The sequence below is a fragment of the Scyliorhinus canicula genome, chromosome 7 (assembly GCF_902713615.1).
Source record: "Scyliorhinus canicula chromosome 7, sScyCan1.1, whole genome shotgun sequence".
Classification (NCBI taxonomy): Eukaryota; Metazoa; Chordata; class Chondrichthyes; order Carcharhiniformes; family Scyliorhinidae; genus Scyliorhinus; species Scyliorhinus canicula.
In genome coordinates this window covers 180510544-180798901 of record NC_052152.1, presented here as the reverse complement: position 1 = coordinate 180798901, position 288358 = coordinate 180510544, and the positions used below count along the sequence as shown (strand labels likewise).

Sequence of the window (288358 nt, the reverse complement as noted above, 5' to 3'; positions counted from 1 at the left end):
TGTGGGTGTACTCATATAAGGAATGCAGAAAATTAGTACAGCAGGTAATGAAGAAAGCCAGTGGCATGCTAGTCTTTTTTGCAAAGGAATTGAAGTACAACATTGTTGCCGGGGATCACTTTTTGACAAATATGCACATTCGAGCTAGGGCTGGATTCACTGATTTTGAGGCTATGTCCCCACGCCGGCGTGGGAACGGTGGCTTATTACAGCAATGCTGGGGGATATGGGGTCGCGCTGGCAGGGGTCGGAGGTCGCTTTGGGGGCCTCGGAGATCGGGATACTGGCGAGCGGAACTTCTCAGTGTGCATAACGGAGCTATGTGCAACCGCGGCCGTGCATTCCCCGGCTGAGGCCTCAATACAACGCGAGTCACGAGTCACTTTGTACGGCCATGTGGCTCTCGGTGCTGCGAGCACTCGGAAACGCACGGCTAAATGCAATCGCTGTGGGACTTTGTCCCCAATTAGTTGAATCACGCCCAAGATCTTGAAGATATTCTATTAAAAAAACGCCTTTTGTGTGAGAGTGGAATGAAGATATCTTCCTCTACCAGCTAAGAACCATTATAACCATTGATGTGCAAGGGACATGACTTTCATAATTATGTAAGATTAGTAACAGCCACATAACTGTTCCTGATTGATCTTCAGCCACTTGGGGCTGAAGATGATTGGATGAGAGGGAGGCTAATTTGATAACAGCCAGAATAAAGGATGTCCAGAATTTGACTTTTTTACAGTGAAGAGAAAGACCGTGCAGAGACAAAACGAGATATGGGGTGAATTCTCTGCTTGGGTGTTCTCCTGTCAGAGGAGAATTGCAACCGATTTCCAATACACTTGGGAGCACAAATCGGGATGTGATTCCATATCCCCTGCCCTGCAAATTTATGCATGGTGAGAAACAGAAGAGATTCCCGAGAGAATCCTGCTATCGGTCGGCCATGTTGAGCGGGTGGTTTGATAGCTAATTTCCGCAGCTTGCCATTACCTCACCTCCCCATCATCGCAAATCAGATTGAAAGCCCTCCTTGCACCACAAAGCAGCCCCCCCAACCCTGGATTACGTGGGTGCCACCCCTTCTCCCAAGTACCCATCCCCCTGACTCCCCCCACAGGGAGCCCCCAACAAGGGAGAACCCCCAGAGACACCTGCAAAAGGGAGAACCCCCCATAAGGACCCCTAACTAAAGAGACCCCCCCTCAGAGATCCTCTAACTAAAGGGACCGCCCAGAGGGACCCCCTAACTATAGTGACACCCCAAAGGGCCCCTCTAACTAAAGGGACTGCCCACAGAGACCCTCTAACTAAACAGACCCCACAGAGACCCCCTGACTAAAGGGTCCAGCCCCTCCTACCCCAACAGAACCCCAGCAGAAAATAAACCCCTGTCTATACCACGCACCAAGTGCATTCCAGTCACTCTAGCGTGTGATTGGAGTGGACTTACCTCTCTTTGATGTGGTCAATGTTTGTAAACATTGAGGTTTCACCACTTAGAGTCACTGATCCGTGAAGGGAGATCAATGAATCAAGACTGCAGCTGATTTGTTGAAGCTGTCAATCACAGCCCACTATTTGAAAGTTATGAATGGCTTGCTGCTAATGGATCTGCCAGTTTGAAACACAGGTCACACCTATTCTCCTTTGAGGAATGGACATACGAAGGTTCCAGGTAAGTGTTACGTAGGTAAGTGTAATTTCTTCCTCTGCCCCTGGCTGGTCTGCTCTCTAGCTTCCAGACAGGGGTCTCTTTTCTATGTGGGGGGGGGGGCATCTGAGGAGTGGGGGGCGGGAGTCTGTTGAGTGATCCATTTAGCCAGGCGATTCCTGTGGGGCTCCCTTTAGTCAGGCAGGCCTTGTGGGGAGTCCCTTTAGTTAGTGGGTCTTTATAGGGGGTCCCTCAAGTTTGGGGGTCCCTGTGTGAGTGGGGCTCCATCAGTTAGGGGGTCCCTGGGGGGAGGCTCCATATTGATGGGGTCTCTGGGTGGAGTCTCCCTACTCATGGGGTTCTTGGGAGGGGGGGATCCTATTTATGGGATTCCTGGGAGGGGGTGGTGGTCTCCTATTCACGGGGTCCCGAGGAGGGGGGTTTGGTCATGTGAGGGGGGTTCTGGCAGAGGAGGGGCAGGCAGGTAGTATATTATGGAGGGGAGGGTGGGCTTCACGTGGACGTTGGGGGCGACTCCTCTAAGGGGTCACTCCCTTGGCTTACCGCGCAGTCTGCCATGTCAGGGCTATGCTGGTAAATGTCAGAGGTGATCCATGCCTACGTGATTCCGGGCCCAGGGACCGGAGCATCACAGAGGGCCAGAGACTCTGGTGCCGGGCCCACTAGGTTAAGGGCCATTAAGATCTATTTGCATTCATTTACATTCTCCCGCCGGCACGCTATTGTGAACCTTAATCGTGGCAGCAACAGGGGATCAGAGCATTGCATTCGGGGGCACCAATCCTGATTTTCCCCTGCCACCCAATTCCCTGTCCCATCAGTCGTCATGGGATGGAGAATCCAGCCCATGGTAAAGACAAAGGAAATGAGGCTTGATGACCAAAAGACCAAAGCAGTGACAGAAACCAGCTCATAGCTTCTGGAATGCAAATCAAATTTCAGCGTGTGATGTTGAGCACATTTAGCAGAGTGTTTCTCGATGGCTGCAATGTGGATTGCTATTTAACGGCACATAGCCATTTTCTGGGGCCCTGGGGAGTTTCTCCACGGTCGAGTCCATACTTTGACATTTATCTGGCACTGGGGAGCCAAACAAGCCGGCAAGACCGGCTCCTCACAGATTGGGCGCCATTTTGAAAGGCTGCCCCGATCTCCAGACCCCACGCTTTCTGGATCCCCCCAACCTGTGGCCCCTTCATACCCCCTTATCATGGGCATGGTCCAGATCTCACTGGACATAGCGAGTTGGGTGACTCACAAATCGCTTGTCACCCGGCGTGAAGCCCGATTTGGATCTCTCCCTGGATTTACCCATCATGCCCAGCACCACGCCAGGCACAACGCGGTGGCTGAATCGCATCCCGATCCTCTGTAGTGTTGTACCTGGTGTGAGGGAGGAGAGGGGATTGGTGTTGGGGGAGATAGGGAGTGGGATACAATGCACTGGGATCTCCCTGGAAGGATTGCACAGAAATTGGTGGGGATGTTCTACTTCTGTTGGCCAATTACCCTGCACTGAAACAGCTACCACGGTTTAAATAACATGGGGCGGGATTCTCTAACCCCGGGTGGGTCAGAGAATCGCCGGGGGGGGGGGGGGGCGCGATTCACGCGACGCCGCCTCGACGCCGGTCCGCCGATTCTCCAATGACCAGAGAATTGGTACCATTAGCACCAACGTGGTTGGCGCGGCGTCGGTCGAGGGCCACTCTACGCGGCCCCCTCCTGCTAATTCTCTGCGCGGGATGGGCCGAGTGGCCGCTGAGATAGGCCAAGTCCCGCCGGCGCCGTTCACATGTGGTCGTACCCGGCAGGAACTCGGCGTCCATCCTGAGGGGTGGGAGGCCTGCCGGTGGGGAGGGGGGTCCGACCCCGGGGTGGGGGGAGAGGGGGCCTCCACTGTGACCTGGCCCACGATCAGGGTCTACCAATCGGCAGGCCAGCGTCTCCTAGTGGGGGCCTATTTAACTCCGCGCCGGGCCGCTGTAGCTGTCCGTCATGTTGTGTCGGGGCCGGCGCGGTGAAGGAAACAAGCGCGCACGCACGAGTTCGCGCCGGTCGTAACGTGCATGCACAAATTCGCGCCAGCCGCAGCGCGCATGCACAGACCCGGGCCGCCTGTTTGACGCAGCTATCGACAGCTGGAGCTGCGTGAGTCGCTCCAGTGCTGTGCTGGCCTCCTGTAGGGTGCAGGATCGCTGATCCTGGGGGCCTGTTGATGCCGTCGTAAAATGCGACGGTGTTTACGACGGCGTCAACACTTAGCCTCAGGATCAGAGAATCCTGCCCAAGGTTCTGACTGTCATAAAGAATAAATGCCAGGAAAATCAAAACAACTAAGTCCTGTGTATCTATTGTACTGAGTCCCATTCCTCATTCTATCCCCCACTGGACCTTCCAACTACCCCTCTAACTCACTCACCCTCTGACTCCATTCCGGACCCCCACCTACCCCTCCCACACCCAGCTACCTATCCACCCCATCCCTCTGGCTTCCTTCCACCCTCCTGACTCCCTGATTACCTCCCAACACCTGACTACCCACTCACACACCTGACTACCCTCCTGATCCTCCCGAATACCCTTCTGAACCCCACCCACCCCCCTACTAAATCCCCACCAACCACCCAACTAGCCCTCACCGACCACCCAGCTACCCTCCTGATCCCCTCCCACTTACTAACAACCGCTCCACTGACCACCACTCCCACCAATCGCCTGACCCTCCCCCCAGTGACCACCCGAAACCCTCCACCACCACCTGACCCCACCCCACTAATCACGTGATCTGTCCTACTCATCACCCCTCCCTCACTGACCACCAGCCCCAACCCATCTCACTGACTATCTCCTGACCTCCCTCCCCCACCACTGGTCATCCCCCTGCCCCGCCCCTGCCCCCCATCACTGATTACCCGAACACACCAACTAACCAACTTACCCTATTCCACCGACTACCCAACTCCCCCAGCGGTCAAGCCCCACGTCAACCACTCCACCAACATCCCTCCCTCCACAAACCTCTCCTTGCCATCCCCAACTAATAACTTCCCAAACGCAACATTTTCTAATTATTTCATGTTAGGAAACAAATTTCCCTTTTCCCTACGTTTTGCTATAGTGTCTGCAATAATCTTCATTCAATTGTGCGCTGATTTGTTCAGATAATATCCCAAAATATCTTGAAGACTGACACAAAATCGTTTTGAAAAGGGCAGATATCCTCATGAGTACAGAGCTGTGCCAAACATCTACACATGTAAAATGAATTATCTACCATGGAAACAAGGAGGCATGTTTATTGAGTGCATGACAGTTTTCAAATCAAATAGCAGAACGTTGCATGGTCGGGAGAAACGTCATGAACAAACGAGTCTAAATGTTACCGTTTAAAACAATAGTTCACTTACAGGGACCAGAAAATTACAGTACCTCATTTCGAAACATTTCCGTACAATCTCTACAGTGCAAAAGGAGGCCATTCACCCCATCAAGTCGGCACCGACCCTCCGAAAGAGCACTCTACCTAGGCCCAATCCCCCGCCCTACCCCGTAACCCCACCTAATCACATCTTTGGGAATGGGAGGAAAACGGAGCATCCGGGGGAGACCCACAAACACACACATAGGGAGAACGTGCAACCTCCACGCAGTCACCCAAGGCCGGAATTGAACAGGGTCTTTGGTGCTGTGAGGCAACAGTGCTAATCACTGTGCCATCATGCCAAATTAGTTCAAGTATATCTGTCAAATGGTACAAGTATACCTGTCTCAAGAATTCTGTAGTTGAAAATACAAAATGGAAAAAGGATGTTGAAATGAGTACATCCGAATAGAACATGAAATGCAGGGAGTTAGTTGCTTCAGTGACTCCCATTCCACCCTGAATTTAGTGGCATCCTGATGTCTGGTTCCACAGTGACCTTCTGGTAAGTCATCCCACACATCATTCTTTGCACATGTTTTCAATCATAGAATTCTTGAGGCCGCTGTATTGAAATCACTTTAAACTTAATATAAAAAAGGGTTCTTTGTTTTAACCTTCAAACTCGCAGTGGGGAGCATCAGAGCACATAACACAAAACTAAATTGATAAAGCTGTGCCAAGAGTTCCAAGGCAAGTGATACTTTAATCACAATAGTCATTGTCAAGGTTCACACATGTATCCATCACTTTGGATGAGGTACAAGGAGATTCTGGGGGAAATAGTTCAATTGAATCTAAATAATATGGTCAATGTTACCACAAAGTTAGAAACAGGATACAGAGACTCATTGGATGAAGGAAGATGCCCAGTTTAAATATATTCAGCCAGATGAATTGCAGAGTTGTTTCCAATCCTGCACTTTTCAACAATCCCTTAAAATCTGTGACTGCGGAACAATAAGCCAGCAAAAAGTCAAGGAGGGCCTGGGCCTGGGATGGGGAATGGATAATACCCTGCATTCAATTCAATCATTTAATTTTTCACAAGCATAGCTCCTCTCAATACAGGAACAAGAGATAGGGGTGGGAACAGAATGTATGGCCTGTCAAGCCTGTGATGCTTGACTTCATAGTTGACGTTTCACTTGAACTCCATTTTCCTGCCTATATTCCATTGAATCTCTACAATGCAGAAGGAAGGCCATTTAGCCTATCAGGTCTGCACCAACCCTTTGAAAGAGCACCCTATCCAAGCCCACTTCTCGCCATAGCTCCGTAACCTAACCTGCACATCTTTGGATACTAGGGACAATTTAGCATGGCGAATCCACCTAACCTGCATATCTTTGGACAGTGGGAGGAAAGCGGAGCAGCCGGAGGAAACCCACGCACACACGGGGAGAATGTGCAAACTCCACAGAGACAGTCACCCAAGGCTGGTACTGAACCCGGGTCCCTGGCGCTATGAGGCAGCAGTGTTAACCATCGTGGCACACTTATTCCTTGATCCCTGAGACAAAAAAATCAGGCTATCTCAACCTTAAATACATTCAATGATGGAGCAACCACAACCCTCTGGGTAGAGAATTCCAAGGATTCACAACCTTTTGAATGAAGAGATTTCTCCCCATCTCGTTCATATGTGATCGTCTCCTTATCCTGAGGCCGTGCCTCCTAATTCTCCAGTTTCTGTGACCTCGCAGTGTCTACCTGTCAAGCCCCTTCAGAATTTTATATGTTCCAATGAGATCACTTCTCATTCTTCCAAACTCCAGCGTGATGAAATGGATTACTTTTTGCAGTACTGAGCTACACTGGCCAATCAGGATGCATTCTCTGGTCTGTATTGAATTAGCTGGTCTTGGCCAGACTAGTTGAAGTTAGCCTCATTATCTCCAGGCTAAGGCAAAAAAGACAGTCAGATTTGGGTTTCTACATCTGACAGAGGGATCTCCGGATGGAAAATGTACCCATGGGGTGAAGAAAGGGGCAGCAGGGTAGCATGGTGGTTAGCATAAATGCTTCACAGCTCCAGGGTCCCAGGTTCGATTCCCGGCTGGGTCACTGTCTGTGTGGAGTCTGCACGTCCTCCCCCTGTGTGCGTGGGTTTCCTCCGGGTGCTCCGGTTTCCTCCCACAGTCCAAAGATGTGCGGGTTAGGTGGATTGGCCATGCTAAATTGCCCGTAGTGTCCTAATAAAAGTAAGGTTAAGGGGGGGGGTTGTTGGGTTACGGGTATAGGGTGGATACGTGGGTTTGAGTAGGGTGATCATGGCTCGGCACAACATTGAGGGCCGAAGGGCCTGTTCTGTGCTGTACTGTTCTATGTTCTAAAGAATAGGTTTAATTTTGGTGTACCTATCTCATGACAGGTTACACCCACTGTCTAAGCCTTCACATGAAGCATTGGGGGTGAATATGCTACTTATTGGGGTGTTTTACAAGTTAGCACTCCCAGCAAGGAACCTTACCCACTCATCGCTCATGGTGAAAATTCAAATGCATGGAGCCAGAAAATTCTCCATTAGATCAGAAATTCTGCAAAATTAACAAACAATTTTAGAGATAATAGGCTGTTTGGTTGTTTGAAAATGACCTTTAAAAATTGTGGGTTTTGGTTAATAATTTATTGGAAATTAAATTGTTGCCTAAATGTTTGTCGATCATTTTCCATTTGGTGAAGCAATGAATTATTAATGCTACTGGAAAAACTATAATTCTTAGAGGCAGGTTCGCTCCCGTGCAAAAATAATTGATGTGTTTTATTTCTCGAGTAATAGCACAGAAGAGAATCATTGCCAACTGAAAAGTAGCTAATTTAGCTTTCTTTCTATTTGACTCCACAATCTTTCTCTCAAATTGTATAGCAAATGACCAGCTGAGCTCCAGCTCAGAGTCATCCAACAATTGCAAGGTCAACTATCCCCACTGTGAATTGTATCTCAGTGAGCTGTTGCAGGCAGAAATATAAATTTACTGACATTTCTTTATTGCGTGTCAGCCATCCAATCATTGTCCAATAACAGTAGCACATTCTGTGCTCAGTTCACAAGCATTGTTTAGGCTAGTTGGAAAAAGCTTGATCATCAGTTACCTTTGAGCATGAGGTGGTGACAGCTTTTCGGTGAGTGGGGCAGGTGGCTAACAATGTCAGCTCATCTCCAAGGATAATCCTCCTCAATTGCTCCAGTTTCTTAATTAAAGGGGGCAAGCAGTTCTATAGCACTGAGCCCAACAATCTGAACTCCTTGAACTGTTTCCGTTACAATGGACTTCTCCCAATTATGCTTACTAAATCAACACTTACGTGTGTGAGTGCCACTGATTGTCATTAGGCAGTTGAGTGGAGAAGGTGGCTAAGAATGTCAGCTCATCTCCAAGGATAATCCTCCTCAACTGCTCCAGTTTCTTAATTAAAGGGGGCAAGCAGTTCTCCAGCACTGAGACCAAGGAAAGCCAACTGAACATCACCTCATTGACTCGTTTCAAAAGCACAAAGGAGATAAAGAGCAAGCAAGGAGGAAGAACATTAATGAGAATGAGAAGAGAGAGGCAGCGAAAAACGCAAAGTTTCAGGGAGTGAAACACAAACAATAATGATGTGGAGATGCCGGCGTTGGACTGGGGTGAGCACAGTAAGAAGTCTTACAACACCAGGTTAAAAGTCCAACATGTTTGTTTCAAACACAAGCTTTCGGAGCACTGCTCCTTCCTCAGCTTTTCATTCACTTGAGGAAGGAGCAGTGCTCCGAAAGCTAGTGTTTGAAACAAACATGTTGGACTTTAACCTTGTGTTGTAAGACTTCTTACTACAATAATGAGAGAGAAGAATGGTGAAATGAGAGGAGAGGAAGAAAGGAGTTAGCGAAGGTAGCAAAAACAAAAAAGGAGGAAGAGAGATTTTTTAAAACAATTACTACCAGCAATGTCATTAGCTAGAGAACATTTAAAATCAGTTTTCTTTGTAAAGCTTAGCCAGGTGAATATATGAAGAGCAGGGGACTGAATATACAATTTGAAAATAAGACTAACTGTATTAAAGAAGCCATTGAAGTGGCAAAGGATATCAGAATATCTAACAAAATAAATAGATAGATAGATTCAGAGAGACTAAATAAGGGGTAAAAGAACAAAGACAAGATTGAGAAGCCTCGTTCAATAGGCTAAGCTATAATTGGTTTGAAGGGCATTTTGCCTTGCACTTACTTTCCACCTGACAAAACTCTACATTCATTGGATCATTTCCCACTGTTTGATTTGAGCAACAAAATTGCCTCTTAACAAAATAAAAAATGTGCTCAATAACCAAAAGAGTAGCTTGCAAAATAACAGGTGCCAGATATAATTTGCACTTAACATTAGATATTTTCACCTTATTTCTTCTGGCATCATATCCATTATTCTATTATCCATCTGATTTAATAGGTTCTTCTTTGCAAAATATTCATCTGTCATAGTTACATATTGTCATGATATGCAAATATGCAGATAATGATATACAGATAGGCAGCTAATGAACACAGAGAACAGGACATGACCAATGAGCAGGCAGGACATTCAGGGGTGGTATCTCACTATAAAAGGCATGAGGCACTCACACTCTGTCTCTTTCCACTGATGAACATCGACAGAGTGAGTCAGGGTGTATGTACAGTATCACACCTCCAGCACGGGGCTAAGAGCTAGTCTGGTCCAGTCAGACAGAGTAATCACACTTGGGTTAGCAGAGAGTCGAACTCATAGAGAACTGTGCTAACTATGCCACTGGTTCAATAAATCAGATTGAACTAACTTCAAGGTCTGGAGTATCTTTTGGTCAAAGCTGCATCCAGTTGCAGCCTGTGTTATCCCAGAGTACATAACACATCACATCTCACATCCTTTATCTATCCGAAACTTATGATTCCCTAAAGCCGATCCACTAGATATATTTTATAATGTTCTTCGTATTCATGTAGAAGTTTTGAAGCTTCGGTGCTTTCATATTCTTATTGAAATTTCTATTATATTAGACTGTATTCATTTGCCATGGTACAGAACTTCAGTCTCCTGAAACATTGTGAAAGGATTCATAAAGGATTATCAGCTCACCTAGAAGCCACAAAGAGCATCAACAAACAAGGCAATGATTTATTCTCACATAAACTGCACAAGGAAAACTATCAGAAAGAGAAAAGGCCACAGCAGAAATCAAACTAGACAAATTGTGAAGCTTCTCTCAATGATGTGGACTGGTATAATATACCAACTGAATAGCCAGAAGGGAATAAACAATTCATACCAGCGTTCTTATTTCCTCGTTTTACTGTTATTCCTTCTGGGAACTCCTTTATATTGCTGAAAGCTGCTTAAATCAGTGAAATTGTGTGGCACATAGATCAGTCAGTGACCTCCAGAATCTGCTCACGAATAGAGTATTACTGCAGTGATTCAAAAGATTTATTTTGATCCTGGTACTTTACCAGAGGTTCTGACGCCTGCATCATAGTCTTTAGGGTTACTAGTAACTCAATGGTGGCATTGCAAAATGTATTGAGTATCAACATAAAGCCTCCCTTCATTCACCAGATCAAAACACATTTATTTGGAGATCTAAGTTACTTTGTCCATTGTGCGTAACTCTACTATGTGCCGTCAACTCTACTATGTGCTGTATAAAAGGAAGGTTTTTGTGACATTTCCAACACAACTGGAAGTTTATATCAATAAAGATATAGGACTGGATTCTCCAATTCTGTGGCTATGTCCGCAGGATCCGTCTGGTCTTATGACCAGAAAGTTGGCACCGCCCCTACACCAATCCTCCGCCCAATGGGCGGCTAGCAGCCGCGTAAAGCCCCCAGCTTTACCGCCGGATATGGCCGCAAAATGGGCAGGTCCATGTCCACGGATGCGCACGGCAGCGACCTCCGGCGGCTGTGCCATATAGCACGGCGCCGGCAGCGCACGGACTCGGCCTGCCAAAAACTGCCCCCCTGTAACCCCCCTCGCCACCTCCGGACCACCCCCCACCTGTTCCCGAACCCTGCCTGCGGAACAGCTCCTCACTGATTGTGGCGCCACTGGACACAGTCCACAGCCGCCACACGAGGTCCCATAAACTTGTGAGGACACATGTACCCCACGCCATCGGGGACTTGGTCTATTGGGGGCGGGGCATCGGGGGAGGGCCTCAGGTGATGTCCTGAGGCCATCCCAACAGCATGCGGTGTACTCCTTGAATACGCTGTTTTTGAGGGTGCGGAGCATCTGAAAAAATGGCGCCATCTCCAATTCCAGCGTAAAAATGGATTCTCCAGCCGATCGCCGAATGGAATTTCGGTGTCGCCGATCGGAGAATCCAGCCCATAGTTTATTAATAATAATAATGTTATGGACAATTTGCTGCAAACTGCTCTATAAATATACAAGAGAGCTGCTTTTTTTGCACTTTAGATTATTTGCACAGACACGAGAACTGCAGACATACAATATCTAGATGAGTTTAAAAAATGAAAATAGCCCACAGCAATTAAGACAGGATTGATTTGTCAGCACAATTTATGCCCAAAACTGCAAATTAGCAAAATGTATCAGGGGCTCTGTACGTAACTAGTTTAACTCTGTGCCTTATAACAGAAGCAGTCATTTAAGTTTGACAGGAATTTTTTTTCAATCCACAAGATAAAAGAAACACAAACTCAGCCATGAATTAAGTCACTTGCGTTCAGCGGCTTTCTCATTATTTAGTTGATGAGGGGACACACTGCAGAGAAGTGTTTACCCTGTCGCTAGTCTGGTTTCTTATCTGCAAATGCAATCTGATGTTAACTGAATTATTTTGCTTTATAGTTGTTAGCATTTCAACTTTAACTTTTTAAACAATATCACATCAACTGAAGACAGCCAATCTGTGCTGTGAATGATGTAACAGTTGGGGAATTCACAGAATGTGTGTTGGCAGGGATGCCGAATAAATGACTAACGGTCATTTTGAGAGCACAAATAAAACTCCTCTGAGTTGCACATTTATGTGACACAGGGCACAATAAAAACTATCCAAAATTAAGCTAACTGAAAAGGTACAAGTTTGAAATAGATTTTTGTTCCAATTTAAGAATTATTGAAAGGTTTTATCATTTATTAGGCCCATATTATAAGGTCCTTTTTACATGTAGTAGGGCGAAGCGAAAGAACGGTTGGTAGTCGAGGAACAGACTTCTGTAACATTTTTGAAGTCTGACACTGATTTGAACAAAAATAGGTCACAGATATAGACACAAGGCTGCCACTATCCTAGAAACATGGATTTCCTTCAAATCAAACTGGGTCAGCTATGTCAAATTCTCAAAATACTACAGTCTGTAGACAGTTTTAAGAATCATAAAGCAAAAGAAAATGCTACAAGCTATATTATTTTTTGCCTGGTAGTGAAGTCAAGTAACAAGGGCTAATGTGGAAGGTACATATTATTGTGCACAGTGCCATTTGCTTGCATAGTGGTTCCACTCTGAATCAAACTGTATTGTAATATTACCAAGAGTATGTTTCTGCATGCAAAACGTAAATGCTTTGGTTTGCTTAAAAATGTTTTAAAATATGGACAAGCCATTCTCTGATAAAATTAGTTCTGATGAAAGGTCATTGCCCTGAAACATTGGATGGTATTTTCCAGACTCCTCATGGCAGGTTTAATGGCAGCTGAGGGGTGGGCGCAATGTGGCAGAAGCTGAAAAATCGGTTTTGATGGCAGAATCTTCCAATCCCGCCGCCATGGTGGGTCGCATTTCCCACCAAAGGCTGGTGTGAAACCAATTTGCATCCTGCTAAAGGTATGCAGTTGAGAAGCCACCCAGAATCGGGCCCAGTGTTCTTCCATGGATTGAGTCTTCAACGAGCAACCTTTTCCAGGATTGAGTCTTCAACCAGTAACCTCTTCCATGGATATAGTCTTCAACCAACAACATTTTCCACGGATTGAGTCTTCAAGCAGCAACTTCTTCCAGGGATTGAGCCTGCTTAATTGCTTGCAGAGAAGGGGCACGTAGGGGGAGATTGAGGTGCCCTGTCTCACTTTTGCTTAGATACTGCATAAACCCACTCATGGCCACAGTGATGGAGTGCAGGTCTGTGCGCATCTCTAACGAAATCTGCTGGACTAGGTTCTCTATGTAGTTCACCACCCTCCCCATGGAGATCTCCATGCATGCACAGGACTGTATTGTTAGGAAAACAAAGATAGTTTTAAGGGATTTATATTTGTATTGGTAGACATTAGAAATAAGGTATAGTTTTAATTGGGTTTAGTTTAATGTTTCCATGCCTGGAAGAATAAAGCTTATATTCAAATTCATGCTGGAAAAAGGTCTTACGTGTGGGTGGTGGTTTCAATTCCAGCTGTGATTCGACTGTGCTTAGAGAGGGCTATGGCATGAAGAGCAGACACACCAGCAGTGGCTGCTTAGCAACTGCAACCTTGCAAGGTAGAGAAGCTTTTAAGTATTAGTTTAGCTGATTTGATTGCAGTTGGAGGTAGATAGTGAGAGAGAAGGCAGCTCTCACAGCTCTGCTAGAAGCAATTAGTTTTAGAAGGCTAAAGAGGAAACATCTCTGTCAGTCTTGCTAGAAGAAAAGCCACACTTTAGATAATGATTAAGAAAACATATGCCAGAAATCTATGGTGGGATTCTCGCATATCCGGCAGGGCGGGGGGTCCGGGTGGGACGGAGTGGCGTGAACCACTCCGGCGTCAGCCCGCCCCAAAGGTACGGAATCCTCTGCACCTTCAGGGGCTAGGCCGGCGCCGGAGTGGTTTGCGCACCGCCGGGCAGCGTGGAAGGCCTTTGGCGCCATGCCAGCCAGGGCTGAAGGGTCTCCGCCAGCCAGCGCGGGTCCGCGCATGCGCGGGAGCGTTAGCAGCTGCTGACGTCATCCCCGCGCATGCACAGGGGGGGTTCACCTTCGCTCCGGCCATTACAGAGGACCACAGGGCCGGCACATAGGAAAAGAGTGCCCCCACGGAACAGGCCCACCTGCGGATCGGTGGACCCCGACCGCAGGCCAGGCCACCATGGGGGCACCCCTCCGGGCTCAGATCGCCCTGCGCCCCCGCCCCCCAGGATGCCGGAGCCCGCCCGCGCGGCCAGGTCCCGCTGGTAAGAGACCTAGTCTAATTTACGCCGGTAGGACTGGCAAAGAATGGGCGGGACTTTGGCCCATCGCGGGTTGGAGAATCGCCGGGGGTGCCACTGCGAGCTGCCGCCGACTGGCGTGGTGCGATTCCCGCCCTCGCCGAATCTCCAGTGCCGGAGAATTCGGCTGCCGGTGGGGTGGAATTACGTCGCCCCCCCCCCCCCCCCCCCCCCCCCCCCCCCCCCCCCCCCCCGGGGCGATTCTCCGACCCGGCAGGGGCGGGGGGAAGGGGTTGGAGAATCCCGCCCACAAAGTCCAGCTAGTTGAGGAAACAAGATAAATGAAAAAAAGATTCCAAGATGTCTGGAGTTAACGGAACAGGGGAAACTGGGAACCAGAACAGATTCTTTTTCAGTGAAATTACAGAGTTGAAAAGGCATTGAATCATGAGATTATTCAAATATAGCATGCTATGGTTTGTGAGAAATTACTCGTTTGGGAGATATTATTTGAAATAATTATGAAAATCAGTGGCTGGACCTCGAAGTTTGTTTAAAAGCCTTTAAGACAAAGGAAATCTGAAGGGAGAGGTGTAAAACCTTAAAATAAAACCTCGATGGAAGCAGTGGCAGGAAAGCATAAATTGAAAGTAAATTTGAAAGTGTGACTTTTTAAGCAGAGTTTGAAATCACTCATGTGGAAACCAGAGTTCAGTGAGACAAGGTGGCTCGCAGTACAACAACCATCAGGAGGAATGGATGGAGGGTTCAGTGAGACAAGGTGGCTCGCAGTATAACAATCATCTGGAGGGATGGATGGATGGAGGGTTCAGTGAGACAAGGTGGCTCGCAGTATAACAATCATCTGGAGGGATGGATGGAGGGTTCAGTGAAACAAGGTGGCTCGCAGTATAACAATCATCTGGAGGGATTTTGAGGAGCAATCTATAGACATTCACTTGGGATCAGAGAGGAGAGCGTCTTATCACAGTCATCTTGTGTGCTTAAAAGGGACTTTGTGTGTTAATGAGACCATTGTAGCTTAAGCTGTACCTTGTAATCAGTGTTAATTTTAAAATATGTGTGTAATTGTTAAGCTACGGGTGGAGTAAAGGAATATTTTATAACAATCATGTTTAATTCTTTTTTCTAATTGTAATAATAATAGTCGCTTATTATCATGAGTCGGCTTCAATGAAGTTACTGTGAAAAGCCCCGAGTCGCCACATTCCAGCGCCTGTTCGGGGAGGCTGGTACGGGAATTGAACCCACGCTGCTGGCATTGTTCTGCATTACAAGCCAGCTATTTAGCCCACTGTGCTAAACCAGCCACTTACGCTTGTTAAAACCAATTAGTGGTCCTGTAACTCTGTTCCTCCATTCTTTATTTTAAAAAGTAACGGTTACTGTCTTTTGAGCCAGGGTTCCTGTGGTGATATGCAGCACTGTAAATACACAAGGGGTTAATGTAAATACACGTAGACTAGCTAGACACTAGAGGGAGCACTAGAGACATGACACACAGACAGTTAACCAATAGGTCAGTAAGAAAGGACACGACCAATGGGCACTCACGATACACACAGAGGTGACACCACCACAGTAGGGCATTACACCAACCCATATAAAAGGACACAGCACACATGCTCAGCCTCTTTCCAGTGAAGACACTCAGTATGTACACAGGGTTGATTTGAAACACATCATACCCACCACGTGGATTGTAGCAGACTGGTTCGTCAGTCTGAGTAGCTATAGCAGGATTAACGGTAGAGTAGAATCCAAGTAGGAGAATTGTTAACAGTTTAAATAAATGTGTTAAAGCTATCTCCAAGTCTGAACCTTCCTTTGTCAGAGTGCACATCAAGGAAGCAGCTAATGCTACATCAAGAGCATAACAAAACAGTTCCATTCTGGGATCTTCCCGTCCAGCTATAACACCAACTGGTATCGTAACAGTATCACTTCATACACCAGTAGGCAGACGGATTCAGCCTTGTGTGCCACCCTGCTGAGGGCCTCTGACGCTTCTGACTGGCTTTCCTCCATCTCTTGCTGTCTCTTTATCATCTCTTGGAAGGCTGATTCCATAGACCTGCCTATGGGCGTGAATCTCGCAGATGCCTCTTCCTCAGCACTCCTCCAAGTTCCAGTGAGCTTGGCTGATCCTGCCTCCTCCTGCTGCAGACACATGTCCATGCAGTGAACTAAGTTAAAACTAATACCCACCGAGATGTGTGTCTCTGGGCTGGTGGAGGATGCAGGTGCCTGCTGTGACACCTCTGCAGGTACATGTTCTTCATCAGCAATGTCCTCAATCCTCTCCAGACTTGTATTCATGCTGGATAGGGCTTCCTCAGTTCCAAGCCTTGCCCTCTTCCTGTCGGCACCTGTGTAAATGAGAGAGGAGAGCACGAGTGACTGCAGGGACTGCCTCCAACATGGAGGCACACTCGACCCTGAGGTTTCTGTGATATGCAGGAATCCTTGCTGACTGGAGGCCACGAGCCAATCTCTCTGTCTCTGATCTGCCCTGCTCCAACTCTGCCAGCTGGACTACCGGCTGCTCAAATTCAGTCAATTGTTTGAATTATGGCCGTCCCCGTCCCATCTTCCCTCGTTATGATTATTGCTTCACTTAACACCCCATTTGGAGTATTGTGAGCAGTTTGGGGACTGGAAGGATGTGCTGGCCTTGGAGAGGGCCCAGAGGAGATCCACAAGAATGATCCCTGGAATGGAGAACTTGTCATATGAGGAGGGTTGAGGACTCTAGGGCTGTATTCGTTGGAATTTAGAAGGATGAGGGGGGATCTTATGAAACTTACAAGATACTGCGAGGCCTGGATAGAGTGGGCGTGGAGAGGATGTTTTCACTAGTAGGGAAAAAGTAGAACCCGAGGCCACAGCCTCAGACTGAAGCGACAATATTTTGAAACAGAGATGAGGAGGAATTTCTTCAGGCAGAGGGTTGTGAATCTGTGGAACTCATTGCCGCAGATGGCTGTGGCGGCCAAGTCACTGAGTGTCTTTAAGACAGAGATAGATATGTCCTTGATTAATAAGGGGATCAGGGGTTATGGGAGAAGGCAGGAGAATGGGATGAGAAACATATCAGCCATGATTGAATGGCGGGGCAGAATCGATGGGCCGAAAGGCCTAATTCTGCTCCTATGTCTTATGGTCTTGACTTAACATCTGCCCAAAGAGAGAAGATAGCATTTCCTGTATCATCATCATGCTTCCAGTCTTACCAATAAACCACTGGGCTGTGTCCCATCTGATTGATGCAATGCAGGTTGTCCAGAAAGATTCCGGGCCATCACCTGACCATGTAGGTATAAGGATAAGGCTCAGAGAAGCATGTTATTTGCTTTCTGATTCCCTCAACACCTGAGCCCCTTCATCTCATCTCCACCACCACCACCACCACCACCGTTCCCCATCCCCACCCCCCACCCCCCACCCCTACCTCCTGACAGTATGTGAGCTCTCCGTGAAATGTGAGGGACCCACAGAGGCCTCTCCACATGCAGAGTGGATGGGCAGCAGTGAGGCTATGAGGCATCACCGTATCACGGTGCCACTGAGGCCCTTGTCTGGTGTATGTTTCAGTGAGGTACGTGCGAGCAACTGGGGGTTCATCTACCCTGGAGATGTGGATGATGTCATTTATCCTTTTTCAGCATTGCAGGGCAGTCCTCTGCTGGAGGCCCTGGGCTCTGTCTGTCCTGGAGATGTGCTCCCACGCAAGGTTCAACTCCATGTTCCGCCTGCTCCTCCCATCTGCTGGAAAGAGGATGTCCTTGTTGGCCTCCACTCTGTCAAGGCGATCACCTAGTGAGCGTCACTGAACTTGGTGCCAGAACTGCATCTCCACAATCAGCATTGCGGGTAAGTTGCTGCCTGGGCCCCATTTAAATGTGACCCCCAGATACAATGGTTAGAATCACGCCATTCAGCCCGCCTCACTGTGAAAAATGTCAGGAAACCCGTGTGTGTGTAATAAATCAGACATTATCTCAAGATACAGTGCAAATTCCCAGCAGCCTTCACGGCAGCAGACATCCCTGTCCATGCCGCCACCATGGGATGTAGACCTGGAGGAGATAATTCTACCTGTTGGCTCTGTTTCTCCCTCCACAGATGCTACCAGACCCGCTGACCTGAATTTTACATTCCTCCACCAGCAGGTTTATAGGCAATGAGGAACATAAAATTGGTGGAAAGGGATTTCCTTTGGATTCCTGCCTGCTCCAATCTCACACTTTATGCTGAGGCAGGCAAGGCCTCAGATGGACTGGCCACCCTTCCCCCAATGGAAGCCCATAAGTGGTCAAATATTAGGCTGGCTGGATGGTTTACCTGATGTCAAGGATGTCTGAAAATGAATAGGCTTGGATCTCGGTCGGATAGGGGGTAGGCGTCTCCATCAAAAGATCCCTTCTGACTTTGGGCACCCCTCCGTAAAGGCTGGCACTTGCTGGATCTCCAACCACTCCCAACCCTCCACCCATTGGCAACAAACAAGTCCTCAGACAGGGACAAGAACAACCTCCATCTCGCTCAGAACCCCCACCCACACAAGCCCCTGAGGCAGAACTTAATCTTTTCCAATTTAAGGAATTCTACTACATTCCCAAGACACGCCAGCACCCTCGGTGGCTCTACCGACCTCCACTCCAGTAAAATCCGCCGCCAGGCAATCAGAGTGGCAAAGGCCACAACATCAGCCCCCCTGCCCTCAAACAGCTCCAGCGGCTCCCACACCCCAAAAATTGCCACCAAAGGACCCGGCGACATCTCCACACCCACAATTTTCGATAATGCTTCAAATATCAGGCCCCAAAGCCCCACCAATCATGGACATGACTAAAACATGTGGACATGATTTGCTGGCCCCTGCTCCACATCTCTCACACTTATCTTCCACCGCTCATCTGTGCCTGTGTCATGTGAGCCCGATGCACCACTTTGAACTGCACCAAACTCATCCTGGCACAGGACAACGTTGCATTCACTTGGTGCATAATCTCAATCCACACTCCCCATCCCAACTCCATGGCCAGCTCCTCTTCCCACTCCCGCTTCACCTCCTCAATTAGTGCTTTCCCTGTGCCCACCAGCCATCCCTAAATATCCGCACTCTTCCCATCACCTAACTCATCTGGAGCAACAACTTGTCCAACAGAGTGTTCACCAGCAACCTTGGGAATGAGGGCAGCTCCTTCCACTCAAAATCCCACAACTGAATATAGCTGAACTCTCCCCACCCTTGGCAACTCATGTTTCTCCTGGAACTCTTCCAAACTTGCAAACTTTTGTTGTGGGCCAGGGTTTAGAGAATCCCAAAGTGTATCATGGAGTTCACCTGACCCACAACTTTTAATAGATTGTGGTATGGGGAGCACACGGCCCCTCTACAGGTATGGTACAGCAGAAATGGAAAAGCATTTTTAAAGCAAAACAATCTTTATTCTATGAACTCAAGTTAACCTTTTAAAAACATACAGTGAACATCTTAGCAACCATTAATTCAAATACAACCCCCAAAGAATACAACACAAAGTAATTATTTAAGCTTTCCTTTTAACATCCATAAGACTTAAAAAAGAACTTTTAACAGAAGCACATCAGGTTAAAGTCACTACTGAGAGCAGTTATTAGTTTTAAATCACCAAAGGATCGATTTACAGTCTTTAGATTACAGAGAGAGAGACTAATACCCCTTCTGGCTGTGACTGCAGCTATCCAGCTCTGAAAACGAAACTAAAACACACCCTGCAGCAAACAGCCTAAAACGAAAGTAAAACGCTGACAGACAGCCCAGCTCCACCCACACTCTGCCATCACTGATGAACACCCATTTCTTAAAGATACATTCCTTAAACACCTATTTCTTAAAGATACTCTCGCATGACACCGTCCTTCAATGAACAGGTCCCTCGCACGTTAACCTCTTCCCTATGCTGCCACCGCCTATATGTTGATTCCGTCCCTGCTGAGGCGAACCGGTGATTCCCACTACTAGGATCCAGCACTGACATTCCCTCCACACCAAAATGCCGCCAGAGCTGGTTACAGACCTTTCAGGACCAAGCCACCACTGGACTCAGTGTACATCTCCCTGGAGCAAATGGAAAGGGGACGCAGCCAGAGCACTCAAACCTACCCCCACGAGACCCCTCCTCCACCTGCACACACTCCGCCCCCTCCCTCCCCCCACCACTGCCAGATCTTCCCCACATTACCCACCCTTCGGTAATACAACAAATTCGGGAGCGCTAACCCCTCACCTGCCACTTCTTCTGTAAAAGCACCCATCGAATCCTCGGCGTGTTGCCAGCCCAGACAAAAGCAGAGATTAACCTGTCCACCTTGCAGAAAAACACCCTTGGCAGTAATATCGGGAGGGACTGAAACACAAACCGAAATCTTGGCAGGAGTTTCATCTTGACTATCTGCCCCCGACCTGCTAATGATAGTGAAAGCATCCCACCTCTTCAGATCCCCTTTCACCCTATCCACCGAGCCGGCCAGATTCCATTTATACATCGTCGCCCAGTCATGGGTCACCTGAAAACCCAAGTAGCTGAACCTACTCCTGGCCAATTTAAATGGTGGGACACTCAAATCTGCCCCTCTCCCCAGGGCATTCACCGGGAACACTTCACTTTTGGCCATATTCAATTTGTAGCCAAATAAACACCAAACTTTTCCAATATACCCATTGTCCTAACCATGCATCCTAAAGGATTGCAAATATACAGCAATAAGTACGGTGGGCGGTACGGTGGCACAGTGGTTAGCCACTGCTGCCTCACAGCTCCAGGGTCCTGAGTTCAATTCTGACCTCGGGTGACTGACTGTGTGGAGTTTGCACTTTCTCCCCGTGTCTGCGTAGGTTTCCTCCGGGTGCCCCGATGTCCTTCCACAGTCAAAAAATGTGCAGGCTGGGGCGGCATGTGGTGCAGTAGTTAGCACTAGGACTGCTGCGCTGAGGACCCGGTTCGAATCCCGGCCCTGGGTCACTGTCCGCGTGGATTTGCACATTCTTCCCATGTCTGCGTGGGTTTCACCCCCACAACACAAAGATGTGCTGGTTAGATGGATTGGCCACGCTAAATTGCCCCTTAGTGTCCAAAAGGTTAGATGGGGTTACTGGGTTACGCGGATATGGTGGAGGCATGGGCTTAAATAAGGTTCTCTGTCCAAGGGCACGTGCAGACTCGATGGGCTGAATGGCTTCCTTCTGCATTGTAAATTCTGTGATCCTGCATACAGCGAGACTCTATGCTTCCTTCCTCCCCTTATAATACCTGACCATTCCTCTGAGCGCAATAGCCAAGGGTTTGATAGCCAGCTCAAACAGAAGTGGGGATAATGGACACCCCTGCCTCGTACCCCTGTGTAATCGGAAGTCTCCCGAATTAATCGAATTTCTCCTAACATTAGTCGTGTGGCCCGCATATAACAACCACACCCATGAGATAATCATGGGCCCAAACCCAAACCTCCCAGAACCTCGAACAAATACCTCACTCTACCCTATCGAATGCCTTCTCCACATCCATAGACACAATAACCTCCGGCACCCTGCCCTTTGACGGCGTCATGACCACATTCAATAAATGTCTAATATTACTCAACAGCTACCTTCCCTTTACAAAAACCATCTGATCCTTCGACACCACATCTGGGACACAGCTTTCCAATCGCCTCACCAATACCTTAGCCAGCACCTTCACATCTGTGTTTAATAGGAAGATGGGCCTATATGACCCACACTCCACCATGCCCTTATCCTTCTTGGGGATTAACTAAATCGATGCCTGAGCCAATGTGGCAGCTTTCCACAAAGTAGTGTTGAATCCATCCTCCACGAGGGCCTCATCCTCATCGTCAGTTTTGTAAGGGCAATGAAGACTCCACATTGAGTTGGTCAAGAAACAAAACTTACTTTATTTTATACTTAACTATTATGTACAGCTCCAGTAGTTCCCTATTGGTCCTTGTCTCTAGTTGGTGCCTTACTGGTTGACTCTATTTATGCAAAGTGAACATTGTTAAGGATCTCCCATCCTCTTATTGGAGGAGCTCATATTCTGAAAGATCCACAGGGTAGTGAATCATCGGCACCCTGTAAGACCCGTGTGGGTTATAACACCCATATAATAAGAGACTGCAAATTACGCCCTTGATAATTGTTTACTTAAGATTGCTACTCATGGGGCAGCACGGTGGCGCAGTGGATTAGCCCTGCCCTGCTGCCTCACGGCGCTGAGGTCCCAGGTTCGATCCCGGCTCTGGGTCACTGTCCGTGTGGAGTTTGTACATTCTCCCCGTGTCTGCGTGGGTTTCACCCCCACAACCCAAAGATGTGCAAGGTAGGTGGATTGGCCACGCTAATTGCCCTTTAATTGGAAAAAATTAATTGGGTACTCTAAATTTATTTAAAAAAAAGATTGCTACTCATTCCTGTGTTGAGCAGTTCTTTGGAGAATTGCTATTCTCGCTCTGATTTCTTTATGGCAGTAACCATCTTGTGACAAGATGTTTCCCAGGTACTTCAATTGTGATCTATTAATGACTATTATGTCTGTGCCCTTATATTGCTGACTCAGGTTACATCTTCTCAAATCTAGTAATACTGCTGTGAAATTCTTTCTGCACCCTCACCATTACTTCAATGTCCTTTATGTAATATGGGGATCAGAATAATGCGCAGTGCTCCACGTGTGATCCGACCACACTTCTATGTGAATTTAACATTGCCTCCCTTTATTTTATATTCTATTCCCCTGGAAATGAGCCCCGGCACAATGCGCACTCTTTATCGCCTTATCAACCTGTGATGCTGCTTTTAGTGGTTAATGCATCTGAATTTCATTGCTCCGCTGCCCGACCTCATTTCTTACCTTCCAAGCAATAAGCCGTTTCTTTATTCCTCCGATCAAAGTAAACCTCCCTATGTTTAGAACAGTACAGCACGGAACAGGTATGCTTTGCTACATGGAGTTTCATTTTCACATTTGTCCATCCACTCTCCACACCTGCTGCCTTCCAATATTTTGGTGCAGTCCTCCAAATGAAGCTGTAAAACATGAAATAAATGCCTGAGAGGGCAGCACGGTGGCCTAGTGGTTAGCACAACCGCCTCACGGCGCTGAGGTCCCAGGTTCGATCCCGGCTCTGGGTCACTGTCCGTGTGGAGTTTGCACATTCTACCCGTGTCTGCGTGGGTTTCGCCCCCACAACCCAAAAATGTGCAGAGTAGGTGGATTGGCCACGCTAAATTGCCCCTTAATTGGAAAAAATAATTGGGTAATCTAAATTTTAAAAAAAAAGAAGTGCCTGAGGAGGGAAACTGGAAAATGTGAGAGGTCATTCTGTGACCACAGGGAAGATTCTGAACAAAATTTGAAAGTGACTTCAGAGACATAGTGCAAACAAGGAACTACAGCTAAGTGATTAATTTATCATATAATTAGATTTAACGTTTAATTAATTAATCAGTTCCTGGGGGATAAACTAAAATTAACTAAATAGAGGAAATTAACATTAAAAAGTTCCAAACTTCCACTAAATTAAATCTTAATATTGTCAGATTTTAAGCAAATTATAAAATAGAGAATCTAATATTACAAAACAGAGTAAAAGAGCAGGAACCGGAGCAGTTTAAAAAGGAGGCCCTAGTTTTAAATAAATAATTTAAACGAATTAAATAAATAAAGCTAATTTATTTTGGGATGACCCTGGTTGTGCAGTCTAGAATTGGAAACCATGGTCTCAGAATAAGAGGTCAGCCATTTAGGACTGAGATGGGGAGAAATTTCTTCAGTCAGAGAGCTGTGAATCTTCGGAATTCAGAGAGTTGTGGATAAGCAGCTGTTGAATGTACTCAAGATGGAAATCAATAGATTTTTGGACATTAAGGAAATTAAAGAAGATGGATAGCGTGGTAAGGTGGAGTTGATATAGAACATCAACCATGATTTTATTGGATGAAAGAGCAGGTTTGAAGGGCCGAATGTGACCTACTCCTGTCCTATTCCATATGCTCTATGTTATAATTGGAAGTAGCCTCGATCTCAGACTATCTCCAATTTTTAACAGAATATCTAAGTCCAAGTCATTTAAAAAAAAAAAAATTTAGATTACCCAATTATTTTTTTCCAATTAAGGGGCAATTTAGCGTGGCCAATCCACCTACTCTGCACATTTTTGGGTTGTGGGAGCGAAACCCACGCAGACACGGGGAGAATGTGCAAACTCCACACGGACAGTGACCCAGAGCTGGGATCGAACCTGGGACATCAGCGCCGTGAGGCAACTGTGCTAATCACTAGGTCACCGTGCTGCCCAGCCCAAGTCATTTATGTATACGATCAACAACGATGGTCCCAGGAAAAATCACAGCAAGTTGCCACTTCCTATACTCTGCCTTCAAAAAGACTTCCCTTGTCACCTGTTTTCTGTACCATAGCAGTCTTTCAATCCATTCGGCCTCTGTAGTCCTGATTTTAACCTGCCTTGACTGTTGCCATGAGTCTTACAGAGCATTTTACTGGAGGTCAGGTGAAATCCATCCATTCCTCATTCACTGCATTCAGTTTGAACACTTGTGTATTTACACAATCGCATTGTTAAAATCTTTTACAAACCAACACAATCAGGCAATGTAATAGAACAAATGTTTACTGCAGTAAAATATACTCACCGATGTGTTTAAGTATTAACCTGAAGCTATACCGTCTCTACGCCTGAAAATGGGTTTATCACAAAAAATAACCATTTTTAACAAACATGTCAAATGTACTACTTGTGAATGAACTGATTGTAAATCATTGAAAGCAAATAAAACTGCTGAGGCATTTACTAGTTAATTGATGTACACTAGTCAGTTTCTTTGTAAATTAAATAGTTCTAATATGTAAAACTTTTTAATATGCATACTTATGTCTGTGAGTAAGAAAACAAATCCAATTTGAAAAGCCTCCTCAAAACATTGAAAATTGATGGAAACCCATCATCCTCATTATCTCAATTTGGGGACATTATCAATTTTCCGTGGCTTCATTCAGGGCAGGATGCCCCTGGGAATGAAAGTATGGGGTGTCCACATGTGCCATTGAGGCCGTCCATGCTCAGAAGGCACCGGAGGGTCTGGGGTGCTTTATCGACCCTTTGGGGACATTTCCGTTTAATGTTTTAAGTCTGCTTTGCTCTGTGTTTTTAACCCCAGGTTAAAGTCCAACGTGTTTGTTTCAAACACTAGCTCTCGGAGCACTGCTCCTTCCTCAGGTGAATGCAGTGTTCTGAAAGCTAGTGTTTGAAACAAACCTGTTGGACTTTAACCTGGTGTTGTAAGGCTTCTTACTGTGCTCACCCCAGTCCAACGCCGGCATCTCCACATCTGTGTTTTTAAGGCAGTATCCCTTTAAGCGGTGGCCCCTTTTAATTTGTCCCTCAGTTTGTTTAGTTTAGTTTATTTGTTTAGAATAGTTTGAGTTCCAAGGAGCTGCTGCTGCAACAACTGAGGTTGCTGATGGAGCTGAGGCTGCTTTTCATTCCTGGGGTGTGGGTCCTGGAAGATTTCTCCGAGAACTCAGACATCTGGGGCGGGATTCTCTGTCCTGCCAGACCCGTTTTCTGGTTTGGCGCACCCCCACCCACAGTGGGATCCTCCGTCCTGGCAGCCAGCCAGTGGGCTTTCCCACTGTGAGCACCCCCACTGGACTCCATTTTCAGGAAGGTGGTGGACTCCCTTTTGCCCTCCTCCCCGCACCGAGTCGCCCCTCTCACCCCCTCTGGGGAACTCTGGGACTTTCTTTTGATGAACCACAGTTGCGGGAACTGATTCCAGCCGGCCCTCGACTGCTGGCTGGAACTGGCACTCCCGGTCTGGTCTGCCTGGGCCTATGCAAAAGGGGTGCTGGGCATGGAGCAGAAGGAACGGGGCCAACTGAATGTGTTCCTCACCACGCTCCTGACGGAGTGGGTGTGGTAGTATGGCTGGAGAGATCATATTATCGGAGAACCAGGCTGCCATTGGTACAGCAACCTCGCTGCCCATTGGCCCAGGCAAGTCATGTGCCTCTCTGCCAATTGGTTGTGGCTGGTCATGTGACTCCCTGCCGATTGGCTGAGAGGTTGGTAGCGCCGCTTACAAGGCGGTGTATAAGAGCTCGTGTTGGCTGGCAGTCGGCCTTTCTCTGTATGACCACTGCCTAGCTCACATCTAGCGTATTAAAGCCTGTTGTTTGGAACTTCACTACGACTCGAGTCCAATTGATGGTGCATCAGTGGGCACATGCTCCTGCTCTCCCTCTGAGCACTAAAGTGGTGATGTTGCCAATAGCACTATGGGCAGGATTCTCCGCCCCCCCCCCCCCCCCCCCGGCTGGGTCGGAGAAACGCCGGGGGGGGGGCGTGAATCCAGCCCCGCCGCTCCGACGCCGGCGGTCGAATTCTGTGGCGCCGGTTTTATGGCAGGGGCGGGGATCACGCCGCGCCGGTCGGGGGCCATTGGCAGTGACCCCCCCCCCGCGACTCTCTGGTCCCTGATGAGCCACGTGCCGCCCGTTTTCGGCCATTCCGCCGGTGTGGATTACAGTCCTCGGGGAGGGGAGGTGATGGCGCGGGGGGATCCGGCACCGGGGGGGGTCGTCCCCCCACAGTGGCCTGTCCCGCGATTGGGGCCCACCGATCTGTGGCGGGCTTGTGCCGTGGGGGCTGTCCTTCCCTCCGCGCCGGCCTGTGTAATGCTCCGCCATGACCGGCGCAGAGAGGAACCCCGCTGCACATGCGCAGGAAACATGCCAGGGGCTCTGGGAACATGCTGGCACTCCTGCGCATGCGCCAACCACTCCAGCGCCAGCCTAGGGCTCGAAGGTGCGGAGGAGTCCGCACCTTCCGGGCGGCCCGACACCGGATAATCCCGGCCTATAGATCTGACATGAAGGTGGCCATAGCCAGCCTTAACATCAACGGCAGCAGAGAGGCACTACACAGGTTCCAGAACTTTTTGGTCTTCGAGACAGGAAGTATGCAGTGTGCTTCCTGCAGGAAATACGCAATGTTCCGGGGGATGAAGCCACATAGTTCCTGGGGTGGCAAGGGTGGGTCTTTATGAGTCATGTGGACTCCCATTCTGGTGGGCTGGGGATCAAGGAGCCTGTGCTAGGCCGCTGCTGAACCTAACTGTCCATGAGGGTGGCATGGGGCATCACATTGTGAATGTCACCGCTTCCCTGGCTGTCCAACAGCAAATTACTTTATTGGAAAAGTGTCCACTCTTCTTGGCTCTATCGACGTGGGCGAGTGCATCATCCTCAGCTACACCCTTGGGGCCAGGGACCACCTAGGTGCCCAACATCTCAAACCAGGGGAGGTGAAGTTGAGGAATTTGGTCTGGTCCCTTAGTTTGGTGAACGCCTCCCAACATCTCCATCCTGACTCCAGAGTGTTCACCTTCACGAGGCCTGGAGTCGGAATGTCCAGAATTGACACCTTTCACATTGCAAAACGTTCTGACAGCTTCTGTGCAGCGCGGACCACCGTTTGGTTTGGACGAAACTCTTGCCGTCTTGTACTTGGACTTGGTCTGCGTACTATCTCTTGACCAACTGGCTACTAGAGGACAAGCGGTTCCTGGGCCTGTTTTGGTGCTTCTGGGGCTGACTGGAGAAGGAAGCAGGAAGGTTTCCTGTCCTTGAAGCTATGATGGGACTTGGGCAAGACTCGTATCCGTGTCTTCCGTCAGGAGTGTGTGAAGAGATCTCTCCAAATGGAGAAAATCAAATTCGCCATCCGAGGGTCGGACGACGGCTTCTACAGAACGTGGGAGCCATTCATGCAATTGTTCCGGGACCTGTTTGTGGCCAACGTACAAGAGGAAGAATAGTCGGGTGGCCAAGAATCAGGGGAAAATGGACGGGAATCGGAGGAGGGTAGCCTCTAATAATTTGTAATTTGTCATATATAAAATATGAAAACTCAATAAAAAACATTTATATAAAAAAAAGGAGTGTGTGAAGAGGGGGGTTGAGAAAGAGGTGGAAATCCAGGGTCAAAGAGGTGGAGAAGGAAGTGCTTGACCTGGAGTCACGTCTCAGTTAGCCTAATGACCACCTGCAGCTGGTGTACAAAGAGAAAAAGGGTACGCTGAGGGACCTGCAACTTCTCAGGTCCTGTGGCACGTACATGAGGTTGTGGATCCGGCTCCTTAATGATCTGGACTACTCCCCTCCTACCCGCTAGAAAAGGACATGCAGTCCATCAACAGCTCCTTAAACTGCTGGACGACGATGGATCCCTCATCTCAGATCCGAAGGGTGCCAGGACCCAAGCCTGAAATTCCTGCTCTGCCCTCTTTTTTCCGGATCTGTCCAGCGAGGATTCTCGCAGAGCTTTGTGGGAGGACATGCAGGTCGGCCCAAAGGCACCAGAAAGCTTGATGCCCCTATCATCCTGGGGGAGCTGACCGGCACCCCTGACAGCCCCTCCAGGGGCAGGACAACAGGACTGGACGTGCTGACCGTGGTGTTCTTCATGGCATTCTGGGACATAATGGGGAATGACTATGCAGGGGTCCCGAGGATGAGTATCGTGACTGTGGAAATGCCCCTTTCATGGTGCAGTGCCAGTATTGCCCTACTCAGGGAAGCACGGTGGCGCAGTGGTTAGCACTGCTGCCTAACAGCACTGAGGTTCGATCCCGGCTCTGGGTCACTATCCGTGTGGAGTTTGCACATTCTCCCTGTGTTTGCGTGGGTCTCACTCCCACAACCCAAAGATGTTCAGTCCAGGTGGATTGGCCACGCTAACGTGCCCCTTAATTGGAAAAAATAAATTGGGCACTCTAAATTTATTTATTTTTTAATTTTTTTAAATGTTATTGTCCTACTGCCCAAGAAGGGGGATCTCCATCTGCTGAAAAACTGGCACCCGGTCTCCCTCACTAAAACAATGTTTATACGCAGCTTGGAGATAAGTGCTTTCATTTCTTCTTTTCCTCAGTAGAAAGCAAAACTTATTTTGATGTCGTCAGGAGCTGTCAATCATAGCTAGATGTTTATAAATGTGTGGTAAGTTTCAAAGGGTTATTTGAGATGCATTCAAGCATGAATGGAAATTGAAATAAACAATCCAGATGCCTGCCAGCCTGGAAGCTATTACATTGTCAATTGCAGCCTACTAATAGATAGTTCTCTTTAAAAGTGAATAAAAGCCTTGCAAGGATCTGAGAGGGCTTAAAACTGTGTGATGTGTTTTGACTTTCGATGAAGCCCAGGACACCTGTAACAGTTGGTGCTTGCAACCCTTCTTTCTGAGGCAGCAGGTGTAAGGACCTGGTAAGTGAAAAGCAGTGATTTTTCACTGTTTCTGCCTGGATCTTTCTTTATTTTCCAGGCAGGATTTACTAATTGGGGGGGGGGGGGGGTTCTGTGGGCTGGGTCTCCGTGGCGGGTTCTCTGTGGGGGGGGGGGGTCTGATGGGAATCTCTGGAGGGTGGGATGGTCAGGATTTGCATTGTGGGCGAAGGGAGTCCCTTGATGGACGTTGTGGGGGCGGGGAGGGGGGGGGGGGTGGAGGGGGGGGCCTGCATTACATACTTACCACCTTAACTCACTGCAGAGTCCACCACATCAGGGCCATGCTTGCAAATACTTGCATCAATCCACATCTGCATGAATCCCAGCTGAGTGGGCCGGAGAATTATGGTAGTGTGGAAAATCGGGCTTCCAGCCCATTATTCAGATGCAAGTGAGTTGGAATTACCCATTTGCATCCTCTCACGGCGTGAACATGTAGCTCGCTGCAGCTGTCAGTGAGGGACCAGAGCACGGGAACGAGATCGACACCGATCCTGTTTATTGCCCGACATTCAATTCTCCATCGGATCAGGAACCTCGGTACCAGTGGAGGGTAGCTAAGAATCCACCCCATTTTTTGTCAAAGCTTTTCGTCTTGCATTCATTGGGACACTGCAAGAATACCAATTCGAAGGAAACAACAAATTTATTCTGTATGAGAATACAATACCGATTGATTGGCAAGCGGATTCTGATCGTTAGAGGCATTGCCATGGAGAATGTAGCAGTTGATGGTGACTGACAGGTAATGGCCAAGCATTGTTTGAGACATCAGCCAAGCAGCTTGACTCTGATTGGTTACGGCATTGCCCTGAGTAATGAACCAGCGAATGGCTGTCATTTATTTTGTTTAGCTGAACGAGGCATAATAGTGGCTGGAATTATTGGGCCATTTGCTGGTGATGGGATTCTCTGGTTCCGAAGGTACCGCATACCTGCCCCGGGGTATTCCCGGCAGCTTGGGGTGGCTTCACTGGCAATTCCCATTGACAGCGAACAGCACACCGCCTCCCACTGCTGAGAAACACGCAGCTGGGAGGCGGGAGAATCCCGCCCAGAGTGATGAGATCCACCAGGGAAGGAGCTGATTGGTGAGAAACTGGCAATTTTTTTTCGGCTATTTCTCTGGGCCCGAACTTCTCCCCACTTTTACTAAATAAACTCTATATTCCAGGCCATAGTGTTTGCTTCTGTGACTCCGGATTATTTGTTCATCACCTCCTCATTCCAGGATTCATGGCTAATCATTCAATCATCACGCCTTTGTCCTCTAAAATAGTCTCCCCAAAGCACTTTACATTGCCTTCAAAGATCGGCTAAAAGCCTATCTATCTGTTTGTTTTCCTCTCCTCCGATGATGCCTTTCCTTCTCGCTTTGTTTTCTTTTATCATTTTTCCACCTAGATGTGAGTCAATATTAGAGATTTTAGGATAAGTTATATCTCTCACTTTGTGAGTGGAAAGAGCGAAGACAGCGTAGTGAGAACGAGGAACACAAAGCGACCAGTTTCCAGTTCAGATCATGCCATAGCACCGAGAGATTCTGATTTGTCCCAATAACAAGAGGCTCTTCTTTCAAAATTGCGTCGTTAGTTTAGATCGAGGCACTGTATTGCAGTGGAAGGATGTAAAAGCATTACTTTCTTCAGTACAGAACAGTGCGTATGATTGTTTTCTGTGTCAGTACACCGCTCCCCCCCCCCCCCCTTTTCAACAATAGTTATACAAATAAACTAATGATTCCAACTTAATTTCTATCATAAGATGTTGTTATTCTTCCCATTTGGAATGAAGGAGATGAAGACCACCAAACCTTTTCCTCCTGAGGTCTTTAAAATATTTTGAATTGTTAAATATAAAGCTGTACATTCAGTAAGATGAGCAGAGCCAATCTAGCTGTATTTTTTTTTAAAGTCCATGTTTCCAAGCAGGTCCTATTTATCATAGTTGAGTTGTCACATACCAGTCTAATGCAAATATCATGAGGTTTTTGCCTGGCAGCGCATATAGAATAGATTCTACAACTGTAAGAAAATTCCAGCTGTTGACAAAGAACACTACTTTAACTCAAGAATTACTTCTTCGTCCTCCGTAGTCCTATTGTTACAAGAGGTTCTACGCTCCGATCTAAGGACTGAAATCCCTTTACCAAGTGCGACAGACAGCAGCAGGTGATGTTGTGGATAAAGGTCATTCCACAGTTGCCACAGGGAAAAAGAAAGTAACCTGCAACAAAAGGAACCCATCAGTTAACTTGACATTTCTAACAGATGCATTTCAAAATACCTCATAGGTAAACAGAGCAGAATGGATGAAAGGGCAAGGTTCAAGAGGGAAGGTTATGTCACAGATTTATAGAGGACAGGCTTGTGACCTTGTATCGAAAGACATTTTAGCACCTTTATAAAGAAATATCAGGGAACTGTTTGGCTGCCCTGATTAAGCAGAGAGCGAAATGTTTAAACTGAAATGAATTATTAAAGAGAAAAAAAACCCAGCAAGTGCTGTTGGTATTTGGTGAACTTTTTTGACAATAGCCTTCCTGGAGAGCAAAAACATTGATGTATGGTCTCAGCGTTGTATTTTTTATCTTATCGTAAATCCCCAGGAACAACCTTTCTTGCTTGTGGTTGTATCACTAACATTTCTCAAATCTCAGTCAGCAGTAATATCGATTGTCTCTATGCCTACCTATCACAGGGCGTAAGGATGATATTTCGAACTGTTAAAAATAAATAAATTCACAGTTGCCTCAAATCTATTGAAGATAATCATTCCACACTTCACGGAAATAAGAGGCAAGAAAACCCCTCTTCAAAGAGGGCACAGATTTAAGCTCACTGGTAATTGAGCCAGAGGAGAAAAAAGGATTATTAAAAAACCCAATTATGATTATGTGGAATGTACTAAATTAAAGAGTGATTAAAGCAGATTCAGTAACTTACACAAGAGACATACTTGAAATAGAAAATATTGGAAAAGCGCAAGGGCTGGAGACTAATTAGATAGAATTTATAATGAGTTAGCACTGGTGTGATGGATCAAATGGCTTCTGTGTTGTAAGATTCTTTTAATTGTATTCCAGAATCCACAGTAATCATGGTCAATTTACATTCTCCATTAAATTCTTTCTCTCCTCCCAAACACAGAAAAGGGGCTATTTTTTCACGATCTTGCAAAATAACGATGGCAGCAGTCAGATAAAGGAGGGCTCCGTGACTCCATATTCAATTGGTGTCAAAGCGTTACATATTTACGTTGCGGCTCTTTCCAACGCAAGGTGACCACTGATACCTGCCGGTTGGATCTTATTGGATTCAGAAGGTGAATATAAAATTACAGTTTGAATTGAAGATGCATGCTGGCTTCTGTTGTATAGTGTGTATAATTGTGGCACCCGGCCGCTCGGAGAATCGCCGAAAAAGGTTGCAGCAGCGATTCTCCGCTGGAGCAGGGATTCTCCGGGCCGGATGGGCCGAAGTCCCGCCGGCATGACCGGATGTCACGCCGGCACCGCTCTAACATGGGGCTGGATTCTCCCCTACCCGGCGTGATGGAGGGTCCCGGCGTAGGGGAGTAGCGCCAACCACTCAGGGGTCGGGCCTCCCCAAAGGTGGGGAATTCTCCGCACCTTTGGGGGCCAGCTCCGCGCCGGAGCGGTTGGCACCAGAAGACTGGCGCAACAAACCGGCACCCCGGCAGCGGGGATGGCCGAAAGGCTTTCGCCGGTCGGCGCATGTGCCGGCAGTGACGTCAGCGGCCAGCTGCCGCTGACGTCACCACCGGCGCATGCGCGATGTGGGTTTCTCTTCCGCTTCCGCCATGGCGGAGGCCGTGGCGGCCGCGGAAGAGAAATAGTGCACCCAGAGCACTGGCCTGGAGTCTGAGCGGGGGGGCCCCAATCGCGGGCCAGGCCACCGTGGGGACACCCCCCCGGGGTTCGATCGCCCCCCGCCCCCTCCCCCCTTGACCCCGGGGGCCGATCGCGCCGCTGATCCCGCCGTTACAGAGGTGGTTCAAAGCTCGGAGGCGGGAGAGGCGTCCCAGTGGTGGGACTTCGGCCCATCCGGGCCAGAGAATCACCGCAGGGGCCTCGCCGATCGGAGTGGCGAGATTCCCGCCACCGCCACTTCCCGGGTGGCAGAGAATCTCTGCCACGGCGGGGGCGGGATTTTCGGCGGCCCCAGGCTATTCTCCGACTCTGCTGGGGGTCGGAGAATTTCGGGGTGGGGCACATGCTGGGGCAACCGGGCCGGCCGTGTAGCCCATGACAACTGGTTGTGGAGGGGGGGTACACCAATGCTGAAACCCTGTCTACTCCCACCCCCTACAGATAGTACAATGTTCAGCCATCTTCCAGCATTGTTGGCCGCCATGGCAGGGGCTGCTGCCCAGTGGGAGCTGGAGCACGGGCGTGACAGGGAGGTGGTGGAGCCTGTTGTAGAGCAGCGGCTGCAATGGGTCACATGCAAGGCGCTCAGGCCACAGGGCCACTCGCCCGAGAGGCAGAGAAGGAGCACCACGCTATGTGGGAGCCACAGCAGGAGGATGAGGAGGGTGTGCCACGGCCACGGAGGCGTCCGATGCGACAATGTGTGTACCGGCCCCGCATGTCCTTCGAGGACCACCCGGACAGGGCGTGCAGGAGGAGACTCCGGCTGAGCCGGGAGACCGTCGCCCATATCTGCCACCTGGTGGCACCCATGGCACCACGCGGGACCGGGGGTGGACAAGCCCTCCCGGTGGCCATCAAGATGACGGTCGCCCTCAATTCCTCGCAATGGGGTCGTTCCAGTCACTGAGTGGGGACCTGTCTGGCATCTCCCAGCCATCGGTGCACAGGTACATCCGGGACGTCACCGACATGCTGTACGACATTGCGGACGGGTACATACAGGTCCCTGTGGACCGTGCCCATCAGGATACCTGCGCAGCGGGTTTCACCGCTGTTGCCCGGATACCCATGGTGCAGGGGCGATGGATGGAGTTCGCATCGCCATGTGGACCATGTCGAAGGAAAGGGTCATGTGCCTGAACAGGAAGGGTACATATTCAATGAACGCGCAGGTGGTCTGTGACCACAGGATGAAGATCCTGCATGTCTGCACCAGGTATCCTGGCAGTGTGCATGACTCCTTTATACTCTCCCAATCGTTCATCCCCGCCACGTTTGAGGGACAACCCCCCCCGGTTGTTGGGCGACAGAGGTTATCCGTTGCGGTTGTGGCTGATGACGCCTATCCGGACACCACAGACCGATGCGGAGCGCCGCTACAATGATGCCCATGCAGCCACCAGAAGTATGGTTGAGAGGTGCTTTGGGCTGCTGAAGATGCGCTTCAGGTACCTGGACCGCTCTGGGGGGGCCCTCCAGAACCCATCAGTGAGGGTCGGCCGAATTGTCGTGGTCTGCTGCGTCCTGCACAATATAGCCCAGCAGAGGGGCAATGTCCTGGAGGAGGAGGAGGGTCAGGATGAGGGGAAATCTTCTCCAGATGAGGGGGATGGCAAGGGGGAAGCAGATGCACGGGACATGGTGGATGGGCGGCAACAGGAGGCTGCCAGCGCCACCAGCTGGGCCAGCAAGCACGGGTGTCACTGATAGCTGCACGTTTCGGCGACCACGGTGGGGGTCAGCAGTGATGGGCATGGGCACAGACAGCAGAGTTCGGCACCTCCCCCACATCTGACCACCCTCAACTCCCCCACCACCGACCACCCTCACCTCCCCCACCACCGACCACCCTCACCTCCCCCACCCCCGACCACCCTTACCTCCACCACCACCGACCACCCTCACTTCCCACACCACCACATCACCCGCATGCATACCACCCCTCCATGACACATTCACCTGCGGCACAACGGGATGGGCGCCCCTCACACACACTGGCACACAGTCCCCGCCCGCATCGGACAGAGGCAGCTCACATAGGTGTGGAATCTGTTTAATAACAGACATCCTGTACACGTGCCCTAGCCCATCTAACTATTCTGTGCCCTGCACCCGTGCCAACTTACTCATCAGTGCCTACCTTTCTGGCCTTACGGGCCCTATGACTACGCTTCGCTGTTCCCCCAGACAGGACAGCAGAACTGGAGGTGAACTCCTGTGATTCCTGCCCTGTCACTAGGGTCCCCTTTGGTGACCGTTTCCTGGGGCAGCCCGGTCTGGAAGGGCCAGGCTGTACCTCGGGCAATTGGGATGGCGTGGTGCCACCCTGTTCTGCCCGCTGCCTACTAGATGCACCAGGGACGGTAAGGGGGGGGAGTCCAAGGTAGTGCGGCATTCCGGCACCCCTCTGAAGGGGTAGATAGAGATAGAGAAATACAGCACAGAACAGGCCCTTCGGCCCCGATGTTGTGTCGAACTTTTGTCCTAGGTTAATCGTAGAATTTTGGACACTAAGGGCAATTTATCATGGCCAATCCACCCAACCTGCACATCTTTGGACTGTGGGAGGAAAAGGGGGAGCCTGAATGGGCCCCAGCACCTCCTCCTCCCTCAGGATGCCCAGTGGCTCCCAGTATCCATGGGATGGGGGTGCGAACGGATCCAGCACCCAGGGCACCACCATCACCTGGCGCTGCCAGTCCTGGAGGCCTGCACTGGTATCGACCACGGTCTGGACGTTCGCAGCCATGGAGCTCAGGGCGTTCACCATCCCTGTCTGGCTCTTTACAATGCCGTTCTTCACTCGGGAAATGGCGCTGATGCTCTCAGCGATGGCCTGCTGGGACTGGGCCATGGCCTGCTGGGACTGGGCCATAGCCTGCTGGGACTGGGCCATGGCCTGCTGGGACGGCCACGGCCAAAAATGGTGTGGGAACATTTTTAATATCTGTGGCGCTAACAATTGCACACAAAGACTCGTGACATGTACAATCGAGGCTTTATTGCTGTGTGATGCTATTCCTAGTACACATATCTACAGTGGTTATATCACCACAATATCGTAACTGCAGCATAACCCAAGTGCTCTGTCAATAACACATGAAATGATATCAAAACTGTCTACATCAAAATCTTATTCCTTTTTGCTATTTAAAAAAAATAAATCTGTAAACTCCACACGGACAATGACCCGGGGCCGGGATCGAACCCGGTTCCTGGCGCTGTGAGGCAGCAGGTCCATGCCGCCTACCTTTTTACTATTTTAAAAAATGGACGTCTGCTGAACCACAAGATGGCTGCTTCACATCATATGACTCAAAAGATTGGCCAACCATCGTGTAAACTTCCACAGAGATTACAAGAACAAAAGAGTTCCTTGTGAAATCTCAGATTTGATTGTAAGGCCACATTATAATCACAGAACTAGATGACTAACAGATGAACTGATTCCCCCGCCCACCTCACCAGCCAGGAAAATGAGAAAATAACAAAGACAGGGGAGGCATTGAAACCCGTTGTGTCTGACGAGTTGGTAACACCAACCAGTTTGCTCCTCAGGGAAAAAGTGGATTTTGGCCAGAAGTACAGAAATTGCTTTTGAAGTTGCAGTTAACTAATTAGTGGACTATGCCACATGACCCCCATGGTTCTAAACTTCTGAAACATTTCTAGGCTCACAGTTCAGTCAGTTGTTTCAATGCCAACCAGATAGAACTCCAGGAGATCTTCAAGCTCACCATGCTCTCATCTCCCCGAAGCCTCTCTGATCATTGCCTGCCAAGCAAGCTAACCACCAAAACCCAATCGTACTGCATCATCGTTTGTTTTAAGGAGTTTTGTGTTGCTGTCTCCAACTAAACTCTGCCACAAAGGAAACGCCCTCTGTACTTTGACTTTTTCAGAACTTTGGAAATCATAGGAAATAAACAACTTTGGGACTCACCTTTTTCTGGACTCTTCGTTGACTACAATATTGGTGACGAGGATAAAACGGAACTATAGACAGCGCTGCTGGCCATTCAGACACCGACTGCTTCTCAAAGCAAAGCAACAAGCTTTCCACTATTTGAAAAATGCCGCTCTTTGGTAGACTGAACGTATTTTATACGCGCGTGGAAAGAACTGGCCTCAGTACTTTCTTCAGGGCCATTGTTATTACTGGGAAGATCGCCAGAAGGTGATTCTTTTGACCATCTGTGGGGCCCCACTTTCAGCATCACAAAGAGCCTAACCTACCCTGCGGCCCCAGACACTAAGACATTTGAGGAATTGGTGGCCCACTACGACCGTAGGCCATCGGTAATTGTCCAAAGATACCAATTTAATACTGCCGAGCGAACCGGGGGAGTCTGTCACTGAGTTTCTGGCATGATTATGCCACAAAACTGCGACTACGGGCCATCCCTACCCGAGATGCTACGAGGCCGCCTTGTATGCGGTGTAAACAACATGGTGAAATTGTTGGCTGAACCGTCATTGGACCTGAAAAGGGTCATCAAGATCTTCCTCTCGCTGGAGCGCGTGGAGAAGGGAGTCATGAAAGGAGATGAATATCTTGTGTCACCCCCCCATTCAGACAAGCGGCGCCCCCAAGGTGCGGGACCTCTGGGACCCCGCCCTTGCAGAACACCATCGGGGTTCGGGGCTAGGCCCATTCGCCAGATACCACCCCAGAACCTCTGGAGGAGAATTCACAGAGGTGTGGCTTCTGTGGCTGGAGAAACCATGAGTACCCTCAATGCCAGATCAGCCAACAAGCACATTACCCTGGTCAAAAGGGGCACCCGCCTGGAACCAAGACCCTTCACCTAGAGCAGCCCGACGAAGATGAGTGCATGCAGTTTAATTGCATTGCCACGCCATGGTCACCCCCATCAAATCACTGTCCAGGTGAATGGTCACCCACTAGAAATGGAGCTGGACACCAGGGACTGCAGTCTCCATAATAAGACAGAGACGTTCGAAAAAATCAGGATGGGAATCCAGCATTTGAACTTAAGGGACACCGAGGCGAGGCTGGCAACATATACGGGGGATCACTAGTCATCACAGGTACAGCAATGACCCAGTTGCTTACAAACAGCAGTCTGTCAGGTTGCCTTCGATAATAGTATGGGGCCGTGATTGGCTACAGAGACTCCGTTTGAACTGGCAGCGGCTTTTCAGGATGGGCACTGGGGGATTATACGAAGTCCTGGGGAAGTACTGGAAAGTTTTCCAGGAGGACCTGGGTAAGATCAAAGGTGCCATAAACCCTGAGGCCCAACTTAAGTACTCCAGAGCCCAGCCCGTTGCTGACAACGATAAAGGATGAACTCAACTGCTTGGAAAGCCAAGGAATCACCTGGTCAATAGTCTATGCATTGCAGACTTTGGTCGCTATGGAGCGCACCTATGTCCAGATTGGGAAAGAAGGTCTGGCCGTCGCCTTTGTGGTGAAGAAATATCACCAGTATGTGTATGGGTGTCGGTTAACCATCATGATAGACCACAAGCGAATGCTCAGATTGTTTAAAGGAGACAAGGTAATTCCGCCAATAGCATTTGCCTGGACACAGCAATGGGCCCTTGTGTTAGTGACGTATGAGTATGTGTTTGAGCATCGCCCCGGCATGCAGATTACAAATGTGGACACCCTGAGCTACACCTACGGGAGCAGGCACCAAACAGTTTGCGATGCAACTGGTCTACTCCCGTAGGTGAATTCGGAATCTCGCCGTACAAAGAACAAAGGAACAGGCCCTTCGGCCCTCCAAGCCTGTACCTGCCATGATACTAACCTTGGCCAAAACCCTCAGCAGCTCCTTGTGCCGTATTCCTCTATACCCAACCTATCCATGTATTTGTAAAGATGCCTTTTGAATGCTGTTATGTATTTGCTTCCTCACCCTCCCCTGGCATTGCGTTCCAGGCACTCCCCACCCTTTGTGTAAAAAACCTGCCTCGCATATTGTGGTGAATGTAACATGGTAATTCACACTGTATCTTTGTAAGCGCAGTAGCGTTATACGACCACTAGGGGGAGTACCTCTGGGAATGCTCAGGAGCTTGTACAGGGCTCCACCCTTGGCTCCGCCCATGACTCCTCCCCCTTGTGCTGCTGTATAAATACCCTTGTCCAGAGTCAGCCTGCAGTTCACCAAGAGTTCATCAACGGGTAACAGGCTGGCTCTGTAGTAAGTAGATTAAAGCCTATATTCATATCGGAAAACACGTGTCTGGTAAATTGATGGTTCCATTAATTTAATCTACTTAAGAACAGTCAAGATCGATCATGGAATCGGCCCTCAAGCCTGGACGCCTGGAACTCGACATGCAGGATGCAGAGGCAAAAGAAATCTTCTCCCACTGGCTGCGGTGCTTTAAGGCCTACCTGGCAGAAGCGAGCACAGCCGAAATGACAGAGGAACAGAAGTTAAGTCTACTGCACTCGAGGGTGAGCCACCGAATCTCTACGCAACTAAACTCGGCCGGTTCATATACTGCAGCGCTAGCGGTACTCGATAAGATATATGTAAGGCCCATTAACGAAGTTTACGCACGCCATGTGTTCACGACTCGCCGCCAGCGGCCTACAGAATCACTCACCGAATTTTTAAGGCAACTCAATAATTTGTCAAATGACTGTAATTATCAAGCGGTTACCGCGGCTGAACACAGGGAATTGGCGGTACGCGATGTTTTTGTAGCGGGCCTCAGGTCTAATTATGTGCGCCAACGACTCCTGGAAAAGGGGGCCCAAGACTTAGAAACAACTGTGGAAGCTGCTACCACGATGGAGGTCTCCTTCTGCAGCCTTAACTCGTTCCCCGCGGACCCCGCGACCCAACCATGGGCCCCCGACCAGTGACTCCCCCAGGCCTGTGCTACACGGCCGCCCAGCCACCATGCTGCCCCAGCCAGACACTATGCTGCTCCAGCCAGCCGCTATACTGCTCCAGCCTGCCATTTCTGCGGCCAGATCAGCACCCGCGGCACTGCCCGGCCCGCAACAGCACCTGCAGCAGCTGCGGGTGGAAAGGCGACTACGCAAGAGTGTGCCTCGCTAAAAGGGCCCCAGCTTCCAACTCCCCAGCAGCACAAAGTAATCGCTCCCCACACCCGCAGGCCCGCGGGGCCCGAAACGCTGCGGCCTATGCCCCGACTCTGCCCCCTCCCGCCACCGGGATCCATGGGGCCCGCCATCTTGGCAAACCTCCACCACGCAGCCGGCCACGTGCGACTCATGGGGGCCGCCATCTTGGACGCCATCTTCCTCGCCGCCCGCCACGTGCGATCCACGGGCCCGACCTGCATCTCCACGCTCGGACAACACATCGGAAGAGTACGGCTATGAACTCAGAGGGCAGTCGTCACGGGGCCACTCCAGCACAGCTGATCGAGCTGCCGACTACCCGCAACTCAGCGCAGTCACTCTGGACCAATCACACCCGAAGCATCTGCGAAATTCGATGGCAGAGGTCCAAATCAACGGGTACAAAACGCCATGACTCTTTGACTCCGGGAGCACTGAGAGCTTCATACATCCAGACCTGGTAAGACGCTGTTCGCTCCCCGTTTTCCCCGTGCGGCAAACTATCTCGCTCGCTTCAGGCTCCCATTCGGTCCAGATCCAGGGACGCACCGCTGCGACACTTACAATCCGAGGCGCTAGCTACTCGAAGTTCAAACTCTACGTTTTGCCCGACCTCTGCGCGCCACTCTTATTAGGCCTAGACTTTCAATGTAACCTTAAGAGCCTCACCCTCAGCTTTGGCGGGCCCCTGCCCCCACTCACTATCTGCAGCCTCGCTACACTGCGAATCCCCCCCCCTCTCTTCGCCAATCTCACAAAGGACTGTAAACCCGTAGCCACTCGTAGCAGGCGGTATAGCCTGCAGGATAGGGTATTTATCAGATCAGAGGTCCGAAGGCTTCTCAGTGAGGGGATTATAGAGGCCAGCAATAGTCCCTGGAGAGCTCAGATGGTGGTCGTTAAGACCGGGGGGAAATTCCGCATGGTTGTCGACTATAGTCAGACCATAAATAGCCCGTTCCCCCTGGGGTTACGCTCCTCGACGCGTATCCCCTCCCCAGGATTGCAGACAAGGTAAACCAGATCGCCCAGTACCGGCTCTTTTCCACGGAGGATCTGAAGTCTGCATACCACCAGCTCCCAATCCGCCCGGAGGACCGCCACTACACGGCATTCGAGGCCGATGGCCGCCTCTTCCATTTGCTCCAGGTCCCTTTCGGCGTTACTAATGGGGTCTCGGTGTTACAACGAGCAATGGACCGAATGGTGGACCAGTACGGGCTGTGGGCCACACTTCCATACATGGACAATGTCACCATCTGCGGCTGTGACCAGCAGGACCATGACGCCAACCTCCACCGTTTTCTCCAGACGGCACAGAAACTGAATCTCACGTATAACAAGGAGAAATGCGTTTTCCGCAGAACGAGACTGGCCATCCTCGGCTACATCGTGGAAAACGGAGTCCTGGGCCCAGACCCGGACCGTATGCGCCCCCTCTTAGAACTCCCCCTCCCCCATTGCCCCAAGGCCCTCAAACGGTGCTTGGGCTTCTTCTCCTACTACGCCCAGTGGACAAAGCCCGCCCACTCTTTAGGGCCACACGATTTCCCCTGTCAGCTGAGGCACGCCAGGCCTTCGACGGCATCAAGGAGGACATCGCCAAAGCGGCCATGTGGACGGTGGATGAATCCACCCCATTCCAGGTAGAGAGCGATGCCTCAGAGGTAGCTCTAGCAGCCGCACTAAATCAGGCAGGAAGACCAGTCGCATTTTTCTCCTGTACCCTCTCCGCTTCAGAACTCCGACACTCCTCAGTCGACAAAGAAGCACAAGCCATTGTGGAGGCTACTCGTTACTGGAGGCACTACCTCTCAGGTAGGAGGTTGACCCTTATCACCGACCAAAGATCGGTTGCCTTCATGTTTGACAACTCGCAAAGGGGCAAAATTAAAAACGACAAAATTCTGAGGTGGAGGATCGAACTCTCCACCTACAATTACGATATTAAGTATCGACCCGGGAAGCTCAACGAGCCTCCGGATGCCCTATCCCGCGGGACATGCGCCAGCGTGCAGATTGACCGATTGAAAGTCATCCACAATGACCTCTGCCACCCGGGGGTTACCCGGTTCGCCCACTACATCAGAGCCCGAAACATGCCTTTCTCCAACGAGGAGGTAAAAGCGGTCACCAGGGACTGCCCGATCTGTGCGGAGTGCAAACCGCACTTCTATAGACCAGACAGGGGCCACCTGGTCAAGGCTTCTAGGCCCTTTGAACGCCTTATGATTGATTTCAAAGGGCCACTCCCCTCAACTAACAAGAATGTTTACTTTCTAAACGTCGTAGATGGGTTTTCCCGTTTTCCATTTGCTATCCCGTGCCCCGACATGACCTCCCACACAGTCATTAGGGCCCTGCATAGCATCTTCACCCTGTTTGCTTTCCCCAGCTACGTACACAGCGACCGGGGTTCGTCCTTAATGAGCGACGAGCTGCGTCAGTACCTGCTCGACAAGGGCATTGCCTCGAGCAGGACTACCAGCTACAACCCCAGGGGGAACGGGCAGGTGAAGAGAGAGAACGCGACGGTCTGGAAGACCGTCCTACTGCCCCTCCGGTCTAGAAAGCTCCAAGTTTCCCAATGGCAGGAAGTCCTCCCAGACGCGCACCACGCTATTAGGTCCCTTTTGTGCACAGCGACCAATCAGACCCCTCACGAGAGGCTCTTCATTTTTTCCAGGGGCACTACCACGGGGGTCTCACTTCCGGCATGGCTGAGGACACCGGGCCCCGTACTTCTGAGGAAACATGTCAGGGCACACAAAACCGACCCCCTTGTTGCAAAGGTGCGCCTGCTCCACTCCAACCCCCAGTATGCCTTCGTCGAGTTCCCTGATGGCCATCAGAACACTGTATCCCTCCGGGATCTGGCACCCACCGGATCCAGCACCCCCTCTACCCCCACAGAAGGACCCCTCACCCTACACCCCATGCTGCCGTCCCCTCGCGCTCCCGAGCCCAGGAGCTCGCTCCACCTGTTCTGCGCACCCGCGCCGGCCAGCCCCCAGCGCCCCCAGTCCCCGGTCGAACCAGGAGAGTTTGAAGCTCGGATACAACCCTCCCTGGAGTCCACCATCGTACCCCAGCACACAACACCCATCCAGCCACCGCAAGAGGCTGCAACCCCTGTGCCCCGCAGATTACAGCGGACAGTTCGACCACCAGACAGACTGACTTTGTAAACCACCACCCCCGCCGGACTTGATTTCTTTTGCAGGGGGTGAATGTGGTGAATGTAACATGGTAATTCACACTGTATCTTTGTAAACGCAGTAGCGTTATCCGACCAGTAGGGGGAGTAGCTCTGGGAATGCTCAGGAGCTTGTACAGGTCTCCACCCTTGGCTCCGCCCATGACTCCTCCCCCTTGTGCTGCTGTATAAATACCCTTGTCGAGAGTCAGCCTGCAGTTCACCGAGAGTTCATCAACGGGTAACAGGCTGGCTCTGTAGTAAGTAGATTAAAGCCTATATTCATATCGGAAAACACGTGTCTGGTGAATTGATGGTTCCATCACATATCTCCTCTAAACTTTGCCCCATGGACCTTAAACCTATGCCCCTGGTGATTGACCCCTCCACCCTGGGAAAGAGTGCCTGCCTATCCACTCTATCCATGGTGTTCATCATCTTGTAGACCTCCATCAAGCCACCCCTCAACCCCCGTCATTCTAATGAAAACAGTCCGAGTCTTTTCAACCTCTCCGCATTGCTAACACCCTCCAGACCAGGCAACTTCCTGGTAAACCTTCCCTGCACCCTCTCCAAAGCTTCTGGTAGTATATCAACCACATTGCGTGCAATATTCCAAATGCAGCCTTATCAAGGTTCTATACAACTGCAGCACGACTTGCCAGTTTTTATACTCAAGCATTGCAAGAAACCGATTATCACCACATATGCCCCATTTCCATACAATTAATGAGAGCCACCTGTCATCCAATGGCCTCATGTCATTTGGCGGCCTCCCCAGCAAGTCACACTGACGCCGATTAGTGCACCTTTTGAAAAACGTGTACCTGATGGGAGGGCTTCTGTGGGGAGCCGAGGAGGGGAGTAGCAATCTTTGCTTGCAGGTAAAGAGTCCGAGGGCACGAGCCTTGTCACTCCAGTGCTCAACAGGGTGTGGTGGACCCTCAGCAGGGGTGGGCCGCCATGGGAGGGTGAGGGCAGGTGGCGCTGTGGGGGCAACTGGGGGGCAATCGGTGTGGCACCACCATGCCAACCCTTGGATCCCAGCCCCCTTCCGGGGGCAACCCCTGTCCCTACCCATCTGCCTCACCAATCATCCATAACCCCCACCGACTGCTAAGGCCTCTGGCTGCGCGGCTGAAGGATATCGCTAACAAAGCATTGGCAATTGTGTTTAAGTGAGCACTTGGCACATGCCAAGTGGCTTCCCATGGGTAGGTGGGCCGTGTTGCATGTGGGAGTCATTGCCCAGCATTCCGATCGCACCATGATGCCTGGACACAGTGTGAAAGTCAACACCACACACGCAGCAGCTAACATCCGAACACCCAGGCGATGGGATACAGCTCCCGGGACACAACCACAGCCACAGGATGGGTGGGTGCCATGGAGAGGGGGGGATGCCTGGAGAGACAGGTAAAGGGTCCGGGAATCAGTCTGCATTTCGGGAGAAAGTGAGATGCATCAGAATGGTTGTGCAAAACGTTGTTTAATGTGCTGTCCAATACCCAATTTCTGAGAGTGCTGCCCCGCAACCCCCTCGGCTGCCAGCTCCACCCCCTCTGCATCCCCTACCTAACCCCTCCCCCCTACCCCAGTGCCCTCAGTGATGTTCATCGTGCTTCGCACTCCAGGATGCACATCTGAGGTGGAGGCAGTCAGCTGCTTATCTCGTCCCGTGGCCTTTGTTGCTCCTGGCGGCATTCCCTGGGGGCTCTGGGGCCGGAGGCCCCCAGCACACTTGTCGACGGAACCCATCCACCCTCTGTCCCATGTGCTGACCCCGAGATGCGACCTCATCAGAGGGGTGGAACTCGGGAGTGCTGATGGCCACCTTCGCCACCCCACAGGACGGGTCCGGGTTGGAACTCAGTGTCCCTCCTCCCAGTCGGTGCCGATAGGGGCCTTCGGATGGAGGGGCAGCTCCTTCGGGCCCGGCTGCCCTGCATCATCTGGCTCTGCCAGCCCTGGTGGTTTCCCATAGTCGACGCCCTCGGCAATGCTCCTCAGTGACTGGGGCACATCCTCCAGTGACTGGGCCGTGCTCTGCAGTGCCTCAGCCATGCCCACCTGCCACTGGGACAAGCTCCACAGTGCTTTGGCCATTCCCATCTGAGAGTGGGACATGTCCGCAGAACCCCTTCAAGGTCAGCCTGGTACTGGGCAACATCCTTCAGTTGGGCAGACATATTGCCAAGACCCTCAGCCATGGCCGTCACCGATTGCGTGATGCCTTGGATACCTTCGCTAATGGCGCCGATGTCGTGCACCAGGCTCTCCACTGCTGGCAGTGTTGGCCTCGGTGTGACTCATTGCTGGCACTACCTCCTGCGCCTGTAGTCTCTGGGACTCCTCCAATCAGTTATGGATCTGCTAGAGTCACATCGACATCTCCCTCTGAACATCCCGGCCGCTCCCTATTGTCTCCATCAGTTCCGGGTAACTCTGTCCCATGGGTGTAGAATCAGGGTGGGTCCAGGGATCCAGCAGACCTCCGACAGCTGTTTTACTTGGGGGTTCCTGCCTCCACCTGATCTACATCAGCAGCAGTGCGGTGCTCATAGATTGTGCCCCAGAAGCCTGTCCACTAACATTTCCCACCGAGCTGGTGGAGGGTGGCATGACTATAACAGTTGCATCCTCGGAGCTTCCTCCGAGGAGTTCTCCTCGGAGTCAGGCGAGGGGGTCGCCCGGATGGACTGGCACCATCGGCTGGAGGACCTGCAGGAAAATGGACATGTGGTCAGTGGAAGGGATGGGTCAGTCAGTAGGGCAATCACTACTCACATTTGACGGGTCCTCTGGGTGGAGCCTCTGCGGCATCTGCCAGCCTCCGTGTGGGTGACCGCCCTGTCATCAGCCACACCAGGCACCTCCAGCGCCCTCGAAGGAGGAGGATTCTCAGGTCCGGCACCCCACCGCCAGTCTGGACCCTCTCCTGCCGATTATGAGAGAACTTTTCCTGAGGTGAGACAGGGAGGGCATGCGTGGTTCACAGTTGTGTGTGTGTGTGTGTGGGGGGGGGGGGGGGGGGGGGGGGGGGGGGCATTAAGGGAAGGTTAGGGTGGAGGGAGTGCTGAAGGGGGAGGGGGATGGAGGGAGGGTTGGGGGTCACCTGGGGGGGTGCCCCCTTGGGGGGTGGGACGTTGGTGTCTACTCACTCTAGCTGCCCGGCGTAGGTCGTTGATCTTCTTCAGTCCTCCTGGTCACACTGCCTGAGCTGACGGCTGCCGCCACCTCGTCCCAGGCAGCACCGGCTGCCCTGTGGCTCACCCTCTGGGACCCTCGGGGGAACAGGACATCCCTCCTGGCCTCCACCGCATTCAGAAGCCTCCCCAGGTCAGTATCCCCGAGTCTTGGGGCCGGTCTCCTCAGCGCCATTGCTGCGAGGCAGATGGGGTTGGCTGAGCGAGTGCAGCTTAAGTGCTGCACGGCGTTGTTAGCGGGAGGCTGGCCAGCGCGGTGCCGGCGAATCAGCTGGCGAGTCGGCATTCGGGAGGGAAGCCCATGAGGCCTTGTTAAGTGGACCAATTAACGTTGAATAGTGTTGCTGGCCTCGCCGGGCTGAGCGGAGGGAAACCCACGGCAAGTCCCACTCACTACAGCTGGAGAATCCAGCCCAGTGTTTCTGAAATGGAGACTCCAGCCCTAAATATCTCACATTAAGAGCTATAAGGCTTGACCCAGAAATAAAATGATTGGGGGCTTTCATAACTTACTTAAATGTTTTTGTTAGAAAATATTTTATTGAGGCTTTTATAATTTTTACATTTTAAACCTCACAATAACACACCCAACTCCCCCCTAAACCATAGCCACCCATACATTAGATTCCCTGCCATAATTCATCCCTGTCATGCCTCCCCTGCACCGCCCCCCCCCCCCCCCCCCCCCCCCCCCCCCGCTGATAATCAGTTTTCCTTGAAGAAGTTGATGAACGGCTGCCACCTCCGAGCAAACCCCTGTGCAGAACCCGTTAAGGCGAACCTAATCTTCTCTAGCTTAAGAAAGCCTGTCATGTCACTGACACAAACTCCCGACCTTGGAGGCTGCAAGTCCGTCCATCCCAGCAAAATCCGTCTCCAGGCCACCGGGGAGGCAAAGGCCAAAACGTTGACCTCCCTCCCACCTTGGGCTCCCGGATCTTCCGACCAAATATTGCCACCTCTGGACTGCCACATGGCATCTGAAAATCCCTGCCAAAATTCCCTCCGCCTCGGACACACCTAAAACATGTGTACATGATTCGCAGGACTTGCCCCACATCGCCTGCACCCGTTCTCCACCTCCTCAAAAAACCTACTCATTTGGGCCACAGTCATATGAGCCCTCTGGACCACCTTGAACTGGATCACGCTTAGCCTAGCACATGACGAGGATGCATTGACTCTCCTCAGGGCCTTCTCCCATAACCCGACTTCCAACTCCCAGCTCTTCCTCCCACTTCCTCTTCACCTCTCCGATTGGGACCCCTTCCCACTCCATCAGTTCCTTGTTTATTTCCGAGACCCTCCCCTCCCCAACCCCTGTGTTAGACAATACCCTGTAGCCCCCTTAATGGGAGGCGAGGAAAGCTTGGGACCTGCCTCCAGACAAAATCCCATACCTGCAGGTACCGAAACCTCTTCCCACTCGGTAACTCAAATTCCTCCTCTAGCTCCTCCAGGCTCGGGAAACCTTCCTCAATGAAGAGGTCCCCAAATCTCATTCCCTGCCCGCTGCCACCTCTTGAAGCCCCCATCCAGCCCCCCCCCCCCCCCCTCCCCGGGAGCGAACCGGTGGTTATCACAGATTGGTGACCACACCGACGCCCCCTCCAGTCCCATGTGCTGCCTCCATTGCCCCCACACTCTGAGGGCTGCCACTACCACTGGGCTTGTGGAGTACCGAGCCGGCGAGAACGGCAGAGGTGGTGTCAACAAAGCCTTCAGCCTCGTGCCTTTGCAAGATGCCCCCTCCCCCACATTTCCTAACAATCGATTTATTAGCCGCCCAGTAATAATTAATAAAGTTCGGAAGGGCCAAGCCCCCCCCCCCCACCCCTGCCAAGAAGGACCTTCTTCACCTGCAGGCTTTCCTGGCCCAGGTAAAACCCGAGATCGCCGCATTCATCTTCCTGACAAATGCCTTGGGGTTGAAGATTGGAAGACACTTGGACATGAAAAGCAATCTCGTGAGGACTGTCATTTTCACAGCCTGTACCCTCCCTGCCAGTGACAGCGGGAGCACGTCCCAACTTACTTCAATGTTCATCACAAACTTCACTTTGGGCTGGAGCCCTCATGAAGAGAATCATTTCCCCCAGTTCACCTTAGCTATGTTCCGTCGTGGTGGCAAACAACAAGTCAAAGCACAGGGATGTCAGCCATTGTTGCTTGAACATGATGAAACGGATTCTTATGGAGCAGCTAACCAAGTGGCGCCAGGACATTAAAGGGAGAGGAGTAGCAAATCCCCAAATAGTTCTTTCTCAGGCAATTAAATTTCCAATGGGCGGAGGGGGGGGGGGGGGGGGGGGGGGGGGGGGCTCGCTCAATATCCAAGAACGTCGCAGAAAAGAATCAAGTTTTGAAAGAACTCAGTAAACCAGTGAAGCTGAAATTTTATTATTCGTTTGCGGGATGTGGGTGTTGCTGGTTAGGCCAGCATTTACTGCCCATCCCTACTAAGGAGCAGGAAATATGTAATGAGATTTCATTGGAGACCAATTAGAGAAAACAAGCTGCTGGGGCGGGGTGGGGTGTTGGGGGGGGGGGGGGGGGGGGGGCAGGAAATCCCGCCCATCACCTCCTGGATTTCTAATGCTCCGTGAATGATGTACCCTTGGTTACGCTCAGACTCTAAGAAATCAGAACAAGAAGTTATTTCGCCACATAAAACATAACAGTGGTGTTTCATGCTAATTGCAAGTTGGCCCCTGCAGAGGCAGGATTCCAGGATCCCGTCCAACCTCTTGTACTGTGGATATTTCCAGCCTGGCTAACATGTTCAACAAGACTTTCTCACAGAAAGTAGGTGTGCTAGACTTGTTGTCCTTATTTACTGTCGGCCCATGACATACTCTCGCAAGAGTCACTGGAAAGTATGCACAGTGGGATCCCTCTCATTTCTGTCCCTCTTGCCCAGTGGTGCTGAAACTTTAATTGCTGATCTGACTGAGAGTGGCTAATTTAAGACAAACCCAGCAACGTCCCGTTTTTAATGTCGTGACTGAAAATTTCCAATCTTTTTCTGTACTTTGAAACATGCAAAATAGCCCTCTGCCCGCAGATCCCTTTTGAAAGCAGTGACCATTATTTTTTTCACAGACGTACTCTGCGCAACTTTCTAGGCAACAACCTTTTCCAGATGTGTTAGCCTATTCCCTCAGTGCCATGATACTACCGTTTTGAATCCCTGGTGAAAAGAATTGGAAGAAATGTACAACTATGTGCTGATTGCCTTTTTCCACAAAGGATTCCAGTTACGCATAGTCCAATCTCTTGAAGAATGCATGCCACTATATAATGTTGCTGTTAATAGCAAAGAATTTGTTGATTAAGGCAACAGTTGCAGATGCCTTTCAGCACTTAGATAAAGTAATCTAATGCTGTTCGAGATTCTGATGAAAATGGATCAGTCCAATGCCAATGATTTGTTGCGTCATTTTTCTTCAAAGCATCCAAATCAATTGTATTGTAGAATCTCCATAAACAACTCTCAACAGTCCTCTTTACTACATTGCAATAACCTGTGAAAAATTCCTGCCCATTATATTTGTGTTGTGGGAAATAAGTTAAATTGTATCACTTAATACCCAAGTGTAACTGGACCTCTACCGGTTATTAATAGCGCAACGTAAGTATGGAGTTGAGAGCAGATGAATTCAATCTTGCCAACCACTGACCATGCACTTACCCCCAGGAAACCAGTCACCAAACATCACCCAATCCATACTTGAGGGATAATTGAAGCCCATTGTATTTCCCTTGTTGCTGCTGTATATTTGTATTATCTCCTTATTTTTGGAGGAGTGCGTGCCCAAGACAAATTTCTACTTTAATGTTTGCTAATTCTTACTGGTTATTTCTCTCATGTTTTAAGTCCACTCTCCGGTTCATTTACCTGGCATCTTACATGTTGAAGACGTGTACCCAATTGGAGTTGTACCCAACTGCAGATTTTATCATACCACTGTAATTTGAACGCCATTTCAAGGTGCCGATGACAATGGCCTTCTATTAATGGCATTTAAATTTCCTCATCTCATAATTTTATTTAACCTAACTCAGAAAAGAACAATGTGACGTGCCCGTGAACTTGTGATTGCTTGTGGGCCGATACTTTTTGAATGAAAGTACCAGTCAACAAATACCAAAGGTGGAAATTGAGTCGCTACATATGGTACGGTGGTTTGCTTCCCCACATCACCATGGAACCGGGTTCAATTCTGCCCTTGGGTCACTATCTTTGTGGAGTTCGCACATGCTCCCCGTGTCTGCCTGGGTTTCCTCCGGGTGCTCCAGTTTCCTCCCACAGTCCAAAGATGTGCAGGTTAGGTGGGTTGGCCATGATAAAATTGCCCCTTTGTGTCCAAAAAAGGTGTGCAGCTTAGGTGAGGTTATGGGTTACGGGGGCAGAGTGGGGGAGTGGGCAGAGGTAGGGTGCTCTCTCAGGGGGTCAGTGCAGACTCGATGAGCCGAATGGCCTTCTTCTGCACTGTAGGAGTTCTATGGTTCACTGGAGTACAATGAATTTGAATTATGGTTTGCCAGAACAATCAAAAGGGGGAGAATAATGCAGCTAACAGCACTGTGACACGTGAGCTGACCCAGCATCTGTGTGACAATGAGTTCCATTAGCTTTTGAGCCAGGGGCATTGTGGCAGCCTGCCATGGGTGTAAAGTGACTCACCATCTGTCTCACTCCCCCTTGTGGCAGATTAGAGTCAGTGAGGAATCTTGGTCTGGTCACCTGTTTTCTTAACCAACGAAGAAGTTGTTGGACAGCAAAAAGGGAAACTCCAAAAAGAAAAATAATTAAATCACACAACATCCTGAAAAGATTGCAGGAAAACATAAATGACAGCAGAGAAGACAAATATACTGCAGACAAAGTTCAATGCAGAGAAATGTGAGATAGTACATTTTGGGGAAAAGAGCAGTTTAAGGAGCTATATGCTAAAAAGAATGATTGTTAACAGTGCAGAGGAAGACAAAAATTGGAAAAAATAAACATAGTAGTGCATGTAATAAAAGTTAGAATGGGAAACATAGGATTTTGATTTTATTTAACAGGAAGGATCTGACATTCAAGTTGCATGGCAAAGTGATTGTCCCAATCGGAGGACTGCAGACAACTAAAAAAAAGAATGGGTGCCAAACTCTGGCCGCGTCGGGCTCTCGCTGGAGCAGAACGTGGCCAGAGAATACCAGGAGAGGCCTCCAGCGAGTCTCCCGACAGGCTTCACGTCTCCCGGGATTCTCCAGAGTCCAGCGGGACGTCAGAGTCGGAACCCTGCCCCAAAGGGCGTGGCCAAATTACGCTCGTGGAAGTAGGTCGTAAACCTACTTAAGACCCATCTGCGCAGGATCCAGTTACCTCCCGTTATTCCTTGGCCTTCCCAGCGAGGTTGCAGCCGGGCACCGATCAGTGCTGGTCCACACAAATGTGGATCAAACAGAATGGCACCCAGGGGGTCTCCTGAGCCACTGGAGATCCCTGGTGGTCAGGGTAAGTGCAGGGTGGTTCCCTGGCCATCTCCCTGGAACGCGAGCCCCTTGGCACGTCCAAGCAGGCACCTTCTAAGCAGTGCCACCCTGGCACTGCCAAGGTGCCCGGATAGCACTGTCAAACCAGCAGGAGCACTGCCTGAGTGCCAGGGTGGGAGTGCAAGGGTGTCTGTGTGCCAGAGTCGCACTGCATAGGATCAGGGGGCAAGGGGGGCCATGCCCATGAAATGAGGGTGGGGGGGGGGGGGGGGCGTTTGAAGAGTGGGGGAGTTCATGGCAGGTAAATAGGGGCCTCCAGGAGGTTGGGTGGGTGATGGGTGGGTGTCCGAGAAGGAAGAGGGTGGGCTGTAAGGAGGCTTGGGAGGGCCTGAAGAGGGGGGACCCCCAGGGAACCCATAGTGGGGTATCTTCACTTGAGGGGGGGGGGGGGGTGTAGTGTCCATGTGGGTGGGAGGTGACATTGCCCATGGGTGGGGTGTGTGGGGGACTCACAAAATTACTTAGCGATCAGGCACCCTTTAAAAATGGTGGCCTGATCTCTGAGTTCAGCTCCGCAGTGCTACAAAAAGTTTTAAGTGTGGGCTAAATCGGTGAGAAACTCTCCAGGGCCCCAAAAAAGTGACTAAGTGTAATTGAATAGTGGTGGGGAACTCGCTGGTTGAGCCGGCAGAAAGCTCCCTGAAAAACCCGCCACAAATTAACTTTGAAATTTTGGGGGTAGAATCGGGCCCAATGGGTGCAAGGAATTGTGCAAAAATAACAATTTTGTAGGACTATATTCTGTGCCCCAAGGACACTTGACATGGATGTAGGCTCCCCAGCTCTACTAGGGGCCATTGCCAGCTGGTGCTGAGTTACCACAACACCTGCGCTCCTTCCCTCCAATATTTCGACATGGTGTCAGGAGTTGGTAGAACGATAAAGGGACTTTGCTGCATTGACCCGCCCATGTTTGACGATAATGTCATAGACAAGTTCGAAAAAGAGTGATATATCTACTGAAGTGCCAAATCAAAGAAGGTACAGGTGTATACTGTCCTAAATTTAGTGAGTCCCAAAGGAAGAGAATGAAGATTCCAAGATAGGGCTGAAAGGGTTTGAGCACATATGCATGCCCATAGAATTTTAGAATCGTAGCATTTACAGTGCAGAAGGAGGCCATTTGACCCATCGAGTCTGCACCGGCCCTTTGACAGGTCACCCCACTTAAGCCCATGCCTCCACCCTATCCCCGTAACCCAGTAACCCCACCTAACCTTTTTTGGACACTAAGGGCAATTTATCATGGCCAATCCAGCTAATTTGCACATCTTTGGACTGCAGGAGGAAGCCGGAGCATCCGGAGGAAATCACACAGACACGGGGAGAACGTGCAGACTCTGCACAGACAGTGACCCAAGCCGAGAATCGATCCTGGGACCCTGGAGCTGTGAAGCAACTATGCTAACCACTGTGCTACCGTGCTGCCATTGTGTTACCGTGCTCCCCATGTCAGTAAAGAACATACTGGATAAACATGCATTCAATACAACCAACCAAAACTTTGACGAGTCTATTCAGTCATATGCCGTGACTTTAAAAATCCTAGCAAAGAGATGCATGTTCGGCACACTCACCAATGAGTTGGTGAGAGAATGCATTGTGTGTGGGTCTATAATGAGGTTGCCTGCAAGTAGCTTCTTCACAAGAAAGATTTGACCTCGGAATCTGCCATCAGCATCTGTATGCTAAACAAACAGTCAGAAAGAAGCAGCAGATAGTTAAGGTGGGAGACGGAGGTTTTTGCAGTACGTGGCACGCCCTGTTCCAACTGCAGCAGCCATCACTCTCAAAACAGAAGCATATGACTGACTAAAATAAAAGCAAGTTACTGCGGTTGCTGGAATCTGAACCAAAAATAGCAAACGCTGGACAATCTCAGCAGGGCAGGCAGCATCTGTGGTGAGAGAAGGGAGCTAACGTTTCAAGTCTGGATGACTTTTTGTCAAAGCTGCATGACTGGTGTGTGGCAGATGCTCCAACACATGTGGCAATTGGAACCATTTTGCAAAATGCTACACAACTGAGGCGCTAACAATTGCACACAAAGACTCGAGACATGTACAATCGAGGCTTTATTGCTGTGTGATGCTGTTCCTCTGGCGGCAGCTATAGAATAGGATCTCAGTGACTCACACGCATATTTATACACAAGCTCCCTGTGGGCAGAGCTAGCCGGCAGGGGCTTACCGGAGGAACCTGTATTACAGGTACAGGCATACATCCCCCTACTGCATGTACACATATCTACAGTGGTTATATCACCACATTCACCCCCTGTAAAAAAAATGAGTCCGGCGGGGGTGACGTGTAACTATAATACAAAGGATGATATATTTACAAAAGGGTTCAAACAAAGAAAACCAAGAGTCCATCCGATTAGCAGGTTACAGGTTGAACCGAATCGGTGGTCGAACGTTCTGCTGTGATCGGCGTAGCTGTGGTGGCGACGTCGGCCCAGGCGCTGATGGCAACGATGGTGCAGGTGTTGGCGGTGTTGGTGCTGGCTGCTGGCGGGATGACTCCGAGAGCAAGCCGAAACCTTCCGTGTCCTCCAGTGTGACCAGGTGGGGACGAATACGGGGGCGCCGGGGAAAAGGAGGGTGGCGCAGGGGGGGGGAAAGGGGCGTGGGCATGGGATCGGCACATGAGGGAGCCAGGTCCCGGAGCGAGACTGTGTCCTGGCGGCCGTCGGGGAACTCCACGTAGGCATACTAAGGGTTGGCGTGGAGCAGGCGTACTTTGTCCACCAGGGGTTCCGCCTTGTGGTGCCGGACATGCCTACGGAGAAGGACTGGGCCCGGAGTCGTGAGCCAAGTCGGGAGCGACACCCCGGATGTAGACTTCCTAGGGAAGGCAAAAACACGTTCATGGGGTGTACTGTTAGTTGCGGAGCACAGTAGTGACGGAATGGAATGGAGCGCTTCAGGACCTGCTGCCAACGAGCGGCTGGGAGGTTCCTGGCCCGTAGGGCCAGCTGGACAGCCCTCCATACCATCCCGTTCTCCCTCCCTATCTGTCCGTTTCCCCGGGGGTTGTAGCTGGTCGTCCTGCTGGAGGCGATACCCCTGCTGAGCAGGAACTGACGCAGCTCATCACTCATGAACGAGAATCCCCTGTCACTGTGGATGTAGTCGGGGAAACCGGACAGAGCGAAAATGGAATCCAGGGCCTTGATGATGGTGGCAGACGTCATAGCCGGGCATGGGATGGCAAAGGGGAACCTAGAAAATTCATCGACCACACTAGGGATGTAGGTGTTGCGGTCGGTGGAGGGGAGGGGCCCTTTAAAATCCACGCTGAGGCGTTCAAAGGGCCGGGACGCTCTCACCAGGCGTGCACGATCTGGCCGGTAGAAGTCCGGCTGGCACTCGGCACAGACCTGGCAGTCTCTGGTGACTGTCCGCACATCCTCGACGGAGTAGGGCAGATTGCGGGCTTTGATCAGTTGGTACAAGCGAGTGACCCCTGAATGGCAAAGGCTCTCATGCAAGGCACGGAGCTGGTTCACTTGTGCGCTGGCACATGTACCTCGGGAGAGGGCGTCTGGGGGCTCGTTGAGCTTGCCGGGGCGATACAAGATCTCGCAGTTAAAGGTGGAGAGCTCGATTCTCCACTGCAAGATTTTGTCATTCTTGATCTTGCCCCGCTGCATGTTGTTGAACATGAAGGCTACCGACCGTTGGTCAGTGAGGAGAGTGAATCTCCTGCCGGCCAGGTAATGCCTCCAGTGCCGCACTGCTTCAACGATTGCCTGGGCCTCCTTTTCAACAGAGGAATGTTGAATTTCGGAGGCGTGGAGGGTGCGTGAAAAGAATGCCACGGGTCTGCCTGCCTGATTCAGCGTGGCAGCAAGGGCGACACCTGAAGCGTCGCTTTCCACTTGAAAAGGCAGTGTCTCATCTACTGTGTGCATCCCGGCCTTGGCTATGTCAGATCGAATGTGGGCGTAGGCCTGTTGTGCCTCGGCCGTGAGGGGAAAATATGTGCACTGGATAAGTGGGCGGGCCTTGTCCGCATATTGTGGGACCCACTGGGCGTAATAAGAAAAGAACCCCAGGCAGCGTTTGAGGGCGTTGGGGCATGGGATCGGCACCTGAGGGAGCCAGGTCCCGGAGCGAGACTGTGTCCTGGAGTGGAAGCTCCATGAGGGGGCGCATGCGGTCGGGGTCGGGCCCCAGTAGTCCGTTTTGGACTACGTAGCCGAGGATGGCTAAGCGGTCTGTGCGGAACACGCACTTCTCCTTGTTGTACGTGAGATTAAGGAGACGCATATTTATACACAAGCTCCCTGTGGGCGGAGCTAGCCGGCAGGGTCTTACCGGAGGAACCTGTATTACAGGTACAGCCATACATCCCCCTACTGCAAGTACACGTATCTACAGTGGTTATATCACCACAACATCCAAGCCACAACAACCTGCCCAGCCACCAGCCACACCGCTGCCACTCAGTTCACAAGTTCCCAGATAATGAATAGGGTAAATGAACTGGAGTGTGATCAAAATAATCAAGGTGCGGAGCCTCAAAAACACTTTACTGTGAGGGCACGAGAAGGGTAGGATTTTCAACACTTTAAACATTGTCTGCAGCAAGGCAGAACTAAAGGAAAAGATCGACACATGAGCAGAGGGTAACGTTTTGCTCAGACAATTATTACAGGAAATCGACCCAGATACTGGACCAGGTCCCAACGCTCAAGTGGACCTCGTGCACACAGAGCAGTTTTCAGCTTCATGTTGTTGGCCAAAATGTGAAGCTGCTTTTGGGTCTTCGGGACAACATCTAACTGGGATTAATCTACCTTGGTCCAGATGTACACATGATTCGGAAATGAAGGAATAAAAGACCTTTTCAACTGTGACACCACTGGGAAGCTACCTATAATGTATCATATGAACTAGATGACTCAATTCCACCCACACTCTGTGCTCGAAGGGTGCCCCTAGTGATGAAGCAGAAAGCAATCAATGAGCTGGACTGCATGACAACACTGAGTGTCCAAGCCCCCATTGACAAGGCCATGGAATGGGTTTCGACAATGTTGGCTGCAGTGAAAACAGAGATACAGCATGTAAGAGTTGCTCAGTAACTCTTCATAAACACAGTAAGAAGTCTTACAACACTTGTTTGAGTTTGCACGGTTGTTTGAAGGCAAGTAGTAGAGGTGTGGGGATGACCTTGGTCAGATGTTCGTCTTCATCGATGACATGTTGAAGGCTGCGATGAAGATGTCGTAGTTTCTCCGCTCCGGGAAAGTACTGGACGACGAAGGGTAGTGGGTTGTTTCCCGTTTTTGTCTTCTGAGGAGGTCGGTGCAGTTTTTCGCTGTGGCGCATTGGAACTGTCAATCGATGAGTCAAGCACCATATCCCGTTCGTACGAGGGCATCTTTCAGCGCCTGTAGATGTCTGTTACGCTCCTCCTTGTCTGAGCAGATCCTGTGTATATGGAGGGTTTGTCCATAGGGGATGGCCTCTTTAATGTGTTTGGGGTGGAAGCTAGAGAAGTGGAGCATCGTGAGGTTATCCGTGGATTTGCGGTAAAGCGAAGTGCTGAGGTCACCGTCCTTGATGGAGATGAGTGTGTCCAAGAATGCACCCACTTCTGGAGAGTAGTCCATGGTGAGTCTGATAGTGGGACGGAACTTATTGATGTCATCGTGTAGTTGTTTCAGTGATTCTTCGCCGTGGGTCCAAAGGAAAAAAATGTCATCGATGTATCTGGTGTATAACGTCGGTTGAAGGTCCTGTGTGGTGAGGAGGTCTTGCTCAAACTTGTGCATGAAGTTTGAAAGAACCAGCCAAGTCTTGGAATTCCACAGTAGAGCGGTAGGGAATTTGGGAAGTTGTGTGGTATACCTTTATTAAAGCGACAGCTTTTGCCTTGGCTAATATTACTGGATTTTTATAGTTAAACATCTATAAGGGTGTGTTGCCTGCAACGTTTTTACTTGTGGGTCTGACCAAGTAGGTGGTCCTCTGGGGGGGAATGCTTTATAAGCCTATCATTAATTGTGCTACGTAATTTTGTGTGCTTACTTTTTCTTTGCTTGTTAGCCTTTCAATTTTTAAAATCCCAGGAGCGTTATTGGATTTCCTGTTTCTGCTATAAGTATGTTTTGTTCTGATTTTCAGAATACTTGGCCTCGTTAGCCAAGTTTCCCTGTGGGATTTTATTTGCTCAGCAATTAACATTGGCTGAGGTCATAACAGAGAAAGAAAAGTATATTGTCTTATGTTTTCATGGATAAGTAGCATGACCAAATTGTTTCAGGTTAAAAATCCTCCTAAAACATACAGGTGTGGTCAATGAAGAGTATTCAGCACTAATAGAAGAGTTTCGTGAGAAGTGTGAAAGCTGTAAAAAGCATTGGAGGATGCCACCGTGTCCTTGTTTTATTCTTTCCTGGAATGTACCTCTATTAGGCTAAAACAAGGGTAATACTAGTGGTTTTGGAAAGCAACTGGGTGTATCTATGTTAAAGTGGTCTCTCCTGCAACTGGAAAAGTAATCTTGAAAATCTTCTTGATTCTTTTCATTATTCATGAACAATCGTCCATAATTCTGCAGGATGGTACTCTAGAGGTTTCAGCAACAAAACCATTCGGAGGCACAAGATGCAGAAAGAAAACTATGGAAAGTAAACATTTCTGGCCTGAATGATGCTTTCAGGTTGCAATATTTTTCTGTGAGGTCTGTTTTGCTGCGAATAGGCTGTGTTTAACTAAAGACAGATCTTGCAATCTTTTATTGGTATCACAAAGGAAAACTTTCAGACACTCTGTTGATGATGGGGTAATACTGCAGAATTTGAGAACTGTGTTAATAAGATTAAAGAATGATTTTAAAATTGGGAATCCAGTTTATGGGGCGTTTAATACCAAGCAGAGTAGATTATCATAGAATTTACAGTGCAGAAGGAGGCCATTCGGCCCATCGAGTCTGCACCGGCTCTTGGAAAGAGCACCCTACCCAAGGTCAACACCTCCACCCTATCCACATAACCCAGTAACCCCACCCAACACTAAGGGCAATTTTGGACACTAAGGGCAATCCACCTAACCTGCACATCTTTGGACTGTGGGAGGAAACCGGAGCACCCGGAGGAAACCCACGCACACACGGGGAGGGTGTGCAGACTCCGCACAGACAGTGACCCAAGCCGGAATCGAACCTGGGACCTTGGAGCTGTGAAGCAATTGTGCTATCCACAATGCTACCGTGCTGCCCAATCTGGGCTAACTGCAAATGACAATCGGTAGATTTTGTTCGGTAAGAGTCTCTAAGGATGTGGGGGAAAGGCTGCCAAATGAAGCAAAGGTACAGATCTGTCCTTACCTAAGAATATGTTGGACAGGCTTGAGGGACTGAATGGTTTACTCCTGTAAGGAGGCAATTTTAACTTAAACAGTCCTTGGGATAAAACATAGGTTTTACAGTCTGTCTCTCTATTAAAATCGATAAGAGAATAATTTTGGGTGAGATGTAGAAACCAGCATTTTAATTGGTCCCATGTGTTTCCCGCCCTGGGTTAAAATCAATCCCAATATTCCAAGGATTGCTACAAATCTTCTCCACGAATGATTGTGAATTAACCCAATGGTGCCACCTTGTGGTTGAACCGTAATGGGTACCAGAAAGTGAAGATAGTCACTCACAGTTCAACATTTGTTGTTAATTCTCCTGAATTTTTAAGATTCAGAAAAAAGAGCGCCTTAAATTTCAATTAGATCGTGGTTAGTCAGATCTTCCTGTTAAGCTGGATAGAGCACCTTTAACAGGTAGATCCTAAATACAACTAAATATATATCAATAATAAACTAGAATAAATCATGAATTTAAAGTTATATCAGAGCAAAGCATCAGAGTGATATGCCTTGCATTATACATTTCAACGTCATAAACACTTCAGACAAAAGGAATCCTACACTTCTCTATGTCTCAGTAAGTTTTCAATCCATTCCAATCGGGAAAATCCCAGTTTTTTTTTCCCCCCCAGTGAAGTATGCGGCATTAGTTCTCAGGCTGGTAGAGGAACTAAAATTTACCTCCATGTTGTGGATTAGAGATGGGAAAATCAGACAGGACTTCCATTCCTGACCACCACCCAGCCATGTGAAGAGTGAATGCTTGATGAGAAGAGGACGGACCTTCATTGTCATTCTCAATGGGGCTGAATAACTTAGTAACACTGGGTAACCAGCGTCCATCAGTCCGAAAGGAAGCACCACTGTCTGGCGAGGAATCGAATGTAGAGAATTGGTGAGAATCTTACAACTCAAAATTACTACCTTAAATAACCAACGTTTTCTTCAATTCCGAGCTTCCACAACTTTGATACACCATTCGGACTGAAATTCGAGTGGAGTATTGAGACAGCTCTGCATGGCTGGACACGGTAGGTGCTGAGAGGATGTTTTCTCTCGTGGGGAAATCTAGAACTAGGGGGCACAGTATTAAAAATATGGCATCTGCCATGTAAGACAGAGATCAGGAGGAATTTCTTCTCTCTGAGCTCGCTAGCTTTTGGAATTCCCTTCCCCAGTGAACCGCGGAGGTTGGGTCATTGAGTGTCTTCAAGATTGAGTTAGACAGATATTTGACTGACAAGGGAGTCAAGGGTTATGGTTAACAGGCAAGAGTGGCGTTTCAGGCCACAATCAGATCTGGATCTTATCGAACGGCAGAGCATGCGTGATGGGCTGAATGGCCTACTCCTGCTTCCATTTTTTTTAAAATTCCCAATTAAGGGGCAATTTAGCATGGCCAATTCACCTATCCTGCACAGCTTTTGGGTTTTGGGGGCGAAGCCCATGCAGACACGGGGAGAATGTGCAAACTCCACACGGACAGTGACCCAGGGCCAGGATTTGAACCCGGGTCCTCAACGCCGTAGGCAACAATGCTAACCATTGTGCCACTGAGCTGCCCTTCCTGCTTCCATTTCTTAGATGTTATGGAGATTTCATTCTTCTCATCTGCCTGTTGTAAAGTTCTGGTTGGACGTTAAAGATCCCAAGGATCTATTCAAAAAGGAGGGATGTCTCCTGGAGTTCTGACTAATATTATTGCTCACCCGACACAACGCATGCTAATTATTAAAGTAGATTAACTTCTTGCTATTACGTGCAAAATGGCTCCACCATAATGATGAATGAAGAATGCCATTCTTAGAACCCACTTACTGGAAGACTGAGAAGGAGCGGGGAGAGCTGTTGTGGAGCTTGGGGTGGGAAATCTAGACATTCCAAAAGCAGATGTCTTGCCAAATTTAACAGTCGGGAATCATTATCAGTTTGTTAATTCATTCCCATCTGGAAGGTGACCAGATTGACAAGAATTTTGAAATTGAGTCTGCTTTTCTTGGAAGAGATAATGAGATGATAAGACTTCTTAAATGACAACTGCAGTGTTGTTAATTTGCAAGTGGCTGTTTGCTATTGGGATGTAAAAAAAAACTTCATTTCATTATCTTGTCAGGAAATTATCTTATTTAGTTCTTTCAGTAAACATGTGTGGCGAAAAGTGACAACGTTTATACCCAAACTGACAAACCAGATTTACATCGGCATAAAGCAAATGCCACAGTCACCATATGGCTAGATAAAATGTTAGCGATCAGAACTGAAGGCTGTCACTTTCTCCATTCATTACTGAAGGTTCTACCAGACTTTCCGCATTTAAACAATAACATTAAAATTAAACTGCATGAATGTTATGTCGGTTTTTTTTTTCAAAGGCTAAAAGAGTAGCCCAGAGACTTCTAAGTTTTCTTGCATCATTAAAAAGGAAAGGGTTTGCAAATTTGGAGAAGGAAACAGCACCCCTGCTGTTTGACAGGCTGTTGACTGTTGTCAATTTTAAACTGCTCCAGATTGATTGCCATAACATTGGTATCCATTGGCCGCGATCCTATGGCCACGCTGCATCCGAAAAGTAGCTCGCTGTGGTGCAGTGTGGCCGTTGAAAGCAGCAGATCCCACCCCCAGGATCTACTCAGCTCGCAACACCTCACGAGATCCCACAATGGGCAGGATCACTTTTTAGCAAATCTGCATATTAGAGCGAGGCAGTAAACCTCACTATAATGTGCAGATTCCCGAGGTACCTGAGGCTTTTGGATTCATCCGCTTCCCACTCCGGGCCACCGTTGTTCAGCACTGTGTCTGCGTGGGTTTCCTCCGGGTGCTGGGTGGATTGGCCATGCTAAATTGCCCTAAGTGTCCAAAAGGTTAGATTGGGTTCCTGGGTTATGGGGATGGGGTGGAGGTGTGGGCTTGGGTGTGGTAGTCTTTCCAAGGGCTGTTGCAGACTCGATGGGCCAAATGGCCTCCTTCTGCAATGTAAATTATATGATTCTATGAAACCACCATTTGACCCAGTGGCAGTCAATTGACCAGTAGCTTATTTCAGAATGAAGGTAAACCTCAATGCTGACCTGTACTGCATCATAAGAAGTCTTCCAACACCAGGCTAAAGTCCAACAGGTTTGTTTCGAATCACTAGCTTTCGGAGCACTGCTCCTTACTCAGGTGAGGACTGTTGGATTTTAACCTGGTGTTGCAAGACTTCTTACTGTGCTCGTCCCAGTCCAACGCCGGCATCTCCACATCATAAGATAAATCCTCACATAGCATGGCTCACACAGCTGGAGTCCTGGCAAGATGTCAAAAGGAGCCCCGCCTCCTGCTCAGTTGCTGGTAGGGTTGGGAATTTGCCTATGGTGTATGATAAGTAAGGAAGGCCAAGAAGAATGGCTGCTGTTCAGATTTAGCTGTACCCAAATATTTGAGGGAGATTGAGAATCTGAATTGGGATTCTCTATGGGGAAGTCAGTGCCGGGTGGTGAAGACTGAGAAATGGGGTGAGGCCAGAGGGGTCAAATTTTGACTAGGCGTAAGGGCAGCACCTTACTTCCTTAAAGCTTAGTTACTTAAAATTACAATAAACAGACACCTTTCGGGTCACTTTTACTATGCCCAGATTTGGATTTATTTTTCGAACTGAATTCAAATTCTCAGATTGAAATGTGTTATTATTATTTATGGCCACAGTAACACAATGCTAATTATAACCAGTATATTGTACTTTAAATGTGTTGTAACTGGCGCAAGAATGGATACATTCGTGGTTACTGGAGGGAGAGGCAAATGCAATCTCCATAGAATGGCAAGCTGAAGCTGTGTATTTTCCAAGGTTCACCCCCAGGGTGGTCGAGTTCGGCTGATCGTCCGGGCGGCAGGGGGCGCTGGGCTGCGGTTCTTTACCGCTTTCAGCTGCCCTGGGAGAGCCGGCCTCTCCTCCGGGCGGCAGGGGGCGCTGGGCTGCGGTTTCCCTGTCGGCTTTCAGTTGCCCTGGGAGAGCCGGCCTCTCCTCCAGGCGGCAGGGGGCGCTGGGCTGCGGTTTCCCTGTCGGCTTTCAGCTGCCCTGGGAGAGCCGGCCTCTCCTTCGGGCGGCAGGGGGCGCTGGGTTGCGGTTTCCCTGTCGGCTTTCAGCTGCCCTGGGAGAGCCGGCCTCTCCTCCGGGCGGCAGGGGGCGCTGGGCTGCGGTTTACATGTCGGCTTCCTGACCGCTCTCCGGAGGTCCGGGCCGACGACAGCTGGTTTCCGAGATGGAGACTCGGTTCAGGCAGTTCCACGACTATCAGTTCGCGGCTGATGAAGTGTTCCAACGAGGCTTGGCCCAGCTAGGAGAGGCGGTGCGCAGGTCGGAAGAGCGGCTCCTCGAGGCGAAGATCTACTATTATTCCAGGTAGAGGCCCCCTGCGCGTCACCGCCTGACAACCAGCTGCGTCCCAGTTTGTGGCAAAGTTTGATTTAACTTCCACCATGGCTTTAACCCGGGTTCTACCATCTCTAGGATCAAATTCCAAATGTTTGAGACCAGTTGCCGCTCTTGTTAATCACATATTTATTCTTAACAGCTCCTCCTCTTCCATCTGGTTCTTGGGATAAGCCTGGGAAATACAGACCGGTTAGCCATACTTCTGTAGTGGGTAAATTGTTAGAAGGTATTCTGAGGGACAAGATCTCCAGGCATTTAGACAGGCAAGGGCTAATTAGGGAAAGCACAGTAAGAAGTCTTACAACACCAGGTTAAAGTCCAACAGGTTTGTTTCAAACACAAGCTTTCGGAGCACTGCTCCTTCCTCAGGTGAGGGCTGATTCACCTGAGGAAGGAGCAGTGCTCCGAAAGCTCGTTTAGCTCACTGGGCTAAATCGTTGGCTTTTCAAGCAGGCCAGCAGCACGGTTCGATTCCCGTACCAGCCTCCCCGGACAGGCGCCGGAATGTGGCGACTAGGGGCTTTTCACAGTAACTTCATTGAAGCCTACTCGTGACAATAAGCAATTTTCATTCATTCATCATTCATAGTTGACGTTGTCTACATGGACTTTAGCAAGGCCTTTGACAAGGTACCGTATGGTAGGTTGTTGCATAAGGTTAAATCTTATGGAATCCAGGGTGAGGTAGCCAATTGGATACAAAATTGGCTTGATGAGAGAAGACAAAAGGGTGGTTGTGGAGGGTTGTGTTGCAAACTGGAGGACTGTGTCCAGCGGTGTGTCTCAGGGATCAGCACTTAGTCCACTGTTATTTGTTATATATATTAATGATTTGGATGAGAATGTAGGAGGCATGGTTAGTAAGTTTGCCGATGACACCAAGATTGGTGGCATAGTGGTCAGTGAAGAAAGTTATATAATTTGGATAAATGTATGTGAGGTGATGCATTTTGGTCGATCAAATCAGGGCAGGACCTACTCAGTTAATGGTAGGGAATTGGGGAGAGTTACAGAACAAAGAGATCTTGGAGTGCAGGTTCATAGCTCCTTGAAGGTGGAGTCGCAGGTGGACAGGGTGGTGAAGAAGGCATTCAGCATGCTATGTTTTATTGGTCAGACTATTGAATACAGGAGTTGGGACGTCTTGTTGAAGTTGTACAAGACATTGGTAAGACCACACATGGAATACAGTGTTCAGTTCTGGTCACCCTATTATAGCAAGGACGTTGTTAAACTGGAAAGAGTGCAGAAGAGATTTACGAGGATGCTACCAGGACTTGATGGTCTGGGTTCTAAGGAGAGGCTGGGACTTTTTTCACTGGAGCGTAGGAGGCTTTGAGGTGATTTTATAGAGGTCTATACAAAATGAGGAGCATCGATAAAGTAGATAGTCGACATCTTTCCAAAGGTCGAGTAGTGTAGAACTAGAAGGCATAGGTTTAAGGAGAGAGGAGAGAGATACAAAAGAGATGAGAGAGGACATTTTTTCACACAGAGGATGGTGAGCATCTGGAACGGACTGCCAGAGGCAGGTATGATTTTGTCTTTTAAAAAGCAGTTAGGCAGTTACATGGGCAGGATGGGTATAGAGGGATATGGGCCAAATGCAGGCAAGTGGATGGCATGGACAAGCTGTGCCAAAGAACCAGTTCTGTGCTGTAAACATTTATGACTATTTCTCTCCAGCTCTACCTCATTCACTGAAAAGGCTTACTCCTCTATTCCTTTGTTCTGGTATTTTGCAAGGAGAAACAGTGTTGATCTTTTCTCCTGGATGACAGTGATTTCTTGGCACATGGGAACTTTCCACAAAAAAAGGAAGACTGCAATTCTAGACATCTGAAATGAATAGAAAATGGCAGAAATGCAGAGCCAGTTAGGTGAACACTAGTCATTGGGGAAGACAGGTTTATAGTGTAATACAAATTAGCGAAATAGAAAGAATAAACATGGTGATTGAAAAAGTGAAGTCAGTCTAAAGAGTCTCTACCTCAAGAGTGTAGTTTCTAGGGCAGCACGGTGGCACAGTGGTTAGCATTGCTGCCTATGGCATAGAGGACCCGGGTTTGAATCCTTGCCCTGGGTCACTGTCCGTGAGGAGTTTGCACATTCTCCCCGTGTCTGTGCGGGTTTCACCCCCACAACCCAAAAGATGTGCATGATAGGTGGATTGGCCAAATTAAATTGCCCCTTAATTGGAAAAAATAATTGGGTACTCTATTAAAAAAATTTTAAAGGGTAGTTTCTAACTGCTCTGGGCTGCATCCAGTTGCAGAATGGGCAGTATTAATGCTTTTAAAATGTAGGTCTTCATCTGTCATTAGAATCTCTTGTTGCAATGCTAAACATACATTGAAAAATACATAGAAAATAGAAGCAGAAGGAAGCCATTCGGTCCTTCGAGCCTGCTCCATCATTCATTATGATCAAGGCTGATCATCAAGTTCAATATCCTGATTCTGCCTTCCTCCCCATATCCCTTGATTCCTTTAGTTCCAAATCTAATTGTTTCTTGAAATTACACAACATTTTGACTGCAACTACTTTCTGTCATAGCAAATTCCACAGATTCACCACTCTCTGGGTGAAGAAATTTCTCCTCGCCTCAGTCCTAAAGGTTTTACCCCTTATCCTTAAACTATGACTCCTAGTTCTGGACTCCCCCATCATCAGGAACATTCTTTCTGGATTTATCCTGTCTAATCGAATTTTCGGTTCGAATTTTAAGTTTCTGAGATCCCCTATCACTCTTCTAAACTCCAATGTACATAAACGTAACTGACTTTGTCTCTCATCATATGTCAGTCCCACCATCTCATAACAAGAACATCCTTCGTCAGATAAGGACACCAAAACTGCACACAATACTCCAGGTGTGGCCTTACCAATGCCCTATACAATTGCAGTAAAACACCCCAATTCCTATACTCAAATGTTACCATGTGTTTGAGCTGCTTTGGTAATTGGTTTCTACATTTCATGTTAAAGGTGGGACAGGAACAAGCAAATTAATTAAAATATCAGTAGAAAGCTCATAAAACAACCACCGATCAATCATTAAGTTAGAACTTTAAGGATAAAGGCCCCTTTATGTTTTTAATACCAGTATTTTGGATTCAGTTGTCTTGCTAATGCATTTGCCCAATATGGAGTGTGCACACTCTCCTATTGGGGCATATCCCAAATACCTGACTCCAAGGAACATAGTTATGGATTGGCAAAGCTAAAGCTCAGAGAGCCCAACAGAAGCTGGTGGAATTTAAATTAAATTGGAATTCAATTTTAACCTGGAGGTGAAAACTAATCTCTAATGATAACCATGAAACTGTCATTGATTGACATCAAAATCTATTTGGTTCACTATGTCTTTTCAGGAAGGAAATCTGCCAACCGTACTTTGGTCTGGCTTACATGTGACTCTGACTCAACGCCCACAGCAATGTGGTTGACTCTTCTGCCCGCTGAAATGACCTGTCAAGCCATTCATTTCAGGACAATTGGGGATGGACAACAAATGCAGGCCATGTCAGCACCACCCACGTCAGCTGAAAGAATTTTTTTTTAAACTTCCAAACTAATCTGCTAGTTACTTTCTTTTGTGATAAGGCACTGAGATCTACTACATTATATTCTCCAACAAGTTTCAAACTAGACAATCGGCAAGCTTCTGTCCCTCAGAAACCTCAAACTGAGATTAAGCCTTGCCTACCTTGCACACGTACCATTATGAAGTTAGCGTTTTACTCTGCTTACTGTGAAGGTCTGTCATTTATTTTGGCTAACTTCTATAAGAGATGCCAACCACACAGCGTCCAAATTACAACTCAAAATCAAAACGCCCAGATTGAAACCAGAGAACCGTCCTAAGTTCCATCCATCTCCAAACTGACAAGAGACCACTCTGGGCTATCGTCAAAATGACCGTCAAGTTCATTATCCCTCGTTTACAATTTATTTTGTAATCTGATGAAGTAAATGGGTTTTGTAGCCTTTCAGGACTCGCTGAATGCTTTTAAACTAATTTAATTAAAATATAAAATCCCAAAATATGAAAATCACTTTGGACTGCACTTGTTTGCAAGTGGGGAGACAGAGACCCAGGTTGTCACGGGTTCAAATCTCACCTTGTTAGATGGTGAAATTTGATTAAAAATCTGGAATTAAAAGTCTACTGATGACCATGAAACCATTGCCGATTGTTGTAAAAACCCATCTGATCACTACTGTCTTTCATGAAAGGAAATCTGCCGTCCTTACCCAGTCTGGCGTATGTGACTTCAGATCTCTGCAGCGATGTAGTTGACTCTTAACTGCCCCCCCCCCCCCCCCCCCCCACTGAAATGGCCTAGTAAGCCACTCAGTTCGAGGTCAATTGGGGCTGGGCAACAAATGCTAGCCCAGCCAGTGATGCCCACATCCCAAGAGTGAATAAAAAATTAGCATCACAGGTGGGATTCTCCCATCCCCCAGTTGCGTGTTTCTTGGCAGTGCGCCATTTGCTGGCGGCAGATTCTCTCCCTCTTCCCTGCCCACCACACCCCCCCCTCCCGTCCAAACCTGGATTTCCCATTGAAGCCATCTCCACGCTGCCTGGAAATCCACGGGCGAGAGTGTGCTGCCAACAGAAAAAGAGAATCCTGAAACAGGAGAATTCTGGACCACATCTTCGGCTCTCCTGTTAAGTAAGCCCATCGAATGTTTTAAGATCTTACCTTTCGAGTTGTTAACCTCCTAAAGCAACATGGCCGCAACCTATTAAGAGTAATAGATTCCAAGCTGCTCTAATGGTATTTATCTCATTTTCTACAGTTAAACTAATTCCTCAAGCTAAAAATTATATACTAAAATATGTGAATCATGAACTTGATGTTCGCAGCAGTAAGAGCTGAAACTGAGGCCCTGTCCACCAGTTCTTTTTTTTTTAAATAATTTTTATTGAAAAATTTTGAATTTATACAATAACACACCATAGTAAAATACCAAAAATAACAATAATATTAACAATCATAAATATTCTCCCCACCTCCATGAACAACACAGCATTTTAACAACAATGCAAATTAACACAATATAAAGTTACAGAATAGACACTACAATAAGGAACACACCACCCCCCGGGTTGCTGCTGCTATTGACCAAGTTACCTATCTTTGAGCCAGGAAGTCCAGAAAAGGCTGCCATCGTTTATAGAACCTCTCAGGGCAAATTTGACCCTTTCCAATTTTATAAATCCCGCCATGTCACTGATCCAGGTCTCCACACTTGGGGGCCTTGCATCCTTCCACTGTAGCAAAATCCTTTGTCGGGCTACTAGGGACGCAAAGGCCAGGACACCGGTCTCTTTCGCCTCCTGCACTCCCGGCTCTACTGCAACTCCAAAAATCGCGAGTCCCCACCCTGGATCCAACCACCCTCGACACCGTCCCCGCCACCCCCTTCCAGAATTCTTCCAGTGCTGGGCATGCCCAGAACATATGGGCGTGGTTCGCTGGACTCCCTGAACATCTGGTGCAACTGTCCTCACCCCCAAAGAACCTACTCATCCTAGTCCCGGACATGTGGGCCCGGTGCAGCACCTTAAATTGGATGAGACTAAGCCTCGCACGAGGAGGAAGAGTTGACTCTCTCCAAGACATCCGCCCAAGTCCCGTCCTCTATCTGCTCCCCAAGTTCCTCCTCCCATTTAGCCTTCAGCTCCTCCACTCATGACTCCTCCACCTCCTGCATTACCTTATAGATGTCAGACACCTTCCCCTCTCCACCCACACCCCCGAAAGCACTCTGTCCATCGTCCCCCGCAACAGCAGCAGAGGGAATCCCTCTACCCGTCGCCTAGCAAACGCCTTTACCTGCAAGTATCTGAACATGTTCCCGCCAATAAACAGGTCCCTCAATTTGCTGATGCCCGCCCTTTGCCACCCCCTCAATCCCCCATCCTTGTTACCTGTCAACCAGTTCTAGTAAGTCAAATAGACATTAAAAGATCCAGTGGCAATATATGAAGAGAAAGGTGTCTCAAAAAGTCAATTTTTTTTTTAAAAAAAGGCAACAAAATGTATTAGTCCTTCGTCTCATGATTGCTTATGGGTCTTCGCTGCCATAGAATGTTGCTGTATTTGTTTACAAGCTTACTACACGTCAAAAGTTAGCCATTGTATCAAGTGCTTTGAAACAAGAGGCACTGGATAAGTGAAGATTATACCATTTATTTTTATTAATTTATTTCTGTACGGTACAATAATTGGTAATACAGTATAACAGTTTTCTGCCGTATGCTGCATCCCACTGTCTTTTGAGGGTCAGCATGATATTGGAGAAGATTGATCAGATTGCCTGAAAGTGGGCCTAGAACTTGAGGCTTAAATTTTCAGCATCAAGAAGAAACACGGAACGATGTCTCTCCTTTGTGATGCAAATATGACCCTACCCAGGTGAGTTTACCTGTGGTGCAGTAGCAGATCAATATTGTTTGCACAAAAAAAAAACACTATGCAAAGTTTAAAGGTAACACTTTCACCTTTTGGTGTCGACAGTGACACCATTTGATTCAGTAGGAAGAAACCGGTGGAGAATATAATAAAAATTATACACCAATTGAACCAATGGGCATCCCAGACTAACAGCATCTGATGTTGCAAAATATAGTTACTGTTCTCGAGCTGATGTCTGGTGGTTTATACAACTAATTAAAAATTAATGTCAAATTACCATAGTTATCCAAATAATTGTGTCCGTGTTTTTCTCCACCTATGATGCTTAACCTACAAAAATAGTGGAAGACTAGGCTGGCACAGTAGTTAGCACTGCTGCCTCACGGCACTGAAGACCCGGGTTCGATCCTGATGTCCGTGTGGAATTTGCACATTCTACCCGTTTCTGTGTGGGTCTCACCCCCCACAACCCAAGAAGATGTGCAGGGTAGGTGAATTGGCCACACTAAATTGCCTCTTAATTGTAAAAAGGTACTCTTAATTTTTTATTTTAAAAAATAGTGGAAGACTGGAAATTTCCAGTACTTCCAACGATGGTTGCATAAATACAAAACCTGGAAAAATACTATTTTGATTGGTACTGACCGTCAGACAATCATAGAATAGTGCAGCATAGAAAGAGGCTATTTGACCCATTGCGTCTGCGTCCTACAATCAAAAAGGAGTAATAATAATCTTTATTGTCACAAGTAGGCTTACATTAACACTGCAATTAAGTTACTGTGAAAATTCCCTAGTCGCCACATTCCGGCAATGTTCGGGTACAATGAGGTACAAAGCATGTCTTTTGGGACTTGTGGGAGGAAACCAGAGCGCCCGGAGGAAATCCACGAAGACACAGCGAGAACATGCAGACTCTGCACAGACAGTGACCCAAATCAGGAATCGAACCCAATCCCTGGTGCTGTAAAGCAACAGTGCTAACCAATGTGCTTATGGTACTGCCCCCATCCTCGTCTCAATATCAAGAAATTGTGCAAATTATGTCCAATATTTTTCCTTTTAATAACAAGAGATAATTGACACAACCAAGGTTGACACCTCGTGTCTGAGATGTGTGGGTTGGGTTATCAGTGTCATCTAAACATTGAAGTATACGGCCTTGAAACATACTTAAAAACACAGTTCTGTATAATAGAAATGCTGCATTTTTGAAGTGTACTTCACTTGTTCCACTTCTTGACACAGTTAGCTCCTGCTTGGGTTAGAATAGGTAGTATTTGTGTTTATTTTGACAGATTAACACACACACATATATATAAAAAATAACCCCCACTTTTCTTTTCAGGTTTATTAGACCCATTGACCTTGAAAGTTACAAAGAATGGCTTTCCTCACAAATTATTGATGCCAACAATCAGAATAACCTAGCTGCAGAGGAAGATATAACAAAGGCATTTAAGATGCTATTCAGACACATTCCAAGTGATCCAGGACAAAATGACCAATCGGCTACAGTAGAAACCACAAAGGCCAGTCACATGCCACTCACAGATCAACAAGAGGAGAAAATGGAGGATGCAAGAGTGTACTTTCAGATTAGAAAAGAAATAGAAGGTACAGATCACAATGCTCCTCTAAAAGAGAACAGTCAAACACAGGAACGCCCTGAAAATAGAACAGTTGGCATTGGAAATCTTTCTTCGATAACCACGGAAGTGAATGTAGAACGTTGCACCTTATCTTTCTCTCAAGTACTTCACCTTGTGCAAAGTGGACAAGAAATTCCCGGCATTCAAAAACGGAACATTATGTCAACCAATAGTTTGCCTACAGTTTCACAAATGACAAGGAAGAGCAAACCTTGGGAAAGTGTCTAATATTTTTACTCACAGTAGTTAATTAAAATTAGGAAATGGCCTTAATTTATATCAATTAATGCAGTTTATTGTGATTAAAATATGGGCATCAGTAGTTTCAGCCCATTCAGAGGCAGAATTGTGGGCCTCCAGCTGGAGTTTTGAATCTTTGCCATGGCAGAAGTTTGAAGTTGGCTACCAGATTTCCCGTTATGCTAGATGCAAAGCTTTACCCATAGTGTTCCATTGTGAAGAAATGAATGTCCAGAGAATCACCTACAGAACTCACACTCTTCATGGTCATGAGAGGTGCTGCTGACCCAGAATATTCGATCTTCCTGTTTGAAAAATAATCACAGCTATTATAAAGTGGGGGAGGCGGGTGATATGGGGGGGGGGGGGGGGGGGGGGGGGCGAAGAGGAAAGCAGATAATAAATCGGCAGCATGTATAATTGAAGATTCTGTTATAACATTGAATGCTGTGAGGGTTTATTTTTCCTCATTTCTGTACATGTTGCTTGATCACTGTTGCCCTTTTCACAGGTTTTAGATTTTTTTTTGTATCATAATCCACCTCTACACAGAACAGAAGGTGAGAGATGCCTTCTTTTAACTATGCTGTGAGCATGGAATTAATTGCAAATGCTTTTAAGTGTGATTGACACCAAATATTCTTCTATAAGAGTGTTTAATCCAGGTTTCTCTTTGTACAAGAGTAAAATTCCTGAGTTTTCCGAAGTGCTGTGTGCGTCCAGAGTTACCTTAAGTACCAATGTGCAAGCTGTGAAGATATTTTAAGGGAGGTAAAAAAAATCTCTCTGTTCTGAAAGAAAACTGCTTCAGCCATCAATTCTGCCACAGGCCCAATTAATCACACCCTTGCTTCTGAGTCGTGTTTCTCTTCCGATATTTGAGCACAAAATGCAATGTTGATACTCCAGTAGTGCAAAGAATGCTGTACTTTTGGAAGTGTCATCTTTCGGTTGACATATCAGATCAAGGCCCCTTTTGCTTTCTCAAATGACATCTCTGGTCCCATTGCAATGAATGGAAGTTTTGGCCGAGCTAAATTCTCCCTTCTCGCAAGCGAGGCGAACTCGAATCAGAATCCTGGCCATTATTTTGTAGAAGAGCAGGGTAGTTATTCCTAGTTTCTTGGTCACTATTTATCCAATCAAAGATGGACTAAATAGTTATTTTCACATTGCTGTTTGTGAGGGCTTGCTCTGCACAAATTGGCTACCAAATTCTTTATGTCAGTGACTACACTTCAAAGGTACTTCATTGGCTGTAAAGCACTTTGAGATATCCAGTAGTCAGGAAAGGCACTATATAAATGCAAGCCTTTTTTTCCTTCATCCTGGCCTCTCTAAAGGACTCAATTTAGTAGAAAATCTCAAGGAACCACAGACTAATACAAGATTATTTTGGCTTACTTCTTATGTTAGACCAGATACAATTTATTTAATCTGAGTGAGGTATAAATTAAGCATAAATAAACATCGATGATCCAGCAAAACTGCAGGATACCAGTCTAATGTTATAAACAATGTTATTCAATAGTAATTTCTGTCTGAAGAGTCCAATAGTTGTGTAGTAAATGCAAACTTCAACTGGTGTTTTTAACTATATTTATCTTGTACCTACCTCACATGACCTTGGAATTACGAGACAGAAAGCCATGATTTGAAATCTCGACATTTAATGCAAAGTTTCTAACACGGATCCGGCAGAGAGTTTTTGTATTGTGATAAGATTAAAGGAAGCATAGTAGTTGAAATGAAAAGCTCTTCATGGAGAAAAGATGCTGTCTAACAGACATCAAAAGAACTAAGAGGTTAGGAATGGCAATACTAGCATAGGATAATGACTTTCTGATATACTACCTGTGTGGAGTACAACCAAGATTGATGCAAGAGTTGCTTCATATTCCACAATTCCTCCCTGCAAAAAGCATGCATAAAAGCATTGAAAAGCCTGGAAATATTTCCTTCTGTTCTAACATTCAGCTGAACCCCATCTCCCTGTAGGTGAAATAGCTGTAGAATTGTGGTGTTGAACCTTATCCTTTGGAGATCTGGTTGCTTAGTTTGGAATTTAATGCTCTCATGCAGCAGTTCTCATGCATTTGAGACTTTAACTTTCCAAATATTGACTGTAAAAGATATAGTTCGAGTACATTAGATGGGTCATTCTTTGTACAATGTGTGCAGGAGGGTTTCCTGACACAATATGTTGACAGGCCAACAAGAGGCGAGGCCACATTGGATTTGGTTTTGGGTAATGAACCAGGCCAGGTGTTAGATCTGGAGGTAGGTGAGCACTTTGGAAACAGTGACCACAATTCGGTGACCTTTACGTTAGTGATGGAAAGGGATAAGTATACCCCGCAGGGCAAGAGTTATAGCTGGGGGAAGGGCAATTATGATGCCATTAGACATGACTTAGGATGTGTTGGTTGGAGAAGTAGGCTGCAAGGGTTGGGCACACTGGATATGTGGAGCTTGTTCAAGGAACAGCTATTGCATGTTCTTGATAAGTACGTACCAGTCAGGCAGGGAGGAAGGGGTCGAGCGAGGGAACCGTGGTTTACCAAAGAAGTGGAATCTCTTGTTAAGAGGAAGAAGGAGGCCTATGTGAAGATGAGGCGTGAAGTTTCAGTTGGGGCGCTTGATATTTACAAGGAAGCGAGGAAGGATCTAAAGAGAGAGCTGAGACGAGCAAGGAGGGGACATGAGAAGTCTTTGGCAGGTAGGATCAAGGAAAACCCAAAAGCTTTCTATAGGTATGTCAGGAATAAAAGAATGACTAGGGTAAGAGTAGGGCCAGTCAAGGACAGTGGTGGGAAGTTGTGTGTGGAGGCTGAGGAGATAAGCGAGATACTAAATGAATACTTTTCGTCAGTATTCACTCAAGAAAAAGATAATATTGTGGAGGAGAATGCTGAGACCCAGGCTATTAGAATAGATGGCATTGAGGTGCGTAGGGAAGAAGTGTTGGCAATTCTGGACAAGGTGAAAATAGATAAGTCCCCGGAGCCGGATGGGATTTATCCTAGGATTCTCTGGGAAGCCAGGGAAGAGATTGCTGAGCCTTTGGCTTTGATTTTTAGGTCATCATTGGCTACAGGAATAGTGCCAGAGGACTGGAAGATAGCAAATGTGGTCCCTTTGTTCAAGAAGGGGAGTAGAGATAACCCCGGTAACTATAGGCCGGTGAGCCTAACGTCTGTGGTGGGTAAGGTCTTGGAGAGGATTATAAAAGATACGATTTATAATCATCTAGATAGGAATAATATGATTAGGGATAGTCAGCATGGTTTTGTGAAGGGTAGGTCATGCCTCACAAACCTTATCGAGTTCTTTGAGAAGGTGACTGAACAGGTAGACGAGGGTAGAGCAGTTGATGTGGTGTATATGGATTTCAGTAAAGCGTTTGATAAGGTTCCCCACGGTCGGCTATTGCAGAAAATACGGAGGCTGGGGATTGAGGGTGATTTAGAGATGTGGATCAGAAATTGGCTAGTTGAAAGAAGACAGAGAGTGGTAGTTGATGGGAAATGTTCAGAATGGAGTTCAGTTACGAATGGCGTACCACAAGGATCTGTTCTGGGGCCGTTGCTGTTTGTCATTTTTATAAATGACCTAGAGGAGGGCGCAGAAGGATGGGTGAGTAAATTTGCAGACGACACTAAAGTCGGTGGAGTTGTAGACAGTGCGGAAGGATGTTGCAGGTTACAGAGTGACATAGATAAGCTGCAGAGCTGGGCTGAGAGGTGGCAAATGGAGTTTAATGTGGAGAAGTGTGAGGTGATTCACTTTGGAAAGAATAACAGGAATGCAGAATATTTGGCTAATGGTAAAATTCTTGGTAGTGTGGATGAGCAGAGGGATCTCGATGTCCATGTACATAGATCCCTGAAAGTTGCCACCCAGGTTGATAGGGTTGTGAAGAAGGCCTATGGTGTGTTGGCCTTTATTGGTAGAGGGATTGAGTTCCGGAGCCATGAGGTCATGTTGCAGTTGTACAAAACTCTAGTACGGCCGCATTTGGAGTATTGCGTACAGTTCTGGTCGCCTCATTATAGGAAGGACGTGGAAGCCTTGGAACGGGTGCAGAGGAGATTTGCCAGGATGTTGCCTGGTATGGAGGGAAAATCTTATGCGGAAAGGCTGATGGACTTGAGGTTGTTTTCGTTAGAGAGAAGAAGGTTAAGAGGTGACTTAATAGAGGCATACAAAATGATCAGAGGGTTAGATAGGGTGGACAGCGAGAGCCTTCTCCCGCGGATGGAGGTGGCTAGCACGAGGGGACATAGCCTTAAATTGAGGGGTAATAGATATAGGACAGAGGTCAGAGGTGGGTTTTTTTACGCAAAGAGTGGTGAGGCCGTGGAATGCCCTACCTGCAACAGTAGTGAACTCGCCAACATTGAGGGCATTTAAAAGTTTATTGGATAAGCATATGGATGATAAGGGCATAGTGTAGGTTAGATGGCCTTTAGTTTTTTTTCCATGTCGGTGCAACATCGAGGGCCGAAGGGCCTGTACTGCGCTGTATCGTTCTATGTTCTATGGTCTGCCGACTGATCCAAAATAGAAATCATTGATGTGTTTATTGCACAAGCGATGTAGTTTCTAAGCAAGATTTCAACGTACAACTGTAAGATTGAATTTTCAACACGTGTGAGATCAAAAACAAAAATGAACCAGCTAAATGTAGAGTCCGACATGAGAGACTGATGCTCCAACATGGAACCAGGTATCACCTCATTGGTGTTTAGTGGGTGGGATAGGACTGGTAAGATCTTGTGACCCATCTATGTAAAAGTTTGAGAACCATTGCTTTAATGTTTCAGTTCTCAAAAAGTTCATAAATTAAATCATAAACAACACAAATAATTGTATTTGTTATTTATTTCCCCAAAACATAATTAAAATGACTAAAACTGCCTTAATGTCAAACTGCAATTCATTGACAATATTTCACTTAACATCGAGTTTTGCCAAGTCAACTTGAAACTAAGGAACAAATCTATTTAAAATGTGATACAACTGATAGTACATTAACATTAATTAAGCAATTGGAATTTATGGATTACTTACTGGGATTCCGGAGTGAGGAAGGTGACACCTTAGTTTGCTCAAGAAACATTTTCATAAAAACACCAGATTTGCTACTCCCACAGCATTGCTCACAGTAAATCTGAACATACTCTCACCCGTCTCTCATCGCCTTTCTCTTTACACTCGTGATTCCCTTTCTTTTTGGGTGAAAGTTACTAAGTTATGGTAAGAGCTGCAAGTCATATTTTTAGTTGTTTGGTGCTAGTCACAGTAAGGCTATGGACTACCTTTGAGGCGATGGATTACAAGACTGCAAAGAGATTTTCTGACCAGTTACTAGCCAAATTGTGAGAGATTTCACCCACATTTGTCTCATTTTCCCATCGTGTTTCAATCCAACTCTCCTTCAGCTCAATATTGGAAGTAGGTGTAGGAATTGAGGTGTTAATGGAATTCTGTTCTTGTCTGTTCCAATTAAGGGGCAATTTAGCATGGTCAATCCACCTACCCTGGACATCTTTGGGTTGTGGGGGCGAAACCCACGCAAACACGGGAAGAATGTGCAAACTCCACACGGACAGTGACCCAGAGCTGGGATCGAACCTGGGATGTCAGTGCAGTGAATATAGATAAAATAATTGTTCTGTTCCTCGGGGACCTTCAACAGTGGAAAACTACTGCTTACTCTTATGATTACGGAGGTAATTGAAATTAAATGAAAATCGCTTATTGTCACGAGTAGGCTTCAATGAAGTTACTGTGAAAAGTCCCTAGTCGCCACATTCCGGCGCCTGTTCGGGGAGGCTGTTACAGGAATCGAACCGTGCTGCTGGCCTGCTTTCAAAGCCAGCGATTTAGCCCTGTGCTAAATTGCATAAGATTTGTGGCATTGGGGAGTAGCTTTTGTGTTTATAGCCATTACAATGATGGACAAAATGGAGACTGGAGTCAAGAATAATTAGTTCTAACTGGGAGTAAAATTGTGAATGCTGTTACTGGGCATATGTGAGCATATGAATTTGGGAGTCAAACATTAGGAAAATAATTCACTGAAAACAATTCATAAATAGATATGAAAAGCTTTAATTGGCGTATACACATCACCATCACATTTAACAGTTAATGCTTTGCCAGTGTGCACGGTACAGCAGGTGCAAACATAAATAACTTCATTTTTGTGTTCAATAAAAAATATGGCTTTGTACAACTTTAATTGCTTCACATAAACAAAGGTTGCTTGCCTGGGTTAAAATTCTCATCTGGTAAATAAACAGGATGCCCATTGTTACCTGAAGAAATGCTGGGATTAAAAGGATAATGCGTTTTTTATCCCCCCCCCACCCCCAAGCAAAATGAAAATAAAATGTTCTCTAATTTCGCTATAAAAACGGGAAGATATTTAAGCTAGGGTACTCATCGCACCAGACAAAAAAAGGACACTTGTAATTTGAAATGGTATGGAGCAGGGAAAACAAATGCACACAATACAGCCTCATATTTTTCCGCTATCCATAATGGAAATATTTATCAATTAATTTTCATTTGCTTTTATACAACTGTGTTGTGTACTTATTAAATATTATTTGTTCAAACTTGTGTTTAAAACAACCTAGGAATATCTGGTTGTTATATTCAGACCAAAGCAAAGTATAAAAATACAGATAATACAACTAAATCGAAAACATTAAAAGCAGTACTTTTTAAAAATGTTACAACAATTTAATCAAACTTATTGCTAATGGATAGCTTATCCATATTATTTCCCCGTTAAAAGATACAAATTTTTTTAAAAAGATGAAGCAACAAGACAATCACCCATAAATCAATCATTTATCACCATAATCTATGCAATTAGTGCTTTCTCTGGTCCTTTAGACTCAGGCAACCCATAGATCTGGTTATGTTCTCGCCCAAGCATGCACATATACTTACAAATTACAAGTTTTACATTGCAATTTAAATTGAGAAACAGAATCGGTTTTAAGCTGTTCTACACCTGTTCTTGAAGAGTTCTTCTATAACTGTCCCATCTGCAAGAGTCGATGTATCTCCAAGATCCTTCTCATTTCGGGCAATCTTCCTCAGAATGCGTCTCATAATTTTACCTTTTAAGGCAGAAATCAAAAAGTCAATACAACAAGTTTAAACATGTTTAATAGTGGATAGATATATTTGCACTATATACCATACCAGAACGGGTTTTGGGCAACCCAGGAGCATTCTGTACATAATCAGGAGTGGCAATGGGTCCTATTTTTTCTCGAACTGTAACATTGAAAGATAAAATTGTTAATGGAAATTGACTTATCAAAATATGAAAGCATAGTTAAAAATTCCCTCAAGGTAGACTCATTGCATTAATACATACGGTATAGTGAGATATAAAAGGTGAATGTAATCTTCAACTAGAAAGCCAGCATTTGAGTAAGATGTTTTCCTTAATGATTTGGTAATGTCCAATTTTTGAAAAAATAAAATCTACAGAATGGAGGAAAACATACACAAATCCAGTTGATGTGTTGAAATAAAAAAAACAATCCTAGTAGTTAAAGATGGCAGGTTCCATATTCCTAGTCAGAAAATGCACAAATACGAGTCCTGAGAGCCACGTCCATTCTGATTATCCCCTGCAGTTCTGTATACATTTGCATGTAGGGTTGCATGGTATGTCGTGGGGTTCCCAAAAGATTGATATAAATCACACTTTTAAACTCAAATGCTGGAGTTTCTCGAATATTTCTCACACCATACCATGTGATGCAGACGGGCGCACTGTTACTTTGCTAGCCAGACTCTACTGCAGTAGAGCGTGCTGCATAAGGATACCTGTGTTTCATAACCATGAACATACAGGTCCTAAATCATATTGAAATAACATAACAAAGCTAGCAGATGGACAACCACATGATGGGTGCAGAGGTATTTCACCCTTTCATCATAAAACACTGCAGGATGTTCTGCCGTGTTAGGCAAGATGATGCTCTCGGAACATGTTGACTGAAGTGTATATCTGCATCTTCTGTCACAAACTGATTTCTAAGCAAGAACTTTAGTATGGAATGTGAACAGAGAAACTGATAGGACTGAAGTGCGGGGGGGGGGGGGGGGGGTTGGTTGGTGTGCCTTTCAACATTGGCAAAGGCAGCATGTCATCTGCCAACATTTTGGAATGGAATTCTTGTGTGCTCAAGGATTTCAGTTTTAAACTTCCAGTTCTTGACATCAGAGTAATCATTTACTACAGAGAAGTTATAAATAGCTAATGCAAATGTCCTCTTCTCCACAGGTTTAAACAAATATATACAAAATATATCAGACTGCTAATTCTACACAGCAAAACGCACAGATTTGGGGAAACTCATAGGTAGATGACAATTGCAATCATGAATTACTTGGATACAGGTTAATAACTCAGTGGTTACTTTAAATATAATTGGTGGGCAAGATTTCTGTGCAGATTTACATATGCAGCTTCCTGCTTTCCTAAATTCAAGCATGATGCATGCAGGTTAAATAGACGTACTGCCCACACCGTTCTCAAATGCCCTGATCCTGCACTACTTGGAGGATTGGAGTTACTATCAAGTTAAAACTGCAAGGTTCCAAGTTCCTGGATCATATGGGCACCACTCTGCAAACCAGCCTCTGACTGCCAACACACGTAACAAAGTTGGTGGGTTAGTCGCCCAATCATTGTTCCATCATTCATTTAAATGTATTCCTCCGCTGCTATTTTATCTTTTCAGATCAACAACATTTTGACATGCACCAGAATGGTCTTGCAAAAAACATTTTCATGCAGAGAGATTGTGATGTAATACGTTTAAGGCACTTTGGGTCCTTTCAGTAAACCAGTTTGATTGGTTCAATAAACCAGGGTAATTGACTGAAAAGGTATCTTTGAACACACTGGCAACTAAATAATGAAAGACTTGTGTTCCACCAAATTCTTTGTTTGTACCTTTGCCAGCCACAACTGCAACTTCAGAGCAGGGGAAAGACTGCATTACCAGTGACTGGGCTCCATAGGGGCTAGCACTGTTATCTCACAGGTTCAATTCTGACCTCTGTCTGGAGTTTGCATGTTCTCCCCGTGTCTGCGTGGGTTTCCTCCAGGTACCCTCCCACAGACCAAAGATGTGCCGGTTAGGTGAATTGGCCATGCTAAATTGCCCAAACGTCATATGGGGTTAAGGGGCTAGGAGTGGGGAATTGAACCCAGGTGGGGTGCTCTATCGAAGCAAGGGCGGGTGCAGACCCGATAGGCTGAATGGTCTCCTTCTGCACTGTAGGGATTCTCTGACTCTAAAGGTGACTGTGTTGATAAACTTTTATGTGCCTGGATCCTTCCAGACGAGTTGGAGATAGCAAAATCTCGTAGCCATCCACTTCTGCATAAGGGAGGTCACAGAGCCTCACTATTCAATGAGAGTTAACTACATACCATTTCCTCTATCCAGAGATAAGCAGCTAAATTGAGCATGTGGCTTTGCGAGGATTTCAGGCTTCCTCATGGTGACAGTCACCATTGGCTGCAATTATAATATTTTGCAGGCGCCAGATATCAACTCTGCACAGTACTGGATCCAAAAGGGATTTCCTTAATATTCAGCTAGTGTGTGACCATAGGCAGTGAACCATGATGTTCAATATATTCTGGCTGCAGTCACGATGTCTCTTTTCTGTGGCAGTCCACTGCATTTGAGCCATCATAGCAAACCAAAGGGTGGCTCCGAGGTGACAAGGGGTACCTGCTGACAAAATGTGACAGAGCAGACCATCGGCATACTGAAATAATGCTTTCGCTGTTTGAGCCGCTTTGGAGGAGCCCTGCAATATTCAGCAGAGTGGGTGTCCCGAATTATGGTCGTCTGCTGCATGCTACACAACCTCAATCATGAGGTGGCAGCTCTTGCCACCAGCTGTCGAGAGAATAGCTAAGGAGCAGGAGGAGGAAGAGAAACAGGAGGAAGGAGCCAAACTTGACAATCTGTTTCTACCTAGGCTGTCTGAAGAACTTATCCAAATGTTATGTTGCTAATTGAAATGCCAATTCCCCATTCACCCACACTCCCATACCTCGACTTCCTTCTGTCACTGATCATTTCTGGACCACAATACAACAATATAAAATCACCACCAGAAATTCCAAACCAAATTTAAGTTAAATCTTATTACCATTGCATATAAAAGCCAACTAATTACCCTTGTACATCCAATTAGTACTATTATTATTAATTATCACCCATCTTCGATAGGCCTATCCCAATGGTTTCAGCATGGTTGTTGGAAGGCTGCCGTCTTTCAGTGGAGGAGACTTCAAATAGCCCTGGAGGTCAATCTCAAGCAGCTCTGGCTGTGGGTTTCACCGTCTCAGCATGGGTAGCAGTAGTATGAGCTCATCTACTGGAAGGCAACAGGGAGAGCACCAGTGGAGAGGAAGGGATGGGAGGACTAATGTTGTTTCCTGAGAGAGGACAGCAAGGTTTTCTCCATGAAATTGCTGCCACTCTTCTGCGGCCACACCTCAGCAATCCTCAAACTGTTAGAATTGGCAGATTGCTGTACACAATTGCCATCCTGGATGATAGCAACCGGAGCTTCCCTGGGGGGTGTTGCAGCTGCTCGTGCAGCAATGGTAGCCTGAGACATTGGCTGGCAGATGTTGTATCATCGTTGGGTTCACAAGTGTGGAATGGAGTTGACCGCCATTTCTATGTCAATGGCCCAAATCTTCCAGTCTACACATTGTCAGAGACCAGATGTACCCCATAAGATACACTTCCCCACAGATGTCCCAACAGACCAACTCCGTGGGAATTACCAGGGAAATCTAAACTTCCTGCAGGCAATTCCCCCTTCCTGGGACGCTCTTTAAAAAAAGGGTCTGTCTCTCGGACAGTTCAACTTATCTGGCTAGTTACCCAGGAAATGTTAGAAAAATCCTAGTCTAAGTCATGGGTAACTATACAATTGTTCCACCCCCTCCCCTCCCCCACAACTCTAACCTGGAGCTCACAACTATCCCCCTGACCCAACTTCAATCCATTCACCCATTCTCTGAATTTGTTTTGACCTGGCTAATCACATAAAACATAGGTGTGGCCCCTGCACTGATTCCTTTCGCTGATCTCTGAAAGGATCCTGTGTTGAGGTCTTCTGCATCGTGGATCGAAGTCGGAGACTTTTCAACGTATCCAGATAAGTGGGCATATTTCTATCTGATCACTGCCGGACACAAAGGTTCCAACTTTTTGGGCCATAAGCATTTTTCTGCGGGTAGGACCATTACCTTATTTTTTTATTCATTCACAGGATGTTGGCATTGCTGACTAGGCCAGCATTTGTTGCCCATCCCAAATTTCCTCAAGGTGGTGGTGAGCTGCCTTCTTGAACCACTGGTCCATGAGGTACATTTTACCCACAGGAGACGGATATGTCAGCGAGTGTCATGCAATCTGGTTGTTATAGCTGCTATAGCCGACTAGCCAACAGTATGTGCAGGCAATAAGAGACTGTGAAGCTGCAGCAGTGCTAAGTGTGAGAGGGTGGGGCGAAGCTACAAATGAGAGGTACAAGTCCTGATTGGTAAAAATGTGGTGCATTGAGCAGTGTCAGAAGCTGGTGGTGTAGTTGCTTGGATATGGCATTCGAAGGTGCATTCACTGACCTTGGTCACTCATGTAAGGTCACTGAACTTTCTTGCAGCATTAAAACCAGATCTTCAGAACATTAACTGCCACAGTTATCTGGTCCCTCTGCCTTCTGAGAGTTTGGACGTCCTCCGGCAACTTGTAAATGGAGTACAGATCTCTGCCTCCTTGACCAAGGCCTCTAAAGCATCATTGGAAACTGCACTTATTCATGGTGTGCCATGATTGAAGGTTACTCAGGTCAAAGTAGACTGCAGAATGATATCCAGCTGCTGATGGCAGCCATAATGCTTCACCCCCTCAAAGAGATTCTGGCTAACTTTAAACAGGGCGGGTTAACTCTAACTGGTGTTAGCCACCCATCAGCCAATGAACAGCACAGTTAGTGATGACTGCACGTAGAAATCATTCAAATGAACAAGCATCATGAAGTTGGCACGCTGCCTGCATTACATTGAACGGGTTAATTGAGCATCTCAATCACTATGCCCGTTTTTGAGACTAACCAATTTAGATCCATATATGGTAAATAATTTCTTTGGGGTGGTGAGGGGTGAAGGAAATGAGAGAACACTGCTTTTTTTTAAACCTGTAACTAAATACATCAGGAAGCAATAAATCATCTTTGATACACATTTTTAAAAAATCGATTCTAGATACTTCACCATCATTTAAAAAAATTAACGATAGAGTCCAAATCTGCAGCACTCTAAAAACGATTACCTTGATCTTTTAGTTCAGTGACCAGCGTTTCGGTAAATTCATGTCCATCCCTCAGAGTGACGAAGCAGTAGAGACATTCTCCTTTTATGGGGTGGGGGTGACTAACAGTAGCAGCTTCAGCGACAGCAGCGTGCTCTATTAATGCAGATTCCACTTCAGCTGTACTCAAAAGATGCCCTGTAAACAAATAATATTGTCTTCCCTAAAATAGTGTTACAATCCAACAAATTAATAATTCATATTTTGTGTACACATTTGAACATGCACAAAACATATTCCTATAAGCATGAATCTATGATGGATAATTTATATGCTGAATATATGCAATAACAAATGTGGTTGTCTTATATGCCTGGTTGACTTGTACACCGCTATCTACAGTAAGCGGACAGAAGGAAATGGAATTCTTAAAATGTGCACAGGATTCTTTCCTCAAGTACTACATTAGTAGACTACGAGTACCTAAGCAGTGTTAGATTTGGTTCTGAATGATGAAATAGGTCAGGTAAATGGAGTTTCCACTAAACTTCTGGCAAAGTTACTGCAATGGAACAAGAGGAACTCACTGGCGACGTTCCATCATTTCTATGCCTACCATTTGTAAATCATAGCCTAACATTCCTGTAGCTTCTCTACTTCACTGATGCAATCAACGGAAATTTCTGAGGAAGATGATTCTCCTGACGTAGCATCTGAGTTGGGTGAAGACTGGCAAAAAAAAATGTGGCCTGAACAGGATTGACACTAAAGTTATGACAGCCAATTAGGAGAAATCCTGAGAAAATTGGCATTCGTTCATGGGGGTTGAGCATTGCAGGCAACACCAGTATTCATTATCCATTCCTAATTTCCCTCGAAAGCATAGACACAATGGGCTGAATGTGCTGAAATTTCAATCCTCGTTTCTGAAGTGAAAGTCAAGACGCCATAGTTCAGATGACCATAGGCTACGTTCCCCTTTCAGGGGCAGAGCTGACTGGTAGTGATTAAGCCCAAGGACCACCACATCACCGGTGAGGAGCAAGGTTTAGGATATGTTATTTATAACTTTTTGATGAAAGCTGGAGCAAATTCCTTGGAACAAGGAATTTCACATTACATAGGTACAATAAAAATAACATTTTCAAATTGTGATTTTTTAAAAAAAAGATGCAGAAAATATACTTGTATTACAAGCGGTCCATGGAATTTTTATAACGTGGGATGGGGAGGCATCAGAAGCAAAAAGGTTCAGGAACCCTGCCCGAGAGCAATTGTTTCACTCAACTTCACTTCAGAATAGAATTTACAGTGCAGAAGACGGCATTCGGCCCATCGAGTCTGCAGCGGCCCTTGGAAAGAGCACCCCACTTAAGCCCACGCCTCCACCCTATCTCTGTAACCCAGAAACCCCACCTAAGGGTCAATTTATCACAGCCAATCAACCTAACCTGCACATCTTGGGCCTACACATCATCAAAGGAAACGGGAGGAAACCCACGCAGACACTGAGAGAAAGCGCAAATTCCACACAGTCACCCGAGGCCAGAATTGAACCCGGGACCCTGGAGCTGTGAGGCAGCAGTGCTAACCACTGTGCCGTAAGAGTTGGTGCAGTCCTTCACATTTGATTTACATTCCAGATTTAGAATTCATGGGACGTGGTTACGTCTTTGCATCCATTCTAACCTTGTTCGACTGCATCCAAGTATTTGTGATTCATAACACAAGCAATATGAACTAGAAATCTTACCAGACACATTCAGCATGTCATCAATCCTTCCAGTGATCCAATAATAACCATCTTTATCTCTTTTGCAACCTGCCAACCAAAATTCAACTTTAAACTCAAGGTCCGTTTAAATTCAATCTATAAATGTTCAGTAAAAGTATGGTGCAGACAGCATCAAAATACTGCTTGCAAATCTGACTTTAAAAAAAACCAAATCATGCATTAGTAAAGTGTACAAACATTCAGGAACTGTTTGATTCACAATCAAAGGAAGAAAGAACTTGCATCTGTGAAGCACTTTCATGACCCTCGATGTGCCAAAGTGTTTCACAGATCAATTACTTTTGAAACATGGGAGCCAATTCTCACACAGATAGATCTCGTAAAAAGCAATGAGTCAAATAACTAGATACTTGTTTTCTTAGATATGGAGATTGAAAGTTTATTATGGATGTGCACCAGGAGACGTCCGGCAGGAGAAGTCCCCTAGTGTTTTCTTCAAATTATGCCATGGATACCTTTAGATCCACCCGAGTTAAGTCTCACCTAAAAGACAGTACCTCATATTAGAGCGCTCCCTCAGTACCCTACTGAAGTGTCAGCCTTGATTATGTGAAGTAGTGAGGCTTGAACCACCGACCTTCTAACTTAGAAGCAGGAGTATCATCACTTAATTAATACTGACCCTTTGGGCAAAATGACAAAACCACTTTAAGAAGCCCTTCCAGTGAATTTATTTAATCTATAAACCTAGTTATTGCTGTTTAAAATATGTGAAAATTGTTTTCTATTAAAGCAAAATTTACGGCAATTATATTTAAAGGCAAAAGGTGCATTCTAAACCTAATGTGATTCCTAGGTGTCTGACAATGTGCAATAGGGATCTTCACATAATTAGCCTTCCTAATTACAATTACTGGCACTCACCTGGCAAGCAAATCAGCAACCTACAAGGGTCTGATACAACTCAACAGTCTTTAGGGAACACTAGTGTTTCAGTAATGGTATGAAAACCATGGTGTGTAAACATTTGAATTGATAAAAATGAGTACCATTATTCAGAATTTACTTTGTAGCACACTTGATAAATTACACATTTACAAAAGACGCAGGGCGGAATCGTTAACCCGCATTTGTCGTTCACGGGATCAGTGGCGTGGGCAGAAAATCCTGCAAGAATCGGGAAACGCAGTTCTCGCCGGAGAGACTGCGCTTCCTGTTTTTTCCCACCCCCTCATCAGTGACGTCATGAGATTCACACCCACAAAGGGCGTGAACTGCATTTTAACAAATTTGAATTGATTTATTATTAGCAGCCCCCACGCCAAATGATTCGCCACTCACTAAATATTCATTCCTCGCTGATGTTTACAACAGGTTTGGTCAGGCGTGAAGCAGTTAAGGGGGTCCTTTGGGGACTCAGAGGTAACTGAAGACCTCAAAGGGGGAGATGGCACATCCTAGTGTCAGCCCCATACTGGATTTGGTTGGGGAGGGGGGGGGGGGGGGGGGGGAGGGGTTGTGAGAGCTATGCCGGTGGGGGGGGGTTAGAGAAAGAGGCAGGAGCTCCTGATGCCCGTGATGGGGGCTGAGGGCTGCTGAGCCATCTTTAAAAAGGATGTCTGATCCCTATGATGTGGCCCCACCGTGCAAGTGATGGTGTAAGAGGCTCAAAGTTCCACGAGAAAACTGGTCTGTGCAACTGGAGAGTTTGACACTTTGCAAACGTCTGGTAAAATACTGCCTATATAATACTGTGTACTAATAAAGATAGTTGTCAGTTAGTATGCACCAGATAATAATAATCTTTATTGTCACAAGTCAGCTTACATTAAAACTGCAATGAAGTTCCTGTGAAAAGCCCCTAGTTGCCACATTCCGCCACCTGTTCGGCTACACGGAGGGAGAATTCAGAATGTCCAAATTACCAAACAGCACGTCTTTCGGGCATTACCTCTCGGGACTTGTGGAAGGAAACCGGAGCACCCGGAGGAAACCCACGCAGACATGGGGAGAACGTGCAAACTCCGCACGGACAGTGACCCAAGCCGCAAATCAAACTTGGGGCTCTGGCGCTGTGAAGCAACAGTGATAACCACTATGCTACTGGAACAAACAACGTAATTATTTTTTCCACACTAAAATTGTAAAGTATAAATAAATTGAAATGAAGTAAGCATTTAGAAGTTGCAAAAAAGTTGAACTAAAGTTTAAAAAGTTTAGTGTTCCAATGAAGAGCTTTTGAAATGAACGCACTATTGTGTAGGAAGGCACAGCTGCTAGTTACAGTGAAAGGAGGAAGAAATATTCAACAGGTCAGAATCAAAAAAACTGAGAATTTGAGGGGTATTTTGAATAATTTTAGACCCTTTTATAAACCAAATTGTTTTGGTATTAGGCGTAGGGGGAGAAATTTATTTCCCGGGCTGCTGCCTTTAAGATGAGCTTTGCAAATAAATTTTCCCTTTCAACATTCGCATCTGCACCTGAATTTGCTTCAATTTACTCAACATGATGTCGGGATTCTAACATGTATACACAGTGCAAAGACTAATTGCCAAAATGGACAGTGATGTGGGAGTACATAAATGCCATTTTGCAATGGATTGTGTGGAAAACAACTGTAAATCAAATCCATGTATGGAAATTTTACCAAAATAATGTTATCTTCAGATTATATACCAAATGCGATTCTTCTTGATTCTCTGACCACACCTAGAGATACAGGAGACAGATAAAGCACATGCTTACATCTGTTTACGTAGCTCGTTTACCCTGGAACGGGTCGCTAGCCTGTCGCCAGATGCTATATAGCTTGAGGGACGCCATTCCACAGCAAGCACGTCTGATCAGGAGACTGGTCTACTCTTACTGCCTGCCACAGCCATATTGGAAGGATTTACAAGTTGATACTCAACCTCTTTGGCCATGTTATGAATGGCCACCATGGAGTGGGACCTGAACCCAGACTTTCTGGCTCAGAAGCAGGAAGGTTACCCACTGCGCCACAAGACGGCTGCACTATATGGAATTGTGGACTCAGAAATAACTTACATGTCTCTAAAAATGGCATTTTTAAAATATGCACTCTTTACCAGTCTGGTTTAACCAACTCACCATCTCCCGTGACAAAATATCCCGGAAACCTCTTAAAATAGGTGGTTTCAAACCGTTGATGGTTGCCATAAATTGTACGCATTATGGATGGCCAAGGCGTCTTGAATACCTATATGTAAGGAGGATTAAAGAATAGGAGCAGTTGAAATGGAAGTAATATTGTCCACTAATAATGCCCTAGATCATAGAAATTACAGTGCAGAAGGAGGCCATTTGGCCCATCGAATCTACACCAACCCATGGAAAGATCACCTACCAAAGACCACACCTCCACCCTATCCCAGTAACCCCATCTAACCTTTTTGGACACTAAGAGCAATTTAGCATGGCCAATCCACCTAACCTGCACATCTTTGGACTGTGGGAAGAAACCGGAGCACCCGGAGGAAACCCATGCAGACACGGGGACAACGTGCAGACTCCACACAGACAGTGACCCAATCCTGGAGCTGTGAACCGACAGTGCTAACCACTGTGCTACCGTGCCACCCTTTGGAATAAAAAATGCAGTTGCAGTAACAACTCCATTGAAACTTATTTAAAAGAACTAAACATGTGCATTATCAATATTATAATGATTACAAACGGGTTTGTAAAATACTTCTCAGTCACACAAATAAGCTGCACTCATTGTATTGTTTAGGCAGGTTGCATGCTTCGGGAGGGGTAGAGAGAGAGAGAGATGTACTGAAGTACAACAAATACTATCACAGGAATGGAAACCTGACCAATTTCAAAAACTGGCTGTAAATTGCACTGGTGCTTCAGTTTAAAAGGTTACATTTCTCCCTTTTAAGATTTTGCTGCTTTTCTGTCCAGCCCATACACACCTCTCCCCCTACACGTGCTGCTAATCTATGCTGCTCCAGTTGGCTACCAGCAATTCACAGCATCTTCCCTTCAGTTTTCCCCACTGTTTCTACAGGAAATGACTCCCTCTGATGTCAATGGCAAGATGCTTGGTGTGAACCATATTTGACATGATCCTATGTTATACTTGAAATAAAAGTGGAAAATTAAAACGCAGGCAGTTTCCTTCAGGCGCAGGTGATGCCAGGAGGGTGTGGCCACCAATTGAATAATTTAGAATGGAGTGGAGAGCTGGATTATAGATCAGGACAAGCAAGACACAATGAAAGGAATTTGCTGGTGAGCAAATGTTCCAAAATGCATATATGTGTGACATGGATGCCTTTGAGCAAAAGATAGAGAGTCAAAGTGTCTTTAGTATTACACACATACATAAGACCAAAAATGTTACGTGACTGAAGGACGTTACCTATATTAAGTGTATTTAAAATACCTGGCTTCTACAGTGACCCAAACAATTTTTCTAAAATCAGTTCTAGTTTTGACCAACTGAAATGGAATTTGAGGTCTCACTTCCATTTATGTAATTTGTACCGTATGTTTTATACCAATTTTGAAGTGCTTAATTTCATTTCTGGAATAAAATTGCATTGGTTCTATAAAGTTGCAAACCAGCAATGCATGTAGGCAAGTGCATCATCATGGTACACATCTCAGATTGGTACCCACAGAATGCAACATGTAGCTGACGGATCTGGATTATACGGCTGGCTGTGCTTCATGTTCGACCCAGCAACAAAGAGCCTCAGCACATAACTGCCAGATTTCTGCTGACAAGCTAATCTTGAATATTAGGTAAAAGAGGGCAGGTGCAAGTCATCTGACCTAATAGAGTTTTTTGTAATTAAATTGTCAGAAGACAATGATCACCTCCCATGGAGAGATAACCTATAGCTAGTGTGAACACCCGGTGATGTGACATTGAGAACACTTTGCTTGGCTTCTGTACACTTGGGAGTTAAATTGCCAAACTGACTTCCAGCTTATTAAGCACCGATGTGCATTGATTTGATAGTACAACAGGGTATACATGTAGGCAAGCCATCACTCCATAATTGGAAGCATTTTGTGTTTATAAGTAACTTCAAAAATCTGCTGCAATATAATGGTTTTTTTAAAGTATCAAATAAAAGACAACAATAAATGTTTCATACCAAGTAACCTTCAGCCACTCCTTCCAGTTCTTCTCCAGATTCATTGAGAATGGCAGGAGTAACACCAAAAAATGGAAAAGTCTGAAAATTAATGGATATCTATTATTAGAGCTTACACTTAATTTATAAGATCTAAATAGTAATGAATATAATAAAGTTGGACCAGGGCCGAATGTCAGCTGGGACAATGGTAGGATCATTAAAACATCTTAACATCCCCAAAAAGAGATGGAAAATGGACTGTGCCTGCTGGAATTCCGCATATCGACAAACCAGGATCGCATTGAATGGCCTGCCAGGATTTCTTCAAGCTCACGCACGCGTAAAAAGTAACTCGAATAGAATACTGGCAGGCATAAAATTCCTTTGTCATCAGATTGTATGCAAGACACCAATGGACTGAATTTTCAGGATGGCGAACGCCCACCATCCTGAGTGTTGGTGGGCAGCACGGTAGCATGGTGGTTAGCATAAATGCTTCATAGCTCCAGGGTCCCAGGTTCGATTCCCGGCTGGGTCACTGTCTGTGCGGAGTCTGCACGTCCTCCCCGTGTGTGCGTGGGTTTCCTCCCACAGTCCAAAGATGCGCGGGTTAGGTGGATTGGCCATGCTAAATTGCCCGTAGTGTCCTAAAAAAGTAAGGTTAAGGGGGGGGTTCTTGGGTTACGGGTATAGGGTGGATACATGGGTTTGAGTAGGGTGATCATTGCTCGGCACAACATCGAGGGCCGAAGGGCCTGTTCTGTGCTGTACTGTTCTATGTTCTATAACCCATCCCGACTGACCCCTAACACGCCCCCGGCCATTTTATTCTTGATTGAGTGTTGTCTGGCAGTTGGGACCTCCGTCCGTCCTTGGCCGACAGCTCGCCAGCCCTTCCGGGCACAGCACTGCAGTGGCCAAAAGAGGGACTGCAGCCAGATTTGCCAAAGGGTTATCCAGACTCGAAATGTTAGCACCATTATCCCATCAGAGATGCTGTCAGACCTGTTGAGATTGTCCAGCATTTCTGCTTTCGATACAATTATAAAGGTTGTTCTTTATGTACAATCAATTTGCATTCATCAAATTTTAAATCTAGGCTGATTAATAATGTTTTACTTACAGCAGAGCCTGGCTTCAGTGGGATGGCAGCTGGAAGAGGAGTCATCATGTGACCACCCTGAATATACAGAGAATCTATGTTACAGGCAAATAGATGACGAACATGAACATTAAAATGAAATAAATACTGTGGAAGGTGTAACATGCCACACTGATAATGGAAAACTGTATCAATTACCAGCTTAAGTGGTTTAGTGCAATTTTCCTTCAATCCGAGATTTCAAATCAGAAGAACTGCACAGTTCAATCCAAATAATTGAAATGCCAGTTTTTCCATCCTGGCATAAATCCATAGTTATAAATTATGAACAAATTAACTGCGATCATAACACAAGTTTGTGTCATAACTGGGCAGGAAGATCCCAGAACGGAACCCTGACTCAAAAGATAACTTTTACTTTTTGTTTAATAAAACATGGAGGAACAAAGTCACAGGACTGCTAATTAGTTTTAACAACAAGGATAAACAAATTATTAAACATGAAAAATTGGATTATTATAGAATTCTCCTTTACTCCCCACTTAGTTTAAGGTTAACACACATTACAAAGTATATCTTAGGCTACAATGGTTCCATCCCTTATAAGCACACAGATTGGCCGTGGTCAATAACGCGCACTCTGCTCTGGACCCAAGTTAGTGACTGAATCCCCCCTGATGACTGTCACATTAGAGTTTCCAAACACCACTCCCAAAAACGCCCTTTAAAATAGTCTCTCATAATTATGCTTACCCTCAGCAGTTTGCATTCCAAACTCCAGTCCAGATTTTACAATGACCTTTAAACAGACCTTCTGCTTTAATTTGGCCAGAGAATCCAGTCCAGGATTTACACCAAATCCTTTAGGATTTCTTTATCTTAACTGCTATACAAACAGTTCACAGTTGCTTTTACTCTCAATTCCCAGACTGTAGTAAAATAGCATCACTTTTGATTTCCCTCTGAAATCTACTTTCCCATTTTAAACCTGGTTACTGCAATTGTCTCTTTAACTTCAGAACTCTGCATTCCTTAGGAAGTGTGCATCTTTGTAACTCCCTTGTCCTGTCCAGTTTCTCCTGGCAGAGTTGAGAGCTGCTCACTCCCCAGGTGTCCTGTCTCCAACTGCTCTTACTTTCATTTAAAACTAGCAAAGGAAATAATAATAATCGCTTATTGTCACAAGTAGGCTTCAATGAAGTTACTGTGAAAAGCCCCAGTCGTCACATTCCGGCGCTTGTTCGGGGAGGCCGGTACGGGAATTGAACCCGCGGTACTGGCTTTGTTCTACACTACAAGCCCACTGTGCTAAACCAGCCCCTACACTCCGAAAGCCCTTCACTCCGGAAAGTGGCCTCCTGTTGCTGAGCAATGACTTACTTCTACTTATTCTTCACGCTATAGCCCTCTTCAAGCACAATAGATTCACAGTTGGAATTGAAACCAACCCCCACACAGACCAACACCTTTGACCAGCATGAATCTAACCTCCCAGGCACAGAAACAATAAACCCACTTAAACGGATACCGTATGTCTAATGTTAACCAATACAAACATAAATCGCTTAAAACTACCTTTTTTCCCCCCAACAGTTGAACAGACAGAATAATTATTATAGAGGCTAGCAAAATGCACCACCACTTTCAGGAAATTCAGTATGCAGTTGGTCAGTGGCAAATATGTCAATATTCACCACAAAATTTTTAAAAAGATTTAAGTCCGAATTCTGTCCAATGTAATAGCGCAAAAGCAGCACAAGGTTACTGAAAGGGCCATCATTCAACATGAGACAAGTGCCCAATTGGCAAATCATTCAATAGACTCCTTATTGCATAATAATAGTGTTACTTATATACTTTCTCAAAGAATCAGTGCTGAGCTGTTAAAGTTGCATGTTTACAAGGTTTTAAAAAAAACTTACAGTCTCAGTCTGCCAAAAGGTATCCATAATTGGACATTTCGAGTTACCCACTACATTATAGTACCAAAGCCAGGCCTCAGGGTTTATTGGTTCTCCCACTGTACCAAGGATTTTCAAAGACTTCCTGCTAAACCTACATGGAACAAAATCCAAAAGTCAAACTTCACAAGACAGCACAACACATCTGATTATCACACGGCAATATTTTGCACACGATAATAAGGTCGGACCAATGGTGAAGTGAGTGGAACATAAACTCTAAAGCAGTCATGAATGGATTTCATCATCTTCAACAATATAGAAACCAACAGGTTCACTGCAGTATGTATTTAAATCCACTAAACATTATATAACTGCACAACCTGGAGTACTGTACACCTATTATTCAGTGTTGTATATATTAATTGCTTAATACTATCAGTTACTATACACATATTGAACTTTTCATTTATGGTTGGAAGATTCGATAACATATACAAGAACATATAAACTTGAAATGAAAAACAACCACCATCTATCAAGCCTGCTCCTTCTTACAGGCCAGATACGATCTTTCCTTTTACTTTTTCAAGGAATGCGGGCATCACTGGCGAGGCCAGCATTTGTTACCCATCCCGAATTGGCCTTGAACTGAGTGGCTTGACTGGCCATTGCAATTAAGAGTCAACCACATTGCTGTGGATATGGAGTCACACAAGGTCAGACTAGGTAACGACAGCGGATTTGCTTACAAAAGGACATCAGTGAACCAGATTATTTTTTAACCACATTCGATGATAGTTTCATGGTCGCCATTACTGAGAGTAGCTCACAAATTTTTTAATAAAATATATTTTATTCCAAACATATTCAACATAATAACACAACCTTAACATTCAACTGAGTATACAGTTTGTACATTCTCTCCCCCCCCCCCCGCAATTTACCCACTCCCTCCCGCGCGACAAACAACTCCTCAAATATAGCCATGAATGATCTCCACCGTATCTCAAAGCCTTCCTCCGACTCCCTTAGGGCAAATCTGATTTCGTAAGAGTCTCCCAATCCTGCCGCAACCCCCGGCAACGTGATCCAAATTTATTAACTGAATTTAAATTCCATCAGCCACCATGATGGGGTTTGAACACTTATCTGCAGAACACTGGTGTCAGCCTCTGGGCTACTGGTCAAGTGATACTACCACCAGGTCACCACCATCATCCTATCTCTTCTTTCCACCCTGAGGGAATGTTTAGTCTATTACTCCCTAATTCCCAACGATAATCAAGAAAAATTCCAGAATATTCATCTTCATTAATCACGGGCGGGATGCTCTGTTTTGCCGGCAGCCCGGGGGTTTCCCGACGGCGTGGGGCTGCCCCACAATGGGAAACCCCATTGACCGGCCAGCATAACAGAGCATCCCGTCAGCGTGGTAAGGCAGAAATGTGGTGCAGCGGGAAGGAGCATCCTGCCCCACATCTCCACTATTTTGGGCGGCATGGCAGCACAGCAGGTAGCACTGTTGCTTCACAGCCCCAGGGAACTAGGTTTGATTCCCGGCTTGGGTCACTGTCTGTGCGGAGTCTGCACGTTCTCCTTGTGCTTGAGTGTGTTTCCTCCGGGTGCTCCGGCTTCCCCCCACAAATCCCGAAAGACGTGCTTGTTAGGTGAATTGGACATTCTGAATTCTCCCTCAGTCTACCCCAACAGGCGCCCAAGTGTGGCGACTAGGGGATTTTCATAGTAACTTCACTGTAGTGTTAATGTAAGCTTACTTGTGACATTAATAAAGATTATTATTATTCAAACCACAACTGATGTCATTTCACAGATAACTTCCAACCCCACATATTCTCTTTTCCAGCACAGGAACCTCATGTTCCGCTGCAGCCTTTGATTATGTCAAACCTCTGAGCCCTTTACATTCTTGAAAATGTTTAAGCAATTAACCATTTGTCTAATTTGCAAGGAATGGAAATAAATCCTACTGAAACTGATAAGAGACATAGTAATTCAGTTTTTAAAATTTCTCACTTTTTAACTGGTTCTTCTCCATATTTCATAAGCAATCGAATAGCCGTGGGTGCAGTGTAAAATGTTGTCACTTTGTATTTGTCAATAATCTCCCAGAGACGACTTACATTTGGGTAAGTCGGTATACCTTCAAACTGGAAATTAATTTTTCAAAATATTAATTATGAAAAAAATAAACAAAATCAGCTACATCTCAGTTCAATATGGTTGTGAAATCTAATATACAGTTTTACTGTTGCTTATTATATGTTTAATTATATGCTTTCTATTCAAAGGGTTGGCACGACAGATCTTGAATGCAATGCACTGAATCAGAATGAGGTCAATCAAAAATTTACAGTGTTAAATACTTCTCTCTCAGATTCACTGCAATGTATGCTAGTACTGGAAAATAAACAAAGATGATGATCAGAAGCATATATGCATCCTTTTATAGTGCGCAAGGCGAGTGATTGTCTCCATTTTCTTTCTGATATTACTCATTAGTTAGGGCACATAGAATATAACACGAGCAATTCTTCTTTAGGAACCTCTCTGCTCAACTGATCGACAGATAATATCGATACTTCAATACTAACCATAACACTTGTAGCACCATTGGCCAGTGGTCCATAAACTATATAGGAGTGGCCTGTAATCCACCCTATATCAGCTGTACACCAATACACGTCATCAGGCTTGTAGTCAAACACATATTTAAAGGTTGTAGCAGTATAAAGAAGATAGCCTCCAACTGCGTGCTGCACACCCTTTAAGAGAACAAACATTTGATTCCAAACGTCAGAGCTTTTATCAAATAAACTAATGCATCAATAAAAGTTCAAACTGTAGAACTCTAAATTTAATATTGATTATTACATGCATCACAAAAGCACTAATCAGCAAATCCTTGGAAACAGTTGTGGGAAATTTAAAAATCCAAGGTAAAGCCAAGACCTATTTTTCAAAATGACAAGAAGCTAGGATCAGTGAGGGTAGAGAGAGAAAAATAGATTTAGCAGTCCAATACAAAAAGCCAAAAGCTGGACAGGTGCAAAACTATTTTTAATGGAACGTTGGTCTTTTTATCAAGAGGCTGGAATACAAGGTGGCAGAGGTCATGTTACAGTTAAAAGAACTCTGGTTGGACCCCATATAGAGCAGTGTGTTCAGTTTTGGGCACTGCAGTTCAGGAAGGGTACGTCAGCCTTGAATGTGGTGCAGCACAGATTCATCAGAATGATACCAGGGTTAAGGAGCTAAATGATGAAGCCAGGCATAATATACATTGCTTGTATTTCCTTCCCTTCTGTGTAAACACAATGAGTGATGAAATGGAGGAGATTATAGGAACTGGTAAGAGTATATAGAGATAAACTACTTCCTCTGGTGGGAGAGTCCAGAACATTGGCATAGGCTTTAAAGTTACAATTGGGGTTTGGATTGGGAAGGAGATTGGTTCACCAGGGTTGATGGCAGGAAGCACTTCTTCACACAAAGAGTTGTCAAAATTGGGAACTCTCAACCCCCCGAAAGTTAGAGGATGGGTCAATTGAAAATTCCAAAACCAAGATTGATGGTTATTGACATACTGTTGAGATTGGCAGAGGAGAAACAGAACCAACCATTAAGTATCAGGTGTTAGCTGTCATTCTACGTGCAGGACTCTCACTGCTGTGTCAAATCCAACTTCAGAAGAGAGCACAAAATCTAGGCCAACACTCCACTGAGGTACTGAAGGAGTGCTGCACTGCCAAGTACTTCGTCTTTTGGACTCTGCAAGTCCCTTTGCACCCTGTTATCTACACTCAAGATGTCAATAAGATGGCCTGCTACAACAGCAGCCTGAGCTTTCACTGCATCACTTGGGTGTCGGGTTGCAATGGAAGCTGCAGCATCGGTCACCAGACACGGCAGCAGAGCTGGGTCCACAAGCGTGTCAACGGAATTGGAGATGCCGGCGTTGGACTGGGGTGGGCACAGTAAAAAGTCTTACAAAACAAGGTTAAAGTCCAACAGGTTTGTTTCACACGAGGAAGGAGCTGTGCTCCGAAAGCTAGTGATTCGAAACAAACCCGTTGGACTTTAACCTGGTGTTGTAAGACTTCTTACTGTACTCAACGGAATCGGGCATCACTTTCACAATGGAAAGGATAGACTTTAAACTCTGCGCAAAGCCCTTTGCCGAATTGGTCCTGGAAACTTCCATGCTCCTCGACATTGGGAAGCCAGCCAAAACGTCTGCGGTCAATGCATTGGGCATACCCATTAGTATTATTCTGTATATGTACATCTGAGTCCAGTGCAGTAGAACTCATGTGCAACCTTTTCTTCCGCTGGGCTGACATTGGTGCTATCTTTGTCCTCTGCCCTGACTGTAGGCCTCTCATGCTTGGTGCACTACCACATACATATCCAAACTCTAATCTATCTTTCTAAAATACAGAGTGTGCTGGTGACTGGTGAAATTAAGTGACAATGCTGTGTTTCCATCATTATTCTCTCCTTATTGATCCCACACCACTGGCTACATTGGTTATCTAAAGGAAGAATGTACAAGGCTAAGGTTACTGTCTGTCGGGGGGGGGGGGGGGGGGGGGGGGGGGGGTAAGGAGGTGAGATCTCGAACCATCTGTAACGTGTAAAAGAAAATGTGGGATAAGGAGTAACTGGGCTGTGGGATGGAAGGTTAGATTATGGGGGTAGTATCTTTTTCCAATTGTTTCAGCTCTGCCAATAGTCAGGTTGCCAACAGTGACCATCCCAATAACAGCCAGTATTGTTCCCTCCATGGGGAGTAGGACATGCAGACATGCCTGTCCCCTCCCAATCAGCTCCTGCTGCCCCCAACTGTTATTATATTATTTGTTCCTGGTATGTATGTCCTGTGCTTTGTTCCTGGAAGATCCTGGCTGGATTTTGATAATGGGGAACCGGGTTAAGCCAAGAAAATCTTTGATCCATTGAAGAGGTCGGAGACAGCTGGGGTGGAGCCCAGTTTGCAGTGGCGGTTTCGCTGGTGAGCGGGCCTACGCTTCAGCGATGTCACTGGCGTCAAGACAATGTCTGCCATTGTGAGTGACGCTGTGGATGACCACCGTGGCTCGCTGGCACAGGTTATTGGTGCTCACATTAATGAACTGCGAGATATCCTAAAGAGAATGGATGAAGCGGAGAACAGAATTCCATCAATCAAGGGGGCAGTCTCCTCAGTGGGGGCTTACCGTCAGTTTTTGGAAATCCTGCTGCATAGAACATCCTAGTTAATTCGGCGAGATGGGGCCAGACAAGGCATCTCCGTGTGCCTGGAAAAGGAGTCTCCGCCCAGAGGAGATAAATTCCGGACCCAATTTGAGAACTGGCTGCTGCGATTTCACAATCTCGGTTTGAAGGCTGGATGTTTTGAGTTTGATGGAACACATTGTATCCAGTCTTTGAGGCTTGGAATTGGTGGAGGATTCCAACCACTGGTCTTCCATTGTCTTGTCCTCATTATTCGTCGAGAAGGATTGGAGGCAGCCAGACGTGACGGGTCTTCGCCACCCACCGGCGTCCAGGTTTCTCACTACCAGGGCTTTGGGACGACGACATGGCGGAGATGTAGGGAATTCAGTGAAACTCTGGATGCATCCTGGATGTTGCTCGACGACCCCATCATGGCTCTGGCCTTTCCAAGCTCCGTGGACGGTGATATTATCCTGCAGTCCATCAATAACCTGAACATTTTCCCTTGCAATTATATTTCCGATTTCATGTTATTTTCTTTTATCCTTACATGGATGTATGATATATTAGCATAGAGGCGTTTATCACCTGTTATCCTGTTATATGGTGACAATCATGTGGAGTTGCAAGTATGACATGAGAGTTGTGCGGTATTTATCTCCTTTTGTTTTTATATTGGTGCTGTAATCCTTGCTTTTTCATTGAGTGTACTTTTTTTTTTAAAGGTACGCTTCACTTTGTTTACAGAGATGAGTAGCGCCACCGCAGGATGGCAGGTAGATGCTTTGGTGTAGAGGTGTTTGTATTGCCTTGTAAGACTTCACTGTGGGTGAAGAAAACCCCAATTAGAACCATAGGGTTGTGATTTTCTTTTGTACGTTTGTTATTTGGGGATTATGAAGTTCTTGCTTGTCTCTTATGAAGATGCAGACAGATCATGTATCCTAAATAGATTAGGTTCCTTTTTTTCCTTCTGTGGTTGGTGTTGTTGGAGAAGTGGGAAAATATGTAGTTCCGCATGCCAGGGTGAGGATGGTTAATCCTTGTATATCTGGCCTTTCCTGGGTTGGTATTTACTTGACTGCGTGTGTAGCAACAGTGGTCATTTGATTGAGTGGATCAGGGCAGTAGTAACTGTGTTTACCTCAATCCGGTGTAAGGTATGTTGGGAGGTGGGGTAGGTAACCCTTCCCCGAGATGTCATCTTTTGGGGGCTCCTGGACTGCTCTACTTCTTGAGATATGGTTCCACTGGGGAGGTCGTATCCTGTTGCCTGCCAGGCCTGAGTGCCATTCACAGTCCTGTGGTTCAGCGTTCTTACAAAGCCTTTCTTCGCTTGGAGGTTAGGCTGGATGGAGGAGTAGGTCTCCTTCCTTCAAGTGATCTTTATAGGGTCTTCCAGACTGTTCTCCTTCTTGACGCCTGGGTTTTCCTGGAGAGGCAGTATCCTGTCTCCTCTGAGGCTATACTGTTCTGTTACTGGTATTTTTTTTGTGGAGGTGTGTACTGCTAGACCTGGTTCAACCTTTGTTGGCTCATTCTGGTGTTTCTCTCTTTCTCGGGTTTCCTTTCTTTATTTGGGTAGAAGAGGTAGAAAATATTGGGTAAAATATTTTGTTAAATGTTTAGAGAGTTTTCCTTATCATGTTGGGGAAGTTGGGGATGCTGGGGTCTTATCCTTTCCTGGGACACCCGCTTTGAAGGATGACTTGATGATTTTTCTTCTCCTGGTCGGTGGGGTTCTCTCAATGGAGGTTGGTGTAAGTCTTCAGTTGGTTGTGCATGAGCGGTACCTCTGATTTGGTTGGATGGGAGCGAGGCCTGGCGTGTAAGTATTATTGGTTTAATGGCTCTTTTATACGAGACAGTGCCAAGCCCTGTCTTGTACTGAGGGCAGTGCCCTGTTGTTCCCCTTCGCTATCCTTTCATTGCTTGGAGGTCTTGGGAGGTGGGTTTCGATTTTGTAGCTTTCTCTTTTTTGCCTTGTGGAGGAGAGCATGCGCCATAAAGCCATGTGTCTCCTCATTATATGTAAAATATCCCCTTAGAACTAATATCTTTGCGATTTTCTTTATTTTAGGTTTAAAGAATCGTTAACTGGCTCCTGCAAAGGTACAGGCAGGTCTCATATCTGTGAAAAATAATGTGGCATTGGCACCTCTGTTAAAATTGGGAGTTGGGGGGTGTGTGTGTAGGTGCACGCTTGAATGGGGCACGAAAATCTTATCCCATATTTTCATCGGTTGTTTGAGCAATCGCTACCCATGAAGGTGTGCACCTTTTAATCAGGTTTTCATGGTTTTATCATCTACTACCTCATTCTCTTGCTTATCCGTTCACACATCCTTGTACAAACTGAGGCACCGAGTTTAATGATTTAAGCGGAACCAACTGTGTTGGTGTTCTCCTTTTTCTGTATCCATGTATACAGAAGCATATATGTATATATTTTTAGCAAGCATAGATTGTAGCAGCGCCAGCTCAGCACTCCTGTACCATCGGGACTCTCATTTCCACAACATCGGAATTCAAGTCTTTGGATCTTCAAATGAGAACACAGGTCCAAGAGAGGAAAGAGGTGAGAGGGTGGGTCAGGGAGTGGGAGTTACAGACAGAGGATGGGTCCGGGAGGGAATGTGTGATGCCACATCTCACAGGTGGGGGTGGGATCAGCAATCAGGAGGTTTGGGGAATGAGGAGGCTCAGGAAGCCGGATCCACAGCAAGCAGGAGGTACTGCAAGTTACATTTTTCTTTGATATTTTAACCTATTTTTTAAAAAAAAGTTTTATTTCATTTACCAATGCAGGAATTTAGCAACGTAAAATATTTCAAGCTAGACGTTTATGTTTAATATCAGTTTTTTTCCTGATAAAGGTGGTCCTACAGAATTTAACTATAGTTTTAACACAGATTCCTATGGGAACCTTCGTTTCATTTAGAGTCGTTTAACTCAATTTTCGGAACTACAACCACAACTTTTAAGTGAGGATTTACTGAAATCTTATTGGCCAAACAAGGCTACAACCCTCACGTAGAAATGGTTCAATGAAGAGCCACAAGAACGATTCTCAGCTTTTAGCTACTCAGATGGCTTCAAGTGCTGGGTCTATTTACTTTAGAATAGCCTGGATCTGGAAGCAATGTGTTAGAGATATATAAAATGATGAAAGTGCGAGGCTGCATGCGTACTGATAGATCATTTCAATCGGAAATATTTAGGAGGACCATTTAAATTATCCTAGAGTTGGAACAGGCTAGATGTCACACAGTTCTTCTTTTCCAAGAAAGTAGCAATTGGGCCTTTGCAATAAAGTTATTGGCTGGAGTGGTATATGCTGACTCTCTGCATACCTTCCAAAGTGGGTTGGATGGTCTTGACTGGGGAAAAGATAAGATTTTATAAAAAGGCAAGTAGTTTGCCAGTTAGCATAAACATGGTCAATGTTGTCTCCTGACTGCCCCATTTTTTTTTGCCTGTCCTAGGAGCTTTCATGACTGCAGGGTGAAGGGAGTAGGAGGATGTTTCCAGCCATTAAGCTCTGGGCATCATGAAGGTTGTGCAGGCTTGGTTGATCATTTGATCTTTCCCGAAGACTCATGTTCATTATGTTCTGCTGTTCTAGGAGGGACGTCATTACCTTTGGTTTTCCGGTTGATCCACTAGTGTAAAGGATAAAAAGAGGATCTTCAAAGTCACACCATTCAGGTTCACATTTGTCACTAGCCCCCTTCATTAAATCATGCCACCAGATGTCAACATCTGCATTCCATGTGATCTGAAACGTATAAAGTTCAGTCAACACTATATTAAAATTACAAACAATTATAAAAACCAACTAGCTGCAGCAATTAAAACTGCATCAAGCAGAGTGTAAATTAATATCGTGGAAATTTATTCTTCCATGAATTCATAATGTGCTTTGCAACTGAAGCACCGTGTTCTACAAACAGTGCATCGGGAGCAAACAAGCATAAAATACTCATGATCATATGTGCAACTTCTAATTCCACAACCTTGGGACAGATGGCAGCAAAGTAAAAGAACAGTATGAACACTAAATGAATGCTAGATATCTGGGACACAAAATTTGAAAAAAAATGCAGATCAGTCAGCCTCAAAGTAAGTTACACTTTTAGGTATTCTGATAAAGGGTCACACTGAAAATGTTAAGATTGCCCCTTAAAGATGCTGGCTGATCGGCATGTTCCTGCTTTTAAGAAAATAGAAGAATCACCTTTCACATCTTTTGTCCTCTCTGGGGACTGCCATTAACATTCTTTCTCCTTGGTTTCTGTGGCCATAGGCACCCGGTTTCCCTGGGTTTCTGTGGCTATGACTCATCTTTCATTCTCACTCCACAGTATAAATATTTCCCACTTTCTCTGTCTGTTAGCTTATCGGACTCGAAACGTTAGCTCTTTTCTGTCCCTACAGATGCTGCCAGACTTGCTGAGATTTTCCAGCATTTTCTCTTTCGTTTCGGATTCCAGCATCCGCAGTAATTTGCTTTTATAGAAGAATCATAGAATAGTTACAGCATAGGAGGCAGCCAGCAGCACGGGTTCAATTCTCGTACCGACTGAGGTTTTTCATGAAGGTTCCGCCTTCGCAGCCACGCCCCGCACCTGAAGTGCGGTGATCCTCAGGTTAAATCACCACATTCAGCTCTCCCCCTCAAAGGGGAAAGTAGCCTATGGTCATCTGGGACTTTACTTTTAGATAATATTTGCATGTATATGTGCCCTCGTCACAAAATGGCTACAAGTGCTCCATTTAAAAAATGTCTAAAAATTAATGTAGGCAAATACGTTTAATTTGTAACAGTAATGAGGTCAATTACTAATTTTGGTGGTATTTGCTGAATCACGGGATAGCTGGGAGCACATCCTGTTCAATTTCAAAATAAGTGCACAAAATCGGTAAGATCCATTTAAACCATCAAACAGCCAAAAGGGCCTCACGTTAATACTTCATTTGATGATGTAGCAGCTTAGATTAGGAGCTCAAAACCCAAAACTCAAATGCACAATGCCTGAAGCAAGAGTGCTTTCAACCGAGTCATCTTGAGGGTGGAAAAAAAAAGGCTTTAAAAAAATAAAAAATCTTTTGACATGTTAATTAGCTGAATAGAAAGGTACCAGTTTTAAGATTCAGATTTTAAAATTACTACAATGACTTCTGATGTGTTATGTACTCTGGGATAACACAGGTAGCAACTAGATGCAGCCTTAACTAAAATACACTCCAGACCTTGAAGTTAGTTCAATCCGATTTATTGAACCAGTAACACAGTTCTCTATGAGTTCGACTCTCTGCTAACCTAAGTGTGGCTACTCTGTCTGACTGAACCAGACTAGCTCTTAGCCATGTGCTGGAGGTGTGATACTGTACATACACCCTGACTCACTCTGTAGATGTTCATCAGTGGAAAGAGGCGGAGTGCGAGTACCTCGTGCCTTTTATAGTGAGATACCAACCCGAGTGCCCTGCCTGCTCATTGGTCATGTCCTGTTCTCTGTGTTCATTAGCCACCTGTCTGTGCCTGTCTGTATATCATTATCTGCATGTCTGCACATCATGACAACTTGGACACAATAAATTGCCTGATAAATATTATATATTACAAACTTAATGTACTTGTAAATGTTTCAGCAAAATCAAAGCAGAAGCTTGCAGTTTGTATTAATGAAAATGGCATGCAGTTAATTTTGCATCATTATTAGTGCACAAGGAATTATGCCATAAACTATTTGGCATTCCTTTAGTTACAGGTTGAAGCCATGCAGTCAATGTTCAGCAGTTCAGCATGCTTACCTTTTAAAAAAAATACAAGAGTCTTGCAATGCCGCACCACTGATGGTTAAGTGATGATTAATTTTCTGTACCCCACCAGAAATTTGATCAAGGTGAATCATTGACACTAAAGAATCCCCATTAATTCACAGAATGGAGTGAAGCCCTAAAGCTCTCAAAATGGGAGAAAGACATTTTTTAAACACCAGTGTAATTATGTAAAGCCTGAACAAACATGCATGTGCATGTTGCAGGACAGGTAAAATGGCTGCAAAGCTGCAATGTACCAGCCGATCACATAATTTTTACAAGTCCCAAACTATAAGTCTGAGCTGCTTAGATAATACCCACTGCCCAGAGTACATAGGGCATTTGCTTTCGCAAGGTCTCCCTCATTATATATATTATGCACGCTAAAGACTTGCAGGGACTAAGTAGTTATTTATGGTCCTTTTCTCTGTGTAATACTTGAGGCACGTGAAAGCCAGCTGTTTATGGGGCATGTTTACATCGTGGGAAATTATAGGGTGAATTTTAACCTCCCCAAAACAGGTGGGTTTTGATCAGGGAACATACAAACGTTATAAATCTCAAACCCAAAACCAACCCACCTCAAATCTGTCCATTTCTGGATTTCCCCAAAGGTGATACTGGAGACAGGAAACCAACCTACTGTTTGGAGGTGTGCTCATTTATATATTTTAATGATGTTGCGTGATCAGGTATTGCCGCCATTTTAAATTTTACACTTGGATATACAGATTTCCAATCTGGGAAAGCCAGCAGCTGAAGGGAAGTGGGGACTGATGGATCCAGCAGATAAGTACATTTCTAGCACTGCTTGGGGGCCAGGTGAAACATGGATCCTTCCACTCTAGCCCAGCAGGTTTACTCAATGAAAGTAATCAATCTTGAAATGAAAACTGCTTCTCTCTCTACAGGTGCTGCCTAACTGGATGGGTATTTTAAGCAGTATTTAAAAAAAAAAATTATTTGTATTACCTGTAACTCACTGCCAATATAGGACCTCTGCTTTGACCCACAATACGTCTCCACAACCCGAGAATCGCAATCACCCACCAACCTAAATTTCTGATCCCAAGCCACCATTGACTCCAACATTTCCATTGTCCCCCTCCCCTTTCCACCTGGCCTTTCTGATTTCTACTCCCTACACTCCTTGGGTCCCCAGACATCTTCAGCCCATCTCCTGGCTCTAATCTCATCCCTGCTCTGCCGCCAGCTAACACTCACTGCCCCCTCTCGGCCATCAGCATTTGGTCTCTCCCCATCTTTACCTGGCCTCTGACCTATTCTTCCCTCCCGTCCCACACCTCCAGCCACTGATCTCCCTCCCTCCATCCACCTGCAGCCTCTGATCTCATACACCATTCCTTCCGGTCCCTGATCACCACTCTTTCCTCCCCCTCTTCCCCCCCCCCCCCCCCCCCCCTTCCCCCCTTATTGTTCAATCTAGCTGGCTCTGGTCAGGAAATGAGGACACAAAATGCTAGTCTGGTCTTCTCACTTAATTAGGCTTGAGCAGAGGGAAATCAAATCTGATGTTTACCAATATTAATGACCCGTTCCACCTGTAAATATTGGGGACAATGTTTTTGCAATCAATAATATCTATTTATGTGAGAGAAGTACGAGGGCAGGAACAAAAGAATAGAAGTACGCCATTGAGCCTGTTCTGCCATTTGATACAATCATGGCAGATCTGTGACCTAACTGCATCTTTTCTCCATATCCCTTAATATCAAAGTTTGTGAATTGCAGATTTAAAACTAACTGATCCAACATCAACTGCCATTTATGGAGCGAAGTTCCAAACTTACCACCAATTTCACACCTGAAAAATCGGGCTCCAATGTTTTGACTACAACCCCTAGTTTGAGACTTCATATTCTGTGAAAATAGTTTTCCCCCTATCTACAAAACATTGATAAAGTCACCCGTTAACCTTCTAGCTTCCATAAAATACAACCCGAGTTGGTGTGCAATCTCTCCTCATAATTTAACCCTTGGAAGCAAGACTGCATTCTGTTAAACCTGCACTGCACTCCCTCCAAAGCCAATATATTCTTCACGAGATGTGATGCCCACAACTGTTCACAGTCCTTCACATATGGTCTACCCAATGAATTGTATAGCCAATACACAATTTCTACCTAACATAGCCCCTTCCTATATTAGCCTTCTAGATATAAAGGCCAACATTCATTATCCTTTTTGATTATTTTCTGTACCTATTTGTGACATTTTAATGATGTATGTATTGATGATTGGAGGATTTTAGGAATATTGGATTCTAAACATTGGAACAAGAGTTTATAGTGTGTTCAACTGCAAATGGTCATGTTTTTAAAAGGGTTTTGTTTTGCCTCTAGGAAATGGCATGTGGAATTGACCAGAGGAATGTGGCTTGACTCGGGAGTTAATGTGCTTTTGCATCCTGCAGGTATAATTTGTTTGGGTCATTGCTGGGCAGAGCCCAGAAACAGCAGAGAGGCAGTAAGTTTGGATACGTTTTGAGAGTGGCGCTGAATTCTGATCTGCCTGACTGAATCCACAATTCTTTCCCAGTAGGATAGTTTTTTTTTTAAAGTAATAATATTTTAAAGCAGAGAAGTGTTGTCTGAAGACAATGGAAACAATCTTGTTGAAGCAGCTATTTGAAGACATTCAGCCAGAGTCTGAAGGGGTTCCAACCGGAGCCAAATCTGTTTTATTAAGCAAGTATTACTTTTTGCCCTGCTAATTTTAAGTTGGATTGAGAGCTGCATGTTTATTTTCTTGTTGTTTAATGGCAAATTGTACAGTAGTGTTACAGGGTAAGCTGTTCTTTCTGGGGGTGAGTTTACAATATTCAATATTGTATTCATACTACCGTTTTGTTTTAGAAAGCCTAATTTTTTCATGTAATCACTTCTGAAGTGAATCATTTTTTTTCCCCCACGCAGTCTTAAATTAAAATATTGGGGTTTCTGTCCAATATCCTAGCCACTGTTGGGGCCTGGTCTAGTATCGTGCCTCCTCCCCCAGACTTTCAGCGATTCTCCATTCAAAGTCTAGCCTTGTTAGCTCTAAAGTGAATGACCTCATATTTTTCTACAGTGAAACCCATACGGCATAATTTTGCCTTTGCATTTTTGTCAGTGATTCGTGTGTGCAGAGTTGGGAGAATTCCTGTCTCCGTGAATCAGACTTTTAAAAATTCCTGGACATTAGATTTTCAACCGGGGGGGATTTCATGCTTGGTTAGGTTACAGGCCATTTCTCAGCTTCACAATACAAGTAGCCCACTTATACTGCACCAGTTGATAAAAATGGGAAAGAAGGCTACGAACAGTTTGTAATCCAGCCTCATCCAATTCTTGATTTGTTTAGTGAATCTTGGACAAAACCTAGATGGAATCCACAAATATTGGGATTCTACTGAATCTCTAATTTAGAGATTTTCTAGAGAAATTATTTTTTTTATAGCATCAGTCAGTTGTTCAAACTGCGCAGAATAGCATGTGTTAAAAGAACACCAGCAGCTACAAAGGTAGTCAGTAGAAAAGTACTCAGCAGCTCTTATGTTGCCAGACAGTTCCACAAGATAATGTTAATCGACCAGGGCAGGGTAGGAGTAAAGAGAAACATATAGCAAAGCTAATGTGCAGGTTTCAAAGTTGGCAGCTACATCAAGACCAAAATACCTGCATTTTATGATGGACATTCTTTGCTTTCTCATTGTTCTTATCCTGTTGAAAGTTCATAGATGAAAGAGGCAACATTTTGGCAAATGCAAGCTTTTCTTTTGAAAATGTTATACTTTCGTAACAATGGCAGGTTTGACAGCTCTCCTATCCCACATTACTGCATATAAATTCCAAAGTAATTCTATGCAGGAAATTGACTAGTAGTTTTTTTTTTTAAATATTAGTGACGTTACTGCAGGTTTTTAAGAATTGGGAAGGGCACAGCCGTTGTTGCAAAAAGCTCTCAATGTTTGCTGTTCACACTTGCAAAAATCAAAATTAATCACGTCAAACAATGCTATTCCATTGTAATGAGGATCGGGGTGAGAAGCGAGCAATAAAATGCTGTATTCAAAGAGATGATACGTGCAAATCAAAGCAAATTGAACTAAGCAACTCCGAAAACAAAAGGGTGAAATAAATCTCCGCAGCGCAATAGATTTTATCCTACTTTGCAGAATCTGTTAAAATATTTCGGCTTTTCTCCTTGCCTGGAGGTTGTAGCAAGATCGTTTTGCAGGTGGCGACTGTGAAGTGTCACTTGAAGCTTTAACTGTACAAGTTTCATCTGTAGCTCCTGTAGCTTCTGTAACTCCAAGGTGCTTTACAACAATGCACCTTCCAACATGGAAGTTCCTTCAAAGAAAATTACTTTAGAGGCTGGAGCAACTTTCATAACTTTTTAAAAAAATAACAGATATAAATTTAAAAGGAAAAGAACAGAAACAAGTTACAGGTATCAGAAAATCTCATTATCTTTTATGATTCACATGCCCTAAACAAAAGGGGGACAAAAATTTAGGTCACTTAAAAAAAAGTTACACAATACACACCTGTCTCTGCACTTTCTGAGTGCTTCATCAGCTATCTGCTTCAAGTTTATGGGCTTATCCCCTCTGTAAAATCCATCTAAGAAAAGATGAGAGCTAAACATGTTAAATATTTACACATGAATACATCATTTTTCATCTAGACTGTTAACCTACTGTAAAGCAGACGGAAGGGTAAGCTACAATCCACTGAAGATGCCCAACAAGACGTCAAACCTTTTACCAATCTCAATCGATCACAAACTCCCAGATGCCCTACCACAAGTAGCTTTAAAAATCTACCCGTGAAAAGCATCTGAATAAGGCCAAGTATTCTACACTGCATAGTTCCTTTCCTTCCAAAGACTAATAGGCACACATGAGCTCAGTCTGTAGGAAAATAGATGCAGGACAAGGCCAGCTAACCCCTCGAGCCTGTTCTGCCACTCAATGAGAACATGAATGATTGCAATCAAACTCCAAATGACTCAGCTTTTCCCGAAATTCCTAAATTCAATCTTAGATATAAATTGATCAAATTTACCCAGCATCATCTGTTGTTTATGGAAGAGGGTTTCAAATTTCTACCACTTTTTTGTGTGTGGCCTGGCTCTAATTTTCCATCGGTCTCCGGGTTTTCCCAATGGAAATAGTTTTTCTCCATCTACATGACCTGTTCCCCATAATATCATGATTTCGTTTTTCATTCTTTCATGAACTGCGATCATCGCTGGCAACACCCATCCCAAACTTCCCTTGAAAACGTGATGATGAGCCACTTTCCTGAACTGCTACACTCTTATCGTTATTTGATCAAATTACCTCTAGTTTTCTAAATTCCAGGAAATGCAAATCTGGTTAGTGTAATTTCTCTCGTAATTTAACCCTTGGAGCCTAGGTGTCATTCGAATAAATTTAGGCTGTACTCCCTCCAAGGCCAATATAATCTTTCTGAAATGTGGCGTCCAATACTCAACACATTATTCTAGTGTTGCCAAACTTTATTTTTTTGAGTAGCTGTAAAAAATCTTCTACCCTCTTGTATTCTAGGTCTCTGGACATAAAAACCACCATTTTGTTAGCCTTTTAAATTACTTTTTGTACCTATCCAGGACATTTTCATTATCGACGTACATGACACTGAAGTCTGTTTGGACCGCCACTGTTTCTAGCTTATCGCCATTTAGAAATAACTCCAATTTATCCTTCTTATTTCCAACCTCACACTTGTCTGTAATGAAATCTATTTGTCACATGTTTGGCCATTCATTTAATGTATGCTTCCATCTACAATGCTTGCAGCGCTGTTCATCTTTGGGTCACCACCAAACTTGGCTACGTACCTCTTTATCCCATCACCTAAGTAATCAATGGGTTGAAGTCCAAACAAAGATCCCTGTGGGACTACTAGTCTTCAAGTTGTTGCCATTATATCTCATGCAACAACCTCAATGACCCACATTATTGGTTTCTAAATTATTTAATTGCCATATTAATGCAGAACAGTGCAATGTCCATGATAGATATGCATTTGTGCAAATAACAAAGTATAATAATATGGTATTGTAAAAACTGTAAAATCTAAATGTGCTGTAATTGAATTGTCAATTTATACACTGCACTTTTCACAAGTTAAAGTCTAACCAGCATAAACCACTGTCGATAAAGATCTATACGCAAAACATTAACTTGTCTTTGGGGATGAGAACAGTGGACACAAGCCTGATAGTGCACAGCACGGGTTGGGGGTTTGGAGACCCCGTTGATCTAAATAGCAGGGTTCTATTTAAAAGGTCGGGGAGTTCTACTTGACACCTAGCCTGATTCACCACTTGGCCGAAAGGCGGGAGTGGGAATTTGACAACAGAGGTACACTGCTGAGAAACCATGAATATCATGCCATTGGCAAAATGTATTTTTCTGCACTTGGAACTTTTGCCCTTTTAACCCCACCCACAACCAATCTACCCTACACACTCACATTAAAATTCCCAATTGCTCTGCAGTTTAAGATGCATTTATAATGTAACCACAGATGAAGTACTGAAAGTGCTTCACCAGTGATGCAGCAGGAAGCCTGAAAGCATTGTTATAGGGTAGCTGATAGGCAGAGTTGCCTCAAGGTACCACCTTGGGTAAATAGCTATTGATTTACCTGCTGTAACTAGGAGAGAACAATGAGAATCCAGAATTCGTTCACAGAGAGATTCTGCGGAAAATCCTGCAAACTGAATATCAAAATTACAATCATTTGACAATCCAACAATAATAAACTGGAAGTACATACAGCATCTGGGTTCGATTACTCAAATTGTGAATATGGTATCTGGTGGTAGAGTGAACTTTGTGTCGACAGAGTTCTACACATTCTCAGTCACGGTATGCTGATGTTAATGCCTGGTGTGCTGGTTGTGTCAATGGACTGCAACCAAAAGAGAACGGAATTTTTCCACTGTTGGCATCTTACATTTTGGCGGAGGGCAGGAGGTACGGAGGGGAGGAACCATTCATCACGCATATAAATTATACTGATTTGGGATCATTGGTAGACAACACGATTTTATGGATGTCAAACAGCACCATCTGCTAAGAGGGCTAAATCTTTGGGCTTAGCAACTAAGCACGGAAGATTGTGACCTCACATCACATCTTCTCCAGCATTCTACTTTGAAATTGGAAGGTTCTACTTGCATTGATGGGTCGGATATGACATTTCCTAAGATTCATTTTAATTTGCCCTTCTATTAATTTCTCTTTTGACAAATTTGGACAATGCTTTACTAAAACAACCCCAATCATCCACAGCCCTCCTCAGGACCCTCTCCCAAGCCACTTTAAAAAAACATTAGAGTACCCAATTTTGCTTCCCCAATTAAGGGGCAATTTAACGTGGCCAATTACATCTACCCTGCACATCTTTTTCTGCTGTGGGGGTGAGGCCCACGCAGACATGGGGGTGGGAAATGTGCAAACTCCACACAACCAGTGATCCACGACCGGGATAGAAACCTGGTCTTCAGCGCCTGAAGCAGCAGTGCTAACCACTACATCGCTTTGCTGCACCCCCTCCCCCCACAAATACACTCCCAAGCCATTTTCGCTGCCATTATATTCTTCAGACTCATTGGGTAGATTTTCCAGTCCAGAAATTCCTGCCCGAAGTCAACAGACCTTTTGCTGATCCGCAAAATTATCCATCCTGGCTGCTACGACAGCAGGCGGAACTGGAGAATTTAGATTGAAAATTCCGTATGTCTGTAAGTGAGTCCTACTATATCTTTGTTGGGCGAGGAGGTTGTTTCTAGGGCTGTAAGCATGTCTCCAAAGCTAGCCCAATTGGTGTGGTTAATGAAGACATTTGTTAAATAACTGAACAGATCATAACATTTAAATGTCCAAATTATCTGTGATATCTTACCATGATTATTGATGGCTGGTAAGCATATAATTTTTTTTCTTACCACAACAGAATGTATTGCCCCTATTCTGGTACAAGCTAACATGACAACAACAGATTCTATCATCATTGGCATGTAGACTGAAACTCGGTCTCCCTTCTTCACTCCTGTGGATTATAAATAAAAAGACATAATTTGCGGCAAGTATCATGAACAGGAAAAAACATTTTGAGATTCTGGTTAGCCCAATAACAACTACTTTACAAACTATTCAAGAGAATATACAAGAGAACATGAAGCTGCTGAAATTCACACCCTACTCTGCTTTGCGTTGTTGTACCTTAACGTAGCTTTCACCTAAATGAGTCGATCGGTCTGCCAAAATCCATCAAGCCCAAGTCTTTACTGCAGGACACTTTACAAAGAAATGTATCAATGGCAAAGGCTTGAGGTGATTTATCTTATATCAAAGTTAAAACCCAAAGTGTAAACAAATAGGTTCATATCCAATCGCCACCTATGCTACTTCCAACCTGCAGTCATCTGAAACTAGATTTGTACTCAACTCACCACAACCTTTCCCCCTTGCTCATTATACAAAAGAAAAAATGTACAAATATTCTCCTTTTATGGAAATTAAGAACTGAAGACTTGAACAATACTGAGAAAAGCTGTTTAGGAATGACACAAGCAGCTACCCAATTTTGGATCTAATATTTGTTTGCTTACAAAACATTTCATCATCCACAATTACCAACTCTTTTTTTTCTATAAATTTAGATTACCCAATTATTTTTTCCAATTAAGGGGCAATTTAGCGTGGCCAATCCACCTACTCTGCACATTTTTGGGTTGTGGGGGCGAAACCCACACAGACACGGGGAGAACGTGCAAACTCCACACGGACAGTGACCCAGAGCCGGGATCGAACCTGGGACCTCAGCGCCGTGAGGTGGTTGTGCTAACCACTAGGCCACCGTGCTGCCCCCACAATTACTAACTCAAGCCAAATTTAATAGATGATTTGCAAAATAATTCCACAGGAAATTGGATAACTGTACATGTTTGAAAAAGTTTTTCATGATCACATGAAACAATGGGCGGTTAAGTACAGGTAGCACTTAGTTTTAAAATAATCATTAAATAGATATAACAGAACGTTAAAAAACAGCTTGGTTATTGAGTCACATCTTTGTAGAAAATTAAGCTACTGAGCTGATCCAGGTTCCAATTATTCTTCTTGAATTGCCTATTCAGATACAGAGTTCAATCATATAGTCAAGATAATGATGCACCTTGCACATTTCTCCCTGTCTTAGTGGGTCTCACCACCACAACCCAAAGATGTGTAGACTAGGTGAATTGGCCACGCTAAATTGCCCTTAATTCGAAAAAAAAGGGCAGGCATGTAGGAGATTTGTCACATGCTTAACTTCACAGACCGGGGGGAGGGGGGAAAGAGAGAGAGAGAGAGAGAGAGAGAGAGGAGGAAGAGGAGTCAGCAGATACATAAAAGTACCCACGGCTTTTACAGTTTGAACCTGGGACGATGGCCGGACTATCCCACTCAGAAAAGGCAGATGTATGGCAACACTGTGGCGCAGTGGGCTAGCCCTGCAGCCTCACGGCACCGAGGTCCCAGGTTCGATCCCGGCTCTGGGTCACTGTCCGTGTGGAGTTAGCAAATTCTCCATGTTTGCGTGGGCTTTGCCTCCACAACCCAAAAATGTGCAAGCTAGGTGGATTGGCTACACTAAATTGCCTCTTAATTAGACAAAATGAATTGGGTACTCTAAATTTATTTTAAAAAAAGACAGATGCATCCCATGTTAGAAATACAGATATATTATTTTCTGACTAACATTTCCTGTACGAACGTTTAACACAGCTCATTCTTGCATTACCATTCCACATAAATAGTTTGAGTTACTCAGGAAGCAGTTTGGAAGAACGGCCAATAGTTTAATCTGTGAAGCAGAATATTTGGATTATGGATGATATTGTCTATCGATATTTTTCAAATTCATATTTATGGGATGTGGACTTTGCTGGCTAGGCCAGCATTTGTTGCCCATCCCTAGTTGCCGTCGAGAAGGTGGTGGTGAGCAGCTTTCTTGAGCTGCTGCAATCCATGTGGTAATGTTATAATAATATTGTTTCATGAAGAATAAATAAACATTCTGTGCACTTGTCACATTTTTTTGGAAAGTTATGCCCATAGTGACACAGTCTAAGAATAAAGTTATTAATTGCAGCTCATTCACCCAAGTTGTTGGCAGATCAAATTTGTAATGGCCACTTCTATTCTCACCATTCTGCAATCTTTCTGCCAATTGTAAGGGTCCCTCCTATTTATACCTCTTTATTCCCTTATTTCCCCTTTTATTTTCGCCATTACATTTTTGATCCATGGATGATTTATGGACGTGTGTCTTAAGGAAAGTGGTCTGTGCCTTTAATTCGAGCTGAAGCTGGTGCTGGGTTGGACTGACCGGCACCAGTGACAAAGATTGGCTGAGTCTCGGTTTGATTGATTTGGCTGAAGGCCAATGGTTTGGCCCAAAAGACTGTGTTCTGCCCGGTGACAAGTGGTGATTGGATCTGTTCCCAAGGAAATGGCTCAGAGACGGAATGAGCTTCCAGTTTCACTTTGGCAGACCAGAGAGAAAATCTCCCTTTTCTCCACTTTGTTTTCTCTAAAAAATAGCCATATGATTCTCACCAAATGGTGAGAAGCCTGATGTGAAGCCTCTCCTGGAAAAGCTGCATTGCTAACTGCAAGGAAGTTCATTACAGGCTGTAAAATCAGAGACTTTAATCCACACTCATACGGTGAAGGACGTGCATTAAAGAACTCATCATCTGAAGCAAAGACTCTATCTTTTGACCTTAATCCTCATTATTTTACCTCTTTCCACCTCTATTTTTGATTGCCGTATGTGTGTGAAGAGAGGGTGGGGCAGTTAAAGGGGGAGTCAGGTATTAGCTTGTCATTACGCCATTGTATTCACTGCGTATTTCATATTTGTTCTTGTTATAAATAAACAGTACTGGTGTTTAAACTTACAAACCTGGTGACTGTAATTATTGATAGCAATGGGCCAAAGATTGAGTATTTTTTCTACAAATTATTAGTTAATTCACTTGTGTTGTGACTCCGGGGCACATGGGACTGGAATTGACTGTGCACTTGCCCAGGGTGGTGTAACTTCTGGGGCTGTCCCCCAGCGTAGTGGATGACTTGGTTCCACTCTGAAGAGGTTTGTTCTGCGGTGGCCGAAAAACCCGATCCTGGATTCACAGACTCGGCCATAGGTTTGGCAGGTGGGACGGCTTCATGGTGGTGCAGTGGTTAGCACTGCTGCCTCACAGAGCCAAGGACCCGGGTTTGATTCCAGCTCCCGGTCACTGTCCGTGTGAAGTTTGCACATTCGCCCCGTGTCTGCATGGGTCTCACCCCCAAAGATGTGCAGGGTAAATGATTGGCCACGTTAAATTGCCCCTTAATTGGAAAAAAAAATGAATTGGATACTCTGTATTTATTTTTAAAAAGGTTTGACAGGTGCTTGATGAGGTGGGTGGGATGTTCTGGATTCTATACTCTCCATCTGCTATTTATGCTTGGCTTCCGTGTGCTCCACCCTACAATGCTCGATGTGATTGCCACCTTCGCGGATGCTTTTTCTGCAGCTTGCGCGTTCTAAGGCAAGCAATTCCCACATGTCGGTGAGTATGTTATATTTATTTAGGGAGGCTTCCATAGTGTCCTTGTAGCGTTTCCTCCACCATCACAGAGCTCAGAGGAGAGCACTCGTTTTGGGAGTCATACGGCAACGTGGCCCGCTGTTGCAGCTGGTCAGGCGTGCCCAGTGCCTCAATACTGGGGATATTGGCCTGGGCGAGGACCTATCTTGCCAGTGGATTTGCAGGATTTTGCAGAGGCAGCATTGGTGATATCTCTCCAAGGAATTGATGTGTCTGCTGTATATTGTCCATGTTCCTGATGCATACAGAAGGGTGGAGACCATGGCTGCTCTTTAGAACATGAGCTTTGTGCTGGGTTTGAGGTCATAAGTGTTTATTTCTAGAGGGATAGGATTCAAAAGTAAAGTTATGCTAAACTTGTATTGGACTTTGGTTAGACATCTGGAGTACTGCATACAATTCTTCAAAGATATTATTTAAAAAATAAGACAGAGGCACTGAAGAGGATACAAAAAAGATGTGGAAGAATGCCACCAGAAGTGTCTTTCAGGAGAGGATGGACAGAGGCTGGGTCTATTTCCTTGAGAAGAGAAGACCGAGGCTTGTCCTATTAAGGGGCTTTACAAAGTATTGAAGTTCTGTTAAGAGAGAATACAGAAAGAATATTTCCACTTGTGGGGAATGGTCACCAAGAATTCAAATAGGGAATTTGGAAAAAACTTCACCCAGAGAGCGATGAGAATGTGAGACTTACAACCACAGGGAGTGGCTGAAACAAATAGTGTAGATGCATTTAAGAGGATGCTAGGCAGGCATTTGAGGGGAGGGGAGTGTGGGGGGGGGGAAGGGTAGAGTGTTATATATTGTTAGAGTTAAATGAGGAAAGACAGGAGGCGGCTCAATTGGAGCACACTTGCTGAAATAGAACATTGAGCCTGTACAGTGCTGTTGATTATATCATCATCCCATGAATTTTTAGACAAGTGCATGTAAGGTAGGTTAATGAGTTTCCTGGAATAAACATTCTGACTTCTGAAAATAGTGTACCAGTAGGGGAATACCTAGGTATAGAAAGGCACAGCAAGTATGTTTCTGCAGTAGCAACATGTGTTTATATAGTCTTTAACATTATAAAGTTCCAAGGTGCTTCACACAGGTACAAGTGATGCCCTTAGGTTGTGGACTACCTCGTTCATGTATTTTTGGCAGTGCAACTGAGAAAGCATTATTTCACATGGTCCAGTCAAAATAGTCAGATTGGAAAACGAATGTGTAATATATCCTAACTGAATAAGGACAGAGAAGTGTCATAAACGGGGCTAATACAAAGTAGAGATTTTTATTTTTTTGCAATGCAAAACCTGCTGTGCCACATCACATGAAGTACTTTTTAGTATTTAATTTAGCCACAATATGCACTCCAAAACTGAAATGATCAAATCCATCAACCCATAAAAGAACTAAAACAAAAAATTCAGCTGAACTTTAAAGTTTCTGAAAGTTTTATAATATAATAACTAATATAAAGAAATATAATAACTGTCACTCAGAACGGAGTCAAGTGCTTTTACATAGTTTGATAACAGTTTTAGTTTTCCCTTAACTGAAAATAAGTCAGGAGTTATAATAAGTTGAAGAACTTACCCTGAGATCGCAGGACATTTGCAAATTTGCAGACCTGCTTCAAGAGTTCTTTGTAAGTTACTTGCATACAATCTTCAGGATCATTCCCCTCCCTGCAATCAAATAACACAAACAGATATATTTCTATCAACCTTGTGCAAATTAAAACTTGTGCATCATGTGAATGAAGGCACACAGAATTATTGGTAACTTTAATTTACAATGGGATAAGTAGCACTTATTGCTCAATAGAATTGAAAGGAAATATATACTGAGGTACATAATAGTGGGTTTACTACTATTTCCAGTGTATTCTCGGTTGTGCCCATGTTGTAGCAGATAAGCCAGGCACTTTCAAACAAAAGGTTGGATGGGTGGGGTTAAGCTGTAGGGAGATGATGGCACAGTGGTTAGCACTACTGACTCAGGGCACCGAGGACCCGGGTTCAATCCCAGCCCCAGGTCACCGTCCGTGTGGAGTTTGCACATTCTCCCCATGTCCGCGTGGGTCTCATCCCACACAAAGCTAAAGATGTGCCGCATAAGTAGATTAGCCACATTAAATTGCCCCTTAATTGGAAAAAAATGAATTGGGTACTCAATTTTTTTTTTAAATAATAGGGAGAATTTAATTACTAAGTATTAAGACCCAGGAAGCTGAGCAGCAAGGTGAACGCCAATTTATTTACGGTCACAAGTGGTTTGCCTACAGCAGGGAATATATTTACAGAGCACAGTCCCGTTGGGACAACCAATATGCCGGTCCCTGTCTGGCCAGCCTATATACTAAGTTCTTATGAGCCCGAGCTGGTCGGGCCTCTGCCCACTAGCGGGAAAGATCATATTCCACGAGTCCCACGGAGAGATCAATCAGGGTATCCCTGTGGGGGTTAATATACAATAAGCCATTGTCACTTTGCAACTAATGGCCAGCTAACAAATATGGTACCCACTCTATCAATCAGTTACAGAATATTCAAACTGGAGCCTTTTTTGTTTTGTAGGGGAAAAATGCACTTTGTACCTACAAGCACTCCATGAATATCTAACCAAAAAACAGTTAATGTAGTACAAAAATCTAAGCCAACAATATTGCAATAACCCAACACTCTAAATGGCCTTTTTGTTGGATAAAAATTGAACAGTATTAAAACAAAGCAGCAGAGTAAATTGATGTGCTATATTAATCTCCTGCATTTGCATTCAGCCCAGTTGTAAATCTTATTTAAGTGTATTTTGGTTGTCCTAACAAAAGTTGTAATTCAATATTGCGGAGGTTGGGGGAAGGGAGGAGGGCAGTCAACCTCCCTGAAATACCCAACACACTGAATAATCCCAGCCCCTGCTGGGTTGGTTGAGGAATGGGTGAGCCAATTGCTGAGAAAATAGGCACTGCACATTGCAGTTCCCCAATATATTACTGCCACTGGGGAATTTGCGGTGGGCGGGGACCCAGAGTGGCTACCCACGCTTCAGGGCTACATCCTTAATTAGGGGCGATTATGTGATGTCTTTAGCATTTTACCAGTAGCCAAGCAGTTCCTTGCCATGTCCAAAGGCCCCCAGCAGTAGTTTTGGTCGCCAGAGGCTCCGTGCCATGAGGAAGACACCATGTTAATACACGGCTGCAATCTTGGCAGTGCCCATTACTATAGAGGGCTTTACTCCTCTTGTTCCACAGCTCGAATCCTTCTTGTATTCTCCATTTGTGGCTGGCAACCAGAAATGCAGGAGCCCTCATGCCTTCCTATTTGCTTCTGCAGCATTCACCTCTGTCAGTGGGGCTGCTGAAGCTCTGGTCCTATAATTGGGCTGGAAGGGCAGCGTGATGGTACAGTGGTTAGCACTGCTGTCTCAACAGTGCAGAGGACCCAGGTCCAATACCAGCCCCGGGTCTCTGTCCATGTGGAGTTTGCACGTTTTCCCCGTGTCGAAGATGTGCAGGTTAGGTGGATTGGCCACGCTAAATTGCCCCTTAATTGGAATTTCTTTTTAAAAAGCATTGGTCTGGCAGCATAAGGAGCCACCCACCATCCTTTTTTTTTACTTTAAAAAAAAAAATTTAGACTACCCAATTATTGTATTTTTTTTCAATTAAGGGGCAATTTAGAGTGGCCAATCCACCTACCCTGCACATCTTTGGGTTGTGGGGGCGAACCCCACGCAGACACGGGGAGAATGTGCAAACTCCACACGGACAGTGATCCAGGGCCGGGATTCAAACCCGGGTCCTCAGCGCCGTAGGCAACAATGCTAACCACTGTGCCACCATGCTGCCCCATAGGCGGCAATACTAATCACTGTGCCACGTGCCGCCCTCCACCCACCATCCTTAATAGGACAGCGACTTCAGAGGTAGATAAAACAGAAGGCCGCCTCCAGGGAGATTGCAGTGCTGATCTTGGTGCTGGCAGGTGAAGACTCGGGACTCCTGTTTAGTCCCAACATCAGTGGATCCCAAAGCCCATGGGAAAATTCTCCTCCGAAATGAGGCATGATCTCCAGCAGCAACTAGAGAATGCCATACCAAATGTTTGCAGATATTTAAAAAGAAACATTTAAGATTATGAGGAGAAAGCCAGGGGATGGGATTAATTTAGACACTGGTGAAGAGCAATCGCTAGTACAGATACAAGGAACTGTATTTCCTCCTTTGTGCTATTAATCTGTATGGCTCTAACTGTCACAATGCAACCATAATGATAGTTACTGCGCACATCCATACTACATTAATTGTACATTCATTCGACAAGTGTAGCCATTTTACATTGAGACTGCAGTCTAGCCACAGTACCACCTTTATGGAAAGTTTCTCCCATTTCACACTTTCTCGGAATATCTCAAATGTTGATCACTTCAATTCCCAATTTGGCACTCAAAGGAACTCAGCTTCTAGCGTACAAATGTAGAGGAGGAAACTTCAGCACCAGCAAAGCAATTCAGGACACAGCTGTGGTTACTGAAAAGTTCAAAAGTCTAATAGCAGCTTGTGAGTACTTCACTCAAATATATATTCTGCTTCCTGAACTGACTTCAAAAGGTACTGTTCTGGGGCAGCACCGTGGCACAGTGGTTAGCACTGCTGCATCATAGTGCCAAGGTCCCAGGCTCGATCCCAGCTCGGGGCCACTGTCCGTGTGGAGTTTGCACATTCTCCCTGTGTTTGCGTAGGTTTCAGCCCCACAACCCGAAGATGCGCAGGGTAGGTGGATTGGCCACACTAAATTGCCCCTTAATTGGAAAAAATAAATTGGGTACTCAAATTTATTTTTTAAAAATACTGCTCTGACGGTAGAGTGCTGTTGAGCATCTCGAGGTCGTGGAAAGAGAGATAGATAGGTATCAGTAGATATAGAGTGGCTTCCATCAACAAAAGCAGTACAGTTTTATGAAGGCAATCAGGGATGGACAATAAATGCAAACCCAGCCAGCGATGCATCCCATGAATTAATCTTTCAAAAATCTCCACTCTTAAAAGTCTTTGGCTTTGGAATCATGCCCAAGAACCGAATAAATCGACATGGGTTCACCAAGAACTGACTGCATCTCAAAAACACTTGGTTAAGTTTTGAAACAGATTTCAATCTACTTAAAACATTGGGCAAACCACCTTCAAAAAGGTGTACTGGAGACATCATTCAAAGAAAAACATGCAGAATGCACAACAAAGAGGCTCATCAGGTTTAATTCATTGTTACTGCAGAAAATAATCCACTGATCCATAAAATGGTGAAGAGTACCAACTGTGCTCTATAGAAGTTATTAAAATTTTAACCATGATAGTAGAACAATGGACAAAACACAACATTACTAGGCATTACAAATGGAAATCTGCTGTAAACGCCTGCTTGGAGTTAATGGTGTTAAGTAGATTCTCAGTAGAAGTAGATGCTCCGAGTGGTATTTTGTGGCTCCATCAAGGCAGCGCCTAATATGCAGCGAGCCGTTCGAAGCTCCATTGATTTCAGCAGGATCTGAAAATCCCACCGGTGGGAGGGCCATAGAATTCCTCCCTCACTACACGGGGTCATATATTCATGTTTTTCACAATCCTTTGAAAAGTGGATCGAGAAAGAGTCAGGTCAGACAAGGCCAGATGTGAACAATCCCGGCACTTTATTTCACAGCAACTGAATATACAAACACCAGTTTTAAATCAATCTCAATTAGTACAACTTGTTTTCATGTAATGAAGTAGAAGCAGTAGTTGTTGCAATACATCCCCACATCAGTTGGCCATCTTGCTTAACTTGAACAATTTAACCCCTGATTGATTCTGCATCATCCTTCTGGCTCTGGCAAAGCTTACCTCCGCAGCTGTATAAAAACCTGACTACCTTTGTCTTTTTAGCTTCTTGTGCACAACCCAAAAGCAGAGCTTGTGCCAGATAACCACTGCTGACTGCTCAGGATCAGAGTTGTCAAGTCAATGAATGAGTCATTTATTGATCATTGACCTAGGGTATTTAATCGCTTACCGGTAATAGGATTAGCACATTTAGATTTTTTTTTTAAAAATAATTTTTATTAAGATTTTCACAAAATATAAACAAAACAATATTAACAAAACAACCATGGTAAAAACCCAAGAACAACCACCCAACTACAAAAACAACAAAAAAAGCAAACAACAAAAAGGAGAGAGATAACACCCACCACATCCAACAAACCCATGTACACAATTCTCCCTTCCACCGAACCAAACCCCCCCCCCCCCGGGTTGCTGCTGCTGCCGGCCTATTTCCCTACCATTCCGCCAGGAAGTCCAGGAAAGACTGCCACAGCCGAAAGAACCCCTGTACTGATCCCCTCAGGGCAAATTTCACCTTCTCCAATTTGATGAACCCCGCCATATCGTTGACCCAGGCCTCCACGCTTGGGGGCCTCGCATCCTTCCACTGAAGAAGAATCCTCCGCCAGGCTACTAGGGACGCAAAGGCCAGGACACCTCTTTCGCCTCCTGCGCTCCCGGCTCCACTGCAACCCCAAAAATGCGAGTCCCCAGCCTGGCTTGACCCTGGATCCCACCACCCTCGACACCGTCCTTGCTACCTCCTTCCAAAACTCCCCCAGCGCTGGGCACGCCCAAAACATATGGGCGTGGTTCGCTGGGCTCCCCGAGCACCTAGCACACCTGTCTTCGCCCTACTCATCCTCGTCCCGGTCATGTGGGCTCTGTGCAGCACCTTGAACTGTATGAGGCTAAGCCTCGCTTAGGAAGAGGAGGAATTCACTCTCTCCAGGGCGTCCGCCCACGTTCCCTCCTCAATCTCCTCACCCAGCTCCTCTTCCCATTTACCCTTCGGTTCCTCCACCGAGGCCTCGTCTACCTCCCGCATTACCCGGTATATGTCCGAAATCCTCCCTCCTCCAACCCACACCCCCGAGAGCACCCTGTCCCGTGCCCCACATGGGGGCAACAAGGGGAACCCCTCCACCTGCCGTCTGGCAAAAGCCCTAACCTGCATGTACCGAAACATGTTCCCCGGGGGGAGCCCAAACTTCCCCTCTAACTCCCCCAAGCTCGCAAACCTCCCCTCCACAAACAGGTCCCTCAACCTCTTAACCCCTACCCTGTGCCAGCCCAGAAATCCGCCATCAATGCTCCCTGGAACAAACCGATGGTTCCCCCGTATCGGGGCCTCCATCGAGCCCCCCACTTCTCCCCTATGCCATCTCCATTGCCCCCAAATTTTGAGGGTAGCCGCCACCACCGGGCTCGTGGTATACCTCGTTGGAGGGAGCGGCAACGGCGCCGTTACCAGCGCCTCCAGGCTCGTGCCCACACAGGACGCCATCTCCATCCTCTTCCATGCTGCCCCTTCCCCATCCATTACCCACTTACGCACCATCGCTGCGTTGGCAGCCCAACAGTACCCACAGAGGTTGGGCAGCGCCAGCCCGCCCCCTATCCTTGCCCCGTTCCAAGAACACCCTTCTCACCCTCGGAGTCGCATGCGCCCACACAAATCCCGTAATACTCCTGTTAACTCTCCTAAAAAAGGCCTTCGGGATAAGAATTGGAAGGTACTGGAACAGGAACAAAAACCTCGGGAGCACCGTCATCTTAACGGACTGCACCCTCCCAGTCAGTGACAGCGGTAACATATCCCACCTTTTGAACTCCTCCTCCATCTGCTCCACCAATCTTGTGAGGTTGAGCTTGTACAGGGCCCCTCAGCTCCCAGCCACCTGGACTCCTAGGTACCTGAAGCTCTTCCCTGCCTGCTTCAGTGGGAGCCTACCAATCCCCTCCACCTGATCCCCCGGGTGCACCACGAACAACTCGCTCTTGCCTAGGTTCAGCTTATACCCAGAGAAACCCCCGAATTCGCTGAGAATCCTCATCACCTCCGGCATTACCCCCCACCGGGTCCGCCATATACAGCAACAGATCGTCCGCATAAAGCGACACTCGATGCTCCTCCTCACCCCGCACCAGGCCCCTCCAGTTCCCTGACTCCCTCAACGCCTTGGCCAGGGGCTCAATTTCCAACGCAAAGAGCAAGGGGGACAGGGGTCACCCCTGTCTCGTCCCCCGGTACAGCCGAAAGTACTCCGACCTCCTCCTATTCGTGGCTACACTCGCCATCGGGGCCTCATAGAGCAACTTCACCCAACGGACAAACCCCTCCCCAAACCCAAATCTTCCCAACACCTCCCACAGATACCCCCACTCAACCCTATCAAAGGTCTTCTCCGCATCTAATGCCACCACTATCTCCGCCTCCCCTTCCACAGCTGGCATCATAATAACATCGAGGAGCCTTCGTATGTTTGTATTCAACTGCCTTCCCTTCACAAACCCTGTCTGGTCCTCGTTAATGACCCCCGGCACACAATCCTCTATTCTTGTGGCTAAGATCTTTGCCAGCAGCTTGGCATTTATATTTAGCAGCGAGATTGGCCTATATGACCCACACTGCAGAGGGTCCTTGTCCCGCTTAAGGATCAAAGAAATCAGCGCCCGTGACATAGTTGGGGGCAAAGCCCCCCCTCCCTTGCCTCGTTAAAGGTCCGGACCAACAGGGGGCCGAACAGGTCCGCATACCTTTTATAAAATTCAGCCGGAAACCCATCCGGCCCCGGCGCCTTCCCCGACTGCATGCTCCCTATCCCTTTAACCAGCTCCTCCAGCTCAATCGGCGCCCCCAATCCCTCCACCTGCCCCTCCTCCACCCTCGGAAATCGCAGCTTGTCCAGGAAGCGCCCCATTCCCCCCCCCCCCCCTTTCCAACGGGGGTTCAGACCTGTACAGTTCCCCATAAAAGTCCCTAAAGATCCCATTAACGTCTACCCCCCTCCGCACCACCTTCCCAACTCTATCCGTCACTCCTCCAATCTCCCTGGCCGCGTCTCGCTTTCGGAGCTGGTGTGCCAGCATCCTGCTTGCCTTCTCCCCATATTCATACACCACCCCCTGTGCTTTCCTCCACTGAGCTTCCGCCTTTCTGGTTGTCAATAGGTCGAACCTGGCCTGAAGGTTACGCCGCTCCCCCAGCAATCCCTCCTCCGGAGCCTCCGCATATCTCCTATCCACCCTCACCATCTCCCCCATCAATCTCTCCCTCTGCTTCCCCCTCTCCCTATGGGTTCGGATGGAAATCAACTCCCCTCTAATCACCGCCTTCAATGCCTCCCAGACCACCCCACTCAGACCTCCCCGTTATCGTTGGCCTCAAGGTACCTCTCAATACACCCCCGAACCCTCCCGGCCACCTCCTCGTCTGCCAGCAGCCCCACCTCCAAGCGCCAGAGCGGACGCTGGTCCCTCTCCTCCCCCAGCCCGAGATCCACCCAGTGCGGGGCATGATCTGAAATGGCAATGGCGGAGTATTCAACATCCTCCACCCTCGAAACCAGCCCCCTGCTCAGGACAAAAAAATCAATCCTCGAATAGGCCTTATGCACGTAGCACATTTAGATTTTAATCACATTCATAGCTGCCTTTTAAAAATAAAGTTGTATGAATACTCAACTTTGACACACATCTAACTGCACCAGTAATGCTTTCAATAGAAAAACGTTCATTTAATTTGTTTAATGTCCTCGAAGGAACATTGCCAAGATAAACTGCAATCATTAATCATTTGAACCGATATTTTAAATGGCTCAACAGATCAAGAGTACATTGTTTCTTCTCCCCAGTATCTAACTAATGGTCAACAATTGAATGATGCATTGAACTATACCTCGCAAAGAAGTTCAATAATGGCGCAAGTATAATAGATAAGGACAGAAACAGTTCAAATGATGGTGCAACTAATGAAACACTAGGACAGGTTGAAGAAAATTGAAGGCACTTATCCTTTCTGTGGTGCTCCTTTAAGAATAGATTTTTGTGACTTCCGGTGGTGGCCATGGTGTGAGTGGTTGCACATTTGGTGGCTCCCCCTCATGGTGGAATTTTTGGACCTTTTCCCCGGCTAACGGGTGGATTTTGTGATGGAAAAGGTGCAGGAGGGGTGGTAGAAAAAAATGTTGCACCAGTGGATGGATTCGTGGACAATAAGGGGCCGACAAGAAAGGGAACAGTTGGTGATAGCTGGTGTGGTGCCTGTGACACAGGTGAAGATGGGGGAGGATCAGGGGCCGATCCTACCCACCCAGTGGTCGGAGCAGATGATGGGCTTCCTGAACAATAAGTTCCCAGCAGAGGAAGGAGAATTTGGAAATGAAATGAAATGAAAATCGCTTATTGTCACAAGTAGGCTTCAAATGAAGTTACTGTGAAAAGCCCCTAGTCGCCGCATTCCGGCGCCTGTTCGGGGAGGCTGGTATGGGAATTGAACTGTGCTGCTTTAAAAGCCAGCTCTTTAGCCCTGTGCTAAAGCAGCCCCTGGAGGAGAAAATGCCGGAAAATCTCAGGTCCGGCAGAATCTGTAAGGAAAGGAAAAAGAGCCAACGTTGAGTGCAGATGATCCTTTGTCAAAGCTCTGACAACTTTGACAAAGGGTCATCTGGACTCGAAACGCTAGCTCTTTTCTGTCCCTTCAGATGCTGTCAGACCTGCTGAGATTTTCCACCATTTTCTCTTTGGTCTCAGATTCCAGCATCCACAGTAATTTGCTTTTATCGAGAATTTGGAGGACCTGGTCAGGGTGGTGGACCCGATAAAGGTGGGGATCGACTGCATGGAGACGAGGCTGGAGGCCCAGGGACAGGCAATCCAGGTGGAGGAGGCAGTGAGGGAGCACGAGGAGCAGCTTGCCTCGATGGCAGCCGAGATGGGAATGATGCTAGACCAACAGAGGTAGCTGCAGGAGAAAATGCAGGACCTGGAGAATTGCTCTCGCAGGCAGAATTTGAGGATCGTGGGACTGCTGGAGGGCAGTGAGGGGGCTGGCTAGTTAATGGAAGCGCAGTGGGGGGTGAACAGGTCATTAGAGTGAGGGATGTTGGGGTTGGGAGTGTGTGGTGAGGCGGGGGGGGGGCGGAACTGCTGATAGGGGAGGTGTTTCTAAAAGGTGGTATGGAGAGGGCCAATGAATGTGGGTGCCCGAGGGTGGGCCTGACGAGGTGCAGGATGCAGGCTGGCTATGGTTGATCGGCTGGGTGGTGGGGGGGGCAGGCTGATCACATGGCACATGCGAGGGTTGAATGGGCTGGTCAAGAGAGCCCGTGCGTTCGCACATTTGAAAACGTTGGAGGCTTTTGGCTCTGCTATAGGAGACACACCAGAAGGTGGTACATCGGACTAAGTTGAGTAAAGATTTGATAGGTATTTCACTCTGGGTTAGATTCGAAAAACGAAGGGGGTGGCGATTTTGATTAATAAGCAGGTGGCGTTCGAGGTGGGGAGTAGAGTTGCTGACTCGGGGGTGAACATGTGATGGTGAATGGGAAATTGGAGGGGATGCCGGTGGTGCTGATGAATACTTATGATCCGAACTGGGTCGATGCAGACTTTATGAGGCAGGTGCTGGTGAAGATCCTGGATATGGACTTGCATCGGCTGATTATGGCGGGGGGGGGGGGGGGGGGGGGGGGGGGGGGGTTTAATACGATTCTGGATCCAAGGCTGGATCGGTCGAGTTCAAGGTCAGGGAGGGTGGCAGCGAAGGACCCAAGGGGGTTATGGAGCATGTTGGGGGGGGGGGGGGGGGGGGCATGGAGGTTTGGTAGGCCCAGGAGCGAAGGAATTTTTGTTCTTTTCCCATGTGCACAAGGTGTACTCCCAAATTTACTTTCTGGTTTTAGGTCAGACGTTCCTGGCGAGGGTGGTGGATGTGGAATACCTTCCGATAGTGGTGTCACATAATGCTCTGCGCATTGGGTGGACTTGCGGGTGAATAAGGGGGAGGCCAGCACCTGCAATGGAGGGTAAATGTGGGGCTGTTGACGGATAAAGTGGTGAGCGGGTGAGTGAGGCCACCCAGAGGTACATGGAGGTAAATGATACGAGGGAGGTCTCAGCAGCCACGGGATAGGAAGCATTGAAGGCAGTAATGAGAGGGGAGTTCATATCGATAAGGGACAATAGGGAGAAGGCGGAGCGGGTGGAGATGGAAAGGCTAGTGGAGGAGATCTTGCAGGTGGACAGGAGATACTTGGACGCCCCGGAGGCAGGGCTGTTGAAGGAGTAGCAGAAGCTGCAGATGGAGGTTGTGTTGATTTCCATGGAGAAGGCGCTGGGGCAGTTTAGAAAGGCGAGAGTAGCGGTGTATGATTATGGTGAGAAGGCAAGAAGGGTCCTGGTGCACCAGTTGAGGAAACAGGAGGCAACGAGGGAAATAGGGAAGTGAAGGATAGGGGGGACAATGCGGTTTTGTACCCTGTGGGGATGAATAGGGTATTTAGGGATTTCTACAGTAGGCTGTACAAGTTCGAACCCACAACCAGGGTGGAGGAGATGAGGCAGTTTCTAGAGGGGTTGGACCTTCGGAGGGTGGAAGAGGAGCTGGTGGAGGGCCTGGGGGCCCCAATTTAGCTGGTAGAAGTGATGGAGGGGCTGGAGGCGATGCAAGGCCCCGGACCTGGACGGGTACCTAGTGGAGTTTTATAAAACATTCGCGGGGGTTCTGGGGCCCTTGTTGGTAAGGGGTTTAACGAGGCAAGGGAGCGAGGAGTGCGCCCACCGATGATGTCACAGGCCTCAATCTCTGTTCTTGAAGCGGGGAAAACGACCCGGAGCAGTGTGGGTCGTACAGGCCGATCTCCCTGTTAAATGTGGATGCCAAGTTATTGGCCAAAATCTTGGTCGCGAGAATCGAGAGCTGCATGCCAGAGGTGATAGGGGAGGACCAGACGGGGTTCGTTAAAGGGAGTCATCTGGTGGCGAATATAAGGCGGTTGCGAAATGTGGTAATGATGCCCCCCCCCCCCCCCACCCCTCCCCCTGAGGGTCGAGAGGTGGAGGTGGTGATCGCCATGGACTCGAAGAAGACCTTTGATCGGGTGGAGTGGGATTATTTGTGGGAGTTCCTGGGGCAGTTTGAGACAGGTTTTGTGGATTCGGTCTTGCTACTATATCAGGCGCCGGCGGCGAGTGTGCGGATGAACTAAGTGAGTTTGGGTTATTTTAGGCTACACCGGGAATGAGGCAGGGGCTGTTTAGCTCACAGGGCTAATCGCTGGCTTTGAAATCAGACCAAGGCAAGCCAGCAGCACGGTTCGATTCCCATAACAGCCTCCCCGAACAGGCGCCGGAATGTGGCGACTAGGGGCTTTTCACAGTAACTTCATTTGAAGCCTACTCGTGACAATAAGCGATTTTCATTTCATTCATTTCACGTCCACTCTCCTCACTGCTTTTTGCCTTGATTATAGAGCCGTTGGCGATAGCTCCGAGAGCTTCGAGGGACTGACAGAGGAAGTATGGGGAGGGAGTGGAGCATAGGGTCTAGATTTACACGGACAACCTATTATTGTACATTTCGGGCCCGCTGTGGGGGATTATGGAGATCCTAGAGGAACTCGGCCGGTTTTCGGGATACAAATTAAATATGGGTAAGAGTGAGGTGTTTCCGATCCAGGCAAGGGGGCAGGAGAGGAGATTGGGAAGGATGCCGTTCAAGGTAGCAAGCGGGAGCTTTGGTATTTGGGAATCCAGGTGGTGTGGGGTGGGAGAAGCTACACAAGTTAAATTTGGCTTGGTTGGTGGAGCAGATGAGGACGGACTTTAGACGGTGCAATGGGCTCCCGTGGTCATTGGTGGGGAGGGTTCAGACGGTGAGGTACTCCCGAGGTTCTTGTTTGTTTTCCAGAGCTTTCCAATCCTTATCCGCTAGCCGTTTTTTAAGGAAGTGACTGCGGTGATCTCAGGGTTTGTGTGGGCGGGTAAAACTGATGTTGCCTGTGCGGGGTCGAGAGAGAGAGAGAGAGAGAGAGGGGGAGAGGGGAGGGGGAGAGGGAGGGGGAGAGGGAGAGGGAGAGGGAGGGGGAGGGGGAGGGGGAGGGGGAGAGGGAGAGGGAGAGGGAGAGGGAGAGGGAGAGGGAGAGGGAGAGGGAGAGGGAGAGGGAGAGGGAGGAGAGGGAGAGGGAGGAGAGGAAGAGGGAGGAGAGGAAGAGGGAGAGGGAGAGGGCCCTTCTGAACTTTATAAATTATTACTGGGTGGCAAACAAAGCAATGGTCAGGAAGTAGGGTAGGTTTGGGAACGGGTGGAGGCGGCATCATGTAGGGACACGAGTTTAGGGTCACTGTTAACGGCACCTCTGCTGTTCTCTCCAGACAGATACTCCACAAGCCCGATAGTGGTGGTGGCCTCGAAGGTGTGGCGGCACCACATGGGGCTGGAGGGACGTCGGTGTGGGCACAGATCTGTGGTAAGCAACGGTTTGTCCCGGGCAGATTGGATGGGGGTTTTCGGGAGGTGGCGATCGAGCGATTTGGGGATTTGTTTATCAACGCCGGCTTTCCGTGTTTGGATGAGTTGGAGGAGGAGTTTGAGCTGCCTGGTGGGAATAGGTTCCGCTACCTGCAGGCGAGGGACTTTGTACAGAGGCAGGTACCGACTTTCCCCCACCTGCCGCACCGGGGGTTACCGGATAAGGTAGTGTTGAAAATGGGAGTGGGGGAGGGGGAATGTATGAGATTTATAAGTAGCTGATGGAATGGGAGGGTGCCCCGATAGGGGAGGTGCAGCGAAAGTGGGAGAAAGTGCTGGGTGGGGAGCTGGAGGCTGGGTTGTGGGAGGACACCCAGAGGCAAGTCAATGCATCCTCGTCGTGTGCCAGGCTTAGCCTGATACAATTTAAGATAGTCCACAGGGCGCACATGACTGGGTAAAAAATGGGAAAGCATTGGGGAATTGTGATTGGGGAGTCGTTGAGTAAGCCATGTCGGCTGGGTTTTGTTGTTGGATCAGTGTGTGTGGTTCATTTTGTTATCTTGTTGTTAAAATTATTACATAAATGCCTTACTAAAAATACTTTATATTAAAAAAAGTAGATTTTTGTGGACAGGCTTCTGTGCACTCCGATTATGACAGTAACATATTCCTAAGTATCCTTATTTAAACAATGCTCATCTTGACCGTGGTTCTATTATGATCACATTGCCCGACCTATTATTACTGCTGGGCATCTTCTAACAATAAAGGATCAAACGGTTAGCAGGGAAGGCTTTCTTGTATGTGTACCTAGTTAGCACTAGTCAACTACAAGCAATACTGTTGATGTACCTCAAGAGATTTATTTTCCTTAACTTGCCAGCTCCTAAATACTTGCTCCTTAATATCTGCTCTGTCTATCCTTACACGCATGCCAAGCCAGACAAATCCAAACAGCTTTCTATCGGTCCCATGACGTTTATCGCTCTTCTTCCCAAATCATGCACTATATGGTTTCTAGTTCTTGGGCAACTCTCCTGGCTTTTCTCACAAATAACAACTTTTTGTTTTTGCTTTGTTATGACCACATCAGATGTTAATGGCAGAGTAAACCAAATCCAGGATGAACACACACACATGGTTAAAACCGCCAGCCCTATAACTGCCTCCAAACTCTTTCTGCCCCTGAATCTAGCCTCGTATGCATCTCCACACACCTGCAATTGGCACCTGTATCTTCAGCTGCGTAAGCTCCACACTCTGGAATCTTCCACGGCCTATCCGTCTCCTTTTTCCTTTCAGGCCATTATATCCCACCTCAATATATTTTACGACCTCCTTTTTGGTTCGGGGACCATTTTGATCTGATGACACCTCAGTGAAACTCTGTGAAGTTTTTCTATGTAATAAAATCTATTTTTTTTACAGTAAGAAGTCTTACAACACCAGGTTAAAGTCCAACAGGTTTGTTTCAAACACGAGCTTTCGGAGCACGGCTCCTTCTTCAGGTGAACTTCTTCATTCACCTGAAGAAGGAGCCGTGCTCCGAAAGCTCGTGTTTGAAACAAACCTGTTGGACTTTAACCTGGTGTTGTAAGACTTCTTACTGTGCTCACCCCAGTCCAACGCCGGCATCTCCACATCATATTTTTTTTACAGCATGGCATTAAACAACAAAGTGCTGAGGACGAGCTCATTGCGCAGGAGGCCGGAAACTTAATTACATAACCACAAAAGAACAAACAGCACCAATTAACTAGTACTTACTACATTACTCAGAAGTCAAACAATTTCATAGAATCATAGAATTTACAGTGCAGAAGGAGGCCATTCGGCCCATCAAGTCTGCACCGGCCCTTGGAAAGAGCACCCTACTTAACCCCACACCTCCACCCTATCCCCACCTAATTATTTTTGGACACTAAGGCGATTCAGCATAGCCAATTCACTTAACCTGCACATCTTTGGACTGTGGGAGGAAACCGGAGCACCCGGAGAAAACCCACGCAGACACAGGGAGAATGTGCAGACTCCACACAGAAGCGGGAATCGAACCTGGGATCCTGGAGCTGTGAAACAACTGTACTAACCACTGTGCTACCTTGCTGCCATTATAATTGTGAATTTTATTACAAATACAAAGGTTTTTCAAAAAGTGTAGAAAATGACTGCAGCTATTGCAAGAGAGGAAAGGTTAATATAGATTTTATTTTAAATTCAGTCTTTCAAAGTAAAATTTAAACATGTGGGGTTTGTGTCAGTTTAATTGCTGAGATCACAGACGTTAATGTAATAGCAAAGCTATTTATAGCCAATCAAGTCAAAAACAAAACAATTGGAGAGCACCAACTGTAGGAAACGAGAACGCAAATACACAAATGTGACACACACCCATCAAGAATGACTACAGAATCCTTGAATGGTTACAGCAAGAAGTCTTACAACACCAGGTTAAAAGGAAGGAGCTGCGTTCCGAAAGCTAGTGATTCAAAACAAGCCTGTCTAGTCTTTGACCTGGTATTGTAAGATTTCTTACTGTGCCCACCCCAGTCCAATGATGGCATCTCTACATCTTGAATGGTTACAACACAGATGGAAGCCATTCAGCCCCTTGTGTCTGTGCTGGTCATCTGAAGGAGCAGCTCACCTCGTGCCACGCACCTGCCTTTTGGGGTTATTATTTATTTATTTTCCCCAGAGCCCTGCAAATGCTCTCCATATCACAATCTATTAAAAGTTGTGGGTCAGGTGAACTCCATGATACACTTTGGGCTTCTCTAAACCCTGGCCCATTACAATGCTAAATTGCCCTTTAGTGTCCAGCGTTGTGAAGGCTAGATTATGGGGTTGCAGGGGTAAAGTGGAACATGGATCAATGGGCCAAACGGCCTCCTTCTGCACTGTAAGGGTTCTTTGAAAGAGAGTGATTCCTTGCAGAGGGACCTGGGTGTCCTTGTGCATGAATCTCAGAAAACTAGTATGCAGGTACAGCAGGTAATAAAGAAGGCAAATAGAATTTTGGCCTTTATAGCTAATGGGATAGAGTATTAAATTGGTGAGACCACACGGAGTACTGTGTACAATTTTGGTCCCCTTTGAGGAAGGATGTAGTTGCATTAGAGGCAGTTCAGGTTGATTCGAGCTGACAGGTTTGCCTTACGAAGAGAAATTGAGCAGTTGAGACCAAACTCTCCATGTTTAGAAGAATGAGAGGAGAGCTCATTGAGGTACAAGATGATAAAAGGTATTCACAAAGTCGACATGGAGTGGATGCTTTCACTTGTGGGACAAACAAGTCATCGTTTCAAAATAAGCAGATTAAAAACAGATGAGAAGAAAATTACTTCTCTCAAAGGGTCGTAAATCTGTGAATGCATTACGCCAGAGTGCAGTGGATGCTAGGACTTGGGAGTAAATTTGAGGAGATAAAACAGATTTTTAATTAGTGATAGATTGAAGAGATAGAGAGAACAGCCCCCACCCCTTGCCAAACCCATCCTCATAGAATTTACAGTGCAGAAGGAGGCCATTCAGCCCATCGAGTCTGCACCAGCTCTTGGAAAGAGCACCCTACCCAAGGTCAACAACTCCACCCTATCCCCATAACCCAGTAACCCCACCCAACACTAAGGGCAATTTGGACACTAAGGGCAATTTATCATGGCCAATCCACCTAACCTGCACATCTTTGGACTGTGGGAGGAAACCGGAGCACCCGGAGGAAACCCACGCACAAACGGGGAGGATGTGCAGACTCCGCACAGACAGTGACCCAAGCCGGAATCGAACCTGGGACCCTGGAGCTGTGAAGCGATTGTGCTATCCACAATGCTACCGTGCTGTCCATCCTACATTGTTCAACAATTCAGTATGGTTTTAACTCACACAAATGGTGCTGTATCCTGTGAATTTATAGCAGACCCACAAGTTCCATTTGATGTTGCGTTATACTTTACTCAGAAGTCAAACTATTTCATAGAATCATAGAATTTACAGTGCAGAAGGAGGCCATTCGGCCCATCAAATCTGCGCCAGCCCTTGGAAAGTACTGAATAAATGTGCAAATAGTATTATTTTATTTTTTTTTAAACACACGAGAGAAACAGGCAAGTTAAACGAAGTAGAAAATAATAAGAAATTCCAGCAGCAAAATCATGAGAAAAATTATTCTATAAACACTTAAAATCATGGGATTAGGTTTCTATAAAGGCCACAGTGGTTGGTCCATTTAAATTTCTTGTCAATTCCGATCCCCTGGATGCTAATGGTGTGGAAAATCTTTTTGCCACATGCTCTTTCTCTCATGTAATCCCCCCTTGTGGGCGAGTGAACCAGCTATCTGCTTAGAAGCCTTTGCCAATCCTGCTCATAAGCCATCTGTTAGGACACAGCAAAAGAAGCCTGCGCTGGTTCTATCGGGGTTTTTTGTTACTGCCTCTGGGGCAGTGACTAATGTCAACTCAAAGTGCCCTTGTTTGAAAATGTTTGATGAAAGAGAATATCCAGCTATTGCTAATGAAATTTAACAAGGATGTTAAAAACACTACACTCTCAGATAAAGCATATGAAAGTACGGTGTAAATCAATCTTTTTATTAATAATGTACTTTGATATCTGCTTTCTTTGTGAAATGTCATCTGATGTGAGGAACATATGACAGACTTTACAAAAATTTACCAACAGGCGTCTGAAATCTCTGTACATATGTCAGGGCGGTTGGGAAAGAAGGGGTGGGAGAAGACACGCAAGACAGTGCCAATCACTGGGGCCGGAGCTCAGTGTTTTAAATGGAATTCTAATCGTCCTTCAGATGAGCTTCAGACCTGAAGGACAGACTGGCTGACGGCTCTAGAATTTTCTTAAAAGAAAGTTTTTCAAGTTCGTTTCACTGATAGTGGAGGTGGGTGGTGTAGTGAGTGGGTCACTCCCAAGGCTTAGAACCACAAATAGTGTATGCTTCTCATTTGAATTGAAACCAGTATATGAATAGTCTGAATTTTTATCGGGTCCTCCCAAGTAGAAACCATTCTGATGATGTGCTACGTTGATGGGCCTCATCAAAATAAATGTAAGATACTAAAAACTGAGTGGTGCGAAACAGGGTGTTGACTTACCGTTGCCCGTTTCATTACTCTTGCAAAATCTGGGAATTGAACCCCTATTTATCTTTAAGCGATTGCTTAAAGAGTTTTTACAGACCCCTACTTCACTCTCCATTTACCCCATTTCCAGGAGCCGGTGCAGACTCGATGGGCCGAATGGCCTCCTTCTGCACTGTAAATTCTATGACTATGACTATGTACCATCCTGTTTAACATTTAGCAGAGGGTGGTCACTCTGCAGGACTAAAATTTCTCTGCGGGGAGGATTCCAAATTATCCACTGCAATTATGGCAAAAACATTCATTGAAATGCCAAAACAACAGCATAACCGACTTTCATTAGCAATAGCTGGATATTCTCTTTCATCAAACATTTTCAATCAAGTGCACTTTGAGTTGACATTAGTCACTGCCCCAGAGGAAGTAACAAAAAACCCCGAGAGAACCAGCGCAGGCTTCTTTTGCTGTGTCCTAACAGATGGCTTATGAGCAGGATTGGCAAAGGCTTCTAAGCAGATAGCTGGTTCACTCGTCCACCAGGGGGGATTACCCAAGAGACAAAGCATGTGGCAAAAAGGAAGGAAAATTGCACAATGAGGTAAAAGTGAAACAAGCAGAAAGAAGTTCCTACGTGTATTTATATATATATATATATATATATATATATATATTTTTTTTTTTTTTTTTTAATTTGTGCCAAGTAGCATTCACTCCACTCAAGTCAATGAGAATCTCTAACAAGGCAGAATCTAATCAACACTTGCTGCCGTTCAATCACTGGAACCACACCAGTCCAACGCCGGCATCTCCACATCATGGATCCACACCATTAGCATCCAGGGGATCAGAATTGACAAGAAATTTAAATGGAACAACCACTGTGGCTACAAGAGGATGTCAGAACTGTGTATTATGTGACACATAGCTCACATCTAGACTCTCCAAAGACTGCCTGTCACGTGTTGCGTTTGGTTCTTTGTACTTTACGAAGGAATCCACCAAACACTTTGACCTGTTAAACCAGAATCTTTTATTGAGTCTCATGTAGTAAGATAGCACTTTGCTTTAGAGCACGTTATCATGGAGTCTGCTAACTACTCGTCTGAAACTTGCACCTAGCACTGACCATTCACATGTATGTCTTATTACCATCTCAATCTTCTTCTGAAGATGGTCAGATATGTCTGCTCTTATAGCGGAGTCACAGGTCATATGATCTTGGTCTAGAGACTGCATGGTCTGTCTGTACAACCGCCACCTTCTGGTTGGAAGTCACACACCTTCCATCTGTGATATAGCCCTTAGGCATATCACACACCACCTACAAGGATAAGTCAGAAATATGATGGCAGACGCTCCACTTGCCTGGATGATTGCAGCTGTAATGACACACAAGATCAAGTAGGACAAAGCAGACGTCTTTGATTAGCACACAATCGATCACCTTAAAAACGTTAATTTTCTACACCCCAGGAACACAGTGGCTGCAGTGTGTACCATTTACAAGATGCATGATCAATTCTCCAAGGCTTCTCAGCAACACCTCCCAAATTGACAACTTCTAGCTGATGCATGGGAATACCATCCTCCAAGTCACACACTATCCGGACTTGGGAATATATTGCTGTTCCTTCTTCGTCAATGGATCAAAATCCTGGAATTCCTTACCAAGCAGCACTAAGGGTGCACCACCCAGACTGCAACATTTCAAGATGGTGGCTCACCACCACCTTCTCAAGGACAATCAGGATGAGCAAAAAATTGCTGACCTTGCTTGGGACGTCCACATCCCATCAATGAACATTTTGAGACCTTTCACAGTATCAGAACAAATAAAGATGTTTTTGAAAATGGTTGTTTTATTCACCCAATCACATAATTGCGATACAAATCTATCAAGAAGCAAAAATTCTATTGGTTCAGAAAACGAACAACTTTGCCAGAGCACGGATGTCAACATTACAATGATTCAACAGCCTATAACATGAGCTAATATGGTAATTCCGTGCACTAGAACACTTATGATTCATAATCTTTGCAAATGTTGCTCAAGTAGTAATTCAATATTCAACACGATGAAACTTGTCAACACGAAAGCAAACACTATATTTAATTTTTTTTTAAAATACCTTAGCACTTGGGCCCCACGTTCACATTTATTTCTGTCCCCGCCCGCCCCCCAATGGCGGATGCCATAAAGATACACAAGCCATAAAGATACACAAATTGATTGCTGCTTTTTAACTTTTAAAAACACACTTGTACGAATAACTGCCGAATTTAAATCCAAGTTTATCTCTCATCAGAATGACAGTAAGATGATTGTTCTTGTGATGTGAGAGTCGGGGCAAGCAAACATGGAGCTTGCTGATGAGCAACAAGATGAAAGAAATAATCAGCCGATTACACAGGTTAGTGCAGGACAGAATGAGCCAGGCCAGTGCAGGAGCAGATACTTCAAATCAACAAGATGCACATCCTGCCATTAAGTATTGTTCATAGAGTCGCATTTAGTTTCAAAAATTAAACTTAACTTCCTCTCACAAAATTAATGAAGTGATTGCCGTAAATTGACGTGGGTGGAGTGCCCAGTGAAGTCCGATATGAGTGGCTCTGTCTGGCAGGATTCCATTCTTGGTCCTGGAAGAGACTTTCTGAAGGCCAGTTTGAGTGATGGTGGTTAGAAATACCAGAATGTGACCGGCTGCAACCATGATACCAGACCAGCAGAATTTAACCAAGAGAATATGGAAGGACGACAGATTAAGATTTCCTTGCTTCATCCCTTGTTGGCATGGCAATTTATATGTCCTTTTTCGACACTTTCTTTACAAAATCATCAATTACATCATCGTAGGTTAAATCCTGTGAAGACGTACTTTCAATTGTCAATATTGCTGAACTTGTCAAATGTTCCTGACTCATCGTACTTCACAAATAACTTTTATATCTTTACAATACAGAAAAAGAACGTTCAGCAGAAGCATTTGTGACAGGTATTGTGAAAAATACTTTCATAATGGTTTCCGCATTTGGAAAGTTTGTTTTCAAACCATCATGTGCAGGTCTGTACAAATCAGCTCGTGGCATCGAAGCACAGTGCTCATCAATAACCAAGGAAATTAATGAATTGTTTTGCTTCATCTTCAAAAAGCTTTTTGTGTCTACGTCCCCCTGGTAGATTTATTTTAAATGTCTTACTAGTTTCATTGAAAAATAACTTCCTGCATCTTGTACGCTTCACATCATCAGCGGGACCTGTATTTTTTTTTTGTTAATGCTAGTGCCTCTGCTTCCCCCGAGCTATTGTTATTTCGAACCTCCATGACAAAACTTTTAACTGAGGCTAATTATTGTGCAGCATTCAATGAAGTTGTATCACCATTTTGCAGCGATTTGCTGATGGCATTAATTCTTTGAAGAAACAGCAATATCATACTTTCCAAACTTCTCTGCTGAGGATTTTGCTTCAGCTTTCACAGGTGGTTTCTCTGAGTTTTATGCAGCTATGCCTAATAAGGTCTCCTTTATATCAGCAAAGTTAATTTTCAAAGCCAAAACAGCATCTGAAGTTCACAGCTGAATTAATGGTGTGGTAAATAGCGAGGACGAAACTTTAGATTACAGGATGATATAGACGGGCTGGTCAGATGAACAGAACAGTGGCAAATGGAATTTAACCCTGAAATGTGCAGGGTGATGTTTTTGGGAGAACTAACAAGGCAAGGGAATACACAATGAATGGTAGGACGCCAGGAAGTACAGAGGACCCCAGGGATCTTGGGGGTCCATGAAGGCAGAAGGACAGGTAGATAAGATGGTTACAGCAGCATATGGGATACTTGCCTTTATTAACCGAGGCACAAATATAAGTAAGAAATCTTACAACACCAGGTTAAAATCCAACAGGTTTGTTTCGAATCACTAGCTTTCGGAGCACAGCTCCTTCCTCAGGTGAATGAAGAGGTAGATTCCAGAAACGTATATATAGACAAATATATCCACCTCTTCATTCACCCGAGGAACAAATGAATTGGGTACTCTAAATTTATTTTTAAAAAGTAGGGTGCTCTTTCCAAGGGCCAATGTGGACTCGATGGGCCGAATGGCTTCCTTTTGTACTGCAATTCCTATGATTCTAGGATTGCTTGTAATATTTTACTGCCATATTTGCAGCATGATCGAAGCCAAGCTCATGACAATATTTGATGTCCAAACTTAAAATTCCAAAACAACAGTCTCCAGGCACTTGGGATTGTAGCTGGACAAAACAATGAAATTGCTCTACAACTTCGCCAGATGAATTTGTCCACATGACTCACATCGGATGTTGGATCAACTATTATGGAATAGTATTTGGCATCTTTTACTTCATTAGTGCATTGGTGTCTGAGCGGTCCTGCCATTATAGTGCTGAAATCTTCATAGATCAGTGCGTTAAAACATTGGTCTTCCCTAAGCCACAATATTGATAACTTTTCAAATGCTCTTACAGAAGGTCAAAGTCAATGAGATATTCAAGTCAGACTAAAAAATTATCTCTTCGATTTGACAACGATGACTCATCATGTCCTTGCGGTAGTCCCAAGACAGCAGTTTGACTGTGATAACACACCTCAGCACTTTCCTCCAATAAGAACACTCCTTTTCAAACTGAGCCAATGACAGAGTCAATTTTTACAGATAATTTACATCTTTCGACGAATGCCAACATATGGCTTTAATATGAACTTTGGAATTTTCATGATCAGCACCATCTCCTAGTCATACAGCACAGAAACAGATCCTTCTGCATGTCTATGCCGACTATCAAATACCATTCTATACTAGTTCCATTTCTCAGCACTTAGTCCATAACTCATTATGCCGTGGCGATTTAAGTGCTCATCCAGATGCTTCTTAAATGTTGTGAGTACCTGTGTAGCCACCTGGGTTGGCCACTTCCCGACTCCAAAATGGAGATCCGCTAAGAATGCAGGGAGAAATGGCCAAGGACAGGGAAACAAGCAGGTGCAAGGTTTCCTGTGTATTAAGAGTTGCAAAGACCCAGCCAGAACCGAAACCAAAAGCCATCTGCATAGTAATGAGCGATCCCCGGGAACAATTGGAAACATTAAGAGTAATCAAGACCAAACCAGACTCCTCGGCGCCAGCAGGAGCCAAGACAAAGGAAGGCCAACGGACACTTATGAACCGCGCAGCGATCAGGGAACAGCTCCAGTATTGGAGAAATCGAAAGAAGCGATTGGAAGTTAGTCCAATCAATTGGAACCAGATACGGGTACCGCCCAAAAGGGCGCGAAGCCCCTGGGGACTATAAAATAGAGTCCCCAAGTTCAGTTCGGTCTTCTTGGCAGCTCTCAAAGAACTCTTGACTGTGACTCCCAACTCAGAGACTTACCTCGCAGCTGCACCAACCAGGTAAGTGTCCAGTCAACGCACGCTACGAGATAGGCGCTCTTAACCATTAGTCCATACCAGCTGGAAGCCTGCAGACTCAGAATCGAACGAAAGGCCATTTCTTCCCCTGACCTGGTGGGCCAGTTTCCAAAGCTAAATATTGGCCTTTTAGTGTTAGAGATAGTCTAGTGAGTAGTATCTTATGCATGAGTAGCGATTGACTGTGTGTATAATAAATGTGTTTTGATTTGAACTTACTAACTGGTGTATTGAGTTATTGATCAGCACTTGAACCTCGTGGTGGTATCATAAAGATACCTGGCGACTCTAGAGCAAAGGTTATAAAACAGAGCAATTAAGTATAAAGCACACTTTGCACAACGAGCAACACCTGCCTCCACCAGACAGCACATTCCATATTTCCACCATCCTCTGGGTGAAGAAATATGTCTCCTCAAGTCCCCTCCAAACCTTACCTTAAAGCTATGCCCTCTTGTCTCAAGACACCTCGGCCTGGGGGAAAAAGATTCTTACGATCTACCCTGTGTCACTCATAATTTTGTATGCCCTTATCAGATCCCATCCCCCCCCCCCCCCCACCCACGAACAGCTTCCTCGGCTCCATGATAAACAAACCCAGCCTATCCGGTCTCTCCTCAGAGCTAAAACGTCCCATCCTAGGCAACATCCTGGTGAATCTCCTCTGCAACCTCTCCACTACAATCATGTCATTCCGATGGTGTGGCGACCAGAATGCAAACAATATTCCATCTACGCCTAACCAATGTTTTACCCGAGGAAGGAGCTGTGCACCGAAAGCTAGTGATTTGAAAAACAAACCTGTTGGACTTTAACCTGGTGTTGTAAAACTTCTTACAATGTTTTATAAAGTTGTATCAAGACCACCCTATTCCTCTAGTCTATGCCCCGGCTAATGAAGTCAATCATTCAGTTTGCCTTCTTCACCATCCTATCTATCTGTGCTGCCACCTTCAGGGACGTATGTACTTGTATGCCAAGGTTCCTTCATTCCTCAATACTCTCTGGGAACTACCATTCATTTGTGTATATCCTACCCTTATTAGACCTTCCAAAGTTCATCAACACACACTTATCAGGATTAAATTCCATATGCCATTGTTCAACCCCAACTTACCAGCTGATCAATATCAGTCTGTAGCCCAAGACTATCCTCCTCACTATTAACATGACCACCAATTTCCTGGTCCTCTGCAAATTTAGTAATTAAACCATCTACATTTATATTTAAGCTGTTAATGTATATAATTTATATAACATCAGCAAGGGACCCAGCACAGACTCCTGTGGCACACTGCTGGCCACAGACTTATAATCACAAAAGCAACCCTTCACCTTTGCCTCCTTTAACAAGCCAATTTTGGATCCAATTTGCCAACTTACCTTGGGTCCCATGGGATCTAAGCCTTTGAACCAGCCTTTGAACCAACCTTGTCAGAGGACTTACTCAAGTCCAGGTAAACTACATCAACTGCGCTAACCTCATCAATAGATCAAAATTAGTTAGACAGGATCGCCCACCAACAAATCCGCATTGACTATCCATTTCTTTACAATTTTCAATTAAGGGGTAATTTAGCATGGCCAATCCACCTACCCTGCACATCTTTGGGTTGTGGGGGTGAGACCCACGTAGACATAGGGAGAATGTGCAAACTCCACCCAGGCCGGGATCAAACCCTCGGCGCCATGAGGCAGCAGTGCTACCGTCCCTGCATTGACTATCCTGACCAATCCCCGCCTTTCCAAATGTTGCTTAATCCTATCCCTCAATGTCTTTCCTTCTACTGAAGTTAGACTATCTGGTCTGTAATTACACGACTCATCCCTGCTGCCGTTCTTAAATAAAAGGTACATTAGCTATCCTCCAGTCATCTGGATTTCACATGAGGGCAGCGAAGATTTAAATATCTCTGCCAGAGACCCCGCAATCTCCTCCTTTTCCTCCTATCGCAACCTGGGATACATCTCATCAGGCCCTGGGTACTTGTGCACCTTTATGCTCTCATCCTTATTAATCTTAACGTGCTCTTGAACTTCACTGTCAGAACTGAAATCTCCAGCTGCCATGTCTTTCTCCTTTGTGAATGAAGATGAAAATATTCATTTTAGACCTCTGGCTGTACAGATTGCTCCTTTGGTCCCTAATGGGTCCCCACCCTTTCTTTGGTCATTTTCTTGCTCTTAATATACTTATAAAATCTTTGGATTTTTCTTGATCCTATCTGCCAATGATATTTCATGGCCCCTCTTTGCCTTCCTAATTTCTTTAAGCACCTCCCTATATATACTCTATGTTCCTGAAGGGCCTCTCCCATTTATAGTATTCTATACCTACCAGATGCTTCCCTTTTTCTTCTTTATCAAACCCTCAGTATCCCTCGACCATCCCTGGACTGACCATCCTTGCCCTTCACTCTTGAAGGTACACATTGGCCCTAAACTTGAACTATTTCAATTTTAAAAGACTCCCACTTCCTGAATGTAGATTTACCTGCACTTAGCTGCTCCCAGTCTATGTGTGCCAGATCCTGTCTAATGATATTCAAATCAGCCTTCCCCCAAATTGATTTCTGGACTATCCTTATCCCTCCTAATATGGACTTCAAAACTTATAGAATTGTGGTTACTATCCCCAAAATGCTCGTCCATTGACACTTCGATCACATGTCGACTTCATCTCCTCGGATTAGGTCTAGCATTTCCTCATCCCTGGTAGGACTATCTACGTAGAAGTTTAACAACACCAGCACAAGTCCAACAGGTTTGTTTGGAGCAACTAGCTTTTGGAGCGCGGCTCCTTCATCAGGGGAAGGGTCAGGAAATAATTTGCAGACATAACAGTAGACCGTCTTAGGTTTCCGGGGCATGCGGCCCACCAAGTCATTTTTAAAAAAAATTAACTTTCTATGGGGATTTGTTTCTTATAAATTTAGAGTACCCAATTATTTTTTTTTTCAATTAAGGGGCAATTTAGCGTGGCCAATTCACCTACCCTGCACGTCTTTTTGGGTTGTGGGGGTGAGACCCACTCAGACACTGGGCATATCTGCAAACTCTACACAGACAGTAACCCGGGGCCGGGATCGAACCTGGGTCCTTGGCGCCGTGAGGCAGAGGTGCTAACCACTGTGTCACCATGCTGCTGTTTTCTATGGGGTTTTTACACTGGCTGTCAGCCAACGTGATCTTGCTGCATTTACCCCCTAAACTGGACACGTGTCTGGTAATTAATGGGGTAAGTATCAAGTGAATTGTTAGCTGTTCTTTTTTTTTTTAAAGAGGATGCCACAACATGCTGCTGATTCACGCCAGACTCTTCTCATCTTTATAGTACAAGTAGAACTGTCGGGAGCGAATTTAATTGGTATAAATACATGGAGTAATTTCACTTGGTACTATTTAATGGCATCTGTTGGTTTTAAAATGTATTGAGTTATCTTCAATTGTAATGGAGCTAGCATCAAATTGTGTTTGGCTGTGGCTTGGACCCAGGATTTCAGATTGGGTGGTTTTTGTAAACATCGTACCACTTTTGATTTATCTTTGGCACCAAATTTATAATGCACCAATAGAAACTGCTTGCACTGAATCCACACTGTAGAACAGGGATGGGCAAACTTTTCCGTGCAAGGGCCACATTCAGAAATTCACAATTCACAAAGGGCCGCATAGTATATTAAGTAAAATAATTACTTCACCGGTTATGATTCTGGGCGCCTCATATAGAACATAGAACAGTACAGCACAGAACAGGCCCTTCGGCCCTCGACGTTGTGCCGAGCAATGATCACCCTACTCAAGTCAACGTATCCACCCTATACCAGTAAGTAACCCAACAGCCCCCCCCCATTAACCTTAACCTATGCGGCCCTTTGTGAAAAAATAATAATTGGGTACTCTAAATTTATAAGAAACAAATCCCCATAGAAAGTTAAAAGTGCAGGTCATCTTTTTGTTCACCACTCAGAACAGAACCAGCACAACAGACAATATATTAGGTTGAAATTGAAATAGAACTGCTATTTCTCAAAATTTAGTGGTCTTCCCCTTATGAATGACACATGTGCATACACAGGCATCAGGCTGTCCCATTATCATTAAATTTATTCAAAAACTTTAGACTCTTGTTGCTTTGCCAAACTATTAATGTTAAATGAAAGCAGAGCATTAATATTAAACCCTCCTTAAGAAAATGAAAGTAACGAATTAAAATTAATTCCTCCCTAAGCAAACACTGTCCTTTGATTAGATCTGCAGATTGATTTAGTCAGGACACAAGAGAGTTTATTGCTAATCCAAGTGGTTCAAAGACAGTAACCTCAAAATCTATCCCAATTAATTATCTTTTTGGGGAGAGAGCGAAGAGAGAGAGAGAGCGCAACTGCACAGAAGGAGTGAAAAATACCAAATATTAATTCAGCAAACGTAACTCAATCTTACACAAGGACATAACAGGAAGATAAAATACAGATGGAAGTGACAGTAAAAGCATAAGGAGTGGATCTGGGGTATTCCTTAGACTGGGTCACAGTTAGCACTGATCTGGCTCAGTACTAGTCATTTCCGAGTACAGAAAGACTGGAATTGGTGAAACTAAATGATTACAGTTCAGAAGTAGTAAGAGATCAATACCAGCGCGAGGCAAACCAGTTGGCAATGAATTTCCAACGATGGCAAGCAAGTCACCATAACAATTCAGGCAGCCATGATCATTCTGCATCTCGTGTGTTTGCGGGATAATAAATTTAGTCAAACTTACTGTTTTGACCTTTGATAATTGATTGTGCTGTCAGATTTAAAACCAGCTCATTTATTCAGGTTAACAATAGTTGAAAGCTAACTGATAGGGGCAGCTCGGTAGCATGGTGGTTAGCATAAATGCTTCACAGCTCCAGGGTCCCAGGTTCGATTCCCGGCTGGGTGACTGTCTGTGCGGAGTCTGCACGTCCTCCCCGTGTGTGCGTGGGTTTCCTCCGGGTGCTCCGGTTTCCTCCCACAGTCCAACGATGTGCGGGTTAGGTGGATTGGCCATGCTAAATTGCCCTTAGTGTCCTAAAAACTAAGGTTAAGGGGGGGGTTGTTGGGTTACGGGTATAGGGTGGATACGTTAGGCTTGAGTAGGGTGATCATTGCTCGGCACAACATCGAGGGCCGAAGGACCTGTTCTGTGCTGTACTGTTCTATGTTCTATGATAAACTACTTATTGAGTCAGCAAGTCCTTTAACAAATCCATTTCAATAAATGATGAGCCCCTGCCATATTAATGGTGCAATATAAATATGACATATTGTAAACTGAACAAGTTGTCACTTAAGTTATGTACTAAGTTGTTTGTGCCAAAATTAGATGAAGGTGCTGAGTTCAACAGTATTTATTTAATATGGAGTATCGAGGGAAGATTTCAAGAGAGCCTTGGTTAAATAGGTTGGTTGAAGCCCAAGAGGTTGGATTCGGAAATTTAAGAGATGAAAATAGATCTTCCCAAAGACAATTATTGTTTCACAGCCAATTGATGTAGACAGGATTCAAACTGCACTAGTCTAGGAGAGATCCAAGCATCAGGAATAACTTTATAGGCATGGTCTCTCTACAATATTAGGTGCTTCAGATAGCCTAAGTAGAAAAATCATTCAGTGGCACTTTTAACATCAAATGTCTGAGTCAAAAGAATCAGGATGATGGTTCCTTTGCAAACAAGTTCTATGCCCGCTTTGAACAGTCAGCCAGTACATCAGTGCTACCCGACACAACAGCCTTGGACTCACCCATACTCACTATTACAGCCTTTGGAGGCAAGAGCTGCCTTCTTGAAAGTAAACCCGCAGAAAGCGACGGGCCCCAACGGAGTCCCTGGGCAAGCACTCAGAGCCTGCGCTGACCAGCTGGCGAGTGTATTCACAGATATCTTCAACACCTCACTTCTCCGCTCCGTGGTCTCTACCTGCTTCAAGAAGACCATCATAATACCAATACCAAAGAAGAACAAGGTAGCGTGCCTCAACAACCACCGATCGGTGGCCCCGACATCTGTTAGCATGAAATGCTTCGAGGGGCTAGTCATGAGATGGATCAACGCCAGCCTCAGAGACAGTCTCAATCCATTGCAGTTTGTCTATCGCCGCAACAGGTCCACAGCAGATGCTATCTCTCTGGCCCTACAATCAACTCTCGAACATCTCGACAACAAGGACACCTACATCAGACTGCTGTTCATAGACTTCAACACCATTATCCCAACAAAACTAATAACCAAACTATGCAACCTTGAATTTGTCCAAGGTTGACCCTGTGCAGCTGGATCCTTGACTTCCTCACCAACAGACAGCAATCTGTCAGGATAGGTAACAACACCTCCTCCACAATAGTCCTCGACACCAGGGCCCACAAGGATGTCTGCTCAGTCTTCTATTGTACTCCCTATACACACACACGACTGTGTGGCGAGATTCAACTTCAATTCAATCTATAAGTTTGCAAATGATACGATTGTGGTGGGTCGTATCTCAAACAACGACGAATCAGACTACAAAAGGGAGATAGATCACTTGGTTGCATGGTGTACCGAAAACAACCTCTCTCTAAATGTTGGAAAGACCAAGGAATTGATCATCGACTTCAGGAAGCGCAGCATGACACACACTCCCGTCTACATCAATGACTCTGAAGTAGAGATGGTCGATAGCTTTAAATTCCTGGGGATCACCATCACCAACAGTCTGTCCTGATCCACTCACATTGATGCGACAGTCAAGAAAGCCCAACAACGTCTCTACTTCCTACGGAAGCTAAAGAAATTTGGCATATCTGCATCGACTCTCACAAACGTCTACAGATGTGCCATAGAGAGCATCCTGTCCAGCTGCATAACAGCTTGGTAGCAACTGCTCAGCCCAGGATCGCAAGAAACTACCAGTGTGGTGACCTCAGCCCACGTATCACACAAGCTTGCCATCCTCCCTTTGATTCTGTACACACCTCCCGCTGCCTTGAGAAGGCAGACAGCATTGTCAGAGACCCCTCACACCCAGGCTTTGCCCTCTTCCAGACCCTTCCATCAGACAGAGGTACATGTGTTAATAAATATATCAATCAATATAAATGCAATAATCCATCACCAGCAAAATTCCAGTAATTCTTAATCACTGTGCCTTAAAAAATTAAGAAAAATGCTGAGATGTCAATTCTAATTGTTTCAATAGGTTAATTTCCATTCCGGGACTATTACTGTGGCAGGGGCGGGAATGGGGAGTGTTTCCCACCACAGAGACTACTGGAAATTCACACCATATCACGTGACCCCGTCTCATTAAATACGCATATGGTGTGGTGGGGCAGGGGTTGCAACAATTTGCATGGTGGGACAGGCTGGGTGGCTCACGCCCTGCCATCTCTGAACATCATTTTTAAAAGGCATCCAGACATCACAAACTCACCATTGAAGGAAGAGGATGGACCTCCTGAAGGAAGATGGTGGATCTCCAGGAATACTGAAGCTGGAAGCTGTACCTTCCTCGAAGACACCAACTGGAAGATCTGATAACAGATGCGCCCCCTACCCACTGCTGTGTGTTCCAGGATCCATGTTACCTGGAGGCCGCCATCCCAAAAGACTGGATACATTTTACACCGGCAGAAAATTACTTTTTAAGCTCCTGACGCATTGTCTTTCCCCCTCACATACGCTGTGGCCACTATCACACCCGCTGTGGCCACTATCACACCCGCTGTGGCCACTATCACACTCGCTGTGGCCACTATCACACCCGCTGTGGCCAGACCTGGAAAATTCTACCCAATACTTCTATAACCTCCTCCAGTTCCACAAATTTCAAAGAACTCTGCCCTCATCCAATTTGGATATCCTGCACTTTCCTGATTTTAACTATTTCACAATTGGTGAACATGCTTTCAGCTCTCTAGGTGCTAAGCACTTGACCAAGTATGGCATCAAGGAGCCCTAGTAAAATACAAAGGAATCAGGGAACAATTCTTCACTGGCTGGAGTCATGACGAGTGCAAAAAAAAGACGGTTGCGGTCCTGCGTGCGTAATTGTCTCAGTTCCAGGACATCACTGCAGCTGTTCATAGGGCAATGTCCTCTGTCCAACTATCTTGCATTGCTTTGTCAATAGTTTGTCCTCCATTATAAAGTCAGAAGTGGGAAGTTTGTTGACGATCGTACTGTGTTCAGTTCCATTTGCTGTTTCTCAGATAACGAAGCAGTCTGTGCCCCCATCCAGCCAGGACTTCGACAGCATTCAGGCATGGGATGATCAGTAGCAAGTAACATTCACACAAGTGGCTGGCAATGACCACCTCCAACAAAAGAGAATTTAACCATCTACCCATGACATTATCATCTCTGATCACTTCTCCATCAAGATCCAGAGAGTCACCAATGACCAGAGCTTAATTGGACCAGGCAAATTAAGAATGTGGCCACAAATACTTGTCAGAGGCTGGATACTCTGCGGCAACTAACTGCATCCTGATTCTCCATCTACAAGACACACATCAAAAATGTGATAAAACACTCTCCATTTGCTTGGATGAGAGCTACAATAACACTTAAATGCTTGACACCATCCAGGACAAAGCAGACCACTTGACTGGGCACCTTCCACCATCAGCAAACTATGGCTTCAATGTGTATCACCTGCAAGAAGTACTGCAGCAACTTTCCAAGGTTCTTTGTCAGCACCTTCTAAAACCATGACCCCCCCATTCCCAGAAGGACAAGTACAGTAGGCGTATGGAAACAACATCACCTCCAAAGGTTATGCACCATCTGACTTAGAAATGTCACCATTCCTTCACTGTCCCTGGGTCATAATCCTGGAACTCCCTCGTATGTGTGAGTGTGTATACCTATATCACATGAACTGCAGCAATCCAAGGCGGCGACTCGCCACCACCTTCTCAAGGGCAAGAAGCATTTGGCAACAAATGCTGACCTAGTTGGTGGGATGTGGACGTCACCAACAAGTTAAACAAAATCCATCAATTTTTCAAGCATGTAATTTGACCCAATATGTAAAGGGTATGAAATGTACAACCACACTTTAAACTTAATCCCTGTAAGTACCCTTCACTCGACCAGTCATCAATCAGGATGCTTTTACTTCGACCTAATTGAATTTACTTTAGAAAAGAAAATTTTGAATACCCTGCACAACATCAGCTTAATTGCTTTTGCTCATAGATCTTTCACTGTCTACAAATGTCAGTATTAACAAATTGCAGACGACTGGACATTGTGGAAAGATGTACCAGAAAATCAACCATTCAAAACAAAGCCAGACCTCACTATCACTTTTATTTAAGTCTCTGGTAAATACACAGTACCTCTTCACTAAAGTATCAAACAAAGCTCTATAATATATATACACACAGAGTTAGGAGAACAGTAAGCAGACCAGAAGAATTATAGTAATATTGATTACTGTTTTATTAAAAAGCAGCTATTCTTGCTAATGTAAGAATGTGATTATCTGTAAAATCACAAATAGAAATGAGAAGCAGAAATTTTAACATGAATTTTCTTCAGCCACAGGGGACACATTCACAACCCCACAATCACTACCCCCTCCTCCCCAAGGTTTAATGTTTGCTTGTATTAATGTTTGCTTATATTGCCCCATGACCAAGCACCTGCCTCAGGTGATACCGAGAAGCCAAGTTGACACCGTTAACAACCTTATATAGTTAATGCATACAGTATTATGCGCCTTGACAAACAACACTCACCCATATGCTTCAATCTCAGATGTGATAACATTTCTGATCCACACAAAAGTCTTTACAGATCTGGTTGCTTAATGCATGTCTGGTTAATTATGATCAATTCTACCAACGGTTTGTACCCATAAAGATGAATGGAAGGGTGTAAAACAGATAAAGAGATAAGACCTAGTGTTCAATAGTCATCCGGTAGGTGGGTTTCGATAGCATGGAACAAACTGTGTCAGTCCTTCACAGGTCAAGTGATAGACAACAGATTTAAGAGTATGTGGTGCTGGTGTTTGGCAAACACCAATGGCAGTAGATTAGTTTTACCAACTTTATTATCTAAAAACAAAAATGAAACAGTGATGCATCGCAGATACTTCCTTGCCAAACAACAGCAACACTAATGACTGTAAATTGGAAAGCAAAACACAGATGGTGCTGGAAATTTGAAGTAGAAAAGGTTAGGATGAGGAGTCATGAGGAGAAAAAAAAGGAGTGGCCTGTAACTGCATGGAGAGTAGGGGTGATTAAATTACAGAATTCCCTGGTTCTATAGCTCCTTATGGGCTGTCCACGTGATATCTTCCAGCTCTTAAGAAAGGTAATTTGCCTGAAATATTAACCCTATGTTTCCTACTTTACAGGTGTTGCCTGGCCTGCTATGCTTTTCCAGTATTTGCTGTTTTTAAGTCAAGGCGAACCGCTATCTGGCAACTACAAATTACTGGTTACTCTGGGTTGCTTCTCGATTCTTTATAGGTTTTAACAATTTGATCAGTTCCAACTTTGTTCCAATCGCCTTAGTTTCATTCCAATCAATTCTGGTTTCTTCTCCTGGCTTACATTTGCTCCAATTACATTTCACTTCCCTATTCAAGTTAAGGGTACAGAAAATAGCACATTTTCACTTTTTACAACAAAGGCTAAAAGCAGACCACTTTTAGGATGGCTACAACATGGTTTGGATACTTGGTACGGCTTCCTTTATATTGGTAAAGGACCTCAAATCCAGCTGACTGCTGTGGCAATCGGTGAGATTTTAGCTCAGGTTTTTGACCTGTACAGGCTAATTCAGTCATTCCATTCTCACCTGGCTGCCAAAGACAGGGTACATGTCGATGCTAAGAAAATAAGAATGTGGTTTTGATTTGCTGCCCGCCGCAGAAACCAGCAAGATCCAAAGTGCTGCCTGGATCCAGTCCCGAGGTTGCCGCTTTTGTGACACGAGGTAGGATTTTTCACCCCTCCCACCAGCTGGATCGTGTAGTCCTTCCCAGTCAACAGACATTTGAATGGCTTGGCCCATCCACCCATGGGGGAAACTGGCCACGGCAGGGCCATAAAGTCCCAGCCACAGTACCAGCAGTAAATGTTCTTGAACTACGTTCAATCAATCAATTTGGACCTTTTATTCTCCCAATCAGAATTAAAGCCTCCAACTGAACCGGAGAATCACTCATATCAAAGTGTGAAGTTCTGAAATGAGAACAGAGGTCTCAAAAAGTGGATGGTTGTAAAAAGAACAAATTCATGCAGACTTGGGGGATTTGGTGGCGCAGCCATGGTGGGACATGCCACATATTTACGTTTGGCAGGACTGGGAGATTCTGGTGCTAGCGGGCTATCCAGCCATCTTGTTTTATGGTTGTGCCTCCCTTCAATCATTTCACTCCTACATCATTAGGAATGAGTTGAAGCAAGGCAAACCGTTCCCATCAAAAGATATGCACACAATTAGCAAATGCCGCCACCGGTGGGTTCAATGGTAGGTTTGGGGGGTGAAACAGATTCGGTGGGAGGGCCAAAAATCTGAATTTTACGTGAATCTTCCATTGATGCCCACCATGGCAGATCGGAAAACCCTCTGGAGGTTAATGGGATGCAGGTGAAGGCCCAAACATTTGTGCCCGATTCTCTGCAGTGTCAACAGGAAAACATGCATGTTTAAAGGACATGGTGTGCAGATTTTGGGACTCGTTGACAATGCCTGGGGCTGGGGTTCCTCCAGAGTTCAATGGCGGCTACTGATACTTCTGGACCACCATTGCAGTGGGGCGCGAGGATCTGCAGGTGGACCTTCCAGATTTGGTGTCTTGGAGGGAGTCCATCTTCCAGCCTCAATGTTCCTGGAGATCTTTCCTCCTTCTCAAGGGGTCCACCTACTTTCTTCATTAGTGGATCCTTGATGTTGGACACCGTTTCAATATGGAGCCCAGATTGGACACCAGACTACACACCATCAGGCCTGCCCTGCCGTGGAATAAAGCGCAAATCCCAGGATGTATAATTAATTAGGTCAGGGCCAGAAACCCACAAAAAGATGCAAATATAATTTCTACTGGGAAAATAAAATTAAAATGATATTTCAAACAAGATAGAAAAACATATCATCACAGAATCACAAATTGTTAAGGAGGTCATTTGCACATCATGTCAGCAGCAGCTCTCCGAATGAGCTATTCGTTTAGTGTCACTCTCTCTGTAACGCTGCACATTCTTCCTTCTGAATGCTTCAATTGAATCTGCCTCCACCACACCCCCAGGCAGTGCATTCCAGACCCTAATCACTCGCTGCATGAAAAGCTTTTCCTTATGTTATTTTTGATTCTTTTGCCAACTTTACATCTGTGTCTTCTCATTCTCAATTCTTTCATGAGTGGGAAAAGTTTATCTCTATCTACCCTCAGGATTCTGAATACCTCTATCAATCCTCCTCTCAGCCTTCTTTTCACAAAGGAAAACATTCCCAACTTCTCCAAACTACTGATAACCTAAGTTCCTAATTCCTAGAACCAGTTTCATGAATCTTTTCTGCACTCTCCCCAATGCCTTCACATCTATCCTAAAGTGTGGCTCCCAGAACTGGTCACAATAGTCCTGCTGAAATAGTATTGGACACAAGTTCAACATAACCCCCTTGCCCCAGTTACTTAACAATTCTGGCAGCCTGTCCGGCCATTTTCTAGGATTTACACCCAGTCCCCTCTGCTCCTGCAACTCCTTTAGAGTTGTGCCATTTATTTTATTTTATGTCTCCAAGTTCTTCCTACAAAATGAATCACTTCATATTTCTCTGCATTAAACTTCATCTGCCACTTGCCCGCCCATTCCACCAACTTGCCTACATCCCTTTGAAGTTCTCCACTACCCTCCTCAGTTTACAATGCTGCCAAGTTTCAGAACATCTGCAAATTGTGCTCATTACACCAAGGTGTAGGTCATCAATACATATCAGGAAGGACAAAGATCCCAACACTTGCCCCTGGAGAACTCCACTAACAACCTTCCTTCAGCCTGAAAAACCTCTACTAAACACTACTCTCTGTTTCTTGTCACTGAGCCAAATTCTTATCCATGTCACTGTGTTCCTTGTGTTTCAGGAGCTATAGCTTTTCTCACACAACTCATGTGGTACTGTATCAAATGCCTTTTGGAAGTCCATGTATAACACATCTAAAGCATTGCCCTTATCAACCCCCTCTGTTACCTCTTCAAATGTCTATAGCAAGTTAGTTAATTAAACATTATTGTCCCTTAAGAAAGTCATGCTGGCTTTCCTCAATTAATCCGGATTTGCTCACGTGAATGTAGAGTTTGTCCCGAATTACTGTTTCTAGAAGTTTAACACCACAGATGTTAAACTGGCTAGTCTGCAGTTGATGCGCTTAGCTTTATAAAGGGGTATAAAATCACTTCTCGGCCTTTTGGCTAAGATCAAGTGTAGTATCTGCTCTGCCTTTTGGTTCAGATTTGGTATGTCTCTCTTGTGGGGACCGTGAGTTGGATTCACTTTGGGTTTGGGTTGGTTTTTGGAGCGGGCAGGGAGTTTGCCCCTGTCCACACTCTGAGCCCTGGCTTTGTAACACAGAAAAAGTAATAAAAAATAAATAAATAAAACAAAGGTGTATAAAGTCCTTTGGCACCGCCACATTGTCCAAGGAAGATTGTCAAATTTTGGCCAGTGCCTCCACAATTTCCACTCTCACCTCGCTCAGTATCCTTGGATGCCTCGAGTTCCTTCCTGGTGCCTCATCATCTTTTAAGTACAGAGAGCTTATCTAAATCACTCCTCCTCATTAATTTTAAAGCACGCTCCTCTTTCACCATGGCCTGGTTAGCACCTTATTCCTTTGTAAACAGATGCAACGTATTAATCTAATATCTGTTATGCCCCCTTCTTCAATGTGTAAATCCCTTTTTTTTAATCTCTAATCGTCCCTATTCTTCCTTTTACCATTTTTTATTGTTTGAATGCCTATAGAAGACTTTGTTGGTGGCCAGTCCCTTTTCAGACTCCCTCTTTGCTGCTCATTTTCCTTTTCACCTTTCCTCTGTTTTCAATTGGATTTTCTGCCTGACATCTGTCATGCTCTCAACCTCATAAATGCACTGCAATTATGTCAGCTGCTCTTCAAGTTCTGAAACCTGAAGCTGAAGCAAAGAACAACAAACAAAGTAAAGTACAGCACAGGAACAGGCCCTTCTGTCCCCTAAGCCTGCGCTGACCACGCTGTCCATCTAACCTAAAACCGTCTACACTTCTGGGGTCCGTATCACTCTATTCTCATCCTATTCATGTATTTGTCAAGACACCCCTTAAACATCACTATAGTACCTGCTTCTACCACTTCCTCCAGCAGAAAGTTCCAAGCATCCACTGCCCTCTTGTATAAAAAAAACTTCCCTCACATATCCCCTCAAAACTTTGTCCCTTGCACCTTAAACATATGTCCCCCAGTAATTGACTTTTCCATCCTGGGAAAAAGCTTCTGACTGTTCATGCCCCTCGTAATTTTCATTTGCAGCTGTAACTGGCAACACTTCCTGCATAAATGATTGTCATGGGAAACGTCATGGAGTTCCCATATAGCACAGGATGTGCAGTCCTGAGGTTGGAGCTGCCCTGCCATATCTCTATTTATTAATTAATAACCTTGTTACTGCTAATAAATCTTACTACTGGTAATTATCTTTAATAATACTAATCGATTTTAATAAATCTTACTATTAATAAACCTTCCTAATACAATAAGCCTTACTGATACTTAGTGCAGCGTACTAATGGTAATAAACCTTACTTAAAAATAAAAGCCAAGATTCACCAGCTACTCATTTGTTACTATTAATAGTTAATTTTTGTGATGTTTGATAAACTCTTGATTGTTTAGATTTGGTCCCTAAGCAACAAAAAGCACCATCTAAACAACTTACAACTTTCATGTGATATCACTTCATTTTTACCCCCTCCCAAGTTCGCAACTCTTTTGGACGTCTTCACCATTCTCCTGAAAAGATAAATGCTGTAGGCCTGGGTCTTCAGGCTTAATTTATTCACTTCACAATCTGTGTTTCTCACGTAGGTCCACTCCTCACCATCTCTCCACTGAAGACGAGAAATGTAGGCCTCACTCCTTGGGCTTTATGTATCCGCTCCCCAGTCCCGCAGGTCTCCTCACCTCTACCTCTCTCCCCAAAAGACAAGCGGTGTGAATTCCTTTCTTTCCCACGTTTTAAAATAGTCCATAGGTTGGTTTTCTTTTTTAGAACCGAGGAAGGAGTTCAGATGTTTACTTATACTGAGCTTGCATTCCGCAATCCGTATTAGATATAGATATAGAGAAATAGAGCACAGAACAGGCCCTTCGGCCCACAATGTTGTGCCGAACTTTTGTCCTAGGTTAGTCATAGAAATTTGGACACTAAGGGTAATTTATCATGGCCAATCCACCCAACCTGCACATCTTTGGACTGTGGGAGGAAACCGGAGTACCCGGAGGAAACCCTCGCATACCCAGGGAGGATGTGCAGACTCCACACAGACAGTGACCCAAGTCGAAATCGAACTTGGGGCCCTGGAGATGTGAAGCAATTGTACTATCCACAATGCTACCGTGCTGCCCTATTCAGTACATAACTGCACTCGTGAAAAATTAGAGTTGCTACCATGTTGACGGCCAGGAATACACAAAAATCTACAGGATTCTAATAAGCAATACCTGGCCGGCACCAACTAACTTTGAACTGGATACAGCATAAACATTTTTCTTTAAAAGTCAGTATATATTGAAAAAAGGCTAATTCAGACTACCACAGATTGTAGCATCAATCAAAAATCGCAATGACAATCCTGTATCAAACTCAGCGTGCCAGAATAAAAAGCTAAGCAATAGCATAGGACTTCAACAGCACCACATTGTAAAAAAAGGCATCATAAAGCTCATCAATTCATCTTTTATAAATTGGTTGAACTGTTTTTTATTCATTTGAATATCTTTAGGGTTTGTGTATAATGATTAAAATAAAAATGGTGATTTGTTTAGTAATTCATAGCATAAATATACCAGCTACAAGAAACTACAGTTATAAGGAAACTGATGTGATGGGTCAAAGAGCCAATTCAAATTTGTACGGGCAAGTGAAATAAAACTATTATCTTTAGTTTAGTGAGTCAGTGACAAGGAATAGATTTGAAATTGCCACTAAGAGTGAATAGGAGCTTGAGAAATGTTTTTTGCACACAGCTCTTGGAACATGGAACGATTTGTCGGAGGGAGTTGCTGATGCTGACAACATTGCATCTCAAGAAACTAATATTTGGGCAGCACGGTGGCCAAGTGGTTAGCATAACCGCCTCACGGCGCTGAGGTCCCAGGTTCGATCCCGGCTCTGGGTCACTGTCTGTGTGGAGTTTGCACATTCTCCCCGTGTCTGCGTGGGTTTCGCCCCCACAACCCAAAAATGTGCAGAGTAGGTGGATTGGCCATGCTAAATTGCCCCTTAATTGGAAAAAATAATTGGGTAATCTAAATTTATTAAAAAAAAAGAAACTAATATTTAATGGAGAGGAAAATAAGGTATAGAACAATTGCTCAAAGAGCCACCACAGACAAAATGAACTCAATTATCAATTACTGTAAGCTTCTACAGCTCCAGAGCAAAAATTAAGATTACCATCGAGTATAAATGATGTGGGGATGCCGGTGTTGGACTGGGGTGAGCACAGTAAGAAGTCTTACAACACCAGGTTAAAGTCCAACAGGTTTGTTTCAAATCACTAGCTTTCGGAGCACTGCTCCTTCTGAGCTTCACCTGAGGAAGGAGCAGTGTTCCAAAAGCTAGTGATTCGAAACAAACCTGTTGGACTTTAACCTGGTGTTGTAAGACTCCTTATCGAGTCTAAAGACTGAAAGCTCAACAGAATTCTAACATCAAGATCACAAAATGCTTTGATTTCACTATTTTGATTTCTCAATTTGGTGCAAACTTGCCACTTACCAGTAAAATGCAATTTTATCCCCCAGTTTTTTCTGGTGAACATTCCTGTCCAAGAGATTGTAGCAAATGTTGGTGGTGGCACCTTCCATCCATTTGGTGTAAATTTTTCCTTTGCTCAGATCAAAGTTATAATCCAAGAATTTGCCCGTTTGGGGGGTCTTCCAGTAGTATTCTTTGGCAATTCTCCCCCAGAACTCTGCACGCACACAAAAAAGAAATCTCTTAAAATATATGCATGAAATATACCAGCTACAAGAAACTAACAGTTGCAAGGAAACTTAATGCAATGGGTCAGAGAGGAGTTTTAAACTTATAGGGGCAAGTGAAGTGGTGTCCTCTGGCAAGTGTTCGTGCTAAAACGAGGGGTAGAATGGGTGGACGAATGTCTACGTTCATACTGTAGTTAGCTTCTGATCAAAGGGACGAGTGCATTTTTTGATTTTGGCTGGTGCAAATATTAATTCTGCCAAGATACGGCTGCTTGGCTGCTCTCGGCTTGGGCTGGAAGGTAGGAAGCAACGAGGGGTCACAAGCACGGACTCAAAACGCGGAAACAAATCCAATACAGTCATCAGTCAGTTCAGAAAGGGTCCTCGCGGGGGGAGGGGGGGGGGGGGTGCTTGGAAGGCCCTGAACAGGCCTTCTGGAATTGAGACATTCAACAGTCTTCAAACACTACAGAATGTAGCAGAGGGAAGGAAAGGTTAGGCAGGTCTGCGTGAAAGCTAAATATCGCGCGCCGCCCAAGCTACCTTCCGGGTTCTGGATGGACTGTAAGTACAGCTCCTTGTACTTCTGGAAATTCGGCACATGAGCTCCGTTCACAACTTCAGGGGCGGCGTGATAGACATCTTTTTCAACAGGTGCCCTGTCGGGAATCATGGTGGCTGCCACACAGAGAGCGAGCCCAGAGCTGAGAGGGACGGACGAAGGAGTTGCACCGCCGAGCGGCCAGCGATCACAGGCACGAGCGGCAGACAAGGGAGCGGAGACTCACAGCCGAGCGCCGCCGAGCCCGAGTGCCCCCCGAGCCGAGCCAAGCCCGAGTGCCCCCGAGCCGAGCCCGAGCGCCGCCGAGTCGCCCCTCCTCCCTCTGCCATTGGCTGCAGCTCCGCCGAGCCGAGCCCGAGCGCCGCCGAGTCGCCCCTCCTCCCTCTGCCATTGGCTGCAGCTCCGCCGAGCCGAGCCCGAGCGCCGCCGAGTCGCCCCTCCTCCCTCTGCCATTGGCTGCAGTTCCGCCGAGCCGAGCCCGAGCGCCGCCGAGTCGACCCTCCTCCCTCTGCCATTGGCTGCAGCTCCGCCCGAGCCGAGCCCGAGCGCCGCCGAGTCGCCCCTCCTCCCTCCGCCATTGGCTGCAGCTCCGCCCGAGCCGAGCCCGAGCGCCGCCGAGTCGCCCCTCCTCCCTCCGCCATTGGCTGCAGCTCCGCCCGAGCCGAGCCCGAGCGCCGCCGAGACGCCCCTCCTCCCTCTGCCATTGGCTGCAGTTCCGCCCGAGCCGAGCCCGAGCGCCGCCGAGTCGCCCCTCCTCCCTCCGCCATTGGCTGCAGCTCCCCCAATCGCTTCCTTTCTTCCGCTCCCGCCGAGATCGCTCAGAAAGTTCAGCCAGTCTTCAGCAGTTCTTACAGTCACGCAACACAGCAAGAGGCCCTTCGGCCCCAAAACAGAAAATACTGGGCAATCTCAGCGGGTCTGACTGATTGATTTATTGTCACATCTAAGGAAGCATGTTTCTGCGGCCAAGGAATGTTCACAGTACGTTCACCTCACAGTAGACAAAAAGAATAGTGGATAGTTACAGTGGATGCGAAGAAGTACACAGTGCAGCAACAAATACAGCATCTGGGCAGAGAGAAAGGAGCTAACTGTTTTGGAAATGAAATTGAATTTTTACTGTAGCGGGGTGGCGTGGAGCAGCCAAAGAGATTGCGATAGGTGGAGTTTGTCCTTCAGCCCATCGTGTCTGTGCCAGCCATCGAGCACCTATCCATTCTAATCCCATTTTATTTTTTTAAAATTTAGAATACCCAATTATTATTTTTACAATTAAGGGGCAATTTAGCGTGGCCAATTCACCTAATCTGCACATCTTTGGGTTGTGGGGGTGAAACCCACGCAGGCACAGGGAGAATGTGCAAACTCCACACGGACAGTGACCCAGGGCTGGGATTCGAACCCGGGTCCTCAGCGCCGTAGGCAGCAATGCTAACCTTGTGCCATGTGCCGCCCTGCAGTCCCAGTTCTAACCACTGCACCACCCTGCTGCCCCAGTTCTAACCACTGCACCACCCTGCTGCCCCAATCCCGTTTTCCAGCACTTGGCCCGCAGTCTTGTATGCTGTGGTATTTCAGGTGCATTTTAAGTTTAGTAATGAGACTTACATCTGAAGTTGAAAACCAAGACAATTGTGTACAAACCCTCTACTTTATGAATGTGTGCTGGCAACACTACCGGGAGCACAACATAAATGGAGACCGTTGCAGCCTCAAAACTAAATGCTTTAATTTCAGTATACCAGATGCATATTGTTTAAAATAATAACGTGCAATCAGCACTTTCCTCAGCAGCAGAGGGTCCTCAGCAGCAAATTGATTCAGCTTCAGCCATGGAGTCTGTCAGGGGACCTTAAAATCAAAAGAAGCCAAGGTATTAATGAGGGACAACAGTTGGATACACTGCAGCTTTTAGAAACTGGAAATTAAATAAGCAGCGAATGCTGCCACGCTTTAGGTTGTCAGTCTGCATCTGTGGATAGAGCGAAAACAGATTTATTTCATGTTGATGACTTTTCATTGGAAGTTAGAGATTTTCTTAAGCGCCTGTATGTAGAGCTGGTAAAAGGTAATTGACCTGAAATATTGGGTAGAAATTTCACTGCTCTTGAGGGCAAGTACAAAGTGGACAGGTAGATTATGTTTGGGGAGGCACGGTGGGACAGTGGTTTGCACTGCTCTTTCACAGCGCCAGGGACCTGGATTCAATTACATTCAATGTCGATGTGGAGTTTGCACATTCTCCCCGTATCTGCATGGGTTTCCTCCTGGTTGTCCAGTTTCCTCCCACCGTCCAAAGATGTGCGGATTAGGTGGATTAGCCATGATAGATTGCCCCTTAGTGTCCAGGGATGTGCAGGTTACCCAATGGGATTATGGGGATAGGTGGGTGGAATTGTGTAGAGTGCCTTTTTGAAGGGTCGGTGCAGACCTGATGGGCCAAATGACTTCCCTCTTCACTGTAGGGATTTTCCTGGAGGTGGAATTGGGGATGGAAGGGCAGCTCACCAATAAGTGATAGGTAGCCAATTGAGGTAAATTAAAGTTTAATTATCAGAGGCGAGCTGAAATGTTCAATGATATTGGCAAAAAATAATCTGCCTGGTGGCTTCTTGCCAGCCGATGTGTTGGGCAGCTGGTGGGGACAGGATTCCAGGCAGGCTTTGAGCCTCCCCCACCTAATTGGCCAAGGGCAGCCTTATTTGGGAGGGGGGGGGGGGGGGGGGGTGTTCAGTGGTCCCATAGCTGTGCCCATTTTTCATTTAAAAGCTTCTGAGAAGGCACTACCACCCTCTCTCACTCTTGCATGAAATGACAGGCTTGCAGCTTCCGAATTTTGGAGCCTGCTACTGAACCTCCAGCTTTGAGAGCACAGCACCCCAAATGCAAAGCCAGCACACCCTCTGGCAACTAATTGACCAATTCAGGAAAAATCACTGTTGGATGACTGTCCCCCACACAGTGATTCGTCGGGAGTCCACATTTGATCCTGATGTTGGAGTCCTGACCTATTAACTCTGTTTCTCTCTCAGTTTGTTTCCTGACCTGTAAGTCATTCCAGCATTACTGTTTTGGATCAATGAAAGTGGGAGCAGTTCAATGAAGGAACTGGGATAGGAGCAAGTGGTGATAGAGGAGTAAGAGGGAGATGGTTCCATGGGTGACTCCCTGGACTCTTGTCTGCAGCACTCTTGTGAAATTGGACAACCATGTCATGCTCCTTTTAGACTGAAAGTTCAGGCTAGACTGACCAGTGCATCCACAACAAATGGATGCACTGGTCAGTCGACAACAAATCATCCACAACAAATCAATCAATTGTTTTAACATTTATTTTGTGATTTGTGGGGTACTTGTAAAGCTGTGTTTATTGCCCATCACTAGTTGTCCAGAGGATCTAAGAATGAACCAAGTAATTGGAGTTACATGTGGGCCAGACCAGGTCGGTCACTTTACTGAAAGATGTTAGTGAACCAATTACATTTTTACAACTAAGGCAGATCCAAGTCATATTTCTGGCCTATTGAAAAATACAACAGGAATATCTAAAGGATTTAACAGAGACAAGTACTTAACAAGACATGGAGAGAGAATGGGTGAATTTGCCAGTATGGTGCTTAGCGATAAAGGCATTTACTTTATTTCATATAGAAGATCACAAGAGATCTAAAGGAGGCGTTTAAAATAATTAAAGGAATTATTAATAATAATAATCTCTACCGTCACAAGTCGACTTACATTAACACTGCAATTAAGTTACTGTGAAAGGCTCTTAGTTGCATCAGTTTGGGTACACTGAGGGAGAATACAGAATGTCCAAATTACCTAACAGCACGACTTTCGGGACTTGTGGGAGGAAACCGGAGCACCCAGAGGAAACCCATGCAGACACAGGGAGAACGTGCAAACTCCGCATAGACAGTGACCCAAGCCGGGAATCGAAACTGGGACACTAGCGCTTTGAAGCAACAGTGTTAACAACTGTGCTACCATGCACAGGTTAGATTAGAACAGTACAGCACAGAACAGGCCCTTCGGCCCTCGATGTTGTGCCGAGCCATGATCACCCTACTCAAACCCACGTATCCACCCTATACCCGTAACCCAACAACCCCCCCCCCCCCCCCCTTAACCTTACTTTTATTAGGACACTACGGGAAATTTAGCATGGCCAATCCACCTAACCCGCACATCTTTGGACTGTGGGAGGAAACCGGAGCACCCGGAGGAAACCCACGCACACACGGGGAGGACGTGCAGACTGAGAAACTATTTCATCTCGAAAATATCACGAAAACATAAAGCACGTAAATGTAAAATTAGCACTTTGCTCTTCAGGAGTATGACTACTTTCATACAATGGGAAAAGCTTACAATGTGATGTCTTATTTGACTATTCCTTCAATTGTCTCCTGAGGTACCAAATAGGGAAATTAGGTTGTCCAGCCCCTAGGGAGTAGATCGTCCAGCCCCTCGGGAGTAGATCATCCAGCCCCTCGGGAGTAGATCATCCAGCCCCTCGGGAGTAGGTTGTCCAGCCCCTCGGGAGTAGGTTGTCCAGCCCCTCCTGTAACAGATTTTAGTGGGAAAGTTAATGCAATGTATTTAATGGTCTTGATCTCATGGCCACAATACACTTCAGGCACCCATCACTTTATGGAGCAAGTGAGGTCAGGAAGTACTTCACCCAAACTCTCCCAAAAAGGTTTTCAATTAAGTCAATTGAAAATTTCATAACATGGATTGCTGCATTTTTCTGCAACAAATGCCATTAACAGTTACAAAATCAAAGCAAAGCAACAGTTACAAAAATAGATTTAGTTAAAATATCAAGATCAGCCATGGTTTAATTGAATGACAGAACAAACTTCAAGAGTTGAATTATCTACTTAAAAGGGACTGGGCGACCTACTTCCGAAGGACTGAATGATCGAGTCCCAAGGCTTGGCTGACCTACTCCCGAGGGGCTGGACAACCTACTCCCGAGGGGCTGGACAACCTACTCCCGAGGGGCTGGACGATCTACTCCTGAGGGGCTGGACAATCTACTCCCGAGGGGCTGGACAACCTACTCCCGAGGGGCTGGACAACCTACTCCCGAGGGGCTGGACGATCTACTCCCGAGGGGCTGGACAACCTACTCCCGAGGGGCTGGACAACCTACTCCCGAGGGGCTGGATGATCTACTCCCGAGGGGCTGGACGATCTACTCCCTAGGGGCTGGACAACCTACTCCCGAGGGGCTGGATGATCTACTCCCGAGGGGCTGGACGATCTACTCCCGAGGGGCTGGACAATCTACTCCTGAGGGGCTGGACGATCTACTCCCGAGGGGCTGGACAATCTATTCCCGAGGGGCTGGACGATCTACTCCCGAGGGGCTGGATGATCTACTGCTGAGAGGCAGGACAATCTATGCCCGAGGGGCTGAACTATCTACTGCCGAGGGGCTGCACGATCTACTCCTGAGGGGCTGAATAAAGTACTCTTGAGGAACCTGGTGATCTGCTGTGCCTTTGTCCCTAGAAGGAATAAGGGTGGTGCCTGAAGAAAACATTTTAAGGCCTTTGAAGGAAGGGTGAAGGTTCCACAACTCTAAGTGGAGTGAAGAGAAGTAGAATTGCAGAGGCAACACTTGCAAAAACAGAAAGTGTGCCCAAAAACAGCAGACTAAATGAGATTGCACAGGTATAGAGATTCATGGAGATATTGTGGAAATGAGGGAAATGAGAGGGGTGACCCCATGGAAGTTCTTGCACCCAAGGGAGCAGGAGCATCCGTTTTTCTCCTCAGTTCACAAGGTTTATTGTAGTAGGAAAGGGACTGTTGGCTGTGGTTAGGGGATCGGAGTATTCGGCAATACAATTTCGGATCACGCGCCACATTGGGTGGATATGGTGCTGGAGAAGGGGGTAGCGCATAGACCGAGATAGAGAATGGACGTGGGTTTGCTGGGGGAATCAAAGCTTTTGTGAGATCGGGAGGGTGATTGAGGGGTACGTGGGCTTTAACCATACAGGGGAAGTATCGTAGGTGGGGTATGGGAGGCCCTGAAGGTGGTAATGAGGGAGGAGTTGATATCGTTAAGGCCAAGGTAGATAATGAGGAGGGAAGAGTGGCAAAGGCTGATAGAGGAGATGTTGGAGGCGGACAGGAGGTTCGCGGGGGATGCAAATCCAACACTTTTGGACAGAAGCCAGGAGCTTCAGGCAAGTTTTGATCGGTTGTCCACGGGGAAGGCAGTGCCCGGAGGCAGGTGAGGGGGAAGGATTTATGAGTATGGGGAATAGGTGTATGGTAAGTCAACTTCAGAGGGTGGCGGCGGCGAGGGAAATTATCCAGGTGCGAGATAGGACGGGAAATTGGTGGTGGCCCCGGACCAGATTAATAAGGTGTTTAAGGAGTTTTATGAAAATTTGTAAAATTCAGAGCCTCTGGGGGGGGGGGGGGGGGGGGGATCAGAGGATGCGAGAGTTCCTGAACGGATTGGAGTATCCGAGGTTAGAGGAGGAAGATAGGGCCAGACTAGAGAGGTCGGGAGGGGAACAGGAGGTAAAGAAGGCAATTTGGAGGATACAATTGGGAAAGGTAGCAGGGCCATATTTGATTTGATTTGATTTATTGTCACATGTATCGAAGTACATAGAACATAGAACAGTACAGCACAGAACAGGCCCTTCGGCCCTCAATGTTGTGCCGAGCCTTGATCACCCTACTCAAACCCACGTATCCACCCTATACCCGTAACCCAACAACCCCCCCTTAACCTTACTTTTATTAGGACACTACGGGCAATTTAGCATGGCCAATCCACCTAACCCGCACATCTTTGGACTGTGGGAGGAAACCGGAGCACCCGGAGGAAACCCACGCACACAGGGGGAGGACGTGCAGACTCCACACAGACAGTGACCCAGCCGGGAATCGAACCTGGGACCCTGGAGCTGTGAAGCATTTATGCTAACCACCATGCTACCCTGCTGCCCCCTACAGTGAAAAGTATTTTTCTGCGGCCGAGGGAACATACACAGTACATAGTACATACCTAGTAGACAAAAGAATAATCAACAGAGAACATTGATAAATGGTACATCGACAGTGATTGGTTACAGTGTGGAACAAGGGGCCAAATAATGCAAATACATGAACAAGAGCAGCATAGGGCGTCGTGAATAGTGTACTTATAGGGAACAGTCCGAGGGGGAGTCGTTGAGGAGTCTTGATGGGTTTCCATTGGAGTATTACAAGAAATTTAAGGATAAATTGATGCCGCTGATGGTGGGGATGCTTGAGGAGGCGATAGGGAAGGGGGTGCTACCACAAACATTGGGGCAGGCCTTAATCTCCACCTCACAGAGTTTGGTCGTACTGGCCTATATCGCTATTGACTGGATGTGAAGATATTGGTGAAGGTAATGGCGGCTACATTGGAGGGATGCCTCCCGAAGGCAAGAGGGGAGTACCAGACAAGGTTCGTGAAAAGAAGGCAGCTATTCTCAAATATTAGGAGGATATTAAATATAATCATGATGCCGGCTGAGGGAAAGGAGACAGAGGTGGTGATTGTGCTGGATGAGGAAAAGGCATTTGATCGAGTTGAATGGGGGTATTTGATTGTGGTTCTTGAGAGGTTGGGATTGGGCCGAGATTCATGGAGTGGGTACGGCTGTTATCTAAGGAACCGAGGGTGAGTGTCCGCACAAACAATATGGGTTTGGTGTACTTTGCTCTGCACCGGGGGACCAAGCGGGGGTGTCCTATGTCCCCTTGTTGCTATATTTATCTGGTTATAAATACAGCGGTCAATATGGTCGCCTTCCTTAATCCTAATTATGTTTGCTCTAGAGTCGCCAGCTATCTTTCGATACCGCCACAAATGTTCAAACCCGAATACTGATCAAAGAACCAATGCACCAGTTAGTTAGTTCAAAGTCAATACTATTTATTTACACACACAGTAATATCTACTCATGCACAAAATAAGACAAACTAAACTATCTCTAATGCTAAAGCCTATACTTGACTTCGGATGCCCACTCAGCCAGAGAAACAATGGCCGTTGTTCGGATCTGAGGCTGTTGGGTGCAAAGCTATACAGGAGAACAGCTAAGGTCGTCCGTCCGATAGCGAGCGTTGACCTTGGACTTACTTGCTTCTGGTGCAGCTGGTGAACGGGTCTCTCCGCTTCGAGAGCTGAGTCCAAGAGAGCGATTCTCTCTCGGGGCCTTCTTCTGATACCTGAAGTAGCTTCGCGTGCTTTTGGGCGGGCCTTGAACTTGGCCCCGAAAAATTGGGCCGTATCTTGATCACTCGTATTGATCTTGACCAATGAAGGGGTGGGTGCCCTGATGGCTGGGCGTGTCTTTGGTGACCGTTGGCCTTGCTTTGTTTGTGTCTTTCTGGCACCGGGGTGTCTGCAATAGTATCGGTTACTTGAATGTCATTCCTTTGTTCCCGGAGATGGGCCATCAATATGTTAATTGATCTACAGTTTCAGTCTCGTCTGGGAGTTGCCTTCTCAATACGCATACAGGCTCTGTGCCTGCTTGCTTTCCTAACATTGTCCATATTTCCCCACAATCATTGCGATCATCCATTTTGTATTCTGGAAGTGGCCATCCCAGATGGCTACACCCTCTGTTATTTGCATTATCATAGAATTTACAGTGCAGAAGCAGGACATTCGGCCCATCAAGTCTGCACCGGCTCTTGGAAAGAGCACCCTACCCAAGGTCAACATCTCCACCCTACCCCCATAACCCAGTAACCCCACCCAACACGAAGGGCAATTTTGGACACTAAGGGCAATTTAGCATGGCCAATCCACCTAACCTGCACATCTTTGGACTGTGGGAGGAAACCGGAGCACCCGGAGGAAACCCACGCACACACGGGGAGGATGTGCAGACTCCGCACAGACAGTGACCCAAGCCGGAATCGAACCTGGGACCCTGGAGCTGTGAAGCAATTATGCTATCCACAATGCTACCGTGCTGCCTAAAGTGGTAGAGCCTTTGGCCATCGTTTTAAGGAGCAAGGGACTGTGGAAGGGAATTGGAGTGGGGGAGGGGGGAGTGGAGCATTGGGTGTCTCTGTTCGCAGGCGATTTATTGTTATATATATCAGAGCCGAGTGTGTCGATGGGAACATATGGAACTTCTCTGAACATTTGGGTCTTTTTCAGGATATATATTAAACCTGGAAAAGACTGAATACTTTGTGGTGTCTCTGCGGAGTGGCGACGGGGATGGGATGGCTACCATTCCACAGGGCGGCAACCCATTTCAGGGTGCAGATGGTGTGGGACTAGGGGGGCTCCATAGGTACAATTTTACTAGTTTGGTGGGGAGGGTAAAAGCGAATTTGGCACAGTGGAATAGTCTCCCTGTCACTGGCAGGTCTGGTGCAGGCAATTAAAATGAATATGTTGCCGCGATTTTTGTTTCTATTTCAGTGTCTGCCTGTCTTTTTGACGAAAGCTTTTTTTAAAGAAGTGTACAAGCTGAGCACCTTGTTTATTGGGGGGGGGGGGGGGGGGGGGGAAGAGGTAGTCAGGGTTAAGAAGGTGGTCCTGCAGAGAGGGCGGCATGCAGGGGGATTTGGCCTCCCAAATTTATTATACTATTATTGGGCACCAAATGCCAAAAAGGTGAGGAGGTGAGTTGGAGTTGGGGGGGGGGGGGGGGGGGGGGGGAAACAATACCAGGGGTTAGAATGGAGAGTCCCTGCAGGAAGTCGGGTAAGGTAAGAGCGCTGCTCCCAATGGCCCCGGGTAAATACTCTGGGAGTCCAGTGTTGGTGGCAACACTGAAGATTTGGAGGCAGTTGAGGCAACACTTTAAGCTGGGGGCCGGGTATGTGGAGATGCCGCTTAGGGGAACCATAGGTTTGAACCAGGGAAGCTGGATGGGAGGTTTCGGAGATGGGGGTCAAATAGCAAAAGACCTGTTCCTGGGGGGAATATTTTGCGAGGTTGGAAGAGTTGGGAGAGAAATATGGACTGGGGCAAGGGGAAGAGTTCGGTATCTGCAGCTCCAAGACTTTGCTAGGAAGGAGGTTGAGAGCTTCCCATTAGCACCGACCCCCTCATTGTTGGAAGAGGTATTGACGGCAGGGGGAATGGGGTGGTGTCGGCGATCTACGAGAGGATTTTGAGGGAGGACAGGGTGTACATGAGGGGATCAAAGCCAAGTGTGAGGAAGAGTTGGGGGAGGCTATGGAAGATGTTTGTGGTGTGAGGTGCTCCAGAGGGTGAACGCCTCAACCTCATGTGCAAGGTTGGGGCTGATACAGCTGAATTGGCACACCTCATGAGGGCGAGAATGAGCTGATTCTTTTGAGTGAGTGGAGGACCTATGTGAGCGATGTGGGAGGAGCCTCGAAATCCATGTACATATGTTTTGGTCCTGTCCAAAGCTGGAGAAGTATTGGAGGGAGGTTTTCAGTGTCATCTGTGGGGGAGGGAGGGGGGGCGGGGGGGGGGGGGGGGGGGTAATGCACCAGGGGCCCTAGAAGCTATTTTCGGGGTGATGGACCAGCCCGGGTTGCAGGAGCAGATGTTTTAACCTTCGCCTCACCGATTGCCCGGATGCGGGTCCTGTGGGAGTGGAGGTCAGCTTCTCCGTCCTGTGCCTCCGGAACTACTGTAATTTCAGACCCTCGAGAAGGTGAAGTCTGAGCTGAGGGGGATGAAGGAAGGGTTCTACAATTCATGAGGACTGTTTATTATGCACTTTCAATAATTGGTTGCCCTTGAACATGGCAGGGGGTGGGGGGGGAGTCATTGTTGTCCTTGATTAGTGTTTACCGATTGACTGTTAATTTTCTTTTTTTCTTGGAATGTACGGGTGATGTTTTGGTCTGTATACTGAATGTTGTTGGTATCGTATTTGCTTTTATTTTTTTCTTGTGTTGTTTATTCGATGAAAATGAGAATAAAACGATTTTAAAAAACATTACACTATATAAAAAATAAATAAAATGAGAAAGCTGCATGATGCAGACTTAAAGCAAATAGGCCTGTGAGAAGCCACAGACCCAAGGAGACAGCTGAAGGTCTGTAACTGCTTAAAATGGACTGCTGTTCTATCTGTATGGCTAAATACCAGAGTGAGTGAGATAGGTGAAGTTTGAATGCATGTGGTAATCCAGAGGAGAGGATCAATGAAAGGAGAGATCTTAATCGTGCAGGAAGGTGAAGTGTTGGCTAGTGTAGACTTGAGAGATGAACAGACACTTCCAACACTGATGAAGGTTCAACTCAATTTTATTAGCTAACTTCTAATACACGATGACTGTGGGTCTAAATGATGCTAACTTAAACTAGAGACCTAAGCCTTGTCCGAACCAGTTGATTCTCTCAGCACGTGGTGTGAGTCTGTGCTGGGCTGGATGAGTTCTTGTTACACTGAGGCAGCAACCAGAGTGAGCAGGAACCGTGGTGCCCTCTGCCTTTATAGTGCGTGTATTCTAACTGGTGATTGGCTGCGGTGTTTGTACTTGTTGATTGGTCCCTGTGTGTGTCCATCAGTGTGTGTCTGTACCATGATATACTGGTGTATATTATGACAGAAGGTATCCGAGAAAAAGTGTTATTTGGGAGAAGATTCCAAAGCGAATAGACTGAATGTTAACATTGGAAACCCTTGTGTGAAGGACAAATTTTCCGTGAGACCGGTTGGCTCAGTGAGATGGGGGTGGGGAAAGTGAGATGGTGAGAGGTCCACAGCATGTCACTTGTTTCAGAATGTATGTCTAATGTTCAGTTAGTCCAAGATAGATTTGCTGACCGTTACCCTATGTGACGGTATAATTGTGGGTGATGGTGTAATATAGTTCATCTCGGTTAAACATTTTATTCTTTTAACAGATCAGCACACTGTTCATTAGCCTTTTTCCATGTTTCTAAACAAAAAAAATCAGGCCTAATTCCACCTTCGGATCAGAGTTGAATAGTAGTAACACCAGCTGTAATTGCTGGCGTCAATCTCTTGGTCTCCATTACCAACATTGCTTTCTTAGCTAGTTACCACCTCTCCAATATCTACTACAGGTTATTCTGAAATTCAAGTAATTGCTTCATTCAGGATCTGTTGAAGTGGCTTGCTTACTCCAAATTTGCATTTTATCTCCTATGACTTGGATCTGAGCCAACATTCCCAGTCCCACCAAGGATAAAGCCTTAGTAGTGTCAAGTTTGAGTAGAAATACTTTAGACCTTCCATAATGCACAAAGGATTAGAAGGCCACATTTTGTTTAACGATGACCTAGTGAAGATTGAAGTCAGACCATACTCCTTATTTGTGCATATTTCATCATGGAGGTGTTGCAATTCTACTGCTGGTTCTTGGTTTTTATAAATCAAATCAAATTTAGATAGTCTATTCACGGTTAGTTACACTTTTTAATACAAAACATTTAAGGAAATATTGGGCTAGATTCTCCGGCTATGTCTGCAGGTACCATCTGGGTTTATGACCAGAAATTCGGCGCTGCCCCTGCACCGATCCTCCACCCGGTGGGGGGCTAGCAGCTGCGCAGCGTAAAGCCCCCGGCTTTACTTGCGGATACAGCCGGGTCCGTGGCCACGCATGCGCACTGCTGTGCTGTTCAACATAACGCCGACCGCACACGGACCGGGCCAGCCTCGCCACCCCCGACTAGTGCCCTCAACCTCCGTCGGAGCCTCCCCACCCCCCACTGTGGTGGCGTAGTTCTCAGTCTGCAGCCACCACACAAACTCCCCGAATGGTGTGAGCACACATGACCCACGCCGTCGGGGACTCGGCCCATTGGGGCGGAGCATCGGAGGGCGGCCTTGGATGAAGTCCTGAGGCCACCCATACAGCGTACTCAACAGGTATGCTGTTTGAGGGGGCGGAACATCACAAAAATGGCACTGCCCCCAATTCCGACAGAAACGGGAATTCTCCGGCCGATCGCCGCATGTGATTTCGGTGTTGGCAATTGGAGAATCCCGCCCAGGGTTTTTCCAAGTTCTATTTCTTGGATAACACCCAAAAAAATGTTTTAATTCACTATGTTGCAGTACCAAAAAAGATGTCTTGCTCTGTAATACAATTTGGTTGGTAGAATGAGTAATACAGAGTATTCAGAATTGAGAACTGATTAGGGTTATCCTGAGACAAGGTTGTTTTGCTTGGTTTGTTTTTGTTTTTTCTTCTCAGTGGATGGGGTGGGTATGGTTGGTTGGGGTTTGTTGTATTGGTTTTGTGTATCATCTGCTGCGGATAATATGGGTTTATTGAAAAATCTCTAATAAAACTATTTTTAAAAGGTTTATCTTGGAACATAATAAAAGTAACTTCATATGCAGTAGAAATGTAAGTGCAAAGCTACTTTGATTTCAATGACATCAAGGGATACTGGGAGAAGGCGTGAATATGGCATTGAGATAGAGGATCAGCCATGATCATATTGAATGGCAGAGCAGGCTCAAAGGGCTATGACCTATTCATGTTACTAATCGCTATGTACCACTGTCTATCTCATGTCCAAGAATTCTCCAAGGAAACAAACAGATAATTTGAAGAATTGCTGCCACATTTACCAAACAATTTGTAAGCTTTCTTTTATATTATATACATTTATTTCAGCAGCTCAGAACACGTCTATCAGAAACAGCATATTGCTCGTTTATTCATGTCAACATTGGTATTGAAGCTGGTAAGAGGTAAATATTTTGAGAATGTCGAAGAGAATTAGCTTTTGACTTCAGCTGTTTTGTTTTCTTAAAATTGAGAAACTGACAGATCTTGTTAGAGCTTCCTGAAATATCAAAGTATGTACAGAAGTTCACAATTCAAATTTATTCAGCGATTTTGTTTGAAAAAGTAAACCCTACCTCGGTGTAAAATTATAAACGTTAGTGTATTTATGTCATATTGCAATTAATGAGGAAATACCTGATGGCCCTCCCTGGGCGTGGTAACATATTCCAAGGTTTGTAGCATTGTTCATCATTCTTAGATCAGCGTGCTCACAAGCTTTTCACGTCTCCAGCTGATTCTTTGAACTGGACTCAAGAAAACTTTCATTGGTCTAAACCAGAGGTGGAGAGGATGAGCATCATTGAAGCCAAGTTAGCATTTTAGCTAATGAGATGTCTCCTCAAGCTCTACTAATGAGTTTGGAACACATTTCATATTCCAGTAGTTCTACAATATTACAATACTGTTACATTATTTGCTAAGAGTGTTACTGGGAATGATACAAGATATTTTACACAAAACTGAATTTTAGCAACAAGTCCATTTGAGCGGCGACTTGAATAAAAAACAAGGATGAAGCCAAGTCCTTGAGAATTAGGATAAGCAAGAAAACCTGCAAATACAGATTATACAACAGAACCAAAGACAAAATTTACACTTTGCAACAACAATTTTTGATTAAGCAAGAAGCCAGCTGAAAAACTGAGGGATATTTAAAACAGACAATATAAGGCTGACTGAATTGCTCGGTGGAGAGTCAGCATGGACGGTCTCCTTCTGTACCATAATGAAATGAAATGAAAATCGCTTATTGTCACAAGTAGGCCTCAAATGAAGTTACTGTGAAAAGCCCCTAGTCGCCACATTCCGGCGCCTGTTCGGGGAGGCTGGTACGGGAATTGAACCGTGCTGCTGGCCTGCCTGGGTCTGCTTTAAAAGCCAGCTCTTTAGCCCTGTGCTAAACCAGCCCCTAAATGACTATGGCTCTAAGTCGAGATGGGTCGACTAAGTTGATAGGAAATTCCTAAAAGGGATAGTGTCCATTGTAGAACCACTCCCCCTCCCTCAGGTATCTATGGCAAATTAATATATAGATGATTTAGTTGATCAATTCCCCAACCCCAAAACAGGACAATGATTATTTTTTGTTAGGTTGCTTTGACCAAAAACATAACAGATGTATGGTATAAGAGGAGAGAAAAATAACTTGAAAACAAATCTAAGACCCATCACTAGACAAAGCATAACCACAAAATGGTGGCAAGTAAATGACAAAATACATCTTAAATTGGTTTTTAATAATTTTCAATGTACAAAAATGGGCATTTTATTTGTAACACTAAAATAATGGACAAATTTCCAACTAGGAAGGAAATAGAGGCAGAGAAAAATCATATTTCCATAACGTAGCCTAATTAACCTCCTTTCTGGTTCTAATCTTTACGGAATAAACTATCAACATCAGAACAAATGCAGCGATTAGCTTTAAATATTACAACTGATCGAATTAAATTAGCAATAAACTATTCTTTAGCAATGTTCTATATTTAATCAGAATATTAAAAAAATTATAAATGTACCAACGTTTCCAAGACAATTTTGTTGAAATATCAAACTTTATTGTTAGTAGAAACTGATTTGAGTAGAAAAACACCCTGTAGTTTTAAGACCAAGTTTGATTTTTCTTACAGCATACTGAAATCTTAGGGCAGTAAAAGGAATAAAGGCCACAGAAGAATTCAGGAAATATTTTACTGCTGCAGTTGCAACCACAATGGTTAGTGGGAACTTTCTGCACCACAGCAATTTCCTGCAGTTGATCCAATGTCAATTTCACCATACAAAATTCATGCAATGTATTTATAGCCAACTCATTTCTTGCACATCAAATGAACTGGCTCCCCACATACACAACATAGTTTGGGACACGCTATAACTATCAACATACAACTGATAATGTATAAAGATCTGAACCATTCTATACACTTTCCATTACAGTGCAATTTACAGTCATTAACATGCAGTGATCATTCTATCATCAACCTGTTTAACACTGTCCAAGAGCATGTCTGCTTCTCGTGGTGGCAAAAGCATCAAGATATTACAACAGCACTCTAAAGGACCGTCAAGAATTTCCACTTCCACACCTGCAAATACTGCTCAGATGTAAAAGTGTAGAAGCAATCATTGTTAAATATGGACTGAAACTTCTGCAAAGTGCACTTATTTAGAAAGGAGGTACATTTCAATTTTGCTTACACTAACAAAATTACAAACAAAGCTCTTTTGACTTTACAGAAAATAAGAGTGTCTTTTCCTTTGTGGATGTGCACATGCACACATGATTTTTTTTCACAAGATATTCCAATCATGGGTATGCTGCATCCAAGTAATACGTTTAATACTCTTCTTGTTCTTCTGGTTGTTCATCTGCTACATCTGGCACAGCAAATCCCTCCTGAAATGAAAATATTCAGCATTTATTACACAACATTCAAATGAGATGGGATCAAGGATTAAAAATGCTGTCCCAAGTCAGGATCTTCTGACCATTTTCATTTTATAATTAAGTTTCCTTAAAATGTAGAGTTGTAAAAGCCGCCATTTTTGTGCAAGTAACAGAAAGGGAAATCTGAAATCATAGATGATAAAGATGTTCATAATTTTGCTTTGATTATATTTCCCAGAATGCAGGGCTCATCTGTCGCACAGGCCCAAGCCGAAGCCGGGGGGGGGGAGGAGCCAACGGCAACAAAGGGACAGGATGGGTCAGGCCCAGGGGCAGGACCCGATGTGATGATGGTGGCAGATAGGAGGGTGGGGGTGAGACACCCCCAGAATAGTAACGTGGAATGTTTGGGGGACCGGTGAAGAGGTCGAGGTGTTTGCTCATTTCACCAAAGAGCCTAAAGGCAGATGTGGTGATGCTGCAGATCCATTTGAAGGTGAAAGGTCAGGTGAGGTTCAGTTTTCCATGCGGGGTTTGATAACAGGACAAGAGAGTGAGGTTTCGGGCAGCACGGTGGCGCAGTGGGTTAGCCCTGTTGCCTCACGGCGCTGAGGTCCCAGGTTCAATCCTGGCTCTGGGTCACTGTCCGTGTGGAGATTGCACATTCTCCCTGTGTCTGCGTGGGTTTCGCCCCCACAACCCAAAGATGTGCAGGCTAGGTGGATTAGCAACGCTAAATTGCCCCTTAATTGGAAAAAATTAATTGGGCATTCTAAATTTAAAAAAAAAGTGAGGTTTCAGATGGAGACGGTTGTGATAGACCTGGGGGGCAGGTACGTGATTATGATGGGGGTGTTCGAGGAGAGGTTGGTGGCACTGGTGAGCGTATATGTCCCAACTGAGGTGATGCGGGGTTTGCTAAGAGGGCACCGGGTGCCACCCCAGATTTGGACACCCATGGGTTAATAGTAAGGGGGAAGGAATTGAGATTGGAATATGGTGCAAGAGCCGAGCATGGACAGGTCTCAGATGTGCTCGCTGGCCCAGTCTGCGGGGGTGAATGCGCTTGCTGGGCTCATGAGAAAGATGGGAGGAGTGGACCCGTGGAGTTTCCTGCATCCAAGGGAGCAGGAGTATTTGTTTCACTCCACGGTAAAGTGTACTCGAGAATGGACTGTATGGTAGGGAAGGCGTTACCGGCTGGGGTCAAGGGATCAAAATATTCAGCGATATTGATTTTAGACCGTGCGCCGCATTGGGTGGACGTGGGCCTGGGGAAAGGGGTGGCCCAGAAGTCGGGGTGGAGGATGGATGTGGGGTTGTTAGGAGACCGAAGGTGTTGCGATACGATTGGGAAGGTGACCAAGGAACATGCGGGATTTAATTGCACCGGGGGGGGGGGGGGGTTTAGAAGGCTCTGAAGGCAGTAGTAAGGCGGGAGTTGATCTCGTTTAAGGCTAAGGTGGACAAGGAACAGAGGGAGGAACACCAAAAATTGGTAGAGATGTTGGAGGTGGATAGAGGTACGCAGGGGACATGTCTGGCCATTTTGGCTCAGGGGAAGGAGCTTCAGGCAACATTTGACCGGTTGTCCACCGGGAAAGCGGTGCGCCAGTTGAGAAGAACAGGATGTAAAGGAGGCAATTGGGAGGATGCAGTCAGGGAAGGCGGCGGGACCGGATAGATTCCCAGTGGAATACTATAAAAAGTTTAAGGACAAGTTGGCTCCACTGATGGTGGGAATGTCTGAGGAGGCAATGGGTAGGGGGGGTCTTGCCGCAGACATTGGGGCAGGTTTCTATTTCCCTGTTAAAGAAGGATATGGATCCGGTTGACTATGGGTTGTATAGGCCCATATCCTTATTAAATATAGATGACAAGATATTGGCAAAGGGGCTGGCGGCAAGGATGGAGGGGTGTCTCCCGAAAGTGATAGGAGAGGATCAGATGGGCTAAGTGAAGGAAAGGCAGCTGTTTACGAACGCGAGAAGGTTGTTAAATGAGATCCTGTCGCCGGCAGAGGGAAAGGAAATGGAGGTGGTTTGGCAGTGGATGCAGAGAAGGCGTTTGATCGGGCAGAGTGGGGCTCTTTGATGGCAGTCTTAGAAAGATTTGGGTTTGCGCCGAAGTTCACAGAATGGGTAAGGCTGCTGTATAGGGAGCCGATGGTGAGTGTTCGCACTAATAACATGAATTTGGGGCACTTTGCTTTGTACCCCGGGGTACTAGGCAGGGGTGGCCTATGTCACCCCCTCCCCCCATGCCCGATGTTTGCATTGGATATGGAGCCTTGGCCATCGTGCTAAGGAGCTCAAGGTTGTTTGGGTGGGGTGGGGGGGAAGCATAGGCATCCTTATATGCTGACGATCTGCTACAGTACATCTCAGAGCTGTGCACATCAGTGGGGAATATATTGGAGCTGCTCCAAAGATTTAAGTCGCTCTCGGGTATAAATTGAACCTAGGCGAGAGGAAGTATTTTACGGTGTCCTAGCCGTGAGTGGGGGCTGCCATTTTGTATGGCGGCAACCCACTTTAGGTACTTGGGGAGCAGGTGGCGCGGGATTGGGGTGGGCTCCAAAGGTATAATTTTACTATTTTGGTGGGGAGGGTGAAGGTCGGTTTGGCAAGGTGGGACAACCTCCCTCTGTCGTTGGCAGGCTGGGTGCAGGCAGTTAAAATGAACATGTTACTGCTATTTTTGTTCCTATTTCAGTGCCTGTCAGTTTTTCCACTGAAATCTTTTTTCAAGGAGGTGGACAAATCGGTCACCTTGTTTATTTGGGGGTGTGGAAGGTGGCCAGGGTTAGGAGGATGGTCTTGCAGAGAGGCGACAGGCGAGGGAAGGCGTGGAGGCAAGGCCTCCGAAACCAACTGTACTATTACTGGAAGGCAAATGCGGAGAACTTGCGGGGCTGGGGGGGTTCTCAATGGAGGAAGGCTCATGTAGGATTTCAGGATTGAGGGCGCTGCTCCCAATGGCCCCGGACAAGTATTGGGTAACTCTGGTAGCGGTGGTCACTTTAAAGGTCTGGAGGCAGTTTAGACAATACTATAAGCTGGGGGCTGGGTCAGGGGGGGAGGGGGGGGGGATGCTGACTAGGGGGAATCATGGGTTCGAGCCGGGGAGGAAGGATGTGAAGTTTCGGAGATGGGAGATTAAGGAAATGAAAAATCTGTTTCTTGGGGGACGGTTTGAGAGCTTGGAGGAGTTGGGAAAGAAGTACAGGTTGGCACAGGAGGAAGGATTTAGGTACATGCAGATTAGAGACTTGGAAGGAAGGTTTCCCCGACATTCCTGAAAACGCTGGCCTCCTCACTGTTGGGAGGTGGTATGGTCAGCGGGGGTTTGGAGAAGGAGGTGGTATTGGCGGTTTATGGGAGAATTCTGGAGGAGGGTAGGGCGTCCATGGAGGGGGTTAAGGTGAAATGGGAGGAAGAGCTGGGGGCAATGGAAGAGGGTCTGTGGTGTGAGATGCTGCGAAGGGTGAACGCCTCAACCTTGTGCGCGAGGTTGGGATGGATACAATTCAAGCTGGGCTGTTCGAGGGAGTGGAGGATATCTGTGAGCAGTGTGGGAGAGGACCCGCAAACCATATTCATACGTTTTGGTCTGTTTGTGCTGGCTAATCTTCTTTGGGGCCAAACCAAAGACAGGAAACAAGCAGCAGTCACTGATCTGAAGACAATTGTATCAGGGGTATCAGGTTCTTAAAATTGAGCAAGGTGAGCCACGACTGGACCCTTGGAAATCTTGATGCAAGGCAGGAAGCTACACAAGTTTCAGAAATCAAACCACCAGTGCCACTGTGCACAAAATTGACTCTTCCTTCAACCAATCATAGTGAATGGCTTATATGCAACAGTGGCAAGACACTGGCACAATAGTACAAAGCAACCCGATAGAGAGAACCATTAAATAGAAGAGTAAAATTGTTTGCATTCAGGGATGATGATGACCATAACAATAGTCACAGAGTCTGATTAACATTTGGTTATGCAGAAGGGGTAGAGTGTGTTAGGATGGAGGAGGAATCTTGCAAGGGGTCTCGTTTGAGGCGACAGCAGTGTTGCCAATGGCTCCGAGTAAGTATTCAAGGAGCCCGGTGGTGCAGTCCACAGTGAAGATATGGAATCAGTTGAGGAGGCATTTTAGGGTGGAAGGGATGTCGGTGCTAACGCGCTGTGCAAGAATCATGGGTTTGAGCCAGGAGGGATGGATCGTGTATACAGGAGGTGAAGGGAAGTGGGGCTGGTCAAGGTGAGGGATCTGTATTTGGAGGAAGGGTTCGCCAGTCTGGAGGAGCTAGAGGGTAGAGCTGTCAAGGGGGAGTGAGTTCAGGTATCTGCAGGTTAGGGACTTTGCACAAAATGTCTGGAGGGGGTTCCTGAGGTTGCCGGAATACACCCTGCTGGAGCGACTGCTGCTTCCGGATGTGGAAGGGGAGGGAAGAATTGGGGATATAGACAAGCGGCTGGGAGAGCAGGGAGGCGAGCGGGTGGTGAAGATCAAGGAGAAATGGGAAGCAGAGTTGGGAGGGAAGATCAATTGAGGAGTATGGAGTGAGGCACTGTGTAGGGTAAATGGGATCTCCTCTTGTACAAGAATGAGCCTGATACAGTTTAAGGTGGTGCACAGGGTGCATACGACTCGGGCGAGAATGAGTGGGTTCTTTCTGGGGGTAGCAGATGAGTGAGATGTGTGGGTGGGGGCCAGCAAATCATGCACATGTTTTGGGGTTGCAAAAATTTGGGAACATTCTGGGTGCGAGCGTTCGTGGTCTTAGCCAGGATAATGGAGGAGGAGGTGGACCTGGATCCTTTGGTGGCAATATTTGGGGCTTCAGAGAAGCCGGAGCAGATGGAGAGGAGGAAGGCCGATGTCTTGACCTTCGCCTCTCTGATTGCACGGCGGCGGAGTGGCGGTTGGCATCGCTGCCGAGGGTAGCAGATTGGTTGGGTGACCTGTACGACTTCCTGCAATTAGAGAAGATAAAGAATGTGTTAAGGGACTCGAGGGGGGTTTGAGGGAAGGTGGAGGATGTTTGTGACCATGTTTGAGGGGCTGTTCGTCGCAGAGGAGGGGTGGGGGGTGAAAAAGGGGGAAAATATGTACAGACTGCATAGTTGACTGTTGGGATGTATGTTTCCCGGGGCGTGTATTCGCTGTAACCTGTTTTGATACATGCTTGTAAAAAAATACATTACGAAAAACATTTGGTTATTTGGGTGTCATAGAACTAGTACTTTTCAATCTGACCATTCCAAATTTTAAGTCAGTAATATAGATGTTTACAGCAGGGCAACAGGCCCCTCGGCCCAGCTTGCCCATGCTGCCCATTTTCTATCACTAAGCTAGTCCCACTTGCCTGCATTTGGCCCATGTATACCCACAGTGCCCATGTAACTGTCTGCTTTTTAAAAGACAAAATCATACCTGCCTCTACCACTGCCTCTGGCAGCCCGTTCCAGATGCTCACCATCCTGTGTGTGAATTTTTTTTCCCTCTGGTCTCTTTTGTATCTCTCCCCTCTCACCTTAAACCTATGCCCTCTAGTTCTAGACTCCCCTACTTTTGGGAGAAGCTGTTGACTATCAACCTGATCTATGCTCCTCATTATTTCATAGACCTCTATAAGGTCGCCCCCAAGTCTTCTACGTCCAGGTAAAAGAGTCCCAGCCCCTCCTTATAACCCAGACCATCAAGTACTGGTAGCATTCTCGTAAATCTCTTCCGCACTCTTTCCAGTTTAACAATATCCTTCCTCTAATAGGGTGACCAGAACTGAACACTATTCCACGTGTGATCTTACCGATGTCTTGTACAACTTCAACAAGATGTCCCAACTCCTGTATTCAATATCCCGACAAATAAAACCTCAAGCCATTAGTCAGGACAAACAGGTTAGGGAAGTCCTGCAGCGACACAAAGCAGCATTTGCACAGCACAAGCACGACTGTGGCAAGATCGCTGGCTTAGTGAACATTACGGGTCCCGACCCCAGACCCCAAAAACAGTACGGTTTTCCCCAAGAAGCAGAGGGAGAAATCTCGAAAGAAATAAAGAGTCTGCTTGATCAAGGCGTACTCCGATCAGTAGCCTCCACGAACAATGCCCCAATCTGGCCTTTCAGGAAACCCGATGGATCATGGCGACCGACCATCGATTATCGGGCACTAAACAAAGTAACCCCAGCAGCAGCCCCCACCGTAGCCACGAGTCCAGAGACCATGCTCAAACAGGGACTACAGTCAAAGTTTTTTCCGGTTTTGGACATTAGCAACGGCTTTTGGTCCATTCCATTGGATAAAGCATGCCAATACAAATTTGCTTTCACATTCCAGGGACAGCAATATACGTGGATGTGCCTTCCACAACTCCCCCTCCATCTTCCACCTACAGCTGGCAAATGGTTTCGCGAGATTTACCCGACCCTTCTGTCTGGTACAATATGTACATGACTTGCTTCTGCAGACGGACACAAAGAAAGAGCACATTTTGCTTCTTGAAGAACTATTAGGACTTCTACAACAAATTGGATGTAAAGTGAACCCCAAGAAGGCCCACATTTTACAGGAGAAAGTGATTTACTTAGGTAAGTAATCACACATGGTAAACGTGAGATGGAGCAAAAGAGAATTGACTAGATCGTCAAATTGCCGCTCCCCCATAATGTCACAGCCCTCTGGTCATTTCTAGGACTGGTTGGCTATTGTAGAAACCAGATCGACGGTTTCACCGCAAAGGCAGCGCCCCTATCTGACCTTCTCAAGAAACAAGCACCTTGGGAATGGCTTCCACAGCATATGCCGTGGATGCATTAAAAAGAGCACTCAGCACAGCTCCCACGCTACAGGTCTCAGATCCACTCTCCCTGTACGCAATTGAAGTTGCAAGCACCGACCGAACCCTTTCGGCCGCGCTCCTCCAAGAACGACATGATCGATTAGGCCCCGTGGCATACGCCTCACGCGTGTTAGATCCTGCCGAGCAAGGATTTTCTGCCTGCGAAAGGCAGCTGTTTGCAGTTTTTTGGGCAGTACAATACTTCGCCTACATTACAGGACTCAACCCCATCACCATTCTCACTGAACACACCCCAACACAACTACTAGATAGTAGACTTAAGGATGGCACAGTTAGCCAAATCCGCGCAGCTCGTTGGACCCTTCTCTTACATGGACGGGACATAACAGTTAAGAGGACAAAGACCCACACCTTCCTCACTGATAATTTACAGTATGCAGGCACCCCACACGAATGCAAAATCATCTCCACTAAACACAGTACAGGACCCTTTATACCTAAATCAGCTCCCCCGAAACCAGGTACTTCATCCAGAGACCCCAGCCCACAGACACATGCACACCCCTTAGAATCTATGTGGATGGCTCCTCCACAGTTTTAAACGGCAAAAGGATTACGGGTTGCGGTATCTATGTAGAGGACGCGCAGGGACGCGTGTTAGAAGAGATTTCGTTAAAATTGCCAGAACTCTTGGGCTCGCAGGCAACAGAACTGGCAGCCATAGCGTACATTGTAGACCACCCCGACTCATTTCCGACCTCAGCCGACATATATTCTGACAGTTTATATGCCTGTAATAGTTTAACCGAATTCCTATCCCTGTGGGAAACTAGAGGATTCGTTTCCACAGACGGAAAACCCCTACCCTCAGCCCCATTACTCCGGCATATCCTAGAGACAGCTAAAGATAGGAGATATGGCATTATTAAAGTTCGCAGCCATCATCATTATCCCCCCCCCCCCCCGGTAACGTTAAGGCAGACGCCCTAGCAAAGGCAGATTCCAGATACGGTCACTATTGGAACCTCCCTGAGAGCGCCCCAGTACACGTGGTTCAGGTCTCACAGACCAACATTCAAGATCTAGTGAAGGCCCAAAAGGAAGATGAGAAACTCAGGGAAGTTTTAAAAGGCAACTTCCCAGCCACTTATGATCAGTTAAAAATGCGATAACCACACATGATGGTCTGATTTTAAAAGACAGAATTTATGTAGTCCCCAGCCAGGACAGGAATCAAATTATTTGTCAGTTCCATGACAACCATGGACACCAGGGCATTGAACCCACCCTAGCCCACCTCAGACCTCTCTGCTGGTGGCCTGATTTAAAGACTGATATGACTCACTACATCGAGAATTGCTTGATCTGTGCCCAGAACAATCCGGACAGATATGCAAGAAAAGGCCAGCAGAGTCACACCCGCCCCGTTAATGGCCCCTGGACGAATTTGCAAATTGATTATATAGGACCCCTACCCTCCTGCAGGAATGGTTTCAAGTATGTGTTGGTGGTCATCGACACCTTCACAAAATGGGTGGAAGTGTTTCCATCCGGAACGAACACGGCCAAAACGGCAGCTAAAATCCTAACTCAGCACATCGTCACAAGATGGGGACTCCCCCACATTATAGAGTCCGATGAAGGCTCCCATTTTACAGGACGTGTTATGAAAAACGTCCTCACGATTTTCGGTATAAAACAGAAGTTCCATATCGCATACCACCCCCAGTCAAGCGGCAAAGTAGAAAGGATGAACAGGACTTTAAAGGCCACCCTCAGAAAAATGGTGCAACAGCACCTGGGACACAGTTCTCCCCTTTGCACTAATGTTCATACGAAACACGGTATCCACGTCCACAGGATACACCCCCCACACCCTCATGACCGGATGCCCCATGAAAAGGACAGAGTATTTTATACGGACTGGATTTGGCCAGCCCCGCAGTCACCGCCCTCACGCATGAAAAAGCTGTACAGCACATTATTGAAAATGTATAGGCAGCCCAGTTCGCAGCAGCTGTAAGACTTGGGATCCGCAAGAAGCAAAGCAAAGTTTACTTTGATAAGACGGTACACGCCACGGAATTTGTAGTAGGGCAGCAAGTCATGCTAGCCCTGTACAACCCCAGTTTGTTCCTCTCCCCGGAATTTGCCGGACCGTACTCCATCTCTGACAAAGTCAGCCCCTCTGTGTACAAGATCACTTATCCCAATGGCAAGTCTGCGTGGCTCCACATAAACCAACTTAAGGCTTATGGCTCTCAGAACAACCACTCACACCACATCTCACTTGCAGCAGATGAGCACGCCCCGCCCACGAACGACCTTTTCCTACCCACCCCAACCTGTCCAGCCCATCCTCAGACACAACTTCGACTCCACCTCGAGGCACGAATCCACCTCTCCCCTCCCCCAACCAGTAGCGACAGCCACAGCACACCACGCTACGATTACACCCCTGCACCAGGCCCCACTCCCAGCGACTCCGAACATGATTGCAGCGACCCCTTCGAAATAACGTACATTTAAGCCCCTGATTCAGACCCACTGCCTGACGATTATGGATTGACCCCCAGCAGCTCCAACCTCAATACGAAGTACTGGCACCGAGACAGTTCATTCAGGCTCATCCGGAACTATGAAATGGACCCCAATTCGCCCCAAGCCGTTCAGCACAATTACTCCAGTCGAGAGTATGGCAACTGGGTGAAGATGATGACTTAGAGTCTGACTCCCACCAAAACGAAACCCTTTACGACTCTGTTCGCTATAGAGCAATGAGGTGCCCACATGATGGTAAAAAGGAACCAATGGAGATTTAGTGTTCTTTCTGATGGAACCTGCACGATTTTGTTATGTTAGTTTGATGTTTAAATGTTTGTTACTGTCAATGTTGAATGTTGTTTGTTCGCTAAATGTTTTCATGGCCCCACGACACCACTCCTTTAACGCCCACTGGCAGTTAAAGAAACAATTTTGTCTGCAGACAACAGTTCATAACTACTCTTCTGCTTTGAGGCAGGAGATGCATAACTGCAACCACCACAACGACCACACTCTTACCCGTTCTTGTCGGGTCACTCAGGCAGTGGAGTAACGGCACTGGTCCCCGCCCTGCCTGAGGACCCCCTGGTCAGCTACGCTCGGGTAGAGCACATACGGCACTGGTCACTGTCCTACCCGGGGATTCCACCCATTCTTACCCGCCGCGGCCCACACGCACCCCATTTTGGCACTTTTAGTTCAAAATTCTTATGTTTGTTTATGACGACCCTTAGGTTGCTTCCCGATGCCATATACATCCTCGAACACTGGAATGGTAGATTGCACAGGCGGCGAGACGACTCGCACTGTGTCAGTTTTTTCTCGGGTGTCTTGTCCCAAAGATTGGTTCAAAAAAAAATGAGGGAGTCACAGATGGTGACAAATTATAATGGGTAATTGGCTATAAAGGACAGACAGACGGACCTACGAGATCTTAAGCAAGATAATATAAGATATTATGCATGTGCTGTAGCCACCTGGGTTGGCCACTTCCCGACTTTAAAATGGAGATTTGCTAAGAATGCAGGGAAATTCAGCCAAGAACAGAAAAACAAGCAGGTGCAAAATCTCCTGTATATTAGAACTTGCAGAAACCCAGGCAGCACTGAAACTGACGACCATCTACATATTGATGAAAATGAAATGAAATGAAAATCGCTTATTGTCACGAGTAGGCTTCAAATGAAGTTACTGTGAAAAGCCCCTAGTCGCCACATTCCGGCGCCTGTTCGGGGAGGCTGTTACGGGAATCGAACCGTGCTGCTGGCCTGCTTGGTCTGCTTTCAAAGCCAGCGATTTAGCTGTGTGCTAAACAGATCCCCGGGAACAATTGAAATAGTTAAGATAATCGAGGCCAAGCCAGACTCCTCGGCTCCAGCAGGAACCAAAACAAAGGGAGGCCAATGGACACTTGGGAACCGCCCAGCATTTAGGGAACAGCTCCAGTATTGGAGAAATCGATCCAAGTGATCAGAACTCAGTCCAATCACTTGGAACCAGATTCGGGGTCCGCCCAAAAGGGGGCGAACCCCTGGGGACTATAAAATAGAGTCCCCAAGTTCAATTTGTTCTTCTTGGCAGCTCTCAAAGAACTCTTGACCGTGACTCTCAACTCGGAGAGACTTGCCTAGCAGCTGCACCAACAAGTGTCCAGTCAACGCACGCTACGAGATAGGCGCTCTTAACCATTAGTCCATACCAGCTGGAAGCCTGCAGACTCAGAATCGAACAAAAGGCCATTTCTTCCCCTGACCTGGTGGGCCAGTTTCCAAAGCTAAGAATTGGCCGTTTAGTGTTAGAGATAGTCTAGCGAGCAGTATTTTATGCATGAGTAGCGATTGACTGTGTGTATAATAAATGTGTTTTGATTTGAACCTTACTAACTGGTGTATCTAGTTATTGATCAGCACTTGAACTTGAACATCGTGGTGGTATCATAAAGATACCTGGCGACTCTAGAGCAAGGTGATTAAACAGAGCAAATTAAGTGTAAAGCACACTTAGCAACAGTTAGCAATAGTGTCTATAGAACTCCAGAACCTCAGGAGAAGAAAAGACAGAAAGAAGGAAAGATGAAGACAACCATCATGCTCTACAGTTGGATCTTAGCAGGATCCCTCCAGTTGCGCGCGGACGCTACGCCCCAACTCCATTAAGTGAATTAAAGTGCATCCGTTTTTTGTGTGTTTTGTTTGTTCCAATAAAAAGAAATGTAAAACTCTGTGCTTGACTGCCAAGCCAGAGAGACCTGCGTTGCTGCTATTTATACAGTTTAAAATGTTGTAAATTATTCTGATAGTTTGAGTAAGGATAGTTTGTTAAGGATAGTTAGAGGTTCCAGTTTTAAAATTTTGTAATGCATGCCTGAATGTCATAGCGCCCCGTAGAATTTTATAATGATGTATGTACATAAAAGTAATTTAGGTAAAGGTTTCCCTTCATAGGACAGAGTAGTGTAGGGCCTGTCCTTACTTATGGGTGCCCGACTTCAGAGGAGAACAAAGAAGATGCAGTTGTTTGATCCTTCACGCTTCGCGTTGAGTATCACAAGGAGTGAGTGTAGCCATCTGGGATGGCCACTTCCAGAATACAAAATGGATGTTTGCAAAGACTATAGGGAACCATGGACAGTGCTAAGAAAGCAGGCAGGCACAGAGCCTGGATGCGTATTGAGAAAGCAATTCCCAGACGAGACTGAAACTGTAGGTCAATTAGCATACTGATGGCCCATCTCCGGGAACAAAGGAATAACATTCAAGTAACTGATACGAAGGGAGACACCCCGGCGCCAGAAAAGACACAAAAAAGCAAGGCCAACGGCCACCTGAGACGCGCCCAGCCATCAGGGCACCCACCCGTTTATTGGTCGAGATCGATACCAATGATCAAGATGCGGTCCAATTAATTGGGCCCAAGTTCAAGGCCCACCCAAAAGCGCGCGAAGCCCCCTTCAGGTATAAGAAGCCCCAGAGAGAGAATCGCTTTCTTGGACTCGGCTCTCGAAGTGGAGAGACCCGTCCACCAGCTGCACCAGAAGCAATTAAGTCAAAGGTCAACGCTCGCCATCAGACGGACGACCTTAGCTGTTCTCCTGTATAGCTTCGCACCCAACAGCCTCAGATCTGAACAACGGCCATTGTTCCTCTGACTGAGTGGGCACCCGAAGTCAAGTATAGGCGTTAGCGTTAGAGATAGTTTAGTTTATGGTATTTTGTGCATGAGTAGACATTTACTGTGTGTGTAAATAAATAGTATTGACTTTGAACTAACTAACTGGTGCATTGCTTCTTTGATCAGTATTCGGGTTTGAACCTTGTGGCGGTATCGAAAGATACTTGGCGACTCTAGAGCAAAGCATAATTAGGATTAAGGAAGGCGACCATATTTAGAGCCAAATAAACAGAGCAACAGATGGTGGAGCAGGCTTGATGGGTCAACTTGCCTAATCATATCTAGGTTCTTTTGGAGGAGATGCAACTTATTTACCACACTCAAGTGCGCAGGCAAAAATTAAACAAAGTCATCTCAAAACCTGAAATTTAAAAAGATACCAAAAGTGTGCGCTGTTATACAAGAGGGAATGGGTGTTCAGGATGAAGGTCTGCACCACATGATGTGCAGGGGGAAACAGCCTTTTGTTTTATTGGTCCAAGGAGCATTTGGAAGGTTGTGGTACACTGTAGTGATGGGAATGCAGTAAGCCAGTGAACAAGGATAGTTTATTGAGGTAGCATAGAATTCAAGCTTCTGCCATGAGAGCTAGTAGGAAAGGGGACTTATAGGAATCTAGTTGCAGGGCTGCAAAGATCAATTGGGGCCCTACATTAGCAAAGGTGCATCCACTGCATAATATGTGGAGCAACAATGTTGCTGGCTGTCAGAGTTGCCAACCACTGGGCGGCACGTGGTGCAGTGGTTAGCACTGGGAGTGAAGAGCTGAGGACCCGGGTTTGAATCCCGGCCCTGGGTCACTGTCCGTGTGGAGTTTGCACATTCTCCCCGTGTCTGCGTGGGTTTCAACCCCACAACCCAAAGATGTGCAGGTTAGGTGGATAGGCCACAGTGAACTGGCCCTTAATTGGAAAAAAATAATTGAGTACTCCAAGTTTATTTTTAAAAAGTTGCCAACCACAGGGTTTTAACTTTGCTTGGGTAGGTTTCCGTGCAGCTAGCAAACTTTCAGGGTGTGGAAGGATCAGAAATCAGTGATGGTTCAACAAAATTGGGATGAAGTAATTCAGTTTGGGATTTAACATTCCACCCCCCCCATATCCAGAAAGCAAATAAAAATGTCAACATGTTCTACTGCAAAGCCAAAAGTTTTAGCTGTGGTTCAAATGGTAGCACTCTTGCCTCCAAATCACCAGATTATAGTTTCAAGACCTACTATAGGACTTGAGCACAAAACATAGGCTGAACTCCAGTGCAAGTACTGAGGAAGTGCTGCACTGTTGGCCGTGCTAGGTTTTGGATATTAAACCAAGATATCATTACGCCCTCTCTGGTGGATGTAAAAGAGCACTATGTTGAAGAGGAGCAGGAGAGTTCTCTGGGGTTTTGGCCAATATCATCACAAAACGCCACCTTCAAAAGGTGGAGGCAGGACGGGGGGACACTGACAGTCAGGGACCTATACACGGACGACAGGATCGCAACACTGGACGAACTGACAGAGAAGTTTCAGCTAGCTGGGGGGAACGAGCTACGGTACCTGCAGCTCAAAAACTTCCTACGAAAGGAGACAAGGACGTACCCACAACCGCCACGACAGACACTACTGGAAGACCTACTGGACGCAAGTATCCTAGAGAAAGGGAACTGTAGTGACATGTATGACCGACTGGTAGATAGGGACGACACCGTACTGGACGCAACAAGAAGGAAATGGGAGGACGACCTGGGGATGGAGATAGGGTGGGGACTCTGGAGCGAAGCACTGCATAGGGTCAACTCCACCTCCACGTGCGCAAGGCTCAGCCTGACGCAACTAAAAGTGGTACATAGAGCCCACTTAACAAGAACCCGTATGAGTAGGTTCTTCCCGGAGGTGGAAGACAGATGTGAACGGTGCCAAAGAGGCCCGGCCAACCACGCCCACATGTTCTGGTCTTGCCCCAGACTCGTGGAGTACTGGACAGCCTTCTTCGAGGTTATGTCCAAAGTGGTGGGAGTGAGGGTGGAGCCATGCCCGATAGTGGCGGTCTTCGGGGTTTCAGAACAGCCAGATCTATTCCTGGGGAGGAGGGCGGACGCCCTTGCCTTTGCCTCCCTGATCGCCCGCCGTAGAATCCTGTTTGGCTGGCGGTCAGCAGCACCGCCCAGAGCTGCGGATTGGCTGTCCGACCTCTCGGAATCTCTCCAAATGGAGAAAATCAAATTTGCCATCCGAGGGTCGGACGACGGCTTCCACAGAACGTGGGAGCCATTCATGCAACTGTTCCGGGACCTATTTGTGGCCAATGTACAAGAGGAAGAATAGTCGGGGGAAGGTAGCGGGAGGGGCTACAGGTTCGGTACGGGGGTTCGATGGCTAGCTAAGGCCCAAAACCAAACTAAATAAACATGTTGGGGGGGGGGGGGGGGGGGGGGGGGGGCGGGCGCAGTTACTACTACGAAGATGCTTACCTGTAAATATGTATGTTAATTTTTGCGTGTTTGTTTGTTGTTTTTTTTTTTTTTTTTTTTTTTGTTCTTTTTCTCTCCTAACAATTTGTAATTTGTTCAATATAAAATATGAAAACTGAATAAAAACATTTATAAAAAAAAAAAAAAATATCATCACAAAAATAGATTAAGAGTTTGCTGTGCACAAATTGGTTGCCTGGTTTCCGACATTGCAACAGTGACCACACTTCAAAAGTAATTAATTGGCTGTAAAACATGAAGATACCATATAAATACAGTTTTTTTCCTTTTCATGAAGACAAGAATTTCCACTAGGCTGCACTGGTGTTTTCAGCACAATTCACCTGAAATCAGCTAAACGGGCGCAAAGTTTGAGGAATTTCAAGTGTGAATTATGCGTAGCATAAATTAAGTTTCTGCAAACGTCACATGGGAACCTGGGACCACCCACAAAACCCATAAACAGAAGTAATCACAGGGTGGGTTTTTGCAAAGTGTTTCTGTTTGCAGGCTTTCAAAGAGGCTCAAAAAAGTTAAATATTTAATTTACTACAAAACTGACTACTGTACACCAACAACTCTCGCAATAGTTCTGTATTTTAAGTCATTTTCTGTTATTTAGGTGGAGGGGGTCGGTTAGCTCAGGTGGCTGGTTTGTGACACGGAACAACATCAATACTGCGGGTTCAAATCCCGTACAGGTTGAGGTAATTCACGAAGGCCCTACCTTCTCAACCTTGCCCCTCGCCTGAGATGTGCAGCCTATGGTCCTCTGGGACTGTGGCGACTTTCATTCATTCACTCACAAATGGGTGGATCAGCACATTAAAAATGCATTTTTTGTGATATGCCAAGTTTTAGTTGAATTAATAAAATTGCAGCAGGTTCCCACTTAAACAAAAGGGGTTTTAAGTTGAAAAAAATTACATTCTAATTATGCTGGTTATGCTGTCTAATTATCCTGGTTAATGGAAGATCTTTTGTTGAGCAATGTGCTAATGAGTGGAAATTGAGCAAAGAATAAAAAAGCAATATTTGTGCCTGGGATAGGTCACTAATGAGAAATATTATCATACAAGCAGACAAACAAGGCAGTTAAAATGGAATCCCACAAAACCAAGACTCTCGGATCCCTTGAAAGCAATTGATCATTTGAGATCTTAACCCAAGGAGGTGTCTATGGCAAGTCTGAATTTGTAACAAGTAAATAAAGTTCTATGGGTTTGTTCAGGGCAAATATCTTAAGCCTTCATAACTATATTATTGCCCACTCTCACTAATATCTAACTAATTTTTAAGGTATACCTTTATATTCATTTAAAATCCAGGTCCTTTTCTTAATTTAAAAAAGTTTGAACTTAAAAACGAGGTTAGCTTTTCTTGGGGAAACAGCAATCAGGATAACATAACTCAATATTCTCCACCACACGGTCAATCCATTATAAAGGTTCTTGGACATATACACTGAAAAGCCAAACTTATACAGAAGAAAGGGTTCTTACATCTGTTGCATACAAAATGTCCACAATCCGTTGGACCACTGGCTCGTTATCTTGTTCATTTTCTTGGCAGATTAATTCAATATTTCTCAGTTTCCCAAAATAAAAGTCTCTTTCCTTTTCAAGATCTTCAACTGTAATTTTTAGTACATTGATCTGTGCAAATATAGAACAGTAACTGTAATAACAGATAATTCCATTTCAAATTCAAGCCAATTGAACTTTAAAAATATGAAATGAAGGTTCATTCTGAAATATAAAACTAAATTGCGGAAGAAAGATAAGTGACAACATTTTCGTCTCGCACTCAGCAGGACAATTGCAAGAATACCAATGTCAAGGAAACCAGCAATTTTACACTGTATGAAGAGGGTGCTTATCTGTTGGCAAGTGGACTCAGTGGTAGAGTCATTGCCATGGAGGTTGATGGTGACTGGCAATTAATGGTGGAGAAACTAATATCCCCCAATTATGATGAGAGAAAATGTTCCTAATTTACATATTCGGGTCCTTGGGAGGATAGACTAGGGCTCAATTTAATAATAATTGCTTATTGTCACAAGTAGGCTTCAATGAAGTTACTGTGAAAAGCCCCTAGTCGCCACATTCCAGCGCCTGTTCGGGGAGGCGGTACAGGAATTGAACCCATGCTGCTGGCCTTGTTTTGCCTTACAAGCCAGCTGTTTAGCCCACTGTGCTAAACTAATTTGCTTTAACTTTTGTTCTTATTCAGGCCCCTATGGTTTTGTGCGGAGAAAGAAAATGGCAATGCGCCCATTCCAACTGGGCTGGTTTAGCACAGTGGGCTAAATAGCTGGCTTTTAAAGCAGACCAAGGCAGGCCAGCAGTGCGGGTTCAATTCCCGTACCAGCCTCGCCAAATAGGCGGCGGAATGTGGCGACTAGGGGCTTTTCACAGTAACTTCATTTGAAGCCTACTTGTCACAATCAGCGATTTTCATTTCATTTCAACAGAAAAGCAGATGAAGTGTAAAACTAGGATAACATAGAACATAGAACAGTACAGCACAGAACAGGCCCTTCAGCCCTCGATGTTGTGGTATTTTAAAACAGATTTATATGCTCACTCAACTTTGTCAAGTCACTGTATGAGGCACTGTCAGATAGGTCTGCCGTTACCATTTTGGTAAAGCATTCCATATTCTAATATGTAATAAAATATCTGCTTTCTTCATGCTTCCAAGAATAAACCTGAAGCTTATGTGTTTAGGTTAGAGAAAAATTAAACATCCAATACACTTTCTGAATAGTTTCTATTTAAATCAAATTTAATAAAGTATTTAGGAGCAGTCAAATACATGTAGATTCAATCAGCCTAACACCAAAAGTTTAGCAAACACTTAAAAAAAGAGTACTGAAAAACAAATGTATAATCACCTGTTGAGCTAGCTCTGCAACTTGTGCATCTCCGTTTCCCACTGTTGCAGGTCTTTTAGCTGTACCAGACACGGGTTTTGGAGCAGAAACTTTTTGCGTTGGATGAACTTTTTGAGTAACTGCAATATTAATATCCACAATCACAATTAAAACTACTATATTGTTACTAAAACAGTACTGACAATAGACAATTTCTTGCTTCTCAATAGTTGAAAGGTTTGAGTCTACAGATACCAAATAGCAGGTTATGTTTGGTCTTAGTCATGTTAATAAATGAAGTGCCACTATCATATATTTTCTTTAGAAGTTTGCAGCTTAGATTACTTGCTGTTGCGTTGATGTGGAGATGGACGTACAGCATATGAAAGAGTGAAATTTCAAGAGTTTTTCTGCAAGTACATGTCTCAGACAGCTCGCACACACTGATCATCCATGAGGTTGTGTGGTTTCCTCCCCACCACTACTACCATCGCCAGCCAATCAATTGCTTCATTATCTAGACCGAAGAGTCATTTTAGCTGAACTGCAAGCTTTAGTACCTCATTTTAGTGGCCATCATTTAACGACTAGAACCTGAACAACCCCACTCTTGCAGTTAATAGAAACAGGCATGAAATCCCACTTTCTATTGGCAAAATAATTTTGATGAGGAGTGGTGAACACAATGAAGGCAAACATTACGTGTTAATAAGTGGAGAAACAGTGCACAAAAAGTAACCTTACCTCCAACTAATAAACCAAAAAAAGTGCAACCAGTGAATGGGAGGTGAGTTTAGAGAACAACAAAATACACCTGCAATTCAGGCTCATCACTTTCACTATACCTACCAAGAAGATGATTCCCAATTTTTCCAGATCATCTTCATGTTATGATTGATTGGAAAGCATAATGGTGGCACAAATGTAGACATTAAGTTCGAGGTCGATATGACTGGATAATCACAGTCCCTACAGTGCAAGAGGCCATTCACCCCATAGAGTCTGCATCAACCCTCAAAAGTTCACCCCCTACCTAGGACCATTCCTCTGCCCTATCCTGTAATCCCACCTAACCATTAGATACTGAGGGACAATTTAGCATGGTCAATCCACCTAAATCTACATATTTTTGGACTATGGGAGAAAACCCATGCTGACACAGGGAGAATGTGCAAACTCCACAGAGAGTCACCCAAGGCTGGAATCGAACTTGGGTCCCTGGTGCTGTGAGGCAGCAGTGCACTGTGCCACCCATGCTTTGATACCAATAATAGTTTCAGGATATAGTGGAACATTAATTATCCATGCTTTTAAAGAGTTAGATTTCATTGGAAATGTAATCTAATTTGTGTATTGTTCCCCAGAGCATTAAATCCCCAGTAGCAACCCTACATGAGCTTATGCTGTGAACATCAGTAAAGGAAAGAGTGTTGGTGCGTTCTTTGGCCTGCAACGCTAAGGCGTGTGTGTGTGTGTGTGTGTGTGTGTGTGTGTGTGTGGGTGGGTGTGGGGGGTTCTGCACACTATTTTTTATTACTGCACAAATAAATGCCAATTCCATAAAGCAGTCAAACTCTGCAGTACCTAGTCTTTTCAAGGCCAGTCTTTCTGCTCTCCACACATATTCCAATAATTATTCTATGTTAAATAATTTCTACTTTTCTACCATCACTGCACAGTTAAATACTTGTCCCAACAGTCCTTTCCAATTTAATGAGTCAAATTGTCACTTTTTTAACTCCTCAAATTGCTGGCACTATTTGGGGTCTATCAGTTTTTATTTTAAGATGGAGTGGAGGGGAGGATTCCCTCTATTCGATGGTTAATTGGGGTTCCACTATAATTATGCTTTAGTGTTCAGCCTGGATAATTGCTGCACAGTGTTCCTATTTTTTCCCCCTCCCCATCCACCCAAAAAAGGTGCAAATAAGCTTCCACCTGCTGCACTAAATAACTTGCCAGGCAAGTTTCCTAAACACAAGACATGTGCTGAATTCCACGTTTACTTTCAACACCACAGGGCATACATGAAACAAATGCAAATACTTGTTTTCTGTAAGTACTAAAAGATTGTACCAATATTTGGTCTTGTTACATTTGCTACAAAGAATGTTGATTTCAGAGTCTTCCTCTCTGGCGCTGCAGTATTTAGACTGTCATCTGTAATTTATAGAGCAGATAATTATCCAATACGAATAGCAAGGTGGCCCACAAATCTACGGCATATTAAAAATATGCCAGCAAATGTCAAGTTTCTCAATTTTTTGGCACAAGGGAATGGGAACCCAGTTTTTAAATATGCCGGCCAAAATCTGGCATTAAGCACAAACAACAGGAACTTTCTCCCATACAATGAAACACCTCCAAGAGAAATATTTTGTAATAAGACCTGTTTGTGGAGTTTAATCACATTTAAAAGAGTTACTCATTTTTAAATCTTGAAAATCTAAATAGTGTGCATGAAAACTGCAAGTAAATGTGAAAACACAGCAGGGCTAAAAAATTGAACTTTAGACAGGAATTATATTAATAAAAAGGCAAGAAGTACAATAGATTGCAACAGGATGCTTAAAGGAAGTTCATCTCAGACTCAATTATTTTTTTTAATATACAAGAATCAAAACTCCTCAGACAATTGAAATATTTAAATTCAGATGGAGGTACATAGTCATTTGTATTTGAAATTACTCCTATATATCCCTTTTCCTTTATTATGGAACTTGTATCCCCATATAATATAAGCAACAGGGATTTCACACAAGAACACAAGAAATTTTGATTTAACATAAATTTTAAATCTATACATGATTTCATGCCACTCAAGTCATAAACACGTGTCTCCCATTGCAATTGGTTTTCTCTCTTTCACTAAAGATTTTGGAACCAGCAACAAAAACCAATCCATAAAACCACAAGGATAAATTCTATTTGCATGTAGTTTGTGACATCTAGTGGCAAAGCACACAACCTTCAGCAAGTTACCACAATTACAACCTTGCTTTACTGAACCAAAAGAATAGGACCATCAACAAATTCTACTCAACACTGATGAATTCGATACATTTTAAAGATCTTACAACTTATGTTGAACTACAAATTGTTGAACTACAAGTTTCTCACAAGTGTTAAATATGCTAACATTTGAAAGCTTGCAGAGTTCAAGATGCCAGAGTACAACTGCGAAAATAATACATCTTGCTAAACATTACAACTTGCTTCATTAACAGTCAAAACATCCCAGGACACTAAAGGAGGTGCATTACCTACACAACTAAACACTCAGCTACATATAGAGATTCTGGATAGATGACAAACTTGATCAAAGAACTGGGTTTAAGGACTGTTTTAAAGAAGAAAAACTAGGGAGGTAGAGAGAGTTGGGAAGGAAAATTATAGAGCTTGGCCAAGGTGGAGCAAAGACAATTGGGGTGCTCTACACTCCAGAATTGATGTAGAGGGACCAGAGCTGGGGGAGGTTACAGGTCACCAAAAAAAATGAAAAAGATGAGGATTATTAAAAGTGAGATGTTTTTGGATCATGGATTGATATAGGTTTTATAGCATAAGATTGATGGGTGAACAGAACTTAGTGAGAGTTAGGGTACAGATCGAAGAGATTTGGATGAATTAATTCTTTTTAATGTAAAGTGACTTTGGTGGAGGGAAAAATAGGCTACCAGTTAAATCATGTATGTGATCATCAAGACTGCAGAATGGAAAGGTCAGTCATGCCTTAAAGTTTCAACCATGTATGTGGATTTATTATTAAAGCTTAAATGCTTTGTTGTAACTTCAGGTCATGGACCTTTAATGCTTAGTAGCTTAATAGTCACCAATGTAAAATAAATGTTGCAATTTATGTTCTTTCCAAAACAGTCAATAATCCTAACCACTTAGCTAGCAGTGCCAATAACACATTAAATCCAAACCCTTTTATGTATGCAGCACAATGCCAGCTCCTTGCTTCTGAATCACAAGGTTCAAGGGCTTGAGCATATCAAGGCTATCACTCCAGTGAGTTATGTGAAAGTGCTGCACTGTAGAAGGAGTCGTCTTTTAGATGGCATATTAAACTGAGGCATCATCTACCTGCTCGGGTGGATCTCATTGCATTATTTTGAAGAGGAGCAGTGGAGTCATTGCCAGTGTTCTTAGCCAATATTTATCCTTCAATCAACATCATAAAAACAGATTAGCTGGTCATCATCACATTGCTGTGTGTGAATTATGTCTTTTCTCCATTACAACAGCAACTGCACTTCAAACGTCAAGTGCTTTGAGACAACCGAGGTGGTTGTGCAGGGGAGATTTTTCCATGCCCTCTGCAGCATGTTTTTCGGTGGTGATGATCCCGCTGCTGTCAATGAGATTTCCCATTGAATCCACTCCACATCACCGGGAAACCAGTGATAGGGGTTTGCTGTCGCCAGGACCGGAAGATCCTGCTGGCGGTAACAGTTGGAAAATCTTCCCCCCCGTGGTTTTCAGCTTACTCAAGCCTGTTAAAGAAGGTGGGGATTTTGCTCTAAATTCGCTTTCTGGTGTCATTGCATTGACCTCACCAACTTTTTTGAGGGTTTAGAGCTGTGCAGGCTTTTCCACACAGGGAGTATGCTTGATTCTTAATGACGTACAATGTTTCAAGACTTACTGTAGTATCATCTTTTAGTATCTTTTCTAGCTGGCTTTTAACATTTAACCTGTCCTCCCTGGATTTTTGACCTTGGGGAGTTGAATAGAGGGCACCATGTCCTTTATTCAGCCACAAAACTCAGCCAGTTAGCACAAAGATTCCAGCAAACCAAATTCAAGCTAGACACAGGAACTTTTGGAGTTTCGTAGGAGACTATTCCTTTATTCATCACCTGCCTGGCAAGCACATCACCTGCTATGCTCCCAATAGTATGCAAAGTACTAACTTGATCTTTGTTCTTAATAGTTACAAGATGGGCAACACGGTTGCACAGTGGATAGCACTGTGGCTTCAAAGCACCAGAGTCCCAGATTCGATTCCCCACTGGGTCACTGTCTGTGCGGAGTCTGCACATTCTCCCCGTGTCTGCATGGGTTTCATCCGGTTTCCTCCCACAGTCCAAAGACGTGCAGGTTAGGTGGATTGTCCATTCTAATTTGCCCTTAGTATCCAAAAAGGTTAGATGGGGTTGTCGGGCTACGGGGATAGGGTGGAAGTGAGGGCTTAAGTGGGTCTGTGCAGACTCGATGGGCCAAATTGCCTACTTGTGCACTGCATGTTCTATGTGTGTCATTGCAGTACCAGGCAAGAAGTTTTTGCCAATTTTGCTATGTCTGCGACCATCATTATTTTGAAAGGATTCTGGTGGGAGAGAGGTAATAAGCATTGCACACTTGGATATGAGGTTTTCTTTTCCTGCACTGCCTATCCGGTCAGTTCCTGGGTAGACATCATTACTAAGTGGTCTCCGATGTGGAAATAAGTTGGCCTCTAAGTCCTTCACCCACTGAGCTGCTTTTCCCACCATTTTCTACCATTCTGCAGTGGATGTTGCGGCTGCCTCTATTAACAGTGGGTTTTTGCCCTAGAATCCATTAGCTTCTTGGTCTATAAGACAATCAGTTTCAAACTCATGGTCGAGACCCGCAGGTGGGTTGCGGGTGAGCAATTGGTCGTGACATTCCCGATCGCCGGAAAAAGTTGCCAATGGCTGCGACCAGCTTTTTAAAATGTCGGCTGGGATCCACTTTCAAGAACGACGGCCGTTGTGCACATGTGTGCCACCTCAGCGGATATAGCAATGCGCAGGCCTGGAGCCCAGTGGGCAGACCTCCTCCTCCTGATGTCAGTGCGCTGTCCAGGACCACATAAAAAAAAAATATGCAATCTTACCACCAGAAGTGGCAGCAGAGAGCAGGTCATGCGTCCCATACACTGATGTCACATGCTCTGCGTGCAAAATCACAAAGGAGAGATTCCTCCATTTTGTAGCTGCCAGCAAGCAAGCAACAGGACTTGAAAATGGACTGTTTCAAAATAAGGACAGAGGGCTAGAGACACAAATGGGCCAGGATCTCACAACTAAATCTCCTGCAGAGAGCTGCTGAGGAGAATCTACGTCAGAACAAACAGTATTGGCGGGAGCTGCTCACAGCAGGACAAAGCCGTGCTGGAATGAGCTAATGTGTGAACAACCCATTAAGATGAAACTAAAATCAGGAATAAAGCAGTATAAATATGCTATCTTGAGGCGTGGCGTTATTAATTCACAGAATCAAAGAATTCCTACAGAGCAGAAGGAGACCATACGGCCCATCAAGTCTGCACCGACCCTTCAAAAGACCACCTTACCTAGGGCCAATCCTCTAACCTATTCCTGTGAACCCCCCACCAGGGCTAATTAAGCATGGTCAATCCACCAAACCTGCACATCTTTGGACTGTGGGAGCAACCCGGAGCACCGGAGGAAAATCTCAGAGACACCGAGAAATTGCAAACCCCTCACAGTCACCGGAGGTTGGAATCGACCCGGGTTCCTAGTTCTGAGAGGTCGCAGTTCTAATCGCTGTGCCAATGCAAATCAGAATGCAAAGCCCATGTGTGTTATATGCAGGGGTACTGGCAAATGAAAGTTTAAAATGCTCAAAACATCAAAGGCATTTGAAGACTAAGGACAACAAGTTCTATGGCAAACCTCTTGATTTTTTTCAAAGGATGCAACAATAAACTTAAACATCAGCTGAAGTCCTCAGCAGAAATGTAACATTAAATGACAAAGCAAGTGAGATCGTGAGGACCAAACTAGCTCACCTGTCACATTAAAAGGTAAGCAAAACTGGTGGGTCACGAAGGTCAGCCAGCTGGTAAAAGCGGGTCCCGGGGAAAAAGATTTGTAAAACATTGTGCTATATAAATGTACTTTTTATTAAAAGACCGAGAAGCCCAGAGAAATGGCTCTGTACAGCAAACCTCTTGGAAGTTTCAATTCTCCATCCCAATTTCAAAAAGTCAAACTTAATTACCCAAAGGAAAATAGTACCATAATTGTGAAAGTGTGTTCAATTGAAACAGAAGCTATGACAATTAAATCAGCAAAGTATCTAATGGAATATGGACAGAAATCTGAGTGTTTACCAACCAATGTAAACAACCTGCATATAAATAGAGAGAGGAATAACCAGGTAGAGAGAGAAATCCGAATTGTTACTTTCTGTACTCTATGGCTTGATAACCTTTGATTAATAAAGAAAGTCTGTTCAGTACTCTCAACAATATTATTAAATGCTTAAGCTCATCACCAGAACTAGAGGGAAGTAGGTTGAATTAATAATACTGCTGATAGGCAGTATATGCATGGATACAAAAAGGTATCCATCTGCTAACTTCTTTGTGGGGCAGCAGTTCGTCTGTTCAGCATCACCCAGATGGCATGATTAAACCTAAACAGTGGAATGGAATATCAAGGAAGAAAACTGATGGCCTAATACACTGACATACCAGGATGACACTTGCAAACTGATGCAATGAGATTTTCAGTCATTCTGTGAAAATAAGATGCAGATCACGAGTGTGAACACTCATCAACTTCAAATTGAACCAAAGATAGCACACACTCTAAGGTCTTCTCATGCAAAACACTGACAGATTTGAAGGGTTTGTTTTTTTGGTAAATGCCTGTGTAGAATCACTTAAATACTGCAGAGAAAATTATCAGTTTATTGTGCCTGTGCTGGCTCTTTGAAAGCCATCCAACTAGAAACACTCCCCTGTACGATTTACCCCTTCAATTCCCAATTCCCTTTTTTATTCAATCTGCATTCAACACACTTCGGGATAGTGCAAACCCTGGTCATAACTCATCGCAATTGTTTTTTTTTTGTTAATTACATTAAATGAAACCAGATTTCTCAATTCCGAGTCAGTTGAGGGCTGAATAAAGTACTGTGCATTTTCATTGGAGATGCATCCATTAAGAGACTTGCCTTGCATAAATATTTTCAAGGCCTTAAACACCACAAATAAAGAGATTCCACAGCTTCAAGGGGTCTGTCATACTTTAGCTGCAACAAGACTGAAATGCACTTAATTCAGGCTTTGCACAATCTCAGGCTTTGTGATTTGATTTGATTTATTATTGTCACATGTATTAGTATACAGTGAAAAGTATTGTTTCTTGCATGCTGTACAAACAATGCATACCGTGCATAGGGAAGGAAGGAGAGACTGCAGAATATAATGTTACAGCTATAGCAAGGTGTAGAGAAAAGATTAACTTAATACGAGGTAGGTCCATTCAAACGTCTGATGGCGGTAGGACTCAAGAAGCTGTTCTTGAATCAGTTGGTACGTGACCTCAAACTTTGGTATCTTTTTCCTGACGGAAGGAGGTGGAGGAGTATTTCCTGGGTGTGTGGGGTCCTTAATTATACTGACTGCCTTTCTGAGGCATCGGGAATTATGGATAGAGACAATGGATGGGAGGCTGGTTTGCGTGATGGACTGGGCTACATTCACGACCTTTTGTAGTTCCCAGCAGTCTTGGGCAGAACAGGCTCCATACCAAGCTGTGATACAACCAGAAATAATGCTTTCTATGGTGCATCTGTAGAAGTTGGTGAGGGTCGTAGCTGACATTCCAAATTTCCTTAGTCTTCTGAGAAAGTGGGCTTTCTTAACTATAGCGTCGGCATGGGGGGACCAAGACAGGCTGTTGGTGATCTGTACACCTAAAAACTTGAAGCTCTCGACCCTTTCTACTTCGTTCCCATTAATGTGGACATGGGCATGTTCTTTGCCACGCTTCCTGAAGTCGATGACAATCTCCTTCGTTTTGTTGACATTGAGGGAGAGATTATTGTCGTCGCACCAGTTTTTCTATCTCATTTCTGTATTCTGTCTCGTCATTGTTTGAAATCCGACCCACTATGGTGGTGTCATCAGCAAATTTGGAGGGGAATTTGGCCACACAGTCATAGGTGTATAAGTATAGTAGGGGGCTGAGGACACAGCCTTGTGGGGCACCAGTGTTGAGGATGATCGTGGAGGAGTTGTTGCTGCCTATCTTTACTGATTGTGGTCTGTGGGTTAGAAAGTTCAGGATCCAGTCGCAGAGGGAGGAGCCAAGGCCAAGGAGTTTGGAGATGAATTTCGTAGGAATGATGGTATTGAGCTGTAGTCGATAAATAGGAGTCTGACATAGTCTTTGTTATCTAGGTGTTCCAGGATAGTATGCAGGGCCATGGCGATGGCGTCTGCTGTGGACCTGTTGCAGCGGTGGGCGAACTGTAGTGGATCAAGGCAATCCGGAAGGCTGGAGTTGATTCGTGCCATGACTAACCTTTCGAAGCACTTCATTATAATGGATGTTAGAGCCACTGGACGATAGTCATTAAGGCATTCTGCTTGACTTTTTTTTGGTGCAGGGATGATAGTTGTCTTCTTGAAGCAGATAGGGACCTCAGATTGTTGTATGGAGAGGTTGAAGATGTCTGCGAATACCCCCGCCAGCTGATCCGCGCAAGACCCGAGTGCTCGTCCGGGTAGCCCATCCGGGCCAGTGACTTTCTGTGGGTTGACCTTCGAGAAGGCTGCTCTGACGTCTGCAGTGGTGATCTCAAGTTAATCCGCGGCTTCTGGGGTGGAGGGCTCGCTCTCGCTGACCTCTTGCTCAAAGCGGGCATAGAATGCGTTGAGCTCATCAAGGAGGGGTGCCTTGGAGCCGACGATTTTACATGCCTTCATCTTGTAGCCCGTTATGTCTTGCAGACCTTGCTATAGTCGGCGGGGATCTATATGGCAAGCCTGGGACTCGAGTTTGGTCCGGTACTGCCTTTTGGCATCTTTGATGGATTTCTTTCGATCATATCTGGCTTTCTTGTAAAGGTCAGGGTCACCTGACTTGAACGCCTCAGACCTAGACTTCAGCAAGCAGTGGATATCCCTGTTCATCCAGGGTTTCCAGTTGGGAAACACGCTGATTTGCTTCTTTGGCACACAGTCTTCTACACACTTACTAATGAAGTCAGTTACTGTAGTGGCGTACCCGTTCAGGCTGGTCGCAGAGTTTTTAAATACTGACCAGTCCACTGACTCGAAGCAGTCCCGTAGGAGGTCATCTAATTCCTCAGACCAACAAAGCACAGCTTTCTTTGACGGATTCTCCCGCTTCAGTTTTGCTGATAAGCTGGGAGCAGGAGCACAGCCTTGTGGTCAGATTAGCCAAAGTGTGGGCGAGCGATAGAGTGGTAGGCATGTTTGATATTTGTGTAGCAGTGGTCCAGGATGTTTGGGCCTCTGGTGGAACAGATGACGTGTTGGCGATAACTTGGTAGTACGCTCTTAAGCTTGGCCTGATTGAAGTCCCTAGCTACAATGAACAAGGCCTCAGGATGTTTCGTTTCAAGGCTACTTGTGGTGGTGAATATTTCGTCCAGTGCGATTTTCACGTTCTGCAGAAAAACACTGGAGAATTTAATCAAGGCAATGCAGGTCTCGCCTATCAGCTGGAAAGAGACCGGTGTTGCCACCTTTGGGCAAGGTACACTGTACTAATTTCAGTTCAGACACTTAAGGCCACCTTTGGGCCTTCTCTAAGATTAAGGACCCTGTATTCGGAAATCCCACCCCAAAGAAATGCTGGTGCAAGCAGCACCATTGTAAGTAGTGGCAATTTACAATAATACACACACCATAGACCCAGCATAACTGAGGATACCTAGGCCAAAGGTGAGTGAGGCAGGGCAGGGATGGGATCAGAGGCATGGGCACAGTGGTGATTCTCAGGGGTCCTCCACCTTTCTGATGCCTGGTCCCTCGATGAGGCATGGAGTGCCTTTGAACAAAGGGCCACAGCCACCACCCCACATCCCCCGAGGAGTGCAACAAGGGTTTGCTGTTTAGGCTTCCCACATAGACTCTGTCTCCTGTTGTTGGTTGAACAACAGTGGTGGCAGCCTGGGGCTCTTAAGAGGGCATTAATTGCCCACTTAAAGGGCCTTGATTAGCATTGGGTGTGCAGACGTTCATGAACCTTCTGCACCAGACTTAATTGGGCAAAGTGAGCGGCATCCCCAGCTAGCACCCTCCCCCTCACCTCCAAACTTGCCACTGGGATTAGGGGTGCAGGGAGTGTGGGCATTAAATTCCACTGTGGCACACATTATGCATTGGCAACAAATATTTCAGCGATGCAAATACAGGTGTCGATGCAACTGGAGAGTTAGAAGGCACAGAGATTATATTATCACCTACTTTTCCCTCTGTACAAAAGTTGAATAAGTAAACAGGACAACGCTCTCGAACGAGGCGCAAAATGTACAATTTGTCAATGTACTCTGTTGATTTTTCTTTTGTCTACTATGTACTGTCTACGTTCCCTTGGCTGCAGAAAAATACTTTTCACGGTACTTTGGTACATGTGACAATAAATATCAATCAATAATTACAGACAAGAATGAATATAATTTGGAGTCTTCCCTTTTTAGGAGTTACTTTAACCAAAAGAAACCTTAGAAGTGGCATGAGCAAGACAGCTAACAAAATCAGAACCAAACATTTAAATGCTGTGGAACTGCAGGAAATGACCCGAAATGCACATACTCAGTCAATTGGTTGCAAGGAAAGACAGCTTATATATTTTTAATACAAATATAAAGCCCACAGCCAGGCACAGAAAACAAAATGCATGCTCATACCAATTACCCTTCAAACTTCATTAGAATTAAATCTGTTTTTAGTACTTTTGTCAACCAAAATCAAATCTGTAAACCAAGTACTTTTGTACCCAGATGAATTTTGAATAAATATGCAACACATTTACAGTTACTAAAAATATTGAGTTGCAATACCTGTGGTTCCTGTACCGAGTGCTTTCTTAGGTTTATTAAAACTTTGGTCACTGTGATTGGGTGGTGGACCTGCATCCTGACCTTGCCGGGCAAATATGGGATCATAATCTTTACCATCATAGTTTGCATCAAAGAATTTCTTGAACCATTGAACAAACTCAAAATTGTCTTGAAATTTCCCTTTTACTAGTTTATCAACAGGGATTATCTGAAAAAGAGAAAATTAAACAAATATTTTCTTAGGCAGAGTGGGATCAATGAGTCTGTTCAGATCAGAAGGCGTGAGTGAAATTCACTAGTGCCTAGTCTTTGAAGTAAACTAGTAAAGTCTAGCTTTCACAAGGCTTAAACAACTTCAATTCTTATAAGCACAATGAATACAAAAAAATCATTAATGAAGGAACTATTAGGAGTGGTGACGAAAAGCAGCGAGTATTGAGAAAAATCTTAAAGGAAGAAGGAGATGGAAAAGTTTGGTGAGATAATTTCAGAGCTGAGGCAGCAAAAAGCACAATGGCCAATGCTGCTACGAACGGAGGGAGGATTTGGACCATTCCAGAGTTCGAGGACCAGAGAATTTTAAAGGGAATTATAGAGCTGGAATAAATTACACAGATGCCAACCAAGGAAGAAATCGAATTTTTAAAAGTCCTAATTTTAAATTGGTGGGTTGGGAACCAATGTAGACCCGGAAAAACAGAAATAATGAGTGAGCAGGTCTTGGGATTGGAAAGGATACTTGCATTGAGCTGAAACTGAGTGAAAATTAGAAAAGTCAAATATGAAGGTGAAAACTGCAAGTGTAAGCATTTCAGCAGATGATGAGTTGGGGCAGATGTGGAGACAGGGATGTTAGAAATGGAAGTAGCCAGTCCTTATGTTTGTGAGAATAGGCAGTGAAGTTCAACTCAGTATGCTTTAAAAAAAAATAAATTTAGAGTACCCAATTAATTTTTTCCAATTAAGGGGCAATTTAGCGTGGTCAATCCACCTACCCTGAACATGTTTTGGGTTGTGGGGGCAAAACGCAGGCAAACACGGGGCGAATGTGTAAACTCCACACGGACTGTGACCCAGAGCCGGGATCGAACCTGGGACCTCGGCGCCATGAGGCAGCCATGCTAACCACTGTGCCACCATGCTGCCCTTTCAGCTCAGTACGCTGAGAACACAAGTAATTCAATTCAGCTCAAGACCAGGGCAGGACATCAAATCAATAACAAAACTAGATGATGGCCTTGGGTCTTCCCAATTGGTGTCTGGGTGTAATTACATCTAAATCAAGACTTACAGGCAGTCTGGAGGTGAAGGGTCACTGGAGGGGTTGGAGAGGGAATGAGGAAGAACGCAGTTGAAAATACAAAATTGCACTGGAATGCTGTTTTGCGTCTGTTAGCTGTGAAACCAAAATCTACCAACTTTTGTTCAGAAGACATTTATGAAACTTTGTTAATTATTGCAACAAAATAAATATACTGAACTAGTTTCTGTGCATCCAGTAGAGCAGTGCTCATGCGCTACCTTTATGATGGCAATATAACCTATCACAAGATGACCATACAACTGGACAGCAAGCATTTATTGCTGATAACTTACTTTATCGACCGCCATTTTCTTGAAGGCTGCTTGTAGAAGCTTGAAATTGTGAATATATTCATGTTCCAGTTTGGCTTGAAATTTCACTTTCTTCAGTCCAACAGAAGTGGGGAAAAGCATGTCCATAAACTGACAATATGCTGTACCTTTAAAACAGAAATTTATTTTACAATCTAGGTTGCCATACATTCCGAGTGCCCCACTGTTAAATTATCTGTTTTCATACTTGCTTAAAAACCATTTAATTTTCAGATGCGTTACCATTTGATCAATTACAAAAGAAACAGAAATGAGGTAATAGGTTATTTGGGCAAAACTCTAGCTACCAATGAAAGATTAATTATAGTCGTAGAATCCTTCCATGTCAAGATCTCTCTACAATTGATGGAACTTGAACGTTTAATATGCAACCTTTAGGTTTTCATGCAGCTTTTTCTGTGCTGCCAATCCCAATATCTCCTGTCCACTGAGGATTTGATTCTATTCTGTACTACTAGCCTATGGAACGCAGTGCTTCAAATTGATATGTGCCATATACGAGCTTTAACAGAGTGCTGGCAATTAATTATTAAAGAATGACAGAACTCTTTTGACCGGGTTGTTCAACTGTGCTCAGAAGCAGGAATTCTGGAAGACTTTTAACCCTCCTCCAGTCAGCCACAGTAATCTCGCCACCACCACTGCGATTAAATCTGGAACATTCCCTCTCTTTATGGATAAATTCCAGAAGGTGTGCAACCGTCGAGGTCCACGTCTTCCAGATGTGCTGCTTTAAGTATAACCTTTCCATCAATGAAGGGATAAACCTTTGTGTTTGCCATTAGTGAACCAATAGATTCAGAAATCTGATCTTCTGACTTTCCACCTGACTTTTGTCCTGAAGGTATCAAAGTCACGAGTTCTTTCAAAAAGGTCATTCTTCCCCTCCTTAACCCAGTCAACCAAAGAGCACAATTGCAGCACTCCCTGCTACTGCACTCAGTGAGTTACCCAACTGAACAGGAAATAAATTAGAGACTTGCACTTTTGCACAATTCAGCTGCTCACTGACCAGGAACAGCATTAATGGAAGTGTTGTATTTCCCTTTTCAATACAAATGCAAAGTTATAGAATCATAGAATTTACAGTCAGGAGGAGTCCCATCGTGTCTGCACCGGCTCTTGGAAAGAGCACCCTACCCAAGCCCACACCTCCACCCTATCCCCATAACCTAGTAACCCCACCCAACACTAAGGGCAATTTTGGACACTAAGGGTAATTTAGCACGGCCAATCCACCTAACCTGTACATCTTTGGACTGTGGGAGGAAACCGGAGCACCCAGAGGAAACCCACGCACACACGATGAGAACATGCAGACTCCACACAAACAGTGACCCAAGCCGGGAATCGAACCTGGGACCCTGGAGCTGTGAAGCAATTGTGCTAACTACTATGCTACCTTGCTGCCCCAATGTAGAGGAGAGAACAAAGTGGAAAGATACACAGGCTTTAAATGTTCAGCTGAAATTTTCATAAAAATTCGGTTAGCGATGGTTCACTGGAAGTGCTCTTGTCTCACAGGTCAGGAGGTTGTGGGTTCAATCCCACCTGTGACTTGAACACACAATTGTTTCTGGCAGTCCAGTCCAATATCAAATGGGTGCTACCCAAGAGACGCAGTCTGTCATGTTGGGAATTTGGGAAATTAACAAGGTTAACAGTGAACTTGAGATGAAAACAAAATAATATAAGTAACAAAATTAGCAGATGTCTAGAGGAATAATGAGAAGCGATCTGTCCAGTAACAAGATTAATAGGCGTCCAGAGACATAGAGATGCAAATGGGCACCAGAAACATTGTTTATCAGAGTTTAGTGGGTCTATACAAATGATGCCTTTCTTCTAAAGGCAAGGGATTTAAGAGATGTAAACAGCCGAATCCAAAGGGTCAGATATCAAAGAGACTGAACAGCATAACTGCTAGCACCCTCATTGGGAAGGCGGCTAGTTCTCCATCCACCAGTCAAGCAAGCCAGTTCCATCTGTGATCCGAGCCACGGAGACTGTTCCATCTAACGTTTAGAGCCACGGCAGGTTGCAGATATTGTCCTCTAAAAGAAGGTTTGTGCCTTCGCTGATGCAGGAAGCGATGCTTTTCCAGGCTTGGACACCTATGCGGTATTTTGTAGTAATTATTTCCTGGATTTGACCTATATAGAATTACTAAAATTGGATGTTACTTGGGAAAAAAGGTGTCTCAGTGAGTTCAGGAAATGTGGTTATATTTTGAGAAGAGATAGTAACATCAGATAAAATGGCGTTTATAGTTCGTAATGTATATTAGTTAAGTGTCATGTGTTTTTTTTCTTTTACTTTAATAAAGTTTTTAAAAATCATTTACACAACTGGTCTGATCCTCACCGAGATGTACATTGCTACTCACATTATTCTAAATAAATATAGGCCACTAACAACCAGTGTTTCAAGTTATTCTTCAGGATTTTGAGACACAGGTAACATCTATGGGGATCTTAATGGTCATATGAGGTGTCAAAACCAAGACCCCGTTTGATTTTCAGGAAGCTGCAAAAAAAATTTTTTTTAAATCCCATACCTCTGTCATGAAAACATTTGGGGTAGTCACCCCAATGGCCCGGCCAAAATGGAACCAACATTATTGATAAATATTATCTGGCCATTAACACATAGACGTGCACATATTAGGGGCTGGACAACAGTGACTATACTTAAAAATGTACATAATTGACTGGAAAGTGCGTCAGGATGTTCTAGGTTCATGAAAAGCGCTATATAAATGAAAGTCTCTTTTTCCACCCGTTTCATTTTCTACATTTCAGGAGGGAATATAATTATGCAAGGTGCCAAAGCTGAAATAGGACTAAAATTCTACATTTTGCTCACGTTGAATTGGGAGATATCCTGAAGAGAATCCTACCAGTCAATAGGACAATTTCCTCGGTGGGAGCTCGCATTCAGTCCTTTGTAGATTTGGGGAGATGGGCCGGAGAAGGAGTGTCCGTCGCCCGATCTCCCACGGAGAATTGGGATGAATTCCCGGCCAAATTAGAGAACATGCTTTCACAATCTCGATTTGAAGGCTGGGCATTTAAAGTTCGATTGAGCACAATGTATCTGCTCTTCGAGACAGAGGTCGGTTGAAGCGTCCAATCACTGGTCTTAAGTTGTCTCACCCTCTGTTTGTCGAGAAGGGTTGGGAGGTGGCCAGACGTGACGGGACTTCACCACCCGCTAGGGCCCAGGTTTCTGTTTACCAGGGCTTCGGGCTGACGACATGGCAGATGTGCACAGGCTTCAGAGAACTCTGATCCTGGATGTTGCTCAATGTTTCTGTCGTGGCTTTGACCGTTTTGTGGACGGTGATGTTATCCTGCAGTTCATCATTAATCCTGAACTTTGTTCCCTCGTGATTATATTCCTGATTTTGTGTTATTGCAATTTATCCTATCAAGGGAGTATGATATGTGAGCACAGAAGCGTTTGTCACCTGTTATCCTGTGAAAACAATCAGGGTGGTGGAGTATTTAACTTTATTAAAAAAAATATGCTGTCATCCTTTCTTTTACACCGAAGGAGTACATCTTTTGGTACCCTTCACCTTATTTATAGATAACATGAGTAGCACCACAGCAGGGTGGTGGGTCAGTGGTTTGGGGTAGAGGTAGTTGGTTTCTTATAAATCCTCATTGTGGGCGAGGAAAACCCTTGTGAAATCCATGGGTGTCAAGTTTTTCTTTTGTACTTTGGTTAATCTGAAATTAAGGAATCCTTGCTCGTCTCTTACAAAGGTGGCAGACAGATCATGTATCCTGGAAAATACTTTTTTTTCCCACCTGTTGTTGGCACCTTTGGCAGTGTTGGGAGTGGGAGGAAATATGTACTGGTGCATACCCAGGCATGGTCAGTTAATCCTTGGATATCCAACCTTTCTTGGGTTGGTCCTATATATTAACCTGGCTGCGCAGGTATTGACAGTGGTTACTTGATTAATTGGCTCATGGAATGTACAGTGGGGATATCATCAAATCGTTAGGGTCTCTTTGATGAGTGAAAATCGGTGGATCTCGTTGATAAGACCATAAGAAATAGGGACAGTAGGTCGTTCGTCCCCCCATATGTTTCAATGAGATCACCTCTCATTCTTCTAAATTCCAATGAGTAGAGTTCCAATAATCTTTGCTCACAATCTTGCATCTCTCCATACTGGGAATCATCTGAGTGAATCGACTCAGAAACACCTCCAATGAAATCATATCTTTCCTTAAACAAGGGGCAAAACTTCGCAGTATTCCAGAGGTATGCAATATTCAGGAAGGAGAGAAAGAAAAGAGAGATGGCATAGCATTGCTGGTTACAGAGGAAATCCACGCAATAGTAAGGAAGGACATTCGCCTGGATGATGTGGAATCTGAATGGTAGAGCTGCAGAAGGTCAAAAAACACGAGTGGGAGTTGTGTACATACCACCAAATAGTAATTGTGAGGTTGGGGATGGCATCAAACAGGAAATTAGAGATGCGTGCAGTAAGGGTACAGCAGTTATTATGGGTGGCTTCAATTTGCATATTGATTGGGCTAATGTAACTGGTAGCAATGCGATGGAGGAGGATTTCCAGGAATTTATAAGGGATGGTTTTCTCGGCCAATATGTCGAGGAACCAACTGGAGAGCAGGCCATCCGAGACTGGGTATTGTACAATGAGAAAGGATCAATTAGCAAAGTGGTGCAAGATCCTTTAGGGAATAGTGACCATAATATGGTAGAATTCTTCATTAAGATGGAGAGTGACAGAGTTAAATCTGAGACTAGAGTCCTGAACTTAAAGAAAGCTAACTTTGATGGTATGAGACATACATTGGCTAGGTAAGCTGGCAAGAGATACTTAAGGGGCTGACAGTGGATAGGTAATGGCAGACATTTAAAGAACATATGAACTTTAACAATTGTATACCCCTGTCTGGCGCAAGAGTAAGGCAGGGAAAGAGATAACAGCAAATTACTGTGGGTGCTGGTATCTGAAACAAAAAGAGAAAATGCTGGAATATCTCAGCAGGTCTGGCAGCATCTGTAAAGAGAGAAAGAGCTAATGTTGAGTCCAGGTGACACCTTGTCAAAGCAATTATTGCTTTTCCAGGCAACTGGAAAACTGCATACCCGAGGTGGTGGCAGAGGATCAGATAGGCTTTGTTAAGGGTAGGCAGCTAGGCTTTGTTAAGGGTAGGCAGCTAATGTCAAACATCAGGCATCTGCTAAAAGCATTAATAACCCTATCCGAGAACATCAGAGGTGATATCTCCCTGAGCGCAGAAAAGGCCTTCGATAGAGTGGAGTGGAAATACTTTATAAGAGGTACTGGAGCGGTTCGGCTTGGAGCAGGGGTCACAGCAATGGCAAAACCATTGTATAGTGCTCCCTTGGTAAGCTTGCGGATCAACACCCCCAGCTCTAAATGCTTCCAACTGCCCAGAGGCACGAGGCAGGGATGCCTCGCTGCTATTCACCCTGGCGGTTGAACCATTGGCAATCATACCCAGAGCCGCGAGAAACTGGAAGGGGATCTGGAGGGGAGACAAGAGAGCACAAAGTTTCACTCAACGCAGATGACCTGCTCCTCTACGTCGCAGACTCACAAAGCAGCATGGAAGGTATCATGGTGCTCTTGAAAGAGTTTGGAACCTTCTTGGGTTACAAATTCAACCTGAGCAAAAGTGGAATCTTGCTAGTGAACCTGTAAGGGAGAAGGGCAGAGCTGGAGGGACTGCCATTTAAACAAGCCAAAAACAAATCCTGCTACCTGGGGATCCAAATTGCCCATGACTGGGCACGGATCCACAAATATAATCAGGAAGTAAAAAAGGACCTGCAGAGGTGGGACACATTCCCACTCTCTGTGCGGGAAGGGTGCAGATGATCAAGATGAACGTGCTGCCCATGTTCCTCTTCCTGTTTAGATCTATACCAATCTACATCCCCAAGGCCTTCTTTAACACAGTAGAAAAAATGATTATGCCATTTGTGTTTGCGTGGGGGAGGGTTGGTGAAGAGGAAAACCCAAGGATCCCCTAAAAAAACCTAAAAACTACCACTGAGCAGCCACAGTGGAACAAGTGAGGGGATGGGTAAAGGTTCCAGAAGCTGAATGGATAAAAGTGGAGGAGAATTCCTGCACAGGGAAAGCCCTCCGGGCCTTGGCCACAGCAGCCCACCGGCCAAGCATCCCACAAGCCCAATGGTGGTAGCCATGCTCTGAACATGGAACCAACTAAGACAACACTTCCCGTCTGACTGAAAAGTTCACTATGGCCCCCATTTGCAACAATCACAGACTTGCATCAGCCAAAATGGACGCCACCTTCAAAAGTTGGAGACAAGACAGGGGGCATCAACAGTTAGTGACTTCTACATGGACAACAGACTGACAATGCCAGAATAACTGACAGAAAAGTTCCAACTGGCCAGGGGGAACGAGATACAACATGCAAACAAGGACATACTCATGAGCGCGACAAACCCTACTAGAGGAACTGCCAGATGCGGGAAACTTAGGAAGGGTAACCTGCGGAGATCTGTACGGGCGACTGTTGGGAAAAGCACGCTCCCCACTCGACCGGTTAGAGAAAAACAGGACGAAGAGCTAGGGATCGAAATAGGGTGGGGACTCTGGAGCGAAGCACTGAACAGAGTCGACTCCACCTCCACATGTGCAAGCCTAATGCAGCTGAAGTGGTACACAGAGCACACTTATCCAGAACCTGAGTGAGCAGGTTCTTCCCGGAGGTGGAGCACAAATGCAAACGGTACCAGGGAGCCCGGCCAACCACACTCACATGTTCTGGGCATGCCTCAGACTTGTCAGGTTCTGGATAGCCTTCTTTGAGGCAATGTCGAAGGTTGTGGGGGTGAGGGTGGAGCCATACCCAAAAGTGGAAGTTTCAGGGTATTGGACCAGCCAGAACGTTTTATGGGGAGTGGGGCCAACGCCCTAGCCTTTGCCAAGCTAATCGCCCGCCGAAGAATCCTGCTCGGCTAGCGATCAGCAGCACCACCCAAAGCTGCAGACTGGCTAGCGACCTGTTTGAATTCCTCCAACTGGAGAAAATCAAATTCAACATCTGTAGATAGGAAGAGGATCCACAAGATGTGGAAACCATTCACCAACCTGTTCCAGGGCCTGTTTGTAGTCAACAGCCAATAGAGCAACGGTGAGGGAGGGGGCTCACAGAGGGACCACAAACAGCAAGAGAAAGGGAGGTGGAGGGGAGAAAATGAGGCGGCGCATAGGCCGACAACCCCCCCCCCCCCCCCCCCCCCCCCCCCACAACTCCCAGATCATTGTTTTAAGCACAGGCAGTCGAAGAGGGATAACCTACCAGGATGTAATATGGGTATCGCCATACAAACCTATGTACGACAATGGAAACCAATACAGAAAATATATAAGACAAGGGGGGGGGGGGGGGGGGGGGGGGGGGGGTTGAAGGCTGCCTACAATACGGGGCTTTTATTAACTGTAATGCGTTTGTGCAGACTTGTGTATTACTATTTTAGTTGTAAGAATTCTAACAAAAACAGCTTTAAAAAAATTGATTCCAACTTTTTTCCAACAATAGACGTTAGGCTAAATCAGCCCAGTTACCCGCTTTTTGCTTCCCTCCTTTTTTGAATAGGGGTGTCTCATTGGCAGCTTTACAATCCTCAGGTACTTCACCAGAATACAAGGATTTTTCGAAAATTACAGCCAATGCATCCACTAACTCTTGTGGCTACTTCTTTTAGGATTCTAGGTGCAAACCATCAGGGCCAGGGGACCTATCTGCCTTTAGCCCCATTAGTTTGTCCAATACTACTTCTGTAGTGACGGTATTTAATTGCCCCTCTGTATTCTTTAGTATAAAGACTGATGCAAAGTATCTGTTTAGCTCATCTGCCGTTTCCTTGTTCCCCATAACTAAAAGTGACCCATGTTCACTTTGACCGACATACTGCCCTGGAGTCCAGTTTGCAGCCACAGAAACACCTCTCTATTCCCTTTACAGTTGAATCCTGTAGGGGGTGGCATGGTGGCGCAGTGGTTAGCACTGCTGCCTACAGCACTGAGGATGCAGGTTCGATCCTGGCCTCAGGTCACTGTCCGTGTGGAGTTTGCACATTCTCCCAGTGTCTGCTGGGTTTCACCCTCACAACCCAAAGATGTGGTTAGGTGGATTGGCCATGCTAAATTGTCCCTTAAATTGGAAATTTATTTTTAAAAACAATTGAATCCTCCAACTATTGCATTCACACCTGTTGTACTTCTCCCCTGTGCAGCAGGGCCAACCATGGTGCAACAAATTTGGTTATTGCTGCTTGCCCCGAGAGGCCATTCCACTCAACTGTATCCAAAGCGGTATATGTGTTTTGCAGGGAAATGGCCACAGGAAATTCCTCCGCTGCCTGCCTAGTCCTCTTGCTCTGCCTGGTGGTCATCCATTCCCCCCTTTCTGTTGAGTCTGAGCCTGCCTTGTGACCACCTCTCCACACATGCTTTCCACCTCGCTTCTGCTGTGATCTTTCAGGAGCTGCAACTGGAGACGCTCCCTGCACATAGGCTGGCCCTAGCACTGGAAATGTTCCTGGATTCCCACATTGAGCACACTACAGCTTGGAGCTCTCCTGCTATGGAATACCCCTTTAATTTAAACCTTTAGAAGATGCTTAATATCAGATAACAGCAATTATTCCAGGACTCTTCTTTCCTGGTCTTCATCACTGCAGAATATAGCTCTTACAAACTGTAAGCGATAAAGTTAATACTTACCTGACTGGACCAATCTGCTCGCTCTCATGAGGTTTTGCTGTTCTGTTCCTGGTATCCCTTTTGCAAAAGCGCACATTGCTAGACCATGTCAAGTGTCTATTGACTAATCCTGGTGTTCCTCTCTCTTTGGGGTTTCCTTTCTTTATCCAGGTAGGTGAGGTGCTGATACAGACTCCGATTTGTTATATTTAATTCTGGAGGTTTTTCCTTATTTTGTTGGTAGGCAGAGAATTGCATCTCCCAGAGATATCCTATTGATGGGTGTCTTGACGGGCCTTCTTATCCTTGCCGTTGGGGTTTCCTTGGTAGAAAATAATTTAATGGTCTTGTCTCAACGGTGCCTATGATTTGGCTGGAGAGGAGTAAGGTCTGCTATGCTGTAAGAATCCTTGGCTTACTGACTCCTGTATGTAAGAGTGTGCACTGCTGATGCACAGTATCCTGTTGTTCCCCCTTTTTTGGAGTGTCCTTTCATCGGTTAGAGGTCTTGGGATGCTGTGATAAGTCCCAATTGGCTGGCATATTTTACCCCACAAGGGATCCTGTACACAACGTGTAGCTGTTTTTGTTGCCGAGGAGGGCATGCTCTATGGTGCCACGTGCTCATGGCTTTATCCTCTTATCCCGAGGTCCCCCTTCTGGTATCCTTTCCGTTTCCATTTGAAAGGAGACACTGACTACAATGACTAATAATTTGAAACATTTGTATGAGTATTTGCTGGTGTTTTCTGTATGTATATGTGGAATAATGATTACTCTGTACTGCGGATTTGTTGCATCATGATAAAATGCAAAATTGGAAACCTTTTAATAAAAATATTCTTTAAAGTACAATTCTGGAATTTCATAAGGGATAAAGAGTGAGACTAGGAAATGAGGCGTAACGGTAAGAAAAGAAAAAAAGTGGAAAAAAGAATTGCCTTGCATTAACATAGTGCCTTTAAGATATCCCAAAAGAGATCCACATCCATGTGAATATTGTTGGAATGCAGTTACTTTGTGATGTGGGGAAAATCAACAGCTAATTTGTGTACATCCGAAAACAGCAATTAAATAAATGACCAAATCAACTATTTTAACTGTTGGTTGAAGGATGCAAGTTGGCCAGAACACAAGAGAACTTCCATGATCCGCTTGAATACTACTATACCATCTTTTTGGCTACCCAAAGGTCAGACCAGGGTTCAATTAAATGTCTAATCTGAAAGACAGCACGTTAGACAGTGCAGCACTTCCTCAGTACTGCACTAAAATGCCAGCCTTAATTGTGTGCTCAAGTCTCTAGAGTAGTGTTGAATTCATGATCCACTGACTCAGATGAGAATGCCATCACTGAGCTAAGGCTGTCCTGGGGAGGGATGAATTTATTTTTAGGTGGGAGCAAACACAGAAAGATCAATATAATTGTAGAGGACAAGTAATTTTTGGTGGATGCACATAACCTACAATATAAATGTAAATGTCACCAAAGTCCCAGAGGACCATAGGCTGTTCGCCCCTTTGAGAGCCGACTGGTGATTTTACCTGAGGCTCACCACACCTCAGGCGTTTGGGCAAGGCTGAGAAGATGGTGCCCTTCATGAATAATGTCACCCGGTACAGGAATTGAACCAGTGCTGTTGGTGTCACTCTGCATTACGAACCCGCCATCCAGCCAACCGAGTTAATCTACAATATATCCACTACTCCAAACCATTTTAGTTACCTGAACATAGCTGTTCAACCTTCGTGTAGTTCAATTGAAGAGAATCATTAATCCATGCCAGCATCTCATGCCGACTTAGATTTTCGCTGGTCACAGATGTAGAATAAACGTTCACCGCCATTTTCTTTCAAGCCTGGAAAAGCAATTGAGATTTTAAACAATGCACAGTAAAACTATGGCAACAAGCATTATTCGACCATACAATAAGTGTAATGTACATCAATATTGTGGACTAAAGAGACAAGAGTTGCCCACCCATACAATTCTTGAAACTTTGAAGACGTTAATATCTTGTTACAACACCCTGGGTGAGAGCGCGGTCAATTCTCGCCCCACTTGACCTGGAGTTGAAACAGATATGAAATTAACTATTAACTTTTTAGAAAATAACCAAAGTCTTTGGTCTTTGTATGTCGATAACTACAGTCACCAGGTTTGTAAATTTAAACACAATTGATTTATCAATAACTATAATTAAATAGACAGCAAACAAAACTAGTCAACTATTATCTAATTTCTAACCCCCTTCTTTAACTCGTCCCACCCTCTTTACACACACACACACACAACAGTCAGACACAGAGGGCAAAGAAGGGTGTAAAAAAATACAAAGAGTAAAAGGATAAAAGTCTCAGTTTCAGATGGAAATCTTCCAATTTGATTCTTTTTAGTCTAGACCGACAGTTGCGTTATTGATTTTAACCTGTAATTTTCACTGTAGATTCATCAAGATCGCAAGACTTCTCTGCAGTCTCAGAAGTGGCAGGCAGGAAACATTTTTTGGAGAAAGAGAGCTCGAGCAATTCACAGCTTCTTCTCTCCGTATCCAGGACTTTTTGGTCTCTCTGGATTCTCTGAAAACCCCCATCTGGCTGAACCAATCACTGTCTGTTGCAGGGCAAAATACGGTCTTTGCTCAATCCATTGGCCAACAGCCAACTATTCGAACAGAATCCCTCTGATCTCTCAGATGCCAGAAGTCGGAGTTCTTCTGTTCAAAATCTAAATCTTCATAGCAGTGTACTATTTTGTAACTTTTGAGTTCCTCACTTCCTCTGCTCGATTAAAGGTATATGTTCATTAAACAGTCCCATATCAAAAATGGTAACAACAAAGTAAAACAAATAGAGCAATAAAGGAATCAGCACAATATACACTTGGCTTGTCATTTCAAATGACAAAGATGTTTCCTCCTCAAAAGTGTCAACGTGGAATAAAAACAAAAGCTCTTACAGCTTCTCATTTTAAGCGTCTTCGATTATAAGATTCTTTGACGGTTGTTGGATTCTCCCATTATTTCGATGACTGACGACTCAGCCAAAAAAAGGGTTTAAAGTCTAGGTTGATCCTGTCTCACGTGCAACCTTAGGCCAAGTCTCAATTTGCAAACACTGCATCTGAAGCCAGTATGAGATTGATGGATTGGCTTTGCAGTGTGCATGCTTGTCCTTGATTTGGTTTACTACAAATGTCAAAAAACACTTGATAACAGAGACTTCTCCATATGGATCTGTCCAAAACTGTTTCACTTCCCTCCAGCCCCATATATTGGTGGGATCCAGCTTGCAAGCTCAGAAGTTGGCTTTCAGATTGTCTTTATATCCACGTTTGGGACATTGTGGTCTGGGTTCCCATGCTCAGCAGTATTCATACTCAAGAACAAGGAGTGGGCCATTCAGCTCTTCAAGTCTGCTCCATCATTTAATAAGAACATGGCAGATCGGACAGTAATCCCTCCGCCTACCCCCTGATAACCTATCACCCCGTTGCTCATCAAGAATCTATCCACCTCTGCCTTCAAAATATTCAAAGGCTCTGCTTCCCCAACCTTTTCAGGAAGAGCATTCCAAAAATTCTTGACCTACTGAGCAAAATTAATTTGCCTCATCTCTTTTATAAATGGGCTACCCCTTATTTTTAAACAGGGATCATGAGTTCTAGATTCTCCCACAAAAGGAAACATTCTCTCCACATCCACCTTGTCAAGACCCCTCAGGATCTTGTATGTTTCAATCAAGTCAACTCTTACATCCTAACCACCACCAAATACAAGCCTGGCCCGTCTCCTTCCTCATAAGACAACCCACCCATTCCAGGCATCAGGCTGGTAAAACGTCTCGGAATTGCTTCTAACACATTTTCGCCTTTCCTTAAGAATGGCTCAATCCTGCATACTTACTCCAAATGTAGCCTCGAGTGCCCTGTAAAACTAAAGTATAACCTCCCTATATTTGTATCCAATTCCCCTCTCAATAAATGAAAACATTTGATTAGCTTTCATAATTACTTGCTGTACCCACAAACTAGTTAGCCTTTTTTGATTCATACAACAGGACACTCAGATCCCACTGCGTGCAGCTTAAGAACTCTACAATCTCTCACCATTTAGATATGCCTTTTGTTTTATTCTTTCTGCCAAAATAGAAATATCACAATTTCCCACATTATACTCCTTTGCCAGATCTTTGGCCAATCACAACCTGTAGCCTCCTTATGTCCTCTTTGCAACTTACTTTCCTATCTATCTTTGTCATTAACAAATTTGGCAAGCATCTTCATCCAAGACATTAGTAAAATTGTAAACAGTTGAGGTCCTACTGTTCCAGCCACAGTATCCATGTAGCTGGTCCAGTTGCATTCCTGGTCAACAGTGACCCTGAGGAAGTTGATGGTAGGCGAGTCAGTGTTGATAAGTTACTCCTACTAGACAGTCAACTTTATGCAGATTAGTGCACTGGAAGGAGCTATTATTTAACTGAAGTTACTTAAAAATTCCAGAAATTGTTGCTATAGTATCACAGATTAATCATAAATCTTCCTAAATATGCACCCAGCTGTCCCGACCCCGATTAGTATTGAAATTAAAACCCATTCAACTGAATAGTATTTTAAACTATGGAATTCAAACTATTTGAACAGATGCAATGAATTGACATCCAGCTCTGGGTCAATATTTTAATGTCATCAGCAAGATACAAAAGGAAAATGGAGGATAACATTCTCACTCTTTTTCCAGAGGTCTGGCTGCACATATTGAGTGCACAAAACTGTTTTCATCATATAATTTGACCATCAAAAAGTGACAGATGCCACTTACTTTGTTTCATATAGATTATTATTAGATAAACTTTGACATGCATTCCTCCAACGAGTGAATTCAGCATTAATAATAATAATAACAATAATAATAAATATTTGTTGTTGTCACAAGTAGGCTTACATTAATACTGCAGAAGTTACTGTGCAAATCCCCTAGTTACCACACTCTGGGACCCAGACGCTGTGAGCCATCAGTGCTAATCACTGTGCTACCATGCAATGAAAGACATTCTATAATGCACAAGGAAAAAGGGAAGGTTGGAAGGAGGAATTAAAGAGAAGTGCACTTGTGCAAACTACTTCCCCACACTCAGTAGAAAAAAATTAGAACAATGTTGATCGTTTAAAGCCATTAGACTACTATTCATGTGTCATCATTCTTACCAAATTGTTATTCTGTACGTTGAAATTAATTTTGACCACTCAGCTGTCAACAGTTGTCAGATAAACACTTTTCTGTGGTAGTCAATTACTTCTATAAATACTGTGCTACTGCAATAGGCCATTATTTTGTAATGCTGCAAGTATGTAGGGACAACAAGGTGGACAAGTCACATAGAAAACTTTCAATCCAATAACAGTCAGACAAGACACCCATGAAGGGCAGCCTGACAAGCGTGGCCGAAAGAATGTTTAGAACCTGGGAACAAGAGTGGTCATTCGAGTCTGTTCTACTATTTAAATTAGATTGCTAATCTCTACCTCACCCCATATGCTTTGATAGCTTTACCTGATAAAATTCTGCTGATCTCAATAGGACAATTTCAACTGACACCGCCTCCAGTGTGTTGGAGAGGTAATTTCATGTTTCACAATCCTTGTAAACAGCCTAGTTCTGACTTTAGGATTTTGCCCCCCTTCTGGATTTCTCCAAAGGCAATAACTTCTCCGCAGCTAATCTAACCAACATCTTTTGAACACCTCAAATACACAATCCACTAACCTTCTAACCTCAAGGAAATACAAACAAATTCACACAACTACTTATTTTAACCACCTGCACTATGCGCCAAGTTCAATATATCCTTCCCGAGGTGCATACATTTCTACCTCCACTGTTCAGGTAAAAGCCAACATGTATTTTTTTTTGTATCTGCACACCAAATTTGTGATTTGTGCACTTGGACATCCAAATCTTTTTGCTTCACAGTTTCTAATCACTCACCATTTGGAAAATATTCCAACACATCTTTACTTGTTCCTAGGTGGATCATACTGACCCACATTATGACCTGCCATTAGTTTTACTCACTGATTTAATCTTTGTCCCTTTACAACTTGTTTATAACCACACAAGTACTGTTTTTAAAAAAATCATTAATGGGATGTGGGCGTTGCTGGCTAGGCCAGCATTTATTGCCCATCCCTAGCTGCTCTTGGAAAAGCGGTAGTGAGCTGCCTTTTTGAACCACAGTCCAAAAAGTGGAGGTACCCTCAGTGCTGTTAGGGAGGGAGTTCCAGGATTTTGACCAGCAACAGTGAAGAAACGGCGACATATTTTCAAGTCAGGTGGCAAGTGACTTGGAGGGTTACATCCAAGTTGCGTTCCCAGCTATCAGCTGATCTAGTCCTTCTAGATAGTAGAGGTTTGGAAGATGCTGCTTAAGGAGCCTTGGTGAGTGTGGTGCTATCATGGCTGTGCTGTAATTCACCGACTGACCACTAGGAGTTTCATTCGTATTTTAGTGAGTTAGAGTCAGCTGACCTCAGACTGACTGGAGAGCTGGGAGAGGTTGCTTGTGCATGTTAATACTGTTATTCATCTGTTGTTTTGTATATAGTTGACCCACAGTTAATGTTAATAAATCCTTTATGGCTTTAGCTACAAGTGCTCTTTGTAATATAAATCAGATCATCCAACAAGAACATTACTGCGAGTTCCTGCAGTGTATCTTCTAGATGGCACACATTGCAGTTGCTTTCCGTTAGTGGTGGAGGGACTGAACATTGGTGGAGCAACTGAACGTTTGTAGAAGGGGTACCAGTTAGTGGGCTGCTTTGTCCTGGATGGTGTTGTGCTTCTTCAGGTTTGCTGGAGCAGCATTCATCCAGGCAAATGGAGTATTCCATAGTATTCTCTACAGCCAGGAGCTATAGTGAAAGAACCAACCCAGTCTGGTCCAGGTTCAAGCTGGTTTATTTTAAGACACTGCCTCATAGCTCGCACAGGTTGATCATGGGAAGGGACTTCAACACCGTTATTGACCCTCGCTTGGACCTCGGTCAAGCTCAAAAACGGGCAGCAATGGCAAAGGAACTAAAAGGGTTCATGGAGCGAATGGGTGGGGGTGGCTCCATGGAGATTTGGGCAGCCGAGAGCGAAGGACTCACACATGCATAAAGTGTACTCCCGGATCGATTTCTTCATTTTGAGCAGGGCCTTACTGGCAGGGGTGGTGGACACTGGGTACTCGGCTATCACAATCTCAGACCATGCTTCGCCAGGTCCAACTGGGTTGACCTGCAGGTTAGTAAAGACAGTAACCAGCGCCCGCACCTTTGTGGGACTTTTGGCTGACGAAGGGGTGTGCGAGCGGCTGAGGAAATGTATTCAGGACTACCTGCAGGTCAACGACACGGGGGAAATTTCAGCAGCGGTGGTCTGGGAAGTACTGACGGCGGTGGTTAGAGGGGGGGGGGGGGGGATGATCTTGATACGCAGGGAGCAGGTGACAAGGCAGAGACGGACCGACTGGTTATGGAGATACGACAGATCGATAGGAGGTATGCAAAGACCCCAGAGGCAGGGCTTTCAAAGGAACAACCGAGTCTACAGGCGGAGTTCGGCTTGTTAACCACAGGGAGGGCGGTGGAGCAGCTGAGAAAGGCGAGGGGGGCGATCTATGAGCATGGAGAGAAGGCCAGCAGAATGCTTGCACAGCAGCTGAGGAAGAGTGAGGCTGCCAGGGAGATAGGGAAAAGTAAATGACGGAGTTGGGATCCTGGTTGGAGATTCAGCAAGGGTGAATAAGGCGTTTAGGGATTTCTACAGTAGGCTGTATAGGTCGGAACCCCCCACGGGGCCGGAGGGGATGAGGCACTCCTTGGGGGGGGGGGGGGGGCTGAATTTCCCCAAAAGGTGGACAGAGAGCTGGTAGAAGGGCTGGGGTCCCGAGTTGGAAGAGATAGTGGAGGGTCTGAAGGCCATGCAGGCGGGTAAAGCTCCGGGGCCGGACGGGTACCCAGTGGAGTTTTATAAAAAGTTCTCTGGGATATTGGGCCCGGTGTTGATGAGGATGTTCAATGAGGCAAGGGAAAGAGGGGTGCTGCCACTGACAATGTCACAGGCCACAATTTCGCTGATTCTGAAGCGGGACAAGAACCAAGAGCTATGTGGGTCCTACAGGCCAATATCCCTGTTGAATGTGGACGCCAAACTGCTGGCCAAAATTTTGTCCTCCAGGAATGAGGATTGTGTTCCGGACGTTATTGGAGAGGTCCAGACAGGGTTTGTTACAGGTAGGCAGATGGTGGGCAATGTAAGAAGTCTGTTAAATGTGATCATGATGCCCCCAGAAGGTAGGGAGGTGGGGGTAGTGATCGCAATGGATGCAAAAAAGGCTTTTGATCGGGTAGAATGGGATTACCTGTGGGAGGTACTGGGACGGTTCGTATTTAGGTGGGGCTTTACTGACTGGGTCAGGTTGCTGTGGCAAGTGTACAGACGAATAGGACAACATCAGACTATTTTAGACTGCACCGGGGGGGGATGAGAGAGGGTTGCCCCCTCTCTCCACTGTTGTTCGCGCTAGCTATAGAAGAAATCATGAGGATTCGCAGGGAATTTAGCCGGGTTTCAGGGTATAAGCTAAATATGGGGAAAAGTGAGATGTTTGCGATCCAGGAGAGGTGATTGGGGGTGTTGCCGTTTAGATTAGTAGGGGGAAGCTTTAGCTACCTAGGCATTCAAGTGGCGCTGGAATGGGACCGGCTGCATAAATTAAATCTGACCCGGCTAGTAGACCAAATGAAGGACGTACTCCCTTTGTCATTAGCTGGGAGGGTACAGATGGCGAAGATGACGGTCCTCCCGAGATTCCAGTTCGTGTTTCAATGTCTCCCCATTTTTATTCCACGGTCGATTTTTAAGTTGGTCAACAAATGATCTCTGGCCTTGTTTAGAAGGGCAAGACCCCATGGGTAAGGAAGGTAATGCTTGAGTGGAGTCGGGGAGAGGGTGGGCTGGCGTTGCCAAATTTTAGTAACTATTACTGGGTGGCGAATATAGCCATGATCAGGAAGTGGGTGGTGGGGGAAGGGTCAGCATGGAAGCGTATTATGGAGGCGGCTTCATGCAAGGGAACCAGTTTGGGAGAGTTGGAGACTTCACTTCTGCCATTCCCGCCGGCACGGTACTCCACCAGCCCCGTGGTGGTGGCGGCCCTGAGAGTCTGGGGCAATTGAGGAGACATGTGGGAGCATCGGTCTGGTCCCCAATCTGTAATAATCATCAGTTTGCCCGGGAAGTATGCATGGGGGTTCCGGATATGGCGGAGAGCAGGGATTGAGAGGAAGGGGGATGTGTTTATAGAAGGGAGATTTCCTGAGTATGAGGGCGCTGAAGGAGAAGTTTGGGTTGGCGAGGGGAAACAAATTCAGGTATCTGCAGGTGTGGGATTTCCTATGTAAACAGGTGTCAACATTCCCGCTCCTACCGTTAAGGGGGATTTAGACAGGGTAGTTTCTAGAGGGTGGGTAGGAGAAGGGCGTGTCTTGGACATCAACAAGGAACTTATGGGGTCAGAGGAGAAGCAGACCGAGGAGCTAAAGCGCAAGTGGGAGGAGGAGCTGGAGGGAGAGATAGAGGATGGTCTACGGGTGGACGTGTCGAGTAGAGTCAACACGTCCCGCAACATGTGCCAGGCTCAGCCTGATACAATTCAAGATCATTCACCGGGCTCACATGACAGTGGCCTGGATAAGCAGATTCTTTGGGGTGAAAGACAGGTGTGCAAAGTGTGCGGGAGGGACAGCGAACCATGTCCACAAGTTCTGGACATGCCCGAAGCTTCAGGGATTTTGGCAGGGGTTTGCAGATGTCATGTCCACGGTGTTAAAAACAAGGGTGGCACTGAGTCCAGCGGTGGCGATTTTCGGGGTGTCGGAAGACCCAGGAATCCAGGAGGAGAAAGAGGCAGACGTTCTGGCCTTTGCTTACCTGGTAGCCCAGAGACAAATACTCTTAGCTTGGAGAGACTTAAAGCCCCCGAAGTCGGAGACCTGGCTATCGGACATGACTAGCTTTCTCTGTTTGGAGAAAATCAAGTTCACCTTGAGGGGGTCACTGTTAGGATTCGCCAGGAGCTGGCCACCATTTGTCGACTTCTTTGTGGAAAATTAATTGTCAGCAGAAGGGGGGGGGGGGGGTGTTAGTTTAGCTTAGAGTAGGGGGTTAATAAAGGTGGGACCTGTAAGGGAGGGAGAACATTGTCCCAAGAGTCCAGTTGTCAACATAAACATTCCAATGGTAAACTTTTTTCAAAATAAATTTAGAGCAGCATTTTGAAAAACATTTTACCCGGGACCCACTTTTACCAGTCGATGGACCTTCTGGACCCACACTGGCCGACAAACGTGATCCATGCCGCCCGACCTTCACGACACACCATTATTGCTTACTTTTAATGTGGCAGATGAGCCTGATTGGTTCTCTCAATCTCACTTGCTTTGTTATTCAATGTTACATTTATGCGAAGGACTTCCGCTGATGATTTATGTTCCCGCAGCATCCTTCGAAAAAAATCAAGAGGTTTGTCCTCGAACTAGCCATACTTCGTCTTCAAATGCCTTTTGAAGATTTGAGGGGTTTAAACTTTCATTTGCCAGTACATTCCTGCATATAACACACATGGGCATTGTATCCTGAAGCCATACCTGGAGCTCTGGATACAGCTTACACCAGCACTGCTTTGTCCTGCTGTGGACTATCCTGAAAAGCTCTCTCCAGCATATTGAATTGTGAGAACCTGGCCTGTGTGTCTATGGCCCTCTTGTCCTTATTATGAAACAATCCATCTTCAGTTCTACACACAGTCCTGTTGCTTGCTTGCTGGCAGCTACAAAATTGAGGAATCTCCCCTCCATGATTTTGCATGCAAAGCACCAACGTATAGGGTGTGTGGCATTAATGTACTTGCCGGCCACGCAACCTTCTCTCTGCCACTGCCTCTGGCAAAAATACTCCATCGTTCATATTTAAAGGCCAGTTGCAGCCAGCGTCTTTCTTTATTTGAAACTTTGTTTTCAATACCTGATTTTTCCAAGTTTATGACTTTTTAACTACTGAAAATTAAAACAATTTCAGTTGAACATGTACATTCTTACATTTACATACAAACTTTGTTTTAAATGTAGTCCCATTTCATTACAAATTTAAACAAGTATAAAAACCAAGTACAATCTTGTTTTACCATACAAACATATGGCCTTAGACGAGATGAAGTAACTTATCAAACACATGCAATGTCACAATATTTCTTACAGGTCCCACTGCATTGCAGCATCCAAATATCCAAGTCATCTCCCTCTCCATTCTCACCAAAAGCACTTACTTCCTGGTTTCCAGAGTGGCGACATAGAAAGTATTGACTGGCCTTGTTTGATCGGTATTTCGCTCCGATAAACCTGGCCTGGCTTTACTCTGTGTCCAGTAGCTGCATCCATCCTAGCCACAGACTGCCGACCACTTCCTGATTGGTACTTCATGTCGTGAGAATGCAAGTGGACGTTGTGCCGACCGTTGAGCAGCTTGTGCCGACCATCGAACAGCTGGACCACAGAGCAGCAGGTCGGATACTGCAGATCGGTAGCGGGGAGCAAGCCGAACAGTGCACGGAGGACAAGAACCACAGCCGAGCTCCAAACTTGGGCCACCACTGTTAGCATCATGTGCCCACAAGGACACCCGTCAGCCCCTGTCCCCCATTCATGTGGTGACCAGCACACAGCCCAGCCTTGCACGTGCGCAGCCCCCTCAATTGCTACAACCAATTGAGGACTGCCCGCGGCAGCATTTATAAAAGCCGGGTGAGCCGTTGGGGACTTCTTCCCGCGATCAGGAACACTGCAGCCAATTGCTCCGCGACCCTCCCGACACCAGCGACACCGAATTTGAAAAACCCCGATTTAGAGTACCCAATTTTTTTTTGCCCCAATTAAGGGGCAATTTAGCATGGCCAATTCACCTACCCTTCGCATCTTTTTGGGTTGTGGGGGTGAGACCCATGGAGACAAGGGGAGAATGTGCAAACTCCGCACGAACAGTGACCCGGGCCGGGATTGAACCCAGGTCCTCGGCGCGTGAGGCAGCAGTGGCAACCACTGCACACCGTGCTGCCCCCTTATATAATAGTTCTGACAATATATTGGACAAGTAATCCTCCACATCCATAGCTTCTACCAATGCCAATGTTTCTACAGTGAATGTGGTTTTTACGGCTCTCATTTTCTTGGCTCCTAAGCCAATGGACACCACTTCTCATTTTTCCCCACCAAGAGTATGGTAAATCCTGTGATGTGAGTGTACCCATCTGGGAGGTTAGTGTGTGAAGCATCACTAAAAATGACCAACCTCATATCTTCTGGCTCATCCAAAGCTTGGAATTTGATCACGCATCTTTCCGAACGTAACTTTGCTTTCAGAATTTCCTCAACTGAAGCATGTTTCATCATGCTACTTAGCTAGAACACATCATAGCTAGCATCATGTCTAGTTTGAGTACCCAACCAGTTCAACGGCCCAACCAAACTTCTGTTTCTTCGTTGGTAGCTGGATCCTCTTTTTGTGAGGATCTAACCCAAGTTATGGGGATATGATTCACACTTTTGAGATAGAACTGCTGGCTGATTCAGTGTCACTCCTGTCTTGTTTTGTCTAACGTCTAAACCTATGTATTTAAAGGCCCCTGAAGCCTGGCTTCCTACCTTATCCTCTCAATTATCCCTTGCTCAAATTCAACAGTGCTTCCCACAGGAAATAGTCAACATGCATGATTAAATTCCAGCTAGTTTCTCCTTATGGTACCAGATGGGTGGTATGGTAGCACAGTGGTTAGCACTGTTGCTTCACAGCACCAGGGTCCCAGGTTCGATTCCCGGCTTGGGTCACTGTTTGTGAGGAGTCTGCACGTTCTCCGTGTCGGCGTGGGTTTCGTCGTGGGAGGAAACCGGAGCACCCAATGTCCCAAAAGGCGAGCCATTAGGTAATTTGGATATTCTGAATTCTCCCTCTGTGTACCCGAGCAAGGCCAGAATGTGGCGGCTCGGGGCTTTCCACAGTAATTTTATTGCAGCGTTAATGTAAACCTACTTGTGACAATAAAGATTATCATTTAAAGTAGAATATCGCAGATCCGCCTTTAATTGGACGCAGGCCTCACTGAAAAATACCATACTTTTGACCCATCATTCAATCCGTAAACACACATTCAATTTCCATTGCTTTCCTTCTACATCACTAGCTTCTTTGAACTGTTTCAAATCTTTGAGACTTCTCCCTTTGTAAAAACACAGCCTTTACGTCAGTGGATTTGCATTCCCAAGGGTGCGATGCCAAAATAACCACAAAAAAATCTTCAAAACTTTCACTGCAGTAGGCAAATCCACCCTGACGCCCAATTTTCTCTTCAAAGCCTCAGTTTGCTGCTTTGGCTTTATACACGTCATCTGGGAGTACCTTTTCCTACACAGATCCACCAGTGAGATAAAGCTGGCTGTCCGCTGTCAGGTACCTCAGTATATCCTTCCAACTCTGTTTTGCTTCCTTTATTAGCTTATTTTCCAGCTAGTTACTAAAATCCCTCAGTCATGGACTTCTATTAAGGTTGCTAACTTGCTCTCTAGGCCTCATTCTCGTCAAACTACAGCCTGTACTTCCCTTTCTGAACTAATTATTATATGATCTTTCTCCCATACAAGCAGAACTTTGTCACTTCGTGATTTTTTTTCTGGCGTCACGGCCACTTTCTGGTTCAGTGTCAGAACTGATACTTCGCTTTTTGGGTTACCACATCTTTACATAATTTTGCCAATCCATAAATTTTGCTGCTTGATCAGCTTCCTGCACATTTAACCATTTATTGTATTTTTCTAAAGGTTTTCCCTCCTCGCCCTATTCTACTAGTGTCCCTCCACACCTTCTGACACGCATGCTACTTTTATGCCCACTTTAGGTAGTTCTCCTTTTAAACAAATACAGGGTAGCGTCATCCTGTCTATCAACCTCATGACGTGTGTACATCTGCGCGTTCAAACTGCATGATTCCTCCTCACTTTCTAGGTGTTGTTCAAGACCTGACTATAGTCAGTACCAATCAACCAAAGAATGTACTTGAACAATTTTATTCCCGTGTTGTACCATCACTACTTTCCCATTACTCCATATTATATTGCCAGGCCATTTCCACTCTTTTTGTCCTTCCTTTTTATAATATACCAGAGCACCAAGCTGAAATTGTATCCCTGATAGTCTTATGCAGTACCACAAGGCTCACTGAATTGCAATTTACAATCTGTTTGATTAGCCAATATTTTATGCAACACGTCAGCTGTTACACATAAACAGGCCCTCAGTTGTAGTGTCCATAACTACAACATTTAAATTTTCGCACGCATCTTGAAATTCCTCATTGGCAAATTCCTCACAATTATTGGTCAGGAACTTTGTGGTGTTCCTAATCCTGTTGTTACTCATTTTTCTATAACATCAACAACTTTTTGTCTTTGCTACATATCACAGTGGATAGGCTAAATCTGGTAGCCATATCCATGAAGTGTAATATACAAATACTGCTATCCTTGTCCCAAGCTTTCAAGTCCATTGCCACTGCGTCATTAAACTCCCTAGCTAGTGGCAAGCTCACAACATGACACGTTGGTGTCTTGAGCTTTTCTTCCTGCAGTTTTCGCATTGAGAAGCTATTTGTTCAATTAGGTCATCATATCATTTGTCACGTACTCCTGCATCTTGAAGTAGAGTCTTCAGTTTCTGTGACCTGAAGATGCAAACTGTCTGTGTCATTGGTTAACAAAAATTAATGAATCTTCTGATGAGAAATCTCTGGCTTCCTTCGTGGTAAGCAGCAATGGCCAGATCGAGTAAAATGCAGATCCACATATTTTCCAAACACTATAGCTCCATCATTCTTCTTACCTAGCATAATTTGAGCCTTCTTCATATCAGGTCGACTTAACAATCCCGTTAAAAACCACATCAGTACTGATCAACAAATTGATCTCTGTGGTCTTATAAGGGAGGACTACCTGTCTGGAGGATGTTGCTATCTCCAAGCCTGAAGCAGATGTTACTTTCATGTTACCGGACTGTCTCAAGAGACCCCAGACAGCAGTTAAGCCAATTCACATCACAAACTGTAGAAGTGGACCACAGTCGAAAACTGCACTTTGAAAGAACCAACCATCAGTATGCTTGTTACTGGATTTAAACTCAGTGATCAATATTATTCCACCGTGGCAGTCACCATCATTTTCAGTCTCAGGGGTTACTTCACAACACTGTTCCTTTGCTGCGGATGGTTTGTCGCATAATAATACTGGGAATCACAGTGGAAACACCGGTTAACCATGCCCTGTACATTTTTAAAATTTACTTGCCGATGTCACCGTCCCAGGCAAGCCTTTTGACCTAACTTTCAAACTGACTAGGATTATGACAGCTTTCAAACCTATCATTAATCCAATCTATGTTTTGGAATTTTCATCTAATGTCTGGTTGACCGTGGAGTTGAGCACCCTTGAATCCTCTATCCTTTGTTTTATGGCATTTTGTTTGCATATGCTGGGAACGACTATTTTCCTAAATGGGCTGCTGCTCGAGGAGAGATTCTTTCCCTTGGAATTGAACCTCTGCTAATACAAAAAGACTATCAACATGGAAAATGCGAACACAGTCCAGTAATTTAAATACCAATACGGATTCCGGAATTTAAAGTGTAAATCTCTGTAATTTTTTGTAACATTTATCAAAAACCATAATATATTCTTCCATGGACCGATCCTCCAATTTCCTAAACCTATCAAAGATTGCCCAGGCTTCATATGCTTCCAATGACTTGTCCATTTTGTAAAACATATCCAAAAATTGTAACCAAAGGTCCAATCCCTCTTCTTGATCCAGATCATCCATCTTCCACTCTGAAAATACTTCTCATGATCTTGCTTTTGGCTGGTAATAATAGTGCTAATGTCATACCGTGCTTCTTTCAAGGTATGAAAGTAATCCGGGTTCTCCTTTCATCTTCAGTTTTCCATTGCTCATAGGGTTCAGAGTAAGAGAATATCGGTGGTAGTTAAAACTTGCAATTTTGAACCATCCTTCTGCCATTCTGGAATTGTCAGCATCAGTACACTTGTTTTCCCTCAGAGGATTGAGACAAAAGGCGTCACATAACATCAGTCAATCACCAGGTTTATCCTCTGCCACAATTGATTACTTACAATGAGGTTGGAATACGTTGGAAGAATCAATCCAGTCTGATCTTTTAGGTGCAAGCTGTTTAATTGTAAGTCACTTGCTCACAGCTACTAACCCACAAGAAGCGCTCATACCAAAGTGTTCCAGCTGTTTGTATTTATAGGATAACCAATATCACATGTTTTTTTTTTTTTTTTTATAAATTTAGTGTACCCAATCATTTTTCCAATTAAGGGGCAATTTAGAGTGGCCAATCCACCTAGCTTGCACCTTTTTGGGTTGTGGGGGCGAAACCCACGCAAACACGGGGAGAATGTGCAAACTCCACACGGACAGTGACCCAGAGCCGGGATCGAACCTGGGACCTCGGCGCCGTGAGGCAGCAGTGCTACTCACTGCGCCACCGTGCTGCCCCAATATCACATGTTTAACTAGCAATTCCCGTAACAAGGTATTTGCCATACAGTGATTTATAATACATCCTGACTTGTGTCTTTTAGATGCTGAACAGGCTTTGGGGAGTCACTCGCCGCAGGATTTCCAGCCTCTGACCTGCTCTCGCAGCCATAGTTTTTATGTGGTTAGTCCAGTTCAGTTTATGATCAATCGTAATCCCCCAGAATTTTGATAGTGGGAGATCCAGCGATAGTAATGTCATTGAATGTCAAGAGGCAAGAGTTAGATCCTCTCTTTTGGCTATTGCAGAAAATACAGAGGCTGGGGATTGAGGATGATTTAGAGATGTGGATCAGAAATTGGCTAGTTGAAAGAAGACAGAGGGTGGTGGTTGATGGCAAATGTTCAGAATGGAGTTCAGTTACGAGTGGCGTACCACAAGGATCTGTTCTGGGGCCGTTGCTGTTTGTCATTTTTATAAATGACCTAGAGGAGGGCACAGAAGGTTGGGTGAGTAAATTTGCAGACGACACTAAAGTCGGTGGAGTTGTAGACAGTGTGGAAGGATGTTGCAGGTTACAGAGGGACATAGATAAGCTGCAGAGCTGGGCTGAGAGGTGGCAAATGGAGTTTAATGTAGAGAAGTGTGAGGTGATTCACTTTGGAAAGAATAACAGGAATGCGGAATATTTGGCTAATGGTAAAATTCTTGGCAGTGTGGATGAGCAGAGGGATCTCGGTGTCCATGTACATAGATCCTGAAAGTTGCCACCCAGGTTGATAGGGTTGTGAAGAAGGCCTATGGTGTGTTGGCCTTTATTGGTAGAGGGATTGAGTTCTGGAGCCATGAGGTCATGTTGCAGCTGTACAAAACTCTGGTACGGCCGCATTTGGAGTACAGTAGTCCCCCGTTATACCGCGCTCCGCAATACCGCGGTTCGCGATATACCGCGGGGGGGCTAATGGACCCCAACTGTCAGTTGTGTCAATTTCAGCGGCCGGCTGATTATTTCAGTGAGAGCAGCTTCCCTCTCTGGGTCAAAGTGAGCCGGCCGCTGAAATTGACACTGCCGGCTGCTCTCTCCCTCCAATCAGAAACATTAAAACTTAAAAGTTGGATTGGAGGGAGAGAGCAGCCGGCAGTGTCAATTTCAGCAGCCGGCTCACTTTGATCCGGAGAGGGAAGCTGCTCTCTCACTGAAACAATCAGCTGGCCGCTGAAATTGACACTGCCGGGGGGGGGGGGGGGGGGGGGGGGGGGGGGGGGGAGAGAAGAGGGGGGGCGGGTGTTGGGGGAGAAGAAGAGGGGGGGCGGGTGTTGGGGGGGAGGAGAAGAGGGGGGGGCGGGTGTTGGGGGGGGAGAGAAGAGGGCCCTGCGGGTGTTGGGGGAGAGGGGGGCCCTGCGGGTGTTGGGGGAGAGAGGAGGGGGGCGGGTGTTGGGGGGGGAGGGGGGAGAGGAGGGGGCGGGTGTTGGGGGGGGGGGGAGAGGAGGGGGGCGGGTGTTGGGGGGGGAGAAGGGGGGCGGGTGTGGGGGAGAGAGGAGGGCTCTGCGGGTGTTGGGGGAGAGAGGGGGGCGGGTGTTGGGGGGGGAGGAGGGGGGCGGGTGTTGGGGGGGGAGAGGAGGGGGGCGGGTGTTGGGGGGGAAGAGGAGGGGGGCGGGTGTTGGGGGGGAGAAGAGGAGGGGGGCGGGTGTTGGGGGGGAGAGGAGGGGGGCGGGTGTTGGGGGGGAGAGGAGGGGGGCGGGTGGGGGGGAGAGGAGGGGGGCGGGTGGGGGGGAGACCCCCCTGTGGGTGTGGGGGAGACCGCCCTGGGGGTGTGGGGGAGAGAGGGGGGCCCTGCGGGTGTTGCGGGAGAGAGGGGGGCCCTGCGGGTGTTGGGGGGGGGGGGGAGAGAGGTGGGGGGGCGGGTGTTGGGGGGGAGCGGGTGTGGGGGAGACCCCCCTGTGGGTGTGGGGGAGAGAGGGTGGACCTGCGGGTGTTGGGGGAGAGAGGAGGGCCCTGCGGGTGTTGGGGGAGAGAGGGGAGGAGAGGGGGGGGGGCGAGCCGGAGGGTGTGGGGGGAGAGGGGGCGAGCCGGAGAGTGTGGGGGGACAGGGGGCGAGCTGGACGCTGTGGGGGAGAGCAGGAGGGTGTGGGGGGAGAGGGGGCGAGCCGGAGGGTGTTGGGAGGGAGAGGGGGCGAGCCGGAGGGTGTGGGGGGGAGAGGGGTCTAGTTGGAGGATGTGGGGGGAGAGGGGGCGAGCCGGAGGGTGTGGGGAGGGGGCGAGCCGGAGCATGTGGGGGGAGAGGGGGCGAGCCGGAGGGTGTGGGGGGAGAGGGGGCGAGCCGGAGGGTGTGGGGGGAGAGGGGGCGAGCCGGAGGGTGGGGGGGGGGAGGGGGCGAGCCGGAGGGTGGGGGGGGGGAGAGGGGGCGAGCCGGAGGGTGGGGGGGGGGGGGAGAGGGGGCGAGCCGGAGGTTGTTGGGGGGGAGAGGGGGTGAGTCGGAGGGTGTTGGGGGGGAGAGGGGGCGAGTCGGAGGGTGTGGGGGGAGAGGGGTCTAGTTGGAGGATGTGGGGGAGAGGGGGCAAGCCGGAGGAAAAAAAAAGAAATTGACACTGCCGGCTGCTCTCTCCCTCCAATCAGAAACATTAAAACTTAAAAGTTGGATTGGAGGGAGAGAGCAGCGGGCAGTGTCAATTTCAGCGGCCGGCTGATTTCAGTGAGAGCAGCTTCCTTCTCCGGATCAAAGTGAGCCGGCCGCTGAAATTTTAATTGGATCCACGATGGGGGTTTTAAATTTATTTAAAAATCTATGCTAGCGCTTCCCATTGTGAGTCTACGGGGGTCTGACCTCTCCCCCCGCCCCCCCCCGTACACTCACAATGGGAAGCGCATGCATAGATTTTTAAATAAATTTAAAACCCCCATCATGGACATCCGCGGCTCGGATACAACGCGGGTGGCTGTCTTGGACCCCAACACCCGCGTTATAAAGGGGGACTACTGTATTGCGTACAGTTCTGGTCGCCTCATTATAGGAAGGCCATGGAAGCTTTGGAACGGGTACAAAGGAGATTTACCAGGATGTTGCCTGGTATGGAGGGAAAGTCTTATGAGGAAAGGCTGATGGACTTGAGGTTGTTTTTGTTAGAGCGAAGAAGGTTAAGAGGTGACTTAATAGAGGCATACAAAATGATCAGAGGGTTAGATAGGGTGGACAGTGAGAGCCTTCTCCCGCGGATGGAGGTGGCTAGCACGAGGGGACATAGCCATAAATTGAGGGGTAATAGATATAGGACAGAGGTCAGAGGTAGGTTTTTTACGCAAAGAGTGGTGAGGCCGTGGAATGCCCTGCCTGCAACAGTAGTGAACTCGCCAACATTGAGGGCATTTAAAAGTTTATTGGATAAGCATATGGATGATAATGGCATAGTGTAGGTTAGATGGCCTTTAGTTTTTGACTTCCCATGTTGGTGCAACATCGTGGGCCGAAGGGCCTGTACTGCGCAGTATCGTTCTATGTTCTTGTTAGAGAGGGTCATTGCCTGGCATTTGTGTGACGTGAATGTTACTTGCTGACAACCTGATATTGTGCATTTGGACGTACGTGCACTGATTCTGTATCTGAGGAGTTGCAAATTGTGATAAACATTGTTCAGTCACCATCGAACATCCCCACTTTTGATTTTATGATGGAAAGGTGGTAATTGTTGAAGCAGCTGAACATGTTTGGTCCAAGGACCCGAGGAATACCTGCAGCAATGCCCGTGAACTGAGATGATTCATCTCAAACCACCACAACCATCTCCCTTTATACATTTGCACAATTTGCATGACTAAGCAGTGCTGGAAATGTTAATAATCTGCGCAAAATGTAGTAAATGCCTTCTGCAAGTTCTACAGAAAACATCTGCAGACACACCATCAACCGTAGTTAGTGCTCAAAAGAAATTCACCTGGATTAGTCATGCATGAGCTACACATCATAAATCAGTGCAAAAATCATAACTTGTTCAAATTCTCTTCAGAGAGGTTTCATGTTTCCTTATTTCTCCCTCCTGTTTTAAACAATGGAGTGACATTTGCAATTTCAAATCCAACGACCGCTATTCCTGCATCTAGGGAAAACAATGATCAGAAATACACCTGCAATTCCCCCATGTTTAGGGTTTAAATTTCCAGAAGCTCAGAGTTTGCATTTATCTATCTAAAGGCGCATTATTTTCTCCATTACCATTTTTACAAATCTTCCTCTTGGAAAACAAATAGGACCCGAGGTACACCATCTAACAAGTCTGTAATTTCCAAATTATCCTTCAAATCACACCTGCATGCGTCTTACAGTTCCATATTACCCCTGACCACACTCCTTTTCAATGTAATAAAACATTTACAAATGGTTTGATATCCCTCAAGCTCTTGTTCATGCTCAATTTTCACCTTAATACTGCATTTGCACAATTTGTCTTCTTTAGTTATCTGAGTCTGCTGGATTTCCATTTTTATAAATTTGCACAAGTCTTTCTTAGCTTAATACCATCTCTTATCGTGTTTGTAGACCATGTAACTTATTACTTTTAAGGGAGTGCACCAGTTTTGTATTTAATCAAATGCTATTTTGAATACATCACACTTATCTGTAGATTCACCTATCAACAGACCACCCCAATTCACTCTTTTAATTTATTGCTCACCCCTTTAAAATCTTGCGCGTCCACAAGATGCTCTTACTTCCCCCTCGCTCTCAAATCCAGTAACAAATGAAATCATATTACGGTCACTATTGGCAATATGTTCCTTTAGCCAGATTAACCAATTCAGATTTGTCACTGAATCCGTTATGGACTTATTCCTCAACAATTCGAAAACTGTTCCAGAAAATTGCCCCAAAGCATTTCAGAAATTCACTGCCTTTACCATAAGATATGCAGAATAAGGCCATTTGACCCATCGAGCCTGCTCCGCCATTCGACCATGGCTAATATATTCCTTATCCCCATTCTCCTGCCTTCTCCTCATAACCCCCGAGCCCTTATTAATCAAGAACACCAGAATTGTGCTCGAGGTGCTGTTACCTACAGGGCTACAGACCAAGAGCTGGAAGGTGGTGGAATTAGGCAGAATAGTTCTTTCTTAGAACAAGAACTAGGAGCAGGAGTAGGCAATTTAACCTCTCGGGCCTGATCCACCGTTCAATACGATCATGGCCTCAACTCCACCATTCTGCCCGTTCTCTTTAACCCTTCAACCCATCACTAATTGAAAATCTTTAACTCCTGCTTGAGTTTAGAGTCTGGGGCAATGAGTAAATTTGAGTGTATATGCCTAAACTGCTCAATCTCTCTTCATAAGACAAGCCCGTTTGCGAAAATTAAAATCTCCCATAACCACATTATTTCTGCTTTCATCAATTACCTTCCCTCCATCGTAAGGTGAAAAGTGGGGATGTTCATTGATTAATGCACAATGCTCAACACCAATGGCTATTCCTCTGCTACAAAAGCAGCCCGTGTCCATATCCAGCAAGATTTTCATGTCACCAAGTGCGTGAAAATGACCATCTCCAAGAAGAGGGAATCAAATTACCTCCATTTGACATTCAATGGCATTATCATCGCTGAACATACCTTCGACTAGAAACTGAATGCGATTAGCCACATAAATACTATGGTTACGAGAGAAGGTCAAGACGCTGGGAAACCTGCGGCAAGTAACTCACCTCCTGACTCCCCAAAGGTTACTCAGCATCTACAAGGTACAAGTCAAGAGTGTGATGGAATACACTCCACTTGCCTGCATGTGTAGAGCTCCAACAAGATAAAGCAGTCCACTTATCTAGTACCCCATCCCCCACCTTAAACATTCACTTCCTCCACCACCGACACTTTGACAGCAATTGCATCATCTACAAGATACACTGGTGACTTCAACAGCACCTTCCAAACCCATGACCCCAAATACCTAAAAAGAGCAAGGGCAAAAGATGCCTGGGAACACCACCATCTGCAAATTCCCCTCCAAGCCACACACCGTCCTGACTTAGAACAATATTGCCATTCCTTCACTGTCGGTGGCTCAAAATCCTGGAACACCGTTCCTAACGCATCTGGGTGTACCTGCACCCCATGGACAGCAGTGGCTCATGACCACCTTCTCAAGGCCAATTAAGAATGGGCAACAAATTCTGCCGAGCCAGAGATGACCATATTCCATTGAGATATATGCTTTCCCTTTCCTATCCAGAGTCTATTCTAGACTCAATGGTGAATTTCTCTCTTCTTGATTGCTGATACATGATCAAAATCTCCACACTAAGGCTAGTGCCTGCACTGCAGAGCTGCTAAAACTGCTACAAAAGAACAATGTGTACAGTTAAGCACCTGTTCATCATTCAACTGTGAATGAAAGTCAGGTGAATTAGGAAGTTCAGTGCCAGTTTCAACAATACTGAAGATTGTTGTTGTGGTCTTGAGTAGCAAATGAACAAAGTTAAAATAATTATTCCGACACATATTCAAGGATTCTATCACAACCAAATGGCAATTATGAACTGCCAAAGTTGCCCACAGAGGCCTAGCGCAGACATGATGGCCTAATGGCCTGTGTTAATCCTATTAAATGTAATGACATTTATAAATAGGGATGAAGGAATAACCTATTGTTTGACAGCAGGGCCAGACCAAGACTCACATTGCATAACCCAATATGTTTGCATGTTACAAACTGCAGGGTTGGTATAGTTATCTTGATCTCACATTACACAGCTAGCTTCAGAGCTTACAAGCTACTCAGGAATTAATTCCTAACTTTAAACATGTAGCACAGTGGAAAAATAAGAAAAACTGCTTCAATGTCATTAGATGTAGCACACAAAAAAGCACTTCTCTTTACTTGCAGTAAAAGTCCCGTGAATCATATCAGGGTTATAACCACTTACCTTGTTCTCTGGCAAGATCTACAATACCATCACCTTTGAAAATTGATGACTGCAGTGTTAGCTTGTGGAGATCACAGCAGGCAGAAAGAGCAACTGTTCAATTTGAGTAATTTTGGATTATTTTCCTGAAAATTCAAATGTTATACTTCTGTACTCGATAAATCTTTGATCAGATATGTTATGCCCCTTAATTTTAAAAATATGATTTTTCAATTTCAACTGACTGGAACATTTGCAATTTGAACAGAGAGCAAACTTCTCAAAAATGCAGTCACATTTCAAGGGGAAGGTGAGAAGCAGTCAAATCACTCTGGGGACATTTCCTAGATTCCAGATATCCATCAAAATTGTCTAAGGAAGAGACATTAGAAATGCAAAGTACTGGATATTGAAACAAAGGCTGTCACAGGCAATTACACCCAAAACCTCTTGGAAATGCACAAGGCTGAAGGATTTCAAGACAAGGCTGTCCAATCATTAAAGAGAGATTGCAAGCGTTACAGATGAGGAAGTGTTCAGCAGAGGAAACAAGTGGAGATCTCTCAGTCCTCCTCTGGAACCTACGAGCGAACCAAGATTTTGTAATTATTGCATCTGAAACTGTCCATGTCCAAATGTAACAAGACCCGACAACATCCATGCTGGGGCTGATAAGTGACAAGTAACATTCGCACCACACAAGTGCCAGGCAACAACCATCCAACAAGACAGAATCTGAACAGCTCCCCATTTCATTCAATGGCATTCCCATTGCCAAATCCCCCACCATCAACATCTCGGGGGTTACCATCGAATAGACTCTGAACTGAACTGGACTAGCCATATAAATACCGTGGCTAAAAAAGCAGGTCAGAGGCTAGGAATTCTGCAGTGAGTAACATATTCTGTCTCGCCAAACCTTGTCCATCATTTACAAGGCAGAAGTCAGGAGTGTGATGGAAAACTCTCCACTTGCTCCAGCAACACAAGAATCTCGACACCATCCAGGACAAAACAGCCCATCTGACTGGCACCCACCAAAAACATTCATTCTCTCCACCACTCAACGAACAGTAGTAGCAGTGTGTACCATTTACAAGATGCACTGCAGAATTCATCAAGGCTCCTTAAACATCATCTTCCAAATCCATGACCACTACCATCTAGAAGGAGAAGGAAACCAGACAAATGGGATCACCGCCACCTCCCAAGTTCCCCTCCAAGTCAAACACCATCCTTACTTGAAAATACAACACCGTTTCTTCACTGTCGCTGGGTCAAAATCCTGGAACTGGTTGTACTTACACAACATGGACTACAGCGGACAATAAATGCTGGCCTAGCCAATGACGCCCAAAGCCCAAAAAATTAATAAAGGAAAAATGGCCACATTGAAAAAACAGCTAACCTATAACTGCCACAATCTATGCCTCAACATCTGGTCGATGCGTACATGCCCTAATGACTGCATATGGGTGGAATACTTGACATGCATTTTTAGTATTTTTATCCTAAATTTAGTGGAAGGCGCGCTGGGGGGGGGGGGGGGGGGGGGGGGGCAGGAAAGAATTCCAGGAAAGTCAAAAGGATTTGAAATTAAAACAGCTAGAACCAAGAAGGTAGGATCCCACTGTGACCATTGAAGACACACCTAGTGAGGGAACCACCACTAGCTCAGACTTGAGGGCTGAGATATTCAACTTTCCCCATTTATCTCCACGTTAATGAAGAAGACTTGAATCTCTTTTGAAAGGCTAGTACAGCAGTTAAAGTGACCAGTCCAAAACAGGACCCTGCTGTTGCAGAGTAGGTGACAGAAAAAGCTCAAGGTTTCACACCCCCTTTGCCTGAGGAATTTGCAACAAGCTATGAGGCAGCAAGAAAGGCTCTTTTAAGTGCAAACCAGTTTGTGCCAGAAGCATTCCATCGAAAATTCCATACCTTCAGGAAACTGTCCAACGAGTAATACCTAGATTTTGAACAGATTAAGTAGTTTGCTTTTGACCGGTGGATATGGGCATTTACAATTGAGGGCACCTATGAAAAATTGAGAGAAATAATTATCCTCAAAGAATTTCTAAATTCCATAGCTTTCCTGATAAGAACTCCGGGTCAGCCAGGCAGCAACCCTAGCTTGCCCACAAACCCTCATCCCAAGGAAAACCCTTCCCTAACCAACTAAGAAGGATACAAGGCCACAAGGCAGGACACCTTTGTGCTGATTGCTGGAGGTTACGGGAAAAACCCTAGAAATCTGTTAGGGGGAGGAGGCACAAACTCCACGCAGAAAATGGGAGTCAAACAGCACAACAGACCAGGCTATGGCTCTGACTGAAGCAGCAAGTCCCTGCAAATTCACTGAGTGTGGATGAATTTTTTAAGTTACCAAGATGTTGTATCAAAATTAAATGCTGGGAAAAAACATCATCTTTTCACCCGAGAGTGCAGTCAATGCCAAGGTAATGTAAAGGATATTGAAGGAGGGTGGGTACATCCTCAATATCGGGTGCACCTGGAGTGCAACCTTACGTCAGGACCAGTGATCGTGGGAGTCACTCCAAGTTTTCCTGTGGATGGGGTTAACCTGCTCCTTGGCAATGGACTGAGTATCAAAAGTGATAGCATCCCCAGTAGTCTCAGAAGCTATTCGAGGTCAGGCAGCGAGAACAGCTGCAAGAGAAAGTGACTGTCATTTTCCCTGACTGTGTGGTAACCTGATCTATGGCCAGAGAACGAAGTGGCACTGTAGACAGATGACCCTACTGATTGGTTACCCGAGAACGTTGTCAGGAGTCCAGAGGACTCAAGAAGTAGGTATTTCATGGTTGCGGCTCAGCAAGCAGAATTGCTGATTAAAAAAAACTTAAACCAGGCCGCCCAAACTAAAGCGGAGGAAGAAGAAATTGTTGAATGCTACAACATTTAAAATGAGCTGCTGGTGAGGAAGTAAATCTACAAATGAGGAATGGACAGTAATCCACCAGGTAGTGATGCCGCTGAGGTACTATGGGGAAATATTAAGCTTAGATGGCTGGGCATGTTGGTAGACCCAACTGAAGTTCTTGGTGTATCACCCAGGGGGCGCTAGAAAGGCATCACCTGACACTAAAAACCATCGTGGCAAACTGCCATGAGATCCCCATGACTGGGATAAAGGGCTAGGTTTTACTCTGTGTGCTACCAGAGACTCACTCAATGAGTCCACCGGTTTTACTCGGTTTGAATTCGTTTATAACAAAAGCCCTCGAGGACGAGAGGAACAGCGAGGATGAATTGGAGGGAGATGTGAATGAGGCCGATACCGAACCCCCGACTAGCAAACACATTTGAGAGAAGTTTACCCCCTTAAATGCAGAACAGCGAGACGACCAGAAAAGGCTGCTCATTGCATTTAAAAGCATCTGTAGAGACAAGCCAGGCTGCACCACTTTAACGCCATGTGATAAGGATGTGGGAAAGGCCCTTCCCACAAAGCAACACCCTATCATCTAGGTCCAGAAAAGCTGGCCCAGGTTCAGGAGGAAGCTAATTACCTGCTGGAGCACCGACTACTAGTTTTAGCAGCTGTGTCTGGAGCCCCCAGTTGTGTTCACATACAAGTTGGACAAGGTTCTGCAGTCCCAGAAGATTGATGTAGTGGCCAGAGCAGACTCCTACTTGGTCCTCCATCTGAAAGACCATAGATAAGGTAGGGAATGCAGCCTATATTAGAGAGAAAAATTTTACTCGAGATATTGGCAAGTTCCCTTGATCACCTACCTACATGAATGAAATCTCCGCCTTCATGACTGTGGCTGCGTTACACCAGTGTTGCGTCATGCCATTTGGACTCAAATTCCCCACCACTTTTTAAAGACTTGTGAATCAGGCAGTGGCGGACTTACCCAAATGCATGGTGTACCTAGACAACTATCTAGCGTTCAGTGACACCTGGGAAACTCATAGAGCAACTGGAAGCCTTCTTCCAGAAATTAGTCAACTGACCGAGTGATCATTCTTCCAGAAATTAGTCAACTGACAGTGATCAATCAGCGAGTTTGCCAAAGATTGGATTGGATTTGATTTATTGTCATGTGTACCGAGGTACAAAAGTATTGTTCTGCGTACAGTCCAGTCAGATTGTTCCATACATGGCAAAAATATAGGACCTACATACTGTATATACTCGCGTAACATGCGACTTTTGAGCACCTAATTTGAAGCCTAAATTTCGGGGGTCGCATGATACGCGAGATACAAAAATTGAGGGTGTGAAGTGCTGGCCAAGATAAGTCAAATAGCATCCAGTAGTCAATGAAACTGTTATACAGGTATTTATTTTTGAACATAATGATATGTGAAACAGGAAAACATTGGTTATTTGACATTTATTAAAATGTAAAAACATCATTAAAACAAACTAATGCAGGTAAACTAAAATCCTTCGAATTCGCTTTCATTGTCATCGTCAAATAAAGCTTGGAATTCTTCTTCATCGAGGCAGTCGTCATACTGATCATCTTCCAGGTCGTCAATATTTTCATCCTCTTCTCCTACATCTTCGAATAAAGCATCATCTTCACTTCTATCCAAAGCATTTGATATTCCACATTTTTTAAATGCTTTAACGATCAAATCGCCATCTATCCCAGCCCATGCCTCTTTTACCCACAAACACAACAGAGCCAAATCCGGAGCCTTCATATTCCCTCCCTTCGTAAATGATTTCTCTCCTTCCATCATCCAGTCATTCCATTTCATCCTTAGATTGTCTTTAAATGGCTTATTGATGGATACGTCAAGTGGCTGAACGACGCTAGTCAAGCCAGCTGGAACGATCGCTATATCGGTGTTCGCTTCGCGAACAGCTTTCACAACGGCATCCATTAAACATATCCCAAACAAGTAAACTTTTTTGGCGTAGTAAACCACCTACTCTTGATTCCCAAACTCTCTTCAGCCAAATAATGCAGCCATTATCGTTCATCCAACCTTTTTCATGGACATGGACAATGATACCACTTGGAAATTTTAGCTTGGGCATTAATTTCCGTTTGAAGATGACCATTGGAGGAAGTTTCGTCCCATCTGCCATACACGTTAGTACAACCGTAAAATGTGTCTTTTCATGCCCTGTAGTTTTGATAAAGATACTTTTTTCGCCGACTTTATTAACGGTTGAGTTTGATGGCATATCAAAATTAACAGGTGTCTCATCCATGTTTCCAATGCACGATAAATTATAGCTGTTAGCTTTGCGATGTTTGATAACAAATCTATGAAAACTTATCACTTTTTCTTCTAATTCTTTTGGGAGTCTCTGTGCTATTTTTGTTTTTCTTCTTAACACAAAGTCATGTCTTTTCATGAACCGCGTACACCATCCGGGACTTGCAGTAAACTCACGAATGCCTATGTTTCTAGCTTCTCGTAAAGCATAAAGTCTTATTTTAGATCGTGTTATTATGTAACCATTGCCCCGATTTTCGGACACCCACTTTGAGACTTCATCTTCTGACTTCGGCCAATGACATTTCGACCCGCGATTTGCGCATTTATAGGAAGGACTTGCCATCAATTGTTCTTTTTGCTTTCTCCAGTTTCGGACACAGCTTTCTCCGACACCAAACAGGTTTCCAGCTTTAACATTGTTGCTTTGTTCCGCTTCGGCAACAACTTGCAGTTTCCATTTGGCTGTATATTTCTTCGCTGATCTTTTCTCCATTTTTGCTAAGGGTCGATTGTGTCACCTGTTAGGTACCGTGACTGTTTATTATCGGGTTTAGTTCCGTGATTAGAAACAGCAAAACAGCTGTTTCTCATTCGGCAGTTTTAGGCGGAAAGCTTACCTGAGCGTCAGCTGTCATGTCAAAAAAGTGACTCGCATGATACATGAGGTATACCATAAAAGCACGTTTTTGGGCCGAAAATTTAGGGGTCGCATGATACGCGAGATCGAAAGTTACACGAGTATATACGGTACACAATGTAAATATATTGGCACAGGCATCGGGTGAAGCATATGGAGTGTAGTACTATTCAGTAGAGATGTGAATAAATCAGTTCAGTCCATAAGAGGTTTATACAGGAATCTGGTAATAACGGGGAAGCTGTTCTTGAACTCTTTTGTGCATGTTCTCAGACTTTTGTATCTCCTGCCCGATGGAAGTTGGAAGGCTTAGGTAGCCTACCTAAACATGTAGTGGCCAGGGACAAAAACTGTCCAGAGCTGTAAGGTAGATGTCATAGTACAGCTTCTCAATTCTCACAAAAAAACCCCAGGAAATCATGAGATTTTTAGGGATATATGAATTCTACTGCAGTTTTCTGCAAAAGTTCAGCACTATGGCTGCCCCACTGTGGGTTCTGCTACAGAAAAACAGCAAAAATAGTATGGGCCGAGAAATGCCATACAGCCTTTTGAGAAGCTAAAAGCCATTTTAACAAACGAGTCAGTGTGAGCAGCTCCAGGTTTCAGCCAAGCATTTAAAGTGGCCATCGATGCTAGTGACCTCAGGACAGGAGCTCTCCTCCACGAGGACAAATCAGAAAGAAACCCCAATTGGGTACTTCTCCAAAATATTGAACAAAGATCAGAAGGTATTCGTAAAGAAAAACAGAAATCCTAGGTTCATTACTGGCTCTCAAACAGTTTCTGATGCACAAGTCCGAAATGGATAGAGGGAAACCACAATCTAGACTAACGACAACTCTTGTGACCTTTGTAGAGAAACTCAAAACGTTGAATGCAACGTTCCTTCATTGAAATCTGTTTTTCCAACCACATCACCTAAAAATCATCCATAATGCAGGAAAGACAAATGTCATTATGGACACCCTGTCCAGAACCTAAAGAGACTCAATTAGAACTGGAGGGATAATCCAGACCAAGGATATGAGAGCGAATGGAAGTGAATGTGTTTATATAACTTGCAATGAAACAAGAGTGAATCTCACTTCATTTAATGTGATGGGCAGGTGTTACAAATTACATCTTTATTTTGAAACTGATTTTTTTTCAACTTTCCAACTGACTGGAACTTTTGCAATTTGAAAGGAGACAGAGCAACCTTCTTAAAAAGCACAGTCACATTCCAAGGTGAAGGCGAGAAACAGACAAATCAGCACCTAGGGCAGTGGTCTCTAACCAGTGTGAAGACCCCCACCCCACCAAGTGTGCTGCCAAAAAAAGGATTAAAAATTCATGTAATTAAACTAAAACTAACCTTAGTCTTCAGCTCTTGGCATCTCCAAGACCCCACAAATCTTGTGCCTCCTGTGAATGCAACTGGCTGGGAAAGAGCCACACACTATTGGTTTAGATTTTTTAATGGTGATTAGGCCCATGTGTATGACCAACGGGACTTGGGAGCTGAAAACAAAAGTACAAAAAGCAAAAACTAAAAAAAAAGGTGCAAAACCCATAGTAGAAGAGAGACAGGGAGAGAATAAAAACAGGAGAGGGCAGGGAGAAGTTAAAAAACAAGTTCTCAGTAAGGGAAGAAGGCAGAGAAAATCAGAGGTGTAAGTAACTCAATTTTAAAAAATATAATATAGAGGTGTGCCATGACCTATAAAAAGGTTGGAGCCCACTGTTCTAGGGACTGCAAGGAGAGATATTTTGTACAATTCAAACATCCAAAACTTATAATTGTCTAACAAATATTAAAAATGCAAAGTGCTGAATATTGAAACAATGCCTCCCACAGACAAGACACACCCAAAACCTTCTGGAAACATACAATGAGCCTACCACTGAACTGTGATTGCTTAATAATTTGTAACACCGCATATAAAACCCCGTCCAGACACCTCAAGGCAAAAGACACTTAATCATGTATCTTTTTTTGTTGGATTCTAGCTCCTCTTATTTCTGATGTCTGCACAAACGTGTCCCAATGTCAGTATAATGTCACATTTTTATCATTTTATTCCCCTGGGATTTAAAGGTTAATAAATTTGCCCCGACTCGAGAAAATGTTGTTTGATTGGCTCCCTATTACTCACAGCTTAAGTAATTCTATACATTTTGATTTGGAAAAGGGCTCTCCTCGTAAAGAAAAAGGAAACATAAACCGTTGCTGTGAACAACGGAGGAGGGTGAATATGGGGAGCTAGTTCACCTCTTCTTACCTGGTTGTAACAGATGTCTGAATAAAACATTCAGTAACACTTATGTGGGCATTTGGAGTAATGGAATGCTAAAATACTCAATTATCACAAATTTACAACTCTGCACTTTAATTGCCATCTGGTCAGAACAGTGTAGATTTCCATTTAAAGTGAATCTGCCCTATCTTATTTCTCATTTGTAATCTTAAAGTAGGCAACATAAGGAGGAACTTATTTAGTTGTATTTATATAAAGTCTGAAGTGTGCTCACAACAAATTGCTTTAATATAGCACTTGATATTAAAATATCCTAGTGCACATAATGGGAATAAGTTCATTTTAAATTTTATGGAGCATCATAAAAAGATCAAATAAAGAAAGAGTGGCGGAAAATTGTTTGGGAGGGGTGAGGGGGCGGGACAGTTTAAGACAGCCACCGAACAATGAAACAAAGCAAGTCGGGGAGGCATAAGAGGCCGGAATTAGAACACAAGTTTTCACAATTGTTAAGGTGGAGGAGCTTTCAGAAATAGATCAGAGATGGATTTGAACATAGGGGTGAGAATTTTAATTTTGAGGCTTGTGGACCAGGATCCAATGTAGATTAGTCAGTAAAGAAATGAGTAATCAGCTCACCCTGCATGGAGCATTGCAGCAATCAAAACTGTATCCCTCATTAGTCACCATTAACTAACTGCCACAGAGTCAGTTTCAGAATAAGGACCAACAAATTCTGAGATCACATCCTTTAAAATTCATGTGTGGCACAATAAACCTTTAAATTTATTCATATGGGAATACTTTCGGCATTGGTATAGAGACTCACCGCAAAAGGTCAACAGTGAAATGTTCCTGTGCAAAATGTAGACGGCTTAATTAATTGTTGGTGAATTCTCAGCCCTTTTGAGTACTGTTACAGATATTAATAAAAGTCAAAATATGTACAGTTGATGCTTCAGATTTATGTTTTATAAGAATAATCTTTTATTGTCACAAGTAGGCTTACATTAACACTGCCATGAAGTTACTGTGAAAAGCCCCTAGTCGTCACATTCCAGCACCAGTTCGGGTAATGAGCCGGTATGGGAATTGAACCCGGGTTGCTGGCCTTGTTTTGCATTACAAACCAGCTGTCTAGCCCACTGAGCTAAAGTATTTAGACAAATTAATTTAGCTGTTAAAATATCTTGAACTTAAGTTCAAGGTGTCTAAATTTGAAATATTTATCCAATAATTTGGAAAAAGGTACAGAATATAATAAAACTCAATGTGTATACTGGAGAATTATACTTTCTTAGTAGTGACATTCCAACACACCTGGGCTGCTACAGTAAGTGATTAAAAATGCAAAATAAAGAATATTGAGGCAATTATTAATACCACTGAATGCAATGAAAGCAGAGATTGAGCAATAATTGAATAGTAGGTGGTGACAGGCAATAGTTGGCAGAAGCAGACAGCTTACGGTCAAGAATAAGCTGTGCTTCAAGCTAGAGGTGAGAACAATTCAACATGTAAGAAATGGGCGATCTGGGTGTAGAGAAAATGTGAACAGGCCAAAGAAGTAAACAAACACACTGCATACAGGCATACATTCATGCCACACAAGCTCTAGACAATGACCATTTCCAACAAGGGAGAATCTAACCACTTCCTGATGACATTCAATGGCATTACCAACACTGAATCCCCCACTATCAACATCCTGGGTGTTGCTATTGACCAGAAACTTAAATCAACTAGGGCGGTTAGCACTGCTGCCTCATAGCTCCAGGGTTCAATTCCAGCCTCGGGTAACTATCTGCGTAGAGTTTGCACTTTCTCCCAATGACTGAGTGGGTTTCCTCCTGGTGCTCTGGTTTCCTCCAACAGTCCAAAGATGTGCAGGTTAGGTTGATTGGCTATGCTAAGTTGCCCTTTAGTGTCCAAAATGTTAGATGGGGTTACTGGGTGATGGGATGGAGGCGTGGGCTTAAGTAGGGTGCTCTTTCCAAGGCCAGTGCAGACTTTATGGGCTGAATGGCCTCTTTCTGTCCTGTAATGAGGATGCAGGGATCCTACAGCATGATCTGGAAGGTTGGGCGAGTGGGCAAATCAATGGCAGATGCAGTATAATTTGGATAAGTGTGAGGTTATTCACTTTGGAAGCAAAAACAGGAAGGCAGATTGTAGATTGTGTATGGTTGTAAATTGGGAGAGGGGAGTGTGCAGCTGGGACCTGGGTGTCCTTGTGCACTAGTCGCTGAAGGTATGCATGCAGGTGCAGAAGGCGGTAAAGAAGGCTAATGGTATGTTGGCCTTCATTGCAAGAGGTTGAGTATAGAAGCAAGGATGTGTTGCTGCAATTATACAGGGCCTTGGTGAGGCCACACCTGGAGTATTGTGTGCAGTTTTGGTCTCCTTCTCTGTGGATGTTCTTGCTCTCTCTCTCTCGAGTGCAGCAAAGGTTTACCAGACTGATTCCAGGGATGGCGGGACTGTCATATGAGGAGAGATTGACTAGGTTAGAATTGGTCTCGCTGGAGTTCAGAAGAATGAGGGGCGATCTCAGAGACTTATAAACGGGACTAGACACGGTAGATGTAGGGAAGATGTTACCAATGATGGGTGTGTCCAGAACCAGGGGTCACCAATGATGGGTGTGTCCAGAACCAGGGGTCACCAATGATGGGTGTGTCCAGAACCAGGGGTCACAGTCTGTGGATTCAGGGTAAACCATTTCTGGCAGATCTAAGGAGACATTTCTTCACCCAAACAGTGGTGAGCCTGTGGAATTCATTACCACAGGAAATAGTTGATGTTAAAACATTGAATATATTCAAGAGGCGGCTAGATATAGCACTTGGGGAGAATGGGATCAAAGGCTATGGGGAGAAAGCAGGATTAGGTTATTGAGTTGGATGATCAGTCATGATCGTGATGAATGGCGGAGCAGGCTCTAAGGGTCAAAAGGCCTCCTCCTATCTTCTATGTAAGTATGTAAATTCTATGATTCTATATATACATTGTGGTTACAAGAGGTCACAGACTAGGAATTCTGCGGCAAATAACTCGCCTTCTGACTCTGTAAAGCCGTTCCACAATCTACAAGGCACAAGTCAGGAGTGTAATGGAATTCTCTCCATTTGCCTGGATGGGTGTAGCACCAAGAAAACTGAAGAATCTTGACATCGTCCAGGATAAAACCAGCCTGCTTGATTGGCACCTCTTCCAAAAACATTCACTCCCTCTCCACCACTGATGCACAGCAGCAGCATATCTACAAGATGCATTGCAACTCACCAAGGCTCCTTAAACAGCACCTTCCAAACCCACGACCACTACCATTTAGAAGGACAAGGGCAGCAGATGCACGAGAACACCACCACCTGGAAGTACCCCTCCAAGTCACCCATTCACCACCCTGACTTGGAAATATATAATTATTCCTTCATTGTCGTTGGGTCAAAATCCTGGAACTCCTCCCTGAACAGCACGGCAGATGTACCTCCGCCACAGGCACTGCGCTGGATCAAGAAGGCAGCTCACCACCACATTCTCAAGATCAATTAGAGGGACAATGGATGCAGCCTAGCCTTTGAGTGAATTTTTTGGACAAACAGCACAGAAGCATTAGGGGGGTGATAGAAGCAGAGCTGAATACCATGTGGACATGGACATTAACACAATGGGGGGGGGGGGGGGGGGGGGAAAGAGTGCGAAAGTACGAGAGAGAGAGAGAGAGAGAGAGAGAGCGAGCGAGAGACGAGATCCAGGATGGATCCTTTAGGATTCCAAAGGTGATGTGTGGAAATAACTCATTGCTAGAGATGTTCTGACAATAACTGGATTAGTAACAAAGAAACCAAGCAACTAACATTGTAGAAGGCAGTTTGTAAGACAGTCTAAATAACTGAGTCAATGGCTGCGGAGCTTGGAAGAATAATGCGCATAGCAATACACAGCACTGAAGGAGATGATCCGTTACATGTTCCTCCTCGTCATAGAATCCTTAATAATAACCTTTTATTGTCACAAGTATGAAGTTACTGTGAAAAGCCCCTAGTCGCCACATTCCGGCACCTGTTCAGGTAACACGGGAATTGAACCTGCGTTGCTAGCCTTGTTCTGCATCACAAACCAGCTATCTAGCCCACTGAGCTAAACTAGCCCTTACAGTACAGGACGCCATTCTGCCCATCGAGTCTGCACTGACCCGTCGAAAGACCACCACACCTAGGCCCAGTCCCCCGCCCTATTCCTGCAACCCCACCTTAAGGGGCAATTTAGCATGAACAATCCACCGAACCTGCACATCTTTGGACTGCAGGAGGAAACTGGAGCACCCGGAGGAAACCCACGGAGGCATGGGGAGAATGTGGAAACTCCACAGCCACCCAAGTCAGAATCGAACCCGGGCCCTGGCGCTGTGACGCAGTGCTAGCAACTGTGTTATCCTCCTACAAATATTTTCCATATCCAATTCACTTTGAACAGTACTGAATCTGCTCCTACCAGCTTTTAGACCGTGCACTGCAGATTGTAACAATTCACTGCATAACTTTTGATCTCTTACATAGAAAAAAATAGTCACAGTAACAAAATATTGATGACTAAAGGATTTAACAAAGTGTATTTTCCAAGATGGCCTCAATCCGAGATACAACACTAGCCCCAGATATATATTACTAGCCCCAATCAGAGAAATAATACCAACATTATTACGGAATTACTGGATACAGTATATAACTTGAACATGATATGAACAAAATAACTGGTCTAGGTGGCATTCTACTAGCTGAAAGTAACTCAAGAATGCCCTGGTAGAGTCACTTATATAAATAAATACTAGGGTTGCTTGCTAAGTGATAGAGCAAATGGAGTGGCCTCAAGAATCAATGCAGCATTGATGATCAGTTAAATAGTTTATGGGCATGCATGTGACAGTGGTATAACGAGGGCGGCACAGTGATTTAACACTGGTGACCCGAGTTCAGTTTAGTTTGCAGGCTCTTCCCATGTTTGCATGGGTTTCCTGAGTGCTTTGGTTTCTTCCCAATCCAAGCACGCACATGGCAGCACGGTAGCATTGTGGCTAGCACAATCGCTTCACAGCTCCAGAGTCCCAGGTTCGATTCCGGCTTGGGTCACTGTCTGTGCGGAGTCTGCACATCCTCCCCGTGTGTGCGTGGGTTTCCTCCGGGTGCTCCGGTTTCCTCCCACAGTCCAAAGATGTGCAGGTTAGGTGGATTGGCCATGATAAATTGCCCCTAGTGTCCAAAATTGCCCTTGGTGTTGGGTGGGGTTACTGGGTTATGGGGATAGGGTGGAGGTGTTGACCTTGGGTAGGGTGCTCTTTCCAAGAGCCGGTGCAGACTCGATGGGCCGAAAGGCCTCCTTCTGCACTGTAAATTCTATATTCTATATGTTAGGTGGATTGGCCAAGGTAAAATTGCCCTTAAGTGTCCAAAAGGTTAGGAGGGGTGACAAGGAAATATTTTCCAAGAGGCAACAAAGAGACAAGCTGCCGCGTAACACGACTACAAAGGGGGTCTGAACACACGAGGCATGGAGATGGTTTTTGTGACATGTTTACATTGTTGGCCCATACGGGGAACAAACCCGCGGATGTTATTAGCACCATGATCTAACTGGCTATGTGCCCGCTGGAGACGTGAGCCATGGTGGAGTAGACGTTCGGAGGATCAGTTCAGACTTGATGGGCCGAATGTCCTCCTTCTGCACTGTAGGGATTCTCTATGAAACGATCTGAACTCAAGAACACCTGACAATAGTGAAAATTCTAACTAAACCTCTGCATTTTTCAACGAAAATGTATCCTGTAATACTATTTTGTAAACCAGTTTTCCCTAAATGCACGCAAGTGGCAAGTTATATTCAAGTTGAAATGATATCCTTAAAACCAAATCATATTCTCAGACATCTTAACACCCATTCCCTGCAACAACTTGCATGTTCAAAGCCTTTTAATCCAGTAGAACGCCAAACCAATTTAATACTTATTTCATACTATCTCTAAAGCCACACATTTTGTTATTTGCGAAATGGAAATCTTAGAATGCCATCCCTTAATAAATGCAGCCTGCAATTTTTCCACTACCAACTAGCTAGCCCTTGCTCTTCGACGTTGATGGTACAGAAATAAAGAATATTTCAATGCTGCCTCTCTCAGTACTACAAACATTTTATTTCGCGGGATGGCTTGGTGCTGAATTTTTAGATTTGTAATTTATTTGACATAGGGTAGAGTTACATCGAAATTTAAGTTCGGCTGCGACGACTGGTTACATGCCTTGAGGGGCAATCAGTACCGGTTCATTGACTCGTGCCAAGGAGTGCAAGAAAATAAAAACGGAAGGCAGAATCTCCCCCCCCCCCCCCCCCCCAAAAAAAAGACGTTTACAAAGTACAAAGAAAGCCGAGAATGACCCGAACAGGATTGAAGCCAGCGCCATGTTAACCATGTGCATCCAAGACTGCTCTCCGACATTGCAACATTGGCAGCTCCTCACCCTGCCGGGAGGGGATGAGAGAGAGACAGGGCGGTGATTGACGTCCTGAACAGCCAATCGGAGCCGCGGAATCCGCCGGCCCAGGCGGTGGCTGACAGCCAATGAGGCGGCGCCCGGGGGCGCAGGCGGGGCAGGGCACGGCGGGGACAGTGCTGAGCAGACGGACCTATCCGTCTGTAAAACAGCAGCGCCCTGTCTGACAGATAACCACACACACACTGATAAAAGAAGCCGAGGGGAAATGCATGCCAGGAAAATCGCCTGACCCTTAAAAGCCGCCGAGCACCCCCAAACAACTAAAATCATGGGCCAGGAGTCATAACACCTGGGGGGAAGCCTCCTTGCGACATGATCCCCATCTTAAAAAAAACCTGAAGCGATAAAGGCCCCAACGTGAATAAAAGATTTTCAACGGAGCAACCACGTTTACTCAAGGAATTAGTTTTAAAGGAGTTATGGAAAGACACGTTCCGACAGCTTCCGTGCCCCGAATGCAGCAAAGCAGATTAAAAGACAAAAGAAACGACGGGGCCCCCGACTACCTCATTCGGGGCCAAGATAAACGAACGCAGCCGACGCTGGACAGACCCAACCCATTAAAAAAAACCTTTCAGTCCATCGCCAATGCAACTCCGCCGCCAAAGTAGGCGGGCGGATCTCCCTCCTCCAACTGAGTGCAGTTGAAATAAATCTATGTCATTCTTCTCCTTGAAAAATAAATGTTACTGACGGAATTCATCAACCGGCGGGTCAACAATGTTTATGCGAAATAAAGGAATAATGCTCACTTACCGGCCTCTCCGCGAGATCGATCGCTCCGCTCTCCCTCCTCCTCTTCCCTCTCTCTCTTCCTTCCTTCCTTTTTCGCAGCGACCGGATCCGACGCTCGGACTCACTCGAACGTGAAAGCTGCTAATTCAAACCCGTCCAGCGCGCAGCGGCTGACCGCCAGACGCACGGCACGGCACGTCACCTTTACGTCACTTGTAACACGATATCGACCCAGCGGCGAAGGCTTGCTTGTTCGTGTACGAGCATGCTCCCCCGCCCCACCCCGGGCGGGCACGCTCCCTCGCCCCTCCCATGCCGGGCGCGCACGCTGGCTCGCCCCTCCTACCCCGTGCGGGCACGCTCGCTCGCTCCTCCCACCCCGGGCGGGCACGTTACCTAGCCCCTCCCACCCCGGGCGCACACGCTCGCTCGCCCCTCCCACCCCGGGTGGGCGCGCTCCCTCGCCCCTCCCTCGCCCCTCCCATGCCGGGCGCGCACGCTCGCTCTCCCTTCCCCTCCCACCTCGGGCGGGCGCGTTCCCTCGCCCGCTCCCACGGAAAGTGCTGGAGGAACGCAACTGGTCCATCATCTGCGGAATTAGAAACATGAAGTCGACTTTTCAAGTCCAACGTGACTTCTTCGGATCCAGCTTCATCCTACTTTCCAGCATTTGGTCTGTACGGAGCGGGACATTTCAGGGTTACCTCCAGATATATTTTAAAATTCGGTTACTTTTTAAAATTCTGTCTCTGCTACCCTTCCATACTTTACCTCGTCACCCTCTTCAGCTGAAAAACGTCACCATGCCTACACCCTCATCGTTCTTCCAATTACTTTAAATCTCTGCCCCCTGGTTATTTGTCTTCTTGCTAATGTGAAGGCTTATTTCAGCCCCTCACAATTGTATGCATCTCAATTAAGTCTCCCCTCAGCAAAGAAAACAACTCTTCCCAACGTTTTCTGTCTTTAGGTAGATAGGCAATGCTCAGCAGGTCTTGCAGCATCTGTGGAGAGACTTAGAGCGCGATTCTCCGCTCCCGTGGAAAATCGCGAAAGCCGTCGTGAAATCGGCCGACTTTCACGACGGCCCGATACACCCCGCCCACGAGCTACTCACGCCCCAGAAATGGGCTAGGACCAGGGCCGCGGACCTCACATGAAAAATGACGCCATAACCCTACGACGCCCACGTGACGCCGCTCTGCGTCGTCAAAAGGCGCGAGCGAGCACAGCAACGGGAGGAGAAAGATGTCGGAGCCACGGAGGGCTGCCCCGAGGTTTGGAGAGGCAGATATCGAAGCGCTCCTGGATGAGGTGGAGCAGAGGGGGAGCATCATCTGCCCTAGAAGAGGGCACCGCCACCTTGCCAGCGTAGTGCGACGGGCCTGGCGTGAGGTGGGCACTGCCGTGAGTGCAGTGGGGCAGACCCCTCGGTCTGGGGAGCAATGCAGGAAGAAACTCCACGACCTCACCAGGGCTGCCAGGGTAAGTGCCAAGAGGGTGCCCCCGGGTCACAACAATCCTCCCCCCCCCCCCCCCCCTGTACTTAATCACCCACCTCCCCCCCCCCCCCCCCCCCGGCACGAGGGGGAGGGGGGAAGAGTGAGTGGAGGGTGGTTTACCAAGTAGTCACATGAGCGCTGCGACCCCCTGGAGAGATGCAATGGTTTAGTTACAACTTGACCCCCCAACCTTCTCCAATATGTGAACGCCCTGATGATACCTGCCGAATTGATGATCTATCTATACCCCCCAACAGGACAAGACCGCTCACAATACCCGGGAGCGCAACAGGACCGGAGGGGGTCCGCCCATTTTCCACCCCCTGACCACGTTTGAGCATAGGGCACTGGACCTTGCTGGGGGATCTGCCACCCGGGAGTTCGCGCAGTGCGAGGTTGGAGGTGCTGAACCAAGTGAGACAACCCTGCATGACAACCCCCCCCCCCCCCCCCCCCCCCAATCCTCTGTCTCTTCACACTCTGCCCACTGAACACCATCCCCATCCTCTGTCCCTTCACACTCTGTCCACTGGACACCTCCCCCACCCCCCTCCTCTGTCTCTTCACACTCTGCTCAATGGACACCCCCCCCCCCCCCCCATCCTCTATCCCTTCACACTCTGCCCACTGAGCACCATCCCCATCCTCTGTCCCTTCACACTCTGTCCACTGGACACCTCCCCCACCCCCCTCCTCTGTCTCTTCACACTTTGCCCACTGGACAACCCCCCCCTCACCCCCATCCTCTGTCCCATCACACTCTGCCCACTGGACACCACCCCCCACCCCCATCCTCTGTCCCTTCACACTCTACCCACTGGACACCCCCCCCTATCCTCTGTCCCTTCACACTCTGCCCACTGGACAACCTCCTCCCCCACACCCATCCTCTGTCCCTTCACACTCTGCCCACTGGACACCCCACCCCCATCCTCTGTCCCTTCACACTCTGCCCACTGGACCGTCCAACGCCCGGCCGAGCATTTCTAAATAACCCCGTTTCATTCTCTTCCCTAGGACGTGCTGCCGAACAACCAGGGCCGTCTGTGTCCAGGCAATGACGAGCACCTGTCACCACCACCGCACCCAGGGCCGCACGCCAGAGGGTGCCGGGAGCACAGTCAGGGGTGCCATCCTCCCAAACAGATTCTGTGGAGCAGGAGGCGCAGAGGACGGTAACAGAGGGAGAGGGAGAAATGGGCCGCGAACGCCCTGTGGCCACTCATCAGTGGGCCGATGACCCCGACGACATTTGTACGGACGAGGGCCTCGAGCTTGCGGCACTGCTATCTCCCACACCATCCACCATCCCAGAGACACTCACCTCGGTTGGGCAATTCAGTGATGAGGCTCCCGGGTCACGGTCTCGTTCGCACAACACAGCTGAACAGGTACAGCAGGTGGAGGTCGGAGCAGCCGAGGGCCTGGACTGTCGGAGGGCAGGCCAGGCCCAGCATCCAGCTGGCCCCCAGACGTTTCCTGGGTTCCTGGATTTACTTGACCCACCCGCACAGCCGATGCATCTCGAAACCCATGGACACAATGACGGGATGAGGGCCGTCTTCCAGCAGCTGCAGTCGCAGTTAGAGGAGTCGAACCGCTTCCAGGAGCAGGGAGTGGTGCCGCTCATGGCAGCCACCCAGGCCCACTCCGCACGGGTGGCATCCGCGGTCAAGGCAATGGGAGAAACGAGTTTTGGCCATGGGTCAGGTTATGCAAGGCATTGGGCTTCATTTGCATGCGTCATCCTCGGCCCTGGACAGGGCTGCCCTCTCACAGGCAGCAATGCGCCAGAGCCAACATGACATTGCCGGCGCGCTGCGGACCTTGGCCGAGTCTCACCAGGCCATGGCCCAGTCGCAGCACGCCATGGCACAGTCCCAGCAGGAAATGGCACAGTCTCACCAGTCAGTTGCAGAGAGCATCAACTGCCTGACACACGTGCTGGATGGCGTCGTGCACTCACAGGTTGAGGTCGCACAGTCCCTGGCGGGAATGTCTCACTCCCTGGACTCCGTCTCTGCGAACCTTCGGACCCTGGTCGATACCGTTGCAGGCCTCCAGGACTGGCAGCGCCAGGTGTCGGTGGGGCGACGGGGCACCTCCCCACTCGCACCTCCATCCAAAAGTTAGGCCGGGGGCCACCGGGCTCCCCGAGTGAGGAGGAGGTTTCAGGGCCCGTCCCATTAACTCCATCACGGGACGTCCCGGGACACTCGGCCTCCCCCCGTCCCATCCCTGGTGCATCGGGTGGGCAGCGGGCAGAGCAGGGTGGCACCACGTCATCCGAAACGCCCGCAGAGCAGCCTGGCCCATCAAGGTCGATACCGTTGCAGGCCTCCAGGACTGGCAGCGCCAGGTGTCGGTGGGGCAACGGGGCACCTCCCAGCTCCCACCTCCGTCCAAAAGTGAGGCCCGGGGGCCACCGGACTCCCCGAGGGAGGAGGAGGTTTCGGGGCCCGTCCCATTAACTCCATCAGGGGACGTCCCGGGACGCTCGGCCTCCCCCCGTCCCATCCCTGGTGCTTCGGGTGGGCAGCGGGCAGAGCAGGGTGGCACCACGTCATCCGAAACGCCCGCAGAGCAGCCTGGCCCATCAAGGCCGGGTCGCCGCAGGAAACGAGTGCCGACGGGGAGACATGTCGAAGGGGGCGATTCGCAGCAGTCCTCCTCCACTCCTGCTGTATCATCTGGGGAATCACTTAGACGTAGTGGTAGGGACCGTAAGGCAACAAAGAGGGACACAAAGTAAGTTGGCACGGGTGAAGGGCACAGATTAGTTGTCGGGGCTAGGGCATCTGTAAACTATGTTAACCTTTAAACTCACTGTTGCACCTAACTTGTAAGACTGAGAGTTTTCCGTTGCCACAGGGATCGTGATGGTGACCGAGTGTCGCTGGGGTTGACGAGCGGTGAAACTTCGGTGCCGGGTGTGCAGTCCCTTCCCCCCCACCCGCTCCCACAGCTACCCCACGCGGGCACGTGATGGAGTGTCCCTGATGAACTCAGCGGCCACCGAGGTGGATGGTTCAGCTATTGCCATGAGTCAGACTTTGTCTAACGATTCTGAGTTCTCAGCTCATTGCAGTGCGGGCTGTGATCATTCAACAAAGCAGCGCTCCACCACACCCCTGGTTGCTGCATGGGCCTCATTGTATTGGGTTTCCGCATTGGTCTGAGGCCTCCGTATAAGCGTCATCAGCCAAGTCCTCAGTGGATAACCCCTGTCGCCCAGCAACCAGACCCTCAGCCGGGGAGCCCGTCCCTCAAACATTGCAGGGATGTACGACTGCGCCAGAATGTAGGCGTAATGCACACTCCCTGGGAACCTTGCGCAGACGTTCATGATCCTCATGTGGGGGTCGCATACCATCTGGATATTCATGGAGTATGCCCCACTCCTGTTTGTGAAGACCTCCCTGTCCCCTGCAGGCGGGCGCATGGGGACGTGAACACAATCGATGACCCCCTGCACCATCGGTATCCCGGCCACACTGGCAAATCCACGAGCTCGTGAATGTTGACTTGTTCGGTCCTCGGGAAAGGTGATGTAGCGGTCCGCGATGGCATAGAGGGCGTTGGTCACATCCCGGATGCACCTGTGCACCGATGATTGGGAGATGCCGGAGAGGTCCCCGCTCGGAGACTGGAAGGAGCCGGTCGCATAGAAGTTAAGAGCGACCGTCACCTTGACGGCATCCTGGATCGCGTGTCCTCCCGTTCCACGTGGCGGTTACAGATATGTGTCACCGTCTCTCTACTCAACCGGAGTCTCCTCCTGCAGGTGATGTCCGGCATTGTCTGGAAAGAGATCCGGGCACGGTACACACTCGGCCTCGGTCGTCACCTCTGGCTGCACCCTCACTCTCTCCTCCTCCCCCTCCCATGCTGCTCAACGACTGGCAACTCCTCGGCCATTCCCTCTGCTGCTGCAGCTGGCCCTGCATCCACTGCGGGTTGTGGCTGTGGACGCTGCTCGATCTCCAACTGCAGTGCAGCAGCCCCAACCACTGCGCTGAACATAGCCGTTCTGTTCGCATACATTTTGCTAACCTACAGAAGGGTGGTGGGGGGCAGAGAAACGACATGTTAGATGGAGGTTATTGGACACCTCGGCAGCTGCGTGCCACAGGATACCTGTGTGGCCCGGTGGCCTGGTCGCGCTGCTGATACGCGGCCAGCCTAAAACCTGGTCACTTTCTGCATCCAACGGGCAGATAACTACGTCCTCCTCACCGGTGTGTCAGTGTCCTGTGGCCGTAAGCCACAGGGCAACCAGCGGCCGTGTCCTCGTGACCGTCATGCCATGGCAGGGCGGCTGACATTTTGTGACCGGGGATGGACGAGTCACTCCCTCTCTCCCTTTCCCTCTCCCCCCTCCCTCCCTCTCCCCCCTCCCTCCCTCTCCCCCCTCCCCCTCCTCTCCTCCCCCCCCCCCCTCCTCTCCTCCCCCCCCCCCCCCCCCCCCCCCCACCCACTGTTCGCTTCCTTCTCGGGGATGCCTTCCCCGGTCTGTCCAGACTCCGGCAGTCCGCTCACCTCCTCGCTCCTCTCGTGCTGGCTGACGACTTTAAAAAGCAGGTGTGATAGCCGGCGTCATAACCTGGCGTCGCGACGTCGGCCCATCCGGGCCGGAGAATATCGGGGGCCGGATAGTCGGCTGTTTGGCCATATCGGGGCGTTTGACGAGATTATCCGCAGGAAAACCAATGTAAAAAAATTTCTCGTTTCGGAGAATAGCGGGAGCGCGTCGGACCGGTGTCACGGGAAAAACTGGCGCGGCCCGCTATTCTCCAAACCGGCGTGAGGTCGGAGAATCGCGCCCTTAACTTTTCAGGTCAATTACCTTCCATAGAACATACAGTGCAGAAGGAGGCCACTCGGCCCATCGAGTCTGCATCAATCCACTTAAGCCCTCACTTCCACCCTATCCCCCGTAACCCAATAACCCCTTCCAGATGAGGAAAGGTTATCCAATCTTTGTTCATAACTAAAATTCTCCAGTCCTGGAAATATACTCATGAATTTCCTCTCTACTCTCGTGTGCATCCTTTCATAAAGCAGTAATCACAACTATGCAATAATGTGGTTGTGGCCGAACTTCTGTTCCCCATAGAATCCCTTCAGTGCAGAAGGAGGCCATTCGGCCCATCAAGTCTGCAGCACCCTCAATGAGCGGGGAAGAAGCTGTTTTTGAGTGGTTTGTGCGTGTTCTCAGAGTTTTGTATCTCCTGCTCGATGGAAGAAGTTGGAAGAGTGAATAAGCCAGGTGGTAGGGGTCTTTGATTATGTTGCCTCCTTTCCCCAAGCAACGGGCGGTTTAGATGGAGTCAATGGATGGGAGGCATGTTTGTGTGGTGGACTGGGCTGTGTTCATGACTCTCTGAAGTTTCTCGGCTCTATATGAATGCTGGAGGACCAAATTTCAGGTCATGCTCTTCCCTCTAATCTGCCTTATGAAGTCTGTCAGCCACCATATTAGGTAAAGTGGCTATTAATGGGTAGGTCTCAATAAAATATTAAAATCGCGGTTGTTTACCTGTTTCCCCAAAATGAACTGAGCAGCAGATTTTCAGAATCTTCATCTCTTAGAAGACTCTGTAATTCTTGATGCCAAAATTCAAAAAGCAAGTTGCATCAGTAATATTTAAAAAGATCCTCAATTGCACAGAGAATAGTCCCTGGTTGTAGGTCATTTTGACAATTGTGGTCTTATAACCATTTGCAAAACATGAGGGCAAATGACTTAAGGGCTATAACATTGTAGCGCTAACAATTATACTCAAAGCCGAGAGACTAGTACAATAGAGGCTTTATTGTTGTACGATGTTGTCCCTCCACCTGCAACAGTAGACTAAGGGTCTGAGCAGCTCTCATACATTTATACATAAGCTCCCTGTGGGCGGAGCTAGCCGGCAGGGGCTGACCGGAGGAACCTGTATTACAGGTACAGGCATACATCCCCCTACTGCAGTACACATAACTACAGTGGTTATCTCACCACAAACATTATGTCTGTGTCGAGGCAACAGCCCATTGATGGTGAAAAATAGGCTTTCGGATGAAGGAAAGGGGGAAGCAGGAAAGAAGAGAGCAAAGATTTACATGCCGGCAGAAGAGGACAAAGCAAGCCAGGATCTCTTGCAATTTATTGTCCTACCTCAAGATAAGTGAGTCCAAGAAAGCTGTTATGGAACTACGTCATCTGTTGCAAAACCAACTGCAGGGAAGCATAAGACCATATGACATAGGAGTAGAATTAGGCCAATTGGCCCATCGAGTCTACACCACCATTCAATCATCGCTGATATTTTTCTCATCCCCATTCTCCTGCCTTCTCCCCATAACTCCCCTGATCCCCTTATTAATCAAGAACCTATCTATCTCTGCCTTAAAGACACTCGGTGAATTGGCCTCCACAGCCTTCTGTGGCAGAGTTCCACAGATTCACCACCTTCTGGCTGAACAAATTCCTCCTCATCTCTGTTTTAAAGTATCATCCCTTTAATCTGAGATGGTGTCCTCTGGTTCTAGTTTTTCCTACAAGTGGAAACATCCTCTCCACGTCCACTCTATCAAGAATATTGAATACAGGAGTTGGGACGTCTTGTTGAAGTTGTACTAGACTTTGGTAAGACCACACATGAAATACTGTGTTCAGTTCTGGTCATCTTATTATAGAAAGGATATTGTTAAACTACAAAGTGTGCAAAAGAGATTGACGAGGATGCTACCAGGGCTTAATGGTCTGAGTTATAAGGAGAGGTTGGATAGGCTGGGACGTAGGAGGCTTAGGGGTGATCTTATAGAGGTCTATAAAATAATGAGGAGCATCGATAAGGCAGATAGTCAGCATCTTTTCCCAAAGGTAGAGGAGTCTAGAACGAGAAGGCATAGGTTTAAGGTGAGAGGAGAGAGATACAAAAGAGACCAGAGGGGAAATTTCACACAGAAGGTGTTGAGCATCTGGAACAGGCTGCCAGATGCAGTGGTCGAGGTGGGTGCAATTTTGGCCTTTAAAAAGCAGTTAGACAGTTACATGGGCAGGGTGGGTATAGAGAGATACGGGCCAAATGCAGGCAAGTGGGACTAGCTTAGTGATAGAAACTGGGCAGCATGGACCAGCTGGGCCTGCTTCCACGCTGTAAACTTCTGATTCTAAAATACACAATAGGGCAAACATAAAATACAGAATGTAAATACATAGAGAAAGGTTAGTGTTAGAATTAAGATTTAAGAGATTAGAACGGTAAGAGGAGATAAGACATAGGAGCAGAATTAGGCCACTCGGCCCATCAAGTGCTCCGGCATTCAATCATGGCTGATATTTTCTCATTCCCATTCTCCTGCCTTCTCCCCATAACCCCTGATCCCCTTATTAATCAAAAACCTATCTCTGTCTTATAGACACTCAGTGATTTGGTCTCTACAGCCTTCTGTGGCAAAGAGTTCCACAGATTCACCACCCTCTGGCTGAAGAAATTCCTCATCTCTGTTTTAAAGGCTCGTCCCTTTAGTCTGAGATGGTGTCCTCTGGTTCTAGTTTTTCCTACAAGTGGAAACATCCTCTCCACGTCCACTCTATCCAGGCCTCGCAGTATCCTGTAAGTTTCAACAAGATCCCCCCTCAGCCTTCTAAACTCCAACGAGTACAGATCCAGAGTCCTCAATCGTTCCTCATACGACAAGTTCTTCATTCCAGGGATCATTCTTGTGAACCTCCCTGGACCCTTTTCAAGGCCAGCACATCCTTCCTTAGATACGGGGCCCAAAACTGCTCACAATACTCCAAATGGGATATGACCAGAGCCTTTACAGCCTCAGAAGTACCTCCCTGGTCTTGTATTCTAGCCGTCTTGAGAAGATGAGGATCTAAGAAGAGGATCTGTGTGAGAGAGCTCGCAGAGTCACCACGCTCCGGCGCCATCTTGAAACATGAATCTGTGAACAGATGATGAAGAGCACTATAATAAAATCTACACCTAAACAAGAGCTCTCTTAGAACAAACTATTGGCTAGGAGTTTCCAAACTGGATTGTGACCCCGATTGGGTCACAGAGATCACACTTGGAGTCGCGAATTCCCCGTCCTCCAAGGTAGCAATGGCAAGGAGACTGCCCAGTCTAGCAGTTCTGGCAGGGCAATCTTGGACCTTGTCAATTATGCTGTCAAGCATCAAGAGGCGATCGGAGTACCCAAGAACCCTATACTATCAAAAAACATTTTCAGTGGTGGGTTCAAGTGGACACAGAATGTTTGTATGGTGACTTGACGCAGGCAGAGCCAGCATGTGTAACGCAATCTGCCTGAATGCAGGAAAAGTGGATAGTCATGCAGCTGAACAGGGAAGGTGAATGGTGTCTTCCAACTTTATTATGTTTCTCCGCCTGTTTGCCTGTTGCGACCCTGAAACACCAGCAGTTAAATCAAAGGAGGTAAGGGGAGAATGAGTGAGTCAGGGGAGGGGGTTTAGTTAGAGGGGATGCTGAGTGAGTGAGGGCTGTAGGGGAGGGGGCGTGTGTGTGTGTGGGAGGGAACGGGAAGATGTGTGTGTAGGGAGAGGGGCTGATTACAATATGTCTAAGGAGGTGGGGGGAGAGGGACTTCACTCGGTCTTCTGTCATCAGGGAATATGCAAGCTTAGCTAAAACCTACATGTGCTCATTAAAAAACTTTGACAAAGTACTTTAAAACACAGATTTTCATTTTAAAAATACATTATTTCACAGGATAGGGCATCACTAGTTAGGTCAGTATTTATTGCCCATCACTAATTGCCCTTGAGAAGGTGGTGGTGAACTGCCTTCTTGAGCCACTGATTTAGGTTCACCCACAGTGCTGTTAAGAAGGGAGTTCAAAGGTTTTTGACCCAGCGATATTAAAGGGAAAATGATATTGTCCATGTCAGGATGGTGTGTGGCTTGGGAGGAAAGCTTGCTGCTGGTGGTGTTCCGGTACCTCTGCTACCCTTGTCCTTTTGGGTGGTAGAGGTTACAGGTTTGCAGAGTGTTGTTGAAGAAAGCTTGGTGAGTTGCTGCAGTGCATCATGTTATGCACTGCTACCACTTTGGATCAGTGGTTGAGGGGTTGCATGTTTAAAGTGGTGTATGGAGTCCCAATCATACAGGCTGCTTTTTCCTAGATGGTATTGAGTTTCTTGAATTTTGTTGGAGCTGCATTCATCCAAATTGAGAGTATTTCATCACCGTAAGTGCCACTTGATAGCACTTTCAACAACCCCTTCTATCACTCTGCTAATAATCGAGAGGAGGTCAGTTGACTGGATGGTTAGTTCTCAATGTGGAGTGACACCAACAGAGCAAGTTCAATTCCCCTACTGGCTAAGGTTATCCATGAAGGTGCTTCCTTCTTAACCTTGCCCCTTGTCTGTGGTATGGTGACCCTCAGGTTAAATCACTACCAGTCAGCTCTCTCTGTAAAGAGGAGAGCAACCTATGGTACTCGGGAGCTATGGCGACTTTCAATAATTGAAAGTAGACTGATGGGGCATTTTCATGTGTTGAAATAGCATCACAATAAAAAATAGTTTGGGAAACACTGCTATTGGCCTTTGAAAGCAGAGATTCTGCTGCCTTGATAGATCTGGAGGAGTCCTTTAGTACATCTCCAAGAGGACCAACCCGATTTATCATGATTTTCAGAATTTTCCATAACATTGTCGTGCAAAAGGAGCAACGATAGGAGGAAGAAATAGAGAGTAAGTCAAAGAGGATGTTAAGGGGCTAAAGACAAACAGAATGACCAACTTCCAGAACTGCACTGCAGAAAATCATCAATGAGTCGTATGGGTGATGGTCGTGACCGTCCAATCGTGTTTGCCTCCCGGACACTGACGGCTGCAGAGAAGTACCATGCGCATTGTGGATTTTGGCATCAAATGTTTTCATTAGTACATTTACAGTCGCCATTTTGTAATCATAACTCACCATAAGCCACTACTCGGCCTCTCAGGACAAGGCGGTTCCTCCAATAGCATCCGCATGGATCCTCCTATGGGGCAGAAGGGTCATCATCCCTGTAAAGGGCAGGTGTTGGCTTCGAAGTATGTCCACGCACGGCATCCTGGAGTGTGGGGTGTCCAAGATGATGTTGGCCATAAGCTACATTTAGTGACTCACACAGTGACTGGGGTGGCTCCGGACGAGCTTGCTGATGGATTGGATTTTGTTTATTGTCACGTGTACTGAGGTACAGTGAAAAGTATTTTTCTGCAAGCAGCTCAACAGATCATTAAGTACATGAAAATAAAATAAAAGAAAATACACAATGGGCAACACAAAGTACACGATGTAACTACATAACAATAATTGGATTGGGTAAACATTTTCCAGCTGTAAAATGGCCATCTGAGTGAACTGTGCAAATACCCAGAGGTTTTCTGAGAAGGGCTTGGAACAATAAAGGGAGCAAAGGCAACATTGCATGTAGATCCAGAGGCAGTCCCAAAATTCTACAAAGCCCGACCAGTACCCTTCGCATTAAGGCAGAAAGTCGATATGGAAATAAAGCGTTTAGGCATGCGGGAATAATAAAACCGGTCCAGTTTGCAGAGTGGACGGCACCCGCGGTGCCTATCCTTCAGCCGGACGGCTCGGTCCGCCTTTGTGGAGATTTCAAACAAACGATTAATGGCTACTCACAAGTAGCTTCCTACACCAATTACTAAAAAAGGGTAAGCCTGGGAGTGATGTGCCCGTCAAACAGGGCTTTCAAGAAGATAAAAGAACAACTTTCCTCAAAGAATGTCTTGGCACACTACGACCCCAGGAAAGAGTTGGTGCTCATGTGCGACGTGTCTCCATCTGGCGTTGGCGCAGTTATGGCACACAGAGAGCAAAACGCACAGGAACGACCTATAGCGTTTGCTTCCAGGACGCTGGCAGCAGCAGAACGAAAGTACGCCCAAATCGAAAAGGAAGGACTGGCTGTGATCTTCGTGGTGAAGAAATTTCACCAGTACTTGTACGGGCAGAAATTCACTACAATTACAGACCACAAGCCATTGCTGGGTTTGCTGAAAGAAGACAAAGCAATACCAGCAATAGCTTCGGCCCGGATCCAACGCTGGGTCCTACTACTGGCGGTGTACCAGTATCAACTGGAGCATCGGCCAGGAACCCGGGTGGCAAACGCCGAATCACTAAGCAGGCTGCCATTACCGGACACCCTGCCATTAGTACCCAAAATAAAGGAAACGGTAATGACATTACATTTCCTGGACACCCTTCCAGTGGCCGCACAAAACATTCGTTTATGGACCTGGTTTTATCAAAAATAAAACACATGGTGCTAACTGGGGAGCTGGATAGACCGGTCCAGGCGGAATTCCACCCTTACTGGAGCAGAAGAGAGTAGATCACCATGGAAAACGGGATCCTGCTATGGGGAGCTTGAGTAATAGTCAAGGCCGTCGAGCCATACTGGCTGAACTACATCATGGGCCGTCTCAAAAATAAAGATGCTGGCCAGAAGCTATGTCTGGTGCCCGGGCCTGGACACAGACATAGCGGCATTGGTAGGTCGGTGCCAAGAATGCTAACAAGGGCAGAAGGTGCCACCGGCAGTCCCGCTGCACCCATAGGAATGGCCAGGTAGACCAAGGTCGCGACTTCATGTCGGTTTCGCAGGCCCGTTTATGGGTTCATTGTTTTTTATAATAGTAGACACCCATTCCAAATGGCTGGACGTCTACAAAATGAACTCTGCAAATTCAACAACTACCATTGAAAAACTCTGCACCTTGTTCGCAACTCATGGTATCCCGGGAGGTGTTAGTTTCAGATAATGGATCGGTTTTCACCAGCCAGAACTTCACAAAATTTATGACATTTGGTACATAAGGACTGCACCATACCACCCGACATCGAATGGTTTGGCGGAGAGAGCCATCCAGACCTTTAATTTCGGGTTGAAGAAACAGTCAGCAGCATCATTGGACACCAAACTGTCGCGCTGGCTATTTGACTATAGAACAAGCCCACACGCCACAACGGGAATAGCACTGGCGGAGCTACTCATGGGCAGACGACTCCGAACCCGGCTGAGTCTTCTATTCCCGAATTTAGGTGGCAGAGTAGAGCGACACCAAGAGGCTCAATGCGGGGCCACGACAACACTCGCCGAGAAAGGCAGTTCAACACGGTTAAAAATGTATGGGTCAGAAAGTATGCGAATGGCCCCACATGGATAGCAGGAACGGTCAAGGCCAGGACAGGACCTGTGTCGTATGAGATACGTGTGGAAAAACATGTAATAAAGAAACACCTGGACCAGGTGCGGGCCTCAGATTTGTTTCCTCCTCCGGAGCTGACTCAGACCAGTATACCAAGGACCGTGGAGAGTCCTCCCCGACAAACTATTCACTCCCCTCCGACACCACTGGTGAGGACATCGGACTCGGGTATGGACACCGTGGATGGTGCCGCAGCTGTGCCCCTGCCGCCGAAGGAAAGGGGTGAACCGCCCCTCAAGTGCTCACATCGGAAAAGATGGGCGCCTACCCATTATACACCCCACGTCGGAGGCCGAACCCGGCGCAAAAACGAAGCAGGAGACCTATGAGTCACGAGGACCATGGGAGCTCCTCGGACTTTGGTGGGGGGGGGGGGGGGGGGTGTAATAACTTAGGCCAGGCCTATGAGATTGGCCAATTAGAATACGAGTTCCCTGATCAACATCGAGGGCCGAAGGGCCTGCAGTGCGCTGTAATGTTCTATTAGTGGCTCAATCAGGGAACCCCTTTCTGTGTATCTAACAGGGAGTGTCAGATCCTCTGCACTCCTGGTGTAGATAGCAGACTGAATGGGCATGGTTGTTCAGTTGTTGGGTTTATAAATAAAAGGAATTCTGGTGACGGGACTTCTGCCTCCGTGGACCTATTACAGGTAGGTTCTTATAAAAAAGGGGATGAAAGGTTCGGGGTAGGTGGGAGGTTACAGTCAGATAAGCCATGATCATATTGAATGGCGGAGCAGGCTCGAAGGGCTGAGTGGCTACTCCTGCTAATTTGTATATAGCGTATGGAGATCTCATTCAGGCAATAGAGAGTCACCATGGTAGATTACAGGTGAATTTAGGAAAAACTGGGAAACAAGCTTCTTTGACTCCTGATAAATGGTGATAACATAGAAATTCTTCAGTAATTCAGTCAAAATTGTGTGTGACATTTCAGGTCTAAACCCAACATAGATAAACAGCAACATAGTAAATTGTGAGAGCCAAAAATAAAGAGTAGTTTAAATTTATTCCAATTACTCTTTAAGGGAAATTTGTCTTTTATAATACTCAAGTTGTTGAGTTGTAATGACCTGGAATAAATAATTCCGTAGCTCCAGCAGCATTGGCATCCCTGGTTAATGAGCAAATCAACGTTTCCAACAAAACATTTGTCCCATTTAGAGATGAATTGCTAGCTGAACACATTTTCAAATCCAATGTTTGAGTGACTTGTATAGCTGTAAACATACTGTGCTATCAATCTGAGTTTGGTTGCCACAGAATTGAATTGTGGCCAAAAATGCCTGATTTATACTCTCTAGATGAAACTAATCCTGCAGCCAAAATTGAAGCCATCCTGTTTGGCCCCTGCTCAAACCTTTGCAACCTATAACAGCACAAATTTGCATTTATGTAGACCAATTAGTCAAACTCCGCAAAATACTTCACAGAGGTGTAATCAAAAATACATAGCAAGCTGAAGAAGGAAATAATAAGATGGGTAACCAAAAGTATGGTTAAAGAGGTGAATTTTAAAGAGAGAGACTTAAAAAAACAAAGATTGTGGGAAGACAGAAGGCTTTAAGGCAGTGTTCTTCAAACTTTTTTCCAGGAACCCATTTTTACCAATCGGCCAACCTTCGGGACCCAACCCGGCCGACCTGCGTGACACCATTTTCTCTTACCTTGTTTACTGCTGCCAAAAATGGAGGAAATGGTTTTAGGACCCTTTGGCCCTCGTGCACGCTCCTCCAATGGAACCTGTTGGATGAAGGTGAAGCCTTCCCGTGTCGGAAAGTATGGAGACTCCAACTGTCCAAAGTTCTGATTTTTTTTCCTGTAAAGTTTTATCAAATAACACCTCCCGAACTTGTAAAAAAAAAAGAATAAAAACCACTACAGAACTTGTAAAACAAAAAGCTGCAACCGTTTAAAAAAAATAGCGGCATGCATGCCCGATCATCGTGCACGCATGCGCAATGCGGCCAAATTGTTTGAACATGTTCGCGGAATGTACATGCACGCCGATCATCGTGCGCGCATGCGTAATGCGGCCGAATTTTTTTTAAAAACATGTTCGTTGCCGCTTGCAGCCGGAGTTATGAAAAGCTGGCTGCTGCTCGGAGATTTGCACGTTCAGGAGCACCGCGGACAACAGATCCGCGACCCTACCGACACCCGGCCACGACCTACCCGCGGGTCACGCCCCCGACTTTGAAGAACAGTGCTTTAAGGGATTCATAGAAACATAGAATCCCTGCAGAAGAAAGCCATTTGGCACATTGAGTCTACACCGAACATCTGAAAGAGCACCCTACCCAGGCCTACTTCCCACCCTATCCCTATAACCCCACCTAACATTTGGACACTAAGGGTCAATTTAGCATGACCAACCCACCTAACCTGCACATCTTTGGACTGTAGGAGGAAACCAGAGCACCCAGAGGAAACCCCACGCAGACATGGGGCAAATTCCACGCAGTCACCCAAGGCTGGAATTGAACTCGGGTTCCTGGCAATGTGAGGCACCAGTGCCAACCATTGTGCCATCGTGTCACCCGTGAGCATGGGACATCAGCAGTTGAAAGCAAATAGAAGAGGGATATGCAAAAGGCCAGAATCAGAGGGAAGGAAAGTAACTGGGGGAAGGAGAGAAGGTGGAAAAGTAGTGGTTAGAAGGTTCAGAAAGGGGGAAACAAGAGTCAGAAGTTTTAATTCAATGAATTGAGGGACTGAATTAAATATTTTTATTTATTCACAGGATGTAGGCATCATTGGCACAGCCAGCATTTACTACCCATTCAAAAGTGCACTTGGGAGGTCCTGTGGTGCAGTGAGTAGTGTCCCTGCCTCTGAATAATAAGTTCTGGTTTCAAGTCCCACTCCAGGAATAGATGACCAAGGAAAGTGTGTTCATAACATGGCAAAATGGTCAAATATCAACTTGTAACTCCCTCCAATGGCAGATGATAAAAGTGGGAGTGATTCCTGATCAGCCATGTGATGAAAAACAAATGTTTGGATTGTAACTATGGTATAATATATTTAGATTCAGTACCATACATTAATTTTTAAAAAAGTAACATTCTTAAACCTCAATAATATTGTGGTATTAAATAACATTTATAAACTTCTAATATCTATTGCGCCAGAGTTTAAAAAACAAAAACTTTAGGCTTATGGAGTAAGAGGGTCAGTATCCAATTGGGTTTAAAATATTGGCTAAATTGCAGAAAGCAGCAAGTTTTGGTAGATAGTTGTTTTTGGATTAGAGGGTGATAGGCAGTGGTGTTCCCCAAGGCTCAGTGCTAAGACCGCTGCTATTTTTTCAGTACATAAATGACTTGGATCGTGGAATACAGAGCAGAATTTCAAAATTTGCCAATGATGCCAAACTTGGAGAATGGCAAACTGAGTGTAAACTGGGCGGTCACATGGACGGTGGGATGACATGGGTACAAAAGGGGTCATGTGTTGGGAAGATGGGAATTCTCCCTGGAGCATCAGTAGTCACACAGCACTTAAGAGCCGCTCAGAGTAATCAATAAACCTTAATTGTTCTAAATCCTTGGTCGCCAGTCATTGCAACCCAGTACGTCTACATGGTGTCAGGAGTTGGCAGAATGGTGCAAGGACTTTGTCACATCAACCACTCATGTTGAACCAAAACATCACAGACAATTGGGCAAGATTTGAGAAAGAGTGGCGTATCTACTGCAGTGCTGGTCAATCAGACAAATCCAAGAAGGCATCGGTGTACATTTTATTATGGCCCCCAGGCCATCAAGAAATTTGAATCTTTTGTTTTACAGTCAGAGGAAGAGAAGGAGAATCCCAAAATATTGCGAAAAATGTTCAAGCACATATGCTTACCAGTAAAAAACATCACATTGGAAATATGTGCATTTAATACCGCCAACCAAAAACGTGATCCATCTATTCATTCATTGAAAAAAAATGTGCATTTGGCACCCTCATCGATGAGCTTGTGAGAGATTGCATTGTGTGTGGGGTTCGTAGGGATTTTGTCCACAAGCAGCTTCTTCTTGAGAAATATCTAATGTTGCAATCAGCCATCAAAGTCTGTATGTTTATTGAGCAATTGGAAAGAAGCAGCAAAGAGGTAAGGTGGAAACACAAGTTTTCAACATCCCGGGCATGTCCTGACCCATCTGTGGTGGCAATCATTCAGTAAACGGCATGTTTGGCGTTTGGTAAACGCTGCAACAAATGTGGCAAAGGTAACCATTTTGCAAAATGCTGCAGATCCTGACTATGCCAACAGCCACATTGCAGCAGGTCACTCCTCCAAGGTTCGGAACACAAAAAAGTTAAGGAATTGGAGCTCAATCTGAACAGCTAAGCCACGGAGCCTCCAAAAACACTCTACTGTAAGTATTGAAACCATCACGGAGAAGGGTGACGTTTTCATCACTGTAAACATTGTCTGCAGCAACACAAAACTAAAAATAAAGATTGACGCTGGAGCACTGCAATGTACTGTCCAGGCAATTTCTGGGGGAAATATACCCAAATGCTGCACCGGAACCTAACTCCCAGGTGGACCTTGTGGCCCACAGTGGACAAACCATCAGCACGGAAGGTGTGGCTGTTCTGCATTGCACACAGGGCAGCTTCCAATTTCATATAATTTTTTTATTATAAATTTAGACTACCCAATTCATTTTTTCCAATTAAGGGGCAATTTAGCGTGGCCAATCCACCTAGCCTGCACATCTTTGGGTTGTGGGGGCGAAACCCACGCAAACACGGGGAGAATGTGCAAACTCCACACGGACAGTGACCCAGAGCCAGGATCAAACCTGGGACCTCGGCGCCGTGAGACCGCAGGGCTAACCCACTGCGCCACCGTGCTGCCCTCCAATTTCATATCATTGACTAAAACATAAAGCCACTATTCAGTTTTTGGGACAGCATCACACTGAGACTAATCCACCTTGGTCCAAATGTACACACTCTGCAACATAATAATAATCATCATCCATCTTGGTCCAGATATACACACACTGCAACATTTGGCCACAGAAGTGATGGAATATAAAGACCTATTTAACTATGACATCATTGAGAAGATGCCTGTAATATACCATATGAGGCTAGATGAGGTTAGGTAGATTGGACATGATTGCCCCTTAGTGTCCAGGGATTTTCAGGTTAGGTGGGGTTACAGGGACAGGGTGGGGGCTGGGCCTGGGCGGAGAATCAGAACAAATCCGATAGGCCAAATGGACTCCTTCTGCACTGTTCGGATTCTATGGTTCTATGACTCAGTACCAACAGCAGATTGTGTTCTGAGAAGAGTATCTCTAGCTATGCAGCAGAAGGCAGTCATTGAGTTGGAGCGGATGGCAACACTAGTTGTCATAGCCCCTGTAGATAAGGTGGTAGAGTGGGTTTCAGAAATGTTGACTGCAGTAAAGAAAGATGGCAGTCAGGATTTGCATCAACCTATTTCACCTAAACAAGGCACTGTTCAGACCATATCACCCTGTGAAGATGGTTGAACAAGTTATAGCTGACATGACCAATGCCAAGATTTTCAGCATCTTGGATGTGAAATGCAAGTTCCAGCAAATCCTGCTGGATGAAGAATCCTCAAAACTCATTACATTCATGCCCCCAGTTGGCACATACCATTTTCAATGCATGCCCTATGAGATCTCCACTAGCTGTAAGATTTTTGAACAGTGTATGGAGCAACTCTTTGCAGGACAACCCTGGGAAATCATTGCCAATGACATCCTAGTCTTTGTTTAGTCCTCAACAGAATTAGGAACATTTAGTTCAACCCTGTTAAATGCAGATTTAGGGTCAACCAGATTCCTTAATGAGTCACTTTCTCACAGCTGATAGTGCGAAGCCAGATCCAGACCACAGCTGTATGACACATGTCAATCCCCATGGACACTTTGCAGCACTTCCTTGGTATAATGAATTATCTTTTCAAGTTCATTCTTCGCTGCAGTGAATTCACTGGACCCCTTCATCAGCTCCTCCACCAAGATGTTGAACAGTGTTGGCAGGAGCACTACACTGTGTTCAACAAACTCAAGCAGTTATTCTGAGTCCGTGCAGTGTCGCAATACATTGACATCCAAGCACGTCTATTGCTATAAGTCGGTGACTCCCAGCACAGACTTGGCCCAATCTGCATCCTGAATGGCAGACCCAATACCTCTACATGGTGCCAGGAGTTGGCAGTATGGCTTTGTTGCATCAATCCACCCATGTTCGACAATGTTCAATGATATGAAAAGGATGTTGGATGGGCACTTGAAGGAAATAAACTTGCAGGGCTCGGAGGATCAAGAGTGGGACTAACTGAATAGCTCTGCGGGGAGTGGCATGGATTCAATGGGCCGAATGTCCTCCTTTTCTGTGTTGTAAATGACTCAATGTCTCAAAGAAAAAAATACCTGGATGTTACCGTGAACAAAGTTAAAAGACGAACACTTAAACTTGTCGATACAATTTTTTTTCAATATTTGAATTCAGGTATGTATATTTTAAGTTTGAAAAGATGAGCAGCCCCAGCAAAATTGTAGAAAATAGGATTTACTGCCAGCATGTTGTGTTTACAAAATATCATTCAATGTTATCATGACTCAAATCAGATAATCCAGCTCGCTATGAAAATGTCAGCATGAGCCCCCATTTGGTTTTATTTGTTCGCATGGTGCAATAAAGTTCGCAAACAGTTTAATTTTTGTTTTATTTATTTATTTTTTATAAATTTAGAGTACCCAATTCATTTTTTCCAATTAAGGGGCAATTTAGCATGTTCAATCCACCTACCCTGCACATCTTTGGGTTGTGGGGGTGAAACCCATGCAGACACAGGGAGAATGTGCAAATTCCACACGGACAGCGACCCAGAGCCGGGATCGAACCTGGGACCTCGGCACCGGGACTTCAGTGCTACCACTGCGCCACCGTGCTGCCCTTTAATTTTTGTTTTAATGGTAACTAACTTACTGAATTGGTGTTACAGTTTGTGTGCTTTGATTTGGTCAAATCTTCTTATGAACTATTTCAAACTCAGTGAATGTTAAAAGCAGACATAACAAAAGGGGAAAATCATTTATTGTAAACAGACAAGCAGTGCTACAATTTGTACCTCTTTAAGCTCACATACAAGAGATACAGTTAAATCCCCTTCGCCATATATTAAAATGATAGTGATACATGCCAAAACAACATTTTCATACTCACACATTTTCACAATGGAACTTTTTGTATATGTTTAAAATAAAAACCCATGAAGATCTTTATATAAAGTAATCACAATTTTGAAGTGTTTTCTTGTGGGCCATCACTACATTTTTGTAGGATGGCTCATTTGAAAGAATCCATGAGATAGAAATGATCCCATGTACAGTAGCTGCACCATATTATAAATGTTACATATTGTAAACAGTGTTGACTTGAAAGCAACAAAGTATGGAAAGATAAGTTCAAGTACTGTGGAAATAATTCCACTGATATATTTTGCGTAGTTTATGCTTTAAACTGCACACACTATGTCACCATTGTAGGAGTTGAAATTAACTGGTAATTCTTAGTTTCATCAGTTATTAAGAAAACTATGGTGTGCTGTTTTAAAATATACAGTCACATTATTTCTACAATATCTCTTTAAACAGAATGTACTCTAACTTTGTATGTGTTTACTTTTTAAAAATATTGGGCGGGATTCTTCGACCCCCCCGCCGGGTCGGAGAATCGCCGGGGCCGGCGTCAATCCCGCCCCCGCCGTGCCCCGAACTCTCCGCCAACAGAGATTTGGCGGGGGGCGAGAATCGCGCCGCGCCGGTCAGCGCCCCCACCAAGCGATTCTCCGGCCTGCGATGGGCCGAAGCCCCGCCGCTGTCACGCTTCTCCCGCCGGCGTGAATCAAACCACCTACCTTACCGGCAGGAGCATGCGGCGCGGGCACTCGTGGGGGCACTCTTTTTCTTCCGCGTTCGCCATGGTCTTCACCATGGCGGAGGCGGAAGTGACCCCCTCCCCTGCGCAGGGATCACGTCAGCAGCCGCTGACGCTCCGGCACATGCGCGGACTTCCGCTGGCTGGTGAAGTCCCTTCGGCCCCGGCTGGCATGGCGCCAAAGGCCGTCCACGCCAGCCGGCGGAGCACCAACCACTCTGGTGCGGGCCTAGCCCCTCAATGTGAGGGCTTGGCCCCAAAAGGTGCGGAGACTTCCGTACCTTTGGGGCGCCCCAACGCCAGAGTAGTTCACGCCACTCCATCACACCGGGACCCCCCGCCCCGCCGGGTAGGGGAGAATCCCGGCCATGATTTTTGTAGACGCTAATATGAATCACTTAAAAATGCCATGGAAACAATGAACTGTTTGTAACACTGCAAAAGTTCTCGGAGTTCGATGAAGGGATAACTTAAAAGATTTTTCAGAATTGGGGAATAACTTTGTGATGACAAAGGCCAATGCTGTGTTCATGCTTGCTTAACCTGATTACCAACTTTGTGATTGATTTTGTTAACCACATATAAAGAAAAAAATAGCACAGGCTTGAAATTCTGACTGAGATAAATACCTTGCTGATAAAGTTTTAAAATGTCCAGTTAGATGCTGTTTGATAATAAACAAATGCTTGTTCCACAGACCTGGAGTGCAGCTTTCAGCTAGTATTCTCTTTATGTTATTTCTGTGGTTTTGAAAGCAGATTGTAAGCAGATTTTTGCAATGTATGATTTGCACATGCTGAATTCTGCTCATTGTCTTTTGACTCAGTGGGACAAGGTAATCCAAATTGTCACAAGGTAAATACATAATTAGAAGGATTTCCACCACCTGAGTAACTCTTTGAGCAATTGAGCAATATATTAATACTTTTCAAATTGGATTTTAAAAAGGTAAAATGTAGCTCAATAATATATTTTTTAAAATATAATACATTCAATTGAAGAGTTCCTCTGAATGTTATATGTGGATGATGTAAAAACAGATTCTGCTGTTGATCACATTCAGTTAAAAAATGTCCTTTAATTTAAATAAACACATTCATCCTGACGGAGGAGGAGTCTGATGTTGGCCAAAATGGCCAGGGAGCTCTTCTCCAACAGAGCTGAGCCCAGTCCTGTCCTCACGCAAAATTGACATGTATTTTCTAAAATGAGTTGGGAACAGGAAAGTCGAGCTGACCTTCATCTCCCTAACTCAGGGGCCTTGTGACTAATTGTGATGTCTTGCAGGCATCTGAGCTAGATAACTTAACTCAATACTTTTGTTTGAACTTTCTACAGACCAGACAATGTCTTATTTTCAGTTATCTTTATTGCCCATCACTGGTACCATAATGTAGCTGCTCATTGCACCACTATGTTTTGGTTCAGCACAACTTATGCTGCTGCAAAAATTTTGTGCATGATCAGAGAGAAAATATGAATGGATGTCATTCGAGGCAGAAATCCCAATGTGTACCTATCACCAACAGAAATGTAATCATTTTCCACAAAAGCATTAATATCATGTGACTGTTTTAAAAGGTTAAAATCCAGTAATCAAAAGGCTAACGGAAGCATCTGAATATAAAGTGATTTTTTGGTAGCTTTGTTTTCCATAGCAATTTTCTCCCAGCCTTATATATACATTAAAAAAAAATTTAAACTACCCAATTCATTTTTTCCAATTTAGGGACAATTTAGCATGGCCAATCCACCTAGCCTACACATCTTTGGGTTGTGGGGACGAAACCCATGCAAACGCGGGGAGAATGCGCAAACTCCACACGGACAGTGACCCAGAGCCGGGATCGAACCTGGGAAGGTGAGGCTGCAGGGCGAACCCACTGCGCCACCGTGCTGCCCTGGATAAGTTAACTGAAACCATCAGGGAGCTTTAGAGTTCTTTCAGTGCCTATTTGTGGTTGCTATAAGTGACCGTAAAGAGTATAATTTTCTTTTATCATTTTTTAGTGGAATCAGTTACTTCGCTAATCCTCAAGTTATTGTTACAGAATGTGATGACAATTCATCTTAGTTAAATCCATTGTTGATGTGATGTGGAATTGCTGTGATGTCATTAGTTGTTACCTGTGTATATTCTATTCAGCTACTGTTATTTCAATATTTATCTAGTTGCTCCTGTTTTTGAGTCCATATTGTATTTTAAACTTGGTTATTTTTAGATATTAAAAAAAATTGACTTTTACTTGAAGATTAATGTATTTTGACTACCTTTTTGTGGTCAAGTAGGGCAACACGGTGGTGCAGTAGTTAGCCCTGCTGCCTCACAGCACCAAGGACCTGGGTTCAATCGCGGCCCCGGGTCACTGTCCATGTGACGTTTGCACATTCTCCCCGTAATTGCGTGGGTCTGTCCCCCACAACCCAAAGATGTGCAGGGTAGGTGGATTGGCCACGCTAAATTGTCGCTTAATTGGAAAAAAAAATTGTGGTCAAGTTACCACTTTTTGGCAATGAGAATAAAAAATATTTGAGTTTCAGCAAGTTCAACTCAAAGTTTTGCTAAGTTTACCAATTAGTTAGCAGCATCATGGCTATGTTGGGTCTAACAGTGAATTTTGGAACACAATGAGAACTGGACTGAATATGTGGAAAGGTTGGAACATTTTGTCTTGGCAAATGGGATCGCAGACAAGGCTAGAAAGCACTCAATTCTGAACATGTAAAGACTTACAAGCCAGTGAGAAATTTAGCTAAACCACGGAAACCAGGGTGGGGAGGGCATTTCACTTCCAGATTTAGTTGCACTTATTCAGAACACTCATTCAGAATCACCACAATCCTATGCATTCAGTAATTGTATAATGTTTCAAATTCTATAGCCATTTCTGGAAGAAGGGACAGTCTGTCGCGAACTTTGTTGTTGAATTGTGCAAGCTCTCTGAACGCTGCTAGTTTAGGGCAGTTTTGGACGACATGCTGCAGCATTAAGAAGTTCAGCATTCAGTGGTATTTGCTGGGAGAAACCGCACTTCGTTTTGAAAAGGCTCGAGAAATTTCTCAGGCCATAGAAGGGGCTGCCAAGAATGCAAAAGTTATTCAAGAAGGCCAATAGTGGCACACACAGGCATCAAGTAGAAAAGGAAGCTGCAAGTAAACAGGTGAAGACAGTGGAATGTTTTAGGTGTGGAGGGTCACGCTATGCAAATCGATGTAAGTTTATGGATGCTGTTCGTCACCAGTGCAACAAAAAGGGTTATTTAGCGAAGAAGTCCCAGCGTGCTAACAGAAAGTCGAAGGCCGAACCGGGAACGTCAAATGCAAGAAAGCCTCAATCAACAGTGCATGGCTTAGAAAGCTCAGACCAAGCAGAGGAGCACTATTATGTCATGTTTAATATGAGTGAGCGACGTGCAGAGCCTAATTATGCTACAGTGGAGGTCGATGGACAGAAAATCAAGGTGGAGGTGGACACAGGAGCCTCTGCATCAGTAATCAGTGAGGAGACCTTCAGGAAGATTTGGCGCTATAAGCAGGCATAGCCCTTACTCTGGCAGGAATCAACCTTCGGACGTACACTGGTGAGAGTATACCATTGCTTGAAGCATTGGTGATGGACATTTCAAGTAACAATGAAGAAGCAAGAGCATTACTCGTGGTGGTAAAAGAGCATGGGCTTAGTCTACTAGAGCATGACTGGCTCAAGAATATTCAGTTGAACTGGACTGAGATAAAGCAAACAAAAGTGACAGAGGATGTAATTCAGAAGTACCCCCAGATTTTCAAAAATGAACAGAGTACATTGTGGTGTACAACAGTTAAATTTTTCATAGATTCTCAGGCTACCTCTCGCTTTTTCAAACCAAGGACAGTGCCCTCCACCATGAAAGCCAAAGTGGAGGAGGAGTTGATGGAGTCACCAGTGTTACTGTGCAGATCACAGCATCGTTGCAATGTTCCTGAAGATTGACATATAATTAAGGCATTAGTTTCATTGTATTACTGTCTTTAAAGGGGGTTAAAATTTAAGGGGGGGGAAGAAGTTATAGAATGCTATGATTATGCATCTTTCTTAAATCCATTGCATCAGTAAGTGCGGTGACATCATTAATTGTTCACTATGTATATTCCTATTTAACTGCTGTTAGTTCTAACTCTAATTCCATTCTGTTACTGTTCTTCAATGTTTAACTAGCTGCTCCCGTTTGTGAGTCCATACTGCATTTTAAATGTAATTATTTTTATATATTAAAGGAGATTAACTTTAACTTTAAGATTAATGCACTTTGACTATCTTTTTGTATGGGGGAAGAATATTAAATGATTATTTGGATTAAATGCAGTTTAAATTCTCTTTTAATATGCTGGATTGTAATTTACTAAATATTATGTGGTTGTCAGATGTTTGAAAAGGTGAGCTGTAAAAAGAAATGTAATTATTTTACAATTTGAGTTGTCAATTGTCAATTTGAATTGTCAAACAGGCATGTCAATTGCCTGTCTGCTAATTGCTTGGTTAATGTTAAATTTGACCATTTTACATATAAAGTTTAACCCCAGGCAAGATGAAAAATTATTGTTTTCAATGTTGGTCGTTGATTTTTCTTCCAATGGCTACTCTGAATAATGCACTTTGTGCATAGTCACAAAGTTTCCCATAATTAGGCACAAATTGGTATTAAACTTGACGCCTTTCACACAATTGTTGGGAAGTGAAAAATTTAGACTGTTGCTGGCAGAAATGTGCCCAGAAGTGTGCCTTTGATGTTGGGATTAATACAGTTTGTTCAATCAGAGTTAAAAGATCTTTTCCCTGGAAATGGTCTTTTGTACTAAACCTCACAATTAGCTTCAAGCCTGTTACCAATCCTGGAAATGCTCCAAACTGATCCCGGGTTCCTAAATTGAAAAATGATCTCGTCCCCAACATTTCGCTTGAAAACGCACAAAATATCACTGGAAATATATAAGAAGCAAAAAGAAAATTGTATAATACAAAGATCCTAGTGCAGTCATGTATAAGATCAATATAATATATTGCTAAAGAAAATACTAAATTGGCATGCCTTGGCAGTCACTAATGTACTGAACTAGAGTGACAAGATTCACATTACCAGCTGTGATACTTCACAATGTGAGCTGTTTACCTTGCTTGTAGGAGGTATGGAGCAAAGGCCCAGAGCTTCCCAACCAGAGGAGGAAAGAAACTGGAGAATAAAAATCTACCTTTGCAAATAGCTCAACAGCAGCAATGTCTGAGGCTAGGGAGCAAATCCCTTGAACAACTCTGAGCACAGTGAAAGAATAGGTAGGAAAATCTTCCAGAAATGGTTTTAAAATATAAAATCTACATTTTAAGTCAAATAGTATTTTACTTGCTCTCATTAAATTTAAAAAAAAATATTAAGCACTACCATAGCAAAATCACAGTACTTTTTCAGCTCAAACATTTTTAAAGATGCATATGGAGCAGCAACAAGAATACCACTTCATCGATAAAATGTATGAACTATCTCTCCAATTGTAAACTTGACTGAGTAAGAATGGTTGCGATGAAAAGTGACAGCCCAGCTTCAGCAGGGTGTCCTCCATACGCTGCCAATAGAAACTGCCTTGATTTGAACTTATACAGTTTTCCATCTTTATATTTTTTTGTTCATTTACACATTTGCAGCCCTTGCTAAAGTACAAATAATAAACAAATTAAACATGTCATGATTATTTACTGACTACACGTATAAACAGATTACAGAAAGAAAATACACATTGCTGAAATGTAAGTAACTATATACTGGAATACTGTTTAAACAGAACATCAACTTCAACATTTCTGAACAATAGTTTTTAACTGCACTATGTTTATTTTTTATCAATAGTTTTATGATTTACTATTCATCTACCAGAATCCAACTGTGGCTACATATAATAGAACAATAAAATACTATTTTAGGTTTAAGAAAGTTGAAAATCTAAAAAGGTGGACAATAGCACCATTAAGAGTTAAAAGCCCTTAAAATCCCATAAAATGAGTGACTACAAAGTTCACTAAAAAAGTGAAGTATAATCTTCACACTACAGTAATAAAACTACAGCTAAAAGTAGGAATTCTGTCACTCTTTCATATAAAAAATGAGATTACAAAAGCTAAAACAACTATGGTAGGTGTGTTTGCTACCTACCCTGTCCTGAGTTGTGACTGTGAATAATGGCCACAGTATTATAAATGTACAGCATGCAACCTTCACAATAATGCCATTCAAATTTCGCCTATCACAGTATACTAATATGTTAGAACTAGTCTGAATGTGTTTTCTCATCCAAGAAAGCACCTTTATATTCCTGAAAGGCACCTTTGTACTGTGTTATTCACAGGCAAAGTAATCTTTCAGTGGTGCAAACAGGTGGCGAATGACAGGCACACTCCATGACCTTCCAAGAAGTTTTTGTCGGGCTCCTCGTCCCATATTTGACACATCTGTGTAATGCACTGGAAAGCCAAAAATCCTGCAGGAAGAGAATCAAACAGCATTAAAACATCCTTTTGAAAGCATGCCATTGCAACTAAAATATACTTTGCATTAGTTTTCAGAACTTGTTTATTTTACAGAAATTAATAGGGAATTAAAAAGATTACTCTGTTTATCAAAACTGCTCCATTAGACCACATATTTTTTATCCATCAGGAACTCTATATTGTACTTATTTAGCCTAAATATCGCATATCCAACAACAGCTTGGATTTATATAGAAACTTTAAGGTAATAAAACTGCTCAAGATACTGAACAGGAGCAATATTAAACATATTTTTGTCAGTATGTATGAGAAATGTATTGGCGCGTTGGTACGGCACGGTGACACATTCCTGTCACTGGAGAACTCTCCCATGGCATCTTGGGCCTGAATTAGCTGCCTACACCACGGAGTCAGATAGACAATAAACTAATCAAGGCCCAAATTTTGTAGCCGCACTTGTATTTTGGGCTCAGGTGGAGGCCGCCATCTTCATGGAGGCGGCTACTCTGTGGCAGGCAGGTTCCCACTGGAGTCAGGGGCTTCATGCCCCAAAGAGGAAAGGTCACCCATACAATGCATACTGAGCGGTGTCCTTTTCGTTTTCAGGGACCTATCAACTTTTCCCCAAATAATTTAAAATTTAACTACATGCTTCCAAGGCTGCCTCCATGCGGAAGTCCCCTCATAGTTTGCGACTTTCCTCAGTAGCGTCTACCTCTCACAATTAGAAGGCTGTCTCTGAGAAAATTGTGCGCTGTCTTGCCACCTGCGACATAAGGGCTGATTCTGTGCACTATAATTCACAGGAAAATCCTCCGTTTGTCAGATTCAAGAGGTTTAGGGGAGGCAGTGGCATAGTGGCAATGTCACTGGACCTGTAATCCACAGGACCAAGCTAATGCTTTGGCAACTGGGCTTCAAATAACACCACAGTAGCTGGTGAAATTTAAATTCAATGAATAAATCTGGAATTAATAGCCAATCAAATGGAGACCAGAAACCCATGGTTAATTGTAAAAAAACATCTGGTTCACTAATGCCCTTTAGGGAAGGAAATCTGCCCTCTTTACCTGCATGTGACTCCAAACAAAAAGCAATGTGGTTGACTCTTAAATTCCTTTCATTTCATGGCTGAGATTTTCAGAAGAAATAATATTCATGGTCAAGTACCAAAGTCTTTCCTCCCTCCTCAGTGTGTTTTCGTGTCTGCATTTAAGATTGAACATTATTCCTTTCCTAGTTCCCACTTTATGACATTTGAAATGTCTGCTAGAGAGGAATGAGTGTATGATGTCAGAGATGTATGCTCATCCTGATGAAGTCATCTACTCATACTTATCTGTGAAGATCTTACTTTGCTCCTGAATGGCTACCTAACGGAGATTAACAGAACCTTCTGTAAAGGCACAGTATGTAAATTAATATGCAATCAATAGCATGACGGCACACTCAATAGATTAGGATAGATGGAAAGTTTTGGCCTTTGTGTCAAGAATCGTAATGATATGGAAGTGTTGCTGTGAAACATTTCTTGAGTGCTCAGCAGGATCCATGAAGGGAAGAAATTGTCATTGACTGCTGTGTAAATCCTGATTGAGCAAGTCTTTTCCAAATGCCAAAGCAATGCAGGACATAGACTTGGCATGCTATCAACGAATGCAAGGTTATTAATAGTTGTAAATATCCAAACCATGGTTCTGATGAACCACTCTCTATGATGACAATGCAAACATAACTCACAGCTTTCACTGCATGCTGTTGAATAACAGGTTACTGAGTCCTGATGTCCAATGGATATTGGGGCTCAGTAGCAAGATGAGTTTTCTACATTATTCATGCACGAGAGCTGGTCTTTGAAGAGATGGTGCTGACTGGATGTAGCTCCCTCTTGAGACAGACGTGTGCTCACCACTGACAAATTAATGGATTCTTGCCTGAATGTGGGCCATTAGTAAAGGAGACAAGCTTGTTTGCTTGGACTCTCGATTCCAACACTCAGCTGAGTAGGACATTGATAAGGTGTCACATTCAATAACCAAATATTGCAGTGATGAACTCCTCTCACACATCCGGTGACCACTCCCTCATCAATATTTTCCTAGCTAGGCAGCACGGTGGCACAATGGGTAGCACTGCTGGCTCACGGCGCCGAGGTCCCAGGTTCAATCCTGGCTCTGGGTCACTGTCCGTGTGGAGTTTGCCCATTCTCCCCGTGTTTGCGCGAGTTTCGCCCCCACAACCCAAAAGATATGCAGGCTAGGTGGATTGGCCATGCTAAATTGTCCCTTGATTGTAAAAAATGAATTGGGTACTTTAAATTAAAAAATACATATATTTTTCTTGCTTGTTTTTTTGAATTGCATTATTGTTGCTGAGATAGAAAATGTTGCTGGTAACTTTCATCTGTGAGACCAGCTCCAATCACCCATCAAGTTCCTCTCAGCCTCCTCCATCCTTCCCACCTCGTAATTCCCATTCCTCCCGTCACTGTTCAGCCTCTTATTATCCTTGACCCAATTATTAATCCATGTGGATATTCCTGTTCCGCCCCCGAACCCTTTAATGTTGATGATCCCATGTCCTTTGTTGAGACCACACGTACCCTTACTTTTCAGTACCTCCAATGAGACCATCCAATATCCCCCATGACTTTTTAGCTACCGATTTACAGGATCCAGATGCTTCCCCTGAATATTACTGTGCCCTTCATCTCACAATACCATGACTCAATGCAGGACTAAATACCTTAGGTGACTGACCGTGTCCTGCACACTAGAGTCTGCACGACAGTCACCGCCCAGAGAGGCCTTGACCCACCCAAGACCGGGACCAAGACATGCATGCCATGTGGAGCCCTCGAACATGACCCGTACAGCACCAGGGCAGTCTTATCAATATGCCTCCGACAATTTGGCCTCAGCCCAGGACAGTCCCTTCAATATGCCCCAGGACAGACTCCGACTCTTCCTTGCAGTTTTATAACTCTTACCCCAAGTCACAACTTCAGGGAGGCAGTGGCGTAGTGGTATTAGTGCTGGACTAATAATCCAAGATAATGCTCTGGGGTTTGGATTCCATCGTGGCAGATGGTGAAAATTGATTTCAATAAAAATAAAAAATTAGCGATTGTCATAACCCATCTGGTTCACTGCTATCTTTTAGGGAAGGAAATTTGTCATCCTTACCTGGTCTGGCCTATATGTGAATCCTGATCCACAGCAATGTGGTTGACTCTTATAGGCAATAAATGCTGCCCAGCCAACGACTCCCAACCCCCGATGAATGATTTAAAAAAACAATAGACCACCCCCTGCCTCTGTCACTCCCCTCCTACCTGTCGTTCCTTCCATGCCCAGCATTGGCGCAGCTTCTGGTACAGTTGCCCAATATCTCATGGCAACACTCTTAAAGGTAGGCAAAAGTAGCATTTACTGACCTCCAAGCTGTGGATGAACTGAAGCTCGTCAGATGCAAGCCCCTTAAATACTGTTGGGAAATGGCCTGTTTAATTATCGGTTGGCGGGGAATTTAATTTGGAGGGGGAATGTAATTCTTACAATTCTTGCAAGTTGGCCTTTCGATTCTTGAGATGCAAATGTGATTCCCGACATGGATCAGCAGCAAATTGAACTTACTTTTAACCCGTCAAAGTCAGGAGAACAAAATTGCCACCATGCTAAATTTAGTGCTTCCCACCACTGGCAGAGGAGGTAAAATCTACCTGTAGAAACATTTATAACACAAAAGCAAGCCATTCAGCCCATTGTGACCTAGCTGGTTGTAAAAAAGCTATTCGGTCTGATCTAGCACAGTACGCTAAACAGTTGGCTAGTACTGCAGAACAAGGCAGCAGCGCGGGTTCAGTTCCTGTACCGGCCTTCCCGAACAGGCGCCGAATGTGGCGACTAGGGGCTTTTCACAGTAACTTCATTGAAGCCTACTTCTGACAATAAGCGATTATTATTATTATTATTATCTTTCAGATCTTGGACTGTAGCTTTCCAGATTATATATGTTCAAGTGCATTTCCAAGTGTTCTTCAGATGCGATGAAGGTTTGTGCTGTTACTACCCTTTCGCACAGTAGGTTCTGGCCCTTCACCACCCTCAGGGTGAAAAATACCTCTTCTCCTCAACTCTCCTTTAATACTTATGCCAATAACTTGAAATCTTTGTCCCTAGTTATTGATCTTTCTGGTAAGGGAGATCCTTTCTATTCACTCAATCTAAGCCCCATGTAATTTTAATACACTTCAAATAAATCTCCGCTCAGCCTCCTCTATTCTAAAGAAAACAACCCCAGCCTATCTAGTCTTTTCTTTTAAAAAAAATAAATTTAGAGTACCCAATTCATTTTTTCCAATTAAGGGGCAATTTAGTGTGGCCAATCCACCTACCCTGCACATCTTTGGGTTATGGGGATGAAACCCATGCAAACATGGGGAGAATGTGCAAACTCCACACGGACAGTGACCCAGAGCCAGGATCGAACCTAGGACCTCAGCGCCATGAGACAGCAGGGCTAACCCACTGTGTCATCGTGCTGCACTTATCTAATCTTTTCTGATAGCTAGAATTCACCATACTTGGTAACGTAAATCTCTTTTGTTGCCTCTCTACGCTGACCACCATCCTGTAATGTAGTAAACAGATCCGTATGTAATACTTCAGCTGAGACCTAACTAATGTTTTAGACAGTTTTAGTATAACCTACCTGGTCTTATAC

The 288358-nt window shown here is 45.7% G+C and overlaps 4 protein-coding genes and 1 non-coding gene across 14 annotated transcripts in view; 2 read left to right on the top strand and 3 right to left on the bottom strand.

Moving 5' to 3' along the window:
- Positions 1-64034: 64034 nt before the first annotated feature.
- On the top strand, positions 64035-72657 carry LOC119969600. The gene is made up of 2 exons (XM_038803429.1): positions 64035-64258; positions 72071-72657. The coding sequence occupies exons 1-2, from the start codon at positions 64119-64121 to the stop codon at positions 72600-72602; spliced, it is 672 nt and encodes a 223-aa protein (XP_038659357.1). The 5' UTR covers positions 64035-64118; the 3' UTR covers positions 72603-72657.
- A 6054-nt stretch (positions 72658-78711) lies between these two features.
- acss2 (acyl-CoA synthetase short chain family member 2) lies at positions 78712-160528 on the bottom strand. Of its 2 annotated transcripts, XM_038803427.1 has the most exons (19): positions 160254-160528; positions 159502-159697; positions 119204-119295; positions 113918-114021; positions 112612-112684; positions 110481-110556; positions 110139-110283; positions 109606-109650; positions 103743-103880; positions 97477-97647; positions 96899-97032; positions 94883-95015; positions 92982-93038; positions 91877-91957; positions 89853-89961; positions 86757-86825; positions 85025-85201; positions 79839-79913; positions 78712-79753 (listed from the first exon to the last, which is right to left on the bottom strand). In XM_038803427.1, the coding sequence occupies exons 1-19, from the start codon at positions 160381-160383 to the stop codon at positions 79629-79631; spliced, it is 2130 nt and encodes a 709-aa protein (XP_038659355.1). In that variant the 5' UTR covers positions 160384-160528; the 3' UTR covers positions 78712-79628. The 2 variants fall into 2 exon arrangements, with proteins under 2 accessions (XP_038659355.1, XP_038659356.1); XM_038803428.1 differs by lacking the exon at positions 109606-109650 and having other exon boundaries at positions 160254-160527.
- On the top strand, positions 155915-156102 carry LOC119969795. The gene has a single exon (XR_005461470.1). It is a non-coding gene; the product is annotated as a U2 spliceosomal RNA (small nuclear RNA).
- Positions 160529-175280: 14752 nt separating the features above from the next.
- Positions 175281-255634, bottom strand: LOC119969598 (microtubule-associated protein RP/EB family member 1-like). 5 transcript variants are annotated; one of them, XM_038803421.1, is made up of 8 exons: positions 255451-255634; positions 218243-218375; positions 207720-207865; positions 206124-206331; positions 196380-196463; positions 194325-194443; positions 192931-193083; positions 175281-176461 (listed from the first exon to the last, which is right to left on the bottom strand). In XM_038803421.1, the coding sequence occupies exons 2-8, from the start codon at positions 218361-218363 to the stop codon at positions 176402-176404; spliced, it is 891 nt and encodes a 296-aa protein (XP_038659349.1). In that variant the 5' UTR covers positions 218364-218375; positions 255451-255634; the 3' UTR covers positions 175281-176401. The 5 variants fall into 5 exon arrangements, with proteins under 5 accessions (XP_038659349.1, XP_038659350.1, XP_038659351.1 ...); XM_038803422.1 differs by having other exon boundaries at positions 255455-255632; XM_038803423.1 differs by lacking the exon at positions 255451-255634 and adding an exon at positions 242001-242020.
- A 24340-nt stretch (positions 255635-279974) lies between these two features.
- LOC119969596 (DNA (cytosine-5)-methyltransferase 3B-like) overlaps positions 279975-288358 on the bottom strand; it is a 307538-nt gene continuing 299154 nt past the window's right edge. For 3 of the 5 annotated variants that reach the window (XM_038803415.1, XM_038803413.1, XM_038803417.1), the window contains one exon: positions 283482-283623. In XM_038803415.1, coding sequence (XP_038659343.1) covers positions 283482-283623 — 142 coding nt within the window. Of the gene's footprint in view, positions 283624-288358 lie in introns of all 5 variants that reach the window. The other 2 variants (XM_038803412.1, XM_038803414.1) reach the window with 1 other exon arrangement.

Coding starts and splice junctions, on each gene's coding strand:
- LOC119969600 (XM_038803429.1), top strand. CDS start 64,119: ATGGAGACTCGGTTCAGGCAGTTCCACGACTATCAGTTCGCGGCTGAT. Junction 64,259..72,070: donor AAGATCTACTATTATTCCAG/GTAGAGGCCCCC, acceptor TTTTCTTTTCAG/GTTTATTAGACCCATTGACC.
- acss2 (XM_038803427.1), bottom strand. CDS start 160,383: ATGATTCCCGACAGGGCACCTGTTGAAAAAGATGTCTATCACGCCGCC. Junction 112,685..113,917: donor GGGCAATACATTCTGTTGTG/GTAAGAAAAAAA, acceptor TTTGATATTCAG/TTTGCAGGATTTTCCGCAGA. Junction 85,202..86,756: donor TGACATGCTGAATGTGTCTG/GTAAGATTTCTA, acceptor ATTTGTTTACAG/GGCATCTTTTGAGTACAGCT.
- LOC119969598 (XM_038803421.1), bottom strand. CDS start 218,363: ATGGCGGTGAACGTTTATTCTACATCTGTGACCAGCGAAAATCTAAGT. Junction 207,866..218,242: donor GGTTGAACAGCTATGTTCAG/GTAACTAAAATG, acceptor TCTGTTTTAAAG/GTACAGCATATTGTCAGTTT. Junction 206,332..207,719: donor AGAAAATGGCGGTCGATAAA/GTAAGTTATCAG, acceptor TCTCTTTTTCAG/ATAATCCCTGTTGATAAACT.